This window comes from Ptiloglossa arizonensis, chromosome 1 (genome assembly GCF_051014685.1).
Source record: "Ptiloglossa arizonensis isolate GNS036 chromosome 1, iyPtiAriz1_principal, whole genome shotgun sequence".
NCBI lineage: Eukaryota > Metazoa > Arthropoda > Insecta > Hymenoptera > Colletidae > Ptiloglossa > Ptiloglossa arizonensis.
In genome coordinates, this window is record NC_135048.1 from 1,084,043 (window position 1) to 1,372,400 (window position 288,358).

General features: G+C 38.8%; 3 protein-coding genes, 1 long non-coding RNA gene, 2 other non-coding genes and 1 pseudogene across 7 annotated transcripts in view; 4 read left to right on the plus strand and 3 right to left on the minus strand.

Annotated features, from left to right (window-relative positions):
• Sax (type I BMP receptor saxophone) overlaps nt 1–16,603 on the plus strand; it is a 22,057-nt gene extending 5,454 nt beyond the window's left edge. For both annotated transcript variants that reach the window (XM_076316960.1, XM_076316952.1), the window contains exons 5-7: nt 9,424–10,064; nt 15,478–15,709; nt 16,393–16,603. In XM_076316960.1, coding sequence (XP_076173075.1) covers nt 9,424–10,064; nt 15,478–15,709; nt 16,393–16,530 — 1,011 coding nt within the window. In that variant the 3' untranslated portion in view covers nt 16,531–16,603. The remainder of the gene's footprint in view (nt 1–9,423; nt 10,065–15,477; nt 15,710–16,392) is intronic.
• A 7,583-nt stretch (nt 16,604–24,186) lies between these two features.
• On the plus strand, nt 24,187–41,472 carry LOC143154379 (uncharacterized). The gene is made up of 2 exons (XM_076326517.1): nt 24,187–24,429; nt 41,279–41,472. Exons 1-2 carry the CDS (start codon nt 24,228–24,230, stop codon nt 41,470–41,472), a joined length of 396 nt encoding a protein of 131 aa, XP_076182632.1. The 5' UTR covers nt 24,187–24,227.
• Nucleotides 26,392–26,475, minus strand: Trnal-uaa (transfer RNA leucine (anticodon UAA)). The gene has a single exon. It is a non-coding gene; the product is annotated as a tRNA-Leu (tRNA).
• On the minus strand, nt 36,078–36,161 carry Trnal-uaa (transfer RNA leucine (anticodon UAA)). The gene has a single exon. It is a non-coding gene; the product is annotated as a tRNA-Leu (tRNA).
• Nucleotides 41,473–43,164: 1,692 nt separating the features above from the next.
• LOC143155230 (uncharacterized) lies at nt 43,165–46,246 on the plus strand. Its single transcript, XR_012994353.1, has 2 exons — nt 43,165–43,256; nt 46,049–46,246. It is a non-coding gene; the product is annotated as an uncharacterized LOC143155230 (long non-coding RNA).
• On the minus strand, nt 43,905–197,666 carry Kn (EBF transcription factor knot). Its single transcript, XM_076327711.1, has 13 exons — nt 197,547–197,666; nt 177,431–177,584; nt 165,264–165,327; nt 156,872–156,927; nt 144,515–144,588; nt 143,757–143,825; nt 62,883–62,964; nt 57,746–57,878; nt 52,158–52,312; nt 51,865–51,991; nt 51,071–51,373; nt 49,134–49,394; nt 43,905–46,405 (listed from the first exon to the last, which is right to left on the minus strand). Exons 1-13 carry the CDS (start codon nt 197,615–197,617, stop codon nt 46,293–46,295), a joined length of 1,662 nt encoding a protein of 553 aa, XP_076183826.1. The 5' UTR covers nt 197,618–197,666; the 3' UTR covers nt 43,905–46,292.
• Nucleotides 115,968–117,518, plus strand: LOC143153697 (small ribosomal subunit protein eS1-like; annotated as a pseudogene).
• Nucleotides 197,667–288,358: the final 90,692 nt, after the last annotated feature.

Here is a 288,358-nt window from a genome sequence, read left to right on the forward strand (position 1 = left end):
AACATCGGTGTTTATCAAAACATATTAGATGAATTCCTTTTTTACTTTACATACAAATTAAATGTGATCTTTTTATTGCATTTTTGGTGCTGCAGACTACTCATTGTCGCAAGTTACGTTGTGGCAACTTTACTAAACCAAATATTTTTTCCTTTACATAACTGTGTGCTTTCTTTTCGTTCATCGACTCACACTCAATTTCAAAAATAATATTCGAATTAAAGTCTAACCGATTCATTGCTCTACTCATAACTATTTCCTTGTAAATTATATACGCATTTAAAACCATGCGACTCATTATGTTAAAGGCTATCTTTTGCCAATATTTAACTGTTCTTCGTTTATCCAGATAGGTATACAGCATTTTATCCGATTCATTAACACCACCCATGAAGGCGTTGCAAGATTGAATAATAACGGGTTTTGTCGAATGTATTTCTCTGCCATGTCGATTTTTTGTTATTGGCACATTTTGCTCTTCTGCTTTCGTTGAAATTAATAATACAGGATTTTTTACACTTTTTTTTTTCGCAATACGTACAGAACGGTGCTTCATTGTTTCGAAAATATTTTACCTCATTTACATTAGCTTCTTTCAAGTTATCGGGAATACATTATTTCTTTTAATAGTTCCAGTTAAATAGATATTCATAGAATATAAATATCTAGCTAATTCAACGCTAGTAAAAAAGTTGACGATAAAAATGTAATGCCCCTTATTCAAACAATTACTATCTTTTAATAAATTTACCACAACATCATATTCAAGTCCAAACTTATTACTATCACTAGTACTTGTTTCTTTTGCACCTTTATAGCAAGAGAACGTTAAACAATATTTCGAAACTGAATCACACAGCATCCAAAATTTTATAACCCAACGATGATGTTTTCTTTTTGGCAAGTATTGCATTATGTTAGAATGATGCAGCGTTCCAACTAACGACTCATCAATTGATAATTCTTTATGTGGTTTATAATGAAATTTGAATATTTTGTTAGCGTGTTGAACAAGTGATTTAAATGTTTCACAGGGATCGTATTTCTCGAGACTAGGTGAAACACATAAAGAGTTACCAATTAAGTGAAAATACTTCAAAATTTGTCGAAATCTATTTCGAGAGAACATTCTTCGGAACCACGGTATATTACGTGAATTTTCGGACCAATACGAAAGTACATTGGGTTTTTTTCTAATTCCCATTTCCAGCAGCACTGTTATAAATGCCTTCATCACTAACACAGTAACTGGTGTCCATATCTCTGTTTCAAATGATTCTAATTCTTTAGATAAATGCCTTGAATAATCCGCATATTTATTAGTTTCTTCAACTATTAGTGACCATAGTGTCGAATCAAAGAATAGTTCAAAGTGTTCGATGGGTTTACTCTGGTTAGAGAAGTCACATCGCGAACCAGATTCTTCGCTATGCTCGAGAGAATCACGTTGAGCAGAACCGTCTTCAGCAATTTGTAAATTCTTCAATGGACATTGATGCGATAAATCACTATGATTATCCTCCGAAGTACTCAAAATGTCTTGTCTTTTGCTCTTTACAGGAACTTATTCTTGACATCATCGTCAGTAACACGTTCACATGTATTTATAATTATACTCATAGATTTTCTTTTTTCATTCACTGCACCTTTTTGGGGATACACGAAATTTAAAAAAGTTAACCGGTCAATCTAGATTAATTTTTTACTTACCTTTTGCGTTGCTTCGTCTAATCGTTTTGAATCGCACAATTATTAGCATAGGGAAACACTTATGAAAGAATACGTCCGATCACTTTGCCAACTGTAGTAAATGTGACGGAGCGATGTGAAAAAGATGAGAAGAACGTTTCTTAACACATCTTATACGTGCGGAACATAACATTTAAGAAGCGCTATCGCGCCGCTTGGGATTCATCGACATAAAATAAACGAAATTTATTAGTGTTTTTTTAAAACCCCCTGGGACTGAAACGGTCAATGGGGTTCCATGTCTGGTACTGAAGTGGGTAATTTAGAATTGTTAAATTAGAATTTATTCAAGGAAACACGAATAAATATGATTATTTAAATATTTTGAAAAAAAAACGAAATTAAAAAGTAACGCCGAAAAATTGGAAATTTCGGATTGCTTCAAATATTATAGCGACAATGATGTGAAGTGGACATCTACCGCTGAAATGTGGGTATTGAACAATTGCCCTAAAGTGATTAATTCATTTACCCAGATACTGGACCTAGGTATCATTAAAAATGTAACTAAAAACAATTTACAAAAAGCTTTAATGGAAGGATGAAATAACGAAATACTAATTCTTAAGTTGAACAAACTTTAAAACAATTCTTTACAGATGTACAATTTTAGCGTTGAATATCTTTCAGACTGAATAGATAAAAGATAACTTTATTTTTTTTTAATATTTAGGAAAGTTCATTTCTTTTAATATTATTAGGTCATCTTTCAAATAATGTCGTTTCCTAATAATGACTTTCGTTGCAAGAAATTAGTGCTTGTATTTATTTTCAATCATCCATGTATTAGCCATCATTTTCGATAAACTTTTCCAATCTTTTAATAAACTTATAGTTTTATTTTCAAAAAATTGCGGTGGGTTTGAACAAAAAAATTCAGTCAATGTTGATTTTACACGTTCACTATTGTTGAAATTTTGCCAGTTGAGAAATATTGCAGCGATCGAAGTAAGTAGTAATCGCTTGGTGTAAGGTCCGGGGAGTACGTTGGGTGCGGTACAACTTTCAATTCAAATTTTTTATTTTTTCTACTGTTATTCTTCCCGTATGTGGTCTAGAGTTTATTGCGGTATAAAAGAATTCTCTTGCGATTCGCTAATAACACTATCCGATAAGATTTTTACTTTTCAATGACCAATGGGTGATCCTTATAGAGCCACACTTTCTAAACAAGAATTCGGAAACCGAATTGCAGTATCACCGCCAGTTTTCGAAAACCACGAGTTTTTATAAAAACTCCAGATTTTCGACAAAATTGAGTTATTACATGAGATGTAAAAACGTTAGAAAGTTCTAATTAGTCTTCAAAAATAGAGGAGAGTTTCTCAACTATAGTGGTATATAATTTATTAATTTTGGTCCTAAATAGTTCTAAATTAACGTCAAAGTTCAAAAAGTGCCGATGTGTGTAATTTCTCCCATTATTTTTGTATTTTTACAAAATGTTCTTTACTTAGAACGAAAACCCTACCCACGATCGGATTCTGTAGACATTTCTGAAGAAGAAACTGTCTAGCAGAAGTGTCAGAACGACTTGCATTTAGAACAGTCCGAGAAAATATTCGTCGGCAACGCGTGTACAGCGGTTTGCCACCATGTGCTTCGTTATTCGCTCGTCTCGATTCGGCAGGGTCGTAACTATGCGTAACGAACACCTGTGCAGGGGTTCAATGGGGCATCAACTTTGTGTAAATAATGTTTGACTTTTTTTTTCAATACTTCAGTGTTATAAATACTGTATTAAATACTTTTTTCTCATATATTTCTGTGGATACCAATCACCAGAATACGATATACATTTTAATCAATTTCAATTAATAGAAATTTCATTAGAAATTGTTTTCCATTTGAAAATTCAGTATTAATACTACAAATACACACTTACCGTTATAAATTAATACACTATAAATTAAAAATATAATTCGCAGTATATTATTTTTTCTACACAAAGGAAAATTTGGAGTTGCCTTACACGTTTGCCTTCCACAATTTGAAAGATAGAATTGAGCGTCAAACGAAAATGAAACATACAAAACAAAACCGAAAACACTTGAAGATCTGGCTTTAATTCTATCGAGTGTTGAAGCAGAGGAGAGGAACGTCAAGTGTGTATACTTCAAAAGAATGCCCACGTTAAGATGCGTTACTTCTCCGACTTTACTAAATCTTACAAGAGATTTTTCTGTTTTTGATTATACTTTAAAAATGTTAAAAAAAAAAGATATTTAAAGGAGGTTTAAATAACTTGAAAATTTTAAATACTGAATACAGCTTTACAGAGTTTTACATCATTCTTTACTAATATTACCATTTTTAGAAAACTATTTCAAATCTCGCACAATTATAGTAATTAAATCCACTACTGTTTGATATAACAGTAGGAATTATGAATAATTTTATAAAAGTGATGGACAAATCAATTTACATTTACTTATTCAAAAAACTAATTTCACTTCATATCCGACGATGGAATAAAGGAGAATATATTTCATCATAGAGATATTTTACATGTTTTTACATTAATAGAAAAGAGATATAAAGAAAGGAAAGGCAACTGTAACGTTTGAAAGTTATAGAGACAATAGAGATACCGATATGAACGTCAAGAAAAACACAATTTAATTTTTTAATCCATTTAACGCCGCATCAACTGCTTACTTATGAGCCGCTAAACTGTTTAGCAATTTTAAACAGTAGCTCGGTTGTTTTATAACTCTTGGCGATGTTTTGTCTTTTTTTTTTTTAACGGAAATTGTCATTCAATACTGGTTTGATTTTTGAAAAGGTTTCGGTGAATCTTGTACTTTGGGCAGTGTAGAATTAAGTGATCAATTGTTATAATTTTTTTCTATTTCAAATGTTATAGGTAGCAATAAATTTGTAATACCTTTATTTTTCAGTTTTGATAGTTTAAAGTGTTTGGAAACGACAATTTCTAATAAAACTTTTGTTACGTAAAATTGATCAAGAAGTACATTATAGTTCGATGATTGACTTCCACAAAAATATATGAGGAAAAAGAACACTGAAGTATTAAAAAAAAAAGTCAAACATTATTTACACAAAGTTGATGCCCCATTGAATCCCTCCATCGATATAGGGTTACGCATAGTTACGATCCTGCCGAATCGAGACGAGCGAATAGCAAAGCACACTATGACAAACCGCTGTACACGCGTTGCCGACGAATATTTTCTCGGCCTGATCTAAATGCAAGTCGTTCTTGTTGGAATGAATGCAACAACGATCTTAAGGGTGCCAGATGTCGATGTCAGTTTTAAGGACTGTCTTCTAGTCGAGTTCCAAGTCTAGAGTCAGGAAGACCACACGACACTATCGTCGTTCACATCAAGACATATCATTGTATACTCATTTGTTCGGACTTTGTATTCTTATATGTACAAAAACTATACTACTAGATACGCGAGATCCCTGCATATTATAATAAACTAGATATTATAATCTGAACTTTACAACAGTTCTGACACTTCTGCTGGACAGTTTCTTCTTCAGAAATGTTTACAGAATCCGATCGTGGGTAGGGTTTTCGTTCTAGGTAAAGAACATTTTGTAAAAATACAAAAACAATGGGAGAAACTACACACATCGGCACTTTTTGAACTTTGACGTTAATTTAGAACTATTTAGGACCAAAAACAATTAATAAATTATACACCACTATAGTTGAGAAACTCTCCTCTATTTTTGAAGATTAATTAGAACTTTCTAACGTTTTTACATCTCATGTAATAACTCAATTTTGTCGAAAATCTAGAGTTTTTACAAACACAACGTGGTTTTCGAAAACTGGCGGTGATACAGCAATTCGGTTTCCGGATTTTTGTTTAGGGAGTTTGACTTTACAAGGATTACCTACTGGTTATTGGAAGACAGAAAAAAAGCTTCAGTTTGTTCGACAATGTAACGGTTGTTTTTTTTATCTGATTATGATTGAAACGATACGATGGAGTTCTAGTTTAGAACACGGTAAAAGTAGTTGACCAGGTGATAATCATTCGCAAATCATCCAGTTTTTCTGCTACGTCTTCGATAATTAGACGAGATTCTGTCTTGATTAAAGCCTTTAATGCATCAACATTGAACGTTACTGATTGACCGGATCTTGGTTCATCAGAATGATCAAATCACCATTTTGCAACTTTAAAAACTACCTTTGACACTTCCTAAAATTTAAAATATGTTCATCATGTACTTCACGAATATTTTTTAATGCTAACTGTGGTTGTACCAGCTTTCCTAAACTTATACATTTATTGTATAGTATTAAGTCATTCTACAAATAATGTCATCTTTTATTTTACTTTAAATAACCATCTGTATCGTATTTTTGTATTTCAAATGCAATGTCATAAATGGTTTTCACTAAACTCGATTTAAAATGTTTTTTTGAATGAAAAATAGTGATCTAACTACTTTGAATGTACGTTGTTCACTGTCGAGAAAACACTCTTTAAGAGACATAGAAAGAAATTTATATAAACACATCGCAAGAATACGATACAGATGCTTATTTAAAGTAAGATAAAAGATGACATTATTTATGGAATGACCTAATACTATACAATAAATATAGATGCATTTACTATATATAATATATAGTATATATTATCCGTCATATTTTTTTCCCAAGTTATCCCTAAATACAATGAACTATTCCTACTAACGGAAAGAAATTTGATTAAAACCACCTTTTCACAAGTGATTCATAACTGAAAATAAATGAAAACGATCCACTTTTGAAAGGGGTAGTTATTGGCGACAAAAAACGGATCCGTTTTCCTCCTGCCGCACAACCAAATGATGAATTCGGATAAATATTATTCAGAATTAGATCGATTGATGACAGCAATCGATGAAAAGCGACTGGAACTGATCAATCGGAAGGGTGTCATTTTCCACCAAGACCACACTGAACCTCATGTTTCCTTGCAGGCATGTCAGACATTGGTGCAATTTGGTTGGGATATCCTGCCTCATCCACCGTATTCACCTAACTTGGCACCTTCCGATTACTATTTATTCCGGTCGCTGCAAAATTCTCTTAATGGGAAAAACCTGGGTTCTTTGGAAGCTTGCAAGAAGCACGTAGATGAATTCATCACCCAAACAGATACGAAGTTCTGGGAGACCGAGATAATGAAGTTGCCTCAAATTAGGCGAAAAGTACCTACTAGATCAGGATGGAAAATATCTAATAGAATAATTATATGTATAAATATTTAAAAATTGTCTTTGAATTTTACTTTGAAAACGCTACGAACTTATGTTGTTGTTACGTTCCAACCCAATATAAATGTTTTAAAAATATTACAGAAATATTTTTACCCGAACTGTAAACATAATTTTGGAGTGCTTTTTATGCCATTACTTGTCTTATCGTGTATTTTGTAAATATACGGTATTGCTTAATAATTCCAACACTAAATTAGTGTATAGAATTGGTTTTTAAATCTCTTACCTTCAACAATCGTAGATGGATTGCCCTAAAAATCGTGTGTTGTTTAATGTGTGACCTTTCTATTGGGTTGTCCGGAAAGTTCGTGCCGATTTTTAAGGAACATTGAAAAGCAACACATTTAAATTTCGGTATACATTTATTGAATTATATAGTAGCCATTTTGTTCTACAACTTTTCTCCATTTTTCAGGCAATTTGAAGATTCCATCCTTCCAAAAGTTCTCGAGTTTTTCGGTGAAAAACTTTTCAATGTGATTTTTTATGTACACCAAAGAGTTAAAGTTTTTGCCATTAAGAGAAACTTTTAAAGACCTAAATAAGTGAAAATTTGAAGGTGCAATGTCCGATGAATACGGCGGGTGGGTTATCTGTTTTATAGTTCTACATATGGTGCCGTTGGTCACCTTACTTAGTCTTAAAACAGAGATCGAGTTACGTACAAGTCGTGTTAAATTTTTTTTTCTTCTTTTGTAAATATTTTTATTGATTATCTAATAATATGGTTTGTTTTCAATTACAACTTTATTTTTGAAATTTTTTACATAAGAGAACGGTAAATGCAACATTAAGAACTAAAGGAGATAACTTCTATATAAACACCGAAATATTTATTTACTCTTTATTACTATTAATTTTATACTATTATAAATTATTAAAAATTTAATTCAGTATGATTCATTTTAAAGTAGGAAATAACGTTTAATTCGACATTACAATTAGGACCATAGTATCTAGTTTCTTTGCGTCCATGTTTGCCCTTACTGCCTTTCTCACAAGAACGGAAAACAAAATCTAGATGGAGCTTCCTTTTTTGTCCATTGAAAAAATGTCTTTTAGCTAGTCTTTGTGACCCCAATCATAATGATGGTTGTCCTGGTTTTTTCCATAAACATGGAACATTTGTGTATCATTAATTTCTCTACCCTTTGTTTTTTTTTGTACAATATAAACAAATTCCAAAAGTAGATATCTAATAAATGAAAAAGTAACTTTTTATAATTTTTTTTTTTCCTTTTTCTTGTAATAGGGTAATCTTGGAGGTGTTGATCTGATCAGTTTGTGTCGATCAACCCCTCCCATTGTGCAATATTATTATAATCGACAAGTTTCGACTTTGTTATCAAGTTTCCTTAGCGATCAACTTTATCTGTTATAACTTCTTCTGCATTACTATATGAATTATTGACAACATATAAATGTCTTTTTTATCTTTCTTTTTATAGATAGCTATTACTTTGTTCCATTGAAAAGTTATAATATCTCTTTTATAAAGTTTGAAACTTTTAGATGCAAGAAAAAGAGTTTTCCTGTTTGATCGTACAATTTCATGCACATCAGTCTCTTGTATAATATCAGACTTATTTATTGTTATGGCATCACGTTATTTTTCACCTATTGCAAAGGACTGACTAGAAACAATAATGTTAAGAATTAGTGACTTCATTATTGTTTATATGTTAATATAACAATGCAAAGAGTTGAAGAGTCTTAATAAGGTTCCCACTATCCGAAGACATTATATACAAATCTTGTTTATTGGCTACAATAAATATATCGCTTAAGCAAGGGTCTTACTCACTTTGGACCATTCTCTGTGCTAGTGTATCACATGGGCAAAAGCATTCATGATTAATACGTTCTTTCAAACATTTGAGTCTTTAAGTTCACGTATTTTATTATTACTGGGTACACGCATTCCACATTTTTGTATCGATTAAACTTATTCTTAAATAAAGTATATCAAAATATTACTTGGTTAAGGTAATTAAGATTTATCGTGTTAAGGTAAATTATTCAATTACTAAAACTGTAAGAATATTATTGTTTTGAAAGCTACCTTTCATAGAAACCGAAGAAAAATTTGTATCAAACGTAGATTACTTGGAACATTAATATTTTTAGTTTTATGTACGATATGAGTTTTTCCAGAAAAATTATACCGAATAATGCATTTGATCTGTTGGTCTCTTTATAAGATTACGATGCTACTCAACTGTTTTAATAAAATTGATGTTTAATAAATTTTTAATTTTACACGCAACAAATTAAAAAGTCTGTATATCTGTTAAAATTTACATTACAGAAAAACTAAATGTTTATTTTGCTTTGTTCTACCATTTACTTTACTTAAATATTACTTTTGAAAATGTTTTATCTTGTAAATTTATATATTGTGTATGTGTTGCATTAAAACAGGAATACTTGGATGGAAGGAGTTTAACCAGTGGTTCTGGTTCTGGATTACCATTGTTAGTACAAAGAACATTGGCCAAACAAGTAGCATTAGTAGAATGCCTTGGCAGTGGTGGTAATGGTGGCTTTGGCGGAGAAGTTTGGAGAGGAATATGGCACGGTGAAAATGTTGCTGTAAAAATATATTTTTCGCGAGATGAAGCAGCCTGGGCTCGTGAAACGGAGGTCTATTCGCAATTGTTGCCATCAAGACACGATAATATTCTTGGTTATGTTGGAAGTGATATGACTAGTAGAGCGAGCTGCACTCAACTTTGGCTGGTAATGCATTATCATCCAATGGGTTCACTTTATGATTACTTAAATCGATCGCCACATTCTTTGATGCACCATCAAATGCTCAGTATCTGTTTGAGCATTGTTAACGGATTACTTTATCTACACACGGAAATTCATGGAACCAGGGGGAAACCGGCCATGGCACATCGTAATTTGAAGTCTAAAAATATTCTTGTTAAAACTAATGGCAGTTGTGTAATTGCTGATTTTGCATTGGCAGTAACGCAAGATCGACTTTCTACAGATAGAATTGATTTAAAACAAGGTGCAAAACGTTACATGAGTCCAGAGATCCTCGAACAAACGTACGTAATATTTATTATTTACTCTTTTTTATAATTGAATTTGTATTCTGCTGACAATCACGTCACGTTAAAGACTAAGGAATTTGATATTTGATATTTAATTCTTTTACATTATTGGATGTTTAATGAAACTTTTATGGATGTCTAGTTTGACAAAAAATATTTGTCATTCTTATAAGAGCCACATACTGTACTGCCCATAAGTATTTTAATGGCTTTATACGTTGGGAAAAGTCGTGTAATGTTTCTTGATTCGTAAGTGCTATCTTTTCATTAAAAAACAACATTATATGACAAAGTAAAATATGCTTCGACCTGAATGACACGCTCGCTTGAACGATTTTCCAAAAACCGAATGGATTCTTTGATGCATTGTAGATTCATCATATAGAAAAAAATTGATGATGGTACATGTTTACGGCCACTTCGATTGACAAAAACTAATAGGTTGCTCAATACGTTTCATCGTTCGATAAGAAATGGAGCTATTAGGTTCGTCGTTTTATTTTTCTAAAGATGGTACTACTGTTTGACGAACATGTGTGAAGTTTCATGTAGATCTGTCCACTCGTTCGTATGTTTACAGTTGTTCAAAGTTGAAGTGTGATAATAATTATTTTTTACAATGGAAAAAACGAAAAAACTTATTGAACAATCTAGTATACGACTCCGAATGGTCCCATAGGTCAATGACGCAATGGTTCTCAAGCCATAATACGGTGTTCCCACTTTAAGTGTACGAAAAGACCTTGTGTTAAATGTGAAAATTGTATCCCCATACTAAGGGGAATCCTTGACGGCACAACATTCAGCCGCCGAATAGTATACACATGTCTATAATACGATTTAGGATCGAATATCCTGATCGTGAGACAATACTAAGGGAAAGGCAAAACATTTTTATTGTTAGTTTTTTACATCAAATTAAAAAAATTTTTGTACGAGATCAAACACGACATAATTTAAGTAACATTTATTTATCTAATAAACTCATAACTTATTATACTTCACAATTGCTGCTAATAAATGACAAAACATCTATTTTATTAATTTATTTTACTAATAATTCGAATTTATTAAGAAATTAAGTAAAGAACAAATTTTTTAATCGACTGATTTAAATGATGAATAATAACCTCTTTTCAATTGTGTCACTTTCCTAATAAGGATGCGATATGTTTGTTTTTCGCACGACCAGTGAAACGTTAAGGATGAAGACGCGGCAGAATACACACTGAATTGTTTTCATGAGCACGTTATGATTGTTCGGATTTTGGAATTCGTATCTAATTAATGGTAAATGTGAACGTAAATAAGAACGTCATTGTTTTACAAGAATATTGCCGCTACCTCGATTCTCAATCCCTCTTCTTCCTTTGCTTGCCATTTTTTCTACGCTTGAAACGAGCATAAAATATAAAGAACATTGTCCTCTTTTAATAAATATGACTCTCCGATCTCGAGTAACGCACAGTTTAAGGCGAGGACACTGTATACAGAAAAATAATTCTTACATTTCATTATAAGAATTTTGGCTCTGCTACAGTTATTGGGATAACGGGCAGAGGGTGCAAGGAGGGGAGGGGGTGTCTTAATTGAAATATTATATCTTCAATTTTTACCATTACCATGGTATTGGTTCGATGTGCCATAAACATATAGTTTCCAAGATATTAACAAAAATGTATTGGTACTAACATTGTATTTTGGCTGTATGTACGCATACAATAGTGAAGAAACATTCAAGACGATGAATTTTAATGTCGTTAAATGTAAACAATATAAAAGTTTGCAGTACTTAGTTTAATTCGAGTGATCATAAATAAATTTAAAACAACTTGGTTAACAAGTTTTTCTTTCTAAATCCTTTTTAAAATTTGCTCCACAATAATTCAAATCAGTGTCGAATGTGTTTTTTGTTGCTTTAAGTTCATCTATGGCGAAAGAAAGTATGGGTAAAGGTATTCGGTGTTTGTTACCGAATAAAAGACAATAAGTTGGAATACTGCGGGAAAGAAATGAAACATTTGCCGAAATAACAAATCTTCGTTATTAAATCTAAAACTACTTTTAAACAAGGGTGGTACAAGTTTTTAAAAAATGGTGAATATTCTGATAAATCAAAAAATGGTAAACCTCGTAAAATAACATCATATACGGACCGTTGGATGTACCGTTTACGCAAAATGAACCGTTTTCATTCAAGAAAATGCTACAGCCGGAAGAACTGTATGGAATTGATTTACTAGATTCAAAGCTGGTGATTTCAACCCTGATGATCAAAAACGCCCTGGTAGACCCTCCGTCACTGATGAAGGACAAATCAAATCACTGATCGAGAATAATACGACACGTGAGTTAACATAAACGTTAAAAACATAAAAAATTTCCATTCATACGCATTTTGTGAAGCTTGGATATGTAAACACTGTTGATGTACGGGTGCCCCGCAATTTAACGGAAAAAAATGTGATGGATCGCATTTCTAATTATGACTCGCTCTATAAATGCAACGAGGAGGCACAATTTTTGAAGCAAATAATGACGGAAAATGAAAAATGGATTATTTATAATAACGTTGAGTAGAAAAAATCCTAGAGAATGTTAAATGAACTATCTTCAGCGACATCAAAAACCGGTTGTAGTGGGACTGGAAAGGAATTCTATACTATAAGCTCTGACCAAACAACTAGACGATAAATTTGGAAAAGTATTGCTCGCAATTAGACAAATGACCAAAGACAACGATTGACCAAAAACCGGTCGTAGTGGGACGGAAAATGAAAAATGGATTATTTATAATAATGTTGAGTAGAAAAGATCCTAGAGAATGCTAAATGAACTATCTTTAGCGACATCAAAAACCGATCGTAGTGGAACTGGAAAGGAATCCTATACTATAAGCTCCGACCAAACAACTAGACGATAAATTTGAAAAAGTATTGCTCGCAATTAGACAAATGACCAAAGACAGCGATTTACCGAAAACCGGTCGTAGTGGGACTGGAAAGGAATCCTATACTATAAGCTCCTACCAAACAACTAGACGATAAATTTGAAAAAGTATTGCTCGCAATTAGACAAATGACCAAAGACAACGATTGACCGAAAACGTCCAGAATTAACGAATCGGAAGGGCATAGTGTTTCATCGGAACAATACGCGGCCTCGTGTGTCTGACTACTCGACGAAAGTTAGAGCTTGATTGGGACGTTCTACCCTAACCAGGGTAGAGGTACGTCGCATTCATTAGACATTGCACCTTCAAATTTTCACTTACTTACGTCTTAATGGCAAAAATTTTAACTCTTTGATCGATATAAAAAATCACATTGAAAAGTTTTTCACCGTGAAACCTGAATTTTTGGAAGGATGGAATCTTCAAGTTGCCCGAAGAATAAAGAAAAGGTTGCGAAACAAAATGGCAACTATATAATTCAATAAATGTATACCGAAATTTAAATGTGTCGTCTTTCAATTTTATTGAAAAATTGACACGAACTTTCCGGACAATTCAATACTTATGCTAGTGTGATGTGTGGGTGAAATATTAAAAATCGATTTGCGAAGAAAAAACAGAAAACAAAGAAGAGCTCCGACAAACGATAAAATTGTTGTGAGATGAAATTTCATCCATGAATTATAAAACTGTAATTAATTCAATGTCTAAACGAATTAAAGCTATGGGAATATTACAAAATATTGATACTAAAATAATTTCATTATAAATGTCAATTAACAAATCGGAACGAAAACTTATTTTCGGAATTTCCACCAATCAGGAACTGTTTTCATGCAATATATTGTTTCTTTTCTTGTTTTTCTTGGATAAGAAATGGAAATTTATGTTACTTTGCTGTGATTTATTGCATACTAAACCTACCTTTAATTTTTCAGCACTTAAAATATATATATAATAATATTTTACACTTCTAAAATATGAATGATTTTCGTAAATTTTGTATTAATACGTCTGATCGGAAAGTTTTTGTCAAGAGTTGTACATCGTATAAAAATCATATGTTAATTCATTTATTTTGACGATACATGAACTTGGCGGTTTAATTGTATGCTGAATAATTACCTTAATCAGGTATTTCCAATTCGAATTGTCTTCGTTCACAGTTCTTTCTATTTTTATTTTCGTTGTATAAGTTCCACATTTTATGTGGAAAAATCGAAACCATCAGAAAACGAGGGTCGATGGAGAATTGAACGATCGAACTCAAATGAGCCGTTTTAAAAGAGCAGTGAATGAAATAACAACAAGAACGAGCGAGATACAATAACAACGAACAAGCCTTGCATGAACATGTGTCTGCAGCTGAAAATTTGATCTCATGGAACTGAAGTTTCCAAACATTGTTAAACGCGAATTGGTGTACCAATACATGCGAATTAATATTTTTATGTATTTTGTTTAAATATTTGCACGAGAGTAATGTAAATCGATTAATAACGATTTTCCGATAAGAATAAATCCAAGTAAAACCTTATTCAAGCTATTTTTAATTACTATGTATCCTAATCGTTTCTGAAAAACTTTCAATTATATAATTAAAAATAGTCCGAATAAATTTGTTTACATATAATTTTATCGGGAAAACTGCAAAATCATTGCTAATACTCTCATAAACATACAATGAGTAATAAATAAGTTTTCGGTTTGAATTAGTAGTTGCTACACCAATATCTGCGCGGTATCCTATGCACTTCAACCAGTTGGTTTTTAAATCCAATTGCTAGCCATAAGAGTCTAAGAAATTAAAATATAATATGTTTAGAACGACTCCTCGACACAAATTATAAGTAATGTTCTTTAATGGAAAGTTCATTTGTTTTACACAAAAAAACGACTTTTCAGTCACATGTGATGTAGCTCTCCTCCAATAATAAATAGATGTGTAAATTGCAGCGACCATTAGTTGTATGCATTATCGATATTTTCCAATAGTTTTGTATATTTTCCTAACTAATGTCAGTTTCGATAATGTACATATCATAAGTAAATACATAGTGTGTACTGTGTTTACTATGTATTATTCAAGAATGACCCGAAGGGGGCTGTAATACATGTAATCGAAATGTCATCTTCTCGTGTAAAATAAATTAACTATTGTTTTTACTTTCAAGATCATTACTTTATAATTATTATGTACAGTAACATAATAATTTTACTGACTTCCGATTATCCGACCCCGCTTTAATCGATTACATGAAAACGTTGACATGAAAACTATTGACCACACGAAAATTTATTAACATATTTCGTAATTATTCACTTTCTTATATAAGTTTTGTCACATGTATCGGTAATTGTTTTAAATAATCTTGTAATTTATAATAACAACTCATCAATGATAAATATAATACATTCAATTGTAGTTAAAAGCTATATTTAAAATCTTTTCAGGATAAATGTGGAATGTTTAGAAAACTTCCGACGAGCAGATATTTATAGTCTAGGTTTGATACTTTGGGAAGTTTGTCGAAGATGTATAAGTAATGGTGTCGCGCTTGAATACATGGCACCATATTCCGAGTGGCTTCCTAGTAGTCAAGAACCCTCCATTGATGAAATGCGAAAATTAGTATGTTTGGATCATCATAGGCCACCGCTTCCTAATAGATGGCATTCTGATCCTGTAATTATTTGGTTAAATTTTGATTATTTAATGATTTTTAATAATATATTATTATTAATTCATATTTGTTTAATTCATATGTTACTATGAACATTGTTGTCAAATTATTTAATATAAAATGATTCTATGTACGATAGTAAATATGTAATATTATTTTCGGTTTCAACATTTGTGATATCTTTATGAAAATTTGCTCATATTAGGAGTAGTGACAAGTATTTAACTTAAATATTTTCGACTCTGGATGTAGATCATTTTCGATGCATCAAAAAATGTTATTTTAACATATGAGCTTTTTTATCGGGAGGCATTGTTCTACTAAATAATTAATATTTTTATGAAAATATGATCAAAAACAAAAAATTTATTACACTTTAGAGAGTGGAAATACAATTTGAAAATGCAAATTTTTCTATTCTGAAACTTTTATCAGTAATTGATTTTGGTTTACAGGTTTGCAATTTGTATCATATTAAAGTATATAGGCAAAATGTTTATCTATTAATCGAAAATTTTAACATAATATTACAAAATTTTTTTTATAATATTGAATAATAATACTATATTAGTACCAATATGGATATCAAAACAAGGAAATAATAATTACATATACTTCGTGTATTAGGAACTTTTATTCATATAATAATATGTATGTACAAGAGAAACTAATTTTTATTTTACAGACGTTGGCTGGTTTGGGAAAATTAATGAAAGAATGTTGGCATGGGAAGTCTGCTGCGCGTCTACCTGTTCTTCGAGTAAAGAAGACACTTGTTAAATTAGCAGCTAATGATACACGTGTTCATTTGCCTCTTGATTAAATAGCATGTGTAAGATTATATATTATTTTATGCTCGTATTTATTAGTACCAAGTAAATAAGCTCATTAACGTGTTCCAAATTTACTTATTTTTGCGAAAATATGAGAAAAGTATATAAAATTTATATTATTTTATTATTTTCTACTATTCTATAATTTTTTATGCCATTTTAATGTATATATTTATGGCTAACGTAAGACATGAAGTGCCACTTGGTAAATATTCCATTCAAACATTGAATGCTACTTAGTAAATGAATCATTTAAATATTATTTCATTATTTTAATTGATATGTCTGAAATGTTATGTCTAGTATGTGGGAGTAATTGTCGTGCAATACAATTTGTATTCCTTTGTAATATATAGACTGAAAACTGTTTAATTCAATTTTCAATAATGGAATTGCATTTTATGCAGATAATCTGAAAATTTCTTATATGATCTTTGCAATTTATATAAATTTTATGTACAAAATATATTTTCGTTAACTGTCCCATTAATAATTAATTTTTGATCAATGACTTTTCATCAGTTCATGAAGTACCAATGTAACAATCGAAGTTTTGATTACTTTTATAATACTGCTATTTGGATTTCAAAATTGCAAATTGCTCTGAGATAAAATTAAATTTTTAATTGTTAAGTTTCTACTAAGTAAAATTGTGTATCGCTTAACTGTTATTTGTTTAATTGAATTGTAATTAAATTTGTTTCCATATTGAAATTGTTCACGAAAAAGTCTATTCGAGGAATATTTGAAAAGGTCGCAGCCTCGTATTCTAATATTGCTTAAATAGTCACAAACTGTCTTATGGAAATAAGGTAATTTCTAAAATAATCCGTTACCTGGTCTTTATCGGATTTACAAGAGAGAAATATGTTATCGCAATAATGCACACATTAATAGATGCGACAGTATGAAATTGGTTTTAATTTTTATGAATTAAAAATTTTTCTTTATTTTTAATTTGAAGACTTCTGAGTATTTTCTAATTTTCATTGGATGAAAAAATGCCAGATATAATGGAAGATTTTCCAGATTTATATGAGTCGAACTAGATATAAGAAGGTCATAATGAAATTGCAGTACTACTGAACCAAATGCATTATGTACAATGTATTCTGAAAATCGTGGTACAAGCTGAAAGGAGGTGATTTCTCGTGCAAATGTAATTCAAAAATGTAGAATGACTATTTTGAATACAAGCCTTCCTTTGCGAGAAAATTGAAAAAGAATAAATTATATTCTTTTATTAATACTTTATGTATATTAATTCAATCCATATGTTGTTGTGACATTGTTTACAAACATAAACAAAGTGCGAAAAATTCGTTTAATTGACTTTCATTGGTTTCCAAGTGTACGCGTATTGGACGAAATTTCATAGTCGATAGTTGACTTATTTTTTGTCTTGTACCATCATTTTCAGAACATCCTGTATAATCTTAATGAAGATTATATTGAAAAATAAGTTGCAAAAATAAGAAACAATTTCTTTGCATATGAAGCCACAAATTTTCGAACTCCCCTCGTACATGAATTAGAAAATAATTTATAATTTTTAATTTACATGTATTGAAAAAAGACTCAATATTCATAATATGATTGAAATGTCAATTGTCAATTAATGTTTTGTATGCAGTACAGTAAAAGTGTAAATTGCAGTAAATGTACATTTACTGACACGCTTTAGCAAATGTATACTAATGGATATATGATTGCGTACAAATTTGTGAATCACATAAGAATTGTTTGCAATTTCACAACAAAGTGTTTCTTTTTAGAATTTAAATGTATATGAATACTAATCCAAACCTAAACTATTACATGATTCAGTTTAATTTTGAGTTTAGGTCAGATAAAATGACATGATCGTATTGTCAGGTGTTGCATCAGATCTCCTGAATGCTATCTGTTAGTAAAACTTGTAGTTTTTAATGTACACTATTACTAAATGTAAATAATGAATATATACATTTACTAGTAAAAGTATTATTAATCTAGCGTGTGTACACTTTTACTAGTGAAATTAGTATGTGTATAAATTTACTAATTCCATACAAAAAATGATGGTGATCTTTATATGTCCAAATGTCTCCACCTGTAAACAATTCATGTTCACTGTGTGAAAATCGAATATTTTCAAATTTCATTTGAAATATTTTTGAATTTCACTAATAATTTCAACCACATTACTGAGGATTTATTTAAATGGGACATTCTTTATAATTACATAGATATGTTCCCATGTGATTTTTCGTATACTATTTATTACTCCAAAGAACATTATCCCCGTACAAACAACCTTTTCAAATAAGCTAAAGTCCTATGTTGTATTTATATACATATGTATATATGTAAGTTTGTTATTTTACTTTTGCCATTATTTATCATACTAATATGTGATGTATGTTTTAGTGTTACTCGTCTGTGTAGTTGATTTTGTAAAATGTTATTTGTGTCATTTTTAATAAAACTTATTACGCGTTAATAATACCATTTGAAAGCCTGTGTTTGAGTCTATTTAAATGTGTGATAACATTAATATGTCATTAGACATTATTACAGCTTTATGAAGAATGGCTTTCATTTAAACCTTTTACATATGTGGAATTATGGTGGTGCATTGTTATAAATTAAAATTCGAAAATTGATTATGTTATACTTGTGAAATATAAAAATGTGCTATGAGGCAAACATGAGGCATGTGATCATTGCTAAAGAAAGAAATCGATATTTTTGACGATTCCAGAATTTACGCATAATGCATAGCATAATTAAAAATGGAAGATCGGGAACAAACATGTAAAATAGTCTTCAGTGAAGTCCTTTACAGTATTTTATGACTTTTTATATTTCATATTGTACAATTCTGCATCTTAAATTGCAGTAATTGCTGCCTGTAGAGTTAGAAGATTATTCGTAACAGTTCTAGAACTGAAATGGGTTCCTTAGTTTGTGAAACAGCACTATTCTAATACATTAGGCACAACTATTTTCTTTATATATAATTGACGGTAGTATTAAAAGAACGAAAAAATTAATAATTGTAAGAGATGGGAAAATTTAAGAAACAGGAGGTTGTAGATACAATTAAATGAAATTGATAATTTTATAACCTTATTTTCGACAAAATAAATGATAAATAAAATCTACTTCTAGATGAACTCCGTATATGAAAATTTCATCGATTCCTCCATATATCTCATCTTCTTGTACATCGTCATCGTTTTTAGGCATAAATTTTTTCTCAGTTTTATAGTTTTCGTTCTGCAGGTCTTTGTCAGTGTTCAGTGTTTTCTTTATCCCTCTGTGTTCTATCATTCGACGACCTTGGTTTCTCGAAGGTACAAATGTCCGTTTCTTTCCTGGGTTAACAGTCATTTCTATCTAACCTCCTCCATCAAGAGATTTTCCAAATGAAGTAAAAATATTGTTCCTGTATTTTTTTTGTCCTTTTATATATTTTACCGAAAGCATCGACGAAATTTATCAGTATTGTGCTATGTTTGTCACTATTTAGTTGTTTATTTTGAATTTTACATATTTTACATACATATTTGGCTGCTAGGACTTTCGCTAATTGAAGGATTTAGAGGTCCGCTCGCGATAATATACATTGCCATGAGAAAGATATTTTATACACCTCTGACTGGAGCTTGATGTCCATAGAAAATTATTAACGAGTAGAAGATTATACAGTATTGTCTCGTTATAGGCTGTGCATTTGGGGGACAGGACATTCACAACGAAACAGTCCTCTATTTTGCAGTTCTGTTCTCTGTCGTGGCGAGTGACAAACTGTAAGTGAGCGAGACGGCAAATGATGGCGCTAAACTATTATTTACCCATTATATGTATTTATGTTTTTATTGTTAGTTAACGGCTTCCGTGATGTTTTTATAGAAACTATAGATAAGCAGCGACGTATGCTTACATATGGACATGTATATACAGTGACTTAAAAAAGTATTCGTATGCTATATTATAAGGAAATTTCCCTAATCTACAAATCTGATTTTAATGAAAGTTTGTGTACATGTAAAGAATACTGGGTCGCATATGACAAGTTTTTTTCGGACAAAAAATATTCTCAAGAGAATAAAATCGAGATCCGAAAGTTCAACATTTCTTCATTTTTTAATACAATTTTTTTTGAGGATATTTTTCACGGTGGAACGATAGAGCACTAAAAACTGAACATTTTTGTAAGAAAATTTTTTATATATCTAACACGATTAGTTATGAAAAAAATTATAGTCGTACGAAATTGGTTGAAATCAGCTTTTACAGTGCCACTTTCTCTTTGATTTTTTCAATACAACTTCGTAATAGTGAAAAATAGAGCACAAATTTTCATGTGAAAGTTGTTCATGTCTTAGTTCTTTATAATTATGTTGCAAAAAGTTCCAAGAAAAATTGCATTCAAAAAATAAAAAGAAACATTCAAATCTTTGAAATCATTTTCTTAAAAAAATTTCCCGTGAACAAAAAAATTTCTTCTTATGCACTATTATGTTCTAAGCGCACATCAATTTTCATTAAAATCTTACAGACAAGAAGAATTTTTTTATAATATAGCGTACGAATACTTTTTTGAGTCACTGTAGATATCGGTAGAATTCATTTTAGTAACAGTTTTTCGCAAAAATTTTATAGGTATATACATATATGAAAAAGTTGTTCAAAATGATGAGTTTTATAACATATTTAAATTTCGTTCAAATTAGGGAAGTGTATCCTTTCATGTACAATTATTAAAACTATTTTTACAACAATGATGCAAACATATGTATATCCACATATGTATGTATATCTACCGCAAAGTGAAATATGAAACGGCACGCGGCGCCGTATTTTATTGTTCCAGGTTCAAAAATACCTAAATACCTAAATAACGTAGACCTGCTGCTGGTCTACGTCACTATATTACGGAGTGGAGACTGATTAACAGTGGCGTATCAACTATATAAAAATAAAAAATACACATTTACCTTGTAAAGGATATAATAACCTACATCACACGATATTACTATAATTCTTTCCAAAATTTTATAAAATATCTAAATAGCAACAGTTTTTATAATAATATCGACATGCGAAGTCTGGTTTCTTTGTAATTTTCGATAAGGTGTCTGAAAACTCATTTTGCACATTTTATGGAAATTCAGTTTTTTATGAATAATTAAATGAGCATTAACTTTAGCTTACACTATGATCGTCAGAAATTTTTTCTACTGTAACTCATTTGTCGCCCAGAATAAATGGCGACAGGATGCGTTTCCAAAGCAGGAGTTGACTTCTAGAGTCAGCTATATTTAAACTAATTCACCCAAGGGTAGAAACCATATTGTTTATTCATTCTTGAGTAAATTTTAAATGATTTAACACCCTCGGAAACTAAAAATCTTATAACAGTTGAACAAGTATTAGAGGTTATGTATGTTTATTGAAATAATACACAAACACTCGATTGAGGTTAATGACAGGGATCGCAACTAACAATTCTGGAAGTATTGTGCTTTTCATTTTGATGGTATTTGAACTACAGCTTTTACCTATTTATTTATTGAATGATTCTTGTAAATAGTTACGATACCGCGCGTCACTGATCTCACCGTAAAACAGCTGACGTTTGTACCTCGGTAGTAGTACAAGTCCATCATTTCTGATATCTTTTAGACTTATTTTCAACAATTAATAACATATGACACGAAACCTCAAATGTAATTTCATCGTTCTTGATTTTCGCGAAACGAAATTTTGCTGGTACTATTTTGTTAGTTAATTTTTGTATGTACTATCTTGTTGCACACAACCGAGTATATAACTCAGGTATGTCCTCAGATAAAGCTCTTTATGAGACTCATTTTTCTTCTATAAGTTGTCAAGAAACAAAGAAAACACCGAATTTATATATGTATATCAATTTTAGATTTATGCGTTGATTTGTATTTTAGAATTGGTATACAAGTTTCGATTGTTAAGTGAGTCGTATTATTATTATTACGCGTTAAGTGTATTTTATTACTAAATATTACATTATATTATGTTTATATTTAAATTCGAAAATTAAAATTTTGCACGCAAAAACGGTGTGTACGTTTTTAACAATGAGTACAAAGGTGGAAACATATTAATATCATATCATGCAAGATTACGCAATATGATTTCACGTGACAGTCGAAAAGTGTGCGTCGACGTATTTCCATTGTTTTAAATTCGTTTGAAACAAATTATTGTTTACGCAACGCTTTGCACAACATTACGCGTATTGTCACGTACGAAAGAACCCTACGATTTCACGTCGTTCAAAAATTGTATTTCACGTGAGTTGAAAAATGGAGAAATAATTTATTGAACATGTACGGAAACGTACTGTACTATTCGATATAAAATTACCAAATTAGATGGACCAAAAAGTGCGTCAAAAGGTCGAAAGAGATTGGACGAGAATTAATTTGTAATATATATATTTATTTATTTATACAGACAAAATCTATATAAATTGATATATGCACATTCCTACGTATTAACATTTTCACCTAAATTTAAATCCCGCTGGAACAATCCCTCTTTCTTACTTTATAAACATTCAACAAGTTATTTATTATTTACTAATAAAATATTTTAAATATAAAAACATGTTTATAATTGTAGGTAATAAAATGTTATACACTTTTAGTCCATAACTTTGCATGCAAACCGGTAAAATATGTCATATTCGGTAGAAGTATAAATTTTGACTTCACCATGAACACCCGAGGAAAGATAAGTATTTTTACCCTGACAGTTATAATTTTATATATCTGAAGGGAAGTAAATATAATTAACGATTTAATAAATGTCTCTGTTTACATTCAAATCGAATCATTTTTTTGTACGTACATATGTAAGACGGTAACGAGAGACGTGCGCGTGTGTGTGCGTGTGCATGTGAGAGAGAATTGCCGAGCGAGCGTATGAGCGATCCTCTGCGTGGGGTCGAGACTGGTCGAGGATTGTACCGATACGTGCGTAGTCGATGGACCCGCGGAATTTCCCATCGGCTGGTTGCCGTCCAACAACCACTTGAGCCAGCCAGCACAGTCGGTTTACGTCCTCAATAATCGCACAACGGGGCACACAAGTCACACAGGCCCTAAACTCGGGGGTATAAGAGAGACCGTTGCCCTGGACACGGAGCAGTAATTGTAATAGCGCGTCTTGACTCAATCGGGTAGTTGACATAACGTATCTTTGTACAAGAGCTGGTGTATCGCGTACCTTTGGGCGCGGTCTAGCATAAAGGCATCGTAGCAGTGTTTCTCTGGACGAAGACGGTGCGTCGCGGGCCTGAGAAGAGCGAATAGCGATCACTCTATAGCGAATAGCGATATCGAATCGCTCTAATAATTCCTGTACTTCTGACCATCAAAACCATCCCGACTCCAATAATCCCACACATATACGTGCTTGCAACTAGTGATATATAAAAAAATGAATTTTACATCTTTGACAAGATCGAACAATTTTCTAATCGTCAAATGAAATTATTAATTTTTTTTTCTATAAAAGTAAACGTTACAGAGTTGTCAGAAAAATGTACCCTTTGTATACAGTTCTACTGTGCGTTATAGTAAACTTCCCTCAATGGTATAAATAATTTGTTGAAAGTTAATAAAGGAAAAACAAATTCAATTCTGTCAGAATTTGAATGCGGGTCAAAAAGTTAATACGAGAAAACGTTGTCACTCTGCCACGACTACCTTTGATATACCGTTATAAATATATATCAAGCAAGCGAAGGAAAGGGAAGGAAAAGGAAGGGATGGCGTTTCATCCCGGGCCTGCTAGTGGACTCGTCAGTAAGGCATCCCAACAGGCCTTGCCTTATACGCCGGGACATTGGGAGATCGGTAAGGGACAGTACATATATCCTGAGAATATGTGGCTTTGTTCAAATTTGAATTTGGAATAATTGGAGAAAGGATGAAAAATATCAGAAAATATATCAAAGGAAATGTTTGTAACGTTATAGAAAAATGTTTATATACTTCTCTTAATATTAAAAAAATATATATGTATATTTTAAAATATTGAGATTCTGATTATCCTATCTTTTCCCCTTAGATGCAAAATGATGTAAGAAATCGATACATACAAAATGATTTTGATTAGATGGTTTCACTAAAGAAAGAGTGCATTAATGTATTTTGAAAAGTTATGTCATAGGACAATAAAGGTCATTTATGTGTGAAAAATGTTTCTTTGATCTTTTTCTATACTTTAAATAATAGAAATAGAATAGCCGCATAATAATAGAAATAATGCAGATTTCATACAACCTAAATATTTTATGTATATATATGTGGGTGGTATAAGTTGAAATACAATAATAGTAAACATACTGAATATTACCTTAAATAGTGATCTCTTAACATGTTATCTATAATTAAAATTTTTAACTGAATAAGTATCAAAAATATTAAAATAAATTTAATATATTTAATGTAGGGAATGCTCTATACTTGGTGGAATAAATATAGCGCTTTTATGAAACCTACATGATGCACAACAATTCAAAGTCAGCTGAAGAGATTTTTTTTTAGGAATTAAAATATTAATTCCAATTTCATGAAAACTAACCATCGTGATCGAACATTTGAGTTTCCTTGTTCGGTACCCCTAATTCACATCGACCTCAAATGAAATTATTCGTAGAAAACCACCATGTGGCACAACGCATGTGTGCTGGTTCTTTTCAATATGTATCTCACTAATGTCGCTATACACATTTATTCCATTAATTGTACATATTTATTTCACTATTTCTCCTACTATAGTTTATTGTTGTATTCGCTTATAATAGATTACTCAATAAGTTTTGTCATTAGATAAAAAATGGAGCTATTAGGTTCGACGTTTTATTTTATTAAAGATGGTACTACTGTTTGATGAACATGTGTGAAGTTTCATGTAGATTTGTCCACTCGTTCGTATATTTACAGTTGTTCATAGTTGAAGTGCCATAGTATTTTTTTACAAAGGAGAAAACGATAAAACTTATTGAACAAGGTAGTACATCACAGTAGGCTGTTCTGGAATATTAGCATGTGAAATTTGCGCCAAAGCAAGTAAGCTGTGGTACTACGAAACAGTTAAAATCTTTAAATGTAAATAATTGAACCTTGTAGTAATATAACAAAAAAGAAGAGGAAATAACTGCACAGGTTATTAACAATAATACTTTTGTCTAATTTCATTAAATAACCGACTAATGTGAAAGTATAATGTTGTAATATTCTGGAAAATATGTACGCGTAAACAGGTGCAACATTGAAAGGGTGCTTCCTTCTCACATGGTTACCTTGTGCATCGCAACCAGGTAGCGCTAGGATCGTAGACCAATTTTTCAACAATATTTTCTAAACTTAGGGGAATGTACTAAAGTATCGTTACAACCTCAAAATTATCAAATATTTATTTAAAAATCATTATTAACGAGTGCAACTGAATTTATGAAAAATAGGTATATACATTAGTGATCAACATTGAATTTTATCGAAATTGTTTTCATTCGTTTCTTGCAATAAATATTTCCTGTCTCAAAGCTTCGTTACTTATTTTATTTTAAAAAATTAAAAATTCTAGACAAATAATTTTTTTCGCTATTTAATGTTGGTACAATTTAAATAAATGAATAAAAAGGAAAATATATATATATATATATATATATACTGTTATATCAGACGTCTTTTAAAATTGTATACTTTTACAAGGATTAGTAAAATAATAATTGCCCCAAAGTTTTACCACAGAGTCATTTAATAGTGTGTCTATTATCTCTGTTGTCATTATTTTGGGGAAAAAAATTCGTTTGCCAGGTGTGGGGTTCGAACCCACGCTCCCTACCGGGAACCAGAACTTAAGTCTAGCGCCTTAGACCGCTCGGCCAACCTGGCTTCGTGGTGACACGATTCCTTATGTCAGTATATATGTGTAGCGACATATATTTATCATTAACTTTTTAAATTTCTATTTTTCGGGTGAACACAAAATTAAACAAAGAAATGCTACGTTCAAATTACGCGCGGTACAACACGTGATGCTATTTTCACGTGTTAATATACGTTTCGGTTCAGGGATTCGTGGATACACGGAAACACGCTCTCATCCATTTCATTACTCCGAGTCACAATTGGGCATTCGATAACGTCGAATAAATTTATTATTCAGACAGTTATCTGGATAATAATTAATTGTTATTTACACTACTGAACTATAACGAACAAAAATTTATTTATTGAACATCGTAGATAGGTAAATGCGTTAAGCGCAAATTTTTTATTTTAGTTAAATAAAATAACGAGTAACGCATGACAAATACAACGTAACTCTTTATTAGTTTACGATAAATACATTTTTAAACAATAAGTAACGAATATACAATTATACGTTCACTTACATTATTTGCAAAGTATTACAATTTATTAATTGATATTAAATAAACAGGGTAGGTTATTTATTTAAATATTAGGGGGACCGGAAAGTAATGTCGTTTCCTTACATTAAATTCAAACATAAATTTTTAACGAGTTTTTATTTTTAATCAATGATATAATCACCCTCATTATCAACAACCTTTTGCCATCTAGTGTGCAAATTTTCAATGCCGGATCGATAAAAATCAATTGGTTTTTGAGCAAAATATACAGAGATGGCATTTTGAATATCATCCAAATTTGCAAATCTTTTGCCACTTAGAAAGTGTTGAAGCGATCGGAATAAATGGAAATCCGATGGTGCAACATCGGGCGAGTATGGTGGGTGAGGCAGTACCTCCCACCCCAATTCATTAATTTTTGCCAAGGTTCGTCTTGCGCAGTGCGGTCTTGCATTATCGTGTTGCAGAATAACGCCTTTTCTGTTGACAATCGCTGGCCACTTTTCAATTAAAGATTTATTTACACGATCTAATTGTTCACAGTAAAGGTCTGCATTCACAGTCTGTCCAAGTTTCAGCACTTCAAAATGAACAACGCCGCGAATACTCCACCAAACACACAAAAGGGCCTTTTTGGGGTGTAAACTTGGCTTAGCAGTACTTTGTGGCGATTCATTTGGAGAGAGCCACTGCCTTTTGCGTTTTGGATTATCATAAAGAACCCACTTTTCATCTCCGGTGATCAAGCGATCAAAAAACGCTTCTGTATTGTGCCGTTGAAGCAATAAGTTGCATGTGGTGGGTCGGTTAGCCTTGTTCTCTTCGGACAGATTATGCGGGACCCAAACACCTGCTCTGCTTACTTTCCCAATCTGCTGCAAATGTTCTTGGATGGTCGACCAAGGTTGGTTAAGACTGTTTGACAATTCCTCGATTGTCTGACACGGATTTGCTTCCACTTCCGCACTTAACACGTCATTGTCTAACGTTGTTGGTCTTCCTGATCGATACGAGTCGGAAAGATCAAAATTACCGGATTTGAACTTAGAAAACCACCTTTGGCATTTACGAACGTCTAATGCATTTGGATAAACATCGCAAATGTTTTTGGTAGCAACTGTTGCGTTACTACCCTTGCGAAACTCAAAAAGCATGCAATGCCGGATATGTACCTCTTCTGGTATTTGGCTGGCCATTTCACCCAAAATTGTAAAGAAAAATTTTAAATTTAATTATTTACAACTAAACAAGTCACTATAACCTCAGAATGTCTTTGTTACGACTTTAATGTACACAATGAGCTGACAAATGACAATCAAATAGTGACATGCGCAGAAACGACATTACTTTCCGGTCCACCTAATAGAATGAAATCCCATCAGTGTATAGATGTACATATGTAGCGTACATTAAGTATCAAAACGTAAAGAAAAAGAGAAGAGGAAAGTGGATGTATTACAAAGACTTCTTATATTACCTTAGTAATTAACTTTCTAAATGATGAAATATTTTATTATATATATATTTATTATAAATTTATTCACTTTAGAAGTGTATCAGAAATACACAAGAATATTTGTCAATATTTATGAATATTTATTTGTAATTGATTAATTATAATTATAATTACAATTTCTATTATGTAACACAAATCATAGAATTGTTTCTACGTGAGTTTAAAAGTAATCAAAAGAAGCACAGTCTTAAAAAAGCATATATTATTACGTTTCAAAGGCATGTTTTAAGCGTTCTATTGTTATTTATTCCTATAAACAAATTATGAGAACAAAAATTATGGAACAATTGTATAAATTAAATCTAGGAAAAAGATAATAATAGCATCAAACAGTATGCAGACTCAAATGCACAACAAATAAAAAAGGAAATACAAAAGCTAACCAGTGTGATATGAACTATAATTCAAAATATGGAAGTATTGGGTTGTTCGAAAAGTCATTTCGTTTTCCAAAATGGAGAATATATAATTTAATAAAATATTTATACACTCTAAAAAAAAATCGTGTTTTATTTTCACCAAAAAAAAAACGAAATGACTTTCCGAACCTAATTCGGAATTAATATTAATTGATTAATTGAAAGCAATATAAGTAACACTGTTTCAAATTCTTTGTAACCGTTAATGCTAAGTTGGTATCAAATTATTATCTTTTGCTATAACAATATATACCACAAATAAAAGCAAACGAATTATGTATCTGTTATACAAAAAATTATGGGGATGATTTTTCATTCAACTCCAGCAATTCGAGCAGTTTCTTGCACGATATTTTTCATGTTCATGTTTGGATTATTTTCTTATGTTTTGTATTAAATATTAAGAATTTATCCAAGTTTTTACTTGGACTGAGATAATTCCTTTTGAGTCGTTTTCTCAACGTCACATTTGCACTATTTCCAGTACTTCCACTTGCATCAAGATTAATTGCATTTTCAATATTTTCTTCACTATTTGTGGTATACAGAGAATGAAAGTGAAAAACTCGGTTTATTCTGAACTCTAGAGGCACGTAGAAGGCATGTCTCTACTGTTAGAAAACTGTTTTGAAATTGACCGATTGTTGCTAAGGGTAGGACACTTTGGTCTTTCAGCCCCTTGCTCTTTAGTCATAAGAAAACGCATTCAAAATGTAAAATCTAACGGACCTGGAAAACTTTCTTTTTTCCTAGGAACGATTCTTTATAGGAACGCATTTAAAAATTATTAGATTTAGTTTTTGTTGGATAATAATCTAACACTTGAATTGATCCAAGCGGTTTGAAAGAAGGCGTCCAGTGGAAATTCCGAACGTTCTTTTAAACCATTCGGTATATTCCGACCCGGCAAAGAGCCTACAATAACTGAGCAAGAGTCGTTTCTGAAGCTCAAGAGAATGGACCAATAGCTGCAGAGCACTGAACTGCTCGCGCAGACGTTAACGTAAACATTGGTATCTCGTCTTTTTGTATGGGCTATAGTTATACTTGTGGTCTTCTGATTAATTCTTACCACTGGCATTTCGGTCTTTTAACGTGATAATCCAAATTTGTTCAAAACTGGCTGTAAACTCACGCGTAGCTTTCAAATATTGCCTCGTACCGTTGTTTGATGTTTTTAATAGGTTGATTTTTGTGCAACAATATACGAAGATTTTCTTTACATTGCTTACAAGACCTAGCAATGCCATTTTTAGCAAAATGATTTGGATGTGAATAATCGATTCAAAGTTTCGCGTCTTTTATTTGTAACATCAGAAAGGGTTAAAAGTGAAAGTGTCGCACCAAGATCTAGATAATTACTTTATTTAAAATAAAAGTAGACGGTGTAAATAGAAAGTTGGACCATCGATCACTAGAGTAACGGCCACTAATAGATTGAATTGGAAAATGCCAACTCGTTATTACTTTTCCAGCGTATTTATGTGTCTTCGGAAAGGTAACGACTTTTCGTGGATGGCGGCTGAAGGGTGGATAGTTTATGTAAAATAATGACGTGCTCAGTATCGGTTTTTTGATCACGGTTTTTTATTTGTCGCGGAGGATATGTCCGTAATCGGTGGTCGAATACTGTCGACGCGATTCGGAAGATACTCGCGATGGACACTAGTCCGGTTCTTGTACGCGATTGCAGGATTCGTTTAAGACTCGTTAAGAAACTCGGAAGACTCTCTCTCAACTATTTATAGAGAGAAGAGTTTCCCTCACTCTTGCCGATTCTTCGTGCTTTTCGCGCGCTTTCTCAGAAAGGCGAGCTACGGTGGGAAAAAAGAAAGTTTGATGACGTAACGGGGTTTCCTTCAGGACCGCCACACGTGACTAACTCGTTGTAACCCTTTGGATCTTGCACGTGCCTTCCAGAACCCTTAGTTTATGACACTTGTAATTAGCTATTGAGGCAGCGACGGCAAATCTACGTAACCATGCCTGGGAAAAAGTTTGGAAAAATATATTTCCTCAAAAATAGCTTTCATTGAGGCGCGAAAGCGTCCTAACTGCTTGCATGTCAGACGTTTCGCCAAGGTGTATAGCAACTCGTGTATCACGGTGAAAATCTGACGTCGAAACGGTCGTGTAACGAATGACCGGACAGTTCCAATCGAAATGTCGATAACAATTTTCATATTTTCGGATATTAAATTTGTTGGAATGAATGCAACAATGATCCTAAGAGTGCGAGATGTCGATAGCGAATGGTCGATGTCAGTTTTAAGGACTGTCTCCATATTGGAAGGGTCGTTCGCTACGCGGTCAACGATTTGACTATTTTTCTTTTGGATTTTTTCTATTCAGTTTCAAGTCGAGAGTCACGAAGACCACACGACACTGTCGTCGTTCACGTCAAGGCATATCACTGTATACTTGTTCTTTCGGACTTTGTATTCTCATATGTACAAAAACTATACTACTGAATACGCGAGATTCTTGCATATTATAATAAACTACATATTATAATCTGAACTTTACAACAAAATTTATGCGTTTTAATTGTAACGAGGTATCAGATGTTGTAAGGAACCTTCTTAGTTCCGGGTGGGTTTCTAGCGATTTTTCGCTAACCCGATGTAATTCAGCGGCTCTATCACAGGCTCAAATCGCGACAGGGCGTCAGCTACCTTGTTGTGTTTGCCGCGGATATGCTGGAGATCCGTTACGAGTTCATCTATAAAATTGAGGTATCGAAACTGCCTCGGAGTGGTTTTTTTCTGATTTTTGTCGGAACGCGAACGTTGGTGATTTGTGGTTCGTGTAGATGGTGAATTCGCGACCCTAGATTATGTGGCGGAAATATTTGACTGCTGAACACATCGTGAGTAGTTCTCGATCGTAAGTGCCGTATTTCTTTTGAGCCGGCGACGAGACATTTGTAGATAATAATTATTTAAGGAGAATTAGATAATTATTTAAGTTATATAAGATTTTTTTTATCAATTAGATATTTTCAAAAAATATCTAACTGATAACCCGAATACTTACGAGTATATTACACAAATAATTACATATTCTCCCAAATACATTAATTAGATATTTTCTTTCCAAAGGAAAATAAAATATCCAATTAATTATCTTTACATGTAAACAAATTCATTAATTGAATTGAGAATAATTAACTATTATGAAAGAAGTTCTTATTAATTAATTATGCTGGTATTAAAATTATCTTTACTTCAGGGGTAAATTCCAAAAATAATTATTTTTTAATAAGCCATCTGATCGAATAATGTACACTGGCTGTTAATGATTGAGATTCCATGACGTGAAGGTCATATCTCGATCTTAAGCCGATGTTTATTCAATAACATATTGGTCTGTCTATAAATTAATATATGAGATTAATTGACTCATGAGGGGTTAAAAGATAATTTTAGATTCAATGTCCTTGGATATTAATAAATTAATTTATACAATTGTGTAAAAGATTAGAGGTAGCCACGAAACACCTTCTCGCTGCTGTAGAGTAGCATCTACCATAATCACGAGTCACGAATTCTTCGTCAGGTGTGCTTGTAGGCTGGCGCTCGTTAAAGCTTCTTTTAAATTAGCGACTGCGATTTCCGCTTCGTTAGTTCATTAAACCGGAGATTTTCCTTTTAAATTCGGGTCCTTTAAAAGCCGGTTTAGTGGAGTTTGTAATGTGGCAGCGCGAGGTATTAACCTACGGTAAAAATTGACTATATCTAAGAACCTGTGGAGTTGTTTAATTGTCCCTGGCTTGGAGAAATCGGCTATCGCTTTTACTTTTTCGTCTAACGGTTGTACCTGTCGCGTCGACCGTGTACCCCAGAAATCTGACCCGTGAAAATACACTTGTTTGAATTAATTACCACGGCGTTTCGCTCTAAGCGAGAAAAAAAGCTGTCTAAGATGTTCCTTATGTTCCGCTTCATCGACCGAGGGTACCAAAATATCGTCAAGATACGCGTAGGTAAAATCCAGACCTCGTAATAGAGTGTCGATGAAGCGTTGGATCGTCTGGACCTCGACACGACAGTATACTCATAAAGGCCAAATGGCGTTGTTATTGCGATCTTTGGTATGTCGGCTGAATTTACCGGAATTTTATGGTACGCACGGATTAGATCTATTGTCGAAAATAGATGTCTTCTCTGACAGCATCCGCGAAAAATCCTCTATATGAGGTATTGGGTAACGGTCCGGGACCGTGGGAGCGTTGAGCGCTTTGTAGTCTCTGTAAAGACGTCATTTGCAATTCTTTCTAGGAACCACGTGCAGGGCTGAGGCCCATTGGCTCTTAGAAGGACAAATTTGTCGTTGATTCGGTAGACTTTTGAATTCGATTTTTGCGGTTTGATACATAATCGGCAATGTTGTAAAGTTCAGATTATAATATGTAGTTTATTATAATATGCAGGGATCTCGCGTATCCAGTAGTATAGTTTTTGTACATATGAGATTTCAAAGTCCGAACAAACAAGTATACAGTGATATGCCTTAACGTGAACGACGACAGTGTGGTGTGGTCTTCGTGACTCTCGACTTGGAACCGACTAGAAAGAAAAACCAAAAGGAAAACAGCCAAACCGTTGACCGTGTCACGTAATAATTCAGTATTTAATACAAAAAAATGTTGATCTCCAACGGGAGACGAACTCTTTATTATTTTCCCTTGTATTACACTTTAATTACAATTACCGTACCGTCGGTCATAGATTCGTGCGGATCGAATTACAGGTTAAGACTGAACTGTCTCCTATGTGTCGAGTTTTTATATCTGTTCATTCCCTTGTTCTGAGTGTCCTGCGTTATGTAAGGAGTGTCGTTCGTGCGTCATTATGGGAACGGAAAGAGTCTCATGAGTTGTTATGGGAGCGGAAAGAGTCTCATGCGTTGTTATGGGAACGTGTGCGAAAAGGAATGTTATCAGTGGTTTGGTAGGGTTACAACCGCGTAGCGGACGACCCTTCCGGACCAATATGGAGACAGTTCTTAAAACTGACATTGACATCTGGCACCCTTAGGATCATTGTTGCATTCATTCCAATAATCTACGCGGTTTACAAAATGAAGGCGGTCCAGGAGTAGTATGATAATAGTGAACAACGTCGTGTTTTACCTCGCTGTGTATTGCCGACGATCTCGTTATTCGTGGAAATTCGGCTAACAACCGGTCCTAGAGGGAGTCCCCCCCGATGGTCTCGATTGACCCTGTGCCTAGAGCGGCGACTCTTCCGATGAAGATCAACGACGTTGCCTTGTCCAACAGCTTTTTGTTTCTTAGGTCCACGAATAACCCGAAATGACTTAGAAAGTTAGCTTCGATGATGAGTTTATCGACATCGGCGATAACGAATTTCCATGAAACCAAGATCCAACTTGAATATATTAATGCCGTAGGTCCTTACGGTGGAACTATTTGTCGCAAACAATTCATACGCGGTCTTCACGATTGACCCTTTTATACGTGTACGAGAGTACACACAAAGGTCTGAGTCCGTATCGATCAGATACTCCGTCTTTGTTGATTGATCAAAAACGAAAAGGCAGTTCGTCCTGGGATCGTTTTCCGACGTGTACCTGCAAGTTTGGTAGCATTTGTTGACCTTGCTCCCGAAGAGATCGTGATACCAATAGTATCCATTTTGCGAATCAAAATGTCTTTTTATCTTCTTGCTCCGCGACCTTAAACGGTAGCGAGCACGATTGCGAGGTCGGTTTTGCGAGCGCGAACGCGACCTATGCAATTCCGCAACTGCTATCTCCAAACTTTCTAATTTTTTAAGTAAGGCTTCACGTTGTCCTCGGCGACGCTCGCAATACTAGTCAGATGAGTCTGCGGGGTGTATCCCTGGATCTGGTCCACGATTTTCGCCAACTTTGATATAGGGAGGCTTTCGACGGGTCATGGTATATAGCAGACCCGATCATAACACCGGTAGAAAATCCTCTGATACCGTCGTACCTGCTAAGTTTTTCATGCGATGCAGGAACTGCGACGGCGACCCGTCAGCGATCTTCTCCTTTTCCAGCAGTTGCCGGATTCTCTGGTTTTGCGAGACTAATAATCGCAGGATGAGCTCCTTTTTCAGCGTCTCATATTTGTCCTTTTCCAGAAGATTACCAAAAATGTCCTGCATCTCCAACGCGTACTTCGGTTCAGATTGTGACATCACACAGTAAAACTTACTAGTATCCGTCGTGACTCCATTTAGAGCGAACTGAGCCTCGATCTGTGGAAACAAAACTGCGGGTTATTCCGGCCAGAAAGGAGATACGCGGATACTGTTGCGGCTTACCTCCGACTTACTTCTTTACACGAATGGTACGATACATTTGCTACCGTATGCACAAAGGTTGAAGCCAGATTTGCTTTTGTCAGACAAAGGCGGTTTAATTTGGCGTAAATGAAGTTTACACCAAAGACAAGCAAGCTGCGGTACTACTAAACAGTTAAAATCTTTAAATGCAAATAATTGAACATTGTAGTGATATAACAAGAATGAAGAGGGAATAACTGCACAGGTTATTAACAATAATACTTTATGTCTAATTTCATTAAATAACCGACCAATGTGAAAGTATAATGTTGTAATATCCTGGAAAATATGTACGCGCAACACAGATGCAACACTGAAAGGACGTTTCTTTCTCACATGGTTACCTTTTGCATCGCAACCAGGTAACGCTAGGGTCGTAGATCAATTTTTGAACAATACTTTCTAAACTTAGGGAAATGTACTAAAGTACCGTTACAACCTCAAAATTATCAAATATTTATTTACAAATCATTATTAACAAGTGCAACTGAATTTATGAAAAATAGATATATACATTAGTGATCAACATTGAATTTTATCGAAATTGTTTTCATTCGTTTCTTGCAATAAATATTTCCTGTCTCAAAGCTTCGTCACTTATTTTATTTTAAAAAATTAAAAATTCTAGAGAAATAATTTTTTTTCGCTATTTAATGTTGGTACAATTTAAATAAATGAATAAAAAGGAAAATATATATATATATATACTGTTATATCAGACGTCTTTTAAAATTGTATACTTTTACAAGGATTAGTAAAATAATAATTGCCCCAAAGTTTTACCACAGAGTGTCATTTAATAGTGTGTCTACTATCTCTGTTGTCATTATTTTGGGGGAAAAAATTCGTTTGCCAGGTGTGGGGTTCGAACCCACGCTCCCTGCCGGGAACCAGAACTTAAGTCTAGCGCCTTAGACCGCTCGGCCAACCTGGCTTCGTGGTGACACGATTCCTTATGTCAGTATATATGTGTAGCGACATATATTTATCATTAACTTTTTAAATTTCTATTTTTCGGGTGAACACAAAATTAAACAAAGAAATGCTACTTTCAAATTACGCGCGGTACAACACGTGATGCTATTTTCACGTGTTAATATACGTTTCGGTTCAGGGATTCGTGGATACACGGAAACACGCTCTCATCCATTTCATTACTCCGAGTCACAATTGGGCATTCGATAACGTCGAATAAATTTATTATTCAGACAGTTATCTGGATAATAATTATTTGTGATTTACACTACTGAACTATAACGAACAAAAATTTATTTATTGAACATCGTAGATAGGTAAATGCGTTAAGCGCAAATTTTGTATTTTAGTTAAATAAAATAACGAGTAACGAATGACAAATACAACATATCTCTTTGTTCGTTTACGATGAATACCTTTTTAAACAATAGGTAACGAATATACAATTATATGTTTGAAACTTACATTAATTGAAAAGTATTAAAATTTATTAATTGATGACAAATAAATAGGGAAAGTTATTTATGTAAATAGAATGAAATCTCATCAGTGTATAGATGTACATATGTAGCGTACATTAAGTATCAAAATGTAAAGAAAAAGAGAAAGAGGAAGGGAAAGTGGATGTATTAGAAAGACTTTTTATATTACCTTAATAATTAAATTTCTAAATGAGGAAATAGAGTCAGAAATACCAAGTAGGTTGCAATAGGAGTTACCATTTCTGCAATGCTATTAATAGAATCTCAGCAGACAAAGTTAGACAAATAGTGATTATGTAATGTGTATAAAAAAACTGATCTGTTTTAGGACTCGTGATCAGTAAATTATACCATCGATTACCTTATTATTAAAACTTTATCCTGATTTTAGTGATTTTACTTTTAGTAAACCCATGATCGGTTTTTAACTGTGATAAATGCGTATGATATGAAGTCCAGATTTGTATGCAGTGAATTTCATAAATTTGTGCTGAACTCTCTGTAGTAGCAGTTTATATTTGATAAGACGAGGTGGCAGTATAATAGATGTATGTTCTAAGCGAGAGCGCACAAGAAAAGAATGTAGTATTTTGTGAGTGTGTACATTTTTTAAATTAATAATATAACGTTCAATAAATCTACAAGAATCATTTAACAATGCGCTGATAGTGAAGCGGAAAGTTTGAATGTGACGTAAATAAAACACCTATGTCGCAAATTTTTGAAACCTGCGATAAAGTTTCACATCCTGAAGAGAGACTCGATGAGCTCCAAAGCATGTGTTAATAGGAAGTGAACATGAACGGATTACTCGAACAATCTCTATATCTTTGACCAGTTCGATAAATCACAAGTCATGACAGAATTTGTATTAGTACAATTACAATTATTTGATGCAAATTAAAATATTGGTTATAACTTTGGCGCGCTGAAAATATAGTGAGGGTAGGGAGATAGGTAGGAAAAGGAAGAAAGAGCGTTTCATCATGGACCTGCTAGTGGACTCATTAGCAAGGCATCCTTGAAAGCCCTGCCTTATACGTCGGAATATTGGGAGATCGGCAAGGGATCGTATATATATATCGATCGGAATATGTACCGGAACTTATATCGGGAAACGATCGGCGGTCAGTTCTCCCTCTGGTGGCAAGTGTGGGAAGTGCCGCCACAGACTTTCAAATACTTTAAGCAAACATTGATTATTCTGATTGGTCTATAGTTTCTTATATCCGACGCATATTTAGACATAAAAATGGATGTGATTATACTTGCCTTCCCTGCTACAGGCTCATGAATGTAAAATTGAAAATAATAAATTATAGATGTAAGATTGTGTCTGCAAACTTGTCACAAACTGTAGTCTATGTAGAATTTTTTATATATAAATAAATAAATAAATTTAGTTTATTAATTTGCAAAAATTTATATTTCTAATTTACAAACATGTATGATTATGTATAAATATTTTATTATAAATATATTTATTATAAAATTATATACTTTAGAAGTTTATCAGAAATACACGAGAAAGTTGTTAAAATTTGTGTATATCTATTTGTAATTGATTAATCACAATTGTAATTACAATTTCAATTATATAACACGTGTTTTATTTATATAATTATTTAAATAAAGATTTATTATTTTTAGTCTACTCGTCTACTTATTTAGCTACTCGTTTGCCTGTGCATCTATATAGATACCCATTCCCATATCTCTCTACGTATAATATAACACTATATAAACTTCGTTGATATCAGAATTTTAGCAGAGAAATGTGCAGAATTAATTCTACACTTTAAAATATGTCATCTAGAGAAACAACTTTTAAAATGTTCTATTGTTAGTTCGTCAAAATTTGAAATTATAACAAAAATATTTTTTATTTTGAAGGCAGAGCACTATATACATCTAAAGGAAGAAGTTATTCCAAATCTTGTCCTCTGTAACATATCCAAAAATCATTGAAATCAATGAGTAGGCCAAAATTCTAAATAATTAAACTAACCATAGTAACTGAAATTATTAACCGAACTGAATTAATAACGGTTATAACTTCGGTTTCTAATTGGTGTTTGAGTGTATTTGAAAGCATTTTCTCCGGAGTTAAAATTTGTATACCTAATACACATTGCCGATGCTGTTTCAGATTAACATCTGTCGTAGCGAAACCGAAGTCTAAACTGATTTCGACGATCTTTGAATATGTTGTAGAAACCAACATTTTGAACAATTTTTTCATTGATAAACAAATTAACCAATTTAAAAAATTCGCTTGTAAATATTCATTAAATAAACATTAAACAAATTTTTCTTCGAAATATTTTTCTTTTCTTTTTTTAGATATTTTCGACATATGATTCTCTCTTCTTAATCCCGATGCAAATAATCATAGATCGCACAATATCTTTATCTTCTTTCCTTTTACGAACTAATAATAAGATGATGCAACAGTTGTACATTTTAAAGTTGTTCATCTGTATTGGTCTTAGGCGGGTGTTGCTTATTACTACCTTCTACGTTACTACGTTTAGGTACGATTTCGTTTATGCGTGAAGTTTTAATGGGTTACCCGCAAGGGGAACTGCCGAATGGTACTGTGGCAGCACTACCGATACTTGCCATCAGAGGGTACCTGCTCCGATCGGTATATATACCGTTCCATACCGATCTCCCAATGTCCCGGCGTAAGGCAGGGCCTGCTGGAATGCCTTACCGATGAGTCCGCAACAGGCCCGAAATGAAACGCTCTCTCCCTTCCTTTTCCTTTGCCTCGCTTTCCTTTACCTCCAACACATTTTTAAGCGCGTCAATGTAACAATTGTCGATAGTCAAAAAGCCTGCGTGTCTATTAAATACAGTCAAATAAAAGTTGTATTTATTTAAAGTCATCTTATTTATTACAATATTACACAAGAAATGTCGAGATAAGTCGAAATAGACTAATTGTACGAAAGCCATGATCACTTTAGTTAAACTTCTTCGATGTTTTTATCTTGAGGTCATTTGGCACCAATAGTGTACTCTATGCGTAAAAGAATTAGAAAATGTGAAAGAAAGGAAAATATGCGTTCCATATACCTACATAAAACACGATTAGAAATTACATATATCGAATACCTTGAATCAATCATATTTATGTAGATATATAGGAAAAAGAAGTGAACAAACCTATGCATATTAAAATTTCTGTGGATTTGAGTTGCAGAATTTGTAGTCTGCAAAGTGACAATATTTTAGAAATCTCATAGATACTGGTAATTTAAATGGTGTTAAATACAGACATTTTTCTTTGATTTAAATGCTTATTGTATTACGATTATAGTAATCTAGAAAACTTTTAAAAATATTTTTTATAAATAAAAAAGAAAGTTTCCAGACACTCTGAATACGTTATAATGGGGACGGGAAAGTCTGATTTGATTTTTTATTGGAATTATTAATTTTTTATAGCGAATTCAATAGAGTAACGAATTCTAAGAATGGAAGTATTAAACGAAGATGAAAATATTGAAAGGATCGGTGGAAATATTTTTTAATATTTCAATGAAAGAGGTTTTCAGAGATACAGAAGAAATTATGTTTCAGTTTACGTATACTAATTTTTTACGTATACTAATGTAAAAATGATCATTCTTTACATTCTAAAATTAGTTTTGATCTTACAGGACCCCTGAATAGGTCTCGCGATGTACAAATTAATAGAATTAATTTGTCAAATTTGTGATTTAATAACGAAAATAATATTGTGGAACTTAATTTGTTAATCAAATCAATTTTCTCTCTAAGATACATTATTCAAAAATTGAATTGTAAAAAGTGGGCCGATTTATGTATCTAATGAAAAGATAAACCAAAATTTCCGAACACTAAACACGTATTATATACGGTATCAACGCAATTGTTTCATCATATTGTAAAAGAAACACTATTACACGAGAAATGATCCGTTTTAAAGATGCTTTTTATAAAATGTTTTGGAAATAATCTTTAAATGTTCAAACTTATGCATTAAACTCGGTAAATTGTTTGACAGCTTTATACAAATAATTTTTAATTCACATCGTTACATTGATTACGATAATTGTTTCTTTTGAAACTACCACCGTTTCTTTTACTTTTAATTATAATTCTAAATAAATGAAATTCTAAAAGAAATACATTTTTTCGCGAAATATCAAAATTCAATTCCACTCTCATCGAGGTAAATGAAAAAAATAAAGAAACACGTTTTCCATTTCTTAATTTGTTTAAGATGAAAACTTTTGTCTTCGATTGATATTTTGTTTTCCGTTTCATAGCATTATTGTCACGTTTGACATGTTTGATCAGTTTTTTCGGTTGTTTGAAACGTTAACAGCATATTCATACTCTCGTGCAACGTTTCTAATTTAAATGCTTTAACATTGGAATCGTTCGCGTTATTTAAAAGAATTTTCCAATTTATACGTTTTCTTGTATTTTGCGAATAGATTTTGATTGTGTAATCTTAGTTTTTTGTTCTTAGGATGGATCGCTGTCTGAATTAAGTCACTATTTATTTTGTTCTTTCGGTGATTCATTAATGCGCCGCAAAAATATTTTTGTTTATCAGATGTTAAGTATTGTAGGAGTTGCGGAGCGCAGGAAACTCAATACCGTTGTACGAGGATTACCGGTAATCAGCAGATGGTAATATTCTTTTACATCGATAGAAGTACAATGCAGCCGAAGGGTAGCGTCACTGGGGTTCACAAACAGAATTCAAATGGAGCCGACTCGTCGAAAGAGCAGATCTTATCGCGGTGAACTGTCAAGGGTGCATCACCGGATTGCTCCTATCCCTGCCGACCCCCGACGGTTCATCCCCTTTGACGCCCAACTCAAATTCTACTCTGATATCGCAGTGACGTAAAGGACATACGCGGTACCGCATCAATGTATGTACACATTTTCATACCGATGTACAGAAGTTCAATTTAATAACGTGAAAAACAAAACGAACCGAATTGCATTCACAAAGAAAAGGTTTACGGAAATTGGTCCACATTTGCCTCAAAATTTAATCGTTTAAAAGTTTAAAATATGAAAACTTTCCAGTGGGTATCGATTTCTGGTCTTTACTTTATTTCTAACTAATTGCAGGGATAAGGGGTTAAAGTAGCCTTTGGATGGAATATACGACACGATTCGTAAATGCATGTTCATACTTCGGGGGGTAAATCTACACACTAAAATAGACAAAAAACGTTGTACGAACATATCTTCTTGGTACCCTAGTTTTTAAGTTATAGACGATTAAAGAAAATGTTCAAATTGTCCGTCTCTTCTTTCAATATTTTTATTTCAGAAGTTGTTTAAAATCTATCGTGTACCCAACGGAAGCCAACAGTGTACTGTGCGGGATTGAGAAATTGACCCCTGAAAGAAATTGAGAATCGTATTGAGTCGAGTATTTTAGTCGGCCTGTGAAGGTTAAGTAATTGTAAGTAAAAAAATTGCTAGTAGCTATCTATGTTCCCTTAATCCAAGAGTCGTCTTTTCCGTTTCCAGTTATACACAATCTACGAGAAGGGGACACGACATGGGTGTAAAACTATTCAAGGAATTGTGAAATTTAATTCTAAGGCGTGCAGTAGCATGTGCGAACACTTTGAACATTTTCTTTACCTCTTCATAATTCGACAAGCGAGGAATATAGGACGTGTGTTCATAAGACGTTTTTTACTTATTTTAATGTGTAGATTTACTCCCTGATATATGGATCTGCATTTACGAATTACCCTGTATAACACGACGAAACATTTGGCAATTTCAAAAATGTTATTATCGTCTTTATGGTTTGTCTTTTTTATAAAAGTCTGCAATTTAGTTTTCTTTTTTTTTTACAGGTTCCAATTAGATTGAGCACGGCACCTCGCCTATAGCGTTTTATAGGATCGCACGTGCCAAAAAACTAAGCTGTCGGCTCGTGGTGGATTGGCGGACAACGGAGATCGTGCTCTTTGTACCGGGGGATCGAAACAACTCGACAAAAAGCCTATTAGTGCATCGATGTGCAAAATGCACAATACAAAAGCGTTTCTGTGTTAATTCTACGATACTTTTACGTTATGTCTCGTGTTGACTTATCGAAACTAACTCGCTACGGCTTTGGTGAATTATTCGAAAACAACGGTGACTAATTTAAAAGAAAGAACAAATATTGCGAGGAAAATGGTTTCGTATTGTATTCGCGTTGTAACGTTTGCAATGGGGCACGTGGCGCGCGGCTTGCGCGCCACGTGTCGGCCAATCTAAATCTAATAACACAAACAGCCTTACAATAACGTGTATCGTGCGCGCCACCGTTTGACGGCTAGAGGTAATAGGACACCATGTGAACTAATCGCTTCGAAGTGGTCCTCGAGATCCTGTTTCGTTATTTGTTGATCCTGACGTGGTTTCTCTTGGGAGGAAAAGCGCTGGAGCGGAAAGTGGTTGTAACGATGCGAGTGACGGGGTGAATGCAAATTAATGTTACGATAAGATACAAGATATTATATTATGGACAATGTACAACGAAATTAATAAAATGGTGCCCTCTGTGTCGAGTAAGTACAAACAGTGATCGTCCAATGGATAAGGAATAAACATTGATTATCTCGCGAATAAAACCGGACGATTCGAAAAGTGTTGTTAGATCAGAATAGTATGAAATAAACGACGTATTAAAATAAAATTTCTACATATTGATCGTAAGAACGTTAATAATATTCTTATTAAATTCGTTGAAAGAAAGCAATGAGATCGGTTAGCGTAATATCGTTTCAGTTTAAAAGTATTACAAATAGACAGGCTTAGTTTTGTTTTAATTTGTTTTATTATGCGACTACAACAATACTCTGGTAATAAATATTTTTTAAACAGCCATATGAAAACAAACACTTATATTGCATAACTACGAACAAGTTTATAACTATGACTACCTCTTTCTTTCTATCTAATATAATTAAAGTTACATGTAGGATACGAGTATGCTGAAAATCAAAATTACATTTTTTCAATTACGAATTATCATACCGGAACGGAGCTTTCAAAAAAATCAACGACAAGTCCACGTATTGTGAATTTACTTTGATAATGTAAACGTTTTTCATACTTACCACTGCGTTAAACCGATAAAACTACTTTTCCAAATGTCGCAACGAATTAAACCAAAGATGGGGACCGACGAAAGAATTACAAACAATTGATTTTAATTCTCAAAAATGTAAGTTTAATTTATTTTAATATACACCGACGAGTGTCTGTACGCAGCTACGCGTGCTCGTATGCGTTCGCATGCGTACAAGAACGACGCGCCATGTAAAAGATGACATTGCGTGATCGAACGAAAGTGATAATCAATATTACAATCAAGATCACAAGATCACAGAGCGTGTGGCTCCTGGACAAAGAGTGCACCTTCCGCGGCGAAAGTATGCTCACCGAGTCGATATGCGAAAAGGAACTGTCTAGAATCATTTTTAACGATGTTTGTTCCGACAAACGATACGATCTACGCTCGTAAACTGCTGAAAAATCTGGACTAATTAGGGATTTCGATTCTGGTACATGCTTCGTATACTTTCTTGAGATTCGTTTGGTGCGGGATTTGTTTTGGGTCGGTTTATCGAACGATCCAAATCAACTCTATACGATTTATACAGTTGTCGCAGGCCGATCCAGTTCTTAACGTGATTTCTCAACTTCTAATACGTTATCGAAGTCTCTTCCAGACTTCGGTTTCATTTCTATTTCTATTTTGGTAATTTACGTCGTGGCACGCACAGGTTGGAGAATGTAAAACGTAGAAGAATGTACAGTCGGTGAAAGTAATTAGACATATAGTGAACTCTTTCGGGGATGTTTGGATATATTCGAGTGACGTTAAACTGGAAATCTCTTGTTTCGGTTAAATGAACACAGTGGTCGATGCCAGTTAACGCAACGAAACCGAGAAAATGAACAATTACCTTTGTTCTTTTTCTTTGATCGTTCCTCTATTTTCTTCTCTATTCTGGACTCTTAATTTACGTCTTCGCTGTATTTTCCATCTTTTCCACCGATTATACGCATTCGCGGAGTTTCTTGCACGTTAAAAAAATGGATCGCCGTCATACGATCGTACAATCATACGGATTAAGCTACGGACGCTCTACGATTATTTACACCTATGTATAATAATTTTTCGTCCTACAATCACGTTAATATCGTTTCGTTGGATTCCTAGAAATAATTCTGTCTTTTGTACATCGCAACAATATTTACAAGAAAATTTACAAATTACAAGTTAGACGTTACGCTACTTAGCTGATATTGGTTAGTCTCTTAAAACGTAGGGGTAGGAAGATAAAATTTCAAAGTCGAAAATGCTCTCTAAAACTATGATGTCTGTTATTCAATGATAAGCGATATGTCCGTCAAGTGGTGTCTTTTCCCTCGACCCTCATCAGTTCTCTGCTCCGTTTGATATAAAATTGCCCGACACCCTGTGAACGACCCCGCTCACTTACGCTACTGTCGCTTTTGAACTCTCAAATTGTTAGGCGAATTATCGGAGCACCTTGCTACGAAATCGTAGGAAAACGCTTCAAAAATATTCTGTCGCAAGTTTCGATCGCTCGACGATTCCATGTAAATACGAGAGGAGACGCAGACCAAAGAAGGTGTTCAAATCTATCGATGAAAATGATCTCTTCGTGTCGAGATAGCTACGCGTCAAAGATACCAATATCATTGACACGAAAAGATTATGGTCGTTCGATTGTACTTCATAAATGTTGCTAACGATGAGTAGTCACGGTGACAGGCGACGGTTACCTCTCCACGTAAATTTGTGCGATTACAAATGGAAAATGATAATCGTTTTTTTTTTCGCGATTGCATTAAGAAAGATAGTTTACGAGTGGTTTGACACCCTTCGCGAACGATCAACACCATGAGCTAAGATAATTCATTACCTTGTACAAACGGACCTTATTATTGGTTCTATATAATTTGTAAAATCGTCAATTTTAGCGCAACCGTTTCACTGTGTAAAACAAACGTTGAATTAACTTTCGTATTTCAGAATTGAAACTATTATCGAGTTTAAATACATATTGTTCGTTAAATTAACGTTAGAGATTCTTCTTGTTCGGTTATAACGGATTCCCATTTTTAAAAGCGTTGCACACTTTTGTATCGATAACAGGCGTTGTTCAACAAGCGCTCCAACCGAACGATCATGTCGATAAATGCAGAAGAAGACCGCGTTCCTCGATATGTATCATTCCTTAACTTATTCGATCATTAATCGTAAAACGTTATCAATTTTTGCACTGGTTTCGATATTCTCCCAAACTCGATTCTTATTTCTCAGCTTCGACGAGAAAATGGCGCGCAGTCGATTTTCTGCGGACGTTTCTTCCTCTACCGTGCGGTAACTGGGAAAAAGCAAAATATGGATCGAGAGGACCGATTTTAGTTCAAGAAAGCGATTGTCAACGACGAATACGATGATTACGAGAACGTTAGAACCCACGGAAACACTTCGTTTCGGTGAGTTTCGCTTCCATGAAGACGCAAACCCTCGATCTTTTCGTCGGTGCTTACATCTCGTAACACTATTTGTTATTCGACGAGAGCAACGGACTGGCGGCATTTGAATATCCTTGGCTGCAGGTGGGCAACATAAATGGATTCATGTTGAACGGTGATCCGACAACCTCTCCTAGTCCTGCAACATACCCACTATCGGTTATACGTTAGTGTAATTCGCCATGATTCGGTAACTAAAGAATAGTCAACGAATGAAAATAACCTTACTCTTTCGAATTTTACGGATTTAAACTAACAATAATATTTGAAAAGACAATTTAAATTATTGATAAATGTTCAGCATTACTTGAAAAGCGAATAATACTTTTAATTAATATCTGGAAGTAGTTCTTTTTCCACGAATTTACACGCTTTGAACCAGCGTAGAGATTTCTCATTCGAGATAAAAATATCGAAAATTAGTTATTTTTGACAAACATAAACTTTGCGATTAATATTTGTTGTCTTCACGTCGGAAGCGATGCTTTCCATTTTTATAAGCGAAGTCCAGAAATGAAGTTTCTTTTTTATGGCCACTGATTAAAGTAAATGAAGAAAATGTAATTATTTGTAAATAGTGGTCACTTGAACAAATATGTACAATTTTAATTTTATATTTCGGAAATTAGTGTTAATTAATTTAATTCGATACTTTTTTTTTATTCAAATACGAAAGAAGCAATTTCTAACTTGTAATGCGTGTATACTATGCAATTGCAGTATATTGTGCAATATATATTGTGATTGTTGTTAAATTGGAAACTTAATTATAATTTCATCGTATTGTCTACTGTGTATATATATGCACATGTATATATGTATGTACCCATATATATATATATATATATATAATTCAGAGTCGGAAAGCATTGCACGACGAAGAACGAGCTTTGTTCGAGACGTCGTTCAGACACGTGCCAATAAAACGACCACACTAACGACACTAACGATCTCGTCGTCCAAGTGGCACTCTCAACAATTGGTGGCAACGAGCGGTATTAGAATACTCGTTCCACAATGGCACTTTCATATTGCGATAATAATGGAGCTATGCGAAGATTCGTTTTAGTTTCGTTAAACGTTAAACGTTTTCGTCCTGTTGTACACATAATGCGATCTAATGTTATTTATAGTACATTCATTAGTTTTACATTCAATACTTGTTAAATATAATTATGAAAAATATGTAATCTCTGATAAATTTTGCAAAATACAAATATTGTTTAAACTTCTTATCAAATGTTTCTACTCGCGAAGTAAACGAATTTTGATTTAAACGAAACTAATCGTTTTTTAGTATTAGTGATTTTGATTAAGCCGGAAAAAAAAAATAATTCGGTACAATACTATACGGGAACTGGTTTTGTTATAACCACGATCGAAGTAATAATTTTCTCTCAAAAATCTATCTTTAGTTGGTAAAGAATATTACAAACTGTTTTGAAGTTTACTTAATTGCACATTATACGTGATTTATGAAAGTAATCGAAAGTTTTTATAATTGAATACCGAATCTAACGAAAGAATGTAACAATAGATATGGAAGCAAGCTGAATAGCAATGGAAACGAGAAGATAAAAATTTTATTATACTCGTTGTACGGCTTTCGAGTATTTTATCGATCGACAAGAGTACTTTGGCAAGCGGATGTATCGTAGATACCGGCCAGATATTAATTATTACGGTATTAAAGCTATTATTTGTACTACGAGATAAATACGTTAAAAAGTATCACTTAATGCATTTGTACGAAGGTAACTGAGATATGACATCGAATTAATCAAGGACAGGAAGCGGTTATCAACGATTCGTAAACGAACGTGTGTACATACATTCTCGAATCTCGTCTCTCGTGCATGTTTCTCATAATTCTTTAATCGCAGTGCATAGGGTGGTTGTGGTGGTGATGATGGTGGTTGTGATGGTGGACGGTTAGCGGTTACTGGGCGGCTGTGGCGAGGTGGTGCTGTGTGGACCAGTGCGGTGGGACTGAGGTGGTCGGTGGTCGTACTACGGGGGCGAACGCACTCCCGTCCCCGGACGTATAGAAAATGCCATACTGTTCGTGCGCTAAAACGAAAATTTCACATAAAGGAAAATCATAAAGTGCGTGCACCTGAACGAAGTACTAAACATAAGAAGCGCGTGCGTGTTAGGACTTCACGTACACGTAAGTACTTACATACATGCGTTTATAATAAAGTACAAATCGAAGTGTATCGTTGTGAATCATTTTTCGAAGCAAGTTACTCCTACCTTTTCTGTTTTTGGTAACATTGATTTTATAAATTGATTGCCGGTGTTCCTAGAAATGCTTTCTCTCAATGATTTTTCTTAGATCGGTAAAATTTTCTAATATCGAAGAATACTTTTGAAACGAAAAATGAAGAAAAATAAGATACGAGCGATTTTATACTCGACGGTTAACTTAACATTGAACGAACTGTACGTAAAATCATACTGTGAAGAATGTCAACGAAAAAGAATTACGTACGCGTCAGTTTGAACATTGAAAAGCATCGAAGTAAATACCATTCTAAAAAATGATATGAAAACAAACTTAAAAATAAATATTTACAAAGATCGAACTATGTATTAAATATTTTATAATTGTAAGAAGAGTCGTATTAACGTCTACGGTTTTATACAGCTTCGACAACGTTTCGGTATTTATCACTCTAAATCCAATTATTTAGCATTAGATATTGAAATTGATTTTCGCCATAATCACTGGACGATGATGTTAATTTTTCAATTACGATTCATCGAGCCCTATCACCGATACACTTCGAATTGTCGAGGAAGCGTTAAAACGATACAGTAGAATCGCCAGAGAAGGCTCGAAAAATGCAGTTAAAAATACTTACGCGATGTATAAAGGGTTGGGCTACCGGTGTAGGGGTTGGCGACTGAATAACTTCCATTGGTGCTGTGACTGTGAGGTGTACTGGCCGAACTTCCGCAATAACCACCACCGGTTACAACCCCACGTGGACTCGCGCTACTGCTCTGCCTGTAAGCATCGACATTACCACCGACGCTTCCTCCAACGCTACCACCACCGCCGCCGCCGCCACCGCCGCCGCCACCGCCTCCAGCACCGGCTCCTGTCGTCACGGAACTACCGTCTAAAAATAGAAACCTGCCCGTCAGACGAACCCGTCAGTATTTCATCATTCTGTTAGCGTGTTGCCTAGTGCACTGGAACAAACAGCCGATACAGAAACACGAATAACTCGGTTTCGCGATTTTACACACAAGTTGGATCGCGTTACACAGGAAGAGGGCCAAGGTAGAGAACAACCTGACCATTTCAACGCTTTAGAGAAATGCGGCTCTCGAGAATATCCGACACATTTCGATGTTTCGTCGATTAAATGGTAAACCGGCGATTAAATCGTAGCAGTTTTTACAGAATTTTGAACATTGAAATTTGAAGTATTATTGTAATGGACCGCGTGAAAATATTTCCACGTTTCTACGTTGATTCTTACGTATTGTAATCTATTATATTATATTTGTTACACAAATTAATATTTCCACTTTAGCATTATATACAAAATAATCAAATAGTTTACGAATAATTAAGAGTTTCTTCTTTTTGTTAAAAGTAAAACCGCAATAATTATTTATTAGCACCGCGAGCAGTATTTTCTTCAATACGGTAGTTTCTTTTAATTTTATGTCGAATAGTAAACCGTTTAAAGGAAGGAATAAAAGTAATTACGTATTGTTCAATTCTATGAAATTTCAACTTGTGTATGCAAAAATACAAAACTTCCGTAGCGTTCTTATCAACATTGTTATCTTGGGGAGTAAACAAGATAGACGACAGAGTGAGCGAGATGAAACAACAGCGATTAATATAAAAGACAAATGTTTATATATTTTATTATCTTCTTGTAAGAGCGTTACTAATGGATCGGTGAGACTTCCAAAATGAAAATGAATTCACATATTACCCAGTTCCGATTTTTCTGTTATTTAAAACAGTTATTTAATACGTTTTCATACTGAATAATAAAAATTGAAATTGTTATATAATCTCAATATATCTTCGTGAGAGTGTTGTCAACAGATCGATGGAGTTTTTCCGATGAAAATCAATTCAAACGTAATCTTATTTCGACCACTTTTAATTACACGTAATTGAAAGTTTGTCATAAATGATTCGAGATACTATTAACGATATAATATAATTAAAAATAATCCGAATGAACTTTAGACTCATTTTTATCAGAAAAATCTCACAAATCTATCGATAATCCATCTCGAGCGCGTGCATCGTCGAATTAAGAAAAAAAGGTTGATTTCTGGAATAAAATTGTTATCCTTTTTCGATATAACATAAGCGGACTCGACCAACGTAGTCGTAACCTATATCGAGGTATTACTGTACTCTCAAATATGTATACGTAATTGAAAGTAATCCGTATAAGATCGTATTTGGACGTATTTTCACCGGGGAAATTTCATCCAACATTTCAATTTTCATTAGTAATAATTATAACAGCTACGAGAATGAGTATGTTACATCGAAGCGGGTGTTACCGTAGAAGAAAGTAACAATTGTTTTCACGGTCGTAACGAGATCTTGACGTTTCGAGAAATCAAACTGTTTATTCGTTAAAGAACGTTCGATCGTTCCGAATTTCGCGTGAAATAAGTATTTGTAATAATGTTAACCTTGGCCGCAGGGGCAATTCGGAATTGGGGTGACTCGATATTTTACCTTTCGAATTAAATGCGCAAACTAATGAGGGCTTTCACGTACAGGCCATAGAGAATACTTTTTAATATTTACCGTCTGTCCATTTCGCCGCACTACCATTTTCCTGTACCGCTACTGCAAGTTGTCCTGTGTATGAGTTGAACGCCGTCGCCGAACTAGAGGTAGGAGGTGCAGGAGGATGGCCCGATCCTGGACTCCTCGGAGCACCTGTGATTCCCGCGTTTCCACTTCTGGGCATACTATATAAAGCTTCCGCAAGATCTGCCGCCCTCTTCAGAATAATTTCCTTCGGTAATTTCTCGGGGTCACCAGGATGTCGTGGAATAAGTTTCTGTAACCTTTGGAAGCCGTAGTCGATCGTAGGTTCATTTAATGCTGGAAAAATTAATAAGAAAGTTTGTCCTTTTAATCGCAATACGTAACAGCATACGAACGAACAAAATTTGGAAATTTATCGCTTCGACGATCTTTTTTCTACCACTAGCTTCCTTTACGTAGTAATTTTAAGCAATTTCTTCCGTAATCGTGAGACTGTTTCATTTAACCGAGGTTCGGTGAATAAACAACCACACGTCAAGAACAATAAAATATATTATTTGTCGGAAACGCACTCTTTGCAACGGACAGATAATATTTGCGCTCGTAACAACACTGGCACGTTCGTATGCATAAGAGCTCACGTTAATCGTGTAACATAATTCTTGAAACAATTTTACACGATTTTCAGTAATTACACGATTAAGTTTAATTAACCTAGTGCTCGATATGAATTCGATTTAAGCAAGGAATATTTTGTTTATACAAATCGTACATAGAGCGTGTAAGGGACTGGGTCGTGGAATGTATCGTGTATCAGTTATACTCACAAACATAAACGAATCTACCAGGCGCTCCTTTGCAAAATTGTTTAGTCTTATATGATAATGTAACTTCAACGACACCTGGTATCTGCCTTGGTGGAGTTTGCACTCTGATTGCGTTCGGTGTGATTAACTGAGAACAAACGATTGAAAAAGTTCGTATACGTAAATCCAAATCCAATACAGTATAAATCTCACAGATATTGGTAAATTCTTTATTTTGAAAAATTAAGCTTGTACATTGCGAAGGTATTCTGGCTTTAATTTTGGTCATTTGTATAAAATGTTGAATTACACACCTCGCTCCAAACCAACATCGACCCAAAAACTACTTGAAGTCCATCGAAGAAGTTTTCACCAATGATTATTACTGTGGACCCACCTGACGTCCATCCTTCGTTTGGCGATATCGCTTTTATGCACGGCGTTTGAAGAGGTACGGGTGTATAGAGACCTAATTTTGCAAAAACACAATATTATCGGACACTCGATAAATTATGAAGTACCAATGAAATTTCGTTATCCAGTGTTTACTTCGGCAAACTTCGAACTCGTCTAAGCGAATCCCTCCAAAACTTATATAAGCGAAATACCGCAATTAAATTCTCTTTCCTTTTTTCTTTCTCGGAGCAAAGAAGATTTGCCGTTTCGGCCAGTATTAGCCTTTTAATATTATCCGAAGTGTTGTCGGCGAATTTCACGCAGATACTGCTGCGTAACGAAATTGTTCAAAACAACACCTGTATTCAAATTATTACGAGTTGAGTTTGAAATATAGTTTACTAAAAGAAGTATACACTGTTGACGCGCGAGAAGTTCGCCAGGGACTTATAAGCTAAAACGACGCAAGGGAAAAGAGAATTGTCCACCCATGTCGTTTGACGAGGAACGCGAACGAGATGCAAAATGTATCCGAGATGCGTTCGCGAACTCTATGGTTACATTTCACTTCGTTGTGTTTTTTTTTTGTTCGCTCTCTTCGTTCTTAGTTCACGCGGTAGACTTCTACGCATGTCCAAGTTACAGTTACTACCAACTTTTTTCTACAACTAGCTTCTCTTACGTAATAATTTTAGGCAATTTCAAAAACCAACAGTAACAATGTATCTGGGCAAGGGCGCAGCAGTTACGTCTCAACTGTTAACGCGAATGGACAATTCCCTTTCCTCTGTGCCATTTTAGCTCGTAGGAGCTAATTTGGCCCCGGTAACTTCTCGCGCGTCAATAGTGCACACGTATCCCTACTAAACGTACACAACAATGCCACACTTGTTTCAATATGTTGAAGTTACGTGGGTAGAGCATTCGATAAGCGGGTCAATTACGAGCTCTTAAAGTCTGTATGTATTTCACCTTTGTGATGCACGTATGGCTTTACTCTACGACGGTTTACACGAGACAGCGGAAAGGACGGACGAAACGGATTCACGCGATTGTAATTGCGCTAGATAATAATTACCACGGACATCGTTATTATAATAATACTAGAGCAATCGCTAATCGTTCAGTTTCTACGCGATACAAGAGATATATAGATCGATTTTACAATACGCTGCTCTTCGATATTCTAATTGGTGAATGTCAAGAATATTCCAACTACCAAGAATAGTCGACCGGAAGTATTGCAGGAAATGTAAAAAATCAGTTGGAATGTGTGAGTAAATACGCGCGTTGAAGCTACGAAGCTGAAATTACAATAACGAGTTTGCGGCAAACGAAGATTCGCGTTTACAAGTTCGACAAATTGAAATTACAGAAACGGTAAACACAATGTGTACACTGTGAAAAAAATTTGTAAGGGAGTAAGTCGAAAAATGACACGAATTCCCTCGATTGTACGAGGTGAGCCGAGACAGTTAGTTAGGGGGTGGGATACGGAAAATTATCTGAATATTCTGTTTATTCGGTCGAGGCCGAGTGGTAGATATATTTCTCTCGTGGCAGCGTGGCAAGCAAACTCAAGCCACGAGAATGGGAGAAAGTAAGAGAGAGGGAAAACGACAGAGAATCTATGAAGGAGAACGACACCAACGCGTAGAAAGAGAAAGAGAAAGAGAAAGAGAAAGAGAAAGAGCAAAGAGGGAGGAAGAGTCTGAGGGTCGGAGTGGCCGGAGAAGAGTTGTAACAAGAAGGAAGGGGGAAGGGGGAGGGGGTGGGGGCGATCGGGCCGTTGGTGTCTCTGCTTGGAATTTATAACCCAATGATATCATTTTGTACCCCGGCGAAGCCAAGCCACCCCCGGTACCGACCCTGGTAGAGCGGAGCCACGGCAGAGTGGCTGACATCATGGTATATTGCTCCCAGTGATGCTCAAACAGTTTCCACCTCGGGTGCTTACGCGTTGTTCCGCTATTAAATCTCGAAAGCTTAAGAGATCTGGACACCGTACTCGAACACCGAGCGCGAGGAATCTTTCTCTCCTTCTCGATATTTGCGTCAGCTCGTTGCCAATTAACAATCGGATTATACTCGAATAGATTTTCACTAGGTTCGGTAACGTCGAAATCATCGTCTCCTCTGAATCAATCGACGTTTTCTTTATCCGTCGCGTCGTCGCGTAATGTTATTTTTATACGTATTTCGATGCTGTAATATTTAGCTCATCGGTACGGTTTTTCTTGGACGAAGTAAGTCGTAATTTGAATACGTGAGCACGGCACAACGTTAAAGAGTTACAATTCGAATGTAAATGGGGATTCTTGAATGGGACACAGGTATTTATTGCGTTCAATGTACAAGAAAGTCGTTAAACAGAGTCAGCCACGTTGGCAACCACTCCGGTAGAGAATTGTCGGGCGAAATGGTATGGGGCAGAAATGTAGGAAGAGGTGGAGTGGAAGGAGGAGGGTTGAAAAGAGGGATTCAGTAGAGGAGGCCGGAACAAGCGTACCAACCCGGAATAAATAAAATCCCTCGTGCCATTACTGAGTGGTAAGGGGTGCTACTCTCTACCCCCGAACTCCTCTTTTACCACCAAACCGTCGTCGAAGTCGAGGAGCCGTTGTACTCCATGTTCGGTCCGATTCTCTCTGATCACTGTGAGATCGCGATATAACTTCGTTCACCCCGGTAAATACTCGAGAACTTCGCCAGAAAAAGTTGCTTTCACTTTCACCGCGAACGGCATCATTAAGTTGATATTTTACGACCAAAGCTACTTTCCCTTCGCGTGGACGATTTAAACGGTTCGTATGAATTTTCAATCGCGAAGGGCGAGTATAACAAATACCGTGGACAATAATCCAATAATTTATTCCGAGCCAGAACGGACTAAAATAAACGAATTTATTATTGGAACGTATTAATCGGCCGGCAGTTCTCAAGTTCACGTCGGATTACGCCTGAGAACGATGAACGCGGAGACACGGGGCAGCAGAATGTATGTAAATAAAAAGATCAAGATTGCATTGTAAAATTAATCTCTCAGATTTGAAGTCGCGTAGTTTTATCTTCGATTTGTTTAAAATTATAAAAAATATATATAGAACAAGTTATATAAATTTATATATGCCACCTGAAGAAATAGAGACAGAAAATAGCACTGTGCCGCACGAATTAAAAATATTGTGTTGTATAACGTAAGACGCTTAATGAATTTCAACTCTTTAAAGTGTAAAGGTTTAGATAAAACGCTTTATTGTGCGTGCTATTGTAAAAAGGAAATGTATCTGAAACAGATGAAAAAATTATTTTCCAACGTAACAAAATCAACGAAGCACGGTTTTCTATGTTTGTTTATTACGTTCTCTTTTCCCCTCTTTCGGTCTGTTTCTCTCCGTTTCTTTATTTGTACGTTTCTTACAACGTTTCGGGGGTTAGCTGTGCGAGGATTTGGAAATGGTGCGAAGATGTGGAATTAATTCATTGTTGTTTCATTAATTACATTGCACAGATGCCCCATCACCCGCAAAACAGCTATCTTCTACTCCATCGATTGTCTACAAATTAGTTTTTCTATACTTTATTGTATTTCGTTATTTATTTGTTCCTTTGTAAACGGGTTTAACCCTTTCGTAAAGAAAAATCAAAAAACATAAATTATACCGAACCGTTGTAGGGAATCGATAGTCGTAACATTATTTCTAAAAGCAACAGAAGAAGCGAAACAATTTAAAGGACAGCTGAATTTATCAACGTTAATAAAAATTCTATTAATGCTGATTGAACTGGCCGTAAACAGTCTTATGAAGTTTAGGACGTATTGATAAATGATGCGTTGGTAAGTAAATATAACTCCGACAAAATACCGGGACAACGGGAAAAATTGTTTAAAACTTTAAACGCAAAGAGTAAATCGAAATGTATTCTACGATATACCAGAGTTAGTATATTGATACGATATAGAGGCGAATAATCATGATCAAGGCAAGGCGTACTATAATTTAGTTCACGGGACGCTAAATGCAAAAATTTACGTTGAAACGCTTTCAAGTTTGGAGTAAAAATAGAGACGATGGGGTGGCGTCACAAGAGTTAGAAAAATTGGGAGAATTGTTCGAGATATCTTAAAAAAACTTAGCATTCGCAAACCAACGCGCCGCGACAACCACTGCGAGAAGAGAGTAAGACATTAGTGGAAAAAGGAAAGAGAGGAGAGAAGGTCATTCCGGCTGGGTTCCTCTTCTTTCCTTCTTTCATTTTCTTTGCACTTATTCCGTTCGCATCTTGTGTACGATGGTAGTACACCGACCAGATAACAGGGAGAGGCGAAAAGGCGCGGTAAGGCGGAAAGAAAGCTTAAAACTCGCGGTAGGAGCGAGTGAAAGGACGAAGGAAATAATGGGAAGGAAGAAAGTACAGGGAACGTGGCGGATCCCACGTATTCCCGCATCCCATTGATTTACATCTTGCCTTGGTGCAGGCACAAAGAAAGGATGGAGGAAGAAGGCTAGGAGTAGAGAAGAGCGCGTAGTCGAGGGGTTGCCGCACGATATCAGCCGTTTGTATGCGCGGTCGACGCCAAACTTTGCTGAATTGCCCTATGACTCCTTATATCCTATCCTCTGAGCACGCCCTCTCTCGTCCTCTTACGATTCCACCTTCCACTGTGGCCCTCGAATCGTTATACCGATCTTGAAGAAACCAACCCAGCCTGTCTCTCTCCCCTCCACAGACGTCTCTCTTTTTATTCGAGGATTTCGACAATCCTATTACGATAAGACAACACTTCGAACTGTTGTATTAATTTCCTACGAAAAATATAATCGAGAGCGAAAAGTTGTAAAAGTATTTCGTAAATGTTTATACTCTGTACAAAGAACGGATTTATTGAAAATATTTATACCGTTATTTGTACGACTTTAAAAATTACAAATTTCTACCACGATTATTGATCTAATCGAATACGTTTTCTCGATAAATAACGGAAACTGTAAATAAATGTAACGAGACGTTATTAAACGAGAAGTTTTTCCAGTTTGCAGTAGTAATACCGATATTTGATTTCGTCGCGGATTTAAATTATTTTATAATTTCGGTACAAGTTTCATTCACAAATAGAGAGTTTACTATCGCAAACTTGTAATAAGTTATTTATCGTCGATGATCATTGTACACTCGAATAAGAACGTAGCGTTTATACGGATCAATCGAGAACATTAAAGTTGTTGTTGATGTTGCGACAAAGACGGATTTGCTTTAAGAGCATCGTTTAAACTTCATCGCTCAGGCCAAGTCAATTAATTAGGGGTTATACTTTTAGCTGCTTGTGTAACGTGTATTAACTCGTTAGCCATCGCTGTACACCACTTCTTCAGAGAAGTATAATATAATACATAACGTATTGCCGACGAGTAACGATTGTTATCCTAATAAATTTGAAAATTACCACTTCTCAATTACACTCTTATGTAACGTTTACTTTACGCACATCGTTTGCGATACTCACTGTTGTATTCGCCAGGATCACTGGGATCCAATCGTTTCGCTCTGCGCCCGTGTTTGCTGTTGTTGTGAACGAACATGTTGTCCGAGACTGCTAGTAGTGGCCCCTCTACTCCTACTTGCGTGGAAATGACCACCTGTTACAGAAGATTGAAATTCGTCGACGTGAGATTTCAGTTGAAATTCGGTAAAACTGTGTAAACAAGTATCTTAAATTGCGGGAAGTAATACAGACAATAACAGTATACGTTCTGCATTTTCTCGAATTGAAACAAAAATGAGAAACTTTCTCTAGTAATAAAGAAAGCTACAATTATTTTTATATTTTTGTAGATTAGTTATCATATACTACGTGTATTAATAACGATATTTAATAATTAGTATTTATGATAAAAGTATTAATAATGGGGTTTTAAAAATATCGAATAAAGAAATTTGTGTTAACGAATATAAACATTTTTAATTATTCTCTCGTGTTTGTTTTTAATAGGAATGAAAATAAAACTTTGAAAAGATGGCGATTTAATGACAAATAATGTTTTTAATAGAACGATTATAATACATTTCGTTTCAGATCTATGAATTGGATTCGGTAGTTCTCCTAACGCGGGTCTCTTAATTATTTTTATTTTCATTTTGTTCAACGGGGGACTTTTTGTCGTTGCAAGTCGAATTTTAACGTTTCTACCGTTTACAGGTTCACATCGAATGACGTAAAGTTTAGATTCTATGAAATGCTTTTTTCGTTTGCGAGTAATTCTATGGCGAAAACTATACAAATATTTTCTTCTTAAATTGAAGATAAAATTAATATTACCTAAATAAAAGTTAAAATATATGAAATTACCGAAAAATAAAGTAAGGTAACTTCTATTTAAATCAATTGAACTTAAAGCGAGATGTTACGGTGAATTTAATTCATTTTATTTATCCGATATCATTTTTGCTTTCTTTCCGGATTATTTCGTTGCTTCTTTTCTATTAAAACAATCATATTTCAGTTACATCGAACCATCATCAAAATATGTAAAATTAGTAGATTAGCGTAGAAACGTACAATCGATACATTCTAGAACCTTTTTTCGGTCACGTTGTAATTCGATTGGCTTGCAAAAAAATTATACGTGCTCTTTCCGAAATTTTAACAAGTCATTAAACCCGATTGTGTTGTATTTTTATCTCTTTCCTTCATTTTGCGGGTATAAGGTCCGATTTTAAATTTTAGTTGACGAATTATAATCTTTTCTAACTTTTCTAGTAGATCCTGCTTTAGATGTAATGCGATTAATCGTTCGTACACACGTCAATTTTAGAATTCGAAACAAACTCAACATCGAGAAAATATTGGAAGTAGCCATCTTGTAGAAAAAATTCAAAACAAGGAAGGAAATGTTGACATTTAATTTAAGAAAACTGTAATTAAACCAAACGGTAGAGGGAGCAAGTTTCGAAATCAATGCATTTTTACAATTAAATTCACCAATTACTGGTGAGTCCAATTATACGGTAGATCCAAATCGAAACACGCCAATATCGGCCTTTACTTATCAGAAATATTATTTGTTATTAAATATTGAACCGATTAAAGGAACAAAAAGATTCGTAACTACTTTAAAGAAGATAATTTCAGTTCCGTAGCGGAGTGTAATTAAATGCAATGCCTACGGTTTCCACTATGCGTTGAAATGTTTTACAACGTTATCAGTGGAACGCAAAAGGATGTATGTACGAAAATTATATCGCACAACACATTGTATAATTTTATTTAGATGTAATGTAGCTGCGTGCATACATATGTACATATACGTACATATAAATGTAAAAAAAAAAACACATACGTATATATACATTTATACGTTAATCATATCTCTTGTGAACAAGCAATGCAATTTGATTCGCTGCATCGCGTTATGTAGTATATTCGCCATGTATTTCGTGACTCTCGTGTTTCCCTATTTACACGTATGATAGATACTATCATACAAATGTATGAATATAATCTCATTAAAGCTATGGCTCGGGTTACAGTTACATTGTATAACTAAAGCAAAGCGTTATGGTATTAAATGCTTGCTCTAATTTAAATATTTTATACGAACGATACTCTGTTATTCATACATCTAAACTTTCAATTACGTACACTGTATCTGCATATAATTACGATTTTTTGTTTCTTAAAACAGGACAACGGCTAATCGTGCGACAAATTAATATAACGTAAACTGAGAATAATATTTACTGTCGGTCCAATTCTATTTTCTCTGTCTTTTTGTTCAATGACGGACCGGATATGCATACATATATCCGTATGTATGTATTGTTGTGCGTAAAACTTTTGGTAAATTGAAACAAGCCTTGCGTTTAACCTCGAGTTTCCTGGACGCAAACAAGGGGACGATGATTTTCGGGTGAAAGTAGAAAGAACGTTTATAAAATCGGCTGGGTGGTTGGTAAATGCCCAAAGTTTTGTCCTTTTGCAACTTCGCAACTTTCTTGGCTGGTTGGCCGTATTACCTTGCGCGTAACGTAGTGCGAACTTGGCCAGCACAAGCGTGAGTATAACCTGACGGTCCTTCGCAAGAGAAATTTCCAAGGAAGGGGAAGGCGTACCGCTAAAATTTTAATTCGCAACTTCGAGTAATAAGCAATTCCTAAACAAATTTGAAAGCGCGATAACAACTTAACTTTGGTTTGCCTTTACTTAGCTATTCGGGCGAATGTATGTATATTAGGATAAACGAATGCGCGACAAAGTTCGAAAATTACGGACAGATTTTACCTAAGTGTTCCTTATAGCAACCTTAATTTAACCTCGATCCAATTTTATTCGCGCATGTATATTAATTTTCATTTCCTAGAGATTTCATCGCGATACATAATAGATTTCTACAAATTTTGCACGAGATGGCGTAGACGGTAGTCACTTTGCTCGACAGCTCGAATTCGAATGCTCGATTCTTTTTCTCCTCTGAATAATAATAAAAATTCAACTCTAGATTATACGTAGACCGTAAAATAACTGGTATTGACAGAGATCGTAAATTTATTACGTAACTTGCGTAGTATATTTGTGCGGAAAAAATTTTAACGTTTCGGGTATTTACTCTCGATCAAGGTTTCATTTTAAATCGAAAGAAATTGAGGGATCGTTACGCGTTTCGTTTCGTGCATCGTGTAATTTCAATTCGACTATCGTGAAATTCGGTCCAAGAAAGAAGAAAGTGTAGGAATTCAATGGAAGGAAGCGAAAAGGTAAAGCGTAATATTTTTGGTAATTTATTTTTTAATTCTTCCCTTTGTCTCTCAAAATGGACACGGGCAGAGTGACGAGATACGGCTGTCGGTGAGTAGGAGAGACCGTAATGCGGAGATGGGGTGGAAGGGTGAACGGATACAGGGGTGGGTCGGTTGATGCCGCGCTGAGCTAATTGCCAACCCCTTGGATTACGTCTCATGGACGGGGATCTCAACTTTCGACGATGGCCGACCATCGAGAAATTGCTCGTTTCCTCGACGAACTTCTTTTTCTTTTGGAAATTAAAAAAGAATACCTTCAAGTCGAAACTACGCATCCGCAGACGCGCTGTACGGTGATAGGGTGGCACACAATTGCGGAGGATTTTCAGTGTTCTCGTCTTCATCCGTCCGCCCCTACAATTTCATGAGTCGTGACTCGCATCACGCCTGAATTTAGAACACTCCTTCTCTATTTTGGTAAAATTTTCATCCGTTTGTTAAACCGAGTTTTCGACAATTTAAATCGAAAGTAGGTACACAGGACGATTGATTTCGTTTGAAAAATTCTGTATTTAAAATAGTTTTTCGAAACAAATTAAACAAGCTGTATCATCACGGTTAAATTACAAAGTCTTCGATGTTACGAAAATGTGTATTTCGTATTCACGAAGGGATAATTCACACTCGTCTAATCGTTGTAAACGTATTTATGTAAGTATGTATATCGTAGGAAATGAAAGTAGGTTTCCCACTGGGTCGTACAACTCTATTTCTTTTATTTTTAATTCACAGCTTTGGAGTACTTTTCATTTAGGAATGGGTAAGCAGCGTAATTCGACTCGATAAAAATATGGATATTTCTTGTTTTCCATCGATGGTCTGTATATGTTATATTATACAGTGTGTTTTGGGACAGGTGATGCAATTGGATCGGAAATTATTCTATCCGGTTGGATAAATGAAAAATGTGAAATCAAATTTTTACATACGATATTTTGTTTTTGAGAAAATCGATTGTGAAAATTCACCGAGTACTACTGCGATCGAATACTATCGTGTCTGACCATTATTCGTTTTTTCTACTTTTCTCGGTATTTCATTAAATATCGGTAAACATTGATGACGATGAAGTAGCGTCTGTTTGATTTAATCCTAACTTGACAGAAGATGGTAAGATTGACGGAAAGCCGATGGTTCCATGCTATAATCAAAGTTTAAAAACACAGATAGAAATATTACGTCGTACCAAATTGTACGCGTACCCGGTAGAATTGTACCCGGTGAATGTTCCACATTAATTTTCTCGAAAATGAAACCTTGTACAAAAAATTGTATTTCACTCTTTTGATTTATTTTTAGACACAGAATCGGTCTCATTTCAATAACGAGGAAAAACGATTGAAACAAAAAATTTGTAATTCAAGAGAAATATGTGTCTACTTCACGTTTCTCGTGAAAAATATAAATTTTTGTTTATGGTCATATAAATGTATATCGCAAGTATTGGATACTGTATGTTACTTATTACGATCGGGAAACGTTAACAAAATTAATATGTAATCTCGGTAGAATGCGAATTATTATAGTCGTGGAAATATAATGAAATGAACTTGAACTGAAAATTTAATTTGTTTGAATTATACACTGTCAAAATGTATACGAATAAATTAAAATTGATTTAAGCGGTCAAGGTAAGTGTTTGTCGTGAAACGCACGGGATGGCTGAAAGAATAATCGAATTCATTATTTGCATTCCACCCTGAAATAACATTTTAATTATTATATTGTGCGATTCGACTGTAACTTTGGTACAACACTTGTACCGGTGATACGTAGTTTCGGCAAATTAATACAAGGTTGCCCCTATAGCGTTTCACTCGTGAAAGATTTATGCGTTAACTCACCTGGAAGCGTCTCATATCGCGTGGGTTGCCGGCATTCTTAAGGCAGTTCTGGTTGCACTTGAGAAAGAACTTAAGGAAGAATCTGAAAGCAGAGGGAACTACAGTTAAACGGTTGACAAGGTGCTTAACGCTTTTCAACGCTGAGAACTTAATTAGAACGCGAACTTGGCCGGAAAGTAAGCCTGAATATTGCATAAGCCAATCGCAAGCCCCGTTCTACTCGCCTCTATTATTCAGCATTTCTCTAGATTAAACCCCCGACCACGTGTTCTTCGACCTTTAGGATCGTACGGTATTGTATACTATGCCAACTACGTGGCTACTATGCCAGTTTACCGAAATGTCAAAAGATGCATTCGTCTAAAAATATGTTTTACCAAAAAGAAAGTACACAATGACCAAGAAACCTTCGGTTGCACTCTACTATTTGTTTTTCTTTTTTTTTTTATAATGCGTACGAATTGAGTAATAATATCGAAAGTCGAAAGTCGCTCGAACTTTTCAAAGAATTCGGTAACAATTTTCTAAAAATCTGTATTTAAGAAATATGAACAAAGTAGACGTTGTTTAGATGCAGTGTCCACATTTATCGCGCGAATCTGTGCTATGTACTTGAAACCACGAGTGAAAAATTCGAGTGAAAAAGTCAAGAAATATACATAAAATATATTTCCGTAGAATGTGTAGAAAAGCAAATGCTACTGCCGAATATAATTGTCAATTTACAAAACGTTACACTCCGAAAATGGTACTTCGGTTACACAATATTTACAACCTTTTTTTTCTACACTACAAAATCGCAATTGTCAATATTTGTTGATTAACGGTACAAGCGATTTAATTGTAACGTAAACCGTGGTATCGTTTTTTACTTTTGACAATAGTCTATTTTGTCGCGGCAGATATCGACGAAACACTTGCATCGGATATACGGTCTGCCTCTTAAGTATAAGACACCTTAAGTATAATAGTCCTCTTAAGTATAGACACTGTCATCATTATTTTCGGAGATTAACCGCAACGAAGAGTATAAAATGAAATATTTATAAAAATATAAATCTTCCGAAAAATTGCAGAATATATCGAAATAAATGTTAAAAGATGCGCTAGGGAGGGTAGCAGAGATAGAGAAGAGTGAAAGAGAGGTGGATTTCGGTCGAAAAGCGGACAGCTCAATTTTCATGAATTATGTAAAATATCGGGAGATATTGAATTCGAGGAAATTTTTGTAGGTGCGCGGCATCCTTGTTCGCGCTGACGGGAGTGAAAGTTGGATGAAGGGTTCGCCGAAGAGACACGAGAGGGTGAAACGCGAATAATCTCTATAGATAGACTGAGATAGATCCAGAGAGTGGGGAAACCGCGTAGGAAACAATCAGGAGGGCCGAGACGATGAGGAGGTCTGAGGGACGAAGGGGTAGTTTTCTGGGTGGCTGGTAGGCCTCTCCTCCCATGGGACGCCATTGTCATCCCCCTGCGGAGTGCGTCCATACGATCCGGGACTCCATCGAAAAATCAAACGCATACCTTCTAGTAGTAGCGTCGCTCGCTTTCTTCTTTCTCGTTTGCGCGAATCGTCCAAGCGAGAACTGTAGCAGGAATTTGTCTATTTCTCTTTGTCGTCTTGTCCGTATCGATACGACGATTCCCTTCGAGTTTCTTCGTGTTTGTCATTTCTCGCGTTTCTCGCGTTGGAACGTACCATGTAAATGCTGATCGGTTTATTCAATTTCGTAGTCGTTGGGAAAAGTAAAATCGTTTAGGTTATAGACACTCGATCCAATCTCGTTATCGTTGCGCTGATTTATCTCGAGACGCGTCTCAGCAACCAAAGCGTGCCTTTTGTCTTCTTTATTCGCCATAAAATACAGAGAGAATAAGGTAGCGGTAGTTGTAACATAAATAATGCGTAATATCGAAATTGATCAGGTTAAACCGATTAACTACAGATTAAACTGTATCCCGACAACGTCAAATGTGTATAATCGTAACGACGAATACTTACCTTTCATCGAGCTCTTCAGGGATAGTGTCGTGTACACGTGTACGTTTAATTTCAATGCAATTTTAAATACGTTGATAAGCGCTATAATTGCGAATAAATATTCATCGTTAAATTTCTCTACGATGTAACACGACGATGGAAATTTTGGTTTATTTTAAACAAAATAATTCATCCCCGATGAAGTTGGACAGAATTTGATCGTAGGTACGTCGTGTCATTTTGCTTTATACCGTACCGAAAATTCCTTCTCCTTAATAATTTTCTAATACATTCCAACCTGGAACACTTGGAACGTTGCTCGCAAATCCACGGTATATATTAGTTGAATATTTTAATTCGAAATGTACCAGTTTAAATCGCAGGACTAATTTCAACGACGTGCTCGTACACATTAACGCTTTAACGCTTTAGTGGAAGCATCGATTCCGTTTCTCTTCGCGATATCGAACGGACACGGATAACATCTGTAAACGCGTGTATCATCGTACATTACACGCAGCCGGATTATCTAAACGACACTTTTATTGTCGGCTCTACGATCCTGCGGAAGCTGTCGACCGAGTCGGACGTTTGGCACGAAATCCATATAGTTCGAAAAGTGAAAGGGAAAAATGAAAACCGATCCGAATCTCCCATGTTCGTGTAGAGAGTACGGGAGGGAATGCTGGCAAGATATAAAAAGGGAAGAAGGAAGAGGAAGAGGAGGTGGAGGAGGTGGAGGAGGTGGTGGAGGAGGAGGTGGAGGAGGAGGTGGTGGAAGAGAAGGGAGGACATACAGAAACAGAAAGGGAAAGAAACGTATCGATCTCCTGTTACATGCTTCTCGTATCTATCCGTATCCGAGGACTATACTCTAGGTTCGTGTTAACGGCTGCAGTTGGCTGCCCTTGAGCGTCGAGCGAATTTAATTCCGTTTACTCTTAGAGGACGTTAAGATCTTATCGGGATGCTGGATGGGTATTCAAAGCATTGTACTTTGGCTTATCACCGCTGTGGATCTCGCTCTAAACACGATGTCTCTGTCGCGCCCGAGGCACGAAGAACTACGACGACATCTAGTTTTTCGCAGATACGAACCTCATTGACACGCCTACGTCACTGCGAAAACGATGCGAAAACGTCTTTTAACGCTCTTGGTGGAGAAGAGAGACGATGATCGACGTCGCCTTGATTGCGAATGCTTTAGTACAGTTAACGATCGACTAACGTTAACACGGTACTATTATATAACATATGTACGGCACGTCTGACAAGTACAAAAATTAAAAACTTTTTCGTGTAACCTTTCTAACGTTTTATTTTGAAATTTGAAAAAATTTCAACGTTATAGAACAGGCCTTTCCAGATGCAAATGGTCTTGCGAGGCTATTATGTAAATTAAAAAGAAAGAAAATAGTTTTTCCAGTTGGAGAAAATTCTTACTCGCGATCTACTCGTTTTAGACACAGGGTTCTAGTAGGTACAATTATATCATTCGCAGGCTGTAGAAAGTACCGGAAGCTGTGGTTTGATCGGCACTGTTATAGAATGTTTTCGAGAATGTGAGACTGTTCGAGATTGTTCGAGTAGATTTAAACGCGTATACCGTGAAACTGTATATTTCGAACTGTACGTCGAAATTTTTCGATACGTAAGAAAGGTATTGTAAATTTTGACAGTATGTTTTTATTTATTTTCATGTTATGTTTAAGAAACTAAGAACTTTATGTTAAAAATTACATTTTTAACCTCAAAGAGCAGCTGTTTTATTATAAATTATTATTATACGAGAAGTCGCGATTAGAGATTATTACGACAGGACACTCGTTCTTCTTGGATGCTTTAAGGAGCTAAAAATTTGATAACCGTAAGAGAATGTTTCAAAAAACGATATTGTCTTTGATCTCTCGAAGAGCTGTGTCCTTCTGTAATAAGATATTTGATCAATTTAAGTGACAATGATTAAATAAAATTAATATCTTTTAATCGTTCTATTTTTATTTTATTCTCAGAAAAAGAAATGATTAATATGTTGATAAATTTAAATAGAAAAATAATTACCGATCTGGAAGATAAATTGTAAAAGTGATCTTATTTTTCTATCCGGCACCCTGGTCGAGGATACCTGCCATTTAAAGGGGTAGTCTGGTCTAGAAAGCCCAAATTAAGATTTCCTTTGTGCAATTAATAAAAAAATTTAGATTTATTGATTTTAACTTTAGTATAATATATATTTCAAGTACGCGTATACATATTTTGAAGCGGTAACGTTCATTCTCGAGTTATTATGTTAAAAGATATAAAAAAATGTTATTGGATGCTGCTCATGAGTCAAGCAGTTGTGGTCTCCTGAATCGAAAAAGCTAAACCGTGTCTTATTCTAGACGATTGTTGCTATCGGGTAAAGTAGAATTTTTAAACAGCACTTGAAATTGCGTAAATGCTGCTCTTTCAAAAAAAGTTAGACTTTTTAAAGAAATGTAAATTTTTATTATGTAATCTTTAAATTGAAATATTTAACACGATTCAATATCGATTTACACTACAGAGACGCATGCAGCTTGAGATATCGGAAACACTAGTTTCAAGAAAAACAGCTGTAAATTGTAACGCAGAGTTTAAGTACATAAAACGTAATTTAGATTATTCGATTACGTCGGATCAATTTTACACGAAACTTTAAGAAAATATAAAAAAAAGACGAGTTTTTCAAAATTCAAGAACAAACTACTCGCTTAATTTAATCTTTTATTGATTTAGTTTGCTTAGTCCGCGAATGATTACACGATGGTCCAATTTGTAACATTTGATCGTTTTCACATATGTACATACACATTTAGACAGTCGAGTAACAATTTTATCGACTCTTCTAATTGTTTAAAGGTAGAGTCGGTCTAAAAGAACATGTTTTACTCCTTTAAAAAAGTAGCCTTTAATGTTTATAGTTATTTAAAAAAAAAAAAAAAACAGGTCGTACCCGATAGTAATAAGAAAAAGGAAAAAGATCGTTTGGTTTATAATAGTGGCAATAATATAAGAATCGAGTAGTAATTCTTTTGTACCGTAATTCCAAAGATTGTTTTTTACAGTACAAATAGATTACGATATAAATAGGCTCCGTACTTTTGATTGTACACAATAATATGTAATTAAATCAAAAATTTTTGTTCCATAATATTTTTAACGGTTAATGTTGCTTCCCGTATGGTGCGCATAAATCGTTCTAATAATTTTAAAGACAATAGATATTATATCGTGTGAAATTCCTATTCGATAAATAGAGTAACGTATCTCGTGCAAATCATCGGTATAAGGAAAAGGAAGAGTTTCTTTTCCCTTGTTTAATGGGATCTACTCATAGACAAAATTAATCATTCGCAACACCCTGTAACTTATATTCACGATACTTTGTCCCTCTTCTCTTTTCCATTTGAGAGTCGTTTCCTTCCATTCTGTCCTCTGAGTATTGGCTGTTAGGAGCTAATGGATTGTGTTACCGACTGATTCAAATGCGAACTGGATTTCATTCCGAGCTTGATGGGGCGACAGTGTCGACGATGTAGTAACGCGAACACGAGCAAGAAGGGTGGAATGGCTAGTTTCTTACAGGGGTTTAAACTCGATTTCGATCATCTATTAGATTTTTCTCCTTCGTCGATGCTTTCCGCGAGCTTCCACCAGTTTTCACGATAGAATCTATTCTGGATCGTCGCTTAAAACAGCTGGTTGATGCATTTTACACCGTCGAAACACTGGATCGTGTTGAAGATCGTTTCAACTACGAAGATTGATACGGTTTATACGAATATCGTACAATATAGATACAAACATAATATTAAGACGTTTTTTATTTACGCTTGGAAAAATATGTCAAACATTCGCACGTTACACCCTCTATGTATCTACGTTTCGTTAAAAATATACATATTTAAGAACCATCGCAAAAACTGTGTAAACGTTAAATTACACATTTTTAAAAGTTTTATCGAAATTGATTAGTAATAAATATACGAAGAAATTCTGGACCACCGTAAACCTTGAAAAGGTTAAAAGTAAAAATATCTTTAACGTTTTCAGTCGAGTGCGGATCTTTATCTCTATATTCAATGTATAATGCTGGAAAAAATTCTTTCAATAATTTACATATTATGTACACAAAGTTATTTGATACAAATTTTTCCCTTTTGTATTCATTTTATCAATTAAATTTTCGGTCGCTCACCATCCTTTAGATAATATTCCGATGTTTCATGCGTGCCGTTTACATTTTCCATGTTTGTCCATGCCCATTTCGTTTTATTTAATCTTTTTATACCGACATACGTTGAATATACTTGCCGAGGAGTGTTCGTACTTCCGTTGAAATATTAAAATATTAATTTATTCTCAATGCTTTCACCGTTTACGACAGTCCGATAACTTGTTAGAGTTTATTATCGTTAATGTAAAATATACTTGCACCGATCAAATTGTATGCTTATTTTCTTTATCAGCATTATCTTTATTATTATTATTACTATTACTATCGTTCTTGTTGTTGTTGTTATTTTTATAAAAATTGTTTAGTACCGAAAGTATTGTTGTATTCGATCAGGAATTGTTTGCAAGTCGAGTGCACGACGAGACGTCGTTACCATACGTATCGGTGGAAACAACAGCGTGTTGTAATTAAAGCGTTTTATAGACGAAAACATAGAAGAAATCGATTGATTCTAGAGAGATTGGCCGTCCGACTGCTAACGAATTGACACGGAATAAAATATACAGAGGCCGACCGATTGAGAAATCATTCCCAACCTACCTTCCGATGGTAGCATACCTTTCCGTTGCCTCGGATAAAATGAAAATAAAACGAAGCAGCGTGTAGCGGAAAGTGGAGGATTGTATGTGATGGGAGAAGGGGAGACGGAGTAGCAACGGTGTGTATCACGAAACGTGCAGAGTTCGCTGTTTCCATTTCTACAGTATACAACTTTGCAACGTGGGGATGGATGAACGAACGAATCAGAAAAAAATAAACGACGCCAATGGCAAAAAAACTGCTAAATATTGGAGGTCCACGAAGAGAAAAAGAGAGGGCGGCAGAGAGAAAGAGAGTGAGAGAGAGAGAGAGAGAGAGAGAGAGAGGGGTGGGTAAACAGGACCAAATGAATTCAATCAAACTTTGCAGTAAATCATCGGCTACTACGCAGCGGTTTTTTAATATTTCTCGTTTACCAATTAGCGATTTTTTTCGGCGTACCAAAACGAACACTACTTCCTCCGCGAAAACAATTTACGGAGAAAAATGTTCGCGGATCAGTGATCCGATTGGAAAACGCAGTTGGCAGCGTACACCGTTAATCGTTGAACTCTGTACAAAGATTTTACGCAACCAGTGTTTGATACATTTCCTTTTTAAATGACATCGTACAACGCGCGCGATATAATTAATTACGTACAAATGACGAAACAAATAAATTTCACTTTCAAAGTAACAAGATTCGAAACTATAAATAGAACGTAAACAAGTCCACGTTTCGTTAAAATCGAAAGTCACTGTATCTTATTTCAATCTTTGAACAAACGACGTGTTCCAGATACAACGTAAACTTGTACTTGAAATTGCAAAACGAGGGACATTAGGAATACATTTATCACTTGAGCGTAACAATTTTTTACAACGTATAGTGTATACGTGCGGAAATAATTTTTTATCCGATAGTTTATGCGCTGTCGTCGCGTATAGGGGTGGCAAGTCGCAAATAAATATTGTCCGATGTAGTAAATATGTTTCGAGCGGGGGTGAATGGATATAGGAAGCTTACTCGGGGACTTACGCGTAATAGTTCCAAATAGGGTAGCATTACGCGTATCAGAAATCCATTTTCTCCTACGTCGGAAAATCTTTAATCATGTTTTCGCCTCCCAAAGTATATTCCCTTTCTTTGCCACTCTAAAGAAGATCAAACGTTAAGCACACCCTTGTCACCGTTACTTTGTATAACAAAATGTACGATACAAATGAATTTCGGTAATCAAATGTTACAAATGAAGTGTTTCTATGTATTTTATAAAACGGTCGATGATCAAAAATAAATAATGCTATTGTACGAATAAAGTTAAATGTTGTAAAATTTATGGAATTTACGACATTTATTTATAGGAGCAAGCAGAGTGAAACGAGTATTTCCTCGGTGATGCATACGTTGATACGTTACCCAAATATTTATAGCATAAACCAGTATTGGGGCGAAAATGAATTTTTATTAAGAATCAACGAGAGAGATTTTCCTTTAGATACGTTTGATTCTCAGCGGAGTATCGATAAGTAAGAAAATCTATTGGTTCGAAGGAATTGAAGGCGTGTCCAATAGTGATGTATAATAAATCAATTATTCAAAATACAAACCCCTGCACAATAGTTGAATTAATGATAGTACATCTCGATGGTAAGTACTTCTCGGAGATGTCTTCGTTGTCTAAGATTTTGAGAAATTCGCTACGGTTACACGTATTAGATATCGTATTGCTTAATTTGCGTAACTTTACGATTTCGTTCGAATCGACGACAAAATAAACGTAATGTTGTATAATTAATGGTCGATATTAAGATGTCTGAATCACGGTGAATTTTTAATAAGTAACTTATCGCGTTGAATCGGTAATGTTATTCAAGGTCAGATTAGAAACTTTAATCGCATCGTTTGCACGTGCATGTGCACGTGCACGTGTACGTATACGCGTTAAAAAATGTAAAATACAAAGCGTAAGAAGAAAAGTCTTAAAATAACAAGATATCATTACGTGTATCGCTTTTGCGGAGAAGTACGTGTGTAGATAATATAATACAATGTAGACCGCGCGGAGCAGTATGCTATTTCTTTCTGAGAAAGTATGCCGGTGTACCCTTCGATCGGATATATTATTTTAGTAAGAAAACGCCCGGGAGTTATCGCGAGTGCATAATGCAGACGCGCAGGACGTCAATTAGTAAGAATGTATACGGAGGTCCGTAAGGCATAGGAAACCACCCAGAGCTGTATACCTTGCATACACCTTAACTGGGGTTAGTAAGGGGTTAGCAAGGTATCAGGGGATGCTTAATGTTTAACTAGCCTCCATTACGCCTCCTGCTCCGGTCTTCTTGAGGCCCCCACCCTCTTTACGTCGTCATCCAGCATCCACCGATTCGTTCCTTCGGATCTCCGCTACAGGAAATATTACAGATAGGAAACGGCTAAGAAGGATCCACGTGTAAGCTAATCGACTAATTCAGGAAATCATTTTCCCAGGATGAAGCGTTAGGATCGACGAGGGTGTTGTTTGTTTCGCTTCGTTGCTCGTTTCTGCGGTCACCGTTACGCTTGCCACGATTATAACTTCGAAATATGCGCCGAAAAAAGTATCTTTTTTACAACTTTTAAACGATCGAATAAAATTAGAATTCCTGAAAGTATTATCGAAAGCGTAAAATCCGTTTCTAAATTGATCCGCACGTGCGTAATAATTATCGCTAAATAGTATTCCCTCTCTCAAACTCGAGTATTTAAATTAGATCACTTTTATTTATCGGATGACGAATTGAGCTGCAACCCGCCTTAAATACGCTTAATTTTACAATTTTATTTAATTTTATAATTCTAATATCTTTAAAATCGTCGATTTTCAAGACATTTTCAAACGTCGAACAAATAATGCTCGTGCTCGAATCGTTGCGTATTATTCAAACACGTCCGTTTCATTTTGCGACACACTCGAGATAATATTAAACAAAAAATCGTATTTCGTTGTGTCGAATGCAGTAGGTACTCTAGTAGCGGACTACCGTGAAACAAAGTCTAATTTAATTTACATAAAAGTCAACATTCCAGGTAGGTAAATTGAGAAAATAATGTGACGTATGAACGGCGGCAGTAGCCGGTCGTTACGCTATCGCTGTTTAATTTCCTCTTACCAAAAGGTCGACGTAAATAGGACCGAGGCCGAGAGTGCAAGTAGAATAAATTTACGCGCGAACGGACAGAAATTTATGAATGCCCTTGCAGCCGTTAGGTGTGCTTCTTTTGTGCTAAAAATTCCGAAATGTCTCTACGAAATCGATAAAAACGTTACTTTTTACAACCAGTTTTAAACACCGTGCACATTTACGGAGCTTTGAAATATTAATCTTAAAGAAGGCGAGGCTGGCGCCTGCCCGGCGCTTGAAACAAGTTCCTCTTCGAGGTTCCGCGATGAAACGTTAATACAGGCTCGAATACACCGTTAATCGCGGCCGTTGGTGTCTCGATGTACTTTGTATCGAGATATACGTATGTACGTTTCCGTGTTTACAAAAGGAAATCAGGCGCCCGGCAATGTGTAAAGTGGATAACTTAACCGAATTCCTGTTAGTAGGGAGAGTTCCGTTTACCCAAGTCCTAAGATGGGAGAAGCTAAGGCTATTCGGCAGGCACCCATACCAAGGTACTGCATAATTCATACGTAAGTAATACGTCTTACTAGCTTGCATATCCTGAACTAACGTACCCTGTCGTGGCTCTACGTTGTGTAGCCCGTCTCCCCTACCGCTCCTTGTGCGTTTCACAGTCCCCTCGTCACGACAGCAAGATATCCCTAATGGCAGTCTATCATATTAGCTACAAGACGGCTCGAGAGGTCGGCTGCTGTAACTAGATTTGCCCTGCACCTACGACACATCAACCAACGATTTACCATCTATCGTACAGTTAGTATCGACTAATACGAATGTTAACACTACTTGCGTCCGTCATGGAAATACATGTACGTATGCGTTTGAAAGTTCTCGGTGCAACTTTCGAGTAATTCCAAAGACTTTGAGAAGGTGGAGATCCGACGAGGCAACATCCAGCGAATCTGGTAAACGATTCGTAAACTATGAACAATAGTATCTCGATCGAGACCTTGTAATCTTCGTATTGTTTCTCTTCGACGTATGGTTTCGCGTGTTCCTGGTAGAACGAAATTAAACTACATAACCGTGACTCGTCCTTCTTGTTCCGATGCCAGTTTCAAGCAGACTAAATGCTCGTAATAAAATTGCTTTTATTTTCTATCGAACGATACATTGCCTTTCGTTATGTTAAACATCCGTTGTTTCTGGTGACTAAAGCGACTGTACAGGGTGTACCAAAATGATGTGTAAAAACCATCACGACTAGATTTTGCACCTTTGTATCGGTGGAGATCTGTTTGAAAAATAACGTGTAAAATTGTTCTCGACCGGTTTTCTCGAGGTGAAAATTTTTTATTCTTGTATCGCAATCTACTCATTTATTCTTGAATTCGCTGTATACGTAATATGTTTATATTTTTCACTGAAATAGGCTCTTCTATGGCACTTATTTAATCTCTTCGTCGAACATTTCTTCCACGATTAAACAAACTTCTTTCTTCGATAGAAGAAATGTTCTACGAAGAAACTGCATAGATAAGAACAATAGCAGAGTCTATTTTATCGCAAAATATAAAGGTATTACATACATGGCGAATTTAAGAATAATTGAATATATGTGATCATTTTTCAGGAGTATGAACCATTTCTGATCCGACATATTTAAAGAAACGTTTACAAAATTATTACAGCATTAAAATAATTTTTTACATTTGTTACATTCTAATATTATTACATTACTAACAACGTAATATAAATTTGTTGGTAAATCAACATTGTAATAAATGCTGATCGATGCACAAATAATACATGGTATATGTTTAGCATTTTAAAATTAACTCGCAACGCTACCCTTTGGTTGTACTTGAAATTGAGCAATTTGAAGCGTTCTTTTCTTCTCGGTAAGACTGTATTTATATACCTCGCTTTAAAGCGGCAGTTCAAATACTCCGCGATGATAGACTCAATCGTAAATACAAACCTAATCTCGGTACGCTTAATATACGCGTCTTGTTAATAGAAATTTATCGAAAGTCGCTTTAATTTTTGTCATATTTGGTGCAAGTGTCCGAATGTTCCAATCAGGCGAAGCGGTACGTGAAAATTGTTGAATTACGTCGCGGTGCCTTAGGCGCACGTTGGTCGAGCAAGGCACGAGTCATTTCCATAAACGCATCAGAACCTCCGCCAGCGTAAACTAACTTAACTCGGATGTACGAGTGTGCCCGCGATTTATTAATGTCTGCATTTAGATACAGAGCCCCCTGAGGGCTCGATGGGGACGGTTAGGACCCTCTCAAGTTGCCGCTGTCAAATATCGACAAAAACGGCCGTAAGTCGCGCATGCTCCGGCACGCATGTGTTTCTTACCGAGGGCAGGAATGTGTTACGTATTAAAACATCCTACCTCGTAATATTTTCGAGGAACGTTCAATGCGTGCACATTTGTTCCGTTTGCAACGAGAGATTTAACATCGGCTTTCTCTAATTTCACTCTGCATACGTATGACTCGTTTTCACGGTGAACGATTAAATGGTTTACCATCCGAACTGGTATTCTTGTCCCGAAAGTTTCTTACGCAACAGGATGCCTTAATCGAGTCAAAAGATATTAGATTTGAGAAAAGTGTTAATTGTGGTTGGAGAATGTGTGTAGCCATTGATAGTAAAAAGAGTGCTTTGTAAATGCAATGTGTTTGGTCAAACTTTGGTATCGTATTCTACTTCTCCTAAGGATGAGAAAAAGATGAAAATATAATATAAACATAGCCTCGGAAATTCTTCTTTTTCGAGATATAGAGTTTCCGTTTGTGGGAGAGTATCGTTGAAGTGTCTAAAGCTTGTTAAAAAGAACGACTGAAGATGATTTCCGTTTGCAACAATACATGCTTCGCATCGATTTTTCAAGAAACTTCAATGAAAACGTTAAAAATAATTCGGTTTTTCAATATTATCAAATTATCGATAATATTGTTATCGTAAACTGAACGTTTCAGATATTTACAATATTTAATATTGACGGAAATACGTGTCGACGGTGCTCGTAATCCCATTCGCGATCGTTATTCGTGTACAATTATTTCGAGATGAACAACAATTATTTAGACCCACCTAACATAGGTCTCTATACCTATCTACCTTTTTCTATCTTTAGGCATAGTAGAACCGATACCAAGACACCAATATTTGGTTACTTATTTTCAAAGTACTTTTATATTTCGGTGAAAGTTGAACGAATAAACATTGTCGATTCCGATAAAAAGTTGTACCATTTATAGATGAAATTTTCGCTGGCAACGGAGCACAAATGAACAAACAAATAAATAAAATATAATACTTTCCTTTATTTTCCTTGTGCGCGTAATATGATTTGCCACGAGTCGTGGAAGCATTCGTGGATAACCCTGTTATTGAAAAATTTACACGAATCAATTACGTAGATTTGCGATGGCAAAATATTTGGATGCGAACTATTGTTACGAGCACGAAAGACAGCTAATTGTATTCATTGACGCTTTAAAATTCATTGACGGCAAACAATTCAGCGATGCGTGTCCACGCGCAGTAACAGAATGCTGCAAGTTTAGCGGAAGCTCGCTTAATCTTAACTAACCTCGTTGCACGGTCATGGAGTTTGTCGTCGAAACAGAAGGGGGCTAAAATGTGATTTTAATATTCGCGGCTCCTTTGAGGAAACTCGCGACTCTTCCTTAACAGGCTTACGGAGGGTACCCCAAACCTTGCCTACTCCCTTCCGTGAGAACAGCATTCCGCTTTGAAGAGCACACCTAGTTTGAAACTCGGAAAAATCTGCAATTCTGCCTCGAACGGGAACTTCTCTTTACCCTCCTTTCTCTTTGACATTTCTACGTTTAGGTTTTATTGCACATGAATTTTTTCCCTTCCACACGTGTACTTACGTCTTTAGAGCTAATCATTTTTGGGAGCACATTGCGAGCAAATCTAATCCGAAATAAGCGAGTGTAACGTTGTTCACCGCACTGGACAATTTTTAAGCACTCGGACAGTTCATCCTGGTTTCTCACTTTTGTGTGTAACTTTTCCAGTCGGTTCGACGACTAAAAGTGACTATAAATTTCGAAATTTTAAAAGGAGAAGTAAGGAAAATACACGAAGAAGTAAATGTTACAAGACGACCAAAACATTTAATTAGAACTCGCGAGTGAAAGGAAAACTGCCATTCATCGGGACGTAACGACATTTACAATAATTCAAAAAGTTTATTCTATATTGTCAAACAAATTGAAGAAAATCTCTCTTTACTTATTGAAGTAATTCGGATTCAATCTCGTATACACGAATGCAACTTACTTCCATAGTCGCGTATAAACAAAGAGACTATATATTTTAAAAGCATATGCAACTAGGAACATTTGACAAATCTACTTCGATCAAATATCGATCGATTAATAATTTGGGGCAATTAATAATTTAACTATTGTAGATAGAAAAATAATACGTAGGTGTGAGTTACGTTTTAATTGTAAAAGAGAATTTCTTTGCTTCTATACGAATATTTGAGTAAAATGTGCTGTTCATATTACACGGGGAAAACGTGTAAAAAGATTTTTTCGAGAAAATGCAAATATGCCTCCTCGGTCATTTCGAAGCCCGCAAAATTTAAATCCTGTAGAACGTTTACGAGAAAGATTGGACAGTGTACAAAAAAATTGGACCAACATAATTAATAGTTCTAGTTAGCTTCTAGAAACGACAAAAGCAAAACTTTTATTACATCGGTCATTACAACATGAAATGTATAATAATTCATAGATTCTTTGTTCCGTTTGATCGAATAGTTTTAATATTTGTCCTTAAATGTGAACGTGATTATGTTAGCGAGTTTATATTAGAATACATATAATACATATTGTCGATATAAATACGTACGCAACTGTTTCGTTGGATGCATTCATGAATTTAGACTATCTACAGTAAGTAATACATCACATAATGTCACAATTTCTGCTTCGCGTTGTCGCAATTTATCCTCGTCGTCCGTTTCTCTGCAGAAGAGGTAGCAGTAATTAAATTTTACCTTTTTCCCTGTTGTAATGTCAGAGGTTCAGGACTGAATTATGACATTACAAGAGGGAGTACTGTACTAGGCTTCGCGTCATCAAGATACATGTATTTTATCTTACTAGATTAACGTATGATTTACATCTATTTCATCGAAATAAGTATGTACCTACAGTGAGTATAATAATTTAATGTTGACACTACAGAACTCCGCTACTGACCGTTATACTGTTAATTTTCCTGTCATTGAAAAGTGTTTACTTTGGTACTACGATCCATGGTTAAAAATAAGACACAAATGTTATCGAAATGTAGGTCCATAAAAGATTTATTAAAAAATTTTATGAAAAATAGAAATGGGAAGGAAACGATAAGGGTTTCATCGTGCAACGTGGTACTGTTTTATCGGAACATTTTTGGGAATATTAAAACCATGACACATGGTATTCTTCGTTCGAAAATATTCTTTGTATTTTGAAGATCGTAAGCTATTGCTTCGCGAGTCGGAACGTAATTGAAAGTTTGACTAAATACCTATGTTCAATTTTCGGTCGTCGCGAAACATATCAAAATAGTAAACATAGCGTGTATTAATCGATAACATAGACATCGTTCAATTATTCTCGTCCTATGTAAGACGAAATAAATAAAATTATTGTCGATTTCTTCTTATATACTATTTTTGTTATAATTCCTTGATAAAGTATTTACGGATCTGTGTTTATATAACATTTCCGTTTTATTTCAAGTCGTAGACACACTATATAATAACGAACCGTGGTATCTGTAATTATTTCAACACGTTCAATACGAATTTCGGATATAATTTATGCGTTCCATAATAAAAGGTATGCTATTAAGCTGTTGTCTCTTTTTATTCTCGGACCTCTTATAAAACAAATTTTATAATTACAGTAGTTGCAGAAAAACGGTGTCGAGAACTTGTACAAGTATCGAGATTCATGCAATTATCGGGGTAACCAATCCAATAAGGAGAAGCCTCGCTTAATCAATAAATCCCTACTCTCTATGGCCCACGCTTGACCTCTCGTGTAATCGTCGGTTTGTTACCAATGACCAGCTTTCATCTAAAACGGAGTCACGGCACTTGTTGCTAACAATAAGCGACTCATCCCTTTCATTTGTCAACTAACACAGCAGTTGGTTCGCATGCAATTATCGAGGTTCTATCTATGTATATATGTGTTATGTAATCGTTGTAATATTTGTTTTAAATTCGCCAGAGGAGAAGATTTCTTCAAAAAACAATTTATTCGTAATCGTTATCAGTCTTTGTATTATCACACATTTATCAGAATTTTACTCGAGGCTAGTATAAAATTAGGACAAAGAATCACAGAATTTACAAACTTCGGAAGCCTGATAAATTTCATGTCAGAGAAAGGAAAGATTAATTTCAAAATTAATGATGTTCATAAGGCAAAATGAAAAGAGTAATCCATCTCTTGACACAATCTAACTGTTTAGTTACATCCAATGTTTCGACAAATAAATTATTCAATTAATCTGTCTACGCTTCATCGGCAACAAATTGTAATAACGAAAATTGGATGGATACTGTTTTCTAACGAAAAGTCGAGAATACTCTCATCTTTTTACACGAAAACCAATACATGTTTTTCATCGCAATACCGTAGCATGAAATCAATTTATATTAAATTTTTATAAAACATTTTGTACTACTCGCCAAACGAACAATAGTAAGATATCTACATTTACCGTATTACCGTATTCAACGATATTAAGAATAAAAGCAATAAACGGTAAAGCAATGAAAGGTAATATGTAAATAGGCGACTCGATTAAAAAAAGTGAAAATCGCTTTAATTTTTTCCTGAAAAAAGCGGATTTAGGTAATTTTCATTACTGCAATTTGTTATCGGTCGAATAGAGATGTTTTGGTTAATCATACTTTTCGTCAAAATATTGAACGTAATTAAGAACCCTAAGTTCATGGAAAATGAACATGGATCGCCAACGTAAGATGTTATTTAATTGGACCACGGTTAGAAACTACTTAGGTAGCATCCGTGCGACCTAAATTTACTAGATTTCATTAGTCGAAAATATCTCGAATGAATTGTTTATTAGACAAAACTCGGACGTGTTGATCAAATCTTTCTCTATTACACAACTGTACGAATAAATGCTGAATCGTTTCACTGATACAATTTATAGAATACGATGATAAATATTTAACGAGCCTTCTGCATAAACGGAAATAAAATCTCTCGTTTCGATGAGACTTATAAAATATTTTTCTAGATAAACTTAGCTTACTAAACGTAAGCTGTCGAACGAGATAACGTTCCATAAAATCTTTTAATTGCTTCGTTTCTATTCGTATATCCGTGGTATACGAAAGCGTACGTTTCCAGCAGCAGTTTATCGAACAAATCTAAATATCTCGTAATTAAGGTCAGAATCCCTTTTTCCGGTTATTGAGATCCAATCGGGTGTATCCCGTGGTCGACGCGACCCGGTATGGCGTCACGTGCCAACGAATAGCTACAGTGGCTCCAAAAAGTATTCGCACGATATATTATAAGAAAATTCTTCTTACCTGTAAGACTGATTTTAATGCAGTTTGTATGCACGTAATGGTGCACATATAGAAACTTTTTTCAGAAGGTGAAATCAAGTTTTGAAGATTTCAATGTTTCTTATTTTTCTAATGCCACTTTTCTTGGAACTCTTTTACAACAGAATGATAGAGCATTGAGAGCTGAGCATTTTTCGTACGAAAAGTTTTGCTCTATTTCGCATTATCGCAAAGTTGTATTTGAAAAATTGAAAAGAAAGCGGCACGATTTCAGACGATTAGAGAGCTTGCAACGATTTTCATTTTTTTTTATAACTTTGTAATCGTGCAAGACGGTGGAAAAATTTTCTTTCAAAAAGTGTTCAGTTTTTGGTGCTCTATCGTTCAACTGTGAAAAAAAGTCCCCGAAAAGGTTGTATTATGGAAACGAAGAAGTGTCGAATTTTCGGATCTTGATTTTATCTTCTCGACAACATGTTTCGTCGACGAAAAAAATTGTGTCGTACGTGGCCCGGTGTACTTTTCACGCGCACAAACTTTCGTTAAAGTCAGACTTGTAGGTTAGGAGAATTTCCTCTAAATATAGCGTACGGTTAGTTTTTTCATCCACTGTATGTAATATTCTTCTATCGAGATCGCGCGCGACTGGAGCAAACGAATTTCAGAAAGAGAGACAGATCGCGAAAAGTGAATGACAGGAAAGAGGTCTTCTAGGTTATCGTCGACAGAGGAGTTTGGGAAGTTAGTAGTCGCCATGCTAGCAGGACATAGAAGCACGCAGGACACGACGCCGTGGCGGGCCGTACAGGGGTTGCCATGGTGATCTCATGGGGAGGGCATTCGCCCTCTCTCACCCTCACCGAGAGAAGATAATGCCGCCTGCCTGCCTGGCTGCCTTTCTACCGATGTTGCTACCAACTGCCGCGATATCAGAAGCCTTGGCAATAAAGCAAACGTCTATGTTGGCACGAAAGTTTACGAGAGACCCGGTTTTCGAGATGCGTGATTACGAGGCGACAACCTGCTCGATATTGCATTGTCTTTACCTCGAGACCGACCTTCCCTCGTCATCCCCGCTTTTAAGTAATCGTTTCGCGTTGCGCGATACGCGCGGACACCGTATCGCCAACGATACACGATTTTTTCGAGCCACGAAATTCGAACGCGATTGCAAACTGTCCGTACGCGGTTCCAGCAATTTCTAGGACTACCTTACTTACACCTGTACCACCATCGTCCTAGATTCCGCGTCTTGGACATCGGTCTCGTTCGAACCTTGGCAGAAACGTGGCTCGCGGCAGCCGGAAATAACAAGCGAGTTCGTAATTTATGAATTAGATTCGATTTCCGAGAGACTTAACAACATACTCGGCTCTCTTTGCCGCCTGTTCGAGCCCCAAGATCTACGGGATACGGATGCTTCGGACAGAGTGTCGTCGTATTTTTGGTTTACAGCGTCTAACACCCGCCGAGGAGAGACGCGGAGTTGAGAGGAAGAAGGAAGCGGCTGACAGTGTGAGAGAGTACCTGAGCGCTTCAACGATTACAGGGGTGGAATGTGGGAGGTTTGGTGGATACGGGGAGTGATACCAGTCCCAAAGGTGTCGTTACAATTAGACAGCGCTGCCAACTGCTACGGCCTTAACCGCTAAATAACTTACCGGTGCTGACAACCCAACCACACACTGTTACCGCTCATCGCACCGCATATATTTAGCTGTAAGTCCGTGTGCCTACGTAGAGAGGAAGCTTCCTATCGGTTCAACTTTTTCATCGAATTTCAAGCATTTGGAGATTCTTCCAAAATCATCTACGATAGAAAAAAAAAACAGAAAGGAAATGAAACATTTTACGACGTAGACAAAGAGCTGTGCAGCGATAAACTATCTACGTGTACGGGACCGAGATTCGAATAATTCTTTACGAATGTCGCGCATTTACCTGCAATGAAAATACTTTTTTTTTTCGTTTAAAAGTATTACTCACCGATCGTCCGGTTTCGATAATTGTTCAACGATAGCGATCGGAAGCTTCGTCGAGCGAAAATAATATTTGGATAGAGAAAAGGTTGCGAAAGGAATTCCGTAAAGGTTATCGTCGGTAAAATATCTATCGTTGAAACGTAAACTACAAGACGACACTCTGTCAAGTCTAAGGTATACGATATTAATAGGTACGTAGGTGCGCAATTAAAATACCTTCGATACGATCGAGTCTTTAAGTAGCGCGCGATCGAAGGTAAACTATCCTAAAACGGCGCAGGAAAATTTAGCTGATTTTAAGAGAAAATATAAAGACCGGAGGCAATGTTCCGGACGAAGCCGCGCCTTGCGCTTGCGCCGACTGTTTAGAACTCGAATGCTGGTAGAAAGAGGTGACGAGAAGGTGAGGAGAAAGAGGATGAACCTCCGAAGGAAGAGGACGGGGTGTCCCTGGAGTATCGACTTGCCCCACGGGACTCGGCAGTCGATAGTCCCGTGAGATTCGCGATCTCTTTCTCAATCCTGGGAGTTTCGATATTCCTTCCTTGTCCATCCTCCTCTGTTCCTCCGTCTTTCTTTCCTCCCTTTTCTAAGAACTCTTCCCGTTTCTCTCGCGCAGCCGGGCCAAGCTCTCGTGGGTCACGAAGTCGCGTCGTTCAAAGGGAGGAAAAAGAAAAGAAACGAAGAGGGATTGTCATCGAGCGATCTCGTTTCGAAAATTTCCTTCGAATCGACGATCCTCGAGTAATTGAAATTTCTAATCGGCAGGTATAGTCACGTTTTGAACGCTACGTGTCTTGACGACGTAGCCAGCGCGAGGTAACGAAAGAATTAAGCGGCACGCGCTAGAAAAATATTTTATAAATACGAGACGGGTAACGAGCAAACGGCCGAAAGAGTTTTTGCGTTGTATGTGCATACAAGTACACATATATATATATATATATATATATATATATATATATATATATTCGAAGAGGACCACGAGCATCCCCCACGAACATATATATATATGGACCGTGTTGTAAGGACAGAACAGACCAGGTAAAGACCAAAATTATAAAGCATTGATTAAAACTGAGCTTCTTTGTTGTATAAAAGTAAAGTCCAATACCAAATTTACAGCACACGCGAAACCTTTTATTTCGAAAATGTGGCAAATTGTCCAATGATCGCGCTGTATTTATTTTTCTCCCCGTGTTTATCGATCGCGAAATAAATTACTCGACACCACGTGGAAAAAGTTAACCTCTGTATGTTCACCACGTGGCAGAACATAACCTATTTAACCGCGCGTCGAAAACTATTTCGGAAAAATCGGGATCGATCCTGGGATAAACGCGCACACCACGTACACGAATCGCTGATCGATTGTGATGAGTTCGTTGAATCGTTGCTGCGAAAATACCGGAGAGCGAAATTAACGGATAAATAATGAAAACGACGAAGACGATGCATCGTGCAAATGCGAGCATGGAAAAATAAGATGTCTCGAGCGAGTGTAGGGTTTCTCCAAGATTGTATAAAATTCTATGGCTTGTATCGCAGACGCCTACTCCTTCATGCCTGCGATCACCGACCCTCTTTCAGCCTACCGCTCTCGCACAAAAGGTTGCCCTGCTCCGCCTCCGAGAATTATCCGCGCAACTTACAACCCCTATTTTTTCCGCCTTCTGCAGATTCCTTGTTCCCTGGCTGGAACGAAGGGTTTCGAGCTCGCATACCAAAGTGGAGAATGAAAGTGAATATTGAAATATTATACGCTTTACGCGTATTGCGCCATCGCGTACGATCCATGGAACCGTTCGATTCCAGGACCAAATGCGATCGTTCGACGTCGCGCGTTTCCATTTTCGTAGGGAAACGATACGAGAAATTAACGAAAGTAGCCCCCCGCGACGAACGACGAACACGTTGAATAAAAATGTCCCTTCTCGAAACGATTCTTTCGTCGAGGTTGGGCGTGCGGCCATCGGAAAATCGAAAATCGTCGCGAAATAGTCTCCACGTGCGCGTGTCAGGTCGCAGAGGTATTGACACGTAGGAAAGCGTGCCACGACCGAAATAGAGAAAACGAGGCATCCTCTTCCGTTTTCTGGTAAAGATTCGAAGGGTTCGTGGGGAATGCTCGTGGTCCTCTTCGACCGCCCAATCCTCTGTGTCCGTTTCGCGTTGGACCGCGGAAATTCAGAAAATGTCCTCCCCGTTTGGTAATACGTTATGCGGCTGCGGATGTATCGTCCACAGTCACCCCCGAGTCCGGTCTAACCTCGTTCGCGTAGGACAGAACTTCCGCTGGCTGGTACGCAGGAGAGGGTCTCCAGAGACTTCCATTTTGACTCTAGGGATTAGGCGTGACTCCGCCCATTCGCGGCGAAAGTTTTGTCCCCCGTTTGTTGGACAGAAGCGAAAAGCCACGCGATATTGATGACTTCTTTCTCTGTTTGAAAAGGAGAGCTACGGAGAAAGAAAGAAACGAGGAAGGAGAAATACTGGAGCGCGAGGAAAGTACCCGAGGAAGTATGCTGCGCAACCTCTTGTGTACCTACAGTGGTTTCAAAAAATTTCCTACGTTATATTACAAGAAAATTCTTCTTACAATTAGACGCGAGATCGATTTTAACGAAAGTTTGCGCGCACTTACAGCGTAAGAGACGTTTTTTCAAAAAAGTCAAATCGAGTCTCGAAGATTTTGTGTTTTTTTTTTGTATTTTTTTCGATACAATTTCTCTCGGAACTTTTCGAATTATAAAGACTTAGAAGCTTTATACGATTTTTCGTACGAAAAGTTTCGCTCTGCTTCGCACTGTTACGAAGTTGTATTTGAAAAAGTCCTCCCAAAAGATTGTATCGTCGCGTTAAAAAAAAAGAAGCGACGTTTGAATTTTCTGATCTTGATTTTATCTTCTCGAGAACATTTTTCGTCGACAAGAAACAATTATTTCGTATACGGTTCAGTGTACTTTATACGCGCGTAAACTTTCGTTAAAATCGGACTTGTAAGTTAGGAGTATTTCCTTTAAATATAGCGCACGAGTAATTTTTTGATCCCCTGTATCTGTAAATATCGTTCCGGCGATGCTTTTCGGGATACGTTCGCGGCGCGACGCACGGTTATTGCGCAGACACGTCGTCGTTATCTGGAATCGCTGATTCCGAAACACGGTACGGAAGAGTTTGCGCGGCTCTAATTGATATTGCACCACGGCTCTGGCACGCGATAAAGATCGTGATTGAACGTGATTCTAATCGCAATTGGGTAATCGATGCAGCGTTCTTTTATCGAGGTGTCTAGATTCACGGTCGATATCCCGCGACGCGGTAGTTCCTTTCGTTCGTAATTCTTCTAACGAGAAACGATTACCAACGGTAGTAATATCTGTTAGTCGAAACGAACCGTGGGCGAATATAATAATATCGCGACAAGAATTCATTTGTCTCGTACCGAGGTGTTTCAATTGCTCGAGGCACGGACGCGTGTTTTCTTTATTCGCCGAAGCTTTGTGTATAAACCTCGTCTAAGGAGTGGCACAAAGTTTGGGGTTGGTCGGACAACGGCATCATAAGTCGGGAGTGGTTTGGGGGTTGGGTGGCGTTTGGGGTGGCGAGGGTCCCCGAAGGCGGCAGGCTAAATATATCCACCCCCGACAACCCTCGAGGGAGAATGTCAAGACAACATGGCCGACGCCCGTCATCCTACCAGCGATCCTATGTGTAAGTACGCTAGTCCATGTTCGACCACCATCGTGCCTCAAGAACGTTCAAAGATTGCGACGTCGCGACGCGACGCGAGGCGAGGCGAGGCGAGGCGAGGCGAGGCGACGCGAAGCGACGCGTCGGTAGACGCGCATTTTGCTCGAGAATCGGCAATCGCATCGAGCGTAATTCAATGCGCACGATTCGACCAACGATCTAGCCCGAATCGGCCGGATCGAGCGACTTTTATCTTATTTCTACGAGCGCGATCATGTTCGCGAGTCACGAATAAGTACAATCGCGTAGAAAGCCTCGTAAAAAAAGCACGTCGCGCCGGGAGGATTTACATTATTACCCTCGAGGGCATTTTAGGCAATCTTGGAATTCGTCGGCAGTAATCGGATTTCAAACAAGTTTTGAATACAGTTGGATCGGACGACCAGCCGGTCTTGGATCGAGCGAGCGTTACGTGCGGCAATTTCGCGCGGATCCGAGGAGAGAGTGTAGATTCGGTTTCGCGAGTACGACGCGAGCTACGAGTGAGAATACGTTTGGTCGAGCGACGAAGCGAGTGTCGACAGCTACGAATGTTTATTTCGTGTTCGAGAGGACAATCTTAGTTTTAGTGTACTCTATGATTGTTACGGCTGAGAGAACGTGAACGCCACAAGAGTTCAGTGGGAGAATCTAAAACACGAGAAGGAAGAGAAAGATAATTTCAATATATCGAAGATAGCAAGAGTTACCTTTTTTCTCACGTTTACTTTTATATATATATAAATATAGTTTCATTATATTGAAAAACGTATATTTTGCTCGCAGAGAGAACGGAAAGGGTGGCGTTCAAAGAAATATAGGAAGCGCGATTAAAAGTCGCGAGAGAAGTAGAGGGTTGGCTCGGAATTAGCCACCCTCAGGATTACCCTGAATTAACAAATTGAAAAAAGTCATCTCCCCTTGGGCAGTTCTTAAAGGAGTCCGTCTCGGCAGCTCGAAGATCACGGTGTTCCGAGAGCCGAGTTCGGGTTCCTTCGGCTTAAAGCACGATCCTTGCCCGGATATCGGACCAACAAATTCATGCAAATGCTACTTGGCTCCGCCGTAGCTGCGATACGTACGTCCTCTCTGTACCTTTGTATACCTGTGTCGGTATAGCCGCTGGTGCAGCGATAACGCCACGTATACACCGTGACGTTATACACGGTAGCTACGCGCCGGTGTGCTACTTAAATGCGATGCGACTCGAACGAATTCACCATGACGATTTTGGTAAAGAATTTTACGCGTTATTGAAATCTTTATCGAAACCTCGTACAATTCGAATTACAAGCTCGTAGAATCGGGAAAAGGGAAAAGGAAATTTCTCTCGTTTCGAGATCGAATTATGTTTAAAAATACGGTAGCTGGATACCTAGCTACTATACGACTATACGACGTCGTCAAACGCTTTCCTCGACTTTGTTTCGGTTTGCTTCGTCTCGACGTGCGACGCTTTGGGCCGAAGCTAACGATATCGTTAACGATACAACGATATCTTTCTGTGTGTCCAATTTTCGATGGAAATAATATCGAGGGGAGTTTTCACGTTCTTGACGTTTCAGTTTGATGAAACTAATCATTTTTCGGAATATGCGATGCGATTTGTTAAGAACGATTCTCGAAACAAAAAGAATGGAAATTCGAAGCAGCGAAGGTTAAACAACGAACCGTGAATCTGTCCGAACCCTTCGTCGGGTCGCAAAATTGAAACTTGGGAAGAACAATATTTTCTACCAACCTTTTACATCTGTTTAATCGACCAGAAATACGTATCGTATCCCATGAATTGCGAATATAGCGATTATTTCTATAAATACAAAATTATTTGCACACGGTATCGAGAATGTCGATAATCTGCTTAATAATAAATTATGTTTCAACAACTGGACGAATTGAATATCGAGTCCCGTTAAAAACACGCGTATAGACCTGTCAATAGGTAAAAATGTAAAATACACGTAAAATACAAATAGGTAAACTTACATACGTGTACTTTGCAGTACCCGAGTCTCGAAGTCGTTTGAAATTTAACTGTCTCTTTTAGCTGGATCGTTGTCGCGTAACGTGTTCGATGATCATCGACACGACGAAGGATCGAATTGCGTTAAACGACGATTTCTAAACCTTGGCGACGTATTGTCTGTTTACTTATCGTTTACGGTGGTATCGCAAATATCCACACGGAGTTGTTATTTTTAATCGTAGACGCAGGTGTAGCGTTTCGTAGACTCTGAGCACCTGTAAATCCGTCTAAACTTGTTTTGACAACAGTACGTACAGTGATTGTGGCCAACAATAGATGTATAGTACGGTGTTGTACGGAACCTTTCCGCGGTACGTGCCACGAGTACAGAATCTTTTTCGCGAGGCCAACATGAAATAACTACACCGGCGAATTGTCTGCATAAAATATTCAAAGGCAAGGTGAGGGACCAGTAAAATGGCTACGCGTACGGATACATTTCGTATACCCAGGGCCGTTATCCGTTCCAAAAAGTGTCGAGACGCCATGTTTTGTTCTCTTTCGACTCCCTTTCCTTTTACAGTTACTCGTTTTATCGATACAAACGATTTTACTCGAGTAAGGTCAAATTTTCAACCCGAAGCCCGATATTGGCACATCGGCGTAATGTTGGAATTCGCTGCTTTTTATGTATTTAGTATCCACCGCATTGTAACGATAAAGAACGTACGTATTTCGATAACGATTATCGAGCTGTAATTCAATAGCTCGAACTTAAAGATTCATCGTCCAGTATATGTATATATGTATTGTACATAGATAACGCATACGTTGTGCAGTTCGAACTAACGAGAGGATATAAAATATTGTTGCAAGTAAATTGTATATATTTTTGGTATACATTTCTTCAAATTGAATCGTGAGCAATCGTTCAAGAATTACCATGGACGGTACGATTCTTCGAAGATCGTTGAATTAATTTACAATGGGTAGTATAAAGTAATCGGTCGTTATACAGGGCGGGCCAACTTGGATTCAATTTTTTATTAGAATTTTTATCTTTACGAGAAAGTATAATTTGTTAAAACTTTTTTGATTCGTATAATCTACAAAAAAAGAAAATAATAGTAATTAAACCCTACAAAAGTTACAAATTTTTAGAAACAGTCGGTCAAAGTTGGCCCACTTTGCATTTATGCTCGCGTAACAACGCCTTTTTGTATCCCCGAACTTCAAACTAGACGTTCGAATTCGTCGAGTTGGCAAAGAGTGCCGAAAGTGTATACGTACGAGTCGACCGATGAATTGCGAGAACGGCAACGAAGAGGAAGAGAAAGAAACAGAAATCGGGTGAGTGCGAGCGGCCGTAAACTGGGGTGTCGTTTGCGTTTTCTATTTAGCCATTTGAGATCAAGCTTTCTCTGTTTCCCTTTACAGTCTTTTTCTTTCGTTCTGCCGCCATCGTTCCAGTAGACGAGCGACTCGAATTGAATTCCTCGCGATACGGGTAGTTGGATTTACATGGATACCGAATGTGCGCAATCCTCGACCACCGGACTTGTTTTCTATAAAACAGCTTGTTACCGGCATATCGATCGATGTTTAAACCGTGCCGCGTGTTGCTACGAATGGAAGACATGCCTCCGAAAGAAGACGCTGGCCGTTACGCGTATCAAATTTTAACGGAAGGTTCGATTTCAAATTTCTCGGTAGAACTCCGATTAAATGGAAATTACGAATTTCGTTTCAACGTTAGAGCTTCGCTGGTATTTGCGGCCATCTTTGCCCTTTTACGAATCGAACTCGATACCGATTCTTCGAACGCTTTCATTGAAATAAAAAATATATAATAAACACCAATACGTTGCAAAATGGGTGAAAAATATACGAAGGTAAACAAATTTGCCTATTGTATAATACAAATAGAGGATACGTATCTCGAAATGGAATGCAAATATAGATATACTTTATCCGTGTCGGTATTGGTTTTGGAAAATATTTATTTCTACGATACACGTTCCGGAGGAATGATTTATGAAATATTAAGTCAACGGAATTGTAACGCAATGTTACAAGATTTCTGAATTCGTCTCGATGTTCCTTACAATACGACTAGAAAAAAATATCCGGTTCAATTTAAAAAACACAAGGTGACCTTGTTTTCGTTACGGAAACAAATTATTTTCGAAACTTTTGTTATCGTTGTTTGTTGAACAGACAATCTGTTCTTTTTTTTTACAATCTCGTTATATTCACGAACAAACGGATCGATGTTTACGATTCGTCGAATTTATCGACACGTCTCTTAGCGAGAATTGATCAACGTTCTCGAAAATCTCCAAAAGATGGATGATATTTTTCGAAGAAATATTAGAATTATTAAAGAGTTGAAAGAATGTTACAAGATACATAGGCAATATAGGTTTCATCGAACGATCCGAATCGATAGCGAAAAGAATATAACGATTTCAGCTTATTGCCTCGAATGTAAAAGTCCGTCACCGTTATCCGTATCTTGTTTCGAAGAATTTTTACGCAAAACATAATTATACGGAAGTTTATAGAACGCAATGAGAACTCATCGAACGTGTTTCATTAAAATTTAATAAACTCGATTTGCCGTCGTTTCTTTATATCTTGAATCGTAACGACGATATAAATATTTGCAAATGTTTTATTCAACGCGGCTGTAATTTTCGATCGACTGTAGTAATACTTTGGTCGTAAGTGTGCAAATACTTAACAAGTATGGTCCGACCGATCGGTGAGTCGTATCGACGCGAACGCTTTGAAAGATAAAAGTGCGTTCCGTTCCGAGACACCCTATAGAATATAACATAGGATAGGAAATATTCGTAGAATACAACGGGACCGGCACGTACACGTGAAACGATATTAACGCGATTCGTCGATATTCGTGTTTAACAACGTGTTCGTTTCTATTTTTAACACGAGAGGTAGATGGAAATGGAAATGCGAGTGATGAGAAGAAAGGAAAAGTGGAAAGTTCGGTTGCTCCTTTTCCAGACGCGACATAGAAGTCTAGCGGGTCTTCGATTGGTACCTATATTCGAAGGGTGAACCTGTATGTATGTAAGGATGCCTATCGGGAACGCCGTTTGCCGTACATTTATTGCCTCCGCCATCCTCCGCGCCTTCTCGGGGTTACGACGTTATATTTGATATTGGATAGACTCCGCATATGTATCATTGGCGTCGTAAAACCTGTCGTAAATAATATTAAATAAATGTAATACGCCCAGTAAAATGCCACTTAGCTCGCCTTACCGAAGCTCTCGCGTGACTCGATATGTGTATCTCGGGTATAGAAAGTTTAATATTCTCGTTAAACGGGGAAAGTAACGGTATGTACGATACATCGAGAAAAACGTAATCCTTATTTTACGTACGAATTAGACAGAAAAGTTCCATGCATCGTCCACAAGATGCTCATCTTCGATACAACGAATACGACCAAAAATACCTTCGCCTTCTTTTTCCCGTCGTTTCGGTGCGTTCTATTTAGATGAAGATAGACGCAATTGCAAGCGCGATCTGCAATCGTACGGTATCGCGTGTATTTTTCTAACGGAGAAGAATCAGAAACGCTGATATCGTAGCCCCGTGACGCGAAACGTTAAAAAGTATCGTCGATTGTAAAAGCAGAAATTATATTTGTCGCTGGTTATAGAGACGATTACGAGGGTATCTGGGCGCGTTATCTCTATTTTGTTTTAACGACGGAAGCAAAGTCGTTACACATTTCCAGCAGTTTCTCCGACACTTTAAGTCGAAGATTCGAGAGTTCGAACGAAGGATGATCTTTGAAAGTGAACGAGGCGGAATATCGACGTATTTACAGCCAACATAAAATTCGCAAAGTTAATTGAACGTTGGAACAGGCACGATACTACGGTACAGGGAGCAAAAAAAAAAATAGTTGCTCGGTTCGAGATCTTTCAATTTTGACAATACGCTTCGTCGTAGCGTATCGTACGCGTGTAGGTAATTGTTTAACGGCTGTTACGCGTCTCGATGGCGACGAACATTGCACGATACATTTTTATAATTCGCGTGGCTAATTTCAAATCTCACGATCGGCTCTACAACCGAACGTAGTTTACAATCCGCTCGAGTTGTCGACGCACGATTCGAGCACTCTTCGCCGACAGCTCGTCGCATTTTATCTTGGGCATCTCCCGTTACCGGATCGGAACGCTTCGTAATTTCCAAGGCATAATCGTAGGTTCCTCTTTTTCCACGAGATACGTCGGTAGTGACATACTCCGTTCCGAAGACCTTGCTAGTCCACACGGAGAGTTACGCCATTACATCTTCGGTATAAAATAAGCGCTTGCTTAAGGACGCGTACTGCCATAGACGTAACGATGCATCGGAAAAAATCGTGTTCCCTCAAAACGTGCGCTCGGTTACTCCAGAGGACGCGACTAAGTTTCCTTGTACATACGCGCGTAGACGAGAATACCGGTACTAACCGTGGATACGTCGTCGCTCGATTCGCCGAGGAAGGATCGTACAAGCCTCGGGCTCGTCGTTAATTGCCGGTATAATTTGTAATTCGAGAAACAGAAAAGAAGAAAGCGAATAGGAGAATAGAGAGTGGGATACGAATAGACCGGGACGGAAAGAGGGAAATAGAGAAAGAGAAGAGGAGAGAAAGATGGATCGAAAGATAGAGAAATAGATCTCTCTCTCTCTCTCTCTCTCTCTCTCTCTCTCTCTATATATATATATATATATATATATATATATATATGCACACACACATAGTTTAACGAGAGAGAGAGAGAGAGAGAGAAAACAGTGCTGAGGATATCGAGATAGAGGCAGAGAGTTACCGCTCGCTAAAGGAAACAAGCGTCGTGCTCGTCCCCCGAAAGGAAATGTCTTTTGAGCGAGGAACGAGAACCAGATCACGAGGACGAGTGGGGCGCCTGGCGTTTGTCTGACCCGTTGACCCTCCTCCGGCGTGTACTTTATATATGTCCTACCGACGAGCATTTGTCACGAGCCGTCAAAACCTCTCGACAACCGAGAACCTACGTCAACCTGATCGTGTTTTCCGCAATCTGCCCGGTCTGGCTTCTATACCGAACTTTACGACCTGCTGAGAAATTAGTCGTTAAGTGTTTTATGTATCCGACACGCAACGTGCACCGACGTCGGTATCGTGTGACTGCTACCGTGAAATATGAGGTGCGAATGGTCCTTCGATGATGAGAATTAACAGTGCATCGATGCGCGACTCGGTGATAGACATTGTAATTTGATGCAAAAATACCAAGTCGTTTGCGTTGTCGGTAATCGACGAATAGTTTCATTGTACTGTTCTGTCCAAATACGACCGAACGGTTACGGTTGAATTTTATATTTGCGCCTGTAACGGAATTATAAAATTTTAAACGTCCCGTTGAGCGACATCGAAGATGCAAATTGAACGAACTTGTGTTTCGTCGTCGTTGCGCAGTCGAACACGGACCCGTATCTTTCCAAGTCTCTTCTTTTCTCCGCCCTCTTTCTCATTTGACAATAAAAGCCTGGCAGGCGCAAGCAACCAGATCACTTCGCCAGATGCCTCCGAATCGCCCACCGTGATAACGGCTGATGGTTACACGCCTCGTAACTAACTCAATCTGGGTCTTCCGAATTAAATATCTATCGTTTAATTAAAAATGATTTACCGATGACAGTCATCGGCCAACCGGCCAGCCAGCCGGCCAGTCGGTTCAACTAACCAACCGACCAACCAGACAGCCGGCTAGTCGACCAACCAACCGACCAGTCAGCCAGCCAGCCAGCTAGACAGCCAGTCGGCCAGTCAACCAGCCAGCCAGCCAGCCAGCTAGCCAGCTAGCCAGCCGGTTGACCACCGAGTCAACCAGCTAGGCTGCTGGTCGGACAGGTACTGCTTGTACCATTCATTGTGGCTTGGCAATCAATGCAGGAATTATCCTCATTAGGTCGATTCTCAGTCCGAGTTCTCCGAGTTCGCCTCTACCCGCTCGTATTCTCGTACGAGCGTCTTGTTGCGGGATAAGAGGAACGGAGAGAGATACGAAGAAAAGACGAAAGAAGAGTGAAAAGGAAGCGAAGACCGCGGGCGGGGGGCAAGTAGAAGAGGAGGAAAAGAAGAGGGAAGGAGACGTGGAAGTGGAAGATCGGGAGGAGAAGGACGACGCGAGCTATTAGATCGAGAGCTGGTTGCGTGCAGCTTGTAGAAAAACTGGAAATCCGCGGTTCTTGACGGGCCGGGAGATCCCTGGGGGGACCAAGGGAGGGAAACCTGGGGTACTCAGGACTCTCCGTCTCTCTGCTTTCCTCCTCGCTCCTTTCCTTCTGCCTGGCAAAAAGGAGTCGCTGACTGCGAGTGACAACTTAGCGAGCCGGAGCTCACCTCACCGTCCAGTAGCTTGGCCACACACAGACCGTCCTCGTGATATGACACGTCTTTTCCTGCGATAGAATTCCTTGCGCGAAAGAAACGCCCGGTGGAGAGATCCTTTCGACGAAAAGATCCGGTACAGCGCTTAATGATATCGTTGAGTTGCAACGGGTTTGATAGATCTTGTCAAATGTGATAGATCTGGTCGAGCAAGATACTTTACGAACCTTCCACGCAATAAGCATACAAATTCGCCACGGATTTTCCACCGTTTTAGCGACCACTGCGCGAGCAACGTTCGGAAAGTTGGCGGCTACGCGTTGAAAACGATCATTTCTTTTTCACGTTCGTTCGAGAGAAATTTCCACCCGGCCAAGAACTCGTCGATTTCAGAATAACCGGAAGTACAACGGAGATCGATCGAAAAACGAATTCGTAAATTTTTACCGACGTTAACTAGCGACGGTAGTCATTTTCTTCTTTGGCAATCCTTGTATCCTCGCAATAATTGAAAATAGTGCACTTACAGATAATACGCAACGAAACTGTGCAACAGCGTAATACGTATCGCGAAGAAAAGTATCGATCGATTAATTAGAAAGTACAATTCCAGTTAATTCTTCTACGGTAAATGAAAATATGAATCCTAAGGTTCGTAGAATTGAAAGATTTATAATTAGTTTTGATTCATAATAAATTGCTAATCGTTTGAAAACCTTAATTCTGTAGAAATAATTATAATGGCCGAAGTGAAATATACTCGTGCATCTACACCTAATTCCACTGTAAATACATGAACTCGAACAATAAATCCTAAAAATCCAATTCCTATTGTTGCATAAATTATACCCAAGTTACTAAATGTTTACTTTTTCTCTATTTCGTTAAAAATAATACGAGAAACTGAACCAAATTCAGGAAGGATTAAAGTATATACTTCAAGATGATCAAAAAATCAAAATAAATGTTAATATAAAATTGGATCTCCTCTTCCCGATGGATCAAAAAATGATGCATTCAAATTCCAATCGGTTAATAATTTTGTAACAGTTTCAGCTAAAACTGATAGCGATAGTAACGATAGTAACGAAATAGTTGCAATTAATACAGATCGTGAAAGTAACGATACGCGATGAAAATTTAATGAAATATTTTTCGACCGTTCGTTGAAACACGATCCATGGACGAATCGTTTCCTTGCAAATACATCTAGATATTTTTAAATAAATCGCGAAACGATGGTCGCGGTCCACAGCCGTTGGCGGTTAAGCTCTGCCTATTCGGTTTATACGCCTACCGGTCATATGGCCATAGAAAAGTATAGGTAAAGGCAACTAACACGGCCATATGTCGAGCGCGGAGGAGTTCGCGTTTACATTGCGACATGTAGTCGCCGTGGGCGACAAGGGTAGCGGGTGAAATGCATTTTGTACTCCCTCCCTCGAATTTCGGATTCTAGTACCCTCTACGGTTTTCTCTCCCTTTTTCCTTCCGTCGTTCGTCCTTTCCTCTTTGCTTGTCTATCTTCCTAGCCTACTATTGCCGCAAGAGCAATGGATAATGTTATTTCCATTTACATACATGTCCCGACCGTTCCTCTTTCGACTTCGATAGTCGGAGCTGGCAATGCCAGCGATACAGCTCCTCGTTTTGACGCAGCCTCGCCGATTTTTCTCTTCGATTCGTGTTTATTTAATGAGTCGGGTTTGTCCCGCGTTCTTTGTGGATTCGGAACAGGGATAAAACCGCGACGATGAATGTGTCGTTTAGTCGGAAACGTTTGCGATTACGTGTGCAACTTCCACGAACGTAAATCGAAACGCGTCTATAGAAGCGGGATGTTATTCGGTAATTTTGAGCAACGCTTTAACGAGTTAACCATGTACAATGAATCGAACAAGTATTCGTACGTTATATGAAAAGGAAATTCCCCTAACTTACGAGTTTGATTTTAATGAAAATTTGTAAGCAAGTGAAGCATATTGGGTCTTTGTCGACAAAAACTGTTCTCGAGAGGATAAAATCAAGACCCGAAAATTCAACGTTTCTTTATTTTTTCGATACAATATTTTTGGGAACCTTGTTCACGGTTGAACGATACAGCGCTAAAAAGTGAACATTTTTTGTACGAAAATTTTTCTCGTATCTCGCAAGACTATGAAGTTATAAAGAAAATGAAAGTTCGTTGCAAGCTTCGATTTTTCAAATACAACTTCGTAATAGTGCGAAACGAAACGAAGCTTCTCGCTTGAAAAATGTTTAACTCTTAGTGCTTCGTCATTCTGTTGCAAAAAATTTTCAAGAGTTGTTGAATTAAAAAAATAAAAAACAACCATCGATATCTTCGAGACAACATTTTTTTATACACCACGATGCTCTGCGTGTGCACAAACTTTCATCGAAATCGGTCTCAACGGTCGGAAGAATTTCCTTACAATATAGCGTACGAATATTTTTTGGAGCCACTATAGGTAATTCGTAAACTCGGTGCCTCGACGCCTATCCCCGTTATTCTCCATTATGCGGTTGGTACGGTGGCTGAATGGGCATAACGTAAAAGTTTACCAGATGGAATTCTGATTAGGCTGATCCGTCCAAGTCCGCCGAAGGGGTCGCGCGTGGAATGTCTTGTAATTGATAGCGAGTACATTGGGCTCGATGAGCCGTAGGAAAATAATAAGCCGTCGTAGTAGCCCACTGGTACGCAGCATTATTGGCTCTGTAGAGAGAGAGGGGGAGAGAGGGGTGGTGGTGGTGGTGGTGGTGGTGGTGGTGTTACCGGGGCGTCGTTGAAGAGGAGGGTGGCTCGACACAATGTATGCACCCTCGCGTGCACCATCGTGCTCAGATATCTCGGTCTTAGGGTGTGTCGAATGTCTATATTTGCGCCTGTACAGCATCTCGGTTCGATAAACTTACTCCTATTCTCTCTCTATAAGCAAACAAGCGGCATAGAATTATTATCGTCAAACTCGATATCGTAAATGTTTCGAACAGTATCGGCGCTCGATTACGCGTTAGAGAAACTTCTGTCAAGATTTTATCGTTATTTAATACTGTACCAATTACGTTGCGATCGAAGCGTTGTGGTAAATCCATTTTGTACGCGAAACTCGGGAAGAAAGTTGAGCAGTAGGATCGTTTAAAATAACTCGATAAACTCTGTCGATTACTTTAATTTTCTTAGAATTTCGTCTCAGTTTTTTCACAGTGGCGACATTGTTACCGATAAAAACTTCTCTGATATCGTTTCACCCGACGCTCTCTCGTTATACTTTGATTTTCGAAAAGCTATTTTAATTGAATACAACGCAACGATCGAGGCAGCAACGATAAAAGTTAAAAACGTTTCAACATTGTTATCGTAAATACAGATACACAGGAAGCAACGAAACAACGTACGTTTCACATTTCTTACGCGACTCGTGAAAATAGTATCGATCTTCGACGTGCGGTCGATCGATAATTTGAATACCGATACGAGAAATTTAAATACCGCGTAGGAACGCGTTATCGATAAGGTAAGCTGCTTTCGGATACCAACGTCGGTACGAGTATCCGTCGTATTTGCGAGGGAATATCTTCGTAAAAATGAAACGCGTACGCGGGACGAGATCTTGAAATCAGGGCAGGCTCGGAGATTCCAGAGAAACACGTTTCGCAACTAGAATAAGGGGTAAATTGCTCGAGTATACGCGATTTAATGATAGGATTCTGCGCGGGACAACGTGTCCCGCATATCTATACATATGTGCATATATGTATCCGATTAATTAATCGATAGATAATCGTAAGGCGATTCTACGGTGGCTTTTCGTAGGAAAGAATATCTATTCGAATGGTAAAAATGGAACCAGCGAGGAGAATCGTTCATCCCGCAGGGGCTAGTCCGGTAAGCGGAATCTGGAATAATGTAATGCGAAGTACGTAGAGGAAGACTCGATATCATCGAGGTTGGGATAATCCTTAATCACGTGCGAGCGATCGCAACTGCCTGCGCAATAGAAAACCGGTTTCGCGCAATACGATATTTTTTCACTCCGCGAATCATAGAATGCATCTTACCGCGTAGTACGATCGATCGATGGATCGATCGATCGATCTTGGTACGCGCCATCGGAGTTTCCTTAATCATCGAACAAATCTATATAAAATTTGGAAAGCGCAAGGACGACAAGTATCGTCGTTCTCGTATTTACCGAGAAGGCAACGAACAATTTCGATGCGAAACGGACGAGTAAACTGTTTCTACAAACGTGTCAATTTTGTGTGCACGAATTCCAAATGAAAACGTAATCCCGATATGTTTAACCCAAGTTTCCCTCTCGAAGGATGTTGATTAAGCACGGTTGAAAACAAGTAATTCGATAACAAAATTTGAATCATTTACGTATTTGTTTCCTCTTTTGGTGTAATTTTCCTTTCCATTTGTTACGAACAAAACGATGTATAAAAGTGTGTTACGTACCGACTGTACAAACGAGTAATCTGTTATTTTTTAACAAATTCGCTGTTCATCATCGACTCCTAACGAAACGATTCGTTTATTGATTTTTCAGGACCTTCTCCTGTCGTTCGAGCAAATTACAGATGCCAGCTCGATAAAAAAAAGTTGGCCTTTACTCGCGATAAAGTCGTCGATGTGCTTTTCCACATTGTCGATGTTTTTAAAGATCAGAACATACGATACTCCACGCATCGATGTTGATTATTCCTAACCATCATTTAATCTCTCGGAACATTGCATTTTTATACTTTCGAGAATAATCTCTACGCTCCCCGTCGTCGAAATAAAAATCTCCTTCCGCAAAGCGCGTGTTTCAAAATTTACATTACAAATAGACGATATTGTTTTCGAGAAGGGAACAAAAATGATTTCGCGGCGTATTGTAGCAGTTTTTCATCGTTGAAAATCGATTCGAAATTACAGCAACGAATATGCTCATTGTAGTCATCCTTGTCATCGAGCGTTGTTTCGAGCCTGCACTCGTCAGAGTAGACATACGTAGCGTTTAATAAAACTACGAACTTGAATCACTTTGTAACGCGTACGAAGGACGTAGTGTATCGTTGGGTTTAAAAAAGTCTTTTTCTTTCTATTCGTCTTACAATTGTTGGCATCGTAATGCTGGACGATCCATGAACGAGGTTATCGTAAGATTGTACTTCGTAATTGAATAGTGATTGGTTGGAACGACACTGCAGGACAGTTCTAACGGCTACAATGTCGGGGAACGTTCGATTAGATTAGGGTGGATTAGCCAATCAAAAACTACAATACTGCAACCCCTCTACAACTAGCAGCGACATTTGATGCTGCAGGCACTCTATTAGATTTGCGCCATAGCTAACGTGATACGGAATCTAATGATCCGAATTCTCTCGAAACGATTTTCGGTGGATATCTACTTGCTCTGTAATGCCGAACGACGTTGCGTTTTAAATGCCAAAATGTTGCGAACTGGGTAATAAAATATGGCTAGGTAGTAAACAGAATTCGGTCTCAGTTTGTCACGTTGCAATTGATTTTGTTCAAATAATGTGAGAACATTTATTCAAACGGTAACTCTTCTGTCTCGAGTGTTTTGCAATTTTTTACTACGATAAAGTTTCCTCTTTCAACTGTACCAAAGGCGAAACATTGTATCGCGTATAAAAATTTACCGTATTTGATACCTTTGGGGCGCAACGATTCTACGTCAACACGCTGACATTCTCGTATCGTGTATCGGTCGAATAAAACGATAAGCTAATGAATTACTCGTATACATTTATCCTTGTGTCATGGTGGAGATAACGATCGTAATTCCGGGTTCGTACGTTCGATATCGATAGCGAATAAAGGAAGCGCACGAAATCATAAAGATAAGTAAATCAATCGCGTGCACTTCTGCAAGGTACATAGATCTCGCGACGATGTACAAATCGTTTTGGGTCAAAATCGCGTTTCCATTGCTCTATCTATATTGAACAACACGAAACACTTGACGAAGGCTTACTTTTAATGGCCCTTTCGATACGAAGAAACTTCCATTGTGACCAAAGCAGAGAACCATGACGCGAACGGAGCATTCTCCGCGAAATCGGACACTTTTTCAAATTTTCTCGAGATTTGGATACCTTCGCGGTGTTTAAACGTATCTCGGAGAAGTTTTCAAAATTTGGAAAATCGTTGATTTTACGGACGTTTGACAAATAATGCCAATTTTTTACTTTCCGACTTACGAAAAAGAAAAGAATATAACTTTATTTTTCAAAATATTATAGTTGTACGTTCTTTTTTACGATTACAATTTACAAAAGTTTATGTGTTTGAATATTCAATAGTAATTAAAAGCACGATAAAAATACTGCAAGTGCATTGTCAGCATCGTGTTACAAAACGTTTGAATTCTCGAAAACGATACTAATTTCCATAGCCCGTAAAAAGTTTTGGTATCGTCGCGTTACATAAAATCAAGTTTGCGAGAGTCAATCGAGCGATGAATTGAGAACAGCAAATAGGAAAAGAGAACTTGTTATCATCAGTTCTTATGTGTGTAAAAAAAATGCTCGCGTTTACCTTCTAATATATATGCAATAGTTAATCTTGGATAAGTTTGCGTAGAAATGTCACGTGTTTTAATAAATTTAACAACTATTATAAAGTTGTTGAGTACTACATTTGATAATTACAGAGTTTAAGGGATTCAGATTCCCTTTGTATCGTATATGTTGTCAAGGACACTTTCCTGAGTATCCTCCAAAAGGTTTTGGCTGTTGCTTATTGTTTAATTGAACAACGTTAACAAACAATATTTGAAGAATATGATTTTTTATTTTCAATAGTATTACCATTTATTGAATTAATATAATAACGAATTATAATTTCTTTGGAGACTTGGACTAGGCCCGATTAACATTGGATTTACCAACCAGTCAAAATAACTATTTTCAACTGCTTTTACAAAGAAATTTACTTTAAATTCCATAGTATATTTTCAAAAGACGTTATGACTTTTTCTATTTTATCCAATAGGGAGAGTAGAAAATAAGAGAACAGAGCTCGTAACATATAATATTTTTACTCGTTTTCTTCCGTTCTTTGAGTATTACGAACGACGATAGCAATTTTACGTATAGAAAAACATTGTTAGAAACGATGAAAAAAACTGTTATATTTCTCAAACGTTTCTAGTTAATAATTTTTTACTTAGAAGTTAGGAACGAGTAAAAACTGCTTGGGGGTCATTTAGGAGTGTTCTTGACAACATATTTGTCGATAATAGTTTTTTAGCGAAAAAAACGAAATAAGAAAACCTATAAACACACATACGATATGCGGTTTTGACCTTGATAATATATCAAGATCAAAGTCATCGAAGCTGAATTTTGTAAACTAACTGCACAGTTATGTAAACCGTCACGAATTAGAACTATAAGACGTATTTGTTGCGAATGGAATAAATGCCAAGGATGAAGAAATCGTAATTGATCACGACAATTCGTCAATCACACAATGTGCAAACTCACGTTTGTCCAGCGCTTAGAGAAGACGGTAAAACGTAAACTTGGATTATAAGACACGTGCGGTTGAGTATTGGACATGTGGTAAGAGACAACATTCGGGACTTTCTGCGGTACAGTCCCATTTTGAAGAAGTAAAGTCTGCTTCTCAGTTGTACTGAGAACTGCTATTGATAGAGATAAGTACAAATTCATAACAGAGTATGAACCGATGAAGTTTCATGAAGCTGTGGATCAAAAATCTATTATTCATGGCATAGATTTGCGAAGATGGGTTCTGGAAGCAAAAAAGCAAATCGAGTTTTAGAGCAGAAAACTGGTGAGTATGAAATTTAGAGAGTAAAGAAACAGAATTTCAAAAATCATCTGCGGGACGATCACTTAATTACACTTAATCAGATTGAAAATAGATGTCGAAAGACAGCGCATTCGTTAATATGATAATAGAAACAGCGGACGTTGGCTAAGGATCGATCTATATAATTCAGGTTACACAATTACGATATAAACCTTCGCGAATGCAATAATATAATAAAATGCGGTGCAAAAAATATTCTTGTTTTAAGCACTTTTTCGAAGAAAATGTTTACCGTAACAATTATAAATGTTATGTTTAAAGAATTATCAGCAGAAAATGTGTTGAAAAATCATTTATAGTATTCTAACGTATTACACACAATGTTTATTATTAAACAATTGTAATGTTTATAGGTTTTCTTATTTTGTTTTTCCCTCTAATAATAATTCGCAAATTGTGATTGTACGATATAAATATAAAATAATTCTCAAAATCGTAGAGTATGTATTTTCAAGTAAATGATCGACTTTCTGTGTTAAAAAAGATGTACGATACAAATCATGTATACGATTTCAAAGAAAGAATTTCTTTCAAAAATATAAAAAGATCGCAAAATTTTGAATTTAATTTGTTTTGGAAATTATCACGATAATGTAAAAATCCACAATTTCTTTCAAGGGATGTTTTCATTCCACGGACCATTATTCTACAGATTAAGTTACATTTTTGTAAATTTTCAATTTTTTGGAAATTTTCAAGTTGCCGAATTTTTCTTGTTACTCGTTACACAGGTATTTATTTAAACCACGTATTTGGGTACGTTTCTTAGGAATTTATCCGGACGTATTATTTCTCTTTGTCGATTGATAGTTACTCGAGTAATTATGCAAGATCTTTCGATAAAAATGTCAGTTCACGCGCGAGATACTGTTGCGTTAGAAACGGCTCTCTTCGAGTGACTCGATCGGTAGGTACTTTTAAGGTGGTTTTCTCGTGTAAACGAGTAACTTTTAAAGACGGAAAAGAATACACGGTGTATTAAACTGAAACTTCTCGCGCTCGCTGATACAATTACGAAGACGCAATTTTTATATGAAAAGCTTTGTTTCATTTTGCACTATTACGAAGTTGTATTTGAAAAATTGAAGAGAAAGTGGCACTGTAAAGGCGGATTTTACCTGATTTTAAACAAATATAAACGTATAATACAACGAAAATTTTCATATAAAAAATTTTCAGGCTGTCGTTCAACAGTGAAGAAAGTCCCCAAAAAATTGTATTAGAAAAATGAAAAAAACGTTGAATTTCCGAATCTTGATTTTATCTTCTCGAGAATATTTTTTGTCGACAAAAAAAGTTATGCAATACGTGGTCCAGTATGCTTTACACGTGCATAAACTTTCATTAAAATCGTACTTGCAGGTTATAGGAATTTCCTTATAATATAGCGTACGAATACTTTTTTGAACCTCTGTGTATATTATACGAGTGCAGCTTTCGTTCGTAATATGTACGTACATACGTAACTACCTGCAACAAATGAAACAAATGGCGCCACTTTGAAAAAAATTGCTTCGATTTTACCTAAAATTTTTGCACTTTGTTTTCGCGCGTTACGCATAAAAATTGTCAAGGTGTTAAATTGATTCGAGCTCGAATGTAAAATTGGAAGTTTCTGTTTCGAGAACCACGTATCGATTGTACGTTTGTTTCGTTGATTGACCATTTCGAAGACGTAATTTGATAATTGATTTTTCCGATTCACTGGAGTCGCGAGGGAACTCGCGAGAAACGTTCGCGGTCCGTGGTTACGCTCGTGGGGACGCTCCTTTATAGGCATCGAACGCGTTCGTTCCGTGCCGGTAGCATCCTGTTGGCAATCCCAATTTTATGCTCGTACGTACCTCTATGGACGTGTGTACTGGGCTGATATCAAAAGCGGACAGGAAAGGTGTGTGGAAGCGCACGCGTCACGCGAGCTGCGCGTTCGTTTACTCGGGTGTGGCGAGAATGAGTGGTAGCGCGCAATTATCTTCTTATCTATTCCGAACAATCACGAGGGTACACACGATGCCACGAGCCAACGAGCGTCGCCGCGCGAGTCGTTTTCGCCACTGTTTTTTAACAGGACTTTCCGGTCTGGGGATCTCGGTGCTCGAAACTTTGGCCGGTTTTCCGATTAGCATGCTAATTGGGACACCAACCCTTTAAATGGCCATTTAAAAAATTAGGGGATACGATCTGGCTCTGGTTCAGGGAAGACGAACTGGTGCGGTTTCACGCTCCGTTGCCGCATCGAATTTTATTGCACGGGTTTTCACCGGCGAGACTTTTTTTCCTTGGTAAAATGAATTTCGTCGATAAATTTCGTTTCGTTTCGTTTCGTTTCGGTACAATGTTACTGTGAGTATACCGGTAATGGATCGATAAATTCAAACGATGAAATAATACAACTATTAATAAGACGATGCAAAACACACTATTATAACGACAGCGACTTGCTTCTAACTGCGTTTATCACTCTCTCTCTTTATCTCTCTGTTTCTAACACTGTATTCTCTCGATGCTGTTTTCGTACCGATTGTTCACGTCCAAGCCATAACTCATTTCATAATGCGAACCTCAATTTTTACGCAATGTTTTCGATACATACGCGTTACGCTCATTCTTCCGTACAAGTATCGTTCGCTTTCATATCGCATCGTTGTATACTCAATGATAACCGTATCATCACAGGTACATTACGAAAAATTGAGATTCGTATACGCGATTGCAAAACGTGACTCGTTTAAGAATTTACGGGGAAGACGATAATATTTACGCGGCGTTGAGAGGATACTAATAGCGTAGTCGATGGAAGGTACATACCGACATTGTAAATTAAGCGATTCAAAGAAGGACGCAGATACATACGCGGGCAGAAGAAGAAGAAGAAGAAGAAGAAGAAAAAGAAGAAGTAAGAGAAAAAGACTCGAGTCGCCTTTTTTTGCCTTCCTTCGTATTAAGCGATATCAAGTACCGTGCTGAGAAGTTAAAACAAGGGTATGTATCAACCGTCGTACTATTTGAGTATGTGCCGAGGAGTTGGCTGTTGGCTTCTATCGGCTATACCTACCTAGGTAATTGATTGAGTACGGAATATGTGGGTCAGGGTAAGCCGAGTATGTATTACAGCTACGTGTATGTTCTGTAAAATGAATTCAGTCTATTTTCTGTTTACCGTTACTCTCCATCGTACCGAACATATCGCAACGGAGTTGAAACGACGAACAAACGCGTTCTCGAACCAGTATCGTTCGGTAACCCGAATATACACGAGGTTTTTGTTTCGAATGTCATCAAATGCGAAAATTCGATTAAAAACGAAATCAATTCGCTAACTTGAAATTTGTTCGAACTTTTATCCATCATCGACTATCGTATTCTTCTCTACGTTACGATTACGTACATATACAACGGCTCAAAAAGGTATTCGTACGCTACATTGTAAAGATATTCCTTTTACCCGTAAAACTGATTTTGAAAAATGAGAAATTTTTTTAAGAAGGTGAAATCAAGTCTCGTAGGTATTGATGTCTTTTTTATTTTTTTAATGCAACAATTCTTGGATATCTTTCGTAACGGAACGATAGAGCGCTAAGAGTTAAACATTTTTCACACGAAAAGTTTTGTTCTACTTCGCACTGATACGAAGTTGTCGTATTGTTGAAAAATCGCTAAGAAAGTGGCACTTTCTAAAGGTTGATTTCACTCGCAACTGAAGAGAGCTTGCAACTACTTTCATTTTCTTTAAAACTTTGTACTCGCGCGAGATACGACAGAAATCTTCCTACAAAAAATGTTTACTTTTTAGTGCTCTCTCGTTCCACTGGGAAAAAATTCTCCAAAGTTTTAAGAAAACGAAGAAACGTTGAATTTTCGAATTTTGATTTTATCTTCTCGAGAACATTTTTCGTCGACAAGAGAAGTACGTCATATGCGACTCAGTGTGCTTTACTTGCTTACAAACTTTCATTAAAATCGGACTCGTAAGTTAGGGGAATTTCCTTATAACGTAGCGTACGAGTACTTTGTCGAGCCAGTGTACGTAGGTAGGTACGCATCGAGCGAGATTTTATATAGAACGTATAAAATATGAATTCGCAATATTGTACGAAAAGAGAAATAGATCCGTGCCATCTGGTCCATCTGTACGGCATGCATCGTTGTCGGTCGTGTCCTTCGTTCATCGGTAACACATGCAGAAGGAAACTCAATCTTGCAGGAAGATATCCAACACCGTTCCTGTTACCCCCGACCATCGTGCGGGCAACAACAGGGCAAAAAGCGTGCTCGTTGCTAACCCCTGTCGTCTATTCCTTTCGAAGGAACAATTAACCGAATTTGCGTTCTATCTCTATCGAATTACTAGATTCGTATTATCGATAAAATTGGCAATTTAGGGTAGAGGGTAGTACAGGCGCGGAAATAGGGTGAGTCGTGCGTTCATTTGATGCCGACATTGCCCGACATACACATCGGACATCTTGCGCGCGTGTGTTCGCGTCTCTTTGATTGTTCAAGTATCGACGGATTCGGTAAAATTTACTATTAAAAAAAAATGAAATTTATCGAGCGGTTTCTTTTCAGGTAATAGGTAACTACGGTACTCCTATAATTTCTCTGCGACGGAACAAAGTCGATTTTAATACTAGGTTTACAGGCCAGTTTGACGAATTTCTGACTCGACGAGCAAAATGACAAAAACTATTGCTATAATTTTTTTTCAAATTTACGCTGATTGTTATGGATGGGACGATGCGAATATGCCTATACTCGAATCTATTTCCCTTTCAGCTTTGTAATTTCAAAATTCTGCACGATGTACACCTATTTTCCCGGAAACTCGTCGTATCGACGGATAAGTTGCATTCATAGATAATTGTAAGAAACTGAAATTACTTCTCTGGTAACAAATGTAAGAGTGGTCGGAAAGTAGAAAAGAAATAAGAATCATAATTCAAAGAAAATATCTTGGGTCCGATGTCACCGAACCCAATATCGGACACGCCGCGGTTCGCCAGAACAAAGAATATATCATAAATGGTTTTCAACCATATTTGAAAGAAAGACACATTGCTGCAAATAACTTTTTCATCGGTATACCACTTACAAAACAATTACTTAGGCAAAATATAACTTTGGTTGGGATCGATCGAGCGAACAAATAAGAATTACCGAAACCAGCAAGAGAACGCAACGATAGAAATCGGATAATTGCACTATTTACCAAAGTGAACGAAAAGTAAAAGTATCGTTATTAAGGACAAAATATACACACGCGAAACTTGAGAACAATTACAAACGTTTTCCGGAAACAATTAAATTTGATTTTACAATTAGACCAAGTTTGGAGTAGATGTAGTCGATCAAATAGCGCGCAAATAAAGTGTAAAAGCGATATGAAGGCAGTATTTTTCCGTTGGCCTTTTCAGACTTTTTATCATTTGTTAGATTTAATAGTCATCGATTCTTGGATATCGTACAAAGTATACGCCGATTCGAAAATATTCAGAAAAGATTTCGCGTTTGAATCGGTCGAGGAAGTTAAATTTTAATAAAAATAAAAGTGACAATACTTGCATTAAGTGATGCGTTTAATCAACTTCTTTTTTTTTTTAAGACGATGCGTGGTTTCCTTTACCCGTCAATTTGACGGGTGTCCGTGGAAATAGGTATACAAGAAACATTCGTGAGGCCAGTGTTAAGAAGTATGTATTAGTCGAAAGCGGTGCTGATAATTTATCGAGATACGCTCGTTGTTTCAACGCGTCGTGTCTCGTGGACTGCTTCAACAGTTTTGGCCCGCCGCGACACGTAATTTCCAACCAGTCGCGATCTTTTTGGACAGGGTTATTCCGATAGAGGTAGCCAAAAACCCTGACAGTAGGAGAGGGACCAGTAGGGGGTGACTCAACGATCGTAGCGTTACCAAACTGTAGTGGTGTAACTTAATACACGGGGTGTATACGCCCCTCTCGCACACGTCGTTTAGCGTGCATGCCGCTATCGCCACCAGACGAGCCACAGTTAGCCTGTGCCGCGTACGTGTGCGTGTATCTGCGCGCTACGAATTAGTCATGGAGAGGCAATTCCCGATAATAAAATAAGAGAGGAGCGTAACCGATTATCGTGGTAACGAGCGTTGCAAAATTATCGTAACGGCCTGGTTCGCGATTATCGGGCACCGCGATCATCGCGATTCTTCGTACGCGCTATTGTTTTCTCTTGTACCGAGAGCTAGTCGATCGATATCGCTGAAAAGGATGGTTAATTAGTCACGATCGGTGCCCGTGTAATTTACGACGCGATGGCGTAAAGATAAAGGGATAACACCGTAAGCGGCAACTCTTTTTAATGTTGATCACGCGAGAGTGTATATTTAATAACCCAATCGTTCGAGTACTGAAATTCTTAATTCCGAAGTAAGAAACGTTAACGGGGAGAGTAAATCAATTTTACACGATATTTTATTCCGGTTCGGTAATATTGGCCGAAACTGGAGTTAACGAAACCGTAGACAACTTTTCCGTTAAAAGACCGGGGAACAAATTCCGGTAAACCTCGACCTCTCTGCATCTCTTAATTCGCCGAGCGACCCGATTAAACTTCTAAAAAATAAATCAAGATACACTGGACCTGCTGAAATATCCAACGACTCTACGGTGAAACGATGCGCGTACTTGAACGATTTGCGTAATAAATTGCGCGATACGAACGGTTAAGACAAAACTATTATGTACGTCTAAAAATTGTAATTGTTGCCTCTAATCGACAACAATCGCAAAGCTAGCACGAAACGGAACGATATATTATCAGAATGTCAGGGGTTTGTGCACGAAATTGAATAATTTGCAACACGAGGTTGCTTGCTCCTCGTTTCAATCCGATGTCCTGATCCTGACAGAAGCCTGGCTTAACGATAGTTTTTTTCCGACAGTGAGCTAGGCTCGAATAACTATACCATTTATCGATACTGCAGATCAATACAAATTAGTAGCTTCTATGCTACTGACCTTGATCGTTTCTCTGAATGGTGTCTTAGAAAAGGCATGGATCTCAATATTAAAAAATGTCACGTTGCGAGGTCCTCCCGTTGTTCCGAACCTTTTATCTATCTTTGCTCTCTTAGTAACTGTATTATCTCCCGAATAACAGAAGCAAAGGATTTAGAAATTCATTTCTCCTGTACCTTAGACTTTTTTAACCGTGTTTCTGAAATTGTTAACTCCGCCTGAAAAATTCTTGGTTCCATTTTACCTTTCTTCTGCGATTTTAATTCGATCCTTGCTAAAGGATTACCCTTGTTCGCCCGTTATTGGAGTATGTTCCGATGATACGATTCCCAAAAAGCCCTGATATAAGTGCATATATAAATTTAACCATCGAATGTCGATTTTTGATCACGATTACTCTGAAATATTAAATACGATCAACTTGGATACACTGTCTGCACGCAGAAGAATGTACTTGACCATATTTTTATTTTTAATTTAATCAATAATTACATCGATTGCTCCCCTCTTCTTGTGCAACTTGATCTCTAACTGCCAGATCGTGTACCAAAGCAGATTTTTATGTACAAAAGTCCAAATCTACATATGGATTAAAGAATCCAATCAATACTATTCTTACCAACTCTAATGCTCTTTATAACATTATAGATATTTTCTATGGATCTTTATACGGTTTCAAAAGCCAATTACGTATGTTTATTGGTTAACGTTAGTCCTTTTCGTACAATGCGTCTACGTCCCTTCTTTATTATATAGTGTATAATCCGTTTGTTTTTCTTAATTTAAAAATAATAATAATAATACCGTAACGAGCAACGAATTGCACTTATAGCAATCTGTAAACGAAACTCGATAACTGGAAGCTATCGTAAACGTCGACGATTGTTACTCAGATTGACGTACACCGTTTCCCCGTTCTCTTGTGTACGTCTTACCGCTAGAGGCGATGCCTTACTTTAGCTTACCCGGCACATTAACGGTAATACATGCACATAGCTGCAACAAATGCCGCATAAACCATACCGCGATCCACGTGGCAGCATAGGCGCAGAAGGGCACAGATGGTCGCCCTAGGCACTTACCAGTTACCACCATCCACCCCGCGCACTGCCCCCTCCGGTCAAAGGGATCTAAAGGGCCTTGGCTGGCCACTAACCGTATTTATTCACGGAAGGGTGGGGGAAGAGGTTGACTGAATTTACCGAACCGTCGGAGATAAGTCTTGCCTCGAGCACGAGAACCGTCTTAACACCGTGAAGCCTTTCAGGAGTCGGTTTAACCTTGATCGGTAATCCCGTCGAATCTCTCGAGCTCTTTATAACCGTGGTAAGTGTTTTCGTACGTCTCTCGTTTAAAGTATCAAGGGGTGATGCGGTCTGGCACTTTGAAAAATTTCTACTTTCGTTTTTCGCATTTTCCCATACGTTAGGTATTCGAACACACGCATCGAAAATATTTCGTACACATCGAACAGTTATAAATTATTAACGATTCACTGTCCAAGGTGTGGAATAGGTACGTTACGTACGAAGAGTGGCTGGATAAAAGTATTTCAACGCTGCTGTTGAAACATTAAACGATAAAAATATATATCGGGTGATGTTTGTTCAGTTGTATACAAAACATTCATTGTTAAATGTATGTTGAAACAGAGTGATCGGTATTTACATCGGATCTCCGTAGCAAATGCCAGGAATGACAAACTGAATTGATGGTAAGATATCGTTTGGTAAGTTTGCTGCGATAATCGGGCAAAGCTACTTACATTATCGATTCGAAAAAGTCCAAGTTCCATAAATGCGAGCGAGTAGTAATATTCAAATTTCATAAGGAAGGGAAATCTTGCAAAGAGATGGCTAATGTTGTACGTAGAAGTCGACGATCAGCTATATTGTAAAAAAGAAAGAAAATTGTAGAAAATATTGTAAAGAAAGCCCGTAAAGTCCGTTGGCTTTGAGGGTTGCTCGAAAGTTGACGTACCGAGAAGAAATATGCTTCGCGAAAAAAAACTTGCGAAAATCGTACTCATTTATTAATAAGAGAAATCAGAAAAGGGAACTAAATGGAGACAATAGTTTCCGAGATATCGTTGTATTCTCGGCCGTGAGGAAATTCAATATTTTTAATTCACGTTTAGTTGGCGTAATTATGTGTGGAGAGGAACCAACACCGATACGGAAATCCGAAATACACGATCGACGATAAAACACAAAAATGATTCTATCACACTGTGAAGTTATATGGGGGCAAGTGGTATAAAAAATGTAATATTTATAAATGGGACTTTAGATAAATGTAAGAGTTGCATATATCGAAGGAAAATTTTAAACAGAATGGGGAAAAATTAGTCTTGTCACAAAACTTTTACTTTCAGCAGGATAACGATCCAAAACGTACTGTTCGGATCGTATAGAAGTATAGAATACTATACGATGCATCTCACACCTTGAACACATCACCTTAGAGCCCAGACATTTCATCCCATTGAGCATTTATGATCATTTTACTCCAATTATGGTAGAAAATTAAATAATTGTGGAATGCGTAGCGAAACGTTAAAACAAAAGATTATAGAAATTAACCCACTGTTTGGAAGATTTAAGTCTCGGATATATAAAGTGTATATTAATGCAAGGTAATATATGAAAATAATCAGAAATAATACACTTGTGATATCTTTTCGATAGACATTTAGAATGAATTTTTCTTAACTTCTGCAAATCTTTCAACAGTTATAATGTTACTTTCAAAATGTAAGTTTAACATATATAATTTTTTTATTTAATGTCTTACTAGCGAAACAAATACATTAGAGACGATTATGGTAAGACGTTTCAAGTTTTGTCGAAAGTAAAGACAAAGGGATTATTATTACGAATAAGACGCGTGGGGGACATTTTGGAAAATAGTTACGATCGATATTAGATAAAAACGCAAAGAAAAATTACAAAATTGATGGAAAACCGTTATACCTATGTATACACGAAACGTGCCAATAGTGTATATTTAAAACTTTAAACGCGTTTTCGCGTTTCTCGAAATCGTGTTATTATATGCTTGACACGATTTCGTAAAATTTAGTGGACGGATCGATTTGATATTGTTTACATGACTACGTACGTGTAAAAAGTAAATGTCACTTTTCCGCGCCAACCACGGAAAATGTGATATTTTAAAATTAGGTTATGTCTTTAAATACCAAACTCGGAAATTTTTGCAAAAAAAAAAAAACGGCACGTTATCATCGAACCGCAGGGGTTTTTCTAATAATCCAGTTTACACCATTATTATACTCGTTTGAATTAATATTACGTCCTTGCCATTTTTTTACACCGAGTTATTGTGGGATTTGGAATTATAAACGCGTTGTAATTCCTGGATAACGTAAACGCAAGCAAGTTATACACCTACCTTGAAAACGATTATGTTCTTTTGTGTACAAGAATGTACTCGACTCGAAAAAATTTGTATAAATAATTCGGTGCAAAGTTTCAAATTGATATCTCGAATAGTTTTTGTTTCGTAAAATTCCAAAGATCTCTTACTCGTTGCGTGGCTAGACTGCATTATTCCCTTAAGGGGAGATTCATTTTTTCGGCTTATGCGACTCGTTTCATAGTTTAAAAACGCTTTTATAGATTAAAAACGATTTCGAATTATTTGCTTAATATCCAACGGAATGGATATTATCATGGCAGCAATACACGACTTGTAACTATTTAAACATCTGTGTATCAGTTGTGTAGAAATTTGTAAATCTTCCTCGAAGATGTATAAATATATGAGGAAAATCATCGATTAAAATATTTTCCAGTTTAAAAGAAAAAGAAAAAGGGAAAGAAAAATTATTAAAATTTAATTTAACATTAATATTAAAACAATTATACCGTATTGTCTATTCTCCGCTCGTAAAAGGCGTCGTTTGTCCCGCTGAGATACGTACGTAGGTATTTATAATACGTATGTTGCGTCTTTGAAAAGAAAGTGGGTGTAATCTCGCGTGTTTGATCATCGTTCGAATAAATGTAATCCGGCCGCTTTGGACGTTAGCCGTTATTTAATAACGACAGGACAGCCATGGTAGATACCAAAGGAAATATTTCTATACTCTGGTGTGTTCTATCACGCGCTGCTTAGTCGTTTATGTACGTATGTATGTACGTGTACGCACACGTATGCGAAAACGTACACGTACCGGATCACCACCGGCAAGTGGCCGGAGCAACAGATAAGTTTGATTTATTTTAATTTCTCACCGGCAACGTAACGGCCTTTCGTTGGGATTCCCCGCACTTTTGTGAATTATTGCGAAGTTATTTTCTAGCTTGTATTGATTTACGGCCACGGTTTCGGAGCACCGCGAACACTTTATCGTCGTTAGAGGTAGGTAAACAGGTGTACCGGGGTGGTTGAAAGGGTTGTTGTTGTTCGGAAGGAAAATTACCGTGGACGATTTATTTTTTCTTTTTCGACGAATCCGTCTTGCAAGGTAACGCGTACTTTGACGGTGTCGAAGGACCGACGTAAATAATCTACGAAGGAAAAATATCGACCGAATGGATCGCCGAAACGATTCAAATCCGGATCGCTCGTTCTCAACGATTAAGCATCGCACCTTCGATGCGAAAGGCTTTGATCGTGGCTTCCTCCGCTTCGGACAATTCTTTTTCACAACTAACAATGACACGGAACAAATGAAACAAAACAAAAGATATTTCATCGGATAATCTACGTAACATACGTCGAGATTTACAGCAACTTTTTCTTTCTTACTTGTTAGTTTCTCGACGTTAAATACCGATACAAGATAACGGTCGTATCAACGATTTTTAGTATTTCTATTTCTATTAGATTGTGTGCGTGTCTTTGTAATTGGAAGGGGAGGGGAGAAGTTTTTACGAATACACTCAATTCTCTATTTCGATTATTGTCGAGTCGATGAAAGCACCGTTGATGATCGAGCAATTTTAAAGAGAAATTCGAAACGCGTCGAATTAGCCGTTTTCCCCGCTCGAGGATATACTTACTTCAGCTTATCGAAGAGTGTAAAGAGTTTTGTACGTTTCTTGCGAATAAAAATAATATGGAAACGACCTCGATGCGAGTTAACGGCGATAAATTAACGTTCGCTCCAGCAAAATCACACATTCCACGAGCCAATATTATTAATGATAATATAATTCGCGAATCGCGAAGAATACGCGTTTAAATGTTCCGAGTACGTATTAGGTACGCGTGCAGATACGGAACAAGAAACGAAGAGTTCTCGAAGTAGATAGGGTGTTGGTTGCGTCGTTGTTTGTAATACTAATCGTGAAATTACTCCCTGCCTTTGTCATGCAGTTTCAAAGGACAATGAAACTTGCGTTATTTATTGATTCATTCTTATTGCCCGACCGTGATCAAATTTTTAGAGTACTGAAGTAATTTTGGAAAACGAAGTAAATCTTTAATAGTCGATCGTTGGTCACCAATCAATAGGATTCGATTAAGGTAAAATACGGTCCAGCAAAGCACGAGTGTGATAATATGATTATGGTAGAGTACGTAACGATGTGGTATGAAAGTGAGCGATGTTTGTACGAAAGAACGAGTGCGACGCGTATGTGTGAAAAACAATGCGTATAGAAATTAAGTTTCGTGTTACGAAATGAATGTAGCAAAGTATGATTCGCGCGATTTGTTTATCGAGGGAGAGGAAGGTATGTGAACAGTCGGTACGAAAGCAGTAACGGAGAACACAGGTGTTACAGAGAGAGAAAGAGAGAGAGATAGAGATAATCGCAGTTAGAAGCGAGTTCTATCTCGTGTGTATCTATAGTGTGTTTTGCATCGTCTTGTTATTTCATCGTTTAAATACATCGATTCATTATCCGTATACTCGCAACGACGAACGAGGGCTACGAAAAGTATAATTTTTTCAAAGAGCGTAGCGATTCGATGCGACACGATGTACGTAGTTACGTACTATTGAAAAACGAAAACATGCAACACTACCCACTGGTTATTATTTGTTAAATCCAACACGTCTTCTGTTCAAACGTAACAAAGGAAGGGAACGAAAGAAAATGCAACAGAGTGAGATACATCAACGGTGAACATTGGCGTAGACGTAAACTCAAGATATTTATTATTGTTATGCCTTCGAGCTTGACGTATTTGGAATGCCTGATCAATGGGTTTGGGGAAGTTTAGAGAATTGGAACTACTATCTTTTTTTTATCACATATTTTGCCTGTACGTTAATTTATACCGGGAGTTGTCGCTACAATTTTTACTAAATTATACGCTATTAAATTTTTAAAGAGAAAGACGAAAATGAAACAGTTCAATTCGTTCAACAATGTTCTCAAGAAGACTGCTCCGAAGGTTCTGATATGTTCCTCCGAGCATTGCAAGTTGCAAGGAACCATTATTTATTCGAAATCAAGAAAGAGATTTGCTTTCCTTTTTTAAATTTCTTTACGATCGCACCGTCGAAAAACCATGGGTGGTTTTAACGAGAGAGATTCGTTATCTCTAAGAGTGTAAGGTTAGGTTCTATTCTAAACTGTATCGGTACCTGAAATCAGTCGCTCTTTATGCATTCAGAAATGATATAACGCGAGCAAGGATATTGGAAATTTCTTAAATTAAAAATTAGTTTCTATTGTTTAATAATGTACAATATCGTGTAATAATCGCGTTACAAGTTAAAATAAAGTTTGATATCCTTCTACCCGAATCTCTCTATTAAAGACATTTATAATTTTACCAAGTATCGTTACATTTTATTAATGCAGCGAGACGATCCTGCGTCTAGAATTTTCTATACTTTCTAAATTTCTAAATTATCTTCTGATATTTGGTAATCCTACTATCGGGTAGGTCGTCCCGTAAATTCGTGGCGCTGTGTGTTTATACTTCTTACGTTTCGTAAACACACGGAGCTAGAAGGGCTTGGGCGATGCCACTGTTTTGCTTCGGGTTAGTTCGTGGAATGCATTCGAAAGCCACGGATCGCAAAGTTATAAGAATTTTATACGTGTACAGTATTCGATAAAATAACGAGCGAAGTGCGTGTACAATTGCAAGAAATAAAATTTCTGTCGTTTATGGAGAAGGTGTTTTATCGGCTCGTAGGTACAGAAAGTGGTTCGATCGATTTCGAAAGGGAAGTTTTAATCCGGAAGATGAGCCACGAGCTGGACGTCCAGTCAAGACGGACGAGGACACAATTCGTAATCTGATGAACGAAACGAGGAACTTGTCGGTACGAGAGATATCGCAAACGTGTCAAAATCGTGTATACATTGACATTCGAAGAAAATGGGAACGATGCTAGACGTACGTTAGCTTCGTAGATAAGATTAAAATATTATTTTATACGGTAGAAAAATAAACGTCACGAAGTTACGGGACGACCGAATGCTATGCAGTCCGATCGCTAAGAACCTAAAAAGTGGGGAGAATTGGTGGAAGAAGCGGCCGATTCTCCTTGTCCCTTGCGTGGTTTAGCTCGTGGGTAGTGTTTCGTCTTCTCGTTTCCCAATAGTGCCTATTGAATCACCTCGAATCGATACGCGCTCGATCGAGGTATTTAGTTCACACAAAGAACCTCGAAACAGAATGCAAGTATCGCGCGACTCGGCGAATTGGTTACACGATTCGAGAGCCGCGTTCATCGCAATACGATCGTCGTCTCGATCCATAAATTTAGGTTGATCGCAGAAAATGTTCAACGTCGTGATGTTTCGAACTTTCATGGTACGGATTCGACTACCGACGAATCGAGGATCACGGTTAAGAAGTGGCAGACTCTTATCGAAGTTAACGTCGTCGTGAAAACTACCAATGGTTGTCCTCTTAGAGTATTTTGTATCGGTTTCACGAAGAAAGATCAATCGAGAACCAGGCAGACAGGTTAAACAAATTGGGCGAAAGATGGTAGACACGATCGCAAATGACGTTAGAAAAAGTGATCCGAAAGGTGTCGTTGGCAAACTTTCGTCGGTTGCGAAGACGTTGAAAAGGACTCGGTAGAAATTTATTCACTCCACGATGTTTATATTCGCAAAGTCAGAGTATCGAAGAAAGCCCGTTTTGAACCGAGCAAACTGTTGGAATTCCGCAACGACGGTCTAGGTAGTAAAAGTGAAGAAGCGGGAGAAAGTGGTTGAAAAGTTCACCGAGCAGAAGGCTACGAACCACCTGTACAGGAATCTGTTTAAGGGTGTAATTCTCTTAGAACGTTCGATACGAAGAAAAGTCACGACTCGGTGCGAAATAACATCGAGAGGTTCTCGTTCGTGCGTAAAATACCACGCCAACGCTAAATATTCTTTCTGTCCCGAAGTCTTAATTTTCTCCGTATTCCTCTCGTCCCGCGCCATTTGGCAGGCAAAGTAAGCGGAGAATTAATCGGGACTTAATTACCAGGTTAGACGGGTACTTGTTGCAGTAAAGCGAAGGCGTCTAGTGTACGAAGCGTGTTAGGGTGCCGTAGCGTAATAAGATTCCCTTTAATGGCATTACACGCCTCATTGGGACTTGCCAAGTCCGAAGTTCCCGCGACTTTACGCTGTGTTTGACTTAACCGGAAGTTACCGTCTCCCGACCGACCACCGTACGAACAAAGTCGAACCAAGAGGTAAATTAAGTCTCTCGATGGATTACAAGTTGTCGAGGAAACGTCTCGGAACTTGCGCAAACATTTTTGAAAAACCTAAACTCTTGTTTAGGATAATATACTTGGAACGTGTCGATCGTTACGCGAAAGTACACGTAATACGTATTCGTATCGATATCGATACGAAACGAATTAAAATAAAAAGGAGAAGACAATATGAAGCAGGAAACATTAGCGGTACCGCGGAGCACGTTGGAAAGAACTCGAGGATACAAGGTGTTGCGGGGTACAAATGGAACGAGTAAGCTAGTATTTGCAATAGCTGGTAATTATAATAGCTACATTGCACGTAGAGATACGAGGCGATCTTCGAGATCGAAGGAAATAAGGTTGTTCGTCGATCGTAAGATGCGCGGTGGGGTGAGGTGAGGTGAGGCGAGGCGAGGCGAGGCGAGGCGAGGCGCGGCGCGGCGCGGGAATATGTTTTACGATAGCTACCGAGGACGTTTCTTCTTTTCGATGATCGTTCGTACCTAATGCGGTGCACCGCCGCCGTGAAACCGCCGCGTGACGTCCACCGAATTCAACGAGGCTGCTGAAACGAAAATCGTATTTGGACAATTGCGCGAAAAAGCATGTCAGTGCGCTGATTAATTACGCCATCGAAGCGTTGTCCTTAGAGCCGCGTCAGGCGTAAGAAAGGCACGTCGCCGGTCGGGCAGCAATTAATTAAAGCGTCACTTGAATTTACAACGACGAACGAGCGCCCACCAACGAAGGCGATCAAAGCTTCATCTCGGCATTACGATCTGGCAGGCGGCTGTCGACAGGCGCGAAGGAGCCGCGCACGACGTCGATCCGCGTCCGTTCGACGAGCGTAAAAACCGCGTGGATGGAAATCCAGGTGTCGAATCGCGCAACCGGACGGTCGGGGGACGTTTTGACCCACGGGACAGCCCGGCGTGACCATCGGTTCGGGAAACGACCTCAAGCGGTCCTTATCTGGATTCAGCGACCGTTCCTAAAGTCTCCGTAGGAAGCCTGCCGGGTCCCGCAAGAAACGTTCAACACACATTTAATAGCTTAATTTATAATTCTCGCCGCAAGAAGAAGAAACCCGGTGAAAGGCAAGAGGGACGGACCCAGAGGGGCGAACCGATGCGCAAACCAGCGGATAGAGAAGGACGAGTAGAAGAAAGAACGAAGAAGAAGAATCCTGGATAAAGTTGGACGGCGTATCGTAAGAAGAACCAGCGAAGAGGGAACGGATCGAGAAGAAGCGCGAGCCAGAGAAACAGAGCCTCACCGAGAAAAACGAAGCCACGAAAAGTAAGAGGAAGAGGGAGATGCAGAGATTGTGCGCCTAAGAAGAAGAAGAAACCGGTGGAAAGAAGATAAAACGGAAGGAATGCCGATGCCGCCGCTTGCACCGATGGCAACTGTTCGACAATGCGGTGCGACGATCATGGACCTTTATATGGAGCGTCGTCCCCGTGGGTGGTCCCCCGCAGGACGTCTTACCAGGCGTCATCCCGGATTCATCGGAACGATCGGCGCGTTGAGAACCACCGATCGCTAACCTAGAAGGTAGCGGAGAGTGAGATCGAGCCACGACGCGCACTGAATCACTCATCGTGCTTAGTTGTCGTTGCTCGTTGCTCGGTTGCTCGGTTGCTCGTTGCTCGTTGCTCGTTGCTCGTTGGTAGTTGCTCGTTGGTCGTTGGTCGTTGGACGTTCGTCGTACGGAAAGTCTACCAGAGGCGAGCTATTAACTCGCGAGCACTGGTACCTTCCAACATTCTACAAGGCTACATTATTTACTACATCGCTACTTGTTCGCGCAAAGTTATTACGGGGCATCCCGGCAGACGTATCCACCGTGTCCACTCGGATCCGAAGAGATTTTTACGATCGGAATCTCGATACCGTCGGATTTTTTACGCGCGGAAAACTGGTCGTCGTCTCGGTTTTAGAAGGTGAACCGTTCCCCTCGATGCTTTCGGTCGTTCGCGCAATTCCGGCTGCGCGATTCGATCGTCTCGATATACGCCTTTTACTCGCGCAAGACGACTATTAGTCGTACGGATGGACGGAGCCAACGACCGAACCGGCCCCTAAGTTTCTCTTCTCTTCTCTTCTCTTCTCTTTCCCGCTTTGCCCGGGAGCGAGAGAGCGCCCGAACGACGATAGGAAAGAAACGGAGGAAGAACCACCAGAGAGGGGGAAATCGGGAGAGCAGTTCTCTGAAATCCGACGATTCTTTCGGGCGTCTTCTGAGATGATATTTGCTCGGATCAATCCATATGGTCACCATGGCAACCGGTCAGCCTGGCTTGTCCACCCCCGACGCCCAAAGTCTGGAAACCCGGCCGGCCCAACGAATGGACGAATGGACCCGGGGGTGCACTGCCGATACCCGATGCCTAGTAGTTCGGGGGGACGCGCGTCCCGCAAAGGGTGGACAGCGGGTTTCGCTGTACTTTCCTCGCCAAGAATCTTTATGTTTGCGGTACCGATCGAACCAACGAAAACCTATATACACGCACGCGTCCGTCCGTGTACCATCGCCACGTTCCAACCATCCCCGGTCCTCCGTGCAGCCTACACGGATTCGATCGAACAAAATCCGATAGACGCAAATCTATTCGCGAACCGTTGTTTACGAAACTGTTCACGTACCTCTTCCGTCCCTACTACCATCGGAGAGTCTCTTTTTTCCCTTCTTCGGCTCTCCTTTCCCCGAGCATCGTTACACCGTCCTCGATGGTACCTACGGCTCTTTCCTTTGTCCAGGGAAATTATCCACCTGGACTTTTCCACCGTTGTCAAGTATCTCGCGCGTTCAAATATCGTCTTTTGGAAAAACCCTCAATGGAGCGATCAATGGAAACGACGAATACGACGAAACAGAATCTCCCGAGTGTCTCCAATTTCGGGCAAGAAAACCGGCTTCTGGTTATCGTCGAAACGAAATTAGGCAATCCGAGCGTCTCGAAACGTGCGTCAATAGACGCGACGGACTATCCTCCGTAGACACTGTCGCGAGAACCTCCGCTAGTATTTTACATGCAAATTTATAGAGATCCTTCGGACACCGGCGCTTCGAAGGGAGATGTATCCTCGGGGGACCAAAGACACCGGGACTAAGAGCGCTTCCTTGTACCGTCACTCTGCTCCGTTCGAATCAATCGCATAAATCTTGACGCATTGATCGTCCCTTTCGGTAACGCGAACGCCTACGAAAAATTTGTCCCAGCTGCCTTCTTGCAAAAAGATGACGGAGCCGGTGTATCGGTGCGAGCCATTTACAACAATTCGTACGCGCGCCGGAGGACGATATTTTTTCAATCTTATTATTATTATTATTATCGTTATTATTGTTATTATTTATTTATTTATTTATTTGCGAACGAACCGAAGCCCTTTATCACAAATGTATACGTAAAGAGAAACAAGTAAATTATACATTGTATAAACGAAGATGTAATTATTGATTAAATTAAATCTTTACAACACGTTCTTCGATAAACTTTTATTTCGAGTAAGCGAGTAAACGAGCGAGGAGATTCTCCGATTGCTGAGGTGTCGACGTTAATTTTCGTTCGTCCACTGGTTCTTTCGACGATTCGCTGCACGCGACGTATTAACCCTTTCGCTTAAAATATCGTGCGAGACTCGTGGTAAAAAAAATCGGGCCAAACGTAAGAACCACGGGTAAGTCTTGGGCACATTCGTACGTTCGAATATACTTTCCTTGAAAATATTGAAAAAGAATTCTTAAATGTCTTCGAAAAGAAAATGTAACGTTCACGAGTACAGTGACAGTTGTGCCCGACCTTGCTGTTGATTATGACACGCGTTATCGAAATTTTAACGGCAAGGCGAGGAGTTAATTGCCGTCGGAAGAAGTAGTTTCCAAGGAACGTTATCGAGAACTCTTTTCTCTTTATCGTAAAGAAAAAGTGATTCTAAATCGATAACGTAACGTTCGTTCGAACGGTTTTCAATCTTACGACGAGAATACGCTCCTAAAGGAGCGTTGCTCGCTCGTATCGGAAAGATCCTGGTTACGGTGGGTCAACGACGACCCGCCAACTTCGAAACGACAACCGTCGCGACGATCGTCTTACTTCCCCATTGCGTAAAAAATTTGAAATTTCATTTCGTATTCTTCGACAGAGATTGTTTCTCCGTTACTCGTATCTTTGCGAATAAAATAAATATTCGAACAAAGCATCGAGTGGCTGTCCCTGCAGGATCATCGGCTCGTACCGTATACTTTGTACGATAAGATTTGACCACGAGAAACGGTAAAAATTGATAAGAAAAATTGCGACTTTCGAAAGGAAAGAATATTTTTATGTCCTTTGTTCCTTGCGCGACGCGATGGAATTTTAATTAAAAATAATAATCCGAGTTCGAACGGTCGGATTTGCGAAATTTTTGCGCGACTCGGAGGGAAACGATTTCAATCCGAAGAATTTATTCGCGGTACTCGAATTCGCCTTGTTCGCGACAATTTGCAATTTCGGTCCCCGTCGTTATTAATATTTTTCCATCGAGAAAAGTTTCGCGCGCGTGTTCCGTTTCTCCGTAACTCGTATGTTTATCGATGTCATTGCCATAACAGAGACACGTGCAAGTTCCAAGAATTTGAAGGATAAATTTGTCGACATCGTGATCGGAATAAAAATACGTCGAGTCGGTGAGCTTTGGTACGTGACGGATCGACGAGCAACGATACCGTCCAAAAAAAAGCTTTCGAGGTCGCTCGGAAGATTCCAGAGCTACGAACCCACGGATACCGGAGCGACAATCGCGCTTACTATTTTCATCGGGACGTGTTCGGGTGGGCAGGCTACGCGTAGCTGGCAGGCGCACGATCTTGACGAGATAGAGCAGTGGATCATCATTAACCGGATGGCCGCAAAACCGTGGACGGCTGATTGACAGGCGCGCAAAGACTTCCCGTTTTTCCTAAACCTGCCTTTTAGTTCTCGGTACGGCGAAACCCTTCTGCGGAGACGAAGAACGATATACGTCGCCCGATGACGAAGGACGAATCGAAGGGTGGGAGGGACGGGGAGGCGAGGGGAGGGGAGGGGAGGAACGGGGGGGGAGGTCCATGGGGTGCCAAAGAAAGAGAAGGGTGCCTTGGCAGTTCCCTGGAGCCGATGGACGTCCAGGAGGCGCCAAGCTATGCGAGCTATTCGGCTCTTATTTTGTGCTGTCCTCTCGACGGCTTAACGAGCCTGTGTTCGTGCCGGTGGTCACCGGTGTGCGTGTTACTTCTGCGTGCTACCGATAAACCGAGACGAATTCCGAGATGTCGATCCGAGTGTTCCGATACCTCTCCGATTTCATACTTTTCCATTTTTTCGTCCAGAGTCGGTGGTAATTGGCAGATTCGCGACTTGCTCGCTGGGGAAAAAAGATTCCGTTGCTTCGAGGAAACCTCGATTTCCGTGGAAGTCGAAATCGAAGCACTTTGCGGTTGCTCGTTCTCCGTCCACTTTCGGTGGTCGCGCCTAGGTAGTGTACTGATCGATGACGAGGTTCCCGGAAACCGCACGTCCCTTCTAATTTAGAACGGTACTCCGGGTACAATTTGTTCGGAAAATCGGCCATCTTCGATTTCACGCGTTCCTCGACCAACACGGATCCTCGAGTTTCTCGCGGGGCCCGATTAGAGATTCGTAAAAATCTGCAGAGCACGTCCATCGGAACGATTTGTATCCTGTGTTGCTGGAACGCCAGGATTCATGGTTGAAAATATTAAAACGTATAGTCCCAATTGTCCAAAATCACCTCAAATGTATTCGAATGCGATATTTTCTTTGAAATATAAATTTGTACACAATATATGTACATTTTTAATTTCTTTATTTTACTTTGTTTGATATATTTTGTTTATTTTATACATTCGCGCGTGTCGATTCCATTAAATATTTGCGTCGCGAATGAAATTTTGTAAAATCTCGTTTAACGTATTTAACGAAAACGCAAAATCGAATTCCCGAGTTTCGCCGAGAAACGGCCGTTAGTTTCTCTTGGCGAGACATCGTCGTTTGTAAATATTTTGATCGTGCGGCTTCCGTGCACCGAGCGAGATAAATCGATACACAATGAACGATTCGTTCGGTGCTCGACAGGCTGTGCATCGAACGCAGAATCACCGTCGATCGATCTTGCGGACGCTTCGGTAAAATCCTTTGTCGCGAACGAAAAGATGAATTTCGACGACAAGACGACACGGTTGTCTCGTCGTGTTACGCACGGGTTCGAAGCACTCGAAGGCATTAGCGCGTGCTCGGTGTTTAGAGGCTCTAGAAAGTAATTGAGTTGGCCACGCGACTCTTCAAGTGGCTCCCTACCAACGTGGCGCGGCGTGGCGTGGCGTGGCGTGGCATGGCGTGGCGTGGCGTGGCGTGGCGTGGCGTGGCGCAGCGGGTTCCCTGCAGGCTCTTCTCCTCGTTGGTAACCACCTGTTTTGAGCGGAACCCACTTTCCAGCTCCCTCTCTCTCTCGTTCTCTCTCCGTTTGGCTCGCGCGTGCGAGCAACAAAGAAAATACACATACGCGTGCACACCGACCACTCGAAATTCACGTTGTCCATTGTGCGAGGGGTTTGACATAAGGCCGATGGGCGCCACCGTTTTCGAAGCCCCAAAATAATGCACCACCTACCCCTTACCCGCTCCCGTTGTCATTCTATTACCCCTTGTGTACGGATGCTCCCTTGTGATCTGTTGGCTCGTTTTCTTTATCGAGATAAGCGAGCGAGTCCTTCGTTGCGCTCGTGCGCTCCTCCTTTGAAATCGCGTTCTATTCGCGAGCGTGTCGTGCCTTTTTATTTACCGTCTCGATGATAGTCGATACCTTTCGTTCGAATATTAAGAATTTTAGGTACCGTTTCCTTTTAGATCGCGTTAACCGATTTCACCGATACGCCGGCGGCCGGAATCTGTGCAAGGTTGCGAAAAGACTTTGTGCAATACTTCGGATGTATTTCTTGTATGGTACTAGGTTGTTCGATAAGTTTTGTCATTGTTTCCATTGTAAAAGAATACCGTGACACTTGAACTTTGAACAACTGTAAATGTACGAACGAGTCGACAGATCTACACCAAATTTCACACATGTTCATCGAACAGGAGTACCGTTTTTAGAAGAATAAAACGACGAACCTGATAGCTCAATTACTTGTCGAACGACAAAACTAATCGAGCAACCTATCATTTAGGTTGTGGGATTGTACGTACTGTGGGATCAGTTCGTTGGTAACGGTACAAAGTCCATAGTAACACCGAAACGTTCGAGAAAAAAGGGCCAATTTACCTTAATAGCTTCAACAGTGCTATTTAGCGAAATTTCAAGAATCGTCAAACGAATACGGTAAGAAAACACGTGACCGGAATGATCGGCAGGTAAAAAGAGTCACATCGATCATCCACGCGATTCACCGACGTTCGCGGCAATCTTGGAAAAGATCTAGGATTCGGGCATTTTTCCTTGGAGAAAAACGCGAATCGCTGATCGATGGTAACCAAAATACTGTATAAAGCGTAAGAAACTCAACCAAGATTCGACTCTATCAACAACCACCGTAGCATCGAGTCGATCTGTCAATCTTGTAACATTCCAACCTCGGTTGTTTCAACGTTTAAATTAAAGTTACTCGTATTTTAACTCGACCGATTTATTTTTACCATTCACTCGAGATTAATTTCCCTCGACGCGAAGTGAAGCGATATCGGAAGGTATCGCTTGTTTGCTCTGGAGTAACTATTATTTCGTACCGCGCCAAGCAACGCATTATGTTACCGGATACGAGAAATACCTATATATTACAATAAATTGTACAATATAATACCTGTATATTACAGACCGAACTTTACGAGGAAGTAGCCTTGTGAATATCAGCGTCGATTCCAGCGTGAAAATATCGGGAAAACGAAGTACCTAGACGAACCTTACCGAACAATTTCTCGGTTTTCACGGAATTATTAGGGCAACGCTCGTCGACTTCGATCGTCGAGAAATATGCAAAACGAAATCGCCTTTCGAAATTTCTGCGTCGAGTTCCGCGAGATATTCGCGAGGATTAGAATCCTCGTTGGAGCGTTACGAGTTCGAAAAATTTCGCCTTAGCATCGAACGTTCGTCGAAGAGATAGTTGGCCGAATTTCCGAGCAACCGTATCGTCGAATCTCGGTAGAAATAATAGAAGATGGAACGAAGCAGAACGGAAGATCGATTTCGTACATAGCGAGAAGAGGACGGAGAGGGAGGCAGCGTAGAGGACTCAATCTAGAGGCACCCTTCCAGCCATCGGCGAGCCGTGACGGTTGGCATCTGTTCCGCGGGCCAAGACCCCAACGAGCATGCCAGAAACAACGACAACGGCACCGTATAACGCTACAAAATGTCAAGAGTCCCATCGTGACGTCTGTGTGCGCTCGAACGTTGAAAATGATCCTACAGCACCGCGCTGCTGTCCATGTTTTTCCGAATGATTTCACCTACCGATAAAGAGACCCTCGATAAGTTGCGGCGGTGATTTGTCACGAGAATCTTTAGCGACGACCATTTTCGATTCGTTTAAGTATTCGTAGGAAATATGCACGTCGATCGAACCGTACCTTGGCAACGGTACCTTTTCGATCGCGAACGAGATTCGTTTTAGAAATGTTTGCAAGCTCGCGCTCGATCGAACTGTCCAGCACTTTTAAACAATTTCTCGTAGGATTTTTAACGCGAGTGACTTTCCGCTCGGAACGTTTTTATCTTAAGAGCTCGAATCGCTCGGTACGTACCTCTACTTACGAAGTACAGTGGATCGAAAAAGTATTCGTACGGTGTATATTATAAGGAAATTTCTCGAACCGACAAGTTTGATTTTAATGAAAGTTCGTGCGCACGTAAAGCACACTGGGCTGCACGTGACATAATTTGTTTCTCGATAAAGAATGTTCTCGAGAGAACAAAATCGAGACTCGAAAATTCAACATTTCTTCATTCTTTTGATACAATCTGTTTTCAACGATAGAAGAATGATAACTAGACATTTCTTTTATTAGAAAATTTCTGTTGCACTGTATGTTCATATTTGTCCGAAATCAACCTTTACGGTGCCACTTTCTCTTCGATTTTTCAAATACAACTTCGCGACAGTGCGAAATGGAGCAAAACTTTTCATATGAAAAATGTTCAGCTCTCAGTGTTGTATCGTTCCGTTGCAAAAAGGTCTCGAGAAAAGTTGCATTAAAAAAATAAAAAAAAAACGTTAAAATCTTCGAGACTCGATTCGACCTTCTTGAAGAAATTTCCCGTGGAGAAAAAATATCTCTATATATGCAGGATTGGTCTCTTCGTGCCCGCAAACTTTCATTAAAATCAATCTCACGGGTAAGAATTTCCTTAAAATGTACGAATGCTCTTTAGAGCCGTTCCAAGTATAAACCGAAACTCGAAAATTGCGTTACTCGCGCGATATAGTTGTCCTAGGATTGTTTCCAACGGATCAAAATCGACGTTTTCTCGTCTCGAAACGATTTCCCGTTTACAGCGATTCGCTCGAGACGCGGTAAGCGAAATTAACGCGGCATATGGTAGCGGCTAGAAACAATTTAACGATAAAATGTTGCAAACTCGGAGTTACGAGTTCGCTCGATAAGGGTCAGGAAGGAAATCTCGAAATGCCTTCGGCTTTGGCAATGACGATGGAAGAAAACTGGCAAGTGACGGCACGAAAAAGAGAATGCCTCCACCTTCCAGGAAGGTAGATCGATGGCGATTTTTCACTCACTTAGCCCGGCGCGCATCAATATGCATTAAGCTGATCGGTTCTCCCTATTGGTTTCTTCTCTTGGAGAGCGAGAGAGACGGGCCGAAAAGGTGGACGAGGAGAGGTAGCTCAGACCGTAGAAAGAGGGTGGTTGAAGAAGGAGTTCCCTCTTTCTACCCTTTGCCTCGACGAAGTAGGAACGGAATAAGAAACAAGCACTGTGTGGGAAGCTGTTAAGATATTCTTCGAAAATAAGGATACCGTATCGGGGTAATTCTCGGTAGGTAGAATAACCGTAAGGGAATCGAGCCGAAGTCTCGAGTACGACTAAGATTCCGTGGCTCTACGACGCTCCTGGGTACGTTTTGGTATCTGTCTATATAGGCCCTTCTGTAGTCACAGAGCCGGATATGCTCGCCACTTTTCGTACAGACCGTGGGACAATCAGCGTCCACTTGAGCAAGGACTTTTCAAATCTCGTGAGTTTTCTCGCTGGAACAATGCGATTTTCTCGCTTCGACTAAGCGTAGCCGGAATCGGACGACTCTGCTCGTTGTCGTTATATTGTTCTTTGGATGTACACGGTGGCCGGTTGCCGTAACGTAACCAAGTAAGAGACGATTCCAAGTGAAAGAAACGAAAATTTGGAATAAAATAGATTTCGGAAACTCCTCGAGTACGCGTGTATCCGATCGGTGTACCTACGATAGCGATTCTTCCTCGTTGTACCTATTATTTATGGGTACACGGATTCCGTACATTATTCCTTGAAATATTAACTCCTGGAACGCCTTGCAAATTTTTCAAGTACCTTCGTACTTTGGATAGCAAGCATTCATCTCGTACTTCATTAATTCTCACGTTGTAGAAATCTTATAGACGATCGACGCGTCAGTTTTTCGATCGTATTACGATTTCTGTCCCGCTTTCATTTTTTGCTACTAATTTTTTATCGAACACGGGCGATGATATTAAAACGAACGCGTTAAGTGACAAACGTTGTTAGTTGTGCAAAAGAATGTGACCCAACATCGTCGTTTCCGATTTTCGACAGTGTTTAAAACCATCGTTCGAAATCGAACGCCGCAAACCTAACGGAGGAGAATAATCCGGTAGGAAGAAGTTTCGTCGCAAGTTAGGCAGGGACGATCCATTGGAAGCCAAGTTTGAAACTTTTTACAATCTTTTATATCCGAAATTCGTTAAAAACGACGGTGTAAAAACAGTTTTTCGACAATTTGTCTGCTCGTGGACAATCGACTGTCCAATTTTATCGACGACTGTATCGATTATATCGAAAAGAAACGTTGAATTTTGGAAGGAACGGGATCTTCTCTCGATACTCGGGACCGGTCGATCCATCGATGATTAACGACGATGCGGACGCGCTACACAGTTGCAAACTAGGAAGAAAGTTATCGTCACCCTTGAAAAGTATAGGGTGCAAATGTTTGTTTCTGTCAGAGTCGTGCCAAAAAACGTACCAAATGGTTTGCTCGAGCAATTCCAGAACCGATTCCGCTGATACATAATGGATCGTCGGGGGTTAACTTAGCATAAGTTTTCCATTAGCAGGCTGAATAGATCGAGATATCGATAATATCCAATATAGATTCCAGTCGTATTTCGCAAGTGAAGCGAGTGTTTTAGGCGTCTTTCTCCTCTTCCGACTCGTCGAAAGGACCCCCGCATATCTGCCGACATCGAGTAGGTATATTCCGTAAATTTTTTGGTGATTCGGCTAATTGGACGAATTTACGAGGGAACCGAGCCATTTTTGGCCCCGAAGTATCTTTTGTCCCCTAACGATCGCTACGAAAACCTCTCAGAATTTCTAAATTTCGCATCGAAGAAGAGGACCAGGTATCAAATAGCGATAGAACCGAAAGCGAACCACGGAAATCTTTGATTTAACCTCGATCGATTCGGCCGACAAAAAGCATTTACCGCCGGATTGCCACGGGTTTCTCGATATCATCGATTTTAATAATCGTCCCCGATACTTTTTCCTCTCGAAAATTCTCCTCGGTTCGAACAAACCACGACCACGCGGTACTATAGTATCCTTCCTCGCGTATTATTAGAATCCGTTCGTTTCGTTGGTCCACCCGTTATAAATTCGATCGTGTTTATCGATTTCAATTTTCCGACTATCGAACGAAGCGAAAAAATAATTAGCCGCGCAAATACAGGGTTATTTATACGGCGATTTCCCGCTCGAGCGATCGGCCGTTCTTGTTTCCGTAGAGGAGCGTGCACGCGCACTCTCGTCCATTTATTTTAGGGGTATATCCAGAAAGGAGGGTGTGATACCCCAGCAACGGGGTCCCATATGCTTCTAGTACCGAAACGTGTACTACCACTGAGTATGTTTTGATTTTCCTAATAGACGCGTCAGGAAATAGTGCTTCGAGAACCGCTCGAGCTGAAAAACACCGATCGATGTAATTCGATTTGTTCGTTGGCTTTCGCCGGCTGCATATCGAGAGAGTCGGATCCTCGGATTACTTTAGATATCGCTGGACAATTTTCAACTCGGTTTTATTAAATTCGATCGTCGCTTTCTTCTTACCGTTAAACGTTTACGAGTATTATTTCGAAAATAGCGAACATTCGATTCTTTGATTCGCCGTTGGTCGTCGATGAGTTATCGGAGAAATGATTATTCATCGCTCAGAATTTCCAGAATAAACGTACGTACAGTGGATCGAAAAAGTATTCGATTTTAATGAAAGTTTGGGCACGTGAAAAGCATACTGAGCCGCGTACGACATAATTTCTTCGTCGATACAAAATGTTCTCGAGAGGATGCGATCAAGACCAAAAAATTCAATATTTCTTCGTACTTTGATACAATTTTCTTGGCGGATTTTTTTCATAGTTGAACGATAGAGCGCTAAAAACGAAACATATTTTGCGAGAAAATTTTGTTGCATTGTGTTTATATTTATCCGAAATCGGCTGAAATCAACCTTTACGGTACCGCTTCCTTTTCGATTTTCCGAATACAACTTCGCAGTGGTGCAAAGTAGAGTAAAACTTTTCGTACGAAAAACGTTCGGCTCTTAACGCTCCATCATTCTGTTGCAAAATAGTTTCGAGGAAACTTGCATTGAAAAAATGAAAAAAAATATTTAAACCTTCGAGATTCGATTGCAGCTTCTTAAAGAAGTTTCTCGATATACGTACCTATTATTACGCTCTATACGCGTAAGAAGAGTAAGAAGAATTTCCGAGCAATATAGCGTACGAATACTTTTTTGTAGCCATTGTAACTATTCGATTGATTAAATACATAACCTCCGTTTCACTCGTTTCAAATTATCCGATAAATTAATATTCTTTCCTTTGATCGCCGTAGGCAATTACATTTGCTTTTTTAGGTGCATAGAATTCCTTGGAACTTGTCTCTTTTTTTTTCCCCATCGCCTCGCCTTCCGACTACTTTTCACAATGTTCGTCTCCGCTCCGTGAACGAGCTCGCGAAACAAATCTACTAATAGAAGCGCGTGTACTTAATCGCGTCTTAATTAGCGCAACCAATGACACAGGTACAAGTTGAAAAAAGCAATGGGCGTTACCAGGTAAGGACAGTGGGTGAAAGAGATTTCCCACTGGATCGTTTGATTCGACCAATGAATGGCAAGCCCATTTCGGTATGCATCGCGTACGTCGTTCGCTTAATAAGTTTTCCTTATCGATGTGTGTCATCTACGAGTAGGCGTTCGAAACCCGTCATTATCGTCCCTATCTTGGTTGATAGTTTCCATCATTTTCATCCATGTGTGCGCAACACACGCAGTGCTCGCTTGTTAGGTGAAACGACATCGATACAATGCGGTTTAACACGCGTCTCGCTGATTGTACGTACATACTTCCACCGTATTAGCTTTTAACAAAACGCTGAAACGTTTCCGGGGTTTTCACGAGGTTCGATTTGTAACGTTTCCTTCGTCTTTCGTGAGATTTAACGAATATTTAATTTCGAATATTTTCTTAGATCCCTTTTCGTTTGCGTGCCGGTAAATGTTGAAAAGAAGCGCGACTCTACGGACAATGATACGCGCCATATTTGAATCTCCGATAACAGTCGAACCGGAAACAACAACGTTTATAAACGCGAAAATGGTCTGTTCGAAAAATGGGGTAGAAGTAACGCGCGGAGCTCGAAACGTCGAAAGTATTCCTTCCTTTTTTCTTTTCAACGGAAACAACAACGATAAATATTTGCCCGCGTTTGCAATATTTAAACCGCAAACACTCGCGCGGTAAATTTGCGAATCGTTTCGAACGTCAAAAGAATTCCCAACGTTCTGCAATAATAGCGAACCAGAAATACTCTGACCGCCCTTGATATCGAATCCATACTGATGGAGATTCGCAGCAAGGGTACGAGACAACGTAGCGCGATTCGCCCAAATTTGCATGCATTAACGCCACAAGCGCGACTGATTGACAATCCGTGTGTCATTGTGACGTCGACCAAATCGCCCGAGCATCCTTCACCAATCGCAATCAATTAAGGTAACCGTTGATTGTTACGCGTTTGGACTCGACGAAGGGAATCTCCCGAGCCGGTATTTATGCGGATGATAGACGTGCCATTGAAAACCACAATATCAACATCGACCAGGGAGATCCCCGCTAAAATTTGTTCGTACATTCAATCGGTGGTTTATTGCAGCGTCTTTCGTACAACGTGTTTCTTATAATTCCTTTTTACATTTTTGAAACCGAGTAAACGAAGCGGCTCGCTCGTTTTAAAATTTAATTATCGTTTACGCGCACAGAGCCTATATTAGCAATCTACAGAGTATATCGCGAACAAAACTACAATACGCGAAGCTACTTTAAATATCACGATTGCACGGGTAAGAAGGTCAGAGAGTAAGAATTTATGGTAATTATTTTAGAAAGAATTCTACGGTACTTTGGAAAATATTGCGCGACTTTAAATCACTTTGCTTTCCGTTACTTTTAAATCATCCGTGGAAATATGATAAAGTGTACTCATTAGGCGATACGATATCGTTGAAATGTTCTTTTTCTGCTGATCGCGAAAATATATCTCGCACGGGTTTGTCATTTCGTTTGTTTTACTTTCGGAACGAATTGGGGATAAAAATCAAAGTATCGGTGCTTTAGACTAAAATTCTGTAATTAAAATTATAGAGTATAGTTCACTTAACGTATAATTCAGATTGTTCTGTTCGACTATCACCGGGCCACCTCTCGAGCGGAAAGTGCTATTGCGCAAAATATTTTCGTTATTTATCGTTGGATCGAAAAACTTCTTTGGACAAAGTTTCGCTATTAAAAGTAATAGATACAGCGCTAGAAAAAAAATTTGTTCCATATTATTTTCCTATTCAATTTCAAGGTTATCGGTGTTTTTCTTTTTTCGATTATGGCAGGCTCGTTGTAGCTGACGTTAACACGAATTCATGGACCTAGCGTTCTATGACCTTAAAGTGACCTTGTACTGAGCAATCTAGATTCAATTAACGGAAGTATTAACCTTAACTAAACCCAGATGGTTTCCTAAATTATTTGTTGACATACGACACGTGTACTATCTTTGGTAAAATGTTATCTTTAAATGTACACGAACGTGATTGTCAATAGACTATGTTACGTACCTACATACATCTGTTACAGCTATCGAATTATCAAGACGTTTAACCATGCGTTAAACGAGTCGCTCGATTGTACAGAAATCGATTCTCTGATCGTAGATGTTCGTTTTTCACCGTTTATTCAAATTTAATTAAAGAAATTCGCGAAACCGATGATTTCGAGTGTAAAAAACCTGTGAAAATGAAGAGTCGGTGACGCCAACAGCGCCATACACTTGACTCGTATCGTATGTCATTTTATCAAGATCTTTACGAGAATATTCTGAAAATTTTCGTTTAAAATCGAATCTGAAGCAACTTGTAAACGATAGAACATTTTTTGGTAAAGTATTGATTATTTATCGATACAGTTGCCTTTGCAAATCGTGGTCAAATAAACTTTAAAGACGTGCATTATCAGAGTGACAATAGCTCTCGATGGTTACGAGAAATCAATGAACAAAGGCCTTGGAGTATTCTATATTTTGTACGGAATTTTCGATAATAAAATAACCGAATCGCGTTTCGTTCCTGGTACATTAAGCGCAACGAGATATGTAACTCTGTTACAAGATAACTTGTCGGATCTATAAAAAAACATTTCTTTAGATATTTGCCAAGTGATGTGATTTCAGTACTATGGTTGTCCCGTACGTTTATCCGATTTTACTCTACTCGATTTTTTCTTCCGGCATTACATCTTTTTAATTACATCTTGCGCGAATATTTCACGCACAGGGAGATTACAGGCACGTTCGATGTCGAGTGTCACCACTTTGAATGTTTAATTTGATTCAAATAAGGTAATTTCACACGTTAATACTTCCATTAATTAAATCTAAATTTCTTAGTCCAAGGTCAACTCGAGACCATAGGACGCTAGGTTTATGAATTTGCATCAGTGTTAGCGACATTGTGTTAAAATCAAAAATATATGATTTTCTTAAGAAAAAATACACAACGATGACCTAGAAATCGTGTAAAAAAAAAAAGAAACGAGTTTAAAAATGTTCGTTTTCTAATCATTGTATATTACATTGCTCTTTAAATAGGAAAATACTTTGTCTCAAAAAGTATTTCTATATAACGTTAAATGAGAGAGATATTTCGGAGTTCTGCTTCTCACGACACTTTCTATAATTCAACAACGATTGTGACATTAAACATTCACGCATGTAATTTTATACATTCAAACAATCACCGCTGCATCGCGGAGGAACACACTTTTGAAATTATAACAGAAAGTCGTAGTATAAAATTATTCTTTTCTCGCAGTTACAGCTTGATATACAATCGACTTAGTACATTACGACTTAATATACTAAGATTTTGAAACGATTTTACGCTCTTATATCTTTAGATAGAGATACTTTTGTCTTTACGCTGGATCGTGTTTTAAAATATTAACATCAACTTAAGGAAGACCGAGGAACGCTCTAGAGTAGATCAGTCATCGTACAATGAAAAAGAAAGTCACGCAAACCATCCGCCCGCAGCAGAGAATAATGCAATGTTATATATAATATCTTGCGTAAACATTTATTCCTTTAAAGCATTGTTCAATTTGATGTTATCAAGTTACGGTACGTCTACGTGCATTCACAACAGAATTTATCTATTTAATTATTTAATTAATTATACTGGTAAAGACCCATTAGTGTACAGAAGAAAATATAAAGATGTAACGATATTCTTACTGTTGTCGCAGAAGGCAGAGCTTATAGATACAGGAAAAAGAATTCTAGAAATACGTATAGACAATATGAAATTAACGTTGAGACTAATATTAACACTTGTCGCGTAATTATAAATAATAAATCTGGATTTTGAACATGGAAAGATTTGTGTAAAAAAATTCAAATATAGATGTGCGATCATGTGCGTTATATTTCGTAGTTTTCGTAAAACGTATTCATCTAGAATACGTTTTGCACAGGGTGAGAAGGCTAACGACCAACGCTAGAACTACCGATAGATTTAAGTATATTAAGACGTTCCTCGTACGTGTCTCAGGAAAATCGATGATCGATGAAAAAGAAGAACTTATGAAATTGATTGTACCTATAGAATAGAAAAAGTCATAATATTTTTTTCTCGTTTGGGGAAATGTACTACTCCTAGTATAGTACAAGGTGACTGCACGCGGAAGATTTGCAGTGGAGCAATTGCGATTTTACGGATTATGTAACTTCGACGTGACTAACCTATATAATACAAAAGGCATTAATCGCTATGAGATAAGAACGGACTGGCAATATCTTCGAGAATTTACTAATTCAACATGAGTAACCTCTTCGTGACAGGTTGCACGAGTAGTTACGAATAAATGACAATAAACTCGCGATACGTTATTTACTTGTTACAATATCGATACAACTGATGTATACTTAAGATAATTACGCGCGTAAGAACTTTCCTAATTCGTGCGATTTATAATATAATACTTATCGGTACTAAGGATTTATAGAAAGAAACTAAAGTTCCTTGATTCGCGATTAATTATAATAGATCTTCCCTAAAGTAAATTTCTTTGCAAGAGGAGTCGAGAGCAGTGATTTTGACTGTTTGGTAAATCGTGAAATGTTAAACGTGATCGTGCGTATTCGGGTTTCCTTTCATTCACGGTGTTTCGATATCTCCGCGAATCTGCGCCGTAACTCTCGCACGGGTTAGGGGTAACAAATTTTCGGGTCACCTATCGACTTCCCGAACGATTCCGAGATGTATAAATCCTCCGTTCCGCGAGCGGGCGTAACGTTCATCGCGGTATTAATCGGCTGCCATTTTCCCCGTGAAAAATTCTCCCGCGTCGTCCCCTCGAAGAGGCCATACGTCCTGGAAACGAAACGATCGTCGTCGCGCGCCAACCGAAATGGAATCCGTCAAATTGACGAAGGGTATAGCAGATAGTCGCGTCGCTGCGTCGAGGGTCGCGGCTTCAACGAACGGAGAGGACGCGGTTGCACCGGCGGAGGGCATGCGAGGGCTATGATCGATGCCCCGAAATTAAGGGTTTGCGCACCGAGCAAAATAAAGTTAACCAATCGGGTCGACGACGAATCCCCCGAATGCTCCGAATGGTTCGAATGGTACGAATGGCCCGAACGGCACGAATGGCACGAGTGGCCCGAATGACCCGATCGGCCTTTACCGGACCACTGGCCCCGGTCTCGACTCCTCGATGTCCGATTTTTGTTCCCACCGTTTCGTGTTTTCGAGGGGTTACCAGCGTACCTACCGGTTGCAATTGGAGAAAGAGTGATACAGAGAGTGAGGACACGGTGAATCGAGGAACTGGCCGTGGACGGGGGAGAGGATTTTCGTAATTATGGGACGGCGTTTGTCCCTGGAGATTCGTCAGTCGACGGAAGAGCCCCCGGCGTTGTACGGCCACGACAATGCCATTTTAATTATGCATGTTAATTGGTTTCCGAGTCCGGCGTAATACCGGCTTCTCTAGGACTATTCTCGCGGCGCGTCTCTTCGTAATGTTACCGATCGATGCAACGCGCGATGTGTCAATCAATTGGCTCAACTGTCAGGCCGTACCGTAAGTAATGTCGTCTCTTGTCTTACTTTAAATAAACACTTGAATCGCATCCCGGCGATGCGTTTGTAGAAACTTCTTTCTGTGCCTCTTAAAGAGCGATCTCTCGACGGTCTGCAGTTTGCTGTCGTAGCAGGTGGATCGATATTTTTCATTCGAGAAGACATTTCAAAATGAACGTACAGACATTGTTAGAAACATTTGTGGAGTGTACGACGAACTCGTTTTGAATTTGAAAAAACGTCAAAGGTGGTTTTCCAAACCTTGAACCGGTGATTTTGATCTTTTCGATGAACCAAGCTTCGGTCGATCAACAGTGTTCGATGTTGAGGCATTAAAGACTTTAACCGAATCGGAACCTCGTTTAACTACTGAAGGAATAGCTGAAACATTATGTAGTAGTGGTTGTACGGGGTAGACATCGATATTTGCAACGACAGGGGAAATTATCGAAACTTGGAAAATGGGTACCGTATAATCTGTCAACGTTTGTACTTCACTGCGAACCTTTGGCGTTCGACACAAAAGAATTAAATGGTATGGGAAGGGATTGGCAATTATGTGGATCTTAAACTTATAATACAGAAGATAAAATCGTCTTTAAAAATTTCTGACTTAAAAAAAGCTTTAATTAAAACTATGTATTATTGCAATCTTCAATCTTAGCCCTTCGAGTGTCTGTACAAGAAGGTTACAACAAATCTTTGTCCAATGATGGTTTTAATCTACAGGAAAGACTGCTTAGATGTTATCGGAAAGGAATATTTGTAGACGATGACCAAATGTGTGAAGATTTATGAGAAAGTTATTATAAGAGAACCGAGGAACTTAGTTTTTTTATTGCAAACATTCCTTTCGTGACGATTGCTTATAGAACGTCAAAGTACATAGTAGAAAACTGTGTCACGTGTAACTCACAAAAGGATACATCACCTGTTAGAAAATGATACAAGTAAAATTTATGAGTAACCAAAAACTAGTTTCGAACTTTTATACCTTGTCTATATTTTATTTCTTTAATTTTTGTAATATTTCATCGGTAGTAAATAATTTTGTACGTGTACATCGGCAAAGTAATCGTCCATTTCTCAATCGGATCATTACTGGTGATGAAAAGTTGGTTTTATGTAACAATCCCATACGCAAACGACAATGGTTATCACCTGGTTTTGTTGCGCGTATGTGGGATATCAGAGGAATCATTTATTTTGAACTTTTAAATCGAAATCAGACTGTAACGGCAAAAGTCTGTGGACAACAACTTGATCGTTTACAAGCAGCTTTAGTGGAAAAACGACCGTCGTTAATAAATCGCAAAGGAATTCTACTCCGCCACGATAACGCTAGGTCACACACAGCAAGGATAACAGTGAATAAAATTAAAAATTGTAATTGGAAACTTGTGCTGCACTTACGTGTCATTTTTCGAACGCGATGCAATTCTATGCTACATGCAATGAAATAACAAAAGACATAAAAACATAACGTGGCCTTAGATACGCGTTTCGATTACAATTCATTTTGTACGAATAATTTTGTATATCGCTTTACAGAATTTATTTCGTACAATTAGAAATTATTCAAACAGTAAAATTTAGCAACAAAATTAGAATGTCCGTTTCTTTTTTTTTTTTGGTATTATTTCTTTCCTAACGCGCAAAAGTACTGTTATTCGTGAAATATTTGAAGGACGTTTTCTAAAGATAATTATGGATAAAGAAGTAGGCTCGAGGCAATTTGAAACATTGCGCGCAAATAGAGTAGTTCATCCGTAACGCGAAACCATTTTTCGTTGGTACAATGATACGGTTCGAGGTGGTGAAAGCGTACTTTGAAAGAAATGTAGACTTTTCTTTCTCGTGAAATATCTCTAAAAAGGTGAACGTTATATCTTGTTTTTATCTACGTATGCGTGCAAAACAACGAGCAAATAACCATCGAAAAATTCATGCTTTTCGTGTTGTTTCTTACTCGTTCTTTTTCGATAATTATTTGCGCATCTTTCATCGTTCTGGAGATGTTTCACGAGAAAGAAAAGTTTGCATTTCCTTCGAGGGATAATTTCACCCCCTCCAATTGAAGAGTTTAAAAATTTTTTAATTTTTTGCTGTGGCGATAGTCACGTGTCAGTCTTTCTAGAATTAAGCTCGACTCGATGGTTTCTTGGAAAGTGTTGGAAACATAAGTTAATTGTACAAGGAAGGTATATATATATATATTACTCGCACTTACCATTTTGTACAATTGTAGCGATCGTTCCAAGTAACAAATGTGTCGACACTCGGATTCAGAATTGTAAATACCGGCGAACCTGACGCGCGTTAAACGGTAAGAAGATGAAACAAAGGTAGAGTAGGTTAACGACTCTCGAGATTTAATTACGAGTCGAGAATTAATCGCGTAGCCAATCTATCTAGAAATTATTACGAATTGCAAACATTATAACCAGCTGTGCAATTGATTCACAGTGTCAACGAAAGGATACATTTTCTGCGAAAAAGTGTTAATAACGCAAAATGAATTTACGACCTACTTTCTTTTACAAAAATTATATTCGTTAGCATATACGTTAAAATAATCGTATTTTCGTTCCGATAAAAAAGTTTAATGTACTAAACGTTTCTTTTGCTTTCCATAATACTCGTTTCGTACGAATGAGTTTCGTCTCCTTGTGTATTCGTAGCAAGAATTCTAATTGCAGTGGCGTCCTTGTACATCTTTCCTAGACTGTTCCCTTCGGCGTTCGGTAAAGGAAGCGATAGGGTGAAAAAATGGCCACGCTTAGGCATAGAATTCGCTTTTGTTTTTTGTTCTTTTTTTTTAGTCAGATAAACACGATTGACGGAGGCTGCGTTGTACTTTCTGCACGGTTGAGCGAGCATGTCACAATCGACCGGGGCCGTCTCAATCAAAGTGGCATTGATACCCTTCGTTCATTCTCTCGAACAGGCCCTCGCGCTCTGCATTGCGGTTTTGTTCGAGACCGAAAATCTATTAGCCCACCGATGTACATATATATATACGTATGCGTATATTCCAACAAGCAACACATACGTATATACACATATCGCTCCCATATGGGACGCAGGCTAATTTTAATGGCCGCAAAACTATAAAACGATTACAAATAACACATTTTGAGTGAAAAAATTGAGGATAGGCCACATATTGTTTTGTAATACACTGGCACTTGGAGGGAACATCGAGGGAAAGCGTAAAGTGTTCGAACGATAGGTATAAAATAATGCCGAACAATTTGTAAAACGTACGAAACTGTAAACTGTAATTCATCGACGATAGGGGCGGTGTAATTTTTAAAAATCTCCTCAATACGCATCTGGAAAAGTCTTTCGATTTATTAAAGAAAATGTAATGTTCGAGATACCCTAGAAAAAAGTTGAATAGACGATTGAAAGCTGCCTGGAAAGATAAAATACGGTAATACCGTTGAAGGAAAGAATGCTGGAAAATTAATTAATAAATTAATCAAAGATTTTACACTGGTACAATACTACGGACCGGTGGAACATTCTACTCGATTGAAAGTGCACGCAAAAGTATTTAAAAGATCATTGTTCCGTCGAGAAGGTAAAGATAGATGGTGCAAGTGATGTCGATCCAAGGTTGATAAAGATAAGGGTACTCGCGTACAAGAACAAATTCATCGGCGATTTGTCAAAGAGTTGTCTTGGGAGATAAACGCAAAATGGTAATGAAAGCTTCGAACGCAATCTTGCAAATATTTCTTCCGAAGTACGTGTACCGTGGTTCAAAAATTATTGAAATTGCCACTCATTTAGTAACAGGAATAAGAGGTTTACGTTTTAAATAAGAATCTCTACTAATTCTCGATTTTTGGTGTTGAACGTTCTACACTTTGTTAAAAATTTCTTACGACAAGTAGTAAATAATTTATAATACGTTAATAAGAGGTTCTTTCTTTTTACTACGTGCAAAATATGCTCTCACGGTCATGGACGTTCCTCTGTCATTTTTAATTACTTTTCGTAAAAAAATTGTCGGGAACCAACCTCAAAGTTTGTATTTTTGGACGATAAAACAAGAAACACGAATATATATTTTTGCGTAAAACGTTTACCAATTTTCTATGACCTCATTTAAACGTCTTTAATCGTAACGAAATATTTGATCGCCTAACAATTCTTATTATGGATCGCACACAATTTAATATTTGAAATAGATTAATTTCGACAATTCTGAAAGATGAAAAATGTTCGAACGCAGTAGCCTTAGAAACCGTTACGATTCGCTAAACAACAATTCATACAAAGTGTAATTTATTTGAGAATACTTTTGTTTATCCACGGGTATGCAACAACGTAAAAATCACTTTCTTAATACGTCGAGAAATACGGTTTGAAACGTAATTAATGAAACGGTGGTTGTCGATAATCATTTGAAATATTATCGATCGCCTTATTTACAAGTTTTCAAGAATGAAATGTTTACGATTTCTTTGCCACTGTTTCGTAATAGATGGTATAAATTGAAGTTTGAATCGTAACTTTATCAAAGATTAGTTTTAACAACTATCCCAAGTATTGTTAGCGTAACTACTTGATATACATAATCTGCATGTTAAGTCAATCTTCTAATCCTATGAATCGTTCATTTACTTTACGTCCTGCACGATCTACCACAAACCAAGCTGAGAGACGTAGTCTAGGGTGGCGCTCGATGTGACACGCGACCGCAACGTGGCTGCATTTACATTATATCACGGTTTATACGATATTACTTCACTGCGTGCGTGCCATATGCCGAACCAGCATTTTCGAAATTAATTTTTCTAATGCTTTGTCGGGCAAGTCTTGCTTCGATGTAAATTTCCTATGGTACGACTGGTATAACGGTGACGTAAACATAGGTACATACATATGTACGTACGAGCTCGAATTAACGAATTAAATAGGTACCCATTGAAGTACGCTTCTACTTTCCTTTCGTTACCGAACGAATTGTGTATTTTTGTGGGTACACGAATAATTGAGGGGAAATTTTACAAAATTCAACGTTTCGTACTGCGTCGCAGTACGTTCCCTTTACGAACGCAGACGTAAAATGTAAAATTAGAATTAAATAATATTTTTCTTCTTTTTTCACTAACAATTAGTCTCGAGAAGAGAACAAGGGTTGCACCGTGCAGTTCAATAGGTACAGTGCGATGCATACGATAGGTAATATTGCCAAGTAAATAAATTAGTTAATGCGATGGTCGAATTGGTCGAAATACTATGAATATTACGCGATTGTTGAAAATTGAACAGACTTTCGTACAGTTGGATAGGGAAATTAAGAAATCCTACTAGTAGGTCGACACGGATACTAGTAGCCACGAGTTTCGCATTTATGTTCCTGAAGAGGGTCCTCAACGAGAGCCGAAACGTGGAATTTTCTAACATGGTCTCTAAAGTGTTCTCGGGCGACTAAAGTGCCAGTAAAAAGTCATTGAGAGTTGCTTGTAAAATTAAATGAACATTGGCTGTTTTCGATTTTACAAATGAACCTAGCGTCACAATTGTACGAACAAATTTTAAATCGTGTACATGCCTACGGTAAATGTCAGCTATCGATAATTTCATTTGAACTTCGAGTAACGATGAAAGAATAAAACGATGTTTATAAATCACCGTGGTGTTTAACCGTTATTGTCGATGTACGAGCAAGTCGTGCTTTAAGAGCACCAATGGGATCGCTTCTTCTTTACAGGTTTACATTAGCAGCAGGGAAGAAACGTTGGCGTATCGTAGCTGCAACGAAATTTTGTCTTCGAGTAAAATATCCATTTTCTCGAAAACTATAAATAACGTCTATGGCAAAACATTGTACTTAAATCCTGGAGGTACGGAAACGAAAAGACTGCAGGGCACGGAAAAATAGTTATGTGCAAGCCTCGTAGGCTTTACCTGTCTTCCACGTGTAACACATATCCTTTGGACGGGGATGAAAGCTCCGAGATGCTGTTGTATTGAAAACCGGGGGTTGAGCACCCCTGAGCACAAGATGTCCTCCTGAAGACTATCTCGGCCTGTGTCCCGCGGGAAACCTCTTCCTTCCTACCGTTCCTATCTCAGGACACTCTATAGACTATTCAGATATCAGGCTCACCCTACTACTCCAGTGTTAGTCAGGTTGTGTGTTTGCGTGAGAGCGAGAACACGAGAGGAGAGTGAGAAAGAGTGTGTGCAAGCGTGTGTGTGTGTGCATGTCTGTATTTCCAAGGACAAGCAGTACCATGTAGAAGCTGGAGGAGGTATAAGTACGCCTGAGTATTCGAGTGCTCTGCTACCTTGCAGCCTCGCCACACCTCGTAGGAAACGTATTTTGCAAGCCTAAATATCCTGGGTTTCTAGTTGTGACGGTATGCGACGCTATCTCGTAGGTGGGTACCTACAAGAACGAGTTATCTGGACCCTTATTTCGCAGATCGTTGCGAAGGATGATACTAAGGGTGGTAAACTGGTATCACGGCCGTTAATGTTTCTATGAAATTGGACGGTACATGCATTTGCCCGTTAATGTCGAACAAATAGTCCGACGGGCGCTCTTGTTACTTGCAGTTTTAACATCGAACAAGAGCGATTTCTTTTCTCCGGGGTAACGATTCAAGAATAACGAATAAATAACAATGGTCGTTCAACCGTATTCGTTATCAATCGCGTAAAATAGAATAATATAATCGACGAACCTCGACGTCGTTTAAGTGTTCCAAATGAAGTACAGATGTTGCAAAATCTATAAAAGGGGACACGTCTCGAAGAACGATCTTTAAATTGTTCGATTCGATAACGCGAGACGAGTAGAAATAGGTAATTACGGTATAGCGTATTCTTAAAATAGTTGACGAATAATGCGTGAAACGTTACTCACCGGTCGATGATCACAGGGTCGCTCGGCGTTTCGTTTCTGTTCCCGCAGCTTTTTTTATCGCAACACCGGCTGTAACGAAACAAGATGGTCGAGTCAGAGATCGGTATGCATAATTTTCGAACAGTTCGTTCGCAGAAAGCGTGTTCTTTGTCCGACTCGATTCGATCGGTGGGTCCAGAAGGGTCAGAACTTTCGAGACCGTCTAAAAACTACCAGAACCCTTGAGACTTGGCAAGTTTGAGGGTGGAGAGTAGTCAGCCCGAAGTCCCATGGGTCAATGAGTCAGCCACCCCCGAAGAATGACTGTACCCCCGTGTGTTTCGTTACGTTTATGGTTTGCCACCGTAAGGGTGGTTGCTTGCATAGCGAGCAGATACTCCTCTCTTAGCGCATACGTATCCGCATACGGTAAAACTACGATCTTGAGATGCATTCGTTGCTATAAATCCTTATAAAAATTTTGTCGCGTTACCGGAAGTACCCGAAGCCGAAGAAGTCGGCTGTACTCGTGTAGCGTTTCACGAGCCTCGAGCGAATTTTTAAACGTACCGTTCTCGAAAATTCAAGACGTGTACACGAATTGTTGCTCGTTGATTGGAAATAATGTCCAAGATTCTACTTGTCGAATATTTGTTGCGCAGCGCGTGTACCACCATTTCACAAATGTAAACACACGCGTATAAAAGTTCGTTGCAACGAGTGTACAATTTGAACGATCTATCGTACGTATTTCAATAGACGTGCAGAAAATAACTCACCTGCACATCACCTCGTGAGTCAGGAGGACTCTGCACATCTCAGGATTCTTATCTTGGCCCTCGTACATGATAGCCTGAAACAAAAGGTAAATATTGTTACAGAATAAATTTTGCATTTAACTCATTTGACACGGCAATTCTTGTACGATGTAATCATAATCGTGTTCAAATAAGTTCAGTTATCGATATAAAGTTGCATCGTACTGATCGATGCTTCTACGTATTACGTTACGAATAAAATGTGTTACGCGTAAATTAAACGTCATCGCGGAACAGATTTTTATCTTACCAGTACGCACAAGTATTTGGTAATTTAAAAACCGCTAGAAAACACGCAGGGCGGTAACGAACTGTACAGATGTAGGTCGGGAACTTCCCTATAGAATCGGTAAACCATGAGCGGCCTGAGCAAATCCGTTAAGCTTCCTTTACAGCCTTCTGATTGATTTTTATTTAATGATAACGCGCCGTTACCCTGTACCACTTATGCACTTACAGTTGGGGAACAAGATGCGGATTAGCCGTGGAATAATGGAACGCAGATAGGTGACCTTCCTTTGATCTTGGCAAAGAAAAGCCTCGAAACGGTGAGAAATACTCTTCGACGCATATCCTAACTTTTAGTTTTGTATTATTTATAGAACTTTATTGGCGATTAGATTTTCCTAATCTTATCGTTCATTTTCAATACAAACGATGCTTGTCGATTACGTAATGCAAGTCTTTCGAATATATTAATCTTGAAAGTACTAAATCTTAAATAGCGATTTATAAGCACAATAGAAGGTCGATAAATTTATTCGACACGGAGTAAGTCATTTATTTAAACTGTGTATTGTATATAATAATGCCTACATTTTTAGTTTAAATCTTATTAAGTACGTATCAAACTGTGTATTTTTATCGATAAACCTTAATCAAAGTATTGGTATACAATTTTGTTATTGGAAAAATGGAATAAATGGAGAATGGAATGCATTCGAAAATTAACGAACGTTTCATTGGTGCCCATGAAAAAGTTTCCAAATTATACATATACCGATAACAAATAAACTGTCGTAACTTTCGTTCTACTTTGTGGCAATACATGTATATATTCTTCTATCAAATCTGTATACGTCTTTAGGTACACGCGGTAGTACAACGATACGTACTTTTGTATATTTACTTGTATTCCGTTATCCGGACAGAATAGAAAATAATTCCCTGCAAAAATATATCGAACGTTAATAAATAACGAGTAAAGTTAAAGAAAAAATTATAATCGAAAGAATGTAGAAAGGCGAATACGAAAAAAATGTATTATGCGTACGAAATAGGAAACTTTGATATTTAACCACGAGAAACGCGACGTAAATAAATTGTGAAATATATACATTTATAGAAATATATATGTATGTATGTATGTATGTATGTATGTATACAGGTAAGCATCGTGATCTACCTCGTAAATGTACGGGGCTCTAGGTACGTAAAAGTAATTTTATTCGGCATTCGTTGGTCGAATCCGAACGAAAGTCCGCATTTACCGTTCAAACGTTTTTATTTATAATGTATATGCGTCGAGCACGTTAATCGTATCGCTTTTGCAATTTATACTCGGGCTCCTTTCATTCTCCATTGTACGTAACGACCAAAATTGCCGGAGTTTGCGAAGAAGCGATAAAATGTAAATACTTTGAAATACGGTATCCCAGGGAATTCGTCGGGTTGACGTTGGTACTCGGCGTGCAAGAGCGGTTGAATAGCGGAGGACGCTGGTAACGGTATGAAATACATTTCGCCTCGGCAGTTAGGTGCGACTTCCAGAGCGGCATCAAATATTTATACGAACGAAATAACCGAATTGCAACGTAAACGAACCGCGATGACTGTATACGCGGTGGTAGGTAAATCAGGGAAGCATCCCCCATCGAAGTAAAAACTTCAGCCCGAGAATATAGAGGGGCAAGAATAAACACGAAGAAACAGGGCCGTGGGAGGGGAAGAGTACATATTCCTGGTAACTGGAAAGCGAAAGGAGACATAAAACGTTACGTGCCCTTTGACCATTACGGCTTCTAATAGTTGAGCAACATGCGATCTTATTTGTACCGAGAATAATTAACATAAGTGTTTGCCTCGTACGCATTAACCCTACTTCTGAGATAGTGGTTCTACTTACTCGGCGAGCACATTCTTTCCCTAAAACTTCCGTCGTTCGTCGTTTCATTACACAATGTTTATTCCTGCGATGTTTCCGATCGTGGAATAAACATTGTTTCTTTGCAATACTTGGGTGCTATAAATCGCGTACATTGTCTTACGACTTTGTCTACCCGTCACTATCGTTCGTTGGTTCGTTTCAATAAATATTACATTAGCTCAAATTTGTCATCACATCTTGTAACAATAAACGTGGTAGATGTAAAATATAAAGTCATTCAAGCCGGAAAATAAGTTTCAATATTGAATCTTGCGTTGTTTGTACACCCATTGATGCTCGATAAATGTCGTGTATTTACACGAAAATATATTCTCTTTTACTTTAAATTTGTTGTAGAACATTGGCCGATAACTTTGAATCCGATAAGTGGATTAATTTTCTAGATTATTCGTTTATTGAACGAAATTATTTACTTACCAAAATTGGTAACGGAAGCCAATATACGTACGATTAACAAGCAACTTTTGGAGTAGGAATTTAAATTCTTTCGTACAAACATTATTAAACAATTATATAATATTGTGTCCCGCCACAAATACAAATACAAATATAAATATTTATACAATAGTAATCGAGTTATTACCAAAAGGACCTGTTAGCCTTGTGTACCTATTCTTTGTATGATATTTTTAACAGCGTTGAACATTTTTTAAAAGACTACAATTATCTTACAGCCGTCCCTTCGGATACATAAACAAGCGAGCAGTTAAATAAATAGGAAAAAGGCCAATTTCTGTGTTAAAAATAAACCTTTCTATTGTTTACGAACTGAAATGCGATAATTGCACGAACAAAACACATTTGTTGGTACACGTGAGAAAATATTTACACACATGTAACGACACATTGAATTCAAAATTCTTCGATGCCACTTTTAATAATTTACTTCCAGTTGATCGTATCTACTAGTATTTACGGAAAATACTTTTAACTTGAAAATAATTGCAACGAAAGATTATAATCAAAAACTTGATCGATTTCCAAACAGAATATCTCAATTTAAACTATAGACTTATTGATAAACACAAAAACAAAATTAAGAATTGTATAAAATATTATTGTCTGTATTTACACGTGTACGCACTAATTTACGTTAGTAGATTGTCGGTGAAACATTTCCAAGTTATAGAATATTATAAACAAACTGGTATGAACTAACGTCGACCAATCCTGCGCGAGATCGGTTCGTGAGGTGTCAAGTTACTAAATATAATAGATACTTTACGTTAAATCCTTTTAAATTTTAGATTTAACAATCACCTAAAATACTTTGAAATATCGATACGATTAATTATTCGGCAAATATAGATGTTATATTTTTTTCGCATCTAATTGTTTATTTACATTTACTCTGTTTATTTTTACCATTGCGTGCCATAATTTGTAATACCTTCGAGTCAAAACCCTTTCATTTTTGCCCATGCATAAGACTTTAAAGTTGTAAGTTTGTAAAGTTTAACCTTTCCACTTTGAAAGGTTCTCACCGAAAAATATTTTTTTTACCAAAATTGATCGAAGTAATTAAATCTAAAATATTTTCTAATAAATTAATAGATAAGATGTTTATTACCATCGAAGTAAGTCATTGGATCGAAATTGTTATATCGATGTTTCGTCTGTTTCTTCTATGATAAACGATAACGTTTCTGTAAAGGCGAAATAACGTTGAATCGTCGTTATCGATATATTAAAATCATATTTATCGATCTACAAAATGTTGAATATTATCAAAAATCATTTTATCTCGTACATTTGTAATGTATTACTGCTTCGAATGGAATTGGTAAACTTGTCCAAAGTTCGTGGCATTGCTTGTACGTAATCTTTAGCCGTGTATACATGACATCGATGTATAATAACTATTGTTTATATACGTAGGTAACGACCATCGGCCAGGTCATGTGCCGCTTGCGAAACGGCATGCGATACTATTTGCTTAGCGATTATTAGCACCGGTACGAGGCGTGTTGATTTTGTCTAGCTATCACACTTACGAACAATTTCGAGCAATTACTTTTTACTCCACCTTCGTTTTCGCGAAACGTCAAGTCCTTGTTTGTCTTTGTCGTTGTCAGGATGGACGATGCTGGTTATCGGTAACGCGTGCGAAAACTTGTCTCGAAATTGATCGGTACATTCTCTCGCTATCGGTCGTATGCAAGTACAATATTATTTCGTTATAAGTCGTCATTTTTTTTTTTTTTTTTTATATATGTAGTCTCTCTATCCCCTCCACTGCTTCTGTGGTTGCCGCGACGAGTGCGAGAAACTGCGAATGAGAAAGAGGGCACACGACGGTGGCAAATCGTAAAGTTTGCTCGAGAACTTTGTTTGCTTTGATAACTGATATATTTCCAATGCTTATATTTAGATGTATAACTTCTTAATTTACTTTCCTCGCGTTGAGTGCGTCGAATTGTTTCTGCACAGATTTGATACTGCTCTGCTAAATTGAGGATAGTTTCTCCCGCCGCGTTTAACTTGTTAAGAATGTCAATCCTCCTTCCTATCGTTAACGAGGCCTTTCCCGATCCACTAATTATAATACTACACGCAATTGTAATAATAATTATAATAGTACAATTTATTACAATTTGTTTAAATTCAAACAATCTTTCCTTAAAAAAGAAACGATATTTATTTTTCTGTATCCCTATACAATCGAAGCCGATAAAACTCGAATGCGATATCATAAATAATATTTATTATTCATGTTTTTACAACTGCATTTTTAATATAAAAGCATTGTTTGTTTTATATACACATATTAAACGTATTTCGTAAGAAAATAATTTTTCTACTTTTACGCTCTCTGCCTCCTTTAACAATTTATTCTTTCCCTCCCTGTTTGGGTTTAACTTTTTTACCCAACTTTTCTCCTCTATCGGATAAGATTTTATTCCAGTACATTCTTTCTTTTTCGCCATTCAATATTGTTATTTGTTTCTCTTTGTTAGATTTTTGTGCAAATATTTGTGCCGCATCAGTTGTATCGAATCTTACGCAAGCAAGGGAAGCACCTTCCTTGACATTTATGCATTTTACACAATTATTTCCCCGTTAATACCGTCTTAAATCCTTTTGGATCTGTGGATAGTTTATCCGTTTCAATCTTAACTATAACTCCAGAAGTAAACGAGAAACGATGCGCGATTTGCATTGTCTCCTTTTCTCGTTATTTTCTTCTGTCTTCTTTATAGTTTGCCGCTGTCATCTGCCGTCACGCTCGCTAACAGATTTGTCGCACTCATCGCGGCAAAGAACAAAAGAACTGCAAAATAGAGGACTGTAAATGAGTCGTTACAAGTCGTGCTTGTCCCTCGAGTGGACGACCTATAACGAGGCAATACCGTATCTTGGATCTGGCCGAATTCGGAACGATTTTACACAAGTTGTCGCGTACGAATCCCTCGAAAATAGAATAATTCCGATTTTCCGCGCAAACCTTCGGCGTTGTTTCGTGCAAACATTTCATACACTTTTTTTGTTGCGCTGTTTACGCTCACTTTCCATAAACACGCGACAAGTAGGTTTTTACGACTGATGCGACGCGGTAGCGTAAGTTTTGTCATCGGTCGGATTGCAACGATACCGTTCTACGTAAGTTACCGTCGTCAAAAGTTGTTCACGGTTATAAGAGGGTTTGTTCGCTGTTCCCAGAAGAGATTTAGGTGCAATTAGCCGAGACTCGTTGCTTACGAGCTACATTCATAATCGCGCGGCCTTAAAAGAGTCACCGTTGGCGTTACACCTCTTTCACGGGCACACTTATTCGTTGAATATCGTGTGGTTATGTCGTCGAATGTCTCAAGGGGTAGTTGGCTCGAGTAAGCAGAGGAAGGTTGGAAGCAACGTCAGACAACTCGTCCTGGGGATACTACCAGTCAGCATCAGCCCCTCGGGGGCCTTTCTTCCGTTGCCCTTTGGTCCCAATAGAAACGTTTGGGCCTCCCCGCTGCCCTTCAATTCCCACGGGAATTACTCACGAAGGACTAATAGCGATAATACACCCCCTTGGCTCGTTCCGAATTTTTTTAACCAATATGCACGCGCATATTTCCATTTCATCGAAATAGCAGAGCACAAGACGTCGCGTTCGAAGAGACATTTTCGAGAATCTCTTACCTTTTTTCAAACTTTCAACTGACGAACACTTTTGATGACCAAAGTTCTAGTATCTAAATCGATAGTCCTGTGTTGTTCGTTGGATATCTTCGATATCCGTTGGAATCGTTGGATTCGAGCTCGTCTTCCTCTTATAACGGTATAATTGAGTTTTAAATAATAGGTAAATAATTTTGGTACACCATAATGTATCTCTGATATCTTAATAGACATTTTTGCAACATTTTACTCGTGTTCTTAATGATTTCTTACGCGCGAGTTTAACTAAGATTATTATTTTTTTGAAAATATCAATTTGATACTACAAGGTGATCGGAACTCTTCTATCGTTTGGAACGTTCCTATTTATAGAGGGTTTGTAAACTTTTCAGATCGAACAACGATAGTTACGATATTCGTCGCGTAATATCGCCTTTGAAAGATACAATGCTGTTACACGTCTTTGTTTAAAGTGTCGAACCATTGTCGCTGATAATCACCTAGGTGCAAGCGCTGTGAAAAAAGTTACGTGTTTAGTAAATCGTTGCAAAAGAAACACAAATGTGAACGATTTTCGGAAACGAGTAAAAACTGTACGATTCGAAATTTCTAAGTTTTTCGAGTTTACCCGATACCCGATCGCTAAAATTAAACATTGTACCCGATAAACGCAAAAAGGAGAACCGTGAACCGTAGAGCAGAATCGTCTCGTGCTTGGCAATAAAACCGTAATGTCGTTCGCGACGAGCCTTCGAAGATGACGGTGAAACGAGAGAAAAAGAGAGAGAGAGAGAGAGAGAGAGAGAGAGAGAACGCACAGAAGGGCGCAGATAAATTCAAAGATAGTCATTCAAATCTGCCGTAATGATTTCCATCCCGAATCGAATCGAAAAGTCCCCTGGGAATCCTCTCTATCGGCTGTGCAACCCCCGACGTCTGACGTACACACCACCGTACAACTTGCATACAATGTTACTCTCACCCCTCGAAAGAATGTCCACCGCCGTAGGGATGGCCGGCGCACTCTCTTTCTCTTCTTATCTGCCGAGGATTAACTTATCTCGAACTTATTATTTCCTTAATCTATAGTTAAATACTCGTATTTCAGCATTACGCGCGTATATTTTGCGTCCGGGGGTCGATACCGATTCGATTTGGCAATGTTTAAGGATTACGCGAGTTACGTCGTTCCTCCATCTTGAATCGTAAATATTTCTTCGTTCCATCGGACGTCTCGAACAACGATAACGATAGAAGGAGCCGATAGAAGCACGGTAATGGTGTACGGTACGATATTCCACGGAACCCCTCCACGATTCTCTTCGGAATTCCCGCGAGTTGCGTTTAACGAAAAAAAATTAAAAAAAAAAAAAAAAGTTTCGACTGATCATCTCCAGCGGCGGATAGAAGTTAGAGCTTAAAAGGGTTAGGTACAATTTCCTGTTGTTCATTCATTTAGAATAACGGCGGTACGCGGTTCGCTGCTTCTCCCATCCTGTAAGTGCTTTTTTATCCCCGGAACTAATTACCATTTAGCATTTTTAATCCTGCGAAAAAGCGCATTCTGGCCCTCCCATCTTTCTCCTTCCCTCTTCCCGGCCGGAAGTTCGTTCTCGAATGTTTACAACGTACGTTGTTAGCGCCATTCAGCCGTGGCTACGCGGATACTCCTTTCTTTCTGTGGAAGCTGCTCGTATTTTTCTGGAAATTTTAGCGAGAAACGCACGGCAGTTCTCGACATTCCGTTCTTTTTTCCTACCTTCTCGTCGAGAGTGCTCCGAGCGAAGAAATTGAAGAACAGCTTAGAGGTGGGCTCAGCAGCCGGCTCGGTGTAGCAAATTATTGCGGATTTATAATCTCCACTTGATTCGGTTTCGAGGAACGTAACCGCGTTTCGAAATTGCGAACCGTAACCGGGCCCTCGGCTGTGAAATTTTACCGCGATACGGTGTACATTTTTTTCGTCGTTTGAAACGAATAAAACGAGACTATATTTGAAACGGTAACTATTTATTAACCAAATACTGTGGGTTTCCTAAATAAACCGTGGACGAACGCGTCTGTTTCTATTAGAGAGCGCAACGGACGCGTTATCGTGAAAAATGGATAATCTCGAAGCGATAGCTTTCAAAACCAAATACGATTCTTCGCGAATATTTTTGAAAGTATATTTGCATCAAAATCTGCCAAAGTTGAACCATAAATGTACGTAGAGGGATGTTTTTTTTTTCCCGAAAAACGAACAAGGAATCGATCGTTACAGCTTTCCCTCTCTCTCTCTCTTTTTCTCTATACGCGTTTAAACGGTATGTGCGCCTTTTTTTGTTTCTAGAGCTTTAATCCAGAGATCCCCCGGCGTTTGTTAATTTTGTAGAATACAGTACATAGTCGGAACACGTCAACCCAGATTTGCTAAACACTTCGTACGAGTTGTTGCGCGAAACTCCATACAGGGACAGAGTAAATATATATATCGATTCTCGTGTCTGTATGTCTTCCTCTCGCTTTGGCAGAATGGAGGAGACGCGTTCAATCGAGGCTTTGATGTATAAATTGCAGCTTTCTCGTTTTCGATCCCACCTCCCCATCCAACTTTCTACTCCCTTTACTGGCACGATTCCTCCATAGAGACGAAAAGGGTATCCCGGCATCTATCACTTCTGCTTTTCTTTTCCTCGTGGACAATTGTTCTCGAGAACTATCGAGGCGTTTACTCCGTTCAAGATTCCGTTTCATTCTTTTACCGATGCTTCTACCGATTCTGAATTCAGCCGCGTACATTCTTTAGATTTTTCACATTTTTGCTAAAATCGACGGCATTGCGAATAATTTACAAACGGTCGCGGTACAAACGCTTTTAAAACGATCATCTTAAAGGAAAACGTACTCGTGTTAAAAAGACACATCTCTGTTTCGAACTTTGAAACGAAGCACGAATCGCAAGAACAACGTAAATATTTCGTTTCAATAGTCTCCAATACGATCGAATCTAACGATATCGTTGTATACACGTATTTCGCAACGTTTGATCTCGATATTAAAAAATTTGTAACTGGTTTACACGCGTGCATATCTCGAGAATATTTATTTTTAATCGCTCATCTACATCGAATACGAAAGGTCTACGCAACGAGTAAATTATAAACAAGACGATAACGTTTATTCTCTGGAACTTTAAAATTCTGTTAAACTTATTTCCCTCGTACGTTATTCGAACGCGTTGAATCGTTGAACGTCCAACTTTTACATTCGCGTATCCGTGTCACAAGTATGGAAATAAAAAGGTGTACGATATCGAAAAATGTCTAATTCTCGGATAAAAGTATCGATGGAATCGCCGTTGAATCGTCCTCGTTATTGCAAAATAATTATACCGATACCGATCGATAGCACTCGATTTGTTTCGCGACACGAACCGATTGGGACTCATCGTTCCGCGCGCGATCGATATACCTTTAAACGCAATTTAACGCATAGATCGATTGCTCGTCTTCGAAAGTTATTCAACCTCACGGCAACTCGGAACCGATTAATAAAAGGAATGGATCGCGAATTGAGGAACGGTCTCTGCCGACGCAAGGCCATCGCGGCTTAGTAATTTAATCAGCTAAAACTAACATCGGCTCTGTTTCCCCAACCCTCTTCGCCCTCAACCGTCTCTTTCTTCTCCCTACTGCTCTTCTTACCTCCGTAACCGACCAACCCCAAGATGATTTAATCTTCTAAAATGGTACAGGTACCTATAGGCACTTAGGTCCCGAGGTCGCGACATGAAACAAAATAATTCAAGAAAGTGAATACATATATCTCGGCCGCGATAGACGTACAGCCCTATACCAGGAAATCTACTCTGCTTCGAACAACAGACGCGTCCGAAATTTTCCAATTATTTCAAACTTATTACGCGATTCGCTGCGATTTAAATGTCTCGCCGCCCTGGATGGTTCAGCAGCTTCAACTTTCTCACAATTTGCTAAACTTTTATTCTTCTTTCTCTCTTTCCGTCTTTGTCTCTAGCCCTGTGTCGTGTTTCGTTCAACGTTCAAAGTGTAAGGCCAGTTTGCTCTTAAAATCAAGATCGCGTCGATTCTCAAAACCGTCACGAAGCGATGTTTCCACCGAAACCGATAACAAATCGCGAGACTGGTAAATCGAACAGTCGCGAAATCTTTTCAAAGTTAATCGCGTTACGATAAGAATCGTTTCTCCACGCGCGGTGTTACCGACGAAGAGTCGTTGGAAAAAGTGTGAAAGAGAGAAGCAAGATTTCACTGTCAGAATTACGAGTACCGTGTTTTCGGAATTTACCGCGTGAAATACGAAGCAACACGTTTCACTTTGGTTTCTCAACGTAAATGAAAACGACTCGGAACTGCGTAAAAAGAAAAGCACGCTTTAAGAAAGAATCGTCGCGCCGAAAGTTGTAACGACCGTTCGCGAGGAATACTTGTTTATTTTCCGTCGAACGTGAAACTTTGTTAAACGTTCGGGCGCGTATCGGTTCGCGGAAAGTCGTCGCGGCCGAAATAACACCCTCGAACGCATAAAGGACTTATCGCGCTCGCGATCGACCCGCGTATTTGCGTTTGCTCGAAGGTTATGATCCTTCTTTGCGCCCTATCGGTGCACCAGGATCTACGATCCTGTGTACAGGGTCACAACACGTGGTTCGCGGACCGTGCGCAGGGTTCGCCACGTGGCGTAGATAACAGGATGGGGCAGACGCGCGGCGGTGGCTGCTTTCCCGGAGGGGTAGGAATCAACCCCCCGGAAAATTAAGTGCTTGTAGCTCAGATGATAACAGCGGTAGGAACGCGTCAGTACGTCTACTTTGCCGTAGTTTCGTCGCACGGAAATAACGATCGAGAGAAAACGAAAACGACAATTTGCAAATTAATTCTGTCCAAAGATTTCCAACAATTCCGGCCCCGTTCGTCTCGCATCGTGCGAGCTGATCGCGATACGGAATATCAGCGTTTTCGTTGAAATCGATTCAATTTCTCGAATAAAACCCTTGGAAGTAAAACCTGTCGTATTCAGAGATTTTACAAACTTTACCGTTGTTTAGGTTATCTACGAATTGATAAAATACAATCAAAAGTAGACTAGAAGAATATTTCTTGACGCGCGATAGTCGATACCGGATCCGTACGTGTGTTCCTAATTGCGATACAGACGTGTAGAAACAAAGAATCGATTTAATTTCCACCAAATCTGTTTCGCTACGAACGATTGGAACAAACTGAAATCAAATTTTTCACGAACAGTGGCTCCAAGAAGTATTCGTACTTAAATATTCGCTATATTATAAGGAAATTCTTCTTACCCGAAAGATTGATTTTAGTGAAAGTTTGTGCGCATGTAGAACACAATAGTGCATATATAGAGAAATTTGTTTATTCACTGGAAATTTTGTCAAGAAGGTGAAATGAGGTCTCGAAGATTTTAATATTTCTTTTTTATTTCTTTGATGCAACTTTTTTGGAAATTTGTGAGAATTGACAGAACGATAGAGCACTAAGAGCTGAATCTTTTTCGTATGAAAAGTTTTGCTCTATTTTCCACTACTACAAAGTTGTATTTTTGAAAATTGAAGAGAATGTGGCACTGTAAAGGTTGACTTCAGCCGATTTCAATATAAACATACGATGAAACAAAAAATGTTCAGTTTTCAGTGCTCTGTCGTTCAACTGTGAAAAAAGTCCCCAAAAAGGTTGTATCAAGGAAATGAAGAAATGTCGAATTTTCAGATCTTGATTTTATCTTCTCGAGAACATTTTTCGTCGACGAAAAAAATTATATCATACGCGGCCCAGTTGTGCTTCCTTATAATATAGGAATCGAATACTTTTTCTATTCAAATTTCGAGGCGATAGTTTTTAAGTAATAACGTATCAAAACTAGAGGGCAAAATGCTCGTTTACGTGTAACTACGAGAATCAAATTCCTCGATTAGCGTTCTTGTAGAAACGTTTATAAGACTACTTAGGTCTCGTTCGTTCGCATTGTAGACGATTATTAATCAAGTATAAGACAATCGTTCTCACCTGTTTCGTTGCGGAATCGATAAGCCTCACGTAAATATCCTGCACCTGCCTGACACCTATAACAGAAATAACAAAAAGTTTCCATGTAACGAATTATCGCCAAATTCGATAAAAGTATATTTTAACGGTTTTTTCAAGGGTGAGTAACGCATTTTACAAGTTATACGAGAGACCGGAGTTGATAGTAACAATTTGACTTTAGAGTACGATTACGACAAAACTGTTAAACTTGCGACAAAAGTTTGTATACAGTGTTCTTACGTAACTAGCTGAAAAATTCTCGATTGGTAAAACGGAGAAGAATCGTGTTTTACAAAAGTCAAACTAAATTATAATAATGAACGAAGGGAAGTACTGTAACTGTATTTTTACAAGAACAAAAACAACAATAACGAGAGAAACCTATATGTAAATCAAATTCTCCGAAAAATTTGAAGGTTTACGTTTATAACTATTTATAGAGTATTCGTTTTCACAATTGTGTCGAGCTAATAAATCGTATTTCTTACTCGGTGCATTCTTCGTGCGACCAATTTTAAACTCTATGTACACGTTCAATTTCTCATTTGGCTTGCTGGAACTATGTAGATAGAAATTAAGTTATACAAGACGCTAACGTTCTTTATTGTTTCTTCGATACTGTATTCTTGATTCCGGTTCTTGTTTTTATAATTTTTTTCTTTTCCGATTCGAATTACTGTGCTCTAATTTTTTTCTTTCCATAGCTGTCACTGCATATATAGTCAACTTTCATTTTTTTAAATCTTTGTCTAATTCTTTTCGAAGTGGAGCTTTGAGAAAAGGTTTTACTGCTTCTATTCTATTCGTTCAATTTGTAGGATTGTTGGCGACATGATTAGAATTTTGTTATCGATTATTGTAACGTTACTTTCGATCTCGATCGATCGTGTTACAATTGTTCCTGACCACGTTCTCGAACTCAAATTACGAATCATTTAATCAACAAGGTCCTTAAATTATCTTAATTAACGATCGATATTTCATTCGAAAAATAAGAGGAAGAGAAAACACTTGCTCGCCCAGGGAACATTTGTATTTCAATTTTAAAGCGCTAAGAAAATGATACTTTACAATGTGTAAAAATCATTTTGCCCGTTATATTTGTTTACTCGGCACCTAAATTGTTAACGCACGGACGTGCGTCTTTCGATTGTAATTTTATGTGGCGTATAAACAATAATTTGAAATTATTCGACGCGTTAGGATCGCCTCGCGTCACTATTGACTCGGGTCTTCCCGACCTACGTAATTTGTCAAAAGCAATCGAAATGTTTATGCACGTATTACCGTACAAAGTTTTCGATGTAATAGATCGTTGAAAAGTCCACTCTTTTATCTCGATAAAAGTATCGCAATCGTCCCCATCACTGTTTACATTTATACGGTGCGAGCGGTTGGTATGTATATGTTAATAAAAATGGTGAATTTCTGGAATAAAATTGACCATTCGTATATATTCGTTAAAAATCTTTGCACGAATCTACGATTATACGATTCGAAATCGGGAAATTTCTATCAACGATTCGACAATAAACGTTGCTCTTGGAAACGTAAAAACGTATATTTTGTAATAAATGAAAAATTGACGAATATTACGAGCGAAATAATATTTCTTACGATGGTACGCAAGTCGAAGACTTTTATCGACGGTTGTTTACAGGTAGGGCAAAAAATCTGTATTAAATACTGGTGCAGTTTTCAAAGATTAATTAATCGGCCTCTGTAGAGCTGGAAACAGTTTCGTGTTGCTTTTTCTAGGTTAATATAAAGACAATACTGCTCTTTATTCGATTTAGTCCGCGAGTTTTTCAGTTACCCAGTAAGAAGGCCCATTAAGTTAAGAACGTTGCGCGCAGGCATTTGCGACGGATGTGCATGGAATACGACGAATACGGAAACGAGTTCAAATTCTGACAAGTTGGGCGCCGCAGAAAGGGACTGTCCCAGAAAAACTTACATATTAAGGAGCATTTAAGGTGGACGACGAGGCAAGCGGCCCGATCGCATCCCCGGGGACGTATGCACAATCTCCGTTGTTTTTGCATGGGCCCAGCCCGTACTTTGTACGGCGGAGTACCGACTTCACCGAGAGGATCGCTATGCAACGAACCACGGTAGGAAGGCAAATTCTTGTACGTGTAGTGCGTTAATTATTTTTGAGACTTTAACTTCGCAAGGCTCGCCGTTCGCGCCGCTTCGGAGAATTTAACGATCGCGAAACAAATCGTGCATTACTCACGACTCGAGGAATGCTCTTAGAATTTTCGGATCGGTCGTGAATCATCGTGGATCGTCGTGGATCGTCGTAGATCGTCGTGGATTTAACTCGAACGTCGTCGGAGGTTCGAGTCTTGTATAAAAAAAATCGACGATTCCCGGGGAAAGTTACTTGTCGAATAATCGGACACGCGAGCTCTCATTGAAATTTATACGCACGACTCTATAATTGCGCAAAATTACCGCCATTAACGACGGACTATTTTGTTATTAGCGATTCGGTGGGCCGGCACTCGCGGTTTATTACCTCGAACGAGCAATTTTGTCGCCCGATGATCCTTCGTACGCATTACCGCATTATTACTATCCGTTAGCGGTAACCGAACACCACGTTCGGTGTGTGTAGACATTTCGATGTAACAAGTTTTCAGAACCGCTTCTACCTTCCATAGGGAGCACCAGGTAATCCCGGGGAGTATTTTGGACAGACACCCCCGTGGCTTCCGGCCTCGCGTATCCGGTAAGCCGAGTAATCCCAACATAAGACTCCCAAGCGCGGTGGCTACTACGGGCCAGACTCGCGCCGCATAACGTTACCGTGGATTACGATACTCCGCCCGAAACTAGCTCACAAATTACCTCGAGAAACCGTCGCGGCTTTACCGGAAGATACCTACCCGCATCGCCAGTTTCCTGCTTTCTATCCGGTTACAGAGTAGCGATGTCAGGATTTGTTACGTACGATAGAACGTCAATTGCGCGGCTCGATCGAAAAACACCGAGCAGGGAATAACAAACTGTCGCGTTTCGTTTTCGAAAATACGAGACCGGAAGAGGAGTGGCTTCGCGATCTTTGAACCTTTTCTTGGAAAAATACTCGCGATATTTTTCATTTTCATCTACGTCTTCCCCTGCCGCGCGTTGTCGCGAAATTTACAAACTATCGAAACGATTTAACGTACGTTGCGATAGTTACGATGCGGGTACGTACCACGGTTCGCTTTCACGGGTTTGCATCGCCAAATCTACGATAAAATACAGTTAAAGCGAGCACGTGCGTTTCAAACTTTTCATTTCTTTAACACGTTTGCTACCATGCGTTACACATGTAAGTATGTATGTATACAGCGTAGCATACGCGTGACGAAAATTGAATTTCAATTTTCGACGAAAGAAGTGAACGAAGTTTTATCTGCTTACATCGGATACTTCATCTCTTTACGCGTTTCCTGTTGGTATCTACGATTTCATCTTTACTCGAGTATTGCATTTTACTTTACGCAGCGACTTTTTTCGAACGTTGGATACGAGCAGAGTCAGTCGCTCTGCGAAAAACGAAAACACAAACGCGATGCAGCCTTGGGTTTCTTCGAAATGTATACATTGTATTTACGATTGTCTCGGTAACTTCGAGTGTCTCGAATCCTTCGGTTTCGAAAAATGTCATAAAAATATGTAAATAAGAATAATGTATCCTCTTGTTGTTTCGTAAAATCCTTATCCTCCGATACGTCACGTGTGTTGATCGGTGTGTAGCGAGATGCGGTCTGCTGACAGGCCGGCGTCACGAATCTGTGACGTACAATAGGAGCAAACTAAACCGTCCACTTCCGATATTTTGATAACGTATATGCGAAAACTTGTGTGAAATTACGTAAAATGAAGAAAATTTGAACGCCGAGCTGTGGACAACGAGTATTTCCTTGAACGACGGTAGCGAACGTGTTAAATCGAAATCGTAAAACAATTTGGAGTCCGCAATATCGGTCCGAGCGATACTCTGCGAAATATTGCATCCGACTCATCGGTTAACCAATGAAATATCAACGAACGTACGGTCTCCATTCTCGAAGCTCGGTATGTAAACAAGACGGTATAAAATCAGTGGTCGAACAAGCGAATTCATTTATGCAAGTACGTGGATGCATCTTAAGGAAGCACGATTACCAGCACGAGGCTGTGACGTACCACGTGAACGTACGTTCATTTATCACAGACACTGCGACGAGTCGCGATCATGCCTCGGACCTCGACAATAAAGGCAAAAGATCGAAAAGAAGTCGCGTAAGAAGCGGCATCGCGTGCCAAGTCCCGCTGAGAAGAGGCAGATAGCTCCGTTCGCGTTAGCATAACTAGGCAACCAACTTCAATATGTACAAGAAGTAATCGAAGAAGCGGACACCGCCCGTTTCATTCCCTCCATCCGTACGGCTCTCTTTGCCCGAGCGTCTTTCGCTTTCGCGAGTCGGTCGTTGTGCCATAGCCGCCGCCCGCGCTGGGTTAACGCGTTAAACGTCACACCGATCTTCCATAATTGACACCGGATCTACCGACCACTCCGAATGACCAGTCTCGACTGCTTTCGTAACGAAATTTACTTTAAATTCCGTGTCACGTTTCCCGAAGACGTTACGATTTTTCTACTCTACGCATGTGATCAATTTTATAAATTCTTCTTTCGATTGATTTTCTTTTAGACGCATACAAGGTATATGTAAATATTACGAAATCTGTCGGTAGTTCTAGCGTTAAGGATGTTCCCGATATTTGTTCGAACCGTAGTATTGGTAACGAACCAATAATTCGTTAACGTACTGGTTAATTTGTAGTATCACCAACGAGAGCGATGCTATTTGAAAGTTCACGAGTATCGGAGTTCGTGTCTCGTAAGCGCTTTTGTCGTAACTTTTGTGACGTTTAACGCGTTGAAAAATAAAAGAAAGAGAACGAAATTGGGGAACCGGTGGCATTCGGTCGACACTCGGACGATCGGCCGCATTCCTCGTTCGTCGTACACTGCGTTTCATCGGTGACGCGAAAATTGGCAAATTCGATCGTGCAACCGGAAGTCGAAAGGAGGAGACATCAATTTTTTCCACGGCCCGTAAAAGTGTACCGTACGCGAAACTTTTATAGAGTGCCTCGAATGTTCGACCAGAAGATCGATCTGGTCCGGATCGAGGTATAAATCAGAGATGCGCCGATCCCGCGATCCCCACTCTAAATGGTATAACCGGTATCGCGATAGAAAACGTGTAGTAGCGTGTACGTAGTATCCCGTTATCGTTGCATTGTTTCGGAAAAACAACGTCGTTGTTCCTGTCTTTCTCTTTATCGGAACACCGGTCCACACCGGTGCGCGTTTTCTCGTTTGTGAATATTTTTCAATCGTTTATTGTCCATTTTCGCGATAAACGTCTGTACAATATAGATTTAATACATAGACACTGTCGTCTTTGTTTTCGTTCGTTCGGTGTTCTTGAAACTTTTCTCGAAATTATTCTCCGTATTTGTGCAGAGAAAAGTAACATTTTGAACGGTAGCGGTAAAAATTTAATTACCGTCATCGTGCCGGTAACTAGGTTCGAGTACAGGTTAAGGATATCATTGGTTTACGACGAAAGAATTAAGCGTCACGTGTTAGAAAAGGTCACGATCTTTAAATTGTGCACGAAAAAAAGAAATTGAACGCTTTAGTTCGAAAGTGTGGCGAAGCGTAGGGCGTTCGCTGTATAGATATTTATTCTCTTTGCACGTTTACCGATCGCGAAATCGATCGTTCAACAGCGTGTGGAGAAGTCAATCTATTCCATCGCGCGTCGAACCGTTTCGGAGGAAAGATCCTCTTCGCGGTGAAATAATTATGCCGTAAAATTTCCGACAACGCGTAGGACAACGCGTAAAATTGTGCCGCGCGAGCCACAATGTTCCATACGAGCGTTAAACCGTCCTCTAAGCCGACGGACAAATCTTTCGCTCCGAATCGAACCGCAATATACAAATCTGTCAAACGGTAAGAATTCTCCGGGCACGGTGGATGGAACACGAGCGAAATTACATGACAGCAAGCACGGGGAAAGACGTCGCCGGACGTAAGTAAGTACTTGGACGTAGTTGCGAGAAGCTTCGACAGGAGAGGTCGAGGCAACGAACGAAGAAAGTAAATAGGAGCGAGAACGAGCGGAGGATCTACGATCCCGAAGGTACGCATAGGTATTCCCATAGTTTTCAACGGTTAGTTATTTCTTGTTCCCGATGTTGGCAACACGTTTTAGCGTCCATAGATGGCAGGGCGGCCCCTCGGTCAGTTCTACCAACGCAAAAATCTCGCATCGATCGATCGGCTCGCAACAGCGCCAGCGGCAGCAAGAAGGCCCGAGGTATAGACCGCAGAAAAGAGAAAGGGGGGACGGCCGGGATACGGGGGAGGAAAGGGAACGGAAAAGAAACGAGGGGAAGATAGTCGCGAGAGAAGAGCCGCAAGAACCGGCAAGAAATAAAGATAAAGAAAACACCACGGAGGTTCGTGTTCTTCCTGACGTACACAGAGTGAAAAACCTTCGGAACGAGAGCCAACGGATAGCGCCTTGCGGCTTTTTAATATGTTCATAATGCGAGCACGTTTTTGGGGGGTCTGTTGCTCGGACCACCTCTAGATCATCGACTTCTTCCGTCCCCCTTCTCGCCGCGTTTCTCCTTTCCTTCCTTCGCTGACGCACAGACGTTTCGAGGCTTCTTCGGGACGGAAGCTGGACCTTTTTTGTCGGGCCCGGTCCAATGACATAAAATATGTCTCTGTTGCGACCGGGCCTCGAAAGTTCCTGAGCTTTTTAGCGGTCCTGCGAGACCGGGTGTCTGTGCGGAATGTCGATGGACCGGACCGTCATCGTCGCTTCGAAGGGGACTATCGCGCCAACACTTCCACGACACTTTGTTTGCATATTCCTTTCCTTTCGAATCTCTTTTAACACCAGGTTTACGGGACACGTCGCTTTCACGGTTTTCGGACTTTCAGAGCAGAATTACCAAAACTATCAACCATTATTCCTTTCCAGTTTACGCTGACTATCACGGACGGAACGATACGAACGTATACTCGAATCTATTTTCCTTTCGGTTCTCCAATTTCAAAGTTCTCCACGACGCATACCTGTTCCTCCGGATACTCGACAAATCGACGAGGGTAAGCTGCATTCGTAGATGACCGTAAGAAACTGAAATTATTTATCTGGCAAGAAATGTCAAAGTAGCCGGAAAGTAGAAAAGAAACGAAAATCATAATTAAACGAAAATATCTTGGGTTCGATGGCATCGAACTGTAAGAAACTTCTTCATCGGTATACCGCTTACAAAATAATTACTTTCACGATGTAACTTTGGTCGCGATCCATCGAGCGAGCAAGAAAGAATTACCGAAAATAGCAAAAGGATGCAACTAAAAATCTGTCGATTGTTTTCCTCGCTGCATTAAAAATCGGACAACTGCATTACCATTCTTTACCAAAGTGAATTAAAAGTAAAAGTATCGTTACTAAGCGTAAAACGTACATTTGCGAAAGTTTAGAACAATCGCAAACATGTCCCAGAAATAATTACATTTTGCGATAAGACCAAATTTCGATGTAGACGTAGTCGATCAAATGGCGCGCAAATTCAGTGTAAAAGCAGGGTCTTTCCGGTAGCCTCTTCGGCCAGTCGTAACTTCTTAGATAAAGAATAAGGAATGCACCGGTTCGAAAATATCCAGAAAAGATTTCGTATTCGAATTGCTCGAAAAACTTATCGACGAATACAAGAACAACGAATCGAGGATTCTTTTTCCATTAGTCGGCAGTTCACAAAGACGCGAGTCACGTCGCATCGGCTATTGCAATAAAAATAGAAGTAATAAACTCGTATCGAGTAATAGATTTAATTAATTTATATCGAGTCTGTTAATGTTTTTAAATGTAATCGATAGCTTTTTTAAGGAAAATATGTGGTTTCCTTTACTCGTCAATTTGACAGGTGTCCGTAGAAATAGGTATACGATAAACGTTTGTACAAAAGAAATTGAACGCGGCGCTTTTCGAAAAACTGAACGGTATAATATACGAAGAACGAACTCTCGAATATTAAATTCAAAGCTACCTTGTGGTAGATTTGGATCACAGAGATACGGAGATTAAATTTGAGAACAGAGAAGGTCAATGATCGATCTTTCCGAAAAGAGAGCCGACCCATTTTCGTTAAGATCTCGATTCCGCGCGTATTTCCCGTTGCGGAATTTTTAACTTTCGATTCTTTCGTCGAAAGAACTTTATACTCGAGCCGACGATACCCGAACGGATGAAACGCACCAGTCTTGCTTAATTATCGTTCGTTTATTACTCACCGTTTGAATAGAGCAGATGTAGACTGTATTGGATCCCGTTGTTCGTTTTCTGGCCTTCGGATTCCTAGAAAGAAACGCAGAATAGATATTTATTTCTCGTTATCGAATAACGTGCAACGAAATACGCGAAACAAGATACCGTTGATTCGTTATTATTTTATGGTTATCTCTCTCGAGGAGCGCGGCAACGTCATCTTCGATTACGAAGTTTACGATACGGGCGGAATTCAACGTTAAATCTCGTTAATCTTGCTAAATTTCGCGCACCCTTAAATCGTTTCGAGGGAACGGTGCGCGAAGAAACGAAGACCCACCCCCGCGTTCTTCGCGCCCCGTTCTATTTTAATTAAGTACACCGTGACGTAACTCTCGCGCTCGGCCTGTTCCGCCTCACGCTAATTATTAATTTCTTGATGCGTCGGTAAGAGCCGTGCCATTACGCGTGGCGTGCGATGCATAATTATCATCCTGCCCTGTTGACGAGTCATGCGTGCATCGCGCCATATGCCGCGACCACGGTAATGCATTTTCAACTACCTATCTCTAAAACACCTACGAACCAACCCCCGCGACGCGGTCGCAACATTTAGCCGCGCATACGATCTTTCGACTCAAGGACGACCGTACGAGTCCGATCGATTTTACATAAAATTAATGCAATTACGGAGACCGATCCCTTGGTTGGTCATTGGTTACATTCGATCGAATACGCGCTGAGCATCGTTTATTCCGAAACGAAACGTCGGATAACTATCAAATCGTACGCAACGGGATCATTCGAATAGAAAATTATTATACGCGTTCGATGTACAATTATTTTCGCTATCGAAACGAGCCCAAAATCGGATCTACAGTGTCTCGAAAAGGTATTCGTACACTTTATATTGTAAGCAAATTTCACTAGCCTACGAGTCTGATTTTAATGAAAGTTTGCGTGGGTGTAAAGCATAATTGGGCCGCATATGACGTAATTCTCGAGAGGGTATAATCAAGAACAGAAAATTCAATATTTCTTCATATTTTAATACAATTTTCTTGGGGAATTTTTTTCATAGTTAAACGATAGAGCGCTAAAAACCGAATACATTTCGTAAGAAAATTGTTGTTTTATCGTGTGTTTATATCTGTCTGAAATCGACTAAAGTCGACCTTTACAGTGCCACTTTCTCTTCAATTTTTAAGAATACAACTTTGCAGTAGTAGAAAGTAGAGCAAAACTTTTCATATGGAAAATGTTCGGCTCTTAGTGCTCTATCGTTCTGTTGCAAAAAGGTTGCATTAAAAGAATAAAAAAAAAAACATTAAAACCTTCGAGACTTGATTCTACCTTCTGAAAGAAATTCCAGTGGACAAAAAAATTTCTCTACGTACCAATTATTACTCTCTACGTGCACACAAACTTTCATTAAAATCGGTTGTACGGGTATGAAGAATTTCCTTACAACATAGCGTGCGAATACTTTTTCGAGTCGTTGTATGTTCGTTTCAGGAGTAACGGAAATGAGTTGTGACCTCGTTCCTTCACTTATGACGAAACAACGAGAAACAGACTTCAAATTGATATACAAGTCGGTTCCAATACAGATCCTCGTATCGATTTTAGTTATGGAATCCACATTGGCCTTGGCATCGATTTCGCGTCAAATGAAATTGCTAAATACGTTTGACGCGCGCACGTGTGGTGCACACGTATTCTGTGGTGCGCGTAAGACGCACGTGCGGTACGACGTGTGCATCGCGTGCAGTGGCAGAGATGCGTTTTCTGCGTTAATACGAAATTGTGCGTTATAAATGTCGCGTCTGTAACAGGTAAGAGGAACTGAAAAAGTATTTCCACCGTTATCGCGATACCTGTTCATTTTCTTTGTCGACGGATACGTTTGCGTCGCTCCCGACCCGACGGTCTCGAAGTTGCTCGATTATCGAGGCAGCGATCGTACATCGTGAACTTTTGAGCAACGTCGCTCAAAGGTATCGAATCGTAGTCAAAGCACATCCCCTTTCGGTACAATTCGTATTCGCTTATCGTTTCCTATAATTATTCCCCTTTACGACTTTTCGTGGTGCCTTGCACCGTGGACGAGATAAGAAACCGACGATGGAGTCGATATAGAATCGATGCGCGAACCGATAAAGTAACGGTTGAAATTGTTTCTGAATTAGTCTTTAGAAGGCACCCAACATCTTCGAACGAGTCTTGCAGTAAGTATTAGTGCATTGCACTGTGGTTCGAAACGGCCATAATTCGGAAAGAAATTGGATAACTTCAATGTAGAAGCATTAATTTGTGCAAATATTTTCGTGGTCGCTGATTACGAATCTGAGGTAAACACTGCTGAAAACAAAATGGTAGTTCCAATTTGTTGAACGTATATTTTAATCAATTGTCATATTTACGTTAGTGTTCAGGAGATGTCGAATTTATTTACTACGAATCAATGGTCAGAAGTCATAAAAGTAATAAATATTTAATTAAAACAAAGTGGCGGATCCAAAATTAAATCATAGTTTGGATTAATTAATTGAGAGAGTCTTAAGTGGTTTATGGTAGACCGAGGAAACACTAAAACTAGTTGTTAACTTTAAGAAGAAAAAGTATTAATTTTTTAGTTAGTTAAATAAATGGTAACAATTAGAAAGTTGAATAAATGCGTAACAGTATGGTTCATTATCCGTACTATCGAAGCGTTAATTGTGACAATTGTTAGAAGAAAGAATCCTATCACCAAACTCGAAAGTTTGCGCAGCTGAAACTTTTTTATTCGCGTTCTCTAAGCTTTACTGAACAATCAGAATCAAGTCTGACATTGACGCTCGCTGTTGTAAAAAAGTTACACCTTATTAGAGTTAAAAATTTTTTATAAATTAAAAGTTCACTTTTGTTAAATTTGTGTTCTACCGCAAACAATAATAAGATTGTTGATTCAATGTATGTTACATATTTCCTTTATATCTAGATAAACAAATCACTACAACTTTTCCTTATTAAATTTTGTCAGTTACTTGTAATTTTAATATTACGTCTCCTGCTAAAAGTAACGTACAGTCTATACTCCGATTTGAACATTATATTTCTCGCATAAGTTTAAGATATTATTCGAAAATTTGTACGAATTTTGATTCGTCAATTGTTCTACTACGAAATTATATTAAAAAGACTCTTTCCTTTGCAATGAAAAAATTGGAATATTTTCCGGCTTTGAACCACTGTGCGCTGTTGTAAAACGTAGAGGAATATTAACTCGTTGAACGTTTTTCAGGCTAAACGAGATACATTATTTTGGAAAGCTTAACGGAAAATGAAACAATATTTATATCATTTTTTCATCGATACACCTACCCCCCGTTGTGCTTTTCAATTAGAGTCTGTGGTAATTTCAAAATCATCGCGATTAATTTTCACGAAAAGGAAGAATTGATACGTACCGCATATTCGATGTGCGCAAGTAAATTTTTCAATTAATTATTATTCGGTGGAACGATCGAGTGTGTACCTACACTTGAATCGGGTTATGGAAATACATCATTTGTGCCAAATAGCAACGATTTGTTAAAATCGACAGGTGCTCGAGACAATTTTTGTGCGCGCAAATGTGACCAGAGGTTCAAACTGTAAACGGATACACGCACGTGAGAACAGTTGCAAGATTATTTCGGTTGTTTGCGACCGTTTAATCGAGCAGAAGGTACCTACTTTCGAGGGTTTGAAATAGTTATTTCTGGAACGATTTCGATCCACGATTTCTTCAAATCGACGGAAAGTAGGTACGGTAGATTTTTCTACTAAACTCTGATTATGGTAGACCGGATAATCATCGTTACTTGGCCGGCGGATCGACATCATTCTTCCCTTTTTCTCTAGCCGCGTGTACGCATTAAGCTCCTTGCTGTCGCCGACGTTTGTCACGGCCATTAATCTCTAAATTCGCAGCCGCACGATGGACGTTAATCAGGTATATACGCGGTCGGTCGATCCACGACTACTTTTTAATTAAACACGGATAAAAAGCGGATAGAACGGAGAACGAACGCGGAGACCCTGTATTTACGTAGGGCACCAGTTTCCGGGAATTGTACGCTCGCCGTGGCGCTGACACGCTTTATTCGCAGGCTTTTACGTTGCGACTTTACGGTGATCGATGACGATCGAAATTCAGAAATACGGAAGTATTATAGAGACAGGATCGTCTCGCTGCATTAATATACAGATCGAGCGCCGACCGGTCTCATTCGCTTAAATAATTAAGTCCGATAAAAATATGTAAATGTTTCTCTATCTCGACTCGGATAAGCGAGGGTGAGAACAGGCGTTGCCGAGCTCGGGCACAAACGGCTACTCGACACCGGGACTGATCTATGTCCGCGGTGCATGACCCTAATTAATAGGGAGGCTATGCGATGCAACTGTCCCAGTCGTGTGAATTATACATAGACGTGCTCTTAACCGAGGATGGGGAGGAATGGAGATATCAAGATAAGCGATGCAAATCGAACCGGAGGAATAGAAAGTACACTTGTTCCCTGACTTGCAAATGAGACGTTTTAGTAGTTCGTTTGTTGGTTAATTTCTTCGTATTGCAACTAGATCTTGAGTTTCGTTAGAGAGAGAGCTTCCGCGTATTTTCGAACAATTTCCGCCGTTTCGCTTATCTTTCGTCCAATCGGCTGTAAATTCGCCGTAAGTTCGTCCGCGTGTCGTCCATACCACTCTACGATTAATTCCATTTCCATATTTAACGTGACAATAAATTCGTACTATTTTCACGGTGGACACTACACGTATCATACTTCGAAACAAGTTATTCTTTGCAAACGAATGCAAACATGTCCAAACCGTTTCTGCCGAAACGACGGAAATAAAATCGTGATCTGTGGGAAATGAATTTGCAAAATTGAGACAAGTTTCTTTATGCTTCGCCGGAACCGTCTAGTAAACTTCACCGAATTGAAAATAATTTTCTTCTGAAATGAACCGGTGAGATCGATATTCGAGGAAAGTATACACACGAGCGTTTTCCGAACGATAATGTCCGATAATAAAGAATTTTTCGTTCGATTCGCGTTACACTTTCAAATTGTGTATCATACGTCCGGTAAGAGCAGCCTCATCGTCCGGTCGGGTCAAATTAGCCGACAATTTATGGCGGATAGATTTATCAGAGGATGTATGTCATTACCCCGAGGCGCGAAACGTGAAATAATGCCGCGAGAAGAACGAAACGGAGGAGGAAGATGAAACAACGATTTCGACGGAGCATCGCCAATATGTAAATATATACATACATCTATTAATGGGAAACGAGAAGACGAAACGCTATCCACGAGCTAAACGATGCAAGGGGCAAGGGCCGCTTCTTCCACTCGTTCTCTCCACTTTTTCGGTTCTTAGCAATCGGACTGTACAGTAGAAGGATTTTCAGATATCAGAGGATAATTTAGAAATTTAGAAAATAGAGAAAATTAGAGACACAGGATTGTCTCGCTGCGTACAACGAAACGTAACGATGTTTGGTAGAATTATAAATATCTTTCTTCAAGAGATTCGGGAAGAACGATGTCAAACTTTATTTCAGTTTGTAACCCGATTATTACACGATATTATGCGTTATTAAACAATGGAAACTAGTTTTTTTATTTAGAAAATTTCCAATATCCTTACTGCATTATATCATTTCTGAATGCAGAGAGAGCGACTGGCTTTAGGTACCGATACAGTTTAGGATAGCACGTAACCCTACACTCTTAGAGATAAAAGATCTCTAAATACACTTCTCTTCCTTGACTTTTGAATGAACAATGATTTCCTTGCAACTTGCACTGCTCGAAGTGACGGATCAAAACGTTCGAAACGGTCTTCTTTAGAACATTGTCGGACGAATTGAATCGTTTCATTTTCATTTTCCCCTTTAAAGACTTAATGGTATATACTTTGGTAAAAATTATGGTAACAACTCTCGGTATAAATGAACGTACAGGGAAAATGTATGATAAAAGAGGCTGTAAAAAATCGATAAATAAATCCGGCAAGCTCTTTAAATTTCCCCAAACCCATTAACCAGGCATCCCAAATACGTTAAGCTCGAAGGCATAACAATTATTAATATCCCGAATGTTTGTCGTTAACTGTTGTGTCTCGTTCTGTCGCGTTTTATTTCGTTTGTTTTCTTTAGTAGGTTGTTCGATAAGTTTTGTCGTTCAATAAGTATAGTACCACGTTGCTCGATAAGTTTTATCGAACGACAAAACTTATTGAACAACTTAGGTATCATTTGGTGAGCAGATGTGTTCGACTTAATAAATAATAACCAAGAATCTGAAAAGTGGAAAGGGCTAGGTAGATTTTCATCTTCTCGTTTCTCGTTAGTTATGTATACCTAGAGGGCCTATCCGGTGTTCCGGTGACTACGGCGAGGATAATTCGATAAGTTGGGCGCGCGGTTACTACCGGGATAGGAACCCGCGATTCACGATGCACGAACGCTGCTCGGTTCTCTTGCGCGTGACGGAACGACAGGAAGGAGTATAGTATGTACGCGGGTATTCGTACAAATCCGCGTGACCGTTTGTCCGAAGTCAGTCTCTCCCGGTGGAGCGATTTCTCTTGCGCAAGAATCGACGTTGCACCGCGTAGCGGTCAACTTTTCCTTAAACAGCTATACTAATTGACCAATAGAAAGTGGAGCTCCGACGATTACCGGCTTGACAATCGCTTCTCATTCCAGAAGCGTTCGCACAGGGTCGCGACGGATCTCCGAGCACGAGCTGGACGTATCATTTCTGACGATAATTTTGGACGGAAATCTACGTGGCGCGGCGACCTCGTTCGCGGTCGTAAATGTCTCGAAAGGTACGCGTCCCCGTTCACGGTTAAATACGTTATTAATGGCGATGGGTTTGTTAATTCGATACACGATACACGTCTTTACGGTAATTGAACGATCAGTCGAATAACTGGGTTTCACTTTGACGGGAAAACGGATAACCGGGTATCAGCAACCAGTACGAGAGACTAATTCGCGAGGTAATTACCGAGAATCGTCGGCTCTGCTTGTTTCACGTGAAACGACAGATTACAAAGCGAGAAGCGCTTAAATATTTCGCGAACCGTGAATTTTTCCGCTTTCGTCCTACGAAACAAACTCGAAGATCGTTTCTGCAGCGTTCGATATTTTTATTCGTTTCCATTATTCGTTTGAACAAATACGAATGTAAATAAGAGAAGTATGGATTTTTGCGAAGACTCGCGGAACAACGAGACTTTACAAAAGCATTAAACACCGTTTAGGAATCATTCTTCCGAAACGATTTTCAAGCAGGAAACGAAGAAATCTCCATTTCCGTTCGATCATTGTAAATCGATGCGATCTTTAAAAAACCAAGGGACATCGAGAGACCGGAGCACGTATAACGACTTCATCTGTGGGAATTCTCCAGTCTATTTCTTCGAACGCGATGAAAATACCTACGTACATTCGATCGTCGATGCATATAGACCCAGCGGTTCGATCGAACACGGACACGCGAAATCTAATTAAAGTTCCACCGATGTTTTATTTTTATCGCGTTTGCGCAAAAATTTACGATAAATTGTCCGGTGAAAACCTTTGAAATGAATTCAATTTACGTTACGCAATTTTCAATCGATCCTTTCGCTTCCTAAGAACGGGTCAAATAATCTCTCGCTTACGGAAAACGAATTTAACCTCTCGTGGTACAAAATCTGCCTATACGTTCGAATATAATGGTGAAATTTTTCTTTCAAAATGTCGAATAACGTCGCATCGATTCCTTGTTCATTAGCGACGGGAACGTCGAGGTGTTATTGTACAATATTACCTACTCGATCGACGATCTTCGTTTCTTTAACGAATTTAAGCGAGCTCGTGGATTTTATCGTTTTCCATTGATACACACTGGATCAAAAAAGTATTCGTGGTAACTATATTGTAAACAAATATCCTCTAACCTACAAGTCTGAATTTAATGAAAGTCTGCGTGCGTGTAAAGCATAATTAGGCCGCATATGACGTAATCTTTTTGTCGACGCAAAATGTTCTCGAGAGGATACAATTAAGACAAAAAAATTCAATATTTCTTCACATCTTAATACAATTTTCTTGAGGAACTTTTTTCATAGTCGAACGATAATTAAAAACTGAACAAATTGTGTAGGAAAATTTTTGTTGTATCGCGTGTTCATATATATCTGAAATCGGCTGAAATCAACTTTTACGGTGCCACTCTCTTTTCGATTTTTCAAATACAACTTCGTAATAGTACGAAATAGAGCAAAACTTTTCATATGAAAATTGTCCAGCTCTTGGTGCTTTATCATTCTGTTGCAAAAAAGTTAGAAGGGAAGTTGCGTTCAAAAAATAAAAGAAAAAGAACATTAAAATCTTCGAGACCACATTTCACCTTCTTAACAAAATTTCCTGTGGATAAAAAAATTTCTCTATATATGCAATACGTGCTCACAAACTTTCATTGAAATCAGTCTTAGGAGTAAGAAGAATTTCCTTATAAAATAGCCTAGGAATACTTTTTCGGAGCCACTATAGTAGTACCGAAAATTCGAATACTTCTCAGTTATATTGCAACGATGATGAAATAAAATATGACGATTCAGAAAATGTTTCACCACATATCCGAACATTCGGATCGAATGGACGCGTTACTTGATTCAATTAACACATTGAGGACGGGAGACCGCCTGGTTTTTAGTATCTTTTAATTTTCAACTATCGGCGATAGTTCATAATGCTAGCACATTTGATAAAACATGTCGAAATGTTACTATAAAAACAAAACCTACTTGTATTGAAAAATATATTTTCGTGAAGAAAGTGGATAGAGCAGATCAATATTTGTTCTACTGTTTAATACTTTGTAAAACAATCGAGTGATCGAATAAAGTGATATTTTGGATAATAAATCGTGCACTGTTCGATTCATTCGTAGTATATGAAAAGTTGAACGCTACGAAGAAAACAAAGTACAAAGATTTTTCACTTCGGTTGCCGAAAAATTGGGTAAATGACGATTGTGGTGATGTAATTCAAATTGCACAACCTAGAACGTCTATATGTACCAGATGTGCACCTTATGGCGATCTACGATCAGCGTAGTTTAGAACAAAATGTTAGCATTGAAACGCAAAAATATCCAACGAGACGCACGATGTATTTGTAATTAAAAACCTTTACCAGAAGTATCTTCGAATACGAATGAAATATTTTACTTGTTAAATGTTACGCACTCTTTTGAATCTTACCAATCGTTTATTAAATAATTGAAAAAATATGTGAGAATTCAGGCTACGTACTTGTCAGAGCTTACCGCCATCAATGTGTTAACATTATAATTTTTCGATAAAAAATTTAACAATTTTGTATAAAATGTGTAACGTTTTACGCAAAGACTTATAAATATTATCGTTTCAAAATTATTTTATTATTTCGAATAATGCGCGGCTCCCAGGGGCCATGTGCTCTCGAAAAGCACGCGGTCCTCAGTGTTGATGCAAAATTAACGCCGTCGATGAATAATTAACCATCGACTTGTAAATTTTCGATCAGGCGGTTATTGAATAATAAATGTTCGATCTAAGGAAAGCGACGCGATCGTTGATAGAAAAGGAAAACACGATGCCAAATGAAAACGGAACGATCGCTTATTGTTGGTAAGTTACGCGGTTCGCGTGACCACATCGATACCCTTACGATCGCGTTCGTCCATTTCTCACGCAGCCAATGGATTTTCGCCTGTCGGACTAATTGCTGGAAAAGCTGGAGGTGTACCCTGCCGACTATCGATATGTATACGCATAGGCGGAGGCGTTTAATATTTGACGTCACCCCCGATGGAAATGGCAATTATCGAGATAAGCGTACGCTCGCACGATATTCCCCGATGTCATAAAGGTCCACCTCTCCTTTTTCCACTTATTCTCCCGGGAAGACCAGGACTACCCCGAGCATTGAAATTCCAAAGTTGTCACTCGACGCCATCGCTTATTTTTGAACTCGATATCGATGAATGCGCGCGATTTTTATATCGTTTTCTTCGTTTTTCCCTTTTCCCTTTTTGTTCGTACGTACAAAAGAAGGCGTTTCTATAATTTCGGAGTTAAAGTTTACAGGTTATTCGTCGATTCAGCGAATCATTTTACGCTATTACGGTTATCGTATGTACGTCCTAAAAGTCGTCGATTGTCGGAAACAATAGAAGGACAAAACGTTCCCGATGAATGCATTTTTCAATTATCAATACCCACGGAAAGAAAAATAAAACATTTTTAATAAGTGAATACGCGAATTCGTTTCGTCGAACGTCGCTTATTTATCGCGTGAAAAAACGTATTTTCAACGCAAACCGACATAACGGTTTAAAGATTGATCGCCTTTGAATAAAGCCAAGTTTTCTCTACATTTTACCATTTATTGCAACGCATAATGCTTTTAGTTTCGTGGCTTTGCAAGGTTGCGGGATGATCGTGCGATCGTAGATTTACAAGTTGAAACGATGGAAACAGCTTTGCGTATCGAGCGACGTTTATATAATAGATCAAAGCGATGCACACGAGGTAGCCGTGTATACTCGCGATCGCAAAGAACTGTAAATGACTACGATAGAAAGCGATAGAAAAAGATGGGAAGAATAAGATCGCACATACGCGATCAAAATACATACCTATTAATAATTTCCACTCGTTTGCTCGGTGATACTATTCTTTTCTTTCGATTACTCGCTTCGTAACATAGATCGTGCTCGCTCTACAATTTTTTAATTGCCAAAGTTTAGCTCGAACGCTCGAAAAATCTGCATAATTTAGATTAGGTTTTACGTCAGTATTTTTAACCGCACCTCGTTCGACTCTATTATATTTTTGTTGTACTTCGTGTAGATACATCCACAAGAAAATTATCGAAAAATAGCATTATTGTTAACGCATTAATCGTAACATACACGCAAGCGTGCGATTTCAAATTCACGATATTACACGGACTCGATTCGTTCGATAATGTTCGTATTTAGGTCGATCAACGTTCTAACGAATTGTTATCGTTTGTTATCAATAGTAACGATTGTTAACGATGTGAAATCTATTATACAAAGTAGTGAATCTTTGAGCGTTGAGCAGCCCTAATATCGAACAAACGTTATAATTCGTTAAGCACCCATAATCGATCGTAGTGCCCGTGAAACGAGTGGAAAGATCGAAACAATAAGCGACGGGAAATAAATTTTTACCAACCAACCGAACTGTATCGCGTAGGAAAAAAATTTCGGTTTACAACAATGGTTGCGTTTATACGTTAATCTATCAATTTTGAAAATAGTTTTGCATTTTACAAAGTTAAGTTACTCGAACACTTGTCATTTCTCTATAATCGTTTGTTGCTTATTACCCTGTTATTTTCTTTCTTTTGTAACTAATTTTTCATTATTATTATTATTATTTATTTATTTATAAACGGGCCGAAGCCCCTTCTATAAAATGTATACAAATTAAACTTAACTTAAACAAAGAAGGGACGTGTACAGCAAACGTATTATACGAAAAGAAATAGCATTAATCAATTATCTTACCGAATTGTCTATATTTTAAATTTTTGCTTACAATTTTTAATCGATTTCAATTGTTGCGGTGATTACCTTTCGGTTGATCTTAATAAAAACTTCATGCTGATTCCCGATAAAAACGGTGTATAAATGACTTCTTTGGGTTATAAAAATTTTAAACGCTCACATTAGTGAAACTCTAATTGTGATCGAATACTTTGTAAAATGTTTGTTACCTTTTGCAATTCTCGGCGCGTAAGTAGAAGAATGCGAAAGATTTGCACACGAACTTGACAATTATAACACATCCGTATTTACAAATACGACCTCCGTCGTAAGGTTCTGTATATGTACCAAATGAATTGCCAATGTGTAAGGAATTAAACTATTTGGCATATACAAATTATACTTGGCGAAACAAGGAAAATTAGAATCGTGTACTTTCGACGTAACGATAAACGTATTTTGAGCCTTATATGTAACACCGTAACAGTTAACACTGGTACGTGTATATAAATAAATAAATAAACAAATCAATCAATCGATAAATAAATAGAATATTAGTTTTTTACCAATAGCATGCAGTATGTCAAAAATAGTACCTGATCTTTCTCGACGAATCCCATGAAGGAAGTCCTTTCTATCTCGATCGGTTGACCGTGTCGATCGTAAAGTGCGATCACAAAATGGAAAAAGTTACTTTTCCTCAAATTACTCGGTGGTTGTTTTTCAAAGTGTGCTCTGCCTACACCGACCCTGAAATTTACAAACAATACAAATTCTTCGTTATTTTGTTTCGAGGCGATGAGATCAAGAAAGTAATTTTATTTAATCGTTACTGTGGATCGGAAATGTTACGCGATTTTATAACCGTACACGTAAAATTGTACTCTTTTTCAAAGCTGATAACAATCGAACAATCGTTATTTGAAATAATATTTCCATCGTACAAATTTAAGGGAGTACGTAATTTCGTCATATGTTATTTAACAAAAGTACATAGTTTGTTCTTTTGTAATGTTTGAGTGAAAGTTATATTCTATTTGTAGAAAATTAGAGAAAATTTTTCTTCCTTCGATTACATCTGTCCCCGAATACATCCGTCTTCGTATGTACCGTCCGAAGGAATTACAAGCATTTCGTTACGACCAATCGGTACGAAGAGCGCGTTCCACGACGCAAAACGATCCTCGATACCAAATTCGGACGTTAAGAGCGAGATTCGCCATCGTAGGGTCGAATAGGTATGTCTTACTCGACCTTGAATGCAATAAGAATGCCCAAACTGGTAAGAGGAAAGACAAACGAGGTTGTCCGTGGGGGAGCGCGCAGGTGGCCTCGACGCCTTAAAATCCCATTAAGGTCTCATGTGCCGAGATTAGGCCACCGGACTCCAATGCCATCTTTGAGTAATGGCACGGAAAGTCCCCTTTTCGAGTGTGCTGCTTCTCGTAGTCCGTGCCTACGACTAAACTCGGATTGATCCCGTAAAACATGATTTTTCACCGAGCTTCAAGTCGCGATTAATAAACTTGCGTTTTCCACGATTACGTTCGATGGCTGTGAATTACCCGTCTTAACTCTTGGTAGACTTTCGATGTCCTGTCCTCGCACAATGCGAGGCAATTAACAGTTTACTTTGCTCTCTTCGATTTTTCCTGAATTTAATTGTAACCTATTGCATACCGATACGATAATCACCTAATTATACCCTATCAGCATATAAACTGTTGAGTCACATTTAAAGTTTAGGAAATAAGAAATGTACACGTTACAAAGTATTATCCAACGAATTAGTGTTTCCAGTAATCTGTCGCGGTAAATCGTACTCCGAAACGACGCGATGTAAACACGAATTTGAAATCAATTTTATATAATATTAAAATTGTAAAATAGTCGATTGCACCATCAGTCGCGTATTTTCTATGTTTTCTATACTTTTTTTTATTATATACAGAAACATATAAATTTCGTTTACAAATGATAGTATTTTTCTTCCACAAATATTTCAAGTGTGTCTATTCAGAATTTGAAAAAATGAAGTCGAAAGGAGAGAGAGACAGAGAGAGAGATCGAATATACTCAGTAATTCAGCTTAGTAAAAGTCATCCTAGGATCGATATACACTATCTTTTAAGAATAATATTATTGCTAAATTATATTATTTATTGTATTATTTTTGTTGACAACTTTGGTAACAATACATACTCGCTTATTATTATTATTACTATTTTGTAAATTATTCCTGAAAATATAGGAACCTGCGAGATAGTCTGCTGATTGTTTTTGGGAAAGATAGACGACTCCTGTATCGCGATCTAAACTTTCGGAAACTATAACAATATTACGGTGTGCCACGTCTTTACGTTCCTTGCTTTATATGCAAGTACTTACAATTAGTAAGTACAAATAGACGAATGGTAACTCGTTCGTTACTTCGTTTGTAACTAATTTAGCGGCATCGCTCGACTCTTTTGTTTTATTCGCCACGAAATTTTCGTTTTATTTAAGAACTCGTCGCAGGAAGCCACAAATAAAGAAGATTCGTACGAGTACAAGTTGTAAAAGCGACATCCGATAGGTAATTAGCGTTCGTATTACGAAAACGACAAATTGGAATCAATGACTCGTGCAAAATAGATTTTACGATGTCCAATATAATCTGTTACGATATTATCCGAGCCGATGCGATGTAAAGATGTCGCTGTTTCAATCGCGGACAACATTGATTACAACGGTAGCTGCGTACCTAACACGGTCATCGATACTTTCCTATTGGGTCGTTGGTAGGATCGTTAACAGTTTGGTAAAAGCATTGTGTTTTTTCTTTCTTTTTTTCTCATTTCTCGTAAAAGTACAATACTTTAAATGTATTCGTATTGGTGTCACCGTAATCGTTAGTCTAGACTTAACGGCCCGATAAAATCGGAAACAAAAAAACAGTAATGTGGGTCTCCGACATGAAAAGTTCAGGCGTGAAATCGACATAGCGATTCTCCGATAATCGAGTTTTCGAAAAGTTATAAACGATTTTGGTAGTTTTGTAAATAAACGGTGAAAAGGTACAAATATATTTGTCGTTGCACTGTCGGATACTTGTACGTAGACGGAAAATAAATAATTATCTTTACGAAAAGAGTTAAAGATATTATTATTATTATTTAATTATTTATTTACTTACAAACGGAACCGAAGCCCTTCGTCAAAAGTGTATACATAAAATAAGAAAAACGGACAAATTGTACATTATATAACAGAGAAGGGACACACGCGTAGACACATTGTTCGAGGATTAACATCAACCGATAAACATACGTAACTGGCTTTAGAAACAGTGTAAGGATACACAGAAAAAAATCTATACTATTATAAAAAACGTTAGAGTCACTAAGAGTACGATTGATTGGATTCATTAACCTATATGCAGATCTGTACTTTTGTACATAATAAACCTGCTCTAGATCTTGATACACGTTTTGGCACTTAGCAATCGATTTGCACAAGAAGGGAGGAGCGATCGATGTAATTATTAATCGAATTAAAAGCAAAAACATTGTTCGTACCTCATTGTCTGTTTTCTGGTATTGTAACGTGGTAAGAAATATTTTATTTTTTCCTTATTATTTTCTATTATCGTTTGAAGTGACATTATCGTCGATAATTGGGGAACGTTCACCTTCCATTGGTGAATTTTCGTCAGTACAGGCAGACATAGTAAGCTTCGATGTTTTTCATGTTTGAAACAAATTCAATGTTTTGGGAATCACATAGATCGGGTGCAAACGACGATCGACTCGAAACGTTCCAGTTACAATTTTCAAAGACACTCCGAAAATTAGTCGACGATAAAACGTATCGCGACGAACGATAGGCGCACTCGGCTAAAACTCGCCGCACTGCCGATGAAGGAACTTTTTTTTACTAAAATTTCATAGTAGGATAGTTGAAGTATCAAAATCAAAAACTTTGATATACAAGTTGGAGTGTATAATAAACGCTACATTTAGCAAACGACATAATATTAAGATTGCAATGAAAAGATATGATTTAATTTTGGATAGGCCGTTTCGTTTCGATTGAATATTTATTATTTTTATGAATTCTGACTACTGTGTTCGCACCTCTCGAATACTAAAGTAAACATGCTACTAAATTGTATAAATATGACAATTACTTAAATTAATCTATCGTATATTCAACAAAGTGGATCTACCATTTTCTTTTCAGCAATGTTTAGCTCAGATTCGTAATCAGTGAGCCGAAAAAAGATTCGGACACTAATTTTTGTGCAAATTAATGCTTCCATGACAATGTTTTCCTATTTTTGCCGGATTATAGCAGTTTCGAAGCAGTGTGCGGTGCGGAGAAATCGTATTATCAGGGGGGTGAGGGGAGGGGGTGCGAGGGCTGCGTGGGCGCGCAGTGGCGTTGCCGCGATCGCAGGTAGCACCGCCGTGAAGCGATAAAACGATCGCGCGAGTGCGCGGAATGCCATCAGGACGGACTCTCGGAGCGGAAAACTGAATCGACTGGACCGAAAATGAATAGCGGCAGTTTTGCAGCACATTTGCGAAATAAATGATGGTATCGGCGGTGCGTTTGTCACGGTAGGCGGTGGGACGTCGGCCCGCCGGCGGGAAGAGGAGGCAGAGGAGGCAGAGGAGGCAGATGAGGTAGAGGAGGTAGAGGAGGTAGAGGAGGTAGAGGAGGAGGTTACAAGGGGTTCGCCAGCCGGGTATTCGAGGTCGAAGGGGGTGGTGAATCCGGTGCAGAACGAAGAGAGGGTCCGTTGGAGGGAAGGAGGGCACTGGGGTGGCAGGGAGGAAGGGAGGGGAGTGATGTACTGCCCGTGTCGATAATTATCGGTGGCTGATTAACCGGCCGCCGGTTCGCGCCCCATAACTCTCGACGTCCGATTATTTTGCCCTGTTTGCCATGCACCAATTCCTATATAACGTGTAGGCACGTCCTGCCGCGCCGTTACATTATCACCTGCGGTGCAATTGCCGCACACCTTTTTGGAAACCGTTGCGGATTGCGGAGCACCACGGCTGCACGGTTTCAAGACTATGCTCGTTAAAATAACAATATGCGAGTCTGCGTGGTAGTATTTTATTTCGCGAACGGGACGCGCGCGTCCACGTTCTTTAATATTATCGAACGCGAAAAGTTTTTACGATTCGAGCGATCATCGATCGTACTTACCGGATTCTTTCGGATCGTTAATAATACTCGTTCGTGGAGATTAACACGTTAAACGCCATCGTGCTCCCTGGGAATCGCTACCGCAAAGTTACGATTCTCAAAAATACTTACAAGACGCGAACTCTAATACTTGCAAACTTTTATATAACATTACTTTCGTTGGTAATATTATCAAATAGCAAGTACATCGTTTCCGATACCATTGAATAACAAGTATATCGACGAATCATTAAATATTTCAATTTTACGCCCTAGGGTTCGAGGACATCCTTAACGCTAGATTTACCAACCAGTTAAAATGATTGGTTTCAACTGCTTTTACAAAGAAATTTACTTTAAATTCCATAGCATATTTTCAAAAGACGTTACGACATTTTCTATTCTATAGATAGAATCAATTTCAAAAGAGTCCCTCTTTTTCATCGATCATCGATTTTCCTGAAACACGTACGAGGAACACCTTAATATAGTATAACGGAATCTATCGATTGTTCTAATGTTAAGTATCGAAAATTAGCGTGACGTTTAACGTGTTAAACGCAATAAATCATTTTTCGAAACGTTATTATATGTTTTTGGAGAATTATCAAGCGGCAGAATTTACTAATACGTATTATCCACGTAATATACTAATACGTATAATCTGTTGAATATTTCGCATTTCGTCGAAACGTTCGCAACAAATGCGTAAAAAATACGTTCGAAGATCGTGGTTATTCGTATTTTTTGAAACGTTGGTCCAGAAATAAATTTAATATGCGCAAAGAAAATATTTCAACGGGAAACGGACTTTAGTCTCGGTTAAAGAAAGGTTTTGAAAAAGGAAAATTGGGAAAGCAACGGATCCAGTGGCCGAGGTAATTCAACAGCTCGGTTTAATTATAATCGCGTGGTGCGACGAAATCTTTGTACCGATATACCTCTATTAAGAATAATATTTTTCCGATCACGTAGTTAACCTTTTCTGACGCGAGTACGTGTACGTTCAGTTTTTGAGACATTTTAAATATACTAGCACGGAAGTAATCGCTAAAAGTGCGAACAAACATTGGTAAATAACATTCCCAAGTATAGAACGCGGCAACGTCTTGGCAATATTGATCATTCTGACGGAAAAATATCAGCTTGAATTTCTGTGCTTACATTTCTTGGGCAAATATCGTTACTATCGGACAATACACTTTCTTTTAGAAACAGAATATTAAGAAAGCAAAAGGACGAAAAGAATTTAACAAACATTTTTCATTTTTGTATGAAAACGAAGTTTATCATTCATGATAAGAGATTCTGAAAGATTATCGCTGCTACTGTTACAAAATGAGCGGACGAAAAGTGGATACTCGTTAATTGAAAACTATACGTACGTCGAACGTTAGTTTCGAAATAGCAAATTCTCTCTCAAAATATCTTACGTTTTTATGAAAAGTGTTCTTTATCGCATCAACTTATAGAAATCAATTTTTACACATTTTGCTTAGGTATGCTATGAATCGAAGCAAGTATTTCGGTATTTCCATTGAATGATTAAATAAGAAACGATCGAGTCGAATCGGGTAAATATATTTATCGTCTACTGTAAAAATCACTAAAAAGTACAATATAACGTTGATTACTAAATCTGACTTCCGATTATGGAGACGCTGATTCACTCGGTCTTGATTATTCGAACGCGCAATCAGAAATCCTTGTACTCGTGATAAAAATACGGTCTAGTCCAAATAATCGATGCTACGCCTGTATCGATTTATCGAATTAATGATAAATTTTCCGTATAGCCGGCGTTATACCGCATCGTGTAACGCTTCTATTTTTTAGAACGTTTCCCACGTTTACGCTAAATCGAATCAACACACGCGTATATGCATATATATACGTACCTATGTGCATACGTCGCTTACCTAAACTGCAGATTTTTAAAATGGTACACGCACTTTGCAACTACGATTGTTTTTCAATTACTAGACGTACGTATTATGTATACTTGTCCAACATCGTACAGATTGTTCTGCTCGAAACGGACAATTATATCCTTTAATGGGGATAATTTGAAGAGATCGATGACGTTTTTCCAAAATTTAATTGAAACGCGCAATAACCAATACCTTTTTTCGATTCTCTGGGTTTCGATAAATGTAAACTAACGGAAAAATTATCGCATCACGGATACGTTTAGAATGTTTTAGAAATCGGTGGTTAAATTTTCGGAGCGTATTCCTCGCCAGGATGAAAAAAAACTCGTACGAACATGGAAACTTCTCCTTTTCCAATTACAATATAAACATCGTTTCTTCGCGACAGAATTCGACGCGAACGATTCGTCGAAGAAATTGCTGGAAATGTTTTCCTTCTGCAGCAACGCGTACCTGTGATACTACCAAAAGTATCGTAAACGAAAGTCTCGAAGTGTCCCCACAAATACACCGGAGAATTTAAATCAACGGAACGTATGATACAAGCCACGCGTTTGGTTCTCATCCACCAAACGATGATGTAATTATTATTAAGAAACTCTCGCGTGGTGCGACTAGAATGTCTTCTAGCTTCATCGTGCACGATCCACATCCGGTCCCGTATCTCCGATGGGACGTTAACCTAATGTATAGTAGTTTTCTTTTTAAAATCTTTCCGTCGTTGTTACCATTAACAGGCGCATTTTTTTTTTCAGGTCGAAAAATTTTGTCGACTTATTTCCCACTATTTTAAACGTGACTAATTTCTAAAAAATTACTTCGGTCTCTGCTACAAAGATTACGTTATAAATTGAAAATAGTTTTGCATTTTCTTTTTTTGGACCAACGAAACAAGCGTTATCGTCGCAGCCATGGATCAATGTAAATATAAACACGACTCATATTTCAGCCTATAACTTTATAAACAGTAACGGTTTTGTCGTATCAAAATTTGGACATTTTCTCCGAAGAAACAACTCTGTATAAATATGCGAGTCAAATCATCGATTAAAATATTTTTTAGTTTTTTAAAAAGCAAACAGGAAAGGAATTGTAATTGTTATCTAGTTTTGGATTAAAAAACAACAAATACTCTCGCAAGAGTAGCTGAGAATGACGTAAATAGGTCGATTTCAGCTCTAAAGCGATTCGTTCGACCATAATGACGTTTTTTGTTCACTTGTAATAGTAATAAAAAAAAAATAAATAAGAGTAACGACAACTCTAAACTTCGTAACAGTTTGGCCGACTATTTTTAAAAAAACTCTGTATAGATCCGCCTACAATCGGACGACCAAGGTAATACAATATCGATAAATGTTTCGCAATGTGTTATTCGAATGAGGAGAAAATTAATACAATCTTCGTTTACGGTGAAAATCGACGATACATAGGGAGAATAAGTTTGAGCGCGCAGAGAAAAATCGTCTGGCTCTAGGTGTCCTAAATTTCGCTAAACTTGTAGCGACAAGATATAAGAACGTTCGCATGTAGTGGAAAGGATTAAATCGGAGACCGCGTGCCAGCGCGAAACAACTCGAACGAGAAAGCGGCATTGGATCAAACATTGCGCGCATATTTCCTCAAGAAAAATTTCACTCGTTTATCGCTTGTCTTGTTATTGAACGTTTATCGGTAGAGATTTTCAAAATCTCTTTTGTCAACGGAGATTACAACAATATTAAAAATTACAAAACGTTGGCTGAGTAAGTCGGAAGAACGGTCGGTGAGAAACCCGTGATTAACTATGCGCCGAAAACACTTGGCGCGGAATTGTAAACCAGCCGATAATTGGACCATGTTTTATTAATGGTACGCTAAATGGAACACGATACGTTCCTCCAAGATTTGTTAACAGTTTTTCTTTTCGTACGGTTAGCGAAAAACAAATGTTAAAATGTACAGAAAAATAACAGCAGGCGAGACCACCGCCAGGAATTCGAAATCCCGAAATAAGTCACGTAAACTTCTTACTTCGATGGAACGAACGAGGCAGGAAAAGCAATTATTTATTCGATCTCCAATCGTCGAAGACATTTTTAACGTTTCTCTGGTTTTTCGTTGAAAATGGCTTAATGTTTCGGCAATGAAATAGCCGAATCAGAGTCAAAATACAAATACGACGTTTGTCGATAGATTGTAAACGACACAAAACGAATAAAAATATTAAAAATATAAAACTTTTATCCACGGAAACTGAAAGAATGTTATACCGGTACCTTTAAATATATTTTCAAAAAGTGTGCAATATTCTAAACGTGATATCTACCCCTTGGTATGGAGTCTGGTCACTATCGGAACATCTATATGTGATATTTAAATATTTAAATATTTATACAGGCACTACATAATTATCGTACATAGCAACGAAATTAGTAATAAAATAGTAAATGCGAATAGCGTGCACGAATAAAAGAAACCAATTGTTTTTTGTTCCATATCTGTTAAAACTCAATAGTTCGTTCGGTTAATATGTTGGGCCTGATGCAGACGAGCGACTTTTCGCCGCGCGATCGTACGTTTTTCCTTATTTTTCCGATCGAAAACAACCGAAAAGGACAATCCTTGATAAGTGCACACGTTAATTTGTTTGGATCGAAATTTTAAACCTGATTAATTTTAAACCTAGATCGACCGATGTACACACACGACAAGAACAAAATTCCTCCCAAAGTTTTCGAAAGCGCACTGTGAGTCTCTGTTTTGGTCACGACGTATTTACGCGCGAGATACGTTGCCTCGTTGAAGCTGCCAATATATTATTATTATTATTATTATTATTAATCGTTTTTATTATGGAAATAAATATTGCGTGCGTATAGTACATCTCGCGGAATAACATTGCGCAAAAACGAGAAATATAGATGCTGGTTCCGAACCTAACCTCAAAGATACTGCGCGAACCCTGTAATGCGCGGGGTTGCGAATTTGCATCGCCTCAGTTTAACTCCGCTAAACTTATACTCTAAATATAATTAAGCTTCGTGTGGACGGATCGTGATTCATGTTTGTCGATCCTTTGTAAATTTTGCAAGCATAATAGGTATCTACATATATTACCTGGATAAATATTCAGCGATGCATATACACGAACGATTTTCTACATTCATTTTTCTGGTATCGTTTGCTTTCTTAAGCAGAAGCGCGTTGAAATTTAAAATTAAAAACGAATAACGCAAAAAAAGGTACACAACGTTCTTGTAGGTAATTCCTGTTTCGTCTCCTTGAGAATTTATTTTCTTTTTCTTTCGACTAATTTTCTATTCGGAGAAATTCAACGGTCTTATCCAATTCTTAAATAAATCGATTCTTAAATGAATCAATTCTATATCAAGTTTAAATGGATTTAAACTTGATTTTTTATTAAACTTTAATCTATTCTCGTTTTACGTCTTTTACGTTCGATCAGTCTTTGTGTCCTTATTACATGACTCGTACACCGATACTTACTCTTCCAACGTATTATCATATTATTTACCGAAAAGATCCGCCGAAATTACCAAATCGTTGTAGTAAACGTTAAGTTCGAACTGACCACGATTAATATTTATCATTTTTTCTTCCAATGGGCTTGTTGCGAAATATATCAGAGGACGAAAGACGAAGTAATTTGGAACAATTGGAGGAAACCTGCAGTGGTTCTAAAAAATATTCGTACACTATATTATAAGAAAATTCTTCGTGTATATCTTACCTGTAAAATTGATTTCGATGAAAGGTTGTGCGCACGTAGAGCATAATAGTGCATATATAAATTTTTCTCTCCGCGGGAAATTTCTTTAAGAAGGTGATATCTAGTTTCGAAGATTTCAATGTTGCTTTCTGCTTTTTTAATGGAACCTTTCTTGGGACATTTTTTCAACAGAATGATAAGGCACTAAGAGCTGCACATTTTTCATATGAAAAGTTTTACTATATTTCGCACTATTACGAAGTTGTATTTGAAAAATCGAAGAGCAAGTGGCACTATAAAGGCTGATTTCACTTTTTGAGGCACAGTTATTGAACACATAAAATTATACAAAATGACGAAAACTGAAAAATAAATTAATTAATTACTTAATTGTAAGGTGGAATATTAACAATCCCGCCATGTAACTTGTATAATCGAGCATATCAATGTAGTAACAAGATTTTTTCATTTTTTAACACATTATGACGAAATAGTTAACCAACTACCGAAGAGTGTCATAAATAGAAGTACACTTACCACTATTTGATTAGTACGTTAAAGCTACCCCATTGTTGGTCAAGAAACTGAAAGACATTATGTACCAAAGGACTATAATAGTCCACCTTATGAACCCTACAAGCTTGGTATCGAAACATAAGAATAGATACATATTAAACGAATATAAACACAGACAACGTAACAAAAATTTTCCGATAAAAAAATGTTCAGTTTTTTTCTCTATCGTTCAACTGTGAAAAAAATCTCCCAAAAAATTTCTATTCAAAAATTGAAGAAACGTTGAATGTTCGGGTCTTGATTTTATTCTTTCGAGAACATTTTTTGTCGACCAAAAAAAAAAAATAAAAAATTACGTCATATAGGGCCCAGTATGTTTTACGTGTGCGCAAACTTTCATTAAAATCAGATTTGTGAGTTAGGGGAGTTCCCTTATAATATAGCGTACGAATACTTTTTCGAACCACTGTACGTGGTTCGGTGTTTAACGGCGTTCGCTGCAACAATAAGGAGCCGATTTTCACCTAAAATGGGCCCGCGCCTGCACGGGACGCTCGTGTCGGAACACGAGCCGAGCGACAAGCGGGGGTGATAATTACGAGGTCGATTCGCGCGCACACGATATTCACGGGCAGGAGGCACAATTTGCCACGCGCTCGTTTTTGGATAGCAGATAACGCTCATCGATGGTGCAGAACGCGTCGCTGGGTTACCTTCAGCCCCAGGGCTCGCCGATTCCGACTGCGTAACGTTTCTTTCGCGACGACTGAGGCAATGCTGCGATTCGATCGGCCGACAAAGATAACCCGATACACACCGCAACGCCAAATACGCAAATGAAGATGTAGGACGCGATAGGTGCGCCTTTTCGTACGATACCAGTTTTTCGTTGGCTGGTTGCATCCACCGGTCTGCAGGGAAATTATAAATAGTTTCGCGCATGCCACGGTCGCGGACACGAACCTTTAGAAATACGAGATATGACGTTCAATAGTAGTTTTCGAGACACTTTTCCGGAAATTTTTACCGAATTTCGTTTGTTCGCATCAAACGAACGAAATTGCATTAATCTCGCGGTAATAGAAATTACGTTACGTCGATACACGACTTACATGTTCTATGGTATCGTACGAATTGACAGACGTCTACGAAGTTTTATAATGTCGAGCTTCGTTGAAAATACATCTATATACATATATGCACAAAGTATACTCTTCCGTGATAGGAGCGTGGAACGTGTTTAAATTGGAAAAATGGATATTTCGTGCTTTTGAAATTGTCCAATGTAAACGATTACGTTTTCGAAAAGACAGATTATAAGTGCGCAATCCTTATTCGACCTTTAAACGTTCGAAAACAAATTACAATTGCGTTTCCATAACGACCGTTATTTGTTCGTTAAAGTCGGAAATCGACGCATCGATGTCCAATTAGTTTCGCCAATATCGTGTTTGGAAAAATGTCGGTATCCGATTTTGAACAACGTCGCGTCGACTCGGAGAACGAGAGAGATCGTCAATCGTACGAATACACTCAACAGTGATGTAAAGCGTGCCAGATGTCGTTAGCGAATCGTCGATGTTAGTTTTAAGGACTGTTTTCGCGTTGGTGCAGAAGGGTCGTTCGTTCCGCGATCGAAGGTTTGGCTATTTTTCTTTTCGAGTTTTCCGTTCAGTTTCGAGCCGAGAGTCGCGAAGGGCACGCGACACTGTCATTCGCATCAAGTTACATCGCTATACATTTCTTTATCTCAATTTTATATTCTTGTATCACTATACTACCGGATACGCGAGATGCTTGCATATTACAATAAACTATATATTATAATCTTAACTTTACAACACCAATATCTCGCAACGGAGACCCGAATCTCTCGAGGAGAGATTCCAAGTTCGAAGCAACGTGTGTGTATCGTGTAACCTCTTGGTATACGTGCATAAATGCGGTGATCTTTGGAGAACGACATTTTCGTTTGAAATTTACGAATAAAATGGAAAAATGTGGAGTTTGCGTGCAATCGTACAGATTTTTATAAGGAAGCTGAGTATCCTTTTCTGTCAAACGTGTGAAACGCAAAATAAAGAAACGAGGAAGGAGATCTTCGAATTACGATTCGTAGATAACTCTGTCAAATTGCGAGAAACAAGAATTAAACTTTATTCTCGTTGAACTGTCGAACGAACTCGTAGAATTAGGAGCTTCGTCCGATATAAAACTAAAGATATTAAAATTACGAACAACTTATTTAGGAAAGTTAAAAGTTGCATTTATTTCGGCAAATAAACAATCTACGTCAAAGTTGGCTAGAATATGTGACAAATGGGATGTTGAAATTATTTATGGTAAAGTGAAGGTACAAGAGAAGAGAAAGCGTACAAGAATTGGTAGCAGTACTTTTATGATGTCTACTTGTCAAAGCTAGGGTAGACCTATACAAGAATCGAGTAAAAACAAAAGTTTTTTAGCGACTGCGGATTATGATAAATTTTTTCAGTCTGAAGATAGATTCGAAGGTGATGTTCTCGGACACGTTTAGTGTAAATAGCATTCGATCCAGCTCGATGAAATCCTCGGACGAGGGAAACGTGCGGTGCGACTCTCGTGCTGAAACAGAAACTTGGAAAGAAAGAGGACGTTTCGAGAAATGTGAGAAAATACGAAAAAACAGTTCTGTAAATCGTCGTGGGATAAATATTGACCCGATGGCAATTCGAAAGCATAGATCGTCGAATAAACGTTCACGCTGTTGGGCTATACTTGGCGCGCGAGCCGCAACCTACCTATGCCATTTGCGCACAATGCATTACGGGCGAAATATGCGGATAACACAAACCCCGTGGATACAGTTACGAATTCGTGGATAAAGCAATCGCGGAGAATTACAATAAATCCGCAGTTAATGTATACCGCCGGGCGTTAGTTATTACGAGTTGGCCGAAGCGCAGTCTATTTACGCTTGCACCCAATGTGATTCATAATGCGCGCAGAGATAATGAGCAATTTGTAATATATCCGAATGTAATTCGCGACCAGTCCACATTGCCGCGGATGCTGTTCAATTTAACGCGGTATTTCGCTGCTGGCCCCAACAAAAATTTATTAATTCGTTTACGATTACGAATGATTCTCGCGCACCGTGGAAACGACGAATCGGGAAATGAGCGCGCTTTTTAACATTAGATTCACCAACCGGTTAAAATGACTGGTTTTAAATACTTTTGAAAAGAAATTTACCTTAAATTCCATGGTACATTTTCAAAAGTCATTATGACTTTTTCTAGTCTAGATGTATAGTCAATTTCGCAAGTTCTTCTTTTTTCTCGATCGTCGAGTTTTCCGAGACACTGTATGAGAAACACCTCAATATACTGGAATCTATCGGTAGTTCTAGTGTTAACTTCCTTTTGATCAGAGGGATCGACGTCGAATGTTCGTGAAAATAACGTTTATATCCGCGAAAACTTGCTCGGTCTTGAGTACAGTGGTTGTCAATTTCAATCGAGTTTGGAGGAATACGAATTATCACGGTTGTTAAACGATTATTTACAAAGATATTTAACGTCAGAGGTTTATCGAGAGGAGACGCGCGTCGATCTCTCTAAATAAGAACGTTTCGCACCACGTATATGTATATGTACATACATATATAGGTACTTTGATTCGATGGAGCGAGTCACGTTCGCGCGTTCGAATCTCTAACCGGATATACTCCTTTTGCAACTTCTCTCGCGTCGAATATCGTTTCTTCGACGATCTTCGTTGTTCCTCGTCGTTGTAGCGATTTTCCAAAAGAGACTCGTTCGCTCGCAAAAGTATCGTTTCGTTACCAAATATTTACCATCGAATACAAAACGTAAAACGCACACGAAACAAAATTTAAGAACAATACACGTAGTGCAAAGGCAACATTTTACGTACGTACGTATATTTTACGTTACGCCTTATACGTTACTACCGTTTCACGGAAACGCTTCGATTTTTTAAATCGTTTCGTCGGGAAATTAATCTCGAGTGAATGGTAAAAATAAATCGGTCGAGTTAAAATACGAGTAACTTTAATTTTAATGTCGAAACAACCGAGGTTAGAATGTTACAAGATTGATAGAGTGTCTCGATGTTACGACGGTTGTTGGTTCAGTCAAGTCGGTCGAGTTCTTTACACTTTGTACAGTATTTTGGTTACCAAAGACCGTACCAATCAGCTATTTTTCTGCAAGTTAAAATTGTCGAATCCTGGATTTTTCCCGAGACCTGCACGATTGTCGGCGAATCGCACGAATGGCCATGAGCGATCCTTTTTACCTGGTGGTCACTTTGTCCACATGCTATACATCACTGTATTGTATTGAAGGTTTTTGGAATTTAACAAGTAGCGCTATTGAAGCTATTAACGTTGATTCTTTCTTCTCGAACGTTTCGCTGCTTCTATGGATTTTGTGTCCGTACGCCGCAACATAATGATTGTAAATCGAAGAATACAAAGTCGAGAATATATAAAGGAATATACTTGGTGTGAACGACGGACAGTGTCGCGTGGGCTTCTTGACTCTCGGTTTCGTTGTTTCTATGGATTTTGCGTCGTTACGCCGTAACGAGAGTTAAGTTTGTAACGAACCTTGTCAGACTTGTTTTACCAGATCGGTAAAAATTGGCGCGGGTAATCGACTTTTGCAAGACTTTTGTTCGAGGAAAGAATCGAAGCAAGTACGGTTACTTGTCTTCAGAATTCGTTCGAGTCAACTGCGAATCCAAAATGAAGAAAAATTGAAAAAATCGGTTCGTTTGTTCGATAAATGCTCCAATGGTCGGCGATCGTTCTTCAAAGCGAGAGAATCGAAAGCAATACGATCGAACAGGGTTCATCATTTTCACGACTGCGGAGACCAATTGCGCCAACTACAAATTGACAAAATGTTCAACGAATAATTTCTTTTTACTGGAATATTGAACAATTTAGCCAATGGAATACTGCCTGGCGCGCGTTGTTACAGAGCCGTGACATTTCTTGGGCACGGTGGTGGAAATTCGATCGTCGTTCCTCTCCGGTGCGCTCGACTTTCCAAGGGGGAAACACGGACAATATCGCGACGCTAGAAACACTTTCGCGCCTTTTTCGAAAAACGAAGATAAACATTCGTATACGTAATCTACATCGCGCGCGAGCAACGCGAGGTTCGCTCAGTGCACCGTCGCTCGAGTTGTTTCGATTGGTCGTTTCGATTGCTCGAATAAAAGTCAGGGTAGATGCTAATGTAACCTTATTGGAAACGAATCTACGTGAACCGAGATACAAATTCCGGCGTCTAAAGTTTAAGTATTAATTAGCGCGGAAATGGTAAAACGTTGTCTTCGAATCTCTCTTTCGTCCATTCGTATCAAGAATTAAACGTTTCGTACGGAAAGAAGAAATAATTTGTTCGTCCTCGCGCGTTTACGGCTCCGCGAAAATTAATCGATCGAAGAAACGACTCGATGTTTTATTTATTTATTATTATTATTATTTATTTATTTGAAACGGGCCAAAGTCCTTCATCAAAAGTGTATACATAAAATAAGAAAAACCAGCAAATTATACATTATATAACAAAGAAGGGACGTGTACGTACACGCATTACACGAGGACTAACACCGACCAATAAACATATCTACGTATTTGTAACTGTGTAAAGATCCACGGAAAAAATCTATACTATTATAAGAAGCGTCGATTGGATTCTTTAATCCGTACGTAGATCTTGATTTTTATAGATAAAAACTTGCTCTATATCGTAGCACACGTTCTGTCACGAAGAGATCGATTCGCCCAAGAAGAGAGGAACGTTCGATGTAATTATCAATTAACTTGAAACAAAAATATGGTGAGCTATTATTGTAAGTGCAAACACCGTGTCCAAGTCGATCGTGTTTAATATTTTGGAGCGATCGTGATCAAAAATCGATATTCGATGGTTAAGTTTGTGTGCACAAAAGCGTAGAAATTTATGATGTACTCTCTCGAGCATGGTTTCTCGATTTTCGTCGAGCGATCGTTAAAAAATTAGTCCGGAAAACGCTTCGGTGTCGAACGAGCTTCGTTCGATGCATCATAGGATCCATCGTGGCACGAAATTATCCGAGTTTCCCGAACACGAAGGATAGGAACGAGAAAACGATAAGAGCGAGCGAGATACCATCGATGCTTGATCGTCGGGTGCGTTTCATGCGCGTATCGAACGACAACCGTGGATACCGTCGACATATTTACACGGACGGTAATGCGAGTTCGTCTCGATCGTTTTCACCATTCTCTACATATTATTTTTGGCAGGAAAAATACGCGTCGCGTCCGCATCGAAAGGATCGAAACGATCTGCTCTCGAGATTGGGCGCGAGAAAGCAATTATTTAATCGTTTCGTTAAAAACCATTTCTTCGAACGCAATGTTAAAAATACGATCGTCGTTCCCGTACGACCTTCGAAGAAGAGGAGGAAGCCGATTTACGCCCGTTTCGCGGTCCATAGGAGGAAGAAATCGATTTAAACGTTCGACTCGACGATCGTTGAACCACGAGCGCAAAATTCATCGGATCGTCGTTGTTGGATATTTCTCGCGAACGTCCCGCGCCATTACGAGAAAGAGATTCGAGATGAACGTAACATTGATTAATATTTGTGCGCGCTACACGTAAGCGTAGATTTGTACTCCGCGAGGCGGAGTTTACTCGCGTGCCTACGAGTTTTCGTTACGCGCGTGTTTCGAACCTACACGCGCCGTTTTCGAAGCTTTGCAACGTTTTAATTCCGTTCTTTGACGTTCAACGATAATTTGTTTCGTTAACGTTGTTTCCTTGGTGAGTATTTATTTCGCAGGACGATATCGTACATTCCGTTCGACTCGAAGTCGTTCGAATCTTCGTCAGGAGAATTTCGTCCATTCGATAATAGAAATCTCAGTTCTGTTTTTCTCGTTTCGGCGATTCGTTGGTAAACTCTATCAATTTCAAGAATATCGACTCTGAGGTTTCTATATCGCATCTCGACAAGATCGTATCTTGAGTATGCATCGGTAATCTGGTCCTCTGTGCAAGTGAAATATAAATATCTTACCGAACAGGTGCAACACAGATTTCTAAGACTCGTATCTTTGAGGCTTAGTTGCTATTCGAGCTTCAATATATTCTAAACTCGAAATCTCTTTTTATAATTATACGATTTATAATTATAAATTGTATTTATAATTATTTGATCTATACCTCTGATTTCTATCATTCTACAACGGTACAAATATCGTTACATCTTTATATTTTCTTCTGTACATTAACGAGTCGTTATCCGTATAATAAATAAACAACGAGATAAATAAATAAACGAAATGGTGGTCGATCGCGGGACGATCGGTCCGAAAAACGGAAGAAATGATTTTGCGACGACGCAAGAGGTGGAAATCGCGAGCGACTCTGGTGTCTATCCAGATACCTAAATACCTATTTACTTACCTTCTTTCGAATTTTTGAGCGCAATTTCGTAATAATGTCCGTCGCTGGTAAAACGTACCTATTCCCTTATTCGCGGAAGCAACGATCGCTTGGAAAATTTTTTCACCGCAGTTTCCTTTTGCTTTCGTCCGCCGAGTCGCGGAGAAAGTCGTCGTTTTTTCCGCGCGTCCCTTCGTCGAGCACGATGGTTTGTCGCTTCATTAGGTGGGTAACTTTTTTAGGGGTTTTTAAAAAGCGCGAGAGTTTACGTCCGTTTGCCGGGAGTTTTAAAACAGTTTGGCTCGCGAGCCCTCTCGCACCCTCTTTTCGAGTCGCGGTTCGGTACCTACGTCCGTGCGTTGCAACCGCTCTTCGCGAACGATGCGAAACTTTCCGCCGTAAATTTCAGCGGAAACGGAAACGGAAACGGAAACGGAACGGCGTTGGCTCTTCGAGCTTCTTCCTCGAAGGTAAGTTCTAGGTTTGCGAAATTTAGCTATTCGCGGTGAATCCGCGCGAAGAATATCGCGAGCGGTACACGCTCGATCGAATGCATCGATCGAGAATACGGACACGCGCAGCTCCGAATCGGCGCCAACCCGCTCGAGAAACCGTCGAAACGAAAGAGCGAGCTTTCCGTATCGAGAGGAGAAACGATCGATCGACGCGGTATCGATGGTTATCGATTACGCGACGAGACTCGTTGCTCACCGACTCTTTCGGCTTCCGTTTCGAACGACCAAAGGGTAAACGATCTTTGGAGCGGGTCAGAGAACGTCGAGATAAGAGGGGTGGAGCGAAAAGTGTTAAAATTCTCAATTACGTTAACTCGATCCCGGTTCCCGGTTCTCGTGTCGTGCTACTCGGAAGGGGTTAGTTAAGAGAACTGCGATTGGATTAGCGCATCCCCAAACGGGTCGGTTTACCTCCTCGAGTCCGCGTGTCATCCACGTAGATACCTTCGTCGTTTGCACGTCGTAGAAATCCCTTAAGCGTGGTCGCGATAAAACACGGTTTATCGTTCGCCGAATGCATCTACGCGCGGAAACGCTCGGCTTCCGAACATATTATATAACCGGGCGTTTGTTCTCGCGGCAAAAGACACGAAGACGTATCGTCGCGTTCGACGTAACTGGGATCTGTTCGCGAATCGGTAGGAAGAAGTTCCAACGATTTTTCAAATATCGTGCGCGTTACGTGGAACCACGGAGACCGCGATCGCGGCGCTTCTTTCGATTTTCTCTGGTAAAATTCTCCTTCCGCGAGCGTTTCGCGAGGAGAACCGAGTTCCCGGTGACTGTACGTTGTCGCTATCCGACGGGCCGCGATACGGAGATGCTTTTCGAATCGTCTTTTCTACTCGATTTCCTAACGGAGCAAGATTTTTCTTTCGCTTCGAATCGCGACAATGACATGGGTAGGTAAATGGGTATCGATCTCGGCGCGCAGATCTCTTCCGTCTAAAGCGGGACAGATTTCTGGTCGAACCTTTTGCCTACAGTATCGTGTAAGACTCGTGATAAGGAAATCGGGCCGAACAACCGCGAGCGAGTGTTGGCCGCATTCGTGCGTCGAACGTATACTTTTTTGAAACTACGAGAAGAGAACACTCGTGCAGCGTCTTCGAAAGGAAAATTTAACGTTTACGAGGAGAGTGAGAGTTGCGAACGTTGTATGAAAAATATTCGAAAGGAAGCCTCGCGTGACGTCTTCGAGAAGAAAATTGAACGATTCAACGTCCACGAGGACACGTTTTCTTGAAATTGAAAACGGGCCCATGCGCGGTGTCATCGAAAAGAAAATTGAACGATCGAAGTTTCACGAGGAGAGCGGGAGGTCGCAAGCTTGTCGATCAGGAGACGCGTTCTCGAAACCGAGATCGTAGGGTAGAGGTCTAAGAGGTCGAAAAATGTGTACTCACGTTCCGTTGTCGGCGAGCGCGGGCTGTGGCCAAGCACGTGGCACAGGTTCCTCCTTGAGTATCTGCCTCATGTCCTGAGGCGCGAAAACGAGCGGCGCCCGCGGGTGGTGATGAGGCGGCGGCGGCGGTGGCGGCGGCGGAGCCACGCTCGCCCCGTACAGCTTGCGTCCCCAGTGACCCTCGAGTTCTACGGGGCTTCCGCCCCCGGTGGCGGTCCCCGTGCCACCTCCCGCGCCGAGTCCGAGCCATGGCGACCCCCCAGCACCCACGATCGTGGAGCTGGGCAGGAGACCGCTCCACTCGTCGGACCGCGTCGTGAGGCCGTACGGACTCTCCTGGGGCAACAGGCTTCCCGCTTCTCGTTGTCGGTGGTCCGTCGAGAACCTTCCTCGAGCTCCGAACGTTCCCGTCCAGCGCCACGATCGTCTTCACGATCTGCTCGAATCGATCGAGTCCATCCACGCGGACGCCCGTTGCACCATCGAACTCGGTGGCCGACCGCGTGTCGGCGCACACGCGCGCGCGTAAGCCTTCCACTCACCCACTGTGTTGTTTACTCACTCGGTCTCCTCACTGAACCCGAGCACTACTTCTCCGTCGGTAGCGGTGTTACTACTCCGTTTCGTTGGTTCGTTCGTTCGTTCGTACGTTTCTTTCGTTCGTTTGGTTCGTTTCGGCGGGTCCCGGGAGCGTGTCCGCGCGACGAGCCCTCCGAGATCCGCCAAGGATCCACTTGGGACGAAGCGATCGAGGTGGATACGCGCGGAAACCGGAGTGCGGAGTGCGGAGAGCGGAGAGCGGAGTAACGGAGAGCGGAGAGCGGAGAGCGGAGAGCGGAGAGCGGAGAGCGGAGAGCTGACGGTAATCTGAGCAGCGGGCGACGGTGGCGTGGTGCGTATATCGTCGGGAGGGTGTCTCGCGACCAGAAGAGAGGTCCTTCGAGGTCCCCAGCCGCGCGTTGCTTCCCGTTACGGCGCCGCTTGTCGAATGTGTCAGGGCCGGCACGAGCGGCGTGCCAGCGAGTCCCAACGGGGACGGTCTCGAGGTTCGAGGCGGGCGTGGCCGACAACGACGCCGCGCGTCGAACGGCCCGCCGAGATCACCTCGCCCATCCTCGATTCTCATCCAATCGGGTACTCACCTACCGACCAATCGACGCCGGCGTCCTTACGACGCAACGACGCCCACACGGCGCTCCAAAGACGGTGGCGCCGCGACGGCGACGCCGCGAGTCTCTCATTCCGGCGCGCGCCGCGATCGCTCCGAGCCGACCGGACGCACACCGCTTCCAAGCTGGAAAAAGCTACAATTTTTTCAAACAGCGAACCACTCGAACTTTATTCCACAAATGTTACGTCCTCTTCCACGGATCGAACCCATACAATTCCCTCTTTCGCTGGGACCACACTGTCGCTAATTCGCGATACTCGCGCGTACCATTCGTAAATGATCCATCGACCGTATCGAGCGTTCGATCGGACACTTTGACAGGCGACGATGACTACCTGTTCCGAGTTGTCGCGAGCGAGAGATCGTCGAAAAGACTTATCCGGACAGAAACTCGGTACGATAAGATCGTTCGAGGTAACGATTCTAACGATATCGAGCAGCTTGCGAGTATTTAAATACAAGCGACGAACGTTGCGCCGCACGATAGTTCGAAGCAAGAGAAAGGTTTAGTTTTTTCAACGTCGAGGAAGGAGATTTTTTTTTATTAAATTGCACAGCAGGACAACGAAAGTATCGAAATCGATGAAAATTCGGAAAACATTTCGATACGGAAGTCGGAGTATAGAATAGATGTCACTGCTGGCGAAGCAAAAGACGTAATATTAAGATTGCGGGTGACTGAGAACATTTAGTATGGAAAAGTTTGAATAATTTATTTACGTATATAAAATGATATATGTAACATTTGTTAAATCAGAAATTTTGTTATTGTTTTCGGTAGAATACGAATTTCGAAAAAGTGAATTTTTAATTCAATTCGATCGAACGTAACCTTTTTGTGGCATCAATGTCGGACTCGATTTTGATTATTCGATAAACCTTGGGGAATGCAACTAAACAGGTTTCAGCTCCGTAAATTTCGGTGATGGAATTATTTTTTCCGACAGTTGTTGCAACTTACGCTTCGATGGTACTTATAATGAACGATACTGTTACACATTTATTTAACTTTCCAACTTTTAGTGTTTATTTAACCGTAGGTACATATTTTAACATTTTGTTTCACTATCGGGAATGAAAGTTTTCTCAAGTGTATCGAGCGAGGCTTCGAGAATATTGGAGGAGTGTGGGATAATTACGTGTACATGAGCGAAACTCAAATAAATCGAAATTGGAGTAAGAAGCAACAAGTTTATTTAATACTTGTAATTATATTTAAACCGATCGTCTATTAGCTAGAATAATCAACGTCGATAGTGTTTAAAAATAAAATCCCTTTCTAATAAAAACAAAACCCTAGAATTTGTAATTGTCCAACTGCTACGGGATAATCGCTAACGCTTTACGGACCAATCTCGACGAAATTGGTAATCAATCCAATCGCCGTAAAAATCGTACGGAAAGTCTCTAGATGTGCTTTTACATCGCGACGTTCGTCTGTCCGTCTCGTCTTCGTTTCTTCTTCCCTGCATCGACCACGAATCGTTGCACTTCCGAGTTTACGATCTTCGCAAACCACGATCGAACGAGAGATCGTTTAACCGATCGACGCGCAGTAGGTAAAACCAATGGCGCGCGGCTTTCGAATCGAACGCGTCGAAAAATCGATAAAAAGACGCGAGGCTCGTCTTACGAAGCAACCTCGACGCGTTCTCTTTCGTTTCAATTCGAATCTTTCGAGTACAATAATCGTACATCCCATTCGCACAGGTTGCAAACGACGCGTAACTGTAATTTTTATATTCGGTTTCTCGTTGAACGAAACACGCGTCTTTAACGCTAGAGCTATCGACAGATTTTTCAACTGGAAAAGAAAAAAGAAACCGATCGACGATGAAAAAGAGGAATCTGTCACGTGTGTAGAATAGAAAAGTTAAAGTAAATTTCATTGCGAAAGCAGTTGGAGCCAGTCATTTTGACCGATTGGGTAAATCTGGCGTTAAACTGTAACAAACCGAGGGAAGAAAAGTAAGCGAATGGTACCTAAGCTAGGCCGTGCATAGTAACGAACGCGGAGGAAAAAGATGGAACGAACGAGCCGAGCGAAGAGGTATCTACTCGGTAAGTTAGCCCTTTGCGGTTCGCGACTTTTTCAGTCGGGCAAAATAGCAGCTCGAGATGGTTTTTGCGCATATGTGACGAGTGTCGTATGGTCGGTGGTATTTCGCTAGATTCTGCGCAAGGTATTCACTCTGAATAATCGAAACCTTGCGAGGCAACGTTGTCATTTTCGGGTTCGCTATCCGTTACTCCGATCGTTCGATTCGTTACACCTAATACTGTGTCACTGGACACAGTTCCTATCTCTATTTTAAGTTGCAATGTTTCGTACTTGCCGACAAAGAACGCAAAGAGCCAAGGAACCTACTCACGAACCGATACCGCGCTCTTACCGATCGAAGATTACAAAATCTAGCATAAACGAATTCCGTTGTCTCTCGCTCGTCACTCGAGTTGTCCCGTGAAACGTCGTGGCGACCGAGAGTCGTCTCTGGAGCCCAATGGGGTAAAGTACTTGCGACGCGCGAACTTAAAAAAAAAGTTTCATAGTGTCGAATCGGAGTAGAATTCCTCGCGGTACGCGTTCCGGACGGAAAATGAACATTTTTCGAACTTGGTCGCGCGATCGATGGATCTGTTTCCTTTTTTTTTTCTTGTTCTCTGGCACTTTCGACAACGAGGGTCACTCGACGAATTCTATCGATGAGCGTGTTACGGGGCGATGAAACGCTCTAAAAAAGAAAGCGTAATCATTGCGGGTGAAAAGAAAACCGCGACGCGCTGCGTCCGGGTATTTGCAAGTCGGTACGCTGAAGTACCCTTGATATCCCGATGGCGCAGCACGGTCGGTGTATCCTTTTCGGGCGAGACGTCGACGTCTGGCGAGGAAGCTATCTGACGCGCAGACGTTTAATGGCAGGTGCGTCACGTATCGCGAAGAAACACCTCACTTTGATGTGGAAGCTGCCTGGAACTCGCACTTAACCCGCTCTAGTTTTTATCGAAGCGTAATCAAGTACGGGGAAATCCATGGTCTCTCCCGAGGGAGAGCGTCGAAGCTCGCTGGCAACTGGTCTAAATACCTGATCTTCGTCTTGTCGGGTTTAGCGTTCTCGGTAATTTTCTACACCTGGTTATCGCTTGTCTTCGAAGGAATACGCGTTCAAAGAACGCGTTGTTTTCGTGGCTTTTTGCCCCGGTGGGTATTCAGGATCTGTCGTTTTCGAGATCGTTAATTAACCGCGAGACTTTGAAATATCTCGCGCGCTTCGGCTACCAGTTTTCGAGTTTCGTTTCTCTTTGAGGTACTTGGACTTATCGGTACTCGAATCGCGCGCATACCTACCGATCGGAGCCTCTCGAAGACGCGCGAAAACGAGACACTCGCTAATTCGTACGCGAATCGACTCGTATTTTGTAGCTTTTATCGATTTTGGTTCGATGAAACGAGGTCGAAGGGTACTTCGAGCGATATCCGTGTTCGCTGCAACGTATAATCGAAGCGTCGAATACTCGCGCTCCGGTCGAGAGTGTCGAGAAAGAAGATAACAATGGAAGAGGTTTGTTTATATTTATTCACTTGTTTAATAACATAAAGATTAACACTACTCGTCACGTACTCGCCTGTTGCTCAACATACCTCATACCCGCTTAACGTATCACGTATTCCGTACACTATTGCCAACTTAAATCTATAATCTAATTTACACCTAAACTTACAATAGGTTGATGAACACGTGTGAAGTGTTCGTAGACTCGTCGACTCGTTCGTATATTTACAGTTGTCCAAAATTGAAGTGTCATAGTACTTTTTTACAATGAAAAAAACCGACGAAACTTATTCAACAATTTGGTAATCGTTCAACCTTCCACGCAACATTCGTATCCTCGCTCATGATACGTTCAGTGAAAGCAACTTCGCGCAAAAAGTTACCAAAAGTTCGACGTTTGTTCGGGCCGAACCGGACATCTGTGGTTCAACAGTCATTTTTTTTAACCGTAAGTCGTTGTCGATGAGTCGACGCTATCGTATCGATATCCTCGTTACCGATTCGGACGAAACGAATTCTCCAACGATCGCTTCATCGTCCGTTTCTCTCGGCCAACGGGGTCCCGGACGAATTCAACGGAAGACAGAAAAGAGCCACGAACGTTTACCAGTTCGTGAGCTCGATTTGGTCCAATGTTTCTCCTCGAAACTCGTATTCGACAGACTCGAACAAAATTAAGCAGATTCCAAACCGTATTCAACCCGGGAACTACGACGCCATTCGGTTAGGGAGAGACTGGAGACGAAAAGTATACATAGAAAAGGTTGAAGACGAAAATTATACTCGAGAATAAATTCATCGGATCAAGATATCGGGACGACAGGACACCCGTATAACTATAACAGCTCGAAGAATCGAGGATACGAACTAAAGAATTCCAGGACTCGACAGATCGAAGACAATTAAGTATGTGGTAATATGGTTATCGTAGAGCATGTAACGATGTATGTATGAAATTGAGCGACATTTGTATGGAAGGATAAGATTAACGCCTACGTATAGAAAACATTGCGTATGGGAATTAAGGTTCGTGTTAAGAAACGAGTGTAACGAAGCATGGTTGTGCGATTTGTGTATGGTATGGTTCGAAGAGAGTGAGTAGCGAGGGAGAGGAAGATGTACGAACAGTCGGTACGAAAGCAACTGCTAGATAACGAGTAAGCTTGTTACAATGTGATCCTATTTTTATACTGTACTGTTTTCCTATTAGTATGACTGTGTGTGCGCGCGCGTGTGTAGGTGGATGGGTGCGACTGTGAGTGTGTACGCGTGCTGTGTCTTTCGTGCACGTAAGGTGGCATTGTTGTTTCTTTTCCAATACCCTTAATTATGGAAAAATATAAAAGAAATGTAAATAAAAATCTTGGATTGCTCGCTTATTCGTTCAAAGAGAAAATCAATTTTGCGGAGGTACCTTGCGATTTTTATCAAAGCTTCGTCAAATGTTCTATACGAGAAAATCTCGAGGAGTATCGTAGAGATCTAAAGAGTAGCGGGACCTTTGTAGATCGATTTGATGAAAATTGATATTAATTCGCAACTAAAATCAATAAATATTCGATCAATTTTCGAAGGTTTCGCATTGCGAAGAAACATTTCTCGGAGACTCGTGTAACTAAGCGGTAGAGAATTAACGAAAATGTGTAAATTCAGGCTCGCACTGCCTTTACCCGGGTAGGTAAAGTAATTATAGAATTTGTTCGAATAAATTCACGCCGTAGGAAGGATCCCGTTGCTGGTACGTCGCGAATTCAAGAGGGAGAAAAGCAAGCAGAGGACCATAAGTAGAGTTTCTCGATATTCCTCTTTTCTTGCCGAAAACCCATTACTTTTAAATTCGGTCGCGGGAAGATACGCGCCTGAGAATCGCTGCTTCGGAGGTGTGGGGTCCATCGAGTAAAGATAATACATTTTGTCTCGGGTAATTTGGCTTCTCTCCCTTTTTTCCTCGTCGACCTCTTCCGAATCGCTTCTTCGAACGTTTCGCGTTTACGAATTGCCGCGCGTTTTCGGCGTAACTTTTACACTTTACGCGAAACTGAGAACTCGAACGTTAATACATTACAATTTCGTATTCCGAAAATGGAAAAATACGCGAAAAACGATCGACCTTTGGAACATGAAATAAGAAAGAAGCTCACTCGTTATCTAGCTTTTTAGCGTAACGATACCTACATGTGTACAGTGTACAGTTCACAGGAAATTTCATTAAGAAGGTAAAATCAGGTCTCGAAGGACTTGTTTTTTTTTTTTTATTTTTTTAAAGCAACTTTTCTTGGGACATTTTTGCAACAAAATGGTGAAGCAATAAGAGTTGAACATATTTCGTCTGAAAAGTTTTGCTCTATATTTCGCACTGTTACGAAGTTGTATTCGAAAAATCGAAGAAAAAGTGAAACTGTAAAGACCGATATTAGCCAATTTCAAAGAACTTGAGAGCTTCCAACGACTTTCATTTGCGCGGGATACAACGACAAGTTTTGTGTCAAATTTTTGTGTTCAGATTTTAGTGCTTTCTTGTTCAAAAGAATTGCATAAAATTAACGAAGAAGTGTTGAATTCTCGGGTTTTATCCTCTCGAGAAGATTTTTTCTCGACATCAAAATTATGTCATATGTGGCGCAGTATACTTTAGACGCGCACAAACTTTCATTAAAATTAGATTTGTAGGTCAAAGGAATATCCTTATAATATAGTGTACGAATACTGTTTTAGTCCACTGTAAGTATTTATGCATAGATTTACTCTTCTGCACAAATCTCGAGAAACTCGTCCAATTTGGAAAATACCAATTAAAATGCAATTTTCTAAAGCGATCTTACCGCTTTGTTTCGTTACGGTTGATTCAAGTGATCGTTTTACCGCAAACGTTGTAACGATTATGCGAGCGTAATAAAAATGAATATACGCTGAAATGAATCGACGACGGTAACTATTTCTAAAAATCCGTAACGAAAACTGTGATATTCAGTTTTCTCTGCAACGTAAAGAAGTGACGAGCGTTGGTTCAAAGAATGAATGAAAAAGAAATTAAAAAAATAAGAAAAACGATTGGTGAAAAAATATACCGAGGCGGTTAGTAGGTAAACGGCAATTTTTTGAACAATCTAAATTTTGTCAATTGTACGAACGTTTATTAAACCGATATCGTAAGCGCGTGCCTCGATGCGAGCGTCGACGTTTACATTTGCGAAGCTGGCGACTTAAAGCACGAGGAGGATCTAACAATAAGACGAATGTTATTCGCACGGTAGCATAATGAAGTTTAACGAGGGGCTACAGGCGTCGTTATAAAGCCTTCGAGATGCGCGCGTGCCAAACCGGTTTCGTCCTCTTCTTTTTTCAAAAGCTCGTCTCTCGGAGTCGTGATTCATGGGATCGCTCTCGGCTGCCCAACAGCCTGTAACATTGCCATCTTATGGCAACGACGCGAGTAATCTAGAGTATGAGAGCTCATTTGGAAATGCAGCCACCGCGTTTGCTTCGTCATTCTACGATCCGAGAAAATAATCTCCTCGTGCGTGGATCGACAAATTTTAATATCCACGACCTACGGTTTTCATTTCAGGGTTTTCTACTTAAAACGCTGTACTGGTACTTAACTACTGTACGCTGGTACTTAACGTTACAAAGATCATTCAATACCCGAAATTTAACATTCTTTACCCGTAGTTGCGTCGAGTTACGCGCGCATACCCTTCGATCGTAAGGAAGGTTATTATTCGTCGCGGACGATTAACACGGTCCTTCCTCGACTCTTCGTTCCGGTCGTTTGATGTTTTGACTACAGATTGATATATTGTCGCGTAATATTTTATCACATCATCGATCCACAAGGAATTAGTTTGTACGGAGTAGTTATCACCATCCGTGATACACGCGGCGTCGCAACCAGTTTTAACTTTTCGGTTAGTGAAAACAACCTTGCCGTGTTCGAATTTGTTGGGTAAAAAACGAGGGAAATAAAATATTTAACGAAAGAGGGAATGGGTAAGTATACGGAGATAATAATTTTTTTGTTTCTCATCTGTTTTTTCGTCTTTATCTTTCGTCTTTGTTGGAAAACAAGTTTTTTTTTATTAACTTTCATTAGTTTAATCTCTCGTCTTTTAATTTCTCGTATTGAAATCACGAGAAACTCTAGAAAACGTCATGAAATTAAAAAGCAAGGGGGCACAGAGTCAACAGTTAAAAAATGTTGCACTTCTTGCTGCAAACGGAATGTAAAAAAATTCGATACCGAAATAGCAAGGCAAACAGCTATAAGAGTAGTGACGTTTTGCAGCGATTGTCATCATTATACGTAATTATTGAACAAATTTATGCGCTATAATGAATTTTTTATAATAGCTCATCCTTTTGGTGGAAATATACTCTACAGTCTTAAACTTGTTATAAAATATGTTTTTAGCATATACATATATACGAGTAATTGCTTGGGTCGTTCGTATGCTTGTTCAATGAAGAGATATAAGTAACTGAAATAATAACGAAAATTCTATCAAAGTTAACTGTATAAAGCGACAGTCATCTTGTATCTATCTTCTACAATAATTTCGAACAATACATTGATAATAAATAGATATGGATATTTCTTTCTATGCGCCGATGAGTCGATAGAAACATTACAAAATAAAAATTTCGCTTACACGTGGCTCGAAAGGTACTTTATAATGCTCCAAGTACGTTGGAGCAACTTATCCCTCCCTTTTTTTCGTATTTATCGAAAAAGGAGTAAACTTGGAAGGGATTGGCGGGCGCGAAACTCGTGGCTTCCCTAGATTCAATAAGAAAACACCTTGCGCGCTTCGCGTCAGCGCGTTACGTTCGCTCGAGGTTTCTTAAATATTCGGGTAATCCGATAGCAAACGGTGTCAACGAACACGATGATGATGTCAAATGAACATCACCGCGTCGACTAAATCCAATTACCGATCGGTAGGGTCGCACGATTCGTCGCTACTGTGGCTTGCAGTTGCGAGAGGAACCCTGACATAGGAACGGTCTAAGCCTATTATTGGGCTATGATAATATTTCGATTTCGGTTTCCGTGTTTGTTCCGATGTACACAGACTTCACCCCGGCATATGTCGGTTTAAACGCTAAAGTGTCGGTCTTTACCGAAGTATAATAATTCGACCGGAGAAACGGGGAACGTTGTATTTCAATGTCTTTTGTGTTTTCGTGTTTTTGGTAGCGCCGATAAATTTTAGCTAATAGATTTATCAACCGTATTTGTACAAAAGTTATATTAAATTTTCTCGACCCTTCTTCGATACGGAATTGTTTGAAATATAAAAAGAAGCAAGTGATAAATTAGCTGTTAGTAAACTGAAGGATAAGAATATGCGAATGTTGTAAAACGAGAAATTGTCTAATATTTAGAGGACAATTAAGGATTTGGAATGGTAAATTTTTGTTTAAATCGATCGGGCGAGGAAATACATTAGTTACCAATAGACAGGCATACTTTTAGCAAGGAAAACGGATTCCGTATGATAAGAACGTTAGTTGACGCGACACGAAACTAACGTTTATCGTTTTGCATCCAAAGGAAAGGAACAACGGGAAAAACCCGTAGCCAACTATTATCGCAAAATTGAACCTCTTTAAATTCGAAACGATGAGGATAATTATTGGGTTGAACGAGAAATAATTGGGTTTTTTTTCCAATAGATGTCAATACAGCTTTAAACGGCAAATTCGCTGTATATTCAGATAAGTTATGATTTTAGCTTACTTTTAAAAAGAGTCTTTCACAGAAGATTGTTTAAAATTATTTATTTGGCAATAATTTTAATATGGACAACTCCGAAGAGCATTTTCGTCATATTTTGTTCTATTACTTCCGAAAAGGAAAAATGCTATACAAGCACGTAAAAGTTAAGCGATGTGAAATAGATCGTCTACAACAACCTTGAATGGAGAAGATCATGTAAGAAGCATAATGAATCTGCTCAAAGCGCATCAAAAGCGAATATTCCCCAAAAGAAGATTACGCTGTCAATTTGGTAGGGAATTGTTTACTTAGAGATTGCTCCCGAAGAACCAAACCATTAATTCGGATGTCTATTGTCGCCAATTGAATAAATTGAATAATGCCATCAAAGAGAAGCGTTCAGAATTGGTGGACCGCAAAGGTGCCGCGTTTCGCCAAAATAACGCTAGACAACGTACAAGTTTGGTCACTCGTGAAAAACTGGTACTGGCTCCACGTGATTACCATTCATTTCGTTCCTTTACCACTGACAAAGATATCAAGTTGTTCCTGGAACAATTTTCTATCGAAAAAGATAAGAACTCTTTTTAACGCGGTATCAGGAAGTTTTTATTTTCGTGAAAAATTTGTTCTTCATTTACGGAGAGAAAAAATGCAAGGACGTATTGGCGAACTCAATAATTATTCCATGGAATTCAAATAGAAATTCTTCGATACGGCATATTCGTTTGAAGGAACGTAATTCGATGTCAATAATCGGAGACTCGGAGGAGTCTCGCTAGCGTCCGTTCCGTTCCTGGTAAGTGTAACGCGTGTACTGTGACTCGTCCGTGGCTTTCCAGGGACATAACGAGTTTGCGTGCGTTGCAGAACCGTTCTTTGAAATCCAACGGGGGCGTGTCCTCGAAGCGAGGCACATTTGCTCCGCTGTAACGCTGCCCCGTAGATTTAACCCCGGTGGCGCGATGCGCCGGGTATAGCTGGTGTAACCTGCGAAGGCAGGAAGGGTCCTGCCAAAGATGTTCCGACATATGCGGTGCTTATGCGGGGTGGCAGCCCCCCGGGCTCACGAATTCGGAACATGTGCATGGAGCAAAACTGTCCAGAATTCTATGACGGAGTTTGTTTGCACTTGCGCGCACGGATCGTGAAGTGGGCGCACGATTATTTTTGTTCTCGGTATTACCAGCACCATCGACCTGTCGATCGCTGGTAAGTACTTACTCGCTGCTGGAGTTTCAAAACGGCCGACACCGATTCGGAACCACCGATTACTTTTAAAACGCGCACAAGCAAACGTTTTCGACGTTGTTCCAAATTTTTGGCGAACCGATAATCTAAAAACCGTTGCAACTCTATCCATAGAAATCCAAGAGGTAAATGTATACGTTGAGGAATCTTTCGATCGATTTATTTTGACGTTACCAATACGGAAAATTATTGCAGAAATTAAAATAATTGCAAAAATTGCAAAAATTAATTTACTTATTTTTCCACACGCGTTTGTGTTCGTTTCGATTTCGGTTCCGATACGAAATTCTTGTTCTTTAACCGAACGTGAAGGTTTCTCTAAAATTTGGCGTTCCATTACGAGTCGTCCACCAGTTTACAGAGTGTAAGAGTTAGAACCGTCGAAACGATACTTATGTATGTGTATTGTTTCGCGCGTAGAGTTTTCGAATCCATGAAAAGAAGAGCGGAATACCTCGGTGTCGTATGTATTCCTCCACTTCCAAGTTCAGCATTTGGTACGACAATACGGCTGATCAGCGCATCGGTGCACGATTATAATGATAATACCGTCCTCTGTTCCGGAGGGGGAGTATGCAGGGCCATGCAGGGCCATGCAGGGCCACGCAGGGCCAGGCAGGGCCACGCAGGGCCACGCAGGGCCACGCGGGGGCGCGTAATGGCCCCCAAGGGGTGCTCAAGTTTTTCGGCCAAAGTTTTTCCTACGCAGATGCGTCTCTGGCCAGGATCATTTATTAGCACGGTTATCTTGCTCGTATGCTCCCATTCAAAAGGGCTGGACAACAGGTTGCCGCGTCAACGTCGTTAGCCGTTGCGTTTTTGTTCCTCGGTCCTTCGGGGTTTATCTTTATACCGATAACAGCTGCAAACCATCCTGTGGAATCTTTCCTTCCGGAAGATAATCTACGAGACGCGATCTTGTTTCGAAAATATTATCGATAGGAATGGATAAGTTATGCGAGATGTCCTTGTCCCTTGTACACGGTATCGTATCGTTTATCGATTTTAGGATTGATCGGAGTGTAAAAACAAATACAACGACAACGTATAGCGACATTTTCATTGACACTTTACAGAGAAAAGTATATTATACCTGTAGTATTGAAAACCCGTTATTGAAACAATCGTTCGAATTAACGATAACCTTCCTATACTGATCCAAAGTCCTTCTTTGATTTCAGACAAGTGTACATCATGGGAATTTCTCACGGATACGATTTTACTTATCACGTTATACAGTAGCCCGAAAAAGTATTCGTATAATAGTGCGTATAGAAAGAAATTTGTTTATCCACAGAAATTTCTTTAAGAAGGTGAAATCCACTTTCGAAGGTTTTAGTGTTGTTTTTTATTTTTTTAATACAACTTTTCTTGGGACATTTTTATAACTAAGCACTAAGAGTTGGACATTTTTCATATGAAAAGTTATGCTCTATTTCTCGTTATTACGAAGTTGTATTTGAAAAATTGGACAGGAAGTATCACTGTAAAGGCTGATTTCAACCGATTTCAAACAAACATAAACATAATGCAAGAAAAATGTTTTTACAAAAAATGTTCAATTTTTCACGTTCTACCGTGCAACTGTGAAAAACATTTCCCCTAAAAATTGTATTAAAAAAATTAAGAAATGTTGAGTTTCCGGGTTTTGATCTTATCTTTTCGAGTACATTTTTTGCTGCCAAAAAATTATGTCATACGCGACCCAGTGTGCTTTACACGCACACAAACTTTCATTAAAATCAGATTTGTAGGTTAAGGGAATTTATTTATAATGTAGCGTACGAATACTTTTTTTAGCCACTGTAAGTACATATTTATATGTATGTATGCCACGTATATGGCGTTACAAAGTGTCGTTTTTGTTATATGTATAAGTAGAGTATTTGTATAGAGATGAACTTTACTTCGTCTGCATATCGTTTAGGTTCGTCAAACACGAATAATGCGTCTATCGTTTCCGTGTTAGATAACATATTTGGTGAATTACGAAGTTTGCGAGCTAACGTTGAATGATCGATACTGGGATCGAATTCGTACATTCGATTCTTTTCATTGTTTATTCCACTCTATCGGAATTGTATGTTTGTACCAAGTAATATATTCTTTTAATTTTCGGGTTAGCCAACGTCGTAAGGGGTTAAAAAATTCTATATATATGATATAGAAGATATAGAATCTTCTATATAGATAATAAACATTCTATACATGATAGATAAACTTTATATTCGATTTCGCGACGCGGATGGATACATAGATTCGTTCGATACTCGTTTCTAGACTTACGAGGATCATTTGATCGGGAAGTTTAAAAAAAATCGATTGCTTCTTTATGCATTTTCTTGGTATTTTAGATGTTAAAAACACGTTCCTAAATTATTACGTCGAAAGATTAAAAATTGGCAACGTTATGGGAATTGGAAGACGACCGCGTGTGGTAAAAATTGAAACGCTCGGAGCGTAACTATTCGGGGTACGGTTGTTGAACATATAAAACCACAAAAAACCATCAAAATTAAAAATAAATCGTATTTCGAGGTGCGATATTAGCAGTCCCACTATATAATTTGTGTGGAGTTATTTTAATTTTTCACGACGAGTTAAAAAATATCTCATCGTATGTATCAGAGTATTAAAAGGTGAGCCATATTCGACCTACTATGCCCCAAAGAGGTAAAGGTACAAAGCAAACATAAGTCCTTGTCGGTATATGTTTCGATGTTCTTATTCCATGTAGCGAAGAGCGTAATACGATTGAACTAATTACCAAATTTCAGTAGTTGGAATTATTACGATAATAAAAGTTTCGCAACGTTCTGTTTTACTTTAATTTTCCTTTTATTAAGATTACTCTTTTGAAGCTGGTGTTCCGATCTATGCGAAACTCGAAACGATAGAACAATCAAGACGGATACCGTGTAATCACATTTTTCTGCTTAAAAATATATTTTCTACTTATTTCTATAAAATTTCGTTACTTCTCTTTAAGATGTCGTTGTTCAGGGAAGTTTCAATATTTCTTAATTTTTATGGTCTCGGTTCTAGCTTCATGCGTGTTGAAATCATGGAATTTGCGGGTTTCGAACAAATAGAATTTAAAAAGTCAAGAGTGTAGAGAGCGCGTGTGGTTTCTTCGTTGAGGCTTTGCGATCGAATCAAAATTTACAAAGAAACGTTTTTTTTTTTATTAATCTAACGTAGAATAATTGAATAGAGTAGAATATTTGTATACCTAATCTTTATTGTCCGCGCTACGTACGGTAAAATCTAAGTGGATGAATTTTTTTCGAAATGCTGCAGTCTCGTCGAAGGAAAACGCAAATAGGAAGTAGATTTACGAAATATTATTTAACGTTTCTAAATCTCGAATTCTGACTTAAATTAGCAATGATTTATAATATTAAGTTGTACCCGATTTAATGGTAACTTGGTATTTATATTTTGACTTCGATGTAGGCATTCTAAGAATCTTGATCCAGTATGTTATATAAAGAAAAGGAACGACATATATACACGTGGTTTAATAAAAAATTATAACTCTCCGAATTTTCTGTAGCGAATAAAACCAAGGAATGAAAAATGTTTACAAAGATTAATATTGCTCTGTCGTAAATGTTAGGGGGCTAAAAGTAACTAGTTGTTACGATGCGTAGGAACGAATTCGCGTCTTATCAAATATTCGACTATATCAAAAATTCCTATACATTTTGAGACAGTTCGTGGAAGCGCTTCATGATTTATTCCGCACATACCTACGGGCATAGAACTGCAACCACAAGTAAGCTTCTCCTACTAGGATCGAGCACGCGTCTGTTTCCATAAACCAAATTATTTTTATATCCAGGGATCTACGTTTCCGTGAATTAGTGATAAGCTGGCACGGTCACTCGATACGTTCCTGACCGTTCCACGATCCCTATGACATATACGTATAAGTGGATAGGACCTCCTGAACCACAGTTGCGTTTTCCCATTTTCTTTCAATACCCATCGTGCGTGAGATTTGTTTCACTTCCCCTCTTTCATCGGGTCTCGTTTATTATTCGCTTCTCGTATATATTCGATGGTAGTTTGCGACTCTTCCCTCGCAAAATTACATTTCATCGACGTAAATTAGACAAAGGAAAAAGTAAAGCGGGAAAAGAGTATTCTTCGAAAAGTTAATAACCGTTACTGCTGTACTGAAAAATCGCTTAAGTTAAGGTACGAGATAGATACACGCTATTACAAAGTATAAAACGCAGATTCAATTTTAATAAAATGTTCTTTCGTTCGACAGAGCGGAGATACACCGTTGGCTTCGTGTCGATTATTTCAAAGACAATGTAGTTTTTAATTGCGAGTAACAAAAAATTGGTAGGACGTCGTCAAGCGCGATAAAATATCGGTCGTGAATACGACTACTGTTTGGGCACTCGCTGAAAAATAAATTACGAATTACCTTTGCCCGTTGCACACGCAATAAAAATACTTTGTTCTTTTGCGTTTTTTAATTCGCCGATATATTTTTAAATTCGAATCATCACCGTATTCGATTTATTATTCAAACCAAGTCTTGACTTTGAACATTTCGCAACCCCTTTATTCCAATTTATTTCATTTCTATATTTTCGGAAAATTACGGAGGAATCTTGGAAGATTAGTTGTTAAAACCTAGAAAACGAAACAACGCAGTAAAATGATTGAACCGTACGTATTATATTTTGAAAGTCATCGTTCTTGTATTTTAACACAGCGAGCGTATTGCCGTTATTTTGTTTCGATAACGCCGTTCGAATCAATAATTAATCCTTCGACAGCACTTTTTCGATAAGATGGTGGACAGTATCAGGGATTATACCTAAACTTGGACCAGAATACATTCAGCCTGGTTGGGGGTATGTTCGAGGTGACTGAAAAGGATTTTAAATACGTTATAGTTCGTTCCTATCAGCTGGCCACCGAACTAAATTAATTTATAGTAAATAAACACATTATCAATTAAACAAGTTTATGTGTAAAAAAGCAGAAGAAAAATAAGAATTCGAAAGCAATTTCTTCGGTATCAATTGTGACCATTAGAAGTATACAGTTTGGTACAGAGATACTTTCGAGAAAGTGTAGGGCTATACTTTTTTGAAAAAGGAGGTTATGCTTCGGTGAACGTAACTGTCAACTGTCGGGTCACGACCGTCAATTCTGTCATTTCTTTTTCTTCGGAGATATTCGAAGGAGCCATTTTTCGATCGAGGAACAATGTCAGGAAAGAAATGTAGGCGTGGGCGTCGAATATTTTCAAAAGTGCGATGAAAAATGGAACTTGAGAAAGTTCGACTATACACGACGTAATCTTTCTCCCCAGATTTGAAAAGTTTCCATTTAATACAATTCCTGTTGCGCAAAAAAAAATATTAAACAATATTGAAAAACAATAAATTATACATCTTTCACGGTACTTTGCAACTTTTTCCTGTGTTAGAATTTTCCGGAAAATATTGTCCATTCAAAAATTTTAATTAATGAAATCACAAGTGTAACGAAAAATAATTTCAATCACAATTCATGATTTGTCATCGTTTTGTAAGCGATTGTACTCCTTTGTGTTGCATCATTTCCTGCTCCAAAATAGCGCCAAACCATACTTTTTAATTATAAAATTTATTTCGAAAATTGTTTTAAAGTGCATATATGAAACAATAATCAACTCCAATACGATTTAGCAATTTTTACCGATGACGCAGCGATAACCGGAACTAAATAGAAATCTTGTAGAAGAAACCAAATTGATACATATTCACAACGATGAAAATTTCATTAACAGTCGTTTTGAACCACGTATCTACACCAATAGAATTCGATAACGGCAAACATTTTCGTTCAAACATCGATAAAGGGTTAACACGGAAACATCATCGTGAGCAAAAATTATAGCGACTGAAAATAATCAACGTGAACTTAAATAAACTATTGTAAATAAACATACATACATTTAATAGAAAGATTTCGATCACAATCATTGTAGATTGTATTTAGACTCTCTAAATATTTTGTTCGCAACCCTTACAAACAACCGTTCGACTTCGGTAGACAATTGCTCCGGTCAAGTTCATTCGTATATTGTAATTATATTTTGCATATTGTTCCAACAACGACGCAGAAGCGTCAAAACGTCGATTTTTTCATCATTCGTTCTAAAAATAAACGAAACGAACGACGAAAACGCGAACAAATGCAAGCTATAGTTTTATAATCGGTGCAAGAGGAGCATATATTTTACTTCGATGGACGATTTACAAATAATAGAAAACGAAACGACTAACACGATACAATATATAATATTTTGGACAGGTTAGTATCAATTACTAACGGAAGCATTGTTTCCATTGCATAGGATATAGTACGGGCAAAGCGCAAAACTGTGAGAAAAGTTAGGTAAACCAAAAATTCTGAAAATTTAGAAAAATTACGCGCAAGTAGAGTGTTTGTTCGTAACGTAAAATTATTTTTCGTAGGTGTTGTAATACGGTTCGAGGGGGTGAAATCGTGAAAAGTTTCCAGAACAGTGAGAAGTATCGAAAAATAGTTTACGCAAAAATTGAAATTTGTCTTTTTTTCCTACCTACACAATTGCGTATTTATCGATTATCGAAAAAACCACTCGAAAATCGTGTGTACTTTTCGATCATCATTGAAACACAGAAACCACGAAAGAAAATCTTCAATTTTTGCGCAAAATGTTTTTCAATATCTCCTATCGTTCTGGAGATGCTCCACGAGAAAGAAAAATTTGATTTTTTCAAGGGATGATTACACTACTTTAAATCGTTATGGCATTTATGAAAAATGGTTTCTCACATGCGCATACTCTGTACACGTACATACTTTGAATTAACGATACCTTTATCAATGAATGTGTACATTCGTTATTTGCATTTAATAAAAGTGATCATCGATTTGTTTAATGGTTTGCGTCGTTTAATTTTTATCACTATATCGATAACGCGTACAACGCTTTGTCGAAAAAAAAACTACAGTGAACAAAACCACGTTATTTTTAACGCTGGAGCCTTCAAACGAACTTTTATAATAGAGCAAATACAATAGAATACAAGGGACGAATGTTTGCTTTTCTTGTAACTGTGGAAAGTTGTCAAGTTCAATTTGATCACGAACAATGTGCATGTTAATAAGGTTAGTTCAACAGTATAGAATACATTGTATCTTGTAACTTAATTGTTATTGCTGTTACATATACTTCGAAGGAATTAAAAAGAAATAGTTCCTCCGCGAAATTTATAAATTTTCATCGAATTATATATGTATTACATTTAAAAATGCAACGGTCGATGTATATACGTATGCAATAAAATATTTATCGGCGAGAGTATATACTCGCTAGAGTGCGCATTTTAACGCTACGATAAAAAATAAATCTTGTTAGAAATAAAGCAGACGCTATCAATTATACCCTCTACCTCACCGAACGTAATACTCGTTTATGAAACGACAATATGTATATCTCGTTACACGTTCCGTGGGATAGCGATCGACATCACCGCTAAGTACTACGAATTACCACTGACCCTGTACATTGTCGATTTCATCGAAGGTTCGTCGAGGGGCGGAAATGCTCGTGCGCCGAGTCGTTAGCCGATCGTTTTGGGGATGAACGCGGGGAATTCGGCCAGTTAGCCAAAGTGTAACGATGCATCCAGGTCGAGAAATCGTTCCAGAGAGAGACGATACGGTGATCCGAGGGAGGAGAATGTGCCGGTCGAAGATAGGACACCCACGAGTGTAACTTATTCCGTGGGTTTACCCCGTTGAAACGCCATTAAGTACTTTCACGCCCTCCGTCGTAGAGAAAAATTAACTTTGGACGACCAATTTCGACGAAAGGGCAAACATTTGTTTCCCTATCCGTACGCGACAGATTCTTTCCTTAGGTAATCGCGTTCTTACCGTATCCAATCAAATTTTATATCTCATCGTTGTACAAATAATCGTTGCTCCGTTCCAAGCTTTGTCGTAACGTACCGTAATACGTATTTTCAAAGTATTGGATCGTCACGAACGATATTGCGCGTTTTCATATTTTAATTCGTTGAATCGTAACCAAGACGAATAGTAGTTTCAAGCGCGATGATTTTTCATAGCCTTCTAGTAACGTTCTAAAAGCAAACGTACACTTTCGCGATGCCATGTTTGTTCTTCGAACGTAGAAAACGTTCAACGTCGTTGTTATCATTGAACAACCTTCTTGTTCAAAACGCACCTCGCTGGTTTACAATTTCGTTTCCGATAACGAGGCGACAAATGCTTGATATATTGAGTTGGTCGATAAGTCCTTGCGTTTTTTTTTTCTTCGTAAATGAAAGAGAAATGTTCTAAGAAAACAAAAACTTTAATCAATAATGTATTTTCCATTTTGTTCGATTACATTTTGCCGTCTATCGGGCAACTTCGTGATAACGTGTTCTATTTCGATTCCATGGCAGACGATGTTTAGAATAATTATCGGGTTCGCCAATACGTCCTTGCATTTTCTTTTTTCGTAAATGAAAGACGAATTTTCCACGAAAATAAAAACTTCGTCGTATCGCGTTCAAAAGAGTTCTTATCTTTTTCGACAGAAAATTGTCCCAGGAACAATTTGACATCTTTGTCAGCGGTAAAGGAACGAAATAAATGGTAATCATGTGGAGCCAAGTCTGGCGAATATGGTGGATATGGTAACAAATCTCATCCAAGCTGTATCAGTTTTTCACGAGTGACCAAACTTGTCCGTTGTCTAGTGTTATTTTGGCAAAAGATGGCACCTTTGCGGTTTACCAATTCTGAAGGCTTCTCTTTGATGGCATTATTTAATTTATTCAATTGGCGACAATAGACACTTGAATTAATGGTTTGGTTCCTCGGAAGCAATACAAAGTAAACAATTTCCCACCAGACTGATAGCGTAATCTTTATTTGGTGAATATCCGCTTTTGATGCGCTTTGAGCAGATTCGTTATGCTTTATACATGATCTTTTAGTTGAACATTGTTGTAGACGATCCATTTTTCATCGCCCGTTATCATACGTTTCAACACGTTTAGCGAAACGGATTTCTTTGAGCTCGCAAGGTACAATGCCAAATATCGAGCTTACCAACGTATTCAAGTCGTCTGAAATGGTTCTCGACGTTCGATTTTGATACGTTGAGTCTCTCGGCAATCTCTCGTTTTGCCAAACGTCGATTCGATTTGATCAATGACTGTATTTTACCGCCATCAAATTCGATCGATTTTCCTACTGAGCGTGAAGCAGCCCTAATATCAAAATCTCCGTATCGAAATTTTGTAAAGCAATTCCGACACTGTCGTATTTTCAAGAAGTCTTCACCGTACGTATCGTTTAACTTTTATGTGCTTGTGTAGCATTTTGTCCTTTTCGGAAGTAATAGAACAAAATATGACGAAAATGCTCTTTGGAGTTATCCATATCAAAATCAATGCCAAATAAACAATTTTGCACAGTCTTCTGCGGAAAACTCTTTTCAAAAGTAAGCTTAAACCACAACCTATCAAGATACATAGCGAAGTTAGTTACTTTGCGAAAGCTGTATCGACATTTATTCGAAAAAGAACGCAATGACTTATTCGCAAATCCAATGGTTTCGTAATCGGCAAGGACTTTGCAACGACGTATCGATACGCGCATACTTTACGCGCTGTATTTAAGTTGTACGCGTTTCTACGAATGTCTGAATTCCTAGTTAACGATTTAACCGTATTAGCAGCCAATGCGCATCGATATGGATGTTCGGTCGCTAATTCACAGACGGTGCTCGCGTGCACGCATATACCGCATCAAGTTTTCATGCCCGTGCATTCGTATATGTATATGGAGAAAAGTTGGCGAAGGGCACGAGACAGCCACCGTCAAACGTGGCTAAACCACGCACCAAGTCGAAGAAGAAGAAGAAGAAGAAGAAGGAAACCGAATAGAAACATGAACGGGCGAAGAACGGAGCAGGGGATCGCGAGGGTGCGGAACGGGGACGAGGAAGACCAGGGAGAGGCAGAGAGAGAGAGAGAGAGGATAAGGGGGAGGTTTCCAACGCTGTCGACGGGACGTGTATCCGCTGGATTGCGGCCTCGTTCGGGAATCCTCATGGGAAGACGCCATCTTGTTCTCCTATGTAGGTATCCACTGCCCGCCGACCCGGTGTCCTGCCACCCCTTTGCATAAACTTACGGACACACGATGACGTCGGGCAACAAAGGCGTTCAATTCTTGTTCCGATATCGATTTGGGGTTTGTATCGTCGATGCGGGACGCGAGAAAATATTGGGAAACGTCGCCTCTTCGTCAGTTTTTAATAGCTCTTAAAAGCGAACGAGTCGTCGATTGTACGCGAGAAGCGTTAAAACGCGTATTTTTGGAATTTCGAGAGCATCGAGTACGATCGTGTACCGATTGTTCGATATTAAATGTTACCCGTTGTGCGTCGTTTAACCCCTTGCCCTACGATTCGAGTTTCGATAACGCGTGTCGCGTCAACAGCAAAGTCGGTTACAATTCTCACTTGTCCTCGTAAACGTTACATTTTCTTTCGAAGACATTATACAATGATTCTTTTCTAACATTTCTAAGAAGATATATTTTTAAATTTGGCTCGATTTCCGTACCACGAATCTTACACGATATTCTAGACTAAAAGATTGGAGAGGTGTTCGAGTATGGCTTCGTTCGTCCGCTACCGTCGAGTCTTTCATCCGCTGTTTTTAATGCTTCATCGAAACGAAGCTCGAGCGTTCGTAAACAAATAATCGATTCAAGATCGTAACCGACGATTCTACCGTCTTGTCTCGTTTGCAACGGGTTTCGTAAAACGACGGTAACAATATCGCGCTCCATAACCCGGTACTAATTATAGAATGGAAAATTCAAACGAATCGACTCATTATCATCAATAGTCTAGACGCGCATTTATGGTACCGCCGGGAAAAGTAGCCACGATAAGTATGAGCACGCATCGTGCACAAATAATATTTTATTTATTAAATGGTGCACGCAGAAAGAATCTTTCGAATCGCTATGTCGAATGGCATACACATTTTATCGGCTTTAATTGGGCACCGCCGCGCATTCCCGGTTAATTAATACGAAAAATTGCCAATGTTAATATCGCATGCATTACCTGTTCGAAACGGTCGGTTGCATCGGTGCAGGAACCGATGCACCACGGAGGGTCACCTGACCGAGAGTTCGAACAGGGAGGGCGATATTAATGTAGTTTTGCCGTATTTACCGCACAGACGGTCGTGATAAACGTTTCACGATTCTCGTTCGGAGATTTTTCGCCGTTCCAGCACTTTTTATCGTAATTGATTTTAAACGAACGTTGAAAATCCGTCTTTGCGCGTTGTCCCGATAACGCACGAGCGACGTCGACCGTTTAACGCGAAAATCGGCCAGTTTTACCATTGGCTGGCATTTTTCGAAACGTTGTCCAAACTATCGGTTGCAAGTTTACGGTCGGTTAGGCAAGGTACAAATCGACGAGCCGATTAAACTGCGCAAAATCACTTCTTCCATTTGAGAACCCCACCGAGGGCGGGCAAATAACGAATTGAAAATCAATGGTATTACGAGATTATGCATTTATTGGCGGAGAGCTAGTAGAGTTACCGATGCCCAGAGCAGTAATATCGAGTAATTGCGTAAACGCACCCGGATCCCTCTGCGTGCCTCTAACCCCTAACGAAACACCGAATGTAATCGCCCATCCGTGGAGTTTCGCGCATTCGTGCGATCGTTCGTGATGTTTCGAATAATTATCCCGATGCTTTTGCTTTTTTACTCTTTTTTTTTTAACCGTCGAGCGCCAATCGTTCGATCACCTTTTACCGTTTCACGATTTTCGAAAACGAACAGCGACTCGTAAGTTTTCGTCGCGAGAACGGGTCCGTTCGTTACACAAAACCAACGGACGGTTAATTTTTTGATCGTCGATCGAGCACGTACGTGTTACGTGACCGTCGATAGGGAGTTGTTTCTTCTCCTCGCAAGTGGATTTCGATTCGTCGCCTAAAAAACCGCGGCGTTGTTCGCGAATATGTACAATGGCTACGCGCTCGGAATGTAAAACGGGAAGAAAGTAAATTAGTACGAGTCGCGGCAACGGGATATCGGTCTTGAATGTTTACAACGCATACAAATATATAGAGAGAGTTTACCGGTAGACGATGTTGCAATATCGTGGTTCGTTCCCAATGGTAATCGAAATAACGTTTCCTATGAAAGGACAATGCGTCAGGGTCTTCTTGTCCGGCTACGTTCCCGCAATATTAGCCACCGTGGGATGTGTGTATTTCGCACATTAACGTGTTTGCACAGGACTGATTCTGGGCCCCGGCCGCGACACATTGCGTGCAATATCCACTGTTTGTTCCACGGCTCGCTTAATTCGGACACCCTGTTTTGTTGTTTTCTCTGTAAATTCGCTATTACCCTAGTCGTTGCGCCGAAAACGTCATACGGATAACACCGTCGAAGGTATTTCTCTTCTTTAAAGTTTCGTAGTACACGAATCGATGCGAGTATCGTCTATATTATTATTTACGTTTCTATATTACAAATTCCATTCTATTGACATCGTATTAATCGAATTATATCGTTACGTAATACAGTATTGCAATATTGTTAATTATACGTGTAAAACCATTTATATTCTTGAGATGCACAAGTTGGGTTACATCGATATCGTATTAATGGGTAATTTATTACAATACAATGTAACATGTATTTTTGAAAGGGACCCGCAACGTGATTGACTGATTCCTTTTCTTCGCGTATTTCGCGCCTATCTTCGATCATCAAATATACAAATTTTGACGACGGTACTGAAATGTATACAGAGGGTGTCCCGTTCTGATGTAGAAATTGATCGGAAATATATACACATTTCGAGAAAATTCTTCGGGTAAAGATATCAAGAATATTTTTTAATTATTTACGTTTCTTTTTGAATAAAATATGAATTCTTAACGCAGAGGTGTCGCCTACCACGATGTTCTTAACGAAGTTGAGAACTAAACAACAATTGTACAAAGTAACGTGCAGATTCGTATTTTTGAAATCGGTTGTCAAAAATAAAATGCATTATTTAAAATGGCAGTCATTTCGTTGTAGAGTATTATTTTGCAAAATATCACGATCGAAGCTATCGAGCGACGTTGCTAGAAATTATTGTGCCACAAATGTTTTCTTTCGAAAATCGTAAGAGTAAATAAACGATAGTATCGAAGTAAAAGCATTATCGGAGACAAAACTACTAATTGTAATTTTAACTAATATTGAAACCAACGGCCGTACGTAAAGTTTCGAACGCTAAATTCTAAATATCTGTTTATTAATATCTACGTTGATCTGGTTAAATGATTCGCAAAATAGTTCGTATATATCCAAAGAGAACCTATAGCGTTAAACTTATCGCATGTTACGTACGCTGGTAGAATTGAAATATTTTGTGCGGACGATGTTGTTAAATTTTTAAACATGCATTTTCATGCCGGGGGATATAAATTTTTTAGTACGACCGACACAGGTTGTTTCGCGAGTTTTCCGTTTTATTGCTACCGCTAATTTTTTTACAGGTAGTGATATCGTTCACGAGTTTAAATCCACGACTCGAATAAATTAAAATATTCGTTAGCGTGGATAAGATTGACATCGGTTTCTATTCTCTGACTGGTTGTACGTCGTAATCGTTGATTCGTGCGTGTGTATACGATTATCTCGAAAATTAACGGCGGTTCGAGAGCAAAAGTTTCAATCGGATAAGGAAAAAGTTGGAGATTTCTTGCCGAACGTCGCTAGAAATCTAAGCGGTATCAGAAAGCTTGCGAGAACAACGAAAAGCTCATTACGTAGACTCTAACAAAGCAGTAACGACACAATCTCGCCCCAGGTACAATTATACGGGAAGGAGTAAGGTTGAAATCGAGGGCAGGGGTGAAGGCGCGCGATGGTGGCACGGTGGTTCGTCGGTGGATAGTGGTAATTCCGTCACGCCGTAAAGGTTGTTTTTTATCGTCTCCACCGTATACGCCCAACGAGACTACGGTCTGTGTCGGACGTCTAGGCTTCCCGTGTTTCCTCTTGTATTCCGGCATGCGTTTCTCGCTCGCCGTCGTCTTACACGTGCCGCTTGATTGTTCAGGTTTTATTATCACTCGTAGGTCCCCAACTACTCGTTCATCCGGCGTATACGTCCGTGGCCACGGAAACGATCCGTAGCTGCCGTGCTCTCGAAAATAAGACCAGAAGTTAATCGTTTTTCGACACCGTGTGTTGCACGATACACAGACTGTGCCATCACACGGTGTTTTTATTAATTCGTTGCATATAAAACCTCGAATATTTTTTTCTTTATTCTTTCGAGATAGAAATATTCAATCGTTTCGTACAGTGTCTCCGCAAAGTATTCGTACACGTAGAGCATAATAGTAGTGTGTATACAGAGAAATTTTTTTCTCCACAGGAAATTTCTTCAAGAAGATTAAATCGAGTCTCGAAGGTTTCAGTGTTTTCTTCTTATTTCTTTTTAATGCAACTTTCCTTGAGACTTTACGTAAAGTTTTGCTCTATTTCGCACTATTATGAAGTTGTATTTGAAAAATCGAAGAGAAAGCGGCACTGTAACGGCTGATTTCAGCCAGTTTTAGACAAATATAAAACAACAAAAATTTTCTTACAAAAGACGTTTGGTTTTTCGTACTCTATCGTTCAACTGTGAAAAAATCTCCCAAAAATTGTATCGAAAAGAATGAAAATATATTCAATTTTCAGGTCTTGATTTTACCCTCTCGAGAACATTTTTTGTCGACACAGGAATTATGTCACTTGCGGTCCGGTATGCTTCACATGCGCACAAACTTTCATTAAAATCAGACTTGTAGATTAGGGAAATTTCCTTATCGTACAGTGTGCGAATACTTTTTTTTATCCACTGTAAATGTTTGCGCACCTGACCGCGCCGGTAATCGTACCGGAACTCATCTTGCCGCGAGTGTTGGTATTATGCGTATATGCGAGCAACGTTGGATGAGTAGAATATAGTCATTTGTCTCTAGTTTCGTAGGCTGTGGTGTAAATAAGATATGTGAGAATCGAGTCTAGCGAAGGTCGTGTCGTGAACAATGTCCGAGAGAGTGAGTCGTGATAGCAGAGACACGGAGTAAACACCAGGAGGAGGAAGAAACAGAGAATAAGAGATACACAGAGAGAACCAAAGTGAGAAATGGTATATTGCTTTAATAAATATTACTTTGCGATTTAGCCTATTATTACCTTTTTCGTCTAAATAAACTTGATACGTCTTCGTGTCATGAAAAGAGAGGTATTATCGTCTCATTCTATCCACACTTGCATCGTTGTTTTATATCGAATCTTTTGCCAGTTATCGAGGTAATTGATACATTTTTTAGCTAAAAATGAACGTAACATTTTTGAAAGTTCGAAACCTTAACGATTTAGATACTGAAATTGACACTGGACAATCGCTATACGTAGAAGTAGCATCGACAGATTCGTTCAGCGATAGAGCAATATCGTAAAGGTGGATGACCAGTTTGTGGGTGATCGACATATTTTTAATACAATTTACTCAGAGTATCACCGAAGTATTCTTCAATAACCACGCTTTTCTTAAAAGAAATCATTCGTTGGTAGTACATACCTTTTCCTTTAATTTATAAACATATTGAAAATGCATTTTTTACGGGATAAGATAAAATCGGAAAGATTAAAGAAATGGATATTAATTGCGTGTAAGTTGATAATTCCAAACCGAAATTCATTCACGGTTGTAAAATTTTTTGCTACGCGTAATAAAGTGGCTACCATTTAAAGTTAAACGTTTTATTTTTTATGTAAAATGTTTCGGTAATTGAACGTAGATCGCTTTTAAAAATATTTCGTAACCTCCATATTTAAACGGTCGATGATTAAAAAATTGTAAAAGATAAATTTCTTTTTCCCTCGACTTCGCACCATCGTAATTCTTAAGCGAGTATTGCTGTTTACTGTTATTTTTCCGGTTTCTTTTATAATTTTTGTTTTTAATGGTAGGTAGGTTATTTTGTAGCAAGATATTCCAGATATCTTCATCCATACAGTATTTGTTGAACAGTCAAAATTTCGATAAATAAAAGAATGACGAAACTTTAAATTCTGAATTTATATTTTTTAGCTTTATTTTGTGTTTAGCGTCTTAAAAAAAAAACATAGTGAAACAATATTTGTACGAATTCCTGCGGTAATTCTATCGAAAATTCTCTCCAAATATGAAGCGAATCGGTCAACTAGATCTCTTAAAGTTTCTCTTATCAATTTAAAGCATTTAAAGTTTCTCTTATCAAGTTTTGCAGATATATTTTCAAAGTCATACGCTTTGGGGAAATGAAATATTTTTTATATTCTAGACCGCAATACCCCCTTAAAGGGTTATGCTCTGTTAATAACGGTATCGAGCACGGTTACGGGGTAGGTTCTCGTTTTTATCGTTGTATGTGGAAAAACAAGGTTGTCGTTGCGAACGCGGGAATTGCGCAGCACCGTTGTACTCTCGATCAGCAGGAAATGGAATTAGCGGACGGTTTAGTCCGGGCGAGTCGCGAAATAGAGGTTGCATTTTTACGGGCGTATTAATACGCCCGGAAACACACTATGATCGGGCTTGTAATGCAACCCTGGGGGCCCGTGTGATATGATACATTTGCTTTGCATACAGGATAGCGAGAGTTGGTGCCGGAAGAGGAGAGCGCACGGGCACAACGACGAGAGAAATGACGAGAGGGAGAGAAAGAAAGCGAGAAAGTGTGCGCGAATACCAACGTGGTTGCATTTCATAACAAGCTACAAACACACGGGAACGGTAGGGGTAGCGGTAGTGGAATCGATGCGGTGTACTTACCATCAATGGTGTTTGCTTGTATCTATCCGAGCGGTGCGCGACCAATTATATCTGTTTATTATCAAACGCTCAGTTTGTTCGCACCTCGCCCACAAAGTGCAAAGCACACAATTTTTAGTTGAAATCCATCGTCGACGTTAATCTTTCCATTTTTTTCGTTCAAACCGTTTCAAAGCAATGATAATAAATTTATTGCAAAAATATTACTCCACTCGCGCAGATATAATTCGACTCGCGGAAATCAAAATTCTGTCGTTATTGCGTTGAACATTTTATGGAATCAAATTTTAATTTAAATTCAAGTACTTCGTTGCGCATTATTTATTTTATCTACGTACGCTTTCTGCATCACGAAATTAGACCGTACTCGCTTTCGTTTACAAATTTCTTGTTCAGATTCGTAATATAATTACACTTTTCGTTTAAACGCTATTTTCATCGTTCTCTTCCACGATACGTTCGATCGGAAAGTTCAAAGTTCACCAAAATGGATTGAAATCGTAAAGACGAGCCAAGGTTCGATCTTACGGGACATTGAGAACGATCGACGACATCTGCGAGCACGTATTGTTCGATCGAAAGCTGAACAGAAAGGACGTAGAGTCTGTGTTTCCAAACAAACAATTATACCGCGCGCCGCGATCAATTTAAAAAATTGTTCACTGAGCATTTCTCTCACCAGGTACCACTTCGGATGCGCAGCATTGCCCTCAAGGGTGGCACAATGGCGCCCGATCGAGTTGTCCAGGACAATAGTACTTGTTACGAAGGCAACGAGATGTCACCGACCGTGAATTAGCGCTGTGGTCGAGGTAAAATGAGGGTTCTAGTGCAGAAGAAGGGGTTCCCGAAAGGGGTGACACGCGATGGAAACAAGAGAGGAGGAATTCTTTTCTTGCGCAGTCGTGTACAGATGCTCTTTAACGAAACACATGGTACGTCGCGTTACCGCGTTCAAGGTTTATGCCTCGACTAGTTCAGGATTTATGTTCCATCGAACTGACATCACAAATGCTCCTCTACCTATGCCGCAAACGCGCAAGTACCAATACGTGAATCATCATCGCCAGGTTCGGGCAACCCCGTGGTAACCTGAGATGCCCTACGAGGGATTTCCGTCGAGGTACCACGAGTTTCCACCCCTACGAATAAGCGCGAGCCACGGTATCCAATTATCGAGATTAACTGGATTTTCCCAACAGAAAAGTCAGCGACGATTAGTATTGCTCTATCGCACAAACTGCGGTCACATAGTCGAATACATAATCACTTTGCAGTTAGTTCACGTGATCAGAATTTTTAACTGAATTTTTAACACTCGTGGATGGATATAGCTAATTGTACGTCCACTTCTGCCAGATTGTAAATTCAATATTACATACGAATATATGACATATTCTTACAAGAAATAATCAAAACCATACAGTATATATATTTTTTCTTAAAATCGACCACACTTGTGGGATCGCCTTTATGATTCACTGTGGCTGAACTTATGCAAATATTCGAAAAAGGTACTGCGAAGAGAATGTTATAAAAATTGGAGTTATTTAAACGATACGTGGTTGATATTCTCATATTTCTACCGCAGAACGATGCAGATCGCGTGTTATACATTTTTAACGAATACCGTACGAGATTGAACTTCGTTCTCGAACTATAATACCATAATAATTTTCCAATACATAGAACGGACAATAAATTCTCGATCGCAAGTTGTGGGATATACCATTTTTTCTCTCGAAGCACTCGGTGAAACGAAAAACAGGACTTACGGACAGCGTGGTAAAACTTTCGTGTGTAAAATTCAGAGTATGCGAGGAAGATTTAAAGGTAATAATTGTTTTTAGAAATTAACCTCACAAATTTAATAGAAAAACATGTAAAAATACACATACAACAAACGTTCAATTATAATACCGAAGTGAAATTGTTCATCAAAGAAGAAAAGAGTAGATATTTATTGTTGTTTGCGCACAAATTTCTTTGTATAAAATTTAACAAATTTTGAATAATTCCAACTTCAAATCGTTTTCCGATATAAAAATAGTCCAACGTATTACATAAGATCCATCGAAGACGAAAAAGAAATCGAAGAATATAACAAAATTACGTTGCAAGATATACTTTAAAAAATGCAAATTGAAAGGAAAAATTTATGAACCGGAACCGTTTAATCAGGCACGTACGCAATATACGGTACTTGAGAAACATAACAAGGCGTTGGATCGTAATTTAGAATTGAACAATATTGAAACAATAAACAGAGGGAACAGTTATTGCAAAAGATTATTTTCTGAATCAATTTACATAATAAGAAGTATCACACTTAACGACAAAAGAGATGGCAGCAATATACTTTGTTCTGCTATGAGTTTTGTTACAAATACCTGGAGAGAAACGTTTCTTTAATTGTAACATTTAAGCTATACAAGTGAAGTAGAACCCTGTATACTTCTTTACAGAACAGTTTCAAATTATAACCACTACTTAAATTCCTAATTAAAAATATTTTTATAGAGGCAACCTTGTATAATTTTCAAAAAAATACAAGTTGGTCGTACGTAACGTCGATACGTGTACAATTTAATCGTAAATACAAAATAATTTAAAATATTGAATTACTATTTCTGCAATAATGAATTAGTATTAATGTAAACGTAACGATACATTCAATGGATAATCGTACGTTCGTCAATTTGAAATAAAATTCTCAACTCGAATTGTAATTTGAAATAATTTCTTTAACGGTGAGAAGTGAATATGGAATTGAAAACGAGACGTTTACGCGTCGCTTCGTATTGTTCGAGATACTTATACAATGTAAACCAAGTTTGGTAAAATTTGCACTTCGCGTCCGCAGATACTTGCCTGCAAACCAGTAGTTATCTATTGGTAAACGAACACATGGTGGATGGTTACGGTGAGTGAGTACGGCACCCTCTGTTTGGATTACGGACCCGAAGCTTCGTTGGTGTCTATAAACAGAGACGAAGGAGAGGAGAGAGCGAGTGGCACGGAGAACCACGCTTTCGCGACCGCTATGACAGATTGAGAGAAAGGCATCGTCCTTTCGTGACCAACGAGGCGTCTCGACCACTATACCCACCCCTAATGCGAGACAAAAGCGGTATACTCCATTTCGCTGCATGTGCACCGTGACATCCGTCTCATTTCGACATTTTCTACCGATCGTACGTCGTGTAACTCATCGTTCACGAAGATACTCGGCGATAACAAGACCGGTTGACGTCCACACACCTGTCGATCCAGAATGTTTCGATACAAAGAGGTTCAACTAGCATTTTTAAAGTCAATTTTTATATTAGCCGTAAATCACCGTACACCCTTTCTTTCTTTATCGGTTTCGTGCTATACTTTTTCGATTCGTTGATATTTTAAAGCAACGCACTCGGTCGTAATGTACGTTTGGAATCGCTACTTTTTGTACAACTCTGAAACAATAATCGATTATTATCGGAACACATATATTAACATCGTGTTCACCCTTTTCTGTAGAGACGGGCAACATTTTATTCGAATAAGGAATTACGAATAAAATCGACGCGTAATCGTTTATTTGCGATGTTTATTCGATTGGACGATTAAATTTTTATACGTTAATTGTGAAATATTTCATTCTATGTTTTATTCGACAAAAAACGGACGTAAAGTTGTTAATTTTTTATGCGGTGTTTGAAATTTTTATTTAGATTAAATTTCAGCTACCTCCGCTTATTGTTTCAATGTACTTACATACGATTTTTCAATTACTTTGATAGAACAATTCTTACAAATACTGATATCGCGCGATGTATTATATTTCTATAATATATACACACACACACACACATATTCATGGTTATTCATCGATTTGTCTCGATTTGCACGAACGTGTGAAAAAAAATATTTTTAAGAACATGTGAATGTATAATACTCTGTACCACGCGTATTGCGCCATACAGTGTATCGCGTGAAATGTAATCAAAAGTAATGCTCTACTGGGATAATTTCACGTGTGTATAAAGGTAGATGTGCTACGTAAGCTGCCTGCGATAGTGTTGCAAATATCGTTTAGATATGGGAATGACAATGCCAACCGGCCAAAATGCACGTTAGAGGCGCCTAACTGCCGGCTCTTATTGAAACATCATCTCTGCTTACCAGTATGGAAACGACTGTCGACACTTATCCATAAAGCGAATGTCCTCGAGGTATTATCTGTTCTCGATCCTTTGTTTTCGCGAATCGTAACGATGATTTCTTCTTTCCTATTTTCTCCGATATTCCTCTTTTAAATGGAATTGTACCCTGGTTCTTCCATGGTGAAACGTTCGTTCCAACATTAACCGTTAATCGAAATGCACGATAAAAATTGATAAATTTTATAAAAATTGTGGGACCATTCGCGTGGAAGAAAATTTTTAAATACATATCTGTACACCGCCGTCTAAAAGTTTGGAGTACCCTTCGATCTTAAAAATAAACAAATGCTTTTTCATACGTATGTAAACATTTTATCGAAAATATTAACCTTACAAAATTCCATAATTGTATTCAGTTTTAGATATTTTGTCGCTATCTACTCGTGATTCTTTCTCTTCGCGACCGTCTTCGATGAAGTGAAAATTTTACGATACGAAATGTTGCTGGATTACGGAATGCTGCTGTGATTCGTCTATTAAACGATATCAAAGTCAATATTCAACAAACTGATCAAATACTTTAAGAAAGAACTACATTTTCAACCAAACGAGTACAATATATTCGTAATAAACAAGGTTTTCTTCTTTTAAAGATCGAAAGATACTCCACTTTGTTGCGTATTTAATATTTTCACGCGTGTCGATTGCTTGAAAAGATTGCTGAGTTCAGAATTTTATCGGCGTATCGTGTTACTAACAAGAAATCAGAACTCGATTGTGAATAAAATCTGCCAGGATAATACGTACGATAATTTCCTGTTATAGCGACACGAATGTTGCGCGTACGTAAAATTGCGCGCGTACATTCAAATAGATTCGTAAGCAATAAAGTTCGTGCGTGTATCAAGGGCTATCGAAGCAGATTTCGTTAGACTGGACATTAACCGATAAAACCAAGAGGATCGAGCCACTTGTTTCAATTGCAAACAGATGTGGTCATCGTATCACCGAGCTCACCCCCTCCTTTTGTAATTCAGCCCTCTCAGACTTTTTAGAACACAGCTATCGTTCAAATTCGTTAAATGTAGAGATACAGCAGCCACTTGGAGGGGAAACGAGGCCATCAACGAGGGGGCCGTTGGTACCCGCAGGGAGCGTCAGATTTTAGACCGCATCAGATCGGACAAGTGCAATGCTCTCTCTATTATAAACCTGCCTCTAGGCTTTACTTCGACGAGCAACGAGCCGTGAAGACCTTGTCGTATGTGCATTTCCTATTACCCCTGTAATCGATGACGAACGCCGTTGTCGTTTTATCGAGTAATTCGGCAAGATAGTCCGTATGCCGGTGCCATAAGTTGTTAGGTCGTTTGCAACGACTTTTCGAAAGTCGAGTGAAATATTCGATGTAACCTTTGCGTGAAAGGAAAACGAGACACTTTCCTCGATGTTGATCGCGTTACGCGCGAATTCGGTGCAATTATGCCAAATGTATCGATAGCCGATGTATCAACAATGAGAAAATAAAAATGAAAATTGTCCCAACTGCTTTCGGTACGATACCCATTACGCTCGATGAATTTTTTGTAACACAAAGTGAAGGCTTGCATTTAAATTCCAATTGTAATAAATGGAATCCTTTGCAACACGCTTCCGCAACAATGTTTCGCTCGAACAATTTTTCAAAATTTATATTCTTAATTCTTCACGAGTTTCAAATATATCGCAGCAAACGCATCTGCAAAAGAATCGCTGTAACGTCGCAAATGTTAACGTCGAATGAAAAATGAATTACACGTCGAGTTTTCCGTTTCGATCGATTAACAATGATTCGTATCTTTAACTCTTTTGGGTATAGCGGTTCAAGACATCACCTCGGTATGCACGGTGACATATTTTTCAACCGATCGCGAAAAATTAAAATAACTCCATACAAGTTGAGCGGTGAGACTGTTAATATTCAATCTGATAATTAAATATCCAATTAATCTGTTCTTTAGTTTTAAGTGCTTGAAAGTGTTAAACGCGCGACAACGTAAATAGGAGCAAAATATAAAATGGTTTAAATACGCTTACCATGTTATTATCTTAATGAGACGATAAGTGCTCATATTTTTACAACTTGTATAAATTCACATGTATATATTACCCGGTAGCTCGATTCGATTTTGCTTATAACGATGCGAAGCGACAGATTTATAGCCGTCGCTATCTCACCCTTCGCTCATAGATAGGATTAGAGTCTGTGTGGTCACAGCAACCAGGTTTAAATTAATTGCTTTAAAACGGCGCGGATCGAATAATCCCTGGGAAAGCCCCACTCAAAAGTCCGGCTAAGTCTTTGTTTAACACTCAGTCGGATAATCTCTCGCTTTGATGTTGGCAAAGGGCAAATAGCGTAAGAGAGTACACGAAAGAAGGAAGAGGACAGCATTTTGCGCGGCAAGACTCACCTACTGCCAACAAGGAGGTAAGACGAAGGCGAAATGAATACAAATGACGCTCGGGTCACCTGCACCGTAATTGGATGATCCTCTATTCCGAGGATTATCCTTCGTTGAACGTCCTGGGAGCCCGCCCGCACCCTCGGTACCCGCCCATTCCTGGTTTCCCTACGAGCGAACAAATTTCGACGGACTGTGAGTGGGCTGCTAGAACGTCGAAAGCTAAAGGCAAAAGTCCTTTCGAAGGAGTCTCGCGAGGATCGGAAGGAAGATCATAAATCTGATAACGGTACACCGTCCTGACCGCCTAAACAGCCAAGTAATGTCGCGTTGTGCGGACAATGACGGAACATCATGCTTCCTAATACCTTTACAACCGTACAAGTAGCTTTCCAAAACGTATGGTTGTGGTTTCTAATGCGGTTTCCACGCTTCTAAACGGACTACCAAAGCGTTTACGACCGGAACGAATTGGTGGTTGGATGCTAGCCACCGTTCCCCTCCTACTTCCTCAAGATGGTTCTTCTTCCGATCTTGGGGGGAAGGAAAGATTTCTTTCACAGAATACATCCGGTTATAATCTTGTCGGTTTTGAAAAAGGTTACCGAATTTTCGATTCTTCAAATTGTCTCTCTATGCGTTTTGAACGGCACTGACGAAACAGCAAGAAAATTACGACGAATTTTTGAATAACGAAAAGGAACGTAAATATCGATCATAAGCGATACCGATCACAATTTTTCATTGCGATGAAATCAAGTGCAGGGCACTCGCTGTAAGTTAAATGCTTAAATTATGCTCTTAAATATTTTTAAATTATACTTGGACGCATATACATATATCTACTGTATCGACGAATCTTATGGGTATATGTATCCCGAAGCAATACAATAACGTTGGTAGACCCAGCACTGCTCTCTTGGGTTTTGATAAATTTCCAAGCACGTTGGCACGATCGGGGGAAGAGCGAACAAATAAATCTCATCATGATCTTGACTTTTAGCATATTTTGCCAATTAAAGTACCCAGCGACGTTTTACGAGCTCCAGTCAGGTATTCCCACACTTCGTCTGCATTCCCAACGGTGTCTTTGTTTCGTTCTACTCCGGGTGAATTTACCTCGTTCAAAATGCAAATTTCACATTGGTAAGTAAACTTACATTTTGGAATGCTCTGTGTTGCTATGCGCATTATTTTCAAATTTCGATTTACCATTACGGAAGGGGAGAGATTATCGAGTAAAATAAATCCGTGCGGATGTAGCGAGTAAGTACTTACAGAGATCTAAAATTTTCGTGTGCAAATAAGCAATTCTTGCAATAGGTTTACAATTTACAAGGAAATAGATTGCACGAGTTTATACGCTTAACGTACTTAAATTGAATATTATAGAAGAACATAATTTTACGAAAGTAACGGTAATATATTTATTATTAATAATTGTAGGCCAAAGAACAGCCGGTATATTACGTTCTACTATACGCCATCATTTTCCATCGATCTCTATGATTTATAATTATCGAATATTTTCACGAAACAAATGCATCTTATTAACGTTGCTTTTATTTTTATCCATTTTAACACAACTATCGTAGTAGTACAATATTACACAACAAATGTATTCAAGTAGGTAGCAACAAGCCTAACAAACACTTTTTCTTTACCGTCATTAGAGATGTCGATCTGTTCCGAAAAAAATTTCGTACTCGAAAAGTATGTGACTACAAAGAAGAAATATCCATTGTTTTTATCATTCCTACTGTCCAAGAGTTTTTGTAAAAATGAAAATTTCTGACAAGATCTTTCCATTTTAATATTGAGAATGTACGATTCTCTAAAAAGTTTCAATTTCGTTTTCAGGTAATAAAATTGCAAATGTTTTTGAAAAGGAATTGGATCGTGATATTAATGTTTTGTTGATTAATGCACTAATGTTTATAAAGTGTGTACATCTATTTTACTCCTTTAAAATGTACAAATTTCCATTCATAATAAACGAACGGATATTAAAAATTTTTTACCGTTCCCTTACGTTTCGATTGGTGGTGTACACCTTTATAAACTTCTAAACTTTCAACGAATACATTACTTTTGCACGTAAAATTGCATTTTTCACTCATCCGATGTATTTATCCAGTTCTCTATTATAAATACGAAGCGAAAGTAAATGAATTCATAATAAAGATTATCGCGCATCACGCAAGTACAGTTTCCTCCATAAATCACCGAACGCTTAATAAATGTAGAATAAAAACGAATTAACATCATGGGATGATACAAATTATGAAACAAAACTAATGCTTATAAATATAATTTTATTAAAATGGTAATGAACAAGCATAAAATTTCTTTTCATCGATTTATACGGCATATACGAAAATAATCGTTCGAATTAATCGTGATAATTAGGTTTTCAAGTATATCTATCATATACATTAATTTCGTTTCGATCGTTTTGTAATATTCACCGTAATTTTTTCTCCAATTTAATACACGTTCGTCTCGAAAATTTACTTTCCCGCGTAAACTTGCTTCTTGTAAATTTATTCAGATAATGCAGACGCGTTATAAATTTTGCAATAAAACAATAACCTGAAATAAGTAAACGTAACGAAACACGGTAATGGTATCGTTTCGAAGCCGGACCTTGGAGCAATTGCGCCATGACCGATGTATATTTTTCGTCTTGCTATAAGGAAGGTGTCTTTTTATCAGCAATACCGTTCCGCCCTAGTTACCGTAAGCGATGCGCGTGTATAAAGAATTAAAAGACCGCCGGAAGGCATCAGGAGTATCGGTGATATTAAGAGACGCACGGGGAAAGAGGCACAAAACGGGTGGAGGGGGAACCGTCTTCCGAAGTCGGGTCCAAGCCACTAGCGATCTACTCGCTCGAGGACGAAGAGAAGCTTCCAGAGCGTGGTTTAGGGTAGATAGGGGCGAAAGTCAGTGCACAGCCCCTGTGGGGGCCACTAGCTGGCTTCGTGCCTTCGTCGCGACTTCAGGAACTCCTGTTGCCGACTCTGCTGAAAGCTGTACAACCTGAGTATCAAGGGGTAAAAGGGGGATGGCTAGAGAACTGGTCACCTCCGCAGGACGACGGAACAATTCGTTGTCACCGCAGAACTGAGATTTGTTTCGCGGAACTTCCCCAAGACTGAGAACTTTAATGGGACAACAACGCCGCGCGCTCTTGCGTTCCACGAAAAATAATTTCGTTTAATTTCGAGATTCTACACGTTCTACGCGTATTTCTCCTATTATTATCTAACGGTGTAGAAAGGAGAAAGAAGAAAGCTCGAAAGATGGACAATGAAGAGTATCGTGTCGCTGTTCATATTTCTGAGACTTAGAACTCGTATAAATTAAGATCAACGGCAGTTGAGTTAAAGTCGCCGTGGGGCTGCTCTATAATGTATTTACTATACAATACGGTAAACATGGTATTGTTGTTATTATATATTTGATAACTTAATCCGTACAAGTACAGTTTTTAACGTTTCGACCTGCGATTTTGAATTACGTTCGAAAGTGGTGTAAGTTATGCGAATCTGATAAAAAAATTCACGAAAATTAGCAAGCGAAGACAGAAATGGAGAAACCGTAACGTAACAAGACTTACATGCCAGTTAACTGGATAAAACCTTAATAATTGAGAATCCTTAAATAAAGTTATTTATAGAATTATTATGATCTAGAATAAGAGCATTTACATACATTAACGTAAGGTGTAACTTATGATACGAAAAATATGTCAAATTTGATAACAAAATTAAACCGTAAATCTCTTGTCTAAAGAAAAAAACTAAATATATTAAAAAATGATCTGGAATGAGATCTAACAATTATTGTTATGTACTTACCGTCCTCGATGTTATACTAGCAATTAATGGCCACAAACTGTAATTTAAATATAATATATAGAAGCAGTAATGTTCTTTTGCTCCATTAGGTATACGAGAAAATATGTGCTTAAGTAACGTTATACGCAATATAATCATTGATTATTTACTAAATCAACATTTTCGTGACATGGATGTATAGGCCTTCTTCGTGAATCTATCACTTTAAATAATACAAAAAATAATGATATCGACACAAATTAAAATACAAAAGTAATAGCTTTCAACCAACAGAATGATAATGATGTGAACATTATCAAACTTGCACGTATAAATCTATACGTAATTCATCTTAAAATTTAAACAAGAATATGAAGTCGGCATGTAAAAATATTATGTTATATTAACGATAAAGATCGTTAAAGAACCTGTAAAAAATTAGTTAAACGTGATATGTACGAAAAAAAGTAAATAATGTACTTTTGTACATTATCTACGTGTATCTCCAAATTCGCGTAACTATAAGATGTACCGTATTTATTTATCATTTTCATGCGAAATATGAACAAACAAAACTTTCTGGCTTAAAGATAAATTTATTCAAAAAGGCCGATTCTTCTCAACGAAAACAAAGGAAAGACAAACTCAGGATGGTAGAGAATTTTGGAGATAAAAATTCATTTGTACAGTTTTCGTAAAAATAGGTAGGTATCGATCGTAAAATTCAACGACCGGCATATCTCAATCAAATTTCAAACCGATAATACGATAGCTTTTAAATCCCTCAATTTCATGGAAATTAATGTGTTTATGTGTGTGTGTCAGATTTCAATTTTACAAGAATCTCTGTTATTCGGTGCAAAAGATCTGTCTGCAAAAGAACACAAGTCTGTAAGTAAAAATCGCGTAAAAAACTAATGTCACGTAAACAAATTTTTCTATTTTCAATAATCGCGTAAATAATTACGTGTATACTTTTCGTGATGTATACAAACGTGGATAATTTAATAGAAAAGCAAACGAATTTGAATTGATAGATCGTCGGATGCAGCAGCTCTCTCACTCTGGTAGTGTTATTAGCATGCCAGCGTGGGCGTTAAACTTTATTAATATCCTTATCAAAAACAGCGACGCGGCTAACTGCCGTAGTTGCAGTTCGCGGGATTCGGAAGTTCCTCTGCTCCTCTGTTCGAGGATAGTTGGGGTTTCTCCCGTGGGCGCCGTGGCCAGCCGCTGGGTTTGCGAGCCCTGAAGGACTAGCCCGTATCTCTGGCAAACTATCGTTCAGGACGTGTACAAGAGGCAGGATAACGGCCGCTTCAGTTACGCGTCGGATCGTGCGCTTATGCGCGCACATCGACTCCGAAATCGTATTAAATTCGTGCAAAGAAATTTGATAAATCGACTACCACAATTACGTATGGATGATAGAACAGTGAAGAAAAACGATGCGGTTAAATTATTATTTCCATTGCGATGCGACGAAGGTTTACCATTTACTGAGAATGAGAATTCATCGTATCTCGAGGTTACGACGAGAAGGTGTCTTTTTGTATCGTAAATAATTTTGAATCAAGTTCAAACGACGAGGCTTCATCTCACGAATCGACGTATCTCGGATTGAGCTCGAGTTCGACACGTAGGAAGTGTGGGATACGATTGAGTGCGCTTAATGTATTTTTTTGCTAGAAAAAATCAGATGGTAAAAGGAAACTTTGAACACAGTTAGAAATCTTAATCGAACTTTGCAAAATCATGAAATGGTAGTGTTTCTTTGAAAAAATTATTTCACAGAAAAGATTTTTCGAAAGTAACAAAATATCCGGTTTTATCCCACATGTATGGCTAATATCGGATACCTATTGAAACAAATATAGTACAATTGTAAATATTTATTTCAAAAGTAGTAAAGTTTAATTATCTAAATTGTAAAGTTTAATTATACGAATATTAACTGTTTCCACAGTTATTTTAATTTATTTAACATCGTGCAAGAGTCTAACGATTAATAACAAACAACACTGATTTGCCAAGATAAATATCTAATTTAAATAAAATGTACAAAACGTGTTTATATTTCACAATAACGTGACTTTAAATAAACATACAGTCCATTTATTCTATTGTAAAGGAAATACAATATACAACAAGTGTGTCAAATAACATTCGTTTCTTTATTGTCATTTTTCTTTAACGTGTGCGATGTTAAAGAAATTTGCGTCAAAATTAATGTACATTCAATAATTCAACTCAGACGAATTATAAAATAAAAATATTTATGTCCGTATGTAGATATGTTGCGTAGTTCGAAATACGTTAAACAGCTGTGTAATCGTCGCGTTAAATTTTACTATTATAGGGGATTTTAGTTCGAAAGTTTATAGTTTTCGGTAGTTTAACGTTCGCGAACTTTGGCAAATACTAATGACTCATTTGCAGCGAAAGGTTAGCGCGTGTGTTTCGAATGGAGACGGAAGGAACGTCTCGTAACCCACGCGAGTAAAGTTATGATGGTTTATGAATACCCCCGTAACGAATGTTACGCTAACCCCACGAACCCCACTGAATGGCGCGCCGTTATGCTATAATACGAAAGTATAACGCGTGATTTTCTATGCTGAAAATTGTTTTACGCCTATAAACACAACCTGCTGTGCAGTGACAGTTGGCGCATAAAAATACAATGACTGCTGCTTTTACGAGCGACCATGTATATCGATTCACCGACCTCCTTCTCTTCCTATTCACGAAACTAGACAAAGTATCATCGACATCGGTGTCTTTCTTGACAATCAATACCAATTAGTTTACACTTTCTACGATAATTCCTTATTCGAAATTTACGATGGAGGTATTTTCATTGAAAACGTTGCGTAAATATCATTTTTAAGATTTAAAATAGAACAGGTACAAGACGTCTGATAACACACAGATGTTTACAAATGTCGCAAAAATTACGTTCCTACGACTTTCACAACCGACGTCGTTTTATTCGCCCGAAAGCGAAGGATTGAAGAAAATTTGAATCTACAATGTGAAGCGAGTAACATGATTATTTTCGATTAGTCAGTTGTTAGTGAGCCGATCAAAATTTCCTACGTGTGGTGTAACGGTTTAAAGAGGCTGCTGAAACGATTAGTAGTACACTTTGTGTGGATTTCTTTTTGAAATTTCCGAAGTTACTAAAAGTCTTTTAAGGGAGCCGAATTTGGCAAGTATCGCGAGAAATATATCATTTTGCTCGCATCTGAACCAAAGAAACGATACTAACAATATGCTTTCGTTTGATTTACATGATTTATGCAATAGTGTTCATAGCCTGCAATGCACTCGCGTAAATGGTAAATGCATACGTAACAGCTTAATATTTTCTATAATTTCTGCACTTTATTGCTAGAAGTGCATCCACAATGCACCGTTGCATATTGTTCGTTCTTGTAACTTCTTTTCAAACTTTATAATAAGATATATTATTTTTATCGTCTTTCTAGCTCGGATGGAAAAAGAATGTCCGTTACGATGTTTGCCAAATTCCTTTCAACGTTCGCCAAATGATAGATATAAAAGTATTGTAGATTTATCTATAAAGGACCGAAGGTTGTTCTATAGTTATTGAATGGTGCATTCTGGATATAAAAAGTATTGTATAACTCGTAGCAGAATAGTGCTAGTTGTAGAAGAAATTAAATTTGACAAAATAACACACCCGAATAGAGAAAAAAGAGACTTTTCATCAATCTTGAGGTTTTTAGAGACTATAAAAAAAATGATTGCGGACATCGACTTAACTCTGGCAAGGGCTATAGGAAGACCTCTACTTTATACGCGTATAAAATTTGAAACTGATCGGTAAATTTGTTTTACAGTTTTAAGAAAACGTGTTGAAAGTTTTGCACGCACTCTCCATATATCTTTCGAACCTCTGAATAAAAAATAATATTCGTGAAACCGATAGACTACCGAAAAACGTACAGCTTCCATTGTTTCTCTTTCACAATGCGGATATATTGAAGCGTAAGTCCGTACAAACGAATTTAAACTTTCATTATTATTTTATACCTGCGAATGTGAACAACACACACACGTACACGAAAGCGTTAGCTTTTTAACGTATTTGCACGTACATGAACTTTCTGAATAATTTCTAAAATGTTCTCGTTCACGTATATCTTTTTAATTCCGCAAAATCTGAACGTTCCGATTTTTTGTTCTTACTCCATCCAATTATTTTCGGAACTCATTTTCGAAATGTTAAATCTTGTTAATTTCGAAAGTTCGAAATGTTAATTTCTTTATCCTTTCAATCATAATATCTCTGTTATACAGTATATATAATACGTATCTGATAGTGATCAATCGAAGCTAATAACAAATCTGTGGGCTAGTAGCTGCACAATCATAGTTTCATTTGGATAGGTTCCTAATATTTATAACGTGTTTTGTACTAATGTGTAAATAATTATATGCGACACTATTTTTTAAAAAGTAGCAGTGCTATTCGTTGGTACGGTTACCAACGATATTGACGCCTATTTATTTGGTTTTGACGTATCATTGCGGGAATAAACTGTACATTTTACGAAATATTGTAATTTGTTATGGAACACGGTCGAACGCAAAAAATTCGACGGCACCTCGCTGTTGAAATATTCGTGGTCACTTGGTCGACGGCCAACAAATGTCAATCTTCATTTACGAGTACGTACACATTCGGTGATACACGAATTTTCAATTATCATAAATTCATAATGTTATCGTTACATCCTCGTGAAGTAATTATATGACATTTATAACATTGGCTCCTCTGAAATGTACGAAAAAATTCGAAGTGGCGAAATATGAAATATGAAACGTTTAAAAGAACGAAGATAACGCGATACACGCGTATGCATCGAGTTTTTACGCGCTGTTTCCACGCGCGAAGAACTTAAACGTTTCAAAATCATATTGTTCCTGAAAGTGCGATTTATAAGTACACCGTTTGCGATATTACAAACGAATAACCGAAAGTAATACAGAAACATGCATGTGAATTGGAACTGGAATTTAGGTATGTATACGTGAAATTACAAATATAAACGAAATTGCAATTTCACAGATACACGTGCAAATTCGAACGCGAATCGATGGTAGCAATCAAAGTAGAGTCGTTTGTATATTCAAACCAGTAAACGCTAGGTTTTCCATTCTCGATATAAATCCCATTTATACGTCGAAAACAATGGATTCGAGATACCGGGCAACTGAGTATCGCTAACATTTTTTTCAACGACTGTCTTGACTATCCATCTTGACCGAACTTGTACGTTGCACGTCCGAGCACGATGAAATATAAATTTATGCAGGTACAATGACACAATACCGTCTAATATCGAATTCACCGATAACGCATTCAGGGTGCCGTGACGTATCGTTGACACAACTACGGGGGGCGCGATAGGTACCAATTTGTAAAAGGAACCCCTGCGGGGCGGGTGGCGTGGAGTCGCATTTAGCTCAGGGCGCAATATGCTATGCCACTTGATTAAAACACCGTACTGCATTCTCCGTCGTATAAAACACTCCTACACGGTGATGCAAGGGGATTGCTTCGCGAAGGTTAACTTTGTTGACGAATCAAGGACATCGTCTCTACTACGAAACGTTATATCGAATCTTAGACGGTATAACAACAAGTACGGTAGAACCTCCGATTTCCGAATTACCAGAATCGACGACCGACCGACTGAAAGAAATTTTCAACCGACAGAATGTTGGGTATTTTTTCGACATTGATCATTTTGTACCGGAGATAAAATAACAAAAATAATATCAATAGAAATGAAAAAAAGAATAAATACGAAAAAACGATTTTCTCAAAAGTTCACGAATGTCCGGGGAATATCCAGGGCTTTTTAAAGGCTAGTGATTTTGTTTGTAAAAATTGCAATTCGTAACTCCGGGATATAAAATCGATGGATGCACTTACCGAGAAGACTGCTGCAACATGTAATATGATGTAGTGGCTCATTGTGTAACACTCTACGAGTAGAGGGCTCTGGAAAGATGTACCAACAGATGGAGGTGTTAATAATTGATAGTCGCGCCCCCTCGTTGGTACTTGGGGGTGCGCTGCTAAGGGTTGATGGATATTTTTTCAGGGAGAAGGAAGAATTGCGTACGATGCACTTAATTATTTTGACGAAGGCCATTGTTGCCTTCGTCGATGCTGGGGCCCGCTAGAGAAATATACACTGGGAGGGTTTATAAATTTATCTAACCTCGAGCGAAATAAAACGTTATTCGGCAAAAATCTTCTTTGAAACAAATTCGGTACGAAATGTAAACAGTATAAGAACATCTTTCGATTTTTACTAAATGAATTCCTAATTTGTCGCGATACGAAGCTCAAAGTTTCCGTTTAAAATTAAGAAACCCATTTACGTTATGTGCGTGTAAATTTTAAATATACGTTACGGATAGTAGGCAGTCTAGCAACGTGATTATTTTCAAGAAATGCAATTATATATATATATATATATATATATATATATATATATATATATATATATATATATATATATATATATATTAGGTTATTCGATAAGTTTTGTCGTATTTCCATTGTAAAAAAAAATACTATGACACTTCGACTTTGAACAACTGTAAATATACGAACGAGTCGACTCTAATAACTCTATTTCTTATCGAACGACAAAACTTATCGAGCAACCTATGATAAGAAATCGATTATTTTCCGAACGAATTAAGTGTAGCATACTATTGTATAAACCCAAACGTAAGTCGTACAATTAATTTCCTTTTTTTTTTGGACCGCGAGAACATCGAATATCAATTTATCGGTCCTTTGGTGAGGGAAAGTTTGTCGCTAATTCGAGAGATTGGTGGAAAATCTATGAGCATAAGCTTCGTTTTCAAACGCATCAAGAAAAGTTTTTTCCTTCACCGAATATGCAAATTACGTAATTTCATTCTTCGAACTCCCGAACTAGGTTGATAACGTGTCACCGTCATAAACGATTGATATTTAATCAATATTAACCAAATGCTCTCTTATATGTAGTTTCGAATTAATAGTTGCACTGATAAAGTACATCTAAAAATGAATGTTATTAAAAATTAAAAACAATTTGTAACCAAAGTAACTATTTTAATAAGTATCGTACGTGGAATATTTTTCTTAGTTTATTTATTCGATTTTAATCTGTTCTGTATACTTATTTTTGGTAAATATACATTATTACATGTTTTATAATTATAATCTTCAATGTCAATTCCTAGTAATAAATCGTTAGCGATTCTCTCCAAATATGGAGTCAATCGGTAAATTAGATCTTGAGATATCGTGCAAACCAGTTTTCAAAATAACGTTTTGAGAAAAATACATTTAAGGTTTCTCTTATCAATTTCACACGTAACAGGAACGTATATTCAAACCTTTGTATCATCGATATTTGCACGAATTGAAGCAAATGGTTTTGCACACATATATTCAAAGTCGTATACTTTAAGAAAATGAAATAAAAAAGAAATCGATCCTTTTTTTAATTCTAGACTACAATACCCACTTAAGTAGAAAATTGTAACATTCGGTCAATATCTCGATCGATTGACCTCTCTTGCGCGCCAAATACCCTGTAAATCTGAACGTGGCCCTGTTGTTGACATCGATCGAGTATTCTTTGAAAAAGTGTCGGTATCGAAGGATAATACCAAAGAGCCGAGATTTCGCTGTATTCCGGTATTTCTCGTCGAATACTTTTGAATCGAATCGGCGCGCACGCACTCGCTGGTTGTAAAAAATCATTTATCGCGGAGTAGATTTGCAAGTACAATGGAATATAGAAATAATTTAAGTTCGAACTAATAAACATACGTATACGTAATTGTTGGTAGAATGGGACAATAATAACTCTCTTTCTGATTCTCTCTTTCACTCTGTATCCTTCTCTCTTTCTCTCCCCACTCCGTGGGGAGTCTATTCTCCGTGTCTTCGATTTGCCGACTGACTCTCTCGGTCATTGTTCATAAGACTTTTTCTCTAGTATTTACACCGTATTTACACCGCAGATCACAAAACTATAGATGAAAAACTCTCGCTCGTCCAACGAAAACCAACACTCGGAAATTGTAGCGTAGGTCAGGTGGAGGAAAGAGGGTTAAGTCGGCATTGGTCGCGATATTTAACGTCCGTAGTGGGCTGTGGTCGAATCAGGGTCAGAGAGTGAACGAACCGCGAGAGATAGGAAAGGAATAGAGGCGACAGTCGAGATCTGAGGGTCCGGCGCGAACCTCGGTCGAGGCAGGACGGCATAATGGATACATTAGTGCCTGGCCTCCAGTTTAATTAGTTTACATTACGGCCGCATCGTCACCACCGCGAAAGGGAAGGCCCACGAAGCGGAAGGAGAAGGAGCAAGAGGGACCGGGAACAGAATGCCAGAGAGAGAAGGAGAGAGTGTGCGCGGCGCACCGTAGGGGCAGACCAGGTTGATTAATCGGGAAAGTTTGATGTGAGTTGACGGAGACGCTAATCACGCCTCGTAACCGAATAATACTGCGCACTCTAACCTGCAATATTCATGAATCGCTCGGTGTACACGTACCAAACGGAATTCATTATCAACGACACTCGTTAAATATCGCCACCCAAGAAGTTCACCGGCGTAGTTTTCGTTTATTCAACCAGACCGTGTTTCTCCGTTAATGTTTCCGCGACACCGTGGAATTCGCACAAAATAAAGAATTTACGCGGAACGTTGTACGCGCGTTCTCCGATTTCAGTTGGAAACGCACCTGGCCTACTTTATCGCGGATCACCTTGTTTCGCGAGAAAAGGGTGAAATCGGACGAGCAGGAGATCGAAAGGTCGCGACGACGTAAGGAGGGTCGCGTTTTGAACACGCGAGAGAGATAAAACGAGGCACGGCATAGCTCATTTAATTACAAATTCCATTAAAATGAATGCCAGTTCAGAAACAAACTCCACATATCTGCATTAAGCTGCGGGACGACACGTCTTAATCAGGTTAATATAAATATGAAATATGCAGCGAGTGTTAGCCCTGGGTTACTCGCGGGTAAAGGGTGGCATGGACGTATCCAGCATACGTGTGCTACCACCTTACGACTCCTGGGGGGCGCCTTCATATTAACCCTTGCATATTAAGCACGCGATAAGCGGATTCTCAAATATTAACGTTGTCACTCGGTGCGCGACGAGGCGACAGCTTGCTCGACTGGTCCTTACCACTTCCCATTTACCCAAAGACGGATCCATCTAATCGCGAGAATAATACATGAGCCCACTGTTACACGTCAATAGGAAAATCCCGACACCCTTGCGGCCGAGAAGAGAAGACGTATTCTAGAAACTTTTATACCGCGTCTTAATTTTTCATTCAATCGTCGAGTAGGTCAACAGCGCGGCGAGTAGGTTTACAAATTCGCGTTCAGTATCGTAGATATTTTCTTTCTAATCGCTAATACGATGGTCGTACGTGTTTGTCCAGGTCGAAAGAGTACCAAGTACGAACGCTACTTTTCTCTTAGTCGATTGCGGCTAAGCGCGTCAAATTGGTATTCCAATATCGAGAACTATGGAAAATCCGTCAGTCTCGTTTCAATCGTCTCCAGTTATGTTTCAGTCTCGACAAATCGGTATGGTTAATTGTTAGTCCGCGTATCGTAACTCGACTCGGCTCCGTTGCATTCATTTGTAACACGTAGTGTCGTTTGCGATACGGTGTCTGGGACGAAATAACTACACTCGATTGTCCAACAGCGCGTCACTCGTTTGCAAATAAACTCGTTTTTACATAAAAGCTGTCTGCCGTACGCGCAATTTTCGTCGTTCAAGAACGAGCGACAATCGTCGAACCGATTCTTGAAATTCGTGAAATTTTTCGGAAGTTATCGGAACGTTGGAAAGCGAAACTACTTTAGGCGACATATTTGCCAACTCGCGGAGAGTAAACTTTAATCAAGCCCTGCTTTGGTCAGGGGGTGAAAAAATTCCATACAGAAAGAGTATGCGGGTGGAAAAAAGGAGAAGGTAAAGGTCGTGCAAACATTTTGACGGCTCGATATTTTTCAATATAACCGCGGCGCCGTAACTCCGGTCACCAGGGGAAATCTGGCCGGGTCTCCGAGACTGGACGATATTATAAATATTAGATCGATTAAGAATTAACACGCGGCCAGTGTCCAAGTGTTCCCTCGTTTCAACTTTCTCGTCCACGATGTTTGAGACTGCGCGAACTAACGACTTTATAAGTCAGGATTTACTCGTACACGCGTGTATCGGAGTTAAATATCGTGGCACGTACGGAAGCGAGATCGAGGAAACGAGAAAAAGAAGCGAAACGCGGAAGAACGAGAGAAGCAGACAGAGAGAGGGAATGCGAGAAACGAGAGAAGGAATACTCGTGCGTGGTCCCAGAGTCCCAGAGCCGATCCTGCCAAGTTATTTAAATTCAAATTCGAAATATCGTCGAGGGTTGCTAACATATTGTTTGTTTCGTTTGGGCCGTGGCGATAGTGAGAGAGGATGAAGGTTATCTCGCGGTTGAAAACGTTCTCCTCCCCTCCTCGATTCCTCTTCGTCAATTGCCACGAGTCTGGACTAGCTGAAAAAAAACTTCCAAATAACGTGTACTAATCTACACGGGAAATAATTCTTTGCTTCCTCTGTGTATTATTCGACTATCGTTTCTAATTTAACGTGAATAAAAATTGACACGAATCTATCGAGGAAGCGGTGATCGAGACGGAGACACCGTATCGCGCAAAAGTGTTCATTCCGTATCCTTGGAAACGAAGTTACGAAACAAGTTTACCTCCGGTTGTCGCGTAACGATACTCGAGAGAAGTTTCTTCGTCAATTGTATCCAAAGATTAGTTAGCTACTTCGGTAAGTTCGGTGGTTTATGCGATCGCTATTTGTAGCCATTGAACCATGGCGCGCTCCTGGTAATTTGAAACGCGTTTAACGCATCGAACTTCGCGTTCGTTTAAATTTTACAAATTGTACGACGCGTGTCACGGTCTCATCCTCGAAACGTGTCCAATTCGTGAAAAGTTCTACGCGATCTGCAGACCTTGGGACAGTTTTGCCACATACGGTATTAAGAATCACTTACTCTTACCGCACATTTCGCACCTTCGAGGTTCTTCGAATTGGCTCGGAACTTATTTGCATACGTGAGCGAAGGCAATATGTACGTTCCCGTAGTTCCAGCACGGCTCAGATGTCATGTTCACGTACGTAGTATTCCCTATCCCTTAACAATTTGCCGCTAACACGCCGAGGAAACTCACTTGCGACCATTCTACGACCCGGCACGGTCGTACAGCTCTCCTCAAAATTTCAAATGCTCCACACACGCTCAACGACAAATGCATCTTGCGTAATCAAGCAGAGGTGAATCCCGGCCCACGAGTTCCCTTATCGAATGATTTCTTAAACTATGCTTCGTTCCAGCGGCAGGTATGAAATTGACAGGTTCCACTGTCGAATTATAATTTTTAACAAATTGAAAAGAGCACCTGGCAGCGAATGAGAATTTTGGAACATCTCGTTGATCGCGGTGTGTAAAATTATATCCTCTCGTTTCGTTGCTCGTGTAAGGCATAGTTATCGTAGAACGCGTAAACGTACTCGAATAAAAGTGTACGTTAACTCAACAATCAAGGTAGGACGCGCTAGAAATTCTTTTTTTTCTCGCAATATTCATCGTTCATCGACCGTAACATCCAGTTATTATTGTACCGACTTATTACCCTTCTTTTGTACCGAGAATTACGCGTAAATATTATTAAACTTTTTTCAATCGATACGACTTTTTCACTTTTGGAAGTAAAATAAACTGAAACAATATACTGTATTTTTTTTTCTAAAAATAACGAGAACTTCTTAACGTTACATCCGTCGAAAATATGTAAGACAAAATACATCAAAGAATTGATTTCCGAGGGATCTTTTTCAAGTTCAAGTTCATCGTATGAAATTCTTTCGTAATTAATCTACCTGTTCAAAGGTAAGATTTTTACGTCTCCATCGTCGTAGAAAATTTGAATACGACTCGCTGCGTTAAGATCGATGAAAAATCCTCGAGGAGAACGTACCGAAAAACGTCCGAACTCAAGACCCGACGGAGGCGGTCCGGACTCTAGAGTCCAAAGGGTCGATAAAGAAGAAAACAAGTATAACTCGTATATTACGGTCGAGTATCGGTGGACAAATGAAGATGAGACGGTCGCGCGTAGGTGATGGAGGTCCGGTTGCTTTTTAAGCTTTCGGTGCCACTTGTGCGGGTCAGTCTGCAAAAAGACTTAATTAATGAGCAGCCTCTCCCTAAGGACATGCATGGGACAGTACGGGGAAGGTGAGGTGAGCGAGAAGCAGCGAGATGACGGAGTGCCCTCCGAGGAACGACCCTCGATGCAAACTCCACGTATGAATATGTCTCTGCTAATTCAAAGTTCATTCCAGAGGTAGGTGCTGCCTGTTTACGGCGAATATTAAAAACTTCAACGTCGTTTGTTTTCGCTTGACCGGTACAGCGAAAAAGGAACAACATCTAGGAATACGGTTTTCGTTTCTCCATCGTATCTCACTTTTGTTACATCCTACGGATGAAGCGTACACGTACATATGTACATACATACATACATACATACATACATACATACATACATAGATACATACACACATACATACATACATGCATACATAGTTATATAGATACATAATACAGTGGATCAAAAAAATGTTCGTATGTTATATTATAAGGAAATTCCCCTAACTTACACATCTAATTTTAATGAAAGTTCGTGTACATGTAAAGCATACTGGGCCGCACATGACATAATTTTGTTTGTCGACAAAAAATGTATTCTCAAGAGGATAGAATCAAGACTCGAAAATTCAACGTTTCATCATTTTTGTAATACAATTTTCTTTTAGGGGGGGGGGGGGGGTCACAATTGAACGGTAAAGAACTAAACACTGTACGTTTTCCACGCAAAAATGTTTCTTGTATCTCTCACGATTACAAAGTTATAAAAAAAAATGAGAAAGTCGTTGCAAGTTCTCCGATCGTTTGAAATCGTGCCACTCTTTCTTCGAATATTAAAACCTTCGAGATTTGATATTAATTTTTTAAAGAAACTTCCCATGAACGAAAAATATTCTCAACATATGCACTGTTATACTCTAGAAGGGCTGAAACTTTCATTAAAATCAGTTTTACAGGTAAGAAGAATTTCCTTATAATATAGCGTACGAATACATTCTGGAATCACTGTACGTATCTACGTAGGATATACAATCCAAAATGTACGTACAAGGTTTCGAATCGTACGATTTCGAATCGATTACAACTCGATTTTCCATCTCCCATTCGTCATTTTGTACTTTTACACGAGTACGTTACTTTCGATGTAAAAAATCTGTTCTCCAAAATTTTTCTCGATACAATCATATTTTATGTATGCACATGTGTATAATTAAAATTACACGAGTTGAATTTAGTGCAACGTTCTGAACATTGATAAACCTTGAATAGGGTAGTCCTTCGATTATACGGTCTTTGTATCGTAAGACATCAAGCGATCGCGTAATGAATATAATTTTAACAGAGTTGTGTTTTGGTAAATGGCAGGGTGATTTTCTTACGAGTTGATTCGAAAACAATGATTGAAGACGATAATTCGATATATATTTCTATCTAGAGTTATTCCAAAGAAAAATCTTCGGATTATCCGATCGTACCCTACCCTCATTAGACTGGATAGTCGGTGTAATACTGTGTATCGATAACAAATTATATTGCAAAGTAAAAATTTCGCGCAAACTTCAAATTGATAATTCATAATTGATCGTACAGTTACAAACGTTGTAGCAAAATATATGTAAATTTTTGCAAATTATTGTAAATTTTCACTGTGACAATTAATGCAACCAACCAGAACATTATTTAAGATCGATCTCCCTACCGATGCTTTCTATCGCACATTCGAGACGGTGCAAATCGGAGCGCGAGGATTATACATAAGTTACCTACCGATTTTTGGTACTGCGAGTTTCTACTTTTAAATTCTAAAGGGTGCTGTATTATCTGTTTCCATAAAAGTTTATCTTTTCATTCGTAACGATTCAAAGTATAACAAATCAACGCAGGTATTATTTTACGAACTTTGGGTCGTTAATTATAATCTAAGCAAACCTTCTCAGGAGAAATATGAAAATCGTCCCAAGATTCATGATCGATGAAAATCGCTTCGATAACCGATTCTAGAAACAATATAACTAAATAATAAATTTGTTTCGAGAAGTAACGATTTCACGCGATTCGATAATTTTTCATTCGAGTTTCGCGATTATTGCAATTATTCAGTCGGAAGCGTTACAACTTTTTTCGACGATTTGCTCTTTGGATTGAATTCCACCACCAATTTCATTGGAGTTTATCGTGGTCATTTCGTACTTGCTGTTTCCGTTTATTGCTGCTCGATAATTTTACGAGCTACCTAGCCGTTTCTTCTCTTCCACGACGCGATCGTGTAAGGGTACCGCCGAGGCATGTACAATTCAGTTAGAGACGCCGTAAGGGTGGTTTTACGTCATATCGTACCGCCCTGCTTTTCGTTTCCATCGTTCTCGCGGAACTATATTTTATTTAAGCGATAATTGAAAATTCTACGGAATACGACCAATGGATTTGTCACCAAGGAAGGTTTTACGTTTCCCCTAAATTTCCCATCGCGTTTCTTTCCGGTGCCCGCGTAAGGATACGTTCGACAACACGCGCCGATCTTCTTTCCACTATCGCGGTCGTAACGTTGGAAACTGAGGGAGATCGCCTACGTAGGTAGTAGTATCACGGCTTTATCGACTACGTTACGACGATGTTTTAGTAATCGCATTGTAACCTGGAAAATCGAGAGCCGTGCAATTGCACGCGCCTCGCTCATAATACGGCTTTACTACTTGGACAATGTACGTACACCGTCTCCTCGACCGTATGATTTTTGAAAGCTTATCGGACCTACTAATAACCATCTTGCGGGATCGTTCCATTCGTTTCGTTCGAGAAGAAATTCATATTACGTCGTTCGGTTGTGCACACTTGGCGAGAATTCGATCTATTGGTTCCACGTTGCGCGTAAAGATAATCGAAACTCACGCGTGGATACGCGTCGGTACTAGAAAAGAGGTTCAAGACCGTTGAAGGGAAAGCGTTCGCTCTTTCTTTCGATTGTAAATCCATCAACGAGACGTAAAGAAGCACCGTTAGGATAAATTCGCGCGTTTATAAAATGACGGTTCGTGCGTGGCGGATCGCGGCTCGAGAACGGTCCGCGTCCATTTTGCAAAGTGCGCGCGAAGTGAGTTCGGTCGTCGGTAGGTCGAAGTCGACGCGGTGGCAGAAATGCGTGGTACTTACGCGGGCATACGTGAGCGCGTACGTGTGGAAACGTGTGTAGAGAAACGCACAGAGGTCGGAACGACAGCGAGGTCAGGGGTGCGGGGTGAGTGTAGATTGAGGGGACCCCATGGAGTCGTGAAATCCATCAGACCAGGCCTCGAGCCCCGTTTGCCAGCGCTACTTACGGTGGTGCGGCGAGAACGGCATCAACGGGACTGCGAACACCTAGAAGATGTCGGAAAAGAAGAAGGGTGGGAGGGAAGGAGGGGCAAGAGGGCCACGAATAAAATATCATCCACGGTATGTCCCCTTTGAGAACGCGGCATCCCTTTTCCATCCCCTCTGCCTTTTTTGTTCGTTCTCGCGTCTCAAGGTACCCTCGCTGGCTCTCACCTACTCACCTTCGCGTACGTCCCTGACGCACGTCCGGGCGAGAGTGCACGGTTGTCATTCAAATTTTCAATTTCGATCTCTTTGACGCGGCAAACGCGTCGCCTATACTAGAAGTAACGCTCTCAAAGATACGCCGCGAAGGTGCTCCGTGTCCAAAGATTTTGCTCCGGAATCTGCGGAATATCGAAATACACGATGCAGGGTGCAAAGTAGGACACGAGATGGAGCGAACAACGGTACAAAATAATAGTTCCATTCGTAACTCGTTCGACGCGATAGCGCGCAATAGTGCGTATTTGCATCGATTAGATTTTACAAAAACGATTTTATTTTACAAACGCACGCGTAGAGCTGTGCCCTAACGGTGGTTCGTATTTCTTGATTAAAATTAAAAACGGTACGACATATTTTACTATTTTCCTTGTATCTCTGACATTATTTTCCTTCAAATGAACAGAATTTCGATAGAATTGAACAGAAAACTTTCAGTTTCCTATTCCTCGCGAACAATTCCAAAAAGTAACGATATGCCTCTTTTAAAACTTTCATCGCGATTCATAAAGGATTTTGGGCTCAAGTTCTTCGACATTTTAATTAAAACACTTTGATTTTGCACGAGGTGCGTAACGGATCCCTTTACCGTTATTCGATCGTGGAATAACAAAGAGTCGATGTTCGATCTATCGAACGTGTTCCAATGTTTAAACGACGCGCGGTAGATTCGTTTCGAAAAATTCGTAATCACTCGATAGGCTCGCGGTGTTTTCCTGGAGGAACGATAAACTACCCTCCGCGTTTCCATCGACGTTCTCGTTCTCGTCGCTGTCGTCGAACGAAAGAAAAGAATCACGAGGAAAGAAAATCTCGGAGTCCGCGTCAACGGACAATCCAAATTCCATAAAGTCCCGCACTCGGTGCTTCATCGGAGGAAAATTCTTCGCCCGGGAGATCGCGCAGCGAAGACGAGGGAAGTAGACGGGGGAGAATAGGCGGTTCTTAAATCTGAAAAATTAAATTATATCGCCGTAAAGAACGATGCCCGGGGGTTTAGCGTCTCGCGGATGGGGCAGAGCGTGTACACGGTGTGGAGACCGTTGAATAAAAACAGCATTAGTCCGTACATAATGTATGGACGATGGCGACGCGTCTTGCGCTGTATCGTATACAGGAGAAAGAGGAAGGATGTTCGGTACAGAGGACGAGCAAAGGGAACTATACGAGAATGTTGGGAGTCGTAAAGCATCCGCTTGCTCGCATCTCGCCCGTTATAATAATTTAGTTCATAAAATTTGTCCCCAAACCCGACCGGTACGGTCTGCCATGGGATTTCGCGGACAGCTGGAACAGAGAAGGTCATTTGCCTCCGGGCAACTTTGATTTACGGAATAGGTCGATAACAAACCGTATTAGTCGCCCGTTTCAAAATGGTATTAGTTACACGGCTGAAATTGAAAATACAGCGGCACCGTGCACCGCAAAGGGTGTCCCATTTTAATCGATCCCCGCGAATATCGTCGAAATGGTCGGTGATATCGAAAAACGTTTCGCATGAACGTCGAAGAATTCCAAAGGGGATATTACACGGTGAACATGATTTCTTTAACGGCGGTTTCGACGTACATCGACGGTCGCTGTCATCTTTTTAAACGCAATCGTGTATTCCTTCCACGTGGCATTCGTTGATCGAGATCGTACGATATCGTTTTGGCACACGAGGCAAAGAAGTTCGCGTATCTGTGGAATCGTGGTGTAGAAATATCGGAGCGTGATCGAAAGCGTGGTAGAACGAACTCGGTGAATCGTTTGCATCGGTGTGCCTTATCGTAATTTCTAGCAAAAGTGATACTTTTGAAGAGTAAGAATGGCGAATTGCGCTCTCAGGGAAATTGTCGATACAGCTTTAGCATTTATTACCAGAAAATACTATCGAAATTGTAAAGTTTCCCAAATTGGCGCGCAATAGTTCCAAACTGCCATAATAAGGAAAAAGTAGGAAAGCGTCAATATGGAAACATTAATTTACACACAAAAATCTGAATATTTTCGAGGTCGCTGATTACCAATCCGAGGCCAACATTGCTGAAAACAAAACGGTTGATCCAAAATGATGAAGGTATTGTATATTTTAACCAATTGACACGTTTACGTATTTTATTATCATATTTACGTTAGTATTCGGGAGATGTCGAATTTGTTCATTACGAATCAATAATCAAAATTCGTTAAAATTTTAAACATTCGATAAAAACTAAATTGCGAATCCAAAATTAAATCGGACTTTGGATCAATTGGTTGAAAGTTTTAAAAGATTTACTAAGGAAACACTAAAAGTAGTCGTTAACACTGGGAAAAAAAAATTGAACAACGACTTCTCTTTGATCGCTCAACTATTAACTTTCCGAATACAGAAACTGTTTTAACGCATCGATCGCATCAACGATTGCTTTTGTTTTTCTTTGCGCATCTATCTATTTTGGAAACAGCAAATAAACGTATCCTAACAATAACCAACAGGTCCGAGTGCATCTAGAACCGAACAAATAATCGTAGAAAAGAAGACAAATATGGTAACTAGAAATGTGAATATTGTTCTGCCTCTTGTACTGAAAAGTATAAGGACTCGCTTATTGAAGAGTGCGTTACAAATGTAATTTGTGAACACATGGAAACTATAGGGGTTGGGAAAGTACTTCTAGAGCCTTTTTGTACGATTTTTGTGACAATTAGATTCAATTACCAACTTCGTCGAGATTGGTCCATATCAGTGGGGTAGTCACAAACACCAGAGCTTCCGTTTTTTATAAGAAATAAATTTTATTTCTAATAATTATCGATGTTGATTATTCTAATTTATAAATGATAGTTTATCTATAATTATAAGTAGGAAATAAACTTGTTTCTTCACACTTCCCACTTGATACATTTAAAAAAACCTTTCAATGGTAAAATAAAATTGTATCGAAACATACATACAGTTAAATAAATAGTAACAGAGTTACAAAGTTAAATAACTGTGTAACAGTGTTATTCATTAATCGTACTATTAAAGTTTAAATTCTGACAACTGTAAGAAAAAATAATGCTATTCGATCCCCGACTGTTTTCGACTATGCTTTTGAATACAAATGATAAACGTTTATCAAGGAAACACTTAAAAATGTCAAGTAACGACCGCTGTTACTTAAAAAAGAGTTGGCTCGAAGATTAAAGGAATAGAAAAAGCGCATACTTTTTACATTTAGGTAAATACCTAGATGATTTGGTTTAAAAAAATAACAATGATCTTCGAACGTCTGGAAAATCTTCGTCGATAACGAAACCACGTTCGCTGCGTAGCGTTCTCCTCGAAATACTTTGATTTTTCGTTTCAAATTGTCCCCAAATACGAGGGTTTATCGATAAGTAACGTTTTCATTCTGGCAAATTTGGTTCAACAAGAGAAAGAACACTGTGACTGGTTCCAAAATGTAACAAAGGTCGTTTATTTCGATCATAGATGTTCATTTTTCGACATAATTGCCACTCAGAGGAGAACATTTTTTTTCGAATGTGCGATTTATTTCACGTTTTGAGAAAACTAGATTTTCCTCGATCCATCCTCGATCTTCTCACGGGTAATTCTGTAATTCAAAGGCTGACTAACGCGGCGAAATTGGTCGTTCCGGTCTTTATTCGTCAAAATTGCTCTTGCTATTGCCGTTTCTTGCAATTCGAGGCCATTTTCGAGCATTATTCGCATCCGAGTGTTTACCGTGGGGACAATTTTCGACGTTAGAAATTGAACTAGTTACCGATCGTTGCTTTGAACGCAACGCGGAGAATTAGAAAAGGAATACAAAAATTGTGAATGTTGATTATGTGTGTATATCTGTGCAACGTTGGACGGTTGTAAGTCTTTTGTCTATAGTTTTGTAGTCTGTGGTGTAAATTATGCGAGAGCGCCAGTAGACACGGCGTATAGCCGGAGTGTGAGAAGAAAGAGAGAGAAGGATAGAGAGTGATATAGAGAACCAGAAAGAGAGTTATTACTGTTCCATTCTACTCACAATTATGTGTACACATATTTTTCTTTCAAATTTGAATTCTTTCTCTATCCCATTATATCCACAAAACTATCGTGCAACTTTTCGAAAAGAACTGCGTTCGATTAATCCCTTGCACTATTTTCACGAGTCCGACTCGTGGTGAAAATTTTAGGCCAAACTTAAATATCACGAGTCTGACTCGTTGTTTAAACCCATGCCAAACACGAGTATCACGTGTTTGACTCGTAATCGACATTTCGGGTCAAACACGAACATCGCGAGTCTGATTCGTTATCGACACTTCAGGCCAAACATCAATGTAATGTGGCTTTGCATGTACCGGAATGTTTTATAAAGTATCATACTACGCAGGATTATTAATTTTAGACTTGTAAGTATTTTTCTATTTAATAGTTTGTCGATATTTAATTGTTTATTTATATTTTGTTTTTCATTTTTAAGTCTGGTCACAGTGACACAATCTGAAAATTGATTTCAGTTCAAAGATTACTGCCGTGGATTTGCTTTCACTTATTTTTATTCCGCTATTAATTAATCATATTATTAATACTTGTACAGAATTTGTTCTAATCGTATTTTTCAAAAGCTTTCGATTCAAATTCGTATAACTTCGATTCAAGTCCATAAGACGGGCGCGTTTATCTTGCACTTGGTCGTAATATATCGTGTTTGAAATTCCGACACTCGGGCTCCGCGGTTCGGCTCCTTCCGTGACCATTCAAGCGAACGGGTTAAGCACGACTTTTTCCGAGTTTCAACGTAGTGCAAATGGTTAATTACCGGCACTTTTCGATTTTCCAAATCTTCGATATTTTGGTAAAGAAAAAATAATCACGGTGGCGGGATCGGTAACAAACGACAGAGAGAGAGAGAGAGAGTGTGTGCGTGCGTGTATGTCTATCTGACGTTCGCCAGACTCGCGAGGAAGAGGATAATAAGAAGAGGATCGACGACGATGGGATTGAATATGAAATCGGTAAAAAGGGTCGCGCGGCGGAGGATGAGCCGAAGATAAAAGAATTTATTAGTAGCGAACCGCGGCAAATACCGATTTGATTTATCAAGCAGGAAATCCTATCATCTCCATACTACAAGACTTTTCACTCCGGGTCTTTGATTAAAATGCGAGCTTAATCATCGCTCTCTGCCGGCACCTGGGGACTTTGCTTGTCGCCTCCTCCGACTCTACAGCCCTCTCTGCGGGCTATAGGGCCTCGCTGTCTTTTCTCTCCCTACCACGTAGCTTCGACGAAAGCTGGAAAACCGGAAGGATAATGCATGACGCGATCTTTTGTTGCTTCGTCGTGACAGAGAGGCAGCAAGAGGCCGAAGAGAACAGAAATTCTCCGGCTTCCCAGCTGCTTGTTTTAAGATATTAAAATGTGTCATCAGTTGATGCCTTCGTTACCGCAACGTGATGGATCCTCCTAGGTAGTTCCTTCTGACGGTCTTCCGTGTCCTCCTTCCCATCTCTTTGATACATCTCGGCTTTAATTACGAGACCGTTACTTTACTTTCAGCGAGCAAGGCCAAGGAGGAATTGCATCGGAGGTTTTCGCGTGGGAAATCGATTCCAAACGATTCGAACGGATATCCTTTTGGTAGACGTGCAACTTCGTCCGAGTCGCTTGGAATCGAGTGCCGGGAATTTCAGAGAAAAATTGTTCCCTCGTTATAGGAGCCTCGTTATATATATATATACGCGCGAACCGTTGAATCCGGATGACGTTTAACGCGGGGGGCTCTTTAAATTTTGCAAGCATGCACGATAAAAGCTCGTACGCTGCTCGTTAAATTATTTTGAGATTAGTTTACGCCGCGTTAAAAGCCCGAGATGCCGTGATTGCTGTATGCCGCTTCCGCAACGATCTCACACCGTTTTGCTCCCCTCCGAGCGTTACCTACCGGAAAAGTTTTGACCTCCTTTATCCGGAACGGAATTTCTACATCGAAGATAATTAAGCGAAACATGCGCCGACAAATACGATCCATCTTCGATCGATTAAAACGATGATTTTTCTATTCGTGATATTCACTACACCAGCGAAGAAACGTACACATCGAACAATTTGCTTACATACATACGTCTACGTGGACTTTGAGAAATAGCAGCAAACACGGTTTTAGTTCAATTTAATCGTATTTTGTTCCGTCGAAATCGATTTTTCCGAAGGAAATCTTCTCTTTTATTCGAACGAATCGTTCGAATAAAAGTTCAATCGTTGGAACTTGCTCGAGATTGCGTTATCCCGGTACGGGGCAATCTCAACGCAGACGCTTTTAAATGTTACTACGAAAAGAACATAATTTTTAATGTCTAATGACGTAATTATTAAGTCGTTAAACGAAAACATAACAGACGAAGCATAAATTCATTTACAATGCAACTAAAAAGTGTATTTAATAATATGACTTTGTGCGAAAAGTTTCAAAGCACGGATACACACAGAGTTCTAAATTACATATTTTACGTTGATAATGCGTTTGTTTTTGTTCATCATTTTTGGTACAAACATACATTCTCTCGATTCACTTTCACGTTTAGTTTTCGCGCTAATACAAATCACCGGGAAACGTCTACCGATCGGTCTGAGAGGATTTGTGTCAGCAGATGTGGAAGTATTTTGTATAAAATTGTGTTTACGGTATTTTTCTCAAAATTTGCGGTATTCAATATTTTTACACGTTTTGAGTTTGTATAAACAATAGGAATTCCGAGCGGTGGTATCCAACGAGTGAAAAAAATACTTCTTATACCATTTTATTGTTTTATTAAGGATTTAACGGAGCTAATGATCGTATCGCATTTGTCGACTGCACCCACTGAAGAATTATAATCGATCGTGCATTTTGTCTTACGTAAAAATTCCCGAATCTCACAATTCATTTTTCTATAATAGTATAGACAAGTTCGGGGGTATGAAAAGTGGCTAGCATAATGACAAAAAAATCGGTAACCATAGAGTTAGAATCGGTAAACATAGAGATGACAGATATATTCGGCTCTATCTGAGTTAAAAATGAATGTGAAATTTAACGGGTGATTAAAGACACCGCTATGGGCGTCGAACGTTGGGTGACTGTAGCCACCGTTAGTAACGGAAAGGTTCGCGTTAAATACGTATACGTGGCTCGAAAAACACGCGACGAACGATTATCGTATACGTTTTCACGTTTTCGCGACAAGGCGTGTACAAGATTTCGCTTTCGACTCTCGAACGAAATTCACGCGGTTGTCTAAGCTCGTAGGAGGGGCGACGATCGACGATCGTCGGGTTTCCAATTTTCGATAAATCATTTCGATTCGAACGCACGGAGCGTCAATAGATCCACAGCGGTATCGGGGACGTAAGGCGTTGGCGAAAGTTAGGGCGAGACGAACGGTGAAACGGTGAAGAGGACAGGGGTGGTTCCAGAGCTCGAAGGTGGAAGAAGGAGAGAAGAAAGGGGGTAGTTCTCCGGGCTTCGAGAGAGTATGGGAAGGCGAAGTAGTAAGGGAAGGGGTTGGGGGGTGCAATTTCCGCGGTTCGTGATTGGGGCAGCCTCCTCGGGGAGCAAAAACTCCATCTACAAATGAACAGCCGTGACAAGGGCCATAATTTCTCGGGGCTGAGCTGCAGCCACCGTGGCTTCTGCCAGCCGCAACCTTCCTTTTCGCTTTTGATACGATCTAGTGTATAGAAGATGGCACGCCCGTGTCGAAGAATTCAGATCCTGAGAACTTCCCGTCACCGCGGTTCTTGGATGAAACCGTCGATGGATTTTCTAGTCGTCGCCTACACTGATCTCGAACAGACGGACGCCTACCGTGTTCGCGAATCCGCGTAACGAGTACAGTTGGCACATGCATCGTGTACAGGAGAAACAACATCACCCATGAAGATGATCTCGAACAATTTCAAACATTCTTAGGTGCATATTTATCCGACGGTTATACTATAACTGCCACGCGACGTAAGAATAATACACGCTGATGCCATTTCTTTTCTTTCTACTTCGCTGCACGTTTTGACAGCAGTTTCACTGGACTGCTTAAGCTTTCTTCTTCGAGTCATGTGTAGGCGAAACGTGAGACACTTTCACAGATACGTAACAAAATTGTCGTTACATCGCGGATAATTGTTTCGCTAAAATTGATTCCGCTCCGTTACGAGATTTCGCAGTCTTTGTTCGTCTTTGTACGTATTGCTCCGAAAGAGTAAAATATTCCAAAATTTAACACGCGTCTACGAAACTGTTACAGAAGAAGTTATCGGTGCTGCTACGATAAATAGTTACATCGACATAAAATAACCAACTATTTGCATACGGTAATTTCTTTAACGCGCTTTGTTAACGCGTTAAGAAATATGCTTCGTTTTCCCAAGTTTTCTGTAACGTATACATACGTATATAATTAGGAAATTTTGCGTTAACATCGATCTTATATTTGTCTTTTAAAAGCGTTTCCGCGTTCACCAATCGCGTCACTCGATTAAACTTAGAGCGATGACGTTCGGTAACTTACGAAAGTATTCGAACGCTTCCAATCTACATCGTTGACAAATAAAATGCACACGTTAGGTTTAAGTTTTCAAGATAAGATCGTGAGTAAGGACACATACGAGTCTCGAGAGTGTATAAATAAAATTGCAAAAAATCTGACAGCACATACAGTAGTGTAAACATTCCGATTTGGACGTCGCAAAAGTATTCGAACGCGTAGAGAAGAACCGTATTTCTAGCTAATAAAATGTAAACATTACACTTTAGTAGATTCCGAGACATCGTGTGGTTCGTACAGATTTCGCAGAATATAATCTTTCGTAAGTGTTCTTATCGTGAGCAGGAAAAGATCTGAAACCAGTAAACGTCAACGGAAGTTAATATCGAAGTTGCTAATGAAATTAAATTTTATTTTGAAATTGACAAATTATCGAGTCGAAGTAAATCTACGATACATTGTATAATAAAAAAATAAAAAATGGAAGGAAATATTACTAACAAGAAATTAATAATATTTAGCCCCATCTGTACCGAAATTTGCAACGATTGTTGCAAATAGTTTTAGGAAAGATGCACGTCCCGAATTATGCCGGAAAAAGCCACGTATCGATAGAATTAATAGAAAGGTAAGACTAAAGTTTGCAAAAATGTATATTGAGGAAGATATTTAATTTTGGAATAAAGTTATTTCCTCGGTCGAAAGTGAGTTTAATATTTTTGTTTTGATGGACAGCATTATGTGTGGAGAAAGTGCAATACAACATTGCAAATGTATAATATGATTCCAACTGTGAAACACGAAGGTGGTTCAGTCACGGTATAGGGGTGTATGGCGGCGAATAGAACGGGAAATGTTGTTTTATTAACGGAATTTTGAATAAGTGCAAATATCTGAATATTTTCAAAAAAAATTTGAAACAAAGTGCAATTAAATTGAAATTAAACCTTTTGGACGATTTCTATTTTGAACAGGAGAACGAGCCTAAGCATACACACAACTGGAATAATAAAGAAATGGATGGTATATAATACTTTGTATATACTACAAAGTCTTCGGCAGAATCCTGACATACTATAAATGCCGTGGAACATTTATCGGTCGAAATTGGAGAAAACTCGGAAATTATGACACAACGTCCAAGGAAATATTAAAAAACAAAATAACAGTAATATGGAATTTCATTGAGAAAAAGACAACAGAAAAACTTGTATACAGTATGGAAAGCTGGCTGAAACTCGTGATTGATGCCTAAGAATGACCAACTGGAAATTAACATCAAACGATTCAAGACTTATTCGTACGTTCGAATATTTGTATGACGTTCGAAAACGGTATGTTTATACTTATTGCCTTGTAAGTTCTATATATATTAGGTCAAATTTGTTTGTAATTTTGCTTGTACACTCTCGAAACTCTTACGCGATTTTATTTAGAATCTTATTTCGAAAACATAAACTTAACGCGTGCAATTTATTTGTTAACGATGTGGATCGAAAGCGTTCAAATACGTTTGCGAGCTACTGTACGTCGACGTAAGATTGACTCCGTATCGCTACAATAGTGACTTGAAATCAAATTGACTCGGTATCAATTAATGGTGAATCGATGTCTTGAAAAATCGTCTCGGGATACGACAATTTGACCTCGTGTCAGCACTGAGGATACGAAATAAATTTGACGTCACGTTATCACCAGTGTATGAAAATAGTGGTTACCACTCGAAGGTTAAAAAATAAGTATAACTTGAAAACGAATACTCCGAAGAAACGATAACGGTAGGACGTACGCGGGCCAGTAACATATCTGGACTATGTAGATATCTGGAACGCTGACGAAACGTCGGAATACTCTTCCACGAGGAGATAATTGGGGGGCAAGGAGCGAGAATTTGATTCGTGAAAGTCTAGAAAATATCGAGCCAACTATGTCCTAATGTCTCGTCGTTTCATTGTTCCTTAGATTCTTTGTACACGCGGTGACCCCTTTTTCAATTACGGTAGATTTGTCTATATTTCGCAAGAATTTGTAAGTATCGGCTCGGTATGTCGTCGTTTCGTTTCGACTCCGTGCACTTACGTCGCATCTACGCAGAGTTGCCCCGTTTTCAATCGCGGTACGCCTCGAACGTCGAGTATCGATACGATAGATCGATTTGAAATATTTTTTCGCGACAACGCGCGTCGATACGGGTAAACGATAAGTGTGCTCCATCTCGGCACGTATTTCTCCGGTGGTGGAAAGCTGACTCCGATCGGGGAACATCGATATCGTGACGCGGGATGTCAGTTCCGTTAGAATCGACTTCCTCGAAAGTTTCTTCTGTCGACACGACGCGTCGATCCCGTCGTCGAGTTCCTCTTATACTTTGACGGTATTTCGAGCGATTCTTTACGTTTCCTTTAAAAGTGTACGACGTCGCGAAGTCGTGGTGGTATACTTTTGTCGGTTGGGTCAATCTATCGGTAGCAATTCCGGGCTGCAACCGAGAACATAGTTATTCGCGCGAGAAGGGAAAGACGGGGTTCCATTTTCCGGTGAATTTCTCGGTTGGTAATCCTGCCACGTCTACGGAAGCGAGCCCGACCCTCCAGCCCTAACCGGATCACGCCTCGAGGATGATGTATGATTGTGCCCGCGAAAAAATTAAACGTACATTTGATAAATAGAGTTGGCGGCAGTGACTGCGCCCGTGGAGGGAAGGGAAGGAAAGTAAAAAGGTCGGTTAGACCATGCTACGGTAACATTGCTGTAGTCGGCCGCTATAGTGGTAACGCGAGCTATCGTACCTTTCGGTTTTCCTTCGAAATTCAAGCTCCCGCGGGATCTCCTTGCTCTCCTTGCTCTCCTTGCTCTCCTTGCTCTCGATGCTTCCACGCGGGAGATCGCGTTCGTTTGATCACACTTTCCGTAAATCATTAAAACCTTTTAGCGCGCCTCGCGAATAAAATCGAGCGACTTAACCTTTCGTTGCACCTGGACCGATCCGAATGAAATTTCTTCCGCGAGGTATCGTCGATTCCGACGGCGGCCAGCCACGGGAACGCGAATCGTAAAGATGATCCTTTCTTTACTTTATTTCATCCGCGAAATTTGCCACGGGGGCGAGTAGGTGTCGATAGAATTACACCGATACCGCGGTTTGCCGATCTACTGCGCACATTGCGGCCATTAGTTTCCCTGTGTTCTCTCTTTACGACTTCGTAACTCTATCGGCAATCGAGTAGTTACATATCGGACAAAAATTGATCGCTCCTCGCGGGCAACCGCTCCAACGAACACCGAATCTTCTACCAACGTTTCCAATTCTTGAAAAAGTTAACTACGCGAGAACTTGCGAAACGATTCGATGGATTCTTCCCTGAACTTCTTCGGAGGATCGAGATTAGTTTCGGATAATTCAATTCCGCTCATTAGATGGTCGATTGTTCTTGACCGAAACCAAAGTGACAATCCAGACTGAAACGATTGCAAGTTGGTTCCGTCTCTTCCGAGAAGAGGGTTGACCAGTTTCGAAAGTCCGAGTTCCAGCCCCGAAGGAGCTGACCTCCATTACGCGGGGTTAACCGCTCAGCCATCTCACTTCCGGCAGACTTTGATTGGTCGAGCAATTCCGTTAGTCCCAGATATCGTGCCTTATAGCGTTCAGTTGTTTCGTCAAGAGGAAACGCTGTCTCGTTGAACGTTAAAAATTAGAATCTTCGGCTCAAATTACGAACAATAATACCGTATCTGCGAAGCGAGAAATTATTTTGAATTCGCGCAACGTTTATACGTTCGATCGGATAAGTTCAACGTCCTGATAATTTTCCATTCGGACGTAATTTTTCGAGGTTTATAGAGTTTCGTTCGAACGAAAATACGAGAGGTGCTGAATAATATTTCTTTTTTAATGTCATTGAATTAATGCGAACTATGGAAATAAAATACACATTGAAAGAAAACGGAAGGAGGATTTCATCTGAAACATTTCTAAAAAAAAAGTAACGACGGGAACGTATCGTCTACCGTTTATTACCAATATCGTCTACAAGATTAAGTTTCGAAAAACAATAGATTTATAAACTGTTTCTTCTTAAGCGTATTTCTTTCGATATTGAAAGATTTTTGCGAGGAATATCGTCGTCCGAATTCGTAGCGGTGACTAAATATAATAAATAAACTCGATGCGATGGAAAGTTCGATACCGTAACACGAGCTGTTTACGAACATAAAAACAGAACTTCCTTGAGAATATTGAAAGACGTTTAACATCGAAGAAAGAAACGTTCCTCTCTCCGCCACGACCGTCTTGTTTGCTCGTTTTCCAAGCTGGAAAGGGTATAGATCAAATCTACATAGAGAACCATCTTCTTCGTGCATTTGGCGTTTCAAAGCATATGTAGATGGATAGATGGAAACCCGTGACGTCGGTACCGCCTCGTCTTCGAGTCTCCGGAGATGTCGTGCGTCGCGACCTTAAATAATGCACAAGCATATTTTTCTATCGCGCGCACGCGGCGTCGTTGGCACTACTGGAAATACGCGATTGTCACTGTTCCAATTTATTTTCAAGTTTCGCGAGGCAGCGTGAAATGTATCTCGATATTTTTAAGACAACGCGGACGAAACGTTGTCCCGAAAAGTGTTCGCGTTCGAGAAAAATTCGAAAAAGATTCGACATCGGATAACAGTTTTTCATAATAGCGATTTTCAAACGGTCGCACGATTCGAACGATCAACGATCATCGATCGAACGATCGAGAATTTACACGGTTCGAGAAGAATAGCGCGAAGAAATTGCATCGTGCATTTTAATAGTAATTAAACAAGTTGAATCGTTCTCGTACGAGCAACAATCTCTTGCATACCGTTGGCGTACGCAGTGTCGAGCAAAGTTCACGGCAACTTGGTAATTTCGAAGAAAAAACTTCATCCCGATGAACTGCCTAGCATGTGGCGCGAGGGTGGAAGCTCGACCGAGAAGGTTCTCGCGTTTATAAGAAAAAAAGGCCGTAAACAGCGAACGCTATTTTCCTGGCGATATTAAAACAATATGAAGATAAATATCGTCTACCTGACCGGAGAAGTCGAAAAAATAAGCGGCGAGCGACGAATCGATTTGTAATTCGACGTTGGTAAGAATTACTGTAAATTATCTAGAATGGATCGAAAAATTATTCGTACATCATATTATAAGGAAATTCTCCTAATCTACAAGACCGATTTTAACGAAAGCTTGCGTCCATGTAAAATATATTGGGCCGCATATGACATAATTCTTTTGACGACGCGAGATGTTCTCGAGAGGATAAAGTCAAGACCGGAAGATTGAACGTTTCTTCGTTCTTTTAATACAATTTGTGTTAAAGTACGATTACGAAGTTATAAAGAAAATGAAAGTCGCTGCGAGCTCTCCAATCGTCTGAAATCGTGCCGCTCTCTCATCGATTTTTCAAATACAACTTCGTAATAGCACGAAATATAGGAAAACTTTTCGCACGATAAATGTCCAGCTCTTAATGCTCTGTCAGTTTGTTGCAAAAAAGTTACAAGGTAAGTTACATTGAAAAAATAAAAAAGAAACATTAAAGTCTTCGAGATTTGATTTCACCTTCTTAAAGAAATTTCCTGTGGACAAAAGAAATTTCTCTACATCTACGCTATAGTGCACCCAAACTTTCATCGAAATCAGTCTCACAGATAAGAAGAACTTCTTTCTAATATAGTATACGAATACTTTCCGGAGCTATTGTATATATGTATGTACATATGTAATGTCGATAAGGTAGGATGCAATCTACGTACAACTGAACGTATGTAAACAGATGCGTGACATCTATCGCCCCAATATTGGCCTACTTATCTTGTATGTATGTATATATACAAACCACATTATGAAGATCGCACAGAACTGGTAAAGCCTTCGGGACGAATGGAACTAAAAGTAAAGCAATAAAGCGATCCTTGAAACCAAAGATGTTTGTTTTACAAAATGAAAGCTCGGTATTTGACGAACAAGAGACATGGGATTGTTTCGATCGTTGCGTCACGATCGTGCAAATGACCGACGACGTTTACCTGGCTTCGTAATCCCGTCGAAACGTCGTATACCCGGGACAGGAACGCGCAGCGTATACTCGATTAAAATCATTCTATTTGGAGGATAATGCAGCTCGATGGAACACCGTTCTGAAAATTAATCCAAAGGCGATCACCATTTGCAAGGAGGGTTCGGGACGTCGTTGGCTCTCCAGATGGCTGCAGCTGCACGCGGTGATCGCGCAGGTGCAAGTGGGCCGGAGCACTGCTCCACAATTAAGAGCGAGGTCTCTCCAAATTAAGAGTTAAGGTGCATAGGTGGCCCCGCCGGATAGGGGACCTGGGGGTTGGTGGATTTCACAGTGGTTGCTAGCTGCGAAGGCGGCACCGGACACGCCCCTGGTGGCCGTGCGCACAACCACTGTGCGCCTTTCCTTGCGATATTCCACCTATATATGTCTGAAAAGCTAGTACACCCCGGCTGTCTCTTTATTCCTGCTCTCTCCACCCCTTTTGCACTCGCCGGGACGAACTGACTATGCACGCATCGGCGCAAAGGGCGGTAAACCCGTTGCACCGTCCGCACGGCGCACTCCTCGCGTTTTTGTTGCTCCTCCGCGAAAAACACGTAGCCATTAATCCTGGTATGTTCGATTCTCTTAAATTTAAACGAAGACGAGAACCACGGTTCGTAGCTTTCTCCTCGGTAGGCTATTTTCTAGCGACGAAACCACCGTAAAAAGGGTGCATCTCCTTTTGCATCTCCTCTTGCATTCCAGAGAGCACGAGAAACCTTACGAGTATCGGACGTTCGCGTATTCTCGACTTTGCCAGATATTCGAGCAAGATACTTCTCGAATTTAAGATTGTTCGCGTCGCGAGTTCTTGTTCGGGGAAAATCGCAAGGATATCGCCGTAAGTTGCGCGATCGTATTGTAATTTTGAATATCAATTACATCGGAAAATTCAATACGCTTCTTACGTTAACCGGTGAGCTACACTTTTAAAATAAATTGATACATTTTTTGCTAGGACGAATAAAATCGATAAATCAACGGGGATTCGTTGCGATTACGAGGTGGGGAATAAATATCGTCTCTAAACATTAAATTGACTTTTCTCCGTTAAAACGAGAAGCGACGCACTGTATCCAAGGACCGTGTTTCAACAATTTTGGAATCATCGAGCGTTTTTTTTTTCGTAAATCTCTAACGTTCTTTTTCTCGCTCATTGACTCATTCGGTAGATATTTTCTTACGGCAAGTAACGTTGTTGACAATTTCAATGGATATTTTCGCTATATATACAAGGATTCGTGTAAACGGCGGCACAATCGGAAAGATGGTGATTTTACACGAAAAACTGACAAAAAGGTATAAAGTAACATTTTCTCATTCATAGCTTTGTTTCCAGGAAAAATGATCAAAATTTAACTCAACGGATTTCATTATCGTTACTAACATTTGTAAACATACGAATAGGACAAAATGTCTACTTATCGCCACGCATTCAAGTTAACTGATCGAATGTGACCCCGTGTCAACGAAGTGCTCCGTAAGAACAGTGTTCTGCAGCAGTTCGTTCTGCTCTTTGAACAATTCATCTATCGGAATGTCGACGATTAGGATATCGGTTTCTGTAATAATTACCTGCAGTAGAAGCCTCGTTACCACACCCACTCGACGTAAGAATCGCGTCTGTATATTTTAGAAACTAAGGGTTCGATTCGATAAACGTAAGAGAACAATAAGAATGATACAAAAAAACACACACACACACAACGTCAACCCTGTTTGAAAAAATTTTTCAGTTTCTTCGCGTAGAATCACCACTATCCCGTGCCACCAGTTATACGACACCCTGTACATAAATATACGCGTAAATGTTTTCTCTTTAGTCGTTCGACGAAACGCAAAGTTCCACATTTTCATCGTCCGTGGATTCGTAAACCGTGTCGTGACGCGACTTCGTGTTGAAAATGATCGCACGTGTCGGCACAGGGTGCGTACGGCTTCCGATACGTTTGGGACGAGTTCACGAGGGCACGAACCCAGAACGGTAATTACGCGAGTCGGAAAGTCGTCAGCCTCGGTCATAACTTCGTGGATTCCCGGGAGAACGCGGTCGCAATTTGTCGGTAGGCACGAACAGGAGAAAAGGACCAGCTCCGATTATTTGGGGTGCAGGATGCACGATGCAAACAACGGCGAGGGACGTTGAACAAATGATGTGCGTCTGTTTGTGCATTCGTCTTGTTCCGTCGATCGTGTATTCCTACTTGCGCTGATTCGGAGTATGGCGCAACATTGTAGCCCGTACTTTGAACAAATACGAACCCTCGTTACCAAAACAATCACTTTAACGACCTACAACGGGTGTATCGTAATGGCCAATTATGACCCTTCTTTTGTAAAATATTGCGATTTCTTTAACCCTCGACTAGACTCGCGTTTGTAACGTAAATGCTCGATTTGTTTTCTTCTCGGTAACGAATAAATACCATATTTTTCTTATCAACTCCTCCCCATTAAACGGTACACTTATCTTTTTGCGTTCCATTGGATCCTCGCGCGTCTACTTAAGGGTTTAGGCTGTACTACTCGAAAACACATACGCTACGTACGAGTGTTTCTATCGATCCTTTGCGCGGTATGGAAATTACTTTTTCGCCTTTTTGCTCCTTTTCCTTGGTTTCTCGAAAAGTACGTTGTACACGGTGTCGTGTGACTGGTGACACGAGCGGGAAGGTGGTGATTCCACATGGAAGAATTGAACGGAAAATACAGAATGAAATATTTTCATACGAGGCTTTGTTTCCAAGAAGAATGGTTTCGAAAGTTTATCGAGTACGCGCGCACTTGATCAAGATTCAACGTAAAAGATTTCGATGTGTTTGTAAACAGTATCGATGTTGCGCTTTCTTGTATCGTTTTTAATCTTCCCTTACGTTTATCGCGATTTACAGTCGCGAATTGAGAAATTTTTTAAACGAAAACTATGAATATTGCATCGGCAGCGATGGAAAAATACGTTGACCACCACCATCGTCACTTATGAATTTTTACTTACGGAGTTATTCCATATTTTCTATCGCATTTTTCACGTAGAACCTTCCCTTTGGTTCCACCAGTCGCACGACACCTTGTATAATAAATTAGGTACTCGTCCAGGTACGAGCACGATTAGTTCCGAAAGAAATTAAAGTCTTACGGTTTGTCTTCCATCTCGAAAGTGACGGACGTTGTTGGACGATTCATCGTCGCGGTTTAGCGGCTCTCGCGAAATTTTTGGCGACTCTCGCAGCTTGTGCTCCGTTCGGGAAATCACCAGGGTATTTGCGCCTTGTTCTCCGGTTACAGGGTTCTCGTCTTGTACGTACAGCCGCGATACGCGCAGAAATATTCCTACCGAGAAGTTTTTACCGCGAGAGAAGCAACGGGGAGGTGTGGGAAGTGGAACGACAGGAAAAAGTTGCGTTTTTTTTTTCCAAGAAAGTTTCCGTTCTGGCCCCGTGATACGAGAAGCTGCGGGATTACCGATGGTAGGGGATGATACTTTCGTGAGTCGGACACAAGTAAATGATGGATCGTCGTTGCTGTGCCATGGAATGTAAAACTCGCGTAAATCTCGACCTCTCCTGGTGTGTTCCGACGCAAAGTCTGTCTAGCGTACTTTGCGCTTTACCGGCTGCTCTCTTTTCAAATTCCTTTTTCGTATCTCGGTCGACGATGCTCGGGAACTGGTAGCTTCGCGAAATGCCACGGTTCCGTGGTTATCGAATCGTCGACGAATACAAACGTTCGCGGAATTGTTTCGAAGGGTAGACGAAGGAACGAAACGTGGCGACGAGCACGACGCAAGGAAAAGGATAAAAATAATCCGTTGGTCGGCGCTTAAAGTGTTAAATTGGTACGATTCCGGTGGTGAAAGGTTTGGGAACAAGCGGCGATGATCCCCCGCGTTCTCTCGAGAATTTCAATGAACGGCGGCACGTAGCTGCGAATCTAACACGAGGTTCCTCGCGGGGTTTTTGGAAGTTAAATATTTGGACGGATCGTCGAGTCATCGTGGGCCACACGCACGGTTTTCCATACAAAAGTCGGCAGTTTCCACGAGATTCGTTGTACATGACGGCAACGGAAGAAAAGAAACACTGTGCAAGCTTCGTCGTACCCCACGGGACCTGCTCTCCTCCGCCTCGCCAACAGCTGATTAATCGTCCCGGATCTTCCCCGGAGACCGCAGAGACGCATCGAACGGCTTCTTTGTCGTTGCGAGCGGCGTTTCGTGCCGACTACCTATTTTTCGTTTACCGTTGGAACGAACGGACCGATACAACCCATCGAACACGGAGTTTCTCATAACACGCCTCGTAACTATCCGTTACCTTGTTCATCGAGTGTCTTTTAGCGGTTTCGGTTTTCCCGATCGCTTTCGACGAAAGATTTTACAAATTTGCCGACGGACGAACGACGAGTAAATACTCGATAACCGTACGAATCTGCTCCAATCGAGTAAACAAACGGTATCGAACGCTCTACAATTTAACGAATAAAGTAGATCCAATATTCGCGGTTCGGTTATACGTTCACGCTCTCGAGAATACTTCTTTTCGACGTAGTCACTGTGGCCGAGATATACGTTTTTCAATGGAACGGAAATATATTTATCGATACGATACCGCGAAAGTACACGTGAAAAAAAAACAAGACAACTCTTTCCATCAACGATATATCGAAAATAATCTCTCGCACTCTCGCGCTCCCTGTTACTATCCGAACTCTCGCGTATCGTATACTCGTTCTCACCGGTAACAAACACCGAGTATACCGAAACTAAGATTGTCCTCTGGCACGCGAAACATTCGTATCTGTCAAGTCAGTCGCGGCATCGCCCGACCAAACGTATTCTCACTCGTACCTCGCATCGTACTCGAGAAATCAAATCCACGGTTACGCGGTGCGCGTATACTTAAAACTGTCAACGATCGATTTTACCTTTATTCGCGTCTCGTTGACGAATATCGTAGCCGTACACGATCGGTGTACGTAATCGTCCGAAACGTTGCAGCGAACGCCACTCGAAGAATAAACACGAGCGTTAGGAAGAGCAGACGTTGGACAGTTTATTAAGCGTTGAAGTTGCCCCTGCAGTGCGACACATTCGTTGCAGCTTAATTTGTTTATTTGTAGGAAACGGCGGTGGTAGGAGGTAGGGATCCGAGTGGGAGGGTGAATTGCAGCACGATACAATGTTTTATTTAAATACGTCGCTGCGATCTCACTCGTGCCCCGAGGGTGTCCTGGACGGTAGCTGCCTACACTTAATATAGGAAGCGACAGACTCATTTTTATTTCTCAGTCCCATGGAAACCGACGTGGCGGCTCTTCTTTCGTACCCTCTCCATCGCGATTTTACGACTTTCCTACGTATTTAAATTATTGGAATCGATACACTTTCCTAAATTCGTAATACGCGTCTACGTTCGTCGTCGCCGCAATTTTTCTCATAATTATCGATTCGGAACTTGCCGTTTCGTTGCTCACGACCCTTGCGTTTCGTCGAAGCGGTACGATTACGCGTGGATTCGATCCGACGCAACGCGACGCGACGTACAATTTAACCGATCGAGTTGTAGATACGTATAGGGTGTTACAGGACGAGCGGTAACGTCGGGCATGTGGTGATTCTACGTGCGAAAATAAGTCGCGAAAAAGGAGTAACGTTTTACGAAAAATCGAGTTTGGAAACCGAATATGCGAAACCCGCGCATAACACGATCGTTTTCGTTTACACTTTCACGTTACGGGCTGCTCTTACGTGAGTGTGTTTAATGAGAGAATCTTTCGCAGCTAAAGGAAAGAATAATAAATACTTTCGCTCGGGTAAAGTGACAGAATGACGTGTCATTAGTCCATGATTCACCGATAAGAGGAGCGAGGTTATGTACAAGTCGGCAAGATCGACACTTTCAACGATTCACCTAGCGTAATGGCAACTAATAATAAACATATTATCTAGACATTTTCAAACTCGATTTTCTCGTAAACGAAGCTTCAAACGGAAAAATGTTATTTCTTTTTTTCGATTTATTTTCGCACATAGAATCACCACCTACCCGATGGTATCGCTCATCCGGTAACACCCTGTATATTCAAATCGATTCACGCCCAAGTGGTCTACTACTTTGTTTTGTAATGAATTTTAATACGTTCTGTGCCGCGTTTACCATCGCTGGTACACATCGATATATTTACTTAACGCGTTAAAAACATATTTTTTTTTAACAAGTTCAAAACCAAACGAATGAGGCGTTATTAAAGATGCAGTACAGAACAAAGAACGTACGTTTGTTTAATTGTTATATGTATGTACAATAATTAATAATTATACGTAACGATTCACTTTATTAAAGCAAGGAATACATAAAAAGGATTGTTTGGATAAATTGCAACAAAAGATCGCTACTCTCGTAGTTTCTTGTCTCGCTATTTCAGTATCGAATTTTTTTACGTTTTCTTCGTAGCAAGAAGTGCAACATTTTCTAACTGTTGACACTTTGGCCACTTGTTTTTCAATTTCACGACGTTTTTTAGAGTTTGTCGTAATTTCAATTCAAAAAGATAACAGATGAAAGGATAAACTAACGAAAGTTAATAAAAGAAACTTGTGTTCCAAAACGGACAAAAGAAAGAGACAAAAAAACGAATAAGAAACAAAAAAATTGTTACCTCCGTATGTCCACCTATTTCCTCTTTTGTTAAATATTTTATTTCCCTCGTTTTTTACTCAACAAATTCGAAGACAAGTTCTCTTTACTAACTACTCTACACGATAACTGCTCTATACGAACCAATTACTTGTGGATCGATGATACAATGAAATATAATAATATATCAATCTTTAATCAAAACGTGAAATGGCCTGAATAAAAAATCGAGCGGAAACGGCCCGGTCCGGAACGTGTTAAATAAATATTTTCAAATTCATCTTTTTCTTACGTATCGTTTATTCCGCCAACGACTTTGTACATTGAATATTATATCGATCGATGACCGCCTCTTTTGGTCACATTTTCCGTTTAACGAAAGTCCCAAGATTTCGCCAATACTTTCTTTATCGATGTACTTCTTCTTGCTCGCACGTGATGTACGAGTTTTTCCAGCGCATACAGCGTTCCGAAGATTTCGTTTCGTTCGAAGCGCCCTGTGCACACAAAAACAACCGCGCAATTTCCGTCCAAGTACTGACCATTGACGATTTGTTTTCATAAAATGTTTTAATCGCTGAAACGCGTTGTCCCAGCGTTAAATTCTCCGTAATGAATTGCCTGGGTTCGAGCCGAACGACAGTCACGCCATGAACGACAACAACGGCTATAATGAGAAATGCTGACGAAACAAAATAGTATCCATGCGTTGTGAAAACCTTGTATTTCGTTCGTTGCAAGATCCAAAAATGTACTCGCAAGTACTTCGATGTTTAAAATCTCTTACGAGTAACATTCGAAGCCATTAACGAGTCAAATCACCAAACATTTAATCACCTTCTTTGTTTTCGACGACACCGGAAAATGTTTACAGCATAATTTTGAGACAGAATTACATCGTTCTTTTTCTCGAATGTTTCAAGGTCATCCATATTTCTTTGCACGAAAGTACTCTTTTCTTTCATCGCGTTACCGATGTTAAAATGGATTTCACCTTGTTCGAATTGTGAACTTCAAACGACCTTGATTTTCCACGTTAGCATTGGAACAGTAATAAGTAAGCATTGGAATAACACGTAAACTTACTATTCCTGTTAACAAATGTTGCAAAGTTATTTTACGTTGTTACAGTTTCATTTATTGTTTTGCAATTAAGTTGTGCATAAAGAGTGCGACAGTTGATTTCAAAGGTAGTAAACGAGAGCCGATTCGGGGGAACGTAAAATTTCTTGCGCAATGATAAAAGTCCATATCTACTTCGGAATACTGCTTTCGTTTCTCAAAGTATTGTACGTAAAAAATGTTCGTATCTGGCCGATCGATATTCGAACTTACTTCCGAGATACTCGATCTCACCGCTGACAAGGAACATCGGCAAAGCGATCCCCTGATTTTGATGAAATCTTACAGATTTGCGGAATGGCCAAAAATAAGGAATACGTATTTTTTAAAATTTGTTTAGCCGCGTTGGTTCAAACTTTAGATTTTCGATGCCATCTTCGAAACTATCGGATACGCACCAAGTGGAAGTTCTTTAAACAAATTATGTCACGTTTTCGATAGAATACAACGTGGCCGAAAAGAAAGTAAAACAATTATTTTAAACACGAGATCGATTACCGCTTTCCGTTTAAATATTTCCAAAATTACTCGCATTAGGTTTTTTTTTTAATTATATCGATACGTATATCGTACAATATTAAGAAGGAATAAAGATACTTTCGGCTAAGTACGAATTCAAAATAAAAATAATTCGCTACATTGTTTCTCGGAAAATTGTAAGAATAAAAGCGGTGAGACTGTATTTTTCGCTTTTTCCTCGATGTATTTTACTAATAATAATAACATCGACGCGACGGTCGGATCTCGGAGGATGGTTATACCTCTAAAAAGACTACGCATCCTTTATTTTCGATCGCTAGATTTATTTTTAGAAGAATTATGCATTTTTTTCTTGCGTCGATTAAACGAACGTGTAATTTATATTTTTAATTTCGGTATATCGACATATAAAATGTAAAAATGTCGATCGTCTTTCAAAGATTTTATTCTCCCGTAACCGTTTCCGTTAAATTTTCTCCGAAAGAGTAATTAACGCGACGGTTTAACTCTATAAAGCAGTGGAAATCAACAATTTGTTTCATGCAGTAGCATCGAGTTTAATTGGTGCGGTCGAAAGGTACGTAGATCCTATAAATAATTTATAACCAAAACATCGAGTAACCCAGAACTTTACGCTTTCTCGAATACTTGGGGCTCGAACCGGTAATTATTCTTTCGGTAAGTTCAAGCAGAGATTTCGACCCACGTACACGCGTACACCTAATTGAACAGTTCTATTCAGAGTTTCCTGCTGGCAATAATTAAGAAGAAACAAGGAGCAGCTTTTGTGCGACGTGTGATCACGTCATGCTTGTTATCAGGTACGTCTCTTATGTTAGGGACAATGAAGATTTTGAAAAGACTGCATGAATTCTAAATGCATGCTGGGAGTATGGCCCAGCGCGGCGTAATTTGAGTTAATTCCGCTGCAGGGAACAGGAGACTTGATTAAAAATCTTGACTCATTGTCTTCTGTTTGCTCTGGGTGCATACTGGACTCGGGCCAATTTTCTCGGACGGTGCTGGAAACGTGTTCGTTAAAATTCATAAAAATATGCATCTGGTTAGCAGCCGCTACTAATTCGTATTCGTTACTTTTGCCATCGAATATTCTATCCAATTGGCATCCATTGTTTCTATTCTATGCATCCCTTGGGAATTTCGGTGACGCGAGGTCAAACGATACCAAGGATGCCTTCCTATTTAAAACGGTGTAAAACGAACTTTGGATCGTCGAAGCCGATGCGCAAAGATAATTATAAATTCTCTTTCCTGATTACACCGAAATCCCTCTGGTGTAACAAAGTCAATGGAATCTTACCGAGAACGGAAAGTTTCGCCCGATGCGAGGTATAAACTATTTCTATCGGGCACGAAGAATTATTCGATCTTGGTTGAAATTTAATCAACGGAACAGAGAAGAAAGAACTTGGTTTTCCTCGTTGGAACACGAATGGAAAATTTAACGTCTTTGAGCGAACAAGCAGAGACATTAGATCGGCGAGGACGTAAGCAAATACGGTTAACGCTGTTTGCTCTGGTTTGAATAGGAATCACATGTGTGGTACTCGAGGACCGCGACCGAGGTCCTCGTACTCTGTAACCTTCTCCACCTCGGTGCGCACCAATGGTTCCTCAAGTTAAATAGTATAATGGCCAATTTAAAATGTCCCGGAGTATCTAAGATCGGTGTTTGCACGTGGTCGAGATGTGTTTGAACGGCATCTCGTTCCCAAGGACCGAGAATAGAGAAAGGAAGACGGTTACGACGATGACAAACCCCCTGGGCCCTCGATCGGAGAGTATCTTGAACTTTGAAACCACGAATCCTCGGGATGTATATTTAGATGGTGATTTAAAAGTAAGACTAAAATGGAAACGTTTCATTGAAATAGTTTCATCATTTACGCGCCGAAACGCGCATTCGGATCGCGACGCTCGATAACCCGTGAAAAGTTTGTTTTCGTTGTTGAAAAAAGTAGCCGAAAAGTGCGTACCTTTTGCGTTAAAGTTGCTGCCTTTAAATTCTATTTTTCTTTCGCGAAGTGCACATCGATGAAAATTATCGTCACTTCGTTGTTGACGTTTGTACATCCAAGTTTTCCGGTTTCGATAAAAGTCGTCTACGCTCGAAACGAACAAATTTTCCATTAATCGTTAAAGCGTCCGTTTTGCGTTCTCCGTCGCAGGAGAGTGCAGAGGTTAGGTACTAAGCGCAGCTATTTTTCACGCATGTGGCCACCGAAGTGGAGCAGAGGGTTGCGCATTATTGCATTGTCCAGTTTGATAGAATCCCAAAATCCTTCAGGTCCTCCGACGGGGCCACGCGAGGTGCCTAGCAATGCGCCTTGCGACCATTTTCCCTAGGGCACGTGGTAACCCATCAAACTTTTAGCTGGACATTCCCCACCCAATCCTCCTTCGCGCTATTCTTCTTCTTTGGGTGGAACGTGCCAGAAGCCAGCTTCACCGGCAGCCGTGAGAGGGGTTTACCGTGATGAATATTGCAGGGGGCGCTTATTGTTTCCACTCACAAATCATCCGCCGATGTCTCGCGGGGAGCGCGCCGCAATGTTTTATTCTCCTCCGGTCGACAGGGTCGACATTCGAACACCTCTCCTACGGCTTTCCCCGTCTCGCGCGTTCATGTGCCGTCTTTCTTTCATTCGTGGATTACGTTGACCAAACGTAAGACTTATCGACGACACTTTACGAAACGATGCCGTGCAACTAACCGACACCGTCGCTTTAACTCTTTCGATACTAACGGTGATTACAGTCACCCATCGCTATACATTCACCGTATCCTACCGATTACTGTACTTACTCATCGTTACACGTTCGCTGTATCTTACGGACGACTACTTGTTACAATTTTCCATTGATTCGTAACTTTATTCGAATACGTCATAGCTCGTTATCTCCCGATTTTGTTCAGAAGTGTAGCTTACCCTCTTAAATACCCTGTACAGTAGCGGTAATGAGTATTGAAAGAGTTAACACCTTTGCCTGCGATATCGTGCGAAACTAAGAAAATTGGGCCAAATGTAAGAATCATGGGTGAGTTTTGTTTACACTCGTACGTTTGAATATATTTGCTTAAAAATACTAGAAAAGAACCCTTGCATTATATAATGTCTTCGAAAAGAAAATTTAGCATTCACGAGGACAGTAAGAATTGCGATCGACCTTACCGCTGATTACGACACGCGTTATCGAAACTTAAATTGTAGGACAAGAAGCTAACGCGGTGACTACCGTGCCATGCGTCGCTGTCGTTCAAAACTAATCGATCGCGTGTCACGTGTACGTACCCAAGGTTCGTTTCGTAAAGGACTTGCAATTGGATTATCATTTTAGAGACTCGATGGTATAAAAAGCAAATATTAATAATAAAAATACATATGTAAGTTCATAGACTACGTTCTCTCAATAAACGAAACATTCTTTTATTGATTATGCCAAAATAAAATGTATCAAATATGTCGGCCGAATATTCCAACGGAGGTATTGCGCATAAAGCAATAATGGTTTATACTTTTTAATTTATTTGCTTATACGGATACAAAGTGAACAATTGTCGTTGTAACGCGTGCACAACATTATATATACATATGTACTCTTACTTACGTATGTCGTAATATATTTCGATTATTTGAACTTTTTAAGGTACGTAGAAATCCAAGAGGGGAAAGTGTGGCCTTTCAATAAAATCGCTCGAAACGAAGGTAATTTGGTTGAAAGAATAAATTATGAAAAATACTTGGTAGAATGTTCTTAACGATTAAATCGTGATAAATGTTCGTACTCTGTGTAAGCATTCGGGAACATGAGTTCTTGCAGAAGATCGCATGTTGCTACAAGGATATATTCCGGTTCTTTACGAGGGAAGCTAAATGGTAGTTGGGAAAGGAACTTGAACTCCTTTCTTTGCCAAGCTCGAACACCACCCTCGTCCCAATTCCGTAACAATAATTTTGCAAATAGCCGGCGGAAGCCGCTGTTAAATAATGAAGCATCCTGTCGTCCGGGAAGATTCAATTTGCGGCACCAACGCATGGGATGAACCAAGGTATATTCCGACGGAAAAGAAGACACGCGGTAAAGTTACTTCAACTCTGCTAAAATATTTTAGCTATCGCTGTTACACCGCCATTTCCTCGACGAATTCCGTACAAGCAAAAATGATTCGTGACCGTATTTTGAGTTTTGTCGCTTTAAATATCGTTAACTGAACATTTACTCGCGAAAATGTCCAATTTGATGCAAAGCGAAGAATGAAAAATTAATAATTTTGTTTCTAAATGTAAATACCTTTTATCAGCAATATTCTTCGATGTACTGGCTGAAAGAATAACGCACCTTAAATATCATTGCAACTGCGAAAGTGGGAAATAAATTTGTTAAGTAACAATTTCATGGTACGGAAGTGACCGTTATTCGATGATGCATGTTTCTTTCTTAGATGGAGTCGCTTTCGAGATGCGAAGGTTGATTTTTTCGTTTTCTTTATTTATTTAAAAAGTAATAGGTATATTTATTTAGAGTTACATCCTTGTTTAGGATACGATATTTTAATACTTAATTTACAGTGCCAACCGGTTTAAGGTCAGTTACTATAAAAGGTATTTATTATACAGTTGCATTTCGATGTGTAATAATAATAATAAAATTGATGGGAGATGTCATTCCACAATAGTAATAACGACGCAGAGTTTGTTGAAAGTTTGTCGACTATTTGTCGCAAAAATCCGTAACATTGTTATAGGATTCAGATGTAGAATAGACATTCAAAAAATCATGTCAAAAATCCTTGAAAATTATTTTACCTCTGGATTCTAGTTTTGCGACATTCGATCGTTTGCAAATGAGAAAAGAATTTAATTTAACGTGTTCATTTGTGTATCCTACATTGATTCGTGATTCAATTAATCCTATAAATAAGGCCAGTAATTTCCAAACGATTATACATCCTTCTGAATCTTTTGCAACCGATTGTTCACGTTATGAAGAAAACTCGATCTGGTAATTTTATATTCGTTTCCAGAAACCGATTTTGACAAATTTTAAACATAATTTTCTTTGACATTTCTCTAATTAGCAACCACTTGTGAGCTACGTAATTCGTTGAATTATTGATTTCGTAACTAATTTCTATACCAGTTTTTTAACGAACTTATTCATCGTTTTGTCCCGATCAGCTTCAAAAGTGCGACAAATGATTCAAACTTCTTTAACAACTGTTAAACCGAATCTTATCTTTTAATCTAACCCGTCTTAGAAATGAATTCTGTAACTTGCATCTCTGTTTCATAAATTTTTAACCGTTTAACAACCGTTGAAAATCAGTGATCTATTTTTCGTTAATATTATCTAATTTCTTTCGCAGAAGTAATAATCATTCCTTTGTTCATATTTGTAAACCGATTCGTGTGTTCTGGAATTCGCGAACTCGTCGGGTCACATGGCAACAGCAACAATGTATACAAAAACGCTTTACGCCGATAAATAACATTTTTTTTTAATTTTAAAATATAACGCTGTAAACGTTTATTTCGATTTGTTGTAAAATTGAAAAACAAAACTTGAACAAAATATACGTATATATGTATCTTTGCACGCTATCCTTCCTTTGTTTCGTAGATTTAGATTTACTCTAATAATAAATATTAACGCACAATTAGAAATCACCTTGTACAAAAATTACAATTGTTTCTTATTTGATCGCAATTAGAAAATACATTATCTGGTCAATCTTTAATGTTCCCGGTGGTTAAACTAATCAAAATGAATATTTATAAGAACGATTGATTTCGATGTTCTTTCGATCGTGCAAGTATGCAGGGTACTTATAATTAAAGAATGCATTTAGAATGCTGTTCTCAAAATGATTAAGATATCCCTGAAGAAGAAAAGGTATTACGCGCGACATTTAAATTCTGTTTTAATTTTATTTCCATTAAAAGCAACGACGACCTATCGAGCAATAACGATAGTTGTACAATTTTTATAAAATTGCACTAAACGATAGTTCTGTGTCATAAATGTTGGTGATATTTTCTAAGACTTTGAAACTTGTTACTGCTTTACATCGCATCGTAAAAGGCAACACACCTTGGATAAGATATTCAAACGCAATATTCAAATGCTGACCGTAACCCGCAAACTTGATTTTCCACGTATATAAATCAACGTCCGTCTTTGTGCGGTCCTGTCGTAACTCGAAAGAACCTATTTTAGGGGTTGGCAAGGACTAGAGGAAACAAAATGTATAGCCCGTAACCTACCATTTATGGGTTAAAGAACGTACAAACGTATCTCAAAAGAACATTATCCGTTTTGGTCAAAAAGTAATAAACGTGCGATTCATTATTCGTTTTTACGTAAAAATATTCAACAACGCAATGTAAAAAAATCTTGTTCGTATTTTCCATTCCTGAAAAATATTTATAAAAAATTAACAATTTGTGATTCGTTTTTGATTACGGAGAAATCGAAAGAGATTTTCGTTCAAAACAAATTAATAAGTATAAATTTCTTCGGAAGAAACTGAACTTTATAGAAAGACAAGTGACTCGCTCTCGGTAATTAAAAAGCTCGATAATTAAAAATCTATCTTTCGTTTAAATATTACATTTGCCCTAGGTATCGTTTTCGTTTTAAACCAGTGACTATGAAACGGAAGGGTGCGTCCCTTGAGATAAAGGGATGCAAGCACAAAGAAATACCAAGGTGATCGAATTTAAATAAGTTTTATGGTAGCAATGAAAGTTTTTAGTTAACGCAATAATGCTTACTCTTCAACGTACATACAGGAGATAATTGCGCTCGAACTTTCATTTTCGAATCGAACGCGATGTGAATAAGAAAATTAAAAATTCGATAAAGTAAAAAGATCCTCGTAGAAAAAATATTCGTTCGATCGCTTCGTATCGATCGTCCAAATATTTGTTCGATCCGATCATTGCTAAAATTTGTTTAGTCTCTTCGGTTTAAATTTCTGTTGTAGAAAAATGAAAATTCAAAGGCTTCACGCGAGAGAAGAAAAATTCCGTGTTATGAACGAGCTGTACTTACCGGAGCGATATCTAGCCACATTAGGGGTGAGAGTGAGAAGTTGCGGATTTCTGGACACGGGGGAGAGGAGGGATTCGCTAGAACGTGTTTACTCCCGGCGAAACTAATTGCGCGTGCACGATTTTATTAAATTTGTCCACAACGTTAGCTCGTTTGCATTCGTTAATGAGTTTTCGGTCTGGCAGTCCGAGCCAGGGACGTAACGAGGTTGGGACCAGCAGAAGGGGGCAGGGATGAAGCAAGAACAAGCGAATGGCCAGGCGGGTAAGCGGAGTGTACCGGTTTGGTTTTTCACCGAATTTGCATACTTTTCGTGGTAGGTTAATTCCTGGGGTCTGGAAAATCGTGCGTTTTTTTTTTTATCTCCGTCCGGTGAATGACATTCAACTGACCGGGTAGACTTTTATACAGTACATATAAGTACACGGAGGTTACGATAGACCACCGTAGATCACTCTGTGGTCTGGCATCTCAAGGGTCGCATTATCCCCACACCCAAGGGGTAGCAACCCTTTTTGTCGGGCTTTCTTCTACAAATTACGCTCTACATCCTACTGCCTCGACCGTGAAAGAATTTAGTCGACCTCATGGAAAAAAGATGGGCACCTAAGCACTACTTGACCGATCGAAGAGAACTGCGTCCTTGCGATTGTTCTCGCGCCTTTATATCCGACCGTTTCGCCCTTTTCTTTAACGAAATGATCTTGCGAACAACTTGATTCGACGGAGAGACTGCGCAATACGAATAAACCGATTGGTACGATACCCCCAACGATAAATCGTTTCGAGAGTAAATCGTACAGACGCGACCTATCGATCGTCCGTCGATGACGAATATAATTGCAGTCACAGCTTCTCAATTTTACGATTATGCGTACGAACGTCATATTTATTTCGGATCCTCTTTGGTAAACGGTGAACAATGCAAAGCAAATGTTACGTTTCTACGCAACACCGTAAATTTGACAAGTAATTAGCAGTAGTTGATAATAGTACGTATAAGTATACTTTCTAGACAATTGTAGTTTATAATCGTTTTATTCCACCGACGAGCTCTATCGATCAAACATCTTTCTCTCGAATCGAAAATTAATTTCTAATTTTGTAGATGAACGTGTGTCGCTAAATTTTACACGTACATAATAAATATTGAGACAGAAACGAACAACTGCTTTCGCTACTAACAAGAGGCGTTAGTAAGCACGTTATTATACGCGAAGCAATATTTACGTCGGGCGAAGCGAATGGATCAAATTCTATTTGTACAAAATATTCAAGGAAAAAATAAATAAACTTGTAAGCTTTTATCGAAAAATCTGAAAGAGTAAACGTTAATAGCGTTTAAAAATCCACACGAAATTAAAAAAGGATCGATAAATCGAGATACGGGCAAATTATAGAAAAAGCTATCTAATTGTTAATGCGTATTCCTAGTTTCTAAATCGTATTAATAATTCGATAAGTACGATAGCGAGAAGTTATCCGAGACGCTTATTAGTCGACGTGTGTACGTTTAAAAGAAGAGCGGACAAATATTTCACCGCGATACAGATTTAAAATTCAGTCGATGTAACTTTGTGTATTATTCGACGTATGTTTATGATACTTCTATCGTGATTGTTCTTAAAACTTTTTAATCGCCCCGCTTTGATACACAACGAAATCTTGAGTAAAACACACTGCTCTTGATGTCGAGACTTCTACTACGATACGGCATCCCGTGGGAGCAAAACCACTTGGAATATTTACGATAAATACGCACACGTACCTTCCTGTCTACCAAGTGGATAAGAAGGGGGTCGATAAAAGACATTATTCAAATTTGCTTTTCATATAATCGAGTAGAATAAAGTGAAGAAGACCGAAGAGAACGTGGCGAAAAACAAGTTAAACCAATGCCTTTCCTTGTTCGTTGTTAAAATGGAAATTAAATTACTCGTAATTGGGGCGTTAACGATACGTCGAAACAAATTGGAAATATTTCGCGCGACGCGAAATTGTTCAAATTTTGCTATGTTGCGAACTGTGCAACGCTATCTTTCGACAGGCACGATTTCCTTGCGAAAGATATTTCGATTAAATGTAAAAAGCTTGTCCTCTTCGTTCGCTAAAACGCACAAATTATCAAAGAGAGTACATATTATTCAAAACGACAACGTAATAATAACGCGAGGAAAACATTATTACGGATGAAAACCGTCGAAAGATTCTTTACGCCCGGGACGTTTATTCGAGAACAAGGAAAAGATTTTATTGGATACATCGAATAAACGATTTCACGATGAACGTACGAAACATATTTATACCCAAAGCTGTACATTTCGGTTCGAGCGTAAAAATCGTCGCGGTTGTTGCGTGGTACGCGTTCTACGACGAAGATGTCGTATCGCGTAATCTGGCTGTTTAGTAGGAGAAACTTACTCTCTGTGAAGAGACTCGGTGTGCATCGCGAGGAAGCGAGGTGCGGTGATAGCTTGATGTCTGAGCAATATCACGGGGACGTGGTCATCTTAATGGAGTCGTCGGACGGCGCGAAGCCTGAAATCCGAAAAGCACGCACCAATGATTTTAATGAGATTCAGAAGTCGCGTATCCCGTCTGAAGCGATGACACGCCGGTGTTGTCCGACCTTGTAAGTTGGAGTTCTCGTCTACTGGCCTGTCCTTTGCCGGATAGCTCGACGAAATTCCTGCGACGCGATCCCATTGAACGTTAATCGCGGTTCGTAGGTTAATTAATTACGTTGTATCGGTAAACGGTGTTGTATCAAGGTTACAGAAACGTTTAGGAGAACGATCGGTTTTCGAGTCTTCCACCCTCGGCTGTGTAGGCTCCGCGCGATAAAAACGAAGTGGAAGAGGTTGAATTTCAGTTTCGCTCTGCCGAATGGTGTCCGTGAGCACCGAGGGTAATTGGAGAGAGAAGAGAATGGGGATGAAAAGGACGAGAAGCTGGCGGGATTGCGTTCGTGTTGGTCATGAGTTTCGGACTTGGGAATTTCGGCCGGTGGCTCGTTCGCGGGGCACAAAGCGGTCTGCCAGACTTAACGTGATTAGCAGAGATACCCCGGTAGCTTCCTATTATCCGCGGTCCAGACGCCGCCACACAACCAACCCCTCTCCCCATTTTCGACCCCCGTCGACTACTTCGTCTCGATTCGACCGTACAAATGGATAACGCTGACTATCAATGTCTTCGGTAAACAGTAATCTTTTCTTCTATCCGCCAAAATCCCAGCTCCCTGGGAATTCCTCGAATTCCTCCTGGGGAGGGGGAAAGGAATTATCCTCGACGTTCTAATCGCGCGGACGAAATCGCGGTTCACGCCGTTGAATTTCGTCCGCGGTCGTTTTTAATCAACGAATTTTACTTCGGCCAGCCTCGTTGTCCCAACAGTATTCGGAATGAAAGACAAGGATTTGAACGGTGGCCCTTCTCCGAAGTGGAAATTTAAACCGATTTTTAAGCGGGCCGTCCCTCGAAGAATAATGCATCCGACCGGTTGTACATCACCGACCAGACGGTGAACGGATTCCGCAGCGATCCGTACAATTATCAACGTTAAGACGCGACGCAGCTTCGCTCGACCGGCCAGGATCGGAGAGGAAGAGTCGCCCGATGCTAAAATCGTAGAAACGAAGCAATACTGGAATGCACGAGCTCACGGGGAGTACACAGAGTGAGAGTCCCTGCGAGTATGAAACTCAATTTGATTCCTGCTTCCACCCGACCCCGGTCGTCGGAAGCGGAGGTGGGTGGCCAGAGAGGGAAGAGTGGCGGACCACCGCCACCCCAGAAAAGGGGGTGCTCCCATGGGCGTGCGACTGACCCGACATCCTGCAGGATCCAGCCACTCATATTGCCAATTACCAACTCCACGACCCTCTCGCTCTTCGCTCGCTTTGGACTTTGGATGATTCCAACCACTTCTAGGCTGTTCCAGTTACGTCGCCGATGTTCCTCTCTTCGTCACGCGACGAAGAAACGTCGTCCACGCGCGTCCGCGCGAGTCTGCGGCGACCGTGGTCATCGACGGGTATCGAACGATTCGCGTAAACAAACATCACGCCCCGTACGAAATCACGGAAATGTAACCGTAAGTGTACGGTAACGTATAAATTGGATACAGGATCGAGTAGTGTTATTCGTTTCGGCGAGGAACGAATGCACCGCGTAAAGAAAGATCGTAACGACCAAGGCTGTATAAATCGGTAAACGACTTGGAAAAGTATACGGAGACTGGTGGTTTTTCCGGGGCATCAAAGTGCGGCACAATCGAAATGAAACCACAAAAATACGGTCACAAAATCACTTAGGTTTATTGAACCGGAAAAGAAACGGCGGTGAATTTGCCGAGGTAATCGTATATAAAATTTATATGTCACCTGTATACGGTCCTATATCGTGAAGTTTATGCGTTATAAAAGAGGGTCGCCCGATAGCACGCGAAAAGAGGAGAAACCAGAGGAACGGCGGAGAGGTAAAAGAAGGAGGAGGTGAGTTTAACAAATATTGAAGTCTTGGAAACGTCAACTCATCCCAAACCTCTCTTCGTCGCGGCACGGAAAGAAAGTTCCGAGTTTAAACTTGTCTAAATGTTTATACTTTTCCCTCGCTTCGATATTTCCACGAGACCCACCTTAACTCCTTTCTGCTACGGTCTAACACCATCGTCGACTTGACGTGTTCCCGAAACGACATTTTCGTCCGTTCACCTTTTAATATTTTCCGACTTATGCACCGTTTTTTCCGTTTCCTTTTCCTTTTTCTTTCTCATTTTCCTTCACCCGCCCCGCTGCGTATATTCCTGTACGATGCAACTTTCATTCGTAATTTCGTCCTTCTTCTTCTTCCACCGTATATCACGATCTCGGAGGTTCGACGCAGTCGTACTCACGATTTAAAGTTCCGCGTTACGAAACAATAACGCGACTATCGTGTACTTCCGTGCGCTAGGATTTCATACTGCTAGGAGAGAAACGTTCTCTTTCTCGATTCAGTTTCCACCAAGTAGCTAGGTATTCTCGATACGATTCTCGTCTATTTAAATTATTCACAAATAAGAGGTAAAACGGTAGCGCGGAGTCTATTCTTTATCGATGGTGGCGCGAACAATTTACGGACCGTGTTTTACGATAAATAAATATTCGCTATATTTAAGAATATAAGAAAACAAACATCCGCGCTTTAAATATCGTAGAATTGTTTAAATAAAAAATACGGTCAATTGTACGCTAAAAGGGTGTTCGATTATTTTTTTAAACACTATGGAAGAAATATTTCAAAATTTTGCGTTACGTACGAAACACAAATTGGTATAAAATATTATTTCGTGTCGTATACGACGCTCTACAAGGTTCGATGTTCCAATGTTGAGAAAAATATCTGGCATGTTTCCATTGTTGCTCATTTTTCTGACGTACTGACCGATACGATGCGACGTTTCCTTGTATCGATATGGTAATCCACGTTCAGATTTTCGTCTTACATCGGGGACAATTTACATCAAGCGATACAATTTCTCCATATCGTAATAATTTTGTTTCTTTCCGCGAAAGCATTGCCAAATTACAAAATAATCGTATATCGTAACAACGATCGAACTTATAAATTATTTTCTATAAAATTTTATACTGTTTTTTTATCGAGATAAGTACCGTACCCGTGTATCAAAGACACGAGTCGTATAAGTTCAATCGTCTTTCGCTACAGAATATTTCGGTAGTTATTAGTTCTTTACCTCGTGTAATTTAATTACTCTTGATGTTACACATCACGGTGACAAAGTTGAGTCGAAGAAAGTGAAATAGTAAAAAGACTAATTATTACAGTATTTTTCGCTTCTTTTTGACACCAAACAACTTCGTTTAGGACATATTTTTATAAAACAACGCATAGTTTACAAGTAAATTCACGTAATACGGTTAAACAGTTCAGCCTGTAGAAAGTTCGTTAATTACTTCCTTTCGATTTTTCGATTAACGTA

Coding starts and splice junctions, on each gene's coding strand:
- LOC143154379 (XM_076326517.1), top strand. CDS start 24,228: ATGCGGGTCAAAAAGTTAATACGAGAAAACGTTGTCACTCTGCCACGA. Junction 24,430..41,278: donor GCCGGGACATTGGGAGATCG/GTAAGGGACAGT, acceptor TTTGTTTATCAG/ATGTTAAGTATTGTAGGAGT.
- Kn (XM_076327711.1), bottom strand. CDS start 197,617: ATGAGGCAGATACTCAAGGAGGAACCTGTGCCACGTGCTTGGCCACAG. Junction 144,589..156,871: donor TCGATTCCGCAACGAAACAG/GTGAGAACGATT, acceptor CTTTTGTTTCAG/GCTATCATGTACGAGGGCCA. Junction 51,374..51,864: donor TGGTAGATTCGTTTATGTTT/GTGAGTATAACT, acceptor TAATTTTTCCAG/CATTAAATGAACCTACGATC.